Raw genomic sequence first — 249,618 nt, 5'->3', positions numbered from 1 at the left:
CGCTGGACTGTCTTTATCACTCAAGAATTTGTTAACAACCAGGTTTATACAGTGCGCCAAACACGGCACTCTGAAATAGTGACCCATCTCCATGGCCTTAACTACATTGGCGCCATTATCCGTGGAAACATAACCAATCTGGCGTTTTTTTGGGAACAGCCAGTGAAGGACCTTTGTGTTAAACTCATCCAAAATGTTTTGTGCTGTGTGATGTTTCTCCAAGCCAAACATGGCTAGTGTTGCATGTTTCCGAGCAGCTTTAAAAACTTGGTCCGGGTCAACACCTGCGTTTAGCTTTGCTTTAACCCCTGAAAAAGAAACCCAGTGTGCAGTGATGCACATGTAATCAGCGCCTGCACCACTGGTCCACATGTCTGTTGTCAGATGTATAGTGTGAACAGCACTCTTCTGCAAAGCTGCCCCAATCACCTCCAGCACATCTTCATGTAGTGCTGGAACCGCAACTCTGGCAAAATAGAACCGGCTAGGAACCTTCCATTTAGGGCAGAGCGCTGCCACTAATTCTAGAAAACCAACCCCTTCTACAAAAGAAAAAGGGAGAAGGTCCAGAGCTAGCATTTTAGCCAGCTTAGTGTTATACAGACGCGTCAGTGGGTGGTTGCGTTCATATTGCGCTTCTGTAAACAACATATTTTTATTGTTGCCCTGGACCAAGCATTTACGGGATGATGATGATGATTTCTTCGACCCAGTTACGCTCGCTGATGAACTTTTTCGCATTGGTGTCTCACTCTCTCCCACACTCTTAGTGTGGCTCACATGGGGTGTGCTGCTGACAGGGGTACTGGGTGTAAGTGAAGTGTTTGACACGTCTTCTTCCTCCTCGTCATCATCAGATGAAACATCAACGTTTTCATTACGTGCAATTCGGGCTTCCTTGATCGCCTGTAGGTGCGCAAACCATTTGACAGCGTGCTTTCTTTCAAGATGACCTCTCTGGCCTCCGGTACCATAGTTGGAACCAAACTTACCACGACTAACTGCAAACTTACAAATGCTACAAATGGTGAGGTTTTCCTTTTTTGGGCAAACACTAAAGAAGTCCCAAACTGCGGACTTGAAATGTCTTTGGGGGCCGGAGGAGGCGGCGATACTGATGGTGGTGGTCCTGCTGCTAATGCCAGATGAAGTGGAGGATGTGGATTGCCGAACTTCAGTACGTTTTGCACTTTCACCACCACTAATTGAGGTCGAGGTGGATGGAGGTCCCATCTGGCGAGTAAGAAATATGGAAGCGGTAGGTGTTGGTGTACTAGTTAACTCCAATGATTGTGGTGTTTCTTCCATTGCCTCCTCGTCGACAACATCATCACGCTCAGCAGCTTCTCGGGCTAGGGTCAAAATGTCTGTTTGCTGCATGCCCGCTGGGGCTGCAGTGACCTTTATGATGACTGGGTCGTCGTCGTGAGAGCCTTCATCAGCGGCAGTATCCGCCACTTCTTGTTGAGCCTCATCACACTCCATAACTATGAGTTTTTCGACGACCTTCCTTTTACGCTTAAGTACCTTTGTCAGATCATGGTGTGCCTCACTCTCAGACGGCAGTGGTGCTGGTTCCCAATTGGGATCCGTATCATCAGAAGGAGGTGGGCTTGAAGAAGATGTAGACACCAACCTTGATCTTTTCCTTGCTAGGGATGTGGAAGACAATGAATGATCATCAGGAGGAGTGGCTTCCTCAAATGATACCTCGGCTTGATTGTTGATTTCCTGATGTGCCCCTACTTCGGGAGGAACAACTGTTGTGGGCACTTGTGACCCTCCATGCACCTCTGCTTGCGCATCTCATTGCGCTGCCATTCCTTCCACATGTACTTGGGCTTGTACTTGCACATGTGGTTGTTGTTGCGGCTGTGGTTGTTCAACACTCGTCAGATGAGTTACAACAACCTGTGTTGATTCAGGGACATTGCTGCTACTTTCTTGCGATGAGCCAACATCACTGGTCGATGGTGATTGAACAACTAGACTAAGTGCCTCTGCAGCACTCAAGGGCTTGGACTTAAGTTGGCGTGGTGGTGGTGGTGGCACTGAGCCCAATGGAGGGGGGGTGCTGCTCCCAGCTTGGTCCCCAGCAGATCCCGCTGCTGCTGCAGACGTACTTTTTTTTTACTCCCAAAAAATGTGGCGGGCGGCACACCAGTCTCCTTGGTAACTTGCTTCTTCTGCTCCTTACTGGCAACTTTCTTGCTAGAGGAGCTACGGGGAACTTTTTTTGGGACCATCTTCTTCAGAGCAGGTCAAAACAGCAGGCCGCAGTTGCACGAGTTGCAGAGTTGTCTGTGGCCAGACGTGACGTCGCGTGACGTTATGCTGCAAACACACACCGCTGCAGGACTTCTTCCTGGCACTGGTGGTTCTCTTGAGTCTTGTGCACCTAAAAGCAATGGAAGACAGAGGAACATCAGTTCAGTTATACACCCCAAAAAAATCGAAAAACACAGAAAAATCAGCACAATCCCATGCCCTCCATGATGTTTAAATTCAAGACACCCCACAGAAAGACTAGGCACATGCACCACTCACTACCCCTGGTGAATAGGCCACAACAATAGCCCAAAAAAATGAAAATCACAGAAAAATCAGCACAATCCCAAGCCCTCCATGATGTTTAGATTCAAGACACCCCACAGAAAGACTAGGCCTATGCACCACTCAGTACCCCTGGGCATAAAGGTTGAAAGCTAGGCAAAATGGTTGCAGACCTAAGAACACTGCCTGCATTCAAAATGGCCCCTCCCTCCCAGCACATGGCCAGGGCCTGTAGCAGCACTCAAAATGGCCCCCACCCACATGGCCTGTCCCCATGAACACCCCAAAAAATCGAAAAACACAGAAAAATCAGCACAACCCCATGCCATCCAGGCCCTCCATGATGTTTAAATTCAAGACACCCCACAGAAAGACTAGGCACATGCACCACTCAGTACCACTGGTGAAAAGGCCACAACAACAGCCCAAAAAAACGAAAATCACAGAAAAATCAGCACAATCCCAAGCCCTCCATGATGTTTAAATTCAAGACACCCCACAGAAAGACTAGCCCTATGCACCACTCAGTACCCCTGGGTATAAAGGTTGAAAGCTAGACAAAATGGTTGCAGACCTAAGAACACTGCCTGCATTCAAAATGGCCCCCTCCCTCCCAGCACATGGCCAGGGCCTGTAGCAGCACTCAAAATGGCCCCCACCCACATGGCCTGTCCCCATGAACACCCCAAAAAATCGAAAAACACAGAAAAATCAGCACAATCCCATGCCATCCAGGCCCTCCATGATGTTTAAATTCAAGACACCCCACAGAAAGACTAGGCCCATGCACCACTCACTATCCCTGGTGAAAAGGCCACAACAACAGCCCAAAAAAACGAAAATCACAGAAAAATCAGCACAATCCCAATCCCTCCATGATGTTTAAATTCAAGACACCCCATTGAAAGACTAGGCCTATGCACCACTCACTACCCCCTGGGCATAAATGTTGAAAGCTAGGCAAAATGGTTGCAGACCTAAGAACACTGCCTGCATTCAAAATGGCCCCCTCCCTCCCAGCACATGGCCAGGGCCTGTAGCAGCACTCAAAATGGCCCCCACCCACATGGCCTGTCCCCATGAACACCCCAAAAAATCGAAAAACACAGAAAAATCAGCACAATCCCATGCCATCCAGGCCCTCCATGATGTTTAAATTCAAGACACCCCACAGGAAGACTAGGCACATGCACCACTCAGTACCCCTGGTGAAAAGGCCACAACAGCCCAAAAAAACGAAAATCACAGAAAAATCAGCACAATCCCAAGCCATCCAGGCCCTCCATGATGTTTTCATTAAAGAGACCCCACAGAAAGACTCAGTCCACCCACCACTGAGTACCCCTGGGCAAAAGGCCCCAACAACAGCCAAAAATCGAAAATTACAAAATTGTAGTTGCAGCAACTGTAATGCCCCAAAGAAACTTACTTGTGAAATTTCTAATCCAAAAGTGATCCAAAGAAAGTCAAAAAGGCCTCAAATCCAAATATCCAGCAGCATCTACAAAAAGTAATCCTTCCAGGTGAAGAATCCAAATGAAAGTGACCAGCACATGAAGAAAGCGCTGGGAGGAGCCTGCTGGACAGGAACAGGAAGTTGGAGACTGTGGGGCACTTCCTTCCTCCCACCCCCCACCCCCAAAATGGACTCCTTGCAAAAAAAAGTGCAGGCAAATGTCAACTTGAGGAGTTATTCTGATAAAAATCATCATTTTCAGAAGGTTTATGCTGCTTGCTGGTGGATTTCTTGTGCAGAATTGCAAATTTTGTATTTTCGCGAGTGCGAGATTGTTGCTGCCCGCCGCATGTACGGGTTCGCGATTGCGAACTCCCGCGATACGTGATCACGGCGTACTCGCGTTGACAAACTCTCGCTGTGCAAGGTGGCGAGCGCGATGACGTAATCGCGGTCGCCAAACTCCCGCGGGATCTCGCAGCAAGATCCAAAATGGCGCAGCACTCGCAAAATATCGAGAAAAACAACTCGGCAAACGCTGAATGACGGTAAGTGAACGCCGCGCACCGCAAAATTATATCACCAAGAAAAAAAAAATCCGCCGAGTGCGCATTTGCGGATTTTCGGTAAATTCGCAAGCGTTCGCGGATTGCGAATTTACCGAAAATCCACAAAATCCGCGAGCGGAACGGATTTTCCGCCCACGCTTAAAAGGAACACATTGAACCAGAAAGTGAAAAGCTAACAGAAGCTAACAACACTATATGTGACCAAAAGCTTAATGAATATGAGTACAGAAAGAGAGCCAACCAACCAATTATTGATATTATGGACCCACCATGTGGTGCATCTATCTCAGATATAGTTGATATAACCCACAACTTTAACCATACTTCGCGTTTTTACATGGCACAAGTAATCACCCTAACTTTCATGTGAAAACAGAATGCTATTTATGTTTGGATTCCGCAGAAGGTATAAAAAAAGCTCTGGGAAAAACTTGTGTCTACTGAACTCCAAAGAACAAAGCCCCAGGGGACACAAAACTGATTCCCCTGCCCAGTGTGACACTGAGCTGCAACACCGTAAGTGCATTGTGTGGCACTGATGAGCATATGCCCACAACAGCATAATGTAAAATAAAAATAGAAAAAAACAGCAATTAAAATCTTGAATATTAAACCAAATGTCATGAAACAACTCTATTACATACATTAGAATATTATTGGATGTGAATCCATAGGGTCGCTTGTCTGTGGTGGGGAGCAAGGAAACTATATGTCATGATACACATGGACCATTGTCTACACTGTCTTTTGCTCTGATTGGTTTGTTTATTTCCCTAGTCTTTGTTGTTCAAACCCTAAGACTGCTGTAAGTATAAAGAGACTGGAAGAGATAATATAGGGGCTAAGGTTCCCCCTTCTGTAAATTCTGAAGATATCACAAGTCACTGAAGTGATCCATGAACGTATAGAGGAACAAGGCCGAAGGCTGAGTTCCTCTATAAGGTTATAGAACTCAGAGCTGTCTTTTAATATCCTTATGTACAGCAGGGGCTATTTCATTACTTATAAGTCATGATCACATCACCTAGCCCACAAACCACTTAAATCCTTGGTGTGTAGGCCTTTCATGTGAAACAGAGAGCATGTTTGCAAACATACAGAATATGAAATTATTCTCTGTTGCAAAATTAAACACATTAAAAAAGCTGTTAGATATTTATTGCAAAATATATGAATGGGAACTCAAAGGGCCACTTGTCTGAGGCGGGATGCAAGGAAACTGTAAGTCATGACACATATGGACCATTGTCTACACTGTCTTTTGTTCTGATTGGTTTGTTCCTTTCACTAGTCTTTGTTGTTCAAACCCTAAGACCACTGGAAGTATAATGAGACCGGATGGCATAATATATGGGATAAAGTAACACCTTCCATACATCATGAGGATATTGCAAGTCACTGAGGGGTTCAATGACCGTAGAGGAACAAGGCTAAATGCTGAGTTCATTTATAAGGTTATAGAACTCTAAGGTGACTTTCACTAGGTTCATCATATATGGCAGGGGCTACTTCATTCCATATAATGCATGGTCACAACTAACCCTGGGCGGGTAACTCCGCTCCGCCAGCGGAGTTTGTGGAGATTTGCCTACTCCGTGCTCCAGTGCAAATGCCTAGGTAGGAAAAACTCCAACTCTGTGACGGAGCGGAGTCATAAGGTCCCCCCCCAAATTCTTTAAAAATTAAAATAGTAGCTTCTTTTGTAATTTTTAAAGAATTTAGGAGGGGGAGGGAGAGTAGCGTATTTCCACTGAGTTTCTTTTTCAAACTCTGTGGAAATACATGTAGAGGCACTATGCCTGCAATGCCCAGGGTTAGTCACAACATCACCTATACCACAAAGCACTTAAATCCTTTGTGTATAACTCTTTCATATGAAAGAGAGAGCATGGTTGCAAACATGAAGTATATATTTTGAATCTTTGTTGCATATTTAAACAAATGAAAAAGCTGTTGCCTACTTTTTTTTAAAGGTATTCAAATTTGTTTAATACAAGTCTGTTTTATAAAAAAAAAGTCCACAGTAGCTTGGAATGCGTACAAACATGCAGAGTTTAACTTGTCTGTAATTACATAGGGAGTGCAAAAAAATAAACATGTTGCCATGAATATATCCTTTCAACTTGCCACTGGACAGCTAGAAAAACTGAGCAGAAGAAAGAAAAGAAAGTTTTGAAATATCTATTTAAATTAAAAACTGTGACCTGACCTGCTGGCTCTGGCAGCAGTCATTGTGATAGCAGAACTCAAATGTAATAAGTTATTTTAGTGGAGTTTTTTTTTTACAGAGTTTTATATAGCGGGAACTTGACCCGAGTCAGGTATCACAGCGCTTTACATAGCACCAGTTGCATTACATGAAGACACATTCATTTTTGTTAGGCACGGGGAGATTAAGTGATTTGCCCAGAATCACAGGATGTTCAGCGTCACTGCCGAGACTCGAACCCAGTTCTCCATTCAAGGTCGACCGCCCTAGCCCTTAGGCCAACTCCTCTCGGCTGAAACGTTCTGACATAATTTCTTTATAATCGATGACTGGAGACATCATGAGTCGCTGATTATAAAGAAATTATAGGCAGTTATTTATGCAAGGGTTGCAGAATCTCAGTATTATATAACACATACAGTGTCCCTGCAGTACATTATAAGGATATTACAATTCACTGAGGAGTTACATAACCATATAGAGGACCAAGGCATCACCTTTCCCACAAAACATTTAAAACCTTGGTGCGTAGCTCTTGCATATGATAAAGATAGCATGTTTGCAAACATGGAGAATAAAAGTAGAATCTCGTGCAAAATTCAACACATCACAAATTTACTAGATATATGCTGCAAAAAGATATTGGAAACAGTTCAATACAAGTCCATTTTTGTTTAAAAAAAGCTGCACCTGCATCTCAGAATGTAGAAATGCAGAACGTTTCTAACTTCTGTAATTATCTAAGGAGTACACAAAATAAACCTATTCTTTCTACTTGTCCCTGTAAGCTAGAAAACAGAGCAGAAGACTGAAAAGCAACATTTTGTTATGTCAGAACTTGTGTAATAAATAACTTATTACAGTTGATGCCTGACATCTGTTCTTTATAATCAGTGACTTGGTGCTCACAGGAGAAGACAGACTAGGTGTTAGAACTACAGGTGGGCATGTTTATAGGACAACCTAGAAAGGGTGATACTTATTGGAGAAGACACTACTAGTGACTCTCAGGTGAGTCTCAGTCTCTAGTGTTTAGATGCACATCGATGAAGCAGAAACTCATATGGGTAACAGGGGCGGGACCTTGATGGAGGACGTTAGGTGGTACGTAATGTAAACAGAGAAGGTAGTATAAACAGGGCCTTAAAGTAGAAGCTTGTTAAATAATTTGAACTATGTCAGACGTCTGGTATTTCTTTCACTTTCGAAGTGTAATGAGGGTGGATACGCAAGTTGGCCATAGGATGGCAGCAGCGGGCCTAAAAACCTTCAGTCAGTCACCGGGCCGAGAGAGAATCCGCGGTAATCCTAGGAGGCAGGCGGTGACGCGTTGTAATTCCTGCGGGCAGAGTTTACTGTTATGGGAGAGCTCCGGCAAAAAAAGTCGAGGAGAGTGAGAGGTGGCGTTCGGTTACTGACACAGCACAGGCAGCGACTGTAAGTACGAGATAGGGGCGCGAACGTAGGAGGAACACTGGGAAATAGAGAGCGGCAGGTCGTCAACTCTCAGCAACTCTGGTTAGAAACTAAGCAAAACACGTTTTAAGATTATAATTTCAGCTAATGCGAATGCGCTGCCTTTGGTTTACCCTCGAGGATTGAGAATTGCCCCGTGCCCCAAAAAAAAAAAACCAGAATTAACAATTGTGGTGCGACTGTGGTTGTTTTGTAGTGTACGGTGCAGTAGGGGAAAAAGCACAATGCCTTCCCGACTGACTGGTTGTTTACTAGGGTAGGATGGATTGAGTTTTTAAATGGCGTTTATAATGCGGCTACTCTGAAGACCGCTACAAAAGCTTATTATGAACGCGATATTTACTGCACAATGGCTTTCCCTTTAGATAGAAAGTGATCTGGTGTTTTAATTTAGGCTTGTATTTTCAAAGTGCTTGTTACCGCGTTTATCTTATTCCACCCTTTTCCTCATATCATAAAATGTACTTATTCGGTGGTACCGTCACGAGGTGAATTTGGGGAATTCCTCCACTCTGATGGGCATAATTCTAGGCTGCACCATCTTGGTGACAGCACATAGAAAGGTTATTTCTCACATTAGACCCTATTTGTGGTTTGTGGAAAGGTCTAAAGGTTAATAATCTTGCTAATATTTTCATCGTTGATAATGCTTTATAAAATGAGAATGTTTTCTACTATGAATGAAAAAAAGGTCTGTAAATTGTAGTTTTTCTTGCTGTTCACGTGTCAAAGTTTGGGGGTTTATCTGAGGCGAGAGTAAAGGCCTCATTACATTACATTGCTGGGCATGTATAAAGAGAGGCAGTGCCTATTTACCCAGCCTCCGGGTAAATAGGGAATTTTTTCAGTTATTTGCTTGGTCACTGGTTAAATAGTAGAAATATTTACTATTTGTCAAGCAGCCTTGAAAATAGCAATGCAACTTCACCATTTACCCGGCCGCTGGCTAAATAATAGAGATTCTATAGTGTTTGGCTGACGGCCGTGCAAATAGCAGAACAACTTTACTATTTAATCAGTTACTGGCTAAACAGTTGAAATTCTGAATTGTTCAGCTGGCGGACGTATAAGTAGAAGAAAAATATCAATAGTTACCCGGCCACTGGTTAAATGATTCTGAATTGTCTGGCTGATGGCCCTACAAAGAGCAGGAAAACTTAAATATTTACCTGACTCCTGACTAAATAGTAGAGATTTTCTGCTGACTGGCTGGCAGCCATGCAAATAGCAGAAAAACGTCACTATTTACTGGCCCCTGACTAAACAGAGTTTCTGCATTGTGCGACTGGCAGGCGCACAAATAGCAGAAAAACTTCACTATTTACCCAGCTACTGGTTAATAATAGAGATTTGGTACTGTTCATCAGGCTGCTGTACAAATAAGAGGAATACTTAAATATTTAACTGGCTGTTGGCTGAATAGTACAGATTTTGCGCTTTTCAGAAGGCAGGCATGCACATAGCTTGTTGTCTAAATACTAAACATTCTGCACTGTTTGACCGGAAGTTTTTGGAATCCTTCCCCCATACCCACCTGTCCCCCGAGCCCCCCCCCCCCCCCCCCCCCGGCCTGGAGGCTGCCAAAATCCTATCCTAAGCGCTCCCTTCCCCTTTGCAAATTAATTACCACCAAAACTCAGGTGTTAGCTGATCAGTAGTTTGTGACAGCAATTGTAGTTAGTCACACACTATAAATAAATTCCTTTCTGAATTGGAAAGGGTTGGAGAAAATCCCTGCATTAACCCTTCTATTTAAATTTCAGAAACAATTGCAAAAGTACTTTTGTTAGTCTAAAGAAATTGCAAAATCATAAAAAGGGTATTCTAAGTACTTTTGTGGTCACAAACCTTGTGATTTTGTAAAATGAGGCTCTTAGTACTTAAAAACGGGTTCAGATGCGGGCACTAACTTCCACATCTAAAAGTCCCAAATATTTGAATGATTTTAAATTATTTTGACAGACATGGCACAGAATGCCACTCCATTACACAATGGGCCACATCATAACTGCGTAGTAGGCCCTTCATGGATTTGTCTTGTGCGCCACAAAAGCTCCAACTTCTTAAAATGTACCTGCAGATGTAACTAATGATAACGCTAATTGAACATTGGCAAGACTAGTTAAAGCTGTTTACTCTTCTAAAGCTATATATTCGCTCTTACTTACACAGCCATGGCAATCCAATGGCCTGATATAGAATTTCGAAGATGCTCCATGTTATTAACACATCTTTCTTTCTGCAGGAAATCAGTACATTCTGGAATTTTAATCCTGGTTCAATTAAACAAATCAGACTAAAATACCTAACAACAATGATTTGTATGGAAATGTTGTACCCCATTAACATAGAAGCATCTGATATTTAGGATGATTTTATACAAATAGAAACACTTGCATTGGGCTCCTTATGAAGTGACCAACACGGTGTAATTGAGCGGCTTCATTCCAGTTTCATGACAGAAGTAATAAAAACTATGAATCAGATTTAAAGTTTTAGGGACAGAGTTAACTCCTTCAGGAGGGGGAGGACAATACCCACGACATCCTGAGGGACATCCACTCACCAAATTTGCAGGCACATGCATCAAGCGATTTGGGAATCGCAAACGGTGCGAATCGCAAAATTCGGCCGTTTGCAATTCCCAAATCACTATTTGGGATGCATCAACTTAAAATTGAATAAATCGCTATTTTAGCGATTTTTTTCAAGTGCGATTACTTTTAAGGAATCGCAAATTTGCGATTCCTCAAAAGCAATGCATGAAACTAAAAAAAATTGCGAATTCCCAATTAGAGAGAAAAAATTACCATGAGGTTGGACCTCATGGTAATTTTGCGAAATGTTAGAAAAATACAATTTTTTGCATTTTTTTAACTTTCATGTTGTGCACACACATGCCCTTAGGGCATGTGTGTACACAACATATGTGCATTGTTTGATTTCAGGGGTGCAACAGGGTGTCCTTTGGACACCCCTGCACCCTTGAAATCGCAATCTCAATTTGCGATTAGCTAATTGCGAATCACAAATTGAGATTGTCTTCCCATTTATTCCTATGGGCCTCTAGGCCCATAGGAATGAATGGGAAGGGAATCCTTAATTGCGATTCGCAAAATGCTAATCGCAATTAAGGAATTCTAAGAAATCGCAATTTATTTAGCGATTTCTTGATGCATAGGCGTTTGCAATTCCTTAATTGCGATTCCTTAAAAATCGCAATTAAGGAATCGCAAATGCCGAGTTTGATGCATGTACCTGTTGGAGTTTTCTGCTGGCCCAGTGAACATCTCTTGACATTGGCAGGAACTGCTATCATGTTTGTTCCTGTCTATGGACAAAACAGTTGAAGGTCAGTAAAGTCAAACATGATGGCTGGCTAGCAAACTTTTAAAGAAATTTGTGTGGTTTTTTATGTTCAAAAACAAACTTATGCTTTGGGAGTTTGTTTTAGACACATAAAAAATCCTACATGCTTGGAGATTTCTCCCAGGGCGATGGTGTCATTATTTATTTCCCTGTCCCTTACAGCCAGGTTTTACTCTAAATAGGGTAGGTGGTACAAAGTCCCTTCTTTGACAGCCGACCCGTACATTGTTGTGCCATCAGAGGAAGTATTCTGTTGAGAAGCCACACACAAAAGAATGGGACTATAATTAATTGAAGTGAATGTAATTGAAAGAGGAATGCATTTTCCAGTAAATCAGAGAAAGACATATAAACATTGAAGACAGAGAAGAAAATAGCTCACAGGGAGTTTTATTCATTGACTTTATTATAAATCTTGTAAGAAATAAGACACTTAATAAACAGAGATATTTTGTTACCTCCGTTCTTGTGACCTACTGATTGATCATGTCACAGTTCCACTTTATTATTCATTTCCAGAGAGAGCATGACAATGCACTGATTTGGGGTGCTTCTCTTTCAAATATATTATTCTGACTGTTGCTCAGTCAGATAGAGCTTGTGTGCTAGGTGAAGGCTCTCACAACAGCAGCAGTAGTGCTGGCTCCAAGCAGAAGTATACAAAGCAAAGACACAATGAAGCATGAGATCTCAGCACCTGGCTGTCAGCAGCCTTTCTGACTAGTCATAATTAGGCACATATAAAAGGGCAGCCGTGCTTAGAAACTTTTGCAGCTTTAACAAGGGGACACCTATGACCTATTTCTTACTTCTACCATATACCCTATGTAGCCATTAAGGAAGAACTAAGCATCCGTCCTTTGCTAAAAAGGACCTCACAGAATTTTTTTGACTAGCCTTTTCTCCATTCTCTCTCATTTCAGTTCTGGGTCTTCACTTTCTACCCACAAGGATACAGTCAATATGCGCCCATTTTGTAGGGAAGCTGTATTTACTCTCATGTCATACAAAATGCAAACCATTGGTCAATGCACTAAGACTTTCACAATACAAGGAGTCTTACTACTACACATGTAGGGGCAGATACAGTGACGATTCGCAGAGGGAGTGCTGTATGGCGGTGGGGTGGAGAGGGGCAGGGTGGGGGGATAGTGGACTCAGAAATACGACAAAAAGGAGTAAAGTAAGTAAATAAATAAATACAATTATTTACCTTGCGCGCGCTGCATCGCCAACTCAGCGCATTGGATGTTGAGCTAAGTCTTAAACCTGATTCTCCTGTTCCAAAGTCGCACCCGAGTTGATAAGGGCCAGACCACCCTCCTCATCCTGTTAGACCTTACGGCTGCGTTTGATACCCTTTCTCCCTCGGTTTTAACATCTCGCCTGAGGGAGATTGGGGTGGAGGGGTCCGCTCTTAGTTTGCTGACCTCCTATCTTGACCAGAGGGAACAGAGAGTGAAGCTGGGGGAGTTTCTATCTCCATCCCTGTCTGTGCATTGTGGGGTCCCTCAGGGGTCGGACGGGTCGGCATTAAGTCCGACCCTTTATAACATCTATGTGACCCCACTTGCCAGACTGATAAGATCTTTTGGGATGGAGGTAGTCTCCTACGCCGACGATACCCAGATCATGGTCTCCCTCTCCCAGCCTGTCAGTTCGGCTTCCTCCAATTTTAGATTCTGTATGGAGGCAGTCACTCAATGGATGATTTACAATTCATTGAAACTAAATGGTGAGAAGACGGAGAGCTTGGTGTTTGGAGGAAAGGAGGACATCTGGTCGGCAAATTGGTGGCCTGCTTCATTGGGAGTCTGCCCGGTACCTGCTGCTCTAGCTAAAAATCTAGGAGTCCTGATCGACCCTACCCTCAGTATGTGTCAGCAGGTGAATAGAACAGTCTCCACCTGCTGGGGCATAATCCACGTCTTGAGGAAGATTAAACACTATCTTTCCCAGCAGGCGAGAAAGCAAGTCGTGGTGGCACTCATAGGCTCCTGACTTGATTACTGTAATGCGCTGTATGCAGGAAACAACAAGGGTTTGCTGCAGCGACTACAAATGGTCCAGAACGCGGCGGCCAAGTTTGTGTTAGGTTTACCCAAACATGCGTCAGCCACTTCCGCAAGGAAATCTCTACACTGGCTCCCAATTGAGGACAGGATTTCCTTTAAAATTATGTGCCTGACCTATGGCGCCTTAGCTAGAAATAGGTCAGCCGGGATTGGAGCTCTCCTGGCTCCTTACAGCCCTTCTAGAAATTTGCGTTCCACAAACAAGTCTCTGCTATCAGTACCCCGCATTCGCAGAGCTAAATGGGGTGGCAGAGCTTTTTCTACCGTAGCACCAAAAATGTGGAATGCTCTACCTGTGGAAACTAAGTCCCTTCCCACTATGCAGTCCTTTAGAAAGGCCCTGAAGACTCGGCTATTCGCGAAAGCCTACCTGTAGTTCTGTTTTGCCTTCTTTGTGAATTATTTTGATAGGCGCCTTGATGCCTTTGGGTTTTAGTTGCGCATTACAAGTTTTCTTTCATTTCATTTCATTTCAGCAACTCTGGCTGTTACAGCACACCCTCTTGTAAAGTTTGTTACTGTTGACCTCTGTCTTTGAACTCAGGACAACTGAGACCATTGAAAAACAAAATGTAAATGTCTCTTTATTGCATATTCCCCTTTTGAACTCCTGCAAGGTTATTTTGGGGTACTCCAGTACCTCCTGCACCCCTACATCTAGTGCCCCTGCTTCAGAGTACTTACAACTGAGGTGGCTCCTGAAAACTAGAGATTCCATCTCTACTAGACAAAACTAAACGCTTAATTACAGGTTCTAGGTTACACAAACAAATTCAAATTTGAAGAAAATAGTAGCAGTTTTTCATGAATATTAAAGAATCTCTCATTCTTAAATAGCTTTGATAAAATGGCTTGCTACAAGTGTAGCGTCCACTAGGCCGAACTTATTCAATAGACATTGTTTCAGCTATACATTTCTTTAACCTCTCGCTACCTGATACACTTACTTGGTCCTCTGAAGGATCTTGTTTGGTGCTGGAAGGGACTGGAATATTCGGAGGATGGGCAATAATCCAGTGAGGATCAGGAACAGGATAACTGTTATAATTAGTTAAGAGTTCTTTTCAAGTCAGGAATTTTCTTTATCAATTTATGAGTAATTCATAAACCATAGATTTTCCTACAAGGAAATGATGAGACAGAATCAGCAGATTTCAGTTCCATTTCAAAGTTTAGTTATTCATTTATAGCTAAGCAAGATTAGCATTAAAATTAGATAGCATGCAGCCCTAATATCAAATTAATAAAGCATATAATGAAATAATACCAAGCCTCTGAGATTCAGGGAAATTAGAAAGAATATTCAGGGAAATATCTTCCTCAGCACAGGCAGATTTGGACTCAATACAACTTATTAGTCGATAGGAAATAGGAAATCAGATGAGCCTTATGCAGACCCTTTGGAAACTTCAGCAAAGTTCCACGTAACCAGTTCCAGTTAATCAAGACTGCAACAGCAAAGTCACAGCAGTGTGACGTAAACCCTTCAACTGAAAAGCTTCAATTCTGCACTAGGACAGCAGTCGGCAGCCAATCACAGTTATGTCATAAGTAGCTTCTGTCCTCGGATGTCCAAAATCAAGCTGTCTGCCATCCAAAAATGCGCAGAGTTCTTCCAAAATGTAAGAAATTATACTGAATAAGTTTCCCCCTGGCATCACCAAAAATTTCAGAGTGCTTAGTTCTATTGGATAGTCCATATGAGATGAGCGTGATGTGGCAGGAAAGAAGATGCAATCCGGAAAAATTAAGTAAATCGATTACAAAACTTCCTTAAGTCATGTAGGCATAGTATAGTCAAACAATGGGATATATCAGAAAGAGAATGTGTAAATTATTTAGTATGTTTTCCCAAGCAGCTATACTAGAATGTTGCAATATTTGTTATAATCAAACGTTCTGTCCAAAGTATTTAAAAAAGCAGCTATTGGTTAAAATACAAATTGTAAGTTAGCTGAATATTCCCATACTCATCGAAATATTCAGTCCATGACTTCATTAGGAAAGGAAGAGTAGAAATTTGGCCTACGGAAAATATGGCAAATACATGACAAAATTGTGTTGAATTGTGATTCACACATCAATAGGGAGACTCACATAGTAATTTAAAAGAAAACACATTAATACATGTTTTCAATCTAATCATAATTCATGTAAGTATAAGGTACTCATAACATTTTGTAAGTGTCAACGTTACACATATTTGAAAATACATTTTAATCTCCTCATGCGAGTGTTATTCAAAAATGACATATAAAAAATGTACGTTAGAATAACTTTTCATGAAAACAGCTTTAAGCAAACTGTGTAGCACCCACTTTCCATTTGTCATATTTGGGGCACACGTTATAACATGAAATATTGATTTCATACTTTCCAGATGAAAATCTATCTGCTACACACTTAATATTACATTCATAAATATGAGGATCAAAAGCATTAATAATACTTGTTTAATAACCACATCTATTGAAATTAAGCACATAATAGATCTAAAACTATCCACCCATCTGCATGCTATTAGGATGCAGTGCCTGAATCAAACTTGTATATCATTTAAAAAAATGTGGAACTTAACACACATTGTCACCTTTAGTATAAATGTTGTCACAATCATTTCTTTTGTCTTAAAATTTGCTAGATCAAATCTCTGCTCTAGCACAAGGATTATTTTTCTGGGAAAATTAAACTTTTGCTTACTGTGACAGGAACTTGCTCTGTTAAATCCTGCCATGATAGCATGTTTCCTTTTTAGGTAAATGCCCACTGGGCCAATTCTCTTAATGTAATGCTATCCTCCAAATGTCATTAAACGCACATATTTAAGCAGTGTGTGGCTAAAACTAAGAGGCATCTTAATTCGGTTCTTAGTAATGGTGGCCAATCTGCTTGAGTCACATTAAAACCATTCAAACAAATGGGCTCAAGTTTTCTTTAAATCATTTCAACCATTAGGATTTCATGTTTGAAATGTTTTGAAGTATACAATTTGTTTTTGTTACCTCGTCAAACATTTACCTTTTTATAAGTTTTTGGATACGTTAATCGCAGTGTCAACAAGTGTTTACTTGCCACTGCAATAATGCAACTCAAAATAAATGAAAGATGGAAGTAAAGCAAAGGAGAATTAAAAACCCAGTCAAGTCATCAGTCAAGGTTCATTCCACAAATAGAAAGGTAAGGTGTTCCTCACCTTCACCAAATTCATAGAAACACATTTGTTTCCCCTATGAACAGTTTTCCTGGAGGAGACCTGAAACGGGAAAAGTAAGCAGACCTCCGGGGTCTGCATGGCAAATTCCAGGAGAACTTAGATGCCAGGATGACTATGAACAATATTTCCGGCTTTAAACTAAGATCTTTTTTCATCAGAAGCCAGTGTAGGAAGTTCAGTGCCTGGCTAATATGTCTGTATTTCCTCAGACCAAATAGCAGTTTTACAGCTGCATTTCAAATCACATGAAAGCTGCAAATTACTTTTCCTTCCCCCATCAGATAAATATTGTTTCTGTAGTTTTATGCATAGGCGTCCCCCAGTTGAGACAACTGCATTTGCTACATGTATGTCGACGACAGGGAGCTGGCAGGCATGATGCGTGATGCAGATGAGGGGACACAGGCTACCCATGTCTTCACCTACCTGGCAGTCTGGAATTAGTGGAGGGGCTAGTGGGCTCAATCATGTGGTTTGAGGCCGTGCTTAATTTAAGCCAGTGTTTTCTGTGAATCAGCACCGGCACTTAATTTTCAACACAAGAACGTATGACAGTGTGCCATATGATGGTGTTGTTTGTCTAGTTTATAGATGAGCACAGCAACAGTTGTATAGTAATTCAATGAACATTAAAGATGCCACTAAAGCCATTTTTGTAGCATTGGGGGCCTGAAATAGTCTGAATTGTCACACTTGTAAGCTTGTGATTGTTAGTCGTTCAGTTGATACTATCATTTGCAGTGATGGCATGGCCAGTGGTTCGACAAACTGCAAAATGTTTGCCCCCTCTGAGCTCAGGGGCCGTAAAGGAAGTTCTTGGCGTTGCAGGGAGCAAGCTAGACCCCTGACTACCTCCAAATGACATTCATGAGCATTTCCCTGTTCAACTCTCTAGTTTCACATCCCCTGTAAGGATCATGGTTATTCAAGTGAGATAATTCTCAGGCTAGACCCCACTAGTGAGTTCCAGTCTTAGAACTTCTACAATGTCTTTTTGGAAAGTCAAAGTGTCCCAGCGCAGCCAGAGGCCTGGCCCTCCAATACTCAGTCTTACATGCTCCAACTGGAGTGGTAGTTCAGAGAGCCCGGGTCCTCGTCAGCAGCCCATCGATGAGCAGGAGGCTGGACGCTGCAGTCGAGTCTGTACATGTCCACTGCTCTTCCAGTAAGTCTGCCTGAATCTGATGACATGTTTTTGGTACTCTGGGTTTCGGGTGGTGGAATGAATACTCTTCCTCCATGGTCACAACCTGCATACTGCTCAGAGGGAGATGGTCCTTTCTTCTTGCCATGGCCTCTACCTGAAATATGGTGGTCGTGCACAGTGACACACCAGGTAACAGCTCCTTCAGGTTGCTCAGGGTGACGTCTGTCTTCTCTGTATAATGATGCACCAGGGCAATGGCCCTTAATCTTCTCTGCGGTTTCCACCTGTCATGCAAGGGTTGCATACAGCACACTCAAGGCTGCATCGCTCTTCAAGTTACAATAGTGCTCCGGGTGGTGGCCCTATATTTCTTACAGTGCTGCACCAGGGCAGTGGTCATTAAGATTCACCACTACCCCCACCTTACATATGGGAGTCGTGAACCATGCAATAAAGGCAATATCCCACTTCCAGTCATAACACAGCACAGGGCGATGACCCTATCTGTCTTGCTGTGCTGCACCAGGGTGACAGCTCATAAGATTCATTGCGGCCCACATCTAGCATAAGAGTGGTCACAAAAATGCACACATGCGGATAGGCCAATCAGTGCAGTTGTCCTGGCGTACCAGAATCTCACCCTAAGATCCCAGGATCCACTAGGTAGGATCCTCTCTGGACTTGGCTCCCCCCAGGTCATCCCTGTCTCCTCACAGGGACCTGGTGTCTCAGGTCAGGTATAAGCTGGTGCTCCAGGTCCAAGGCGAGTGGTCTTGGGCCTTCTGTGTGATGTGCCCTAACCCAACAGGGATACTTGCAGACCCACAGCCCCCCCATCTCCTGGCTACAACAGGCAGAATTCATGTAGAACGTCTCTGTGCTAATGTACAGTATTAGTTTGGAACTCTTGGGCAGCTTAAGCACTCCCTTTTGTAATCTATTTTCAGGCATAAATGCAATTTAGTGTCTGAGTCATTGAAGTTCAGGTCAATGGGTGTTGCCTACTTTGAAGGGCCCACTTCTCTATCAGATGTCTTTCTCCAGAGAGTAGTCTGTCACAGCAGGAAAGTCTCCAAACTCGATAACCTAAAAAACAGGCCATGGGATGTCAGCCTCGCTGATGTATATTTATCAAAAGGTTGCACAGGCCCCCAGCCCTACTCCTTATGATTCCAGTATCAACATCATTTCCTTGCTGAGATATGTCCAGGCCCTTTTTACCAGTGACCTCTTTCAGAATCAAAGAGCCCTTTTGGCTCCTCCTTCACATGCTTCTCCAACAGGCCCTGGGTCTCCCAAAATGGAGCCCAGAGGCTTCTATACCTTTGTGGCCTTCACAAGCACATATAATTTCCTACACATACACGTAACACATGTGTGCAGGCTTACATGTATTGCACCTTTTCACAGGCACACATACATTCCAGCGTGCTCAAGCAGACACGTGCTAACTTTCATGTATTGCACCACTCACGAAGACCCATGCATACCTGTGCATGACCACAACCACAGGCGTACTGTCTGACGTTACTTCCATTCTAATGTAGGCCAAGAGTGAGTTAAGCACACATCAGCAGAATTTTACATAAGTAAGCCAGTAGGCCCCACTCCAGTGACGCAGGTAAAAAGGCCTATTCATTATACTCATCGTTATTAGTTAAGACACAGTATACTGCCACCATTGCACTTGTTCTGCTGTTTCCCAGTGAAGACAGTGCCCTTCCCCCACACAGGCTAACTCTTTGGGTAGCCCTCGGGGTCTAAGCAAGACCACAATCAGTGAAACCGGCTTAGGTCATTGCACACATGCATGATCCATGTTAGCCCATGATCAAAAATCTGCACCAGGGATCCGGGTATCCCCACAGCAGGGCCACTCTGGGCAGGGGTACATGCCCATTACCATACAGAGGCCTTTTCAGTCCCAACAATGTATCTAAATACATACCACCTACAGGCAGTCCCAGTAGGTAGTTTTAGTTAGGACCTAGTTTCCAAAGGAAACGCGTTTTCTGTTTTGATAATAACTTTGGTGCATTTTGACAAATCTAAACATTTTAAAACTAGGTTGCCACTCATTTCAGCTGTTGTTTGGAAAGTTTTGGGGTGACTCATCAAGTTGGGCCGAGAAAAAGGGGGGTCCCAAAATTTGTTTTCCCTAAGCAATTTCCCATAGGGAAGTTAGACACAACTACAGTCCAAAACAGCTGAATGGAATTACACCAAATTTAGCAGAAATGTAGATATTGGTCCAGAAAGAGTGCTCTTTGTAATTTGGTGTAAATCTGTTCAGTAGTTTTGGAGTTATTAAAGAAAAAACTATTTACGTATAACTAGAAAAACAGATCCACCATGGTGGATCAGCAGATCCATAAACTATCTGTAATGCCATGATTGGCTGCTGCCACCACTTCAACCAGGAAGTGGTGGCAGCCATCGTGGGACTTGACTCTGAGTCCCCAAACAAAAGGCAAACAAACTCACAAGGAGGCACGGTAAGAATACCCCGAACCCCTAGGCCTGGTGGTGGGTTCCCTGTGGGACAAACATGTTTTTATTTAAATTTGCCATAAATTTGCGAAGGATCTGTGGCAAAAAAAGCACTGTCACCTGAACTTGTTCTAGTTACAAACCCAGGGTAGGCCAGTCCCGGAGGGGGAAATAGATACATTTAGGGGCATGGGGTGGGGGGCTTGGCCCCCTCCCCGGGCCAGATTTGGCCAGAGGACCCTATCTCCTGGGGCCCAACCAGATAAGCCACACCCCCCTCCTTGAGCCATTAATGATCCTGGGAACCCCATCTCCCAGGTCTTGTTCAGGCTATGTCCCGGGAAGCCCACCTCTGGGGCATAGCTGCTTCCCTGCCTGCACTGGTGAGAGCAGGTAAACCTGTGTTTGCTCTCACTTGGCGGAAGCAATTTCAAAACACCAACAGCCTGATTCATCAATCTCCCGTTTTGCGAGGCCCTAATAGCGAATTATAGCGATTCTCTATTAAGAACTCGCAAAACGGGATTCATGTAGGATTAGCAACATTTATTGCGATTCCTACTGATTCCTTATTTGCGATTAGCAAATTGCTAATCGCAAATAAGGAAAAACTCCCCATTCATTCCTATGGGCCGAAAGGCCCATAGGAATGAATGGGGAGTATTCCTTATTTGCGATTAGCCATTTGCTAATCGCAAATAAGATTGCGATTGGGTGCCAGGGGTGTCCAAAGGACACCCTGTAGCACCCCTCAAATGCACATTTGAACAGGTGTTGCGCACACACATGTCCAGAGGACATGTGTGTGTGTAACATGCAAAAGAAAAAAAAGCACTAAAGGGCTTTTTACTCTTTTTTCGCAATTTACCACAAAGTCAGATTTCGTGGTAAATTGCGACCAAATATTGCGAATTCACAATTTCAAATTGGGTGATGAATTGGATTTAAGGAATCTCTATTAGAGATTCCTTAAATCCAATTCCTCGCAAATATGCGATTTCGGTAATAGCAATTTTTGCATTTGGGATGATGATGCAAAAATCGCACTCGCAAACGGACAGATTCTCAGAATCTGGCCATTTGCGAGCGCAATTCATGTTGATGAATATGGCTGCAAGTCCTCTCCCACCGGGTAGAAGCATGAAAAATGATCTCTTCCGCTGAGAGCAATCTTTTCATCTGTTTCCCTGCCCGCAGTAAAGCGGGCAGGGGAACAGATGAAAAGATTGCTCCCACCCATGCAGAGCAGCATTTTTAGCTCCTGTGGGAGATGGGGAACCTACAGGGGTTGTGTGGCCTTGGTGCTTCTCTCCATTAAATATGGTGCTGGGCCCAGGATGATGGGGTCCCTGGGGTCGAAAACAGCCCAGAGAGGAGGCCCGTGGATTGGCTTCCTTTAGGAGATTGGCTACAGGGCCTTGTTGCATTCCAGGTATTGTGGCCTACCCTCTCTCTGCAAACAACCTTTGCATGTGCGCTGCTGGGATTGGCTGCATGCAGGGACTTGGCTGCAACCCGGAAGGTTGGATGCAGGACCTGGCTGCAGGCTCGGCCCTGTGGCCAAACCCCTGCCGCACACATTCGAATGCCATGCCTTACGTGGGGTTGGCTACATGTGGGGGGTTTCGCCGCAGGGTGTGGGTGCTGGTGGTTGCATTAGTGTATGGCAATTAAATATTACTTTTCACAAAAAAAAACCTAGAAATTCACTGAAAAAAACAAATGTTACAGGGACAATATCGTTAGGGAACAGCATTCAAAAACTGTATAGTAATAATCTTTATTCGGTATAGGTCGCAGCCATAAAAGAGACAACATTAAAATGAAATAAAACTTCTGGATCACTTTTTGACAACATGGAAACATGTGCAAAATTTGAAAATTATTGATGTAAACGTCAATCACTTCCCCCATCAGTTAAATAACCCAATACATTATAAAAACCCCAACCACTTTAGTTGTTGACACACAATTAAAACAAAGATAGACCCAGTTAAAATCCTGAACAAATTCTTCAGTGTCAGCTAGTAGCTTAAAATGTACAGAAACAATCTCTCTACATATTTAGTCACTTCTAGAATATCTAGACTTTAGAGCAGCTCTTAAAAAGTTGACAACACAAAAAAGCGTGTGGGTGCTAGGCAGGAGCTGAATATACAATAAGGTGACACAAGCATACCTAAAATTAATTTCTTTTACAAGAGATTTAGGAAACAGCCTCTTTGGGTACGTAAAATATTTACATTAAAATATGAAGGGTAAGGTATCTTGTAGAGACCTATTGTCGCAGCTTCAAGGACCTCTCTCTTCTACATGCCCAACAAAACCAGTTGGTGAAGCCAATAAACGATGCACCAGGTTCAAATGGGTAATTAAAAATCGCTCATATGCATTTGTTAAAATCAATAGATAATTCTCCATTCCCAACACTGATTTTACTAGTACATGCCCTCTTACCAAGGGGTTTCTAAGCTCCATTTCCTCCATTGAGGCAATGGCATGCTTCAAGAATAGTTCTTTCACTGTCTGCTTATCAAGTGATTTCACTGTATCATGGTGCATGAAGACAGTTGCTCTACCTAGGACTGTTAGGAGGTTATCCTTGACATATCTTAGCCATGGAATTTTTAAACCATGCTCAAGATAGAGACAATCCTCAATCACTTTCTGTTAAAGCCCTCCTCCTGGCTTGTCCATATCTTCAACCAACACGTCAAAGGTTTAACCGGGGAACATCACTTACAACGCATTTATTACAACGCACTACCATTACAACACAACCATTACAACGCAAACCATTACAACGCATTGCGCTGGGGGGCGCTCTAGGATAGGGAATATATTTAATTTACTATCCAACACCTTCCCTACTATCCACGGGGACTGGAGTTGGAATAGTAAATTAAATAAATCACTATCCAGCGCTTAAAAGCACTATGCGTTGTAGTGGTATGCGATGTAACAACCGCGTTGTAACAGCAGGCGTTGTAATAGCCTGCGTTGTAACGACACCAATCCGTTTAACCGCCGCTTAACCTGTTATATACTTAATTCCTAATTCTTCGTGTGCTTTATACGTAGCAGTACTATGGGGCACTTTCAGAATTCTTCAGAGGTATTTATTTTATGTAATTTGGAGAGTGTTCACCGCAACATATCTCCATACCTCACTACCATATAACGCCTTTGATATGCAAAAAGAGTTGTACAATTTTACTATTACCCCCGGTGACCAGGTACCCAGTCTATGTGCATAATTTGCGATTGCACCCATTGATTTTCTCATCTCAAGTGTCATCCCCTCCTATAAAGGTTTAAAAGGGAGCTTATCTTCAAAAAAGATACCTAAATAGAAGACTACCAGGACCTTGACTAGCCAATGAGTACCTATTTTGTAGGTAATATTCCTTGTGATCTGCTTATCGAATTCCATTATGTATGATTTTGACAAGTCCGGTGAGAGGTCCATCCCACTCATGAAGGCCACAAATCTATCCAATAAGGCCTGCAAGCCTCTAGAGATTTGTGCAAGCAATACCACATCATCTGTGTACAACAAGACTGGGACGGATCTTTTTTCCTATTCTTGGGGTATCAGCCTGAAGTGCAATCAGGGACACTTCCAATCCATTAATATATAACGTAAATAAAAAACGGGGCCAAAATACATCCCTGTCTTACCCCTCTAGAACATTTAAAATGATCAGTCATGTTTCCATCACAAGTGTATCTGACTGCAGCAGTGGTATTAAAATGTTAGGTCATTAAAACATTTATAATCGCGGGGTCAACCCCAAGGTCACCCAAAAGCTCCCAGAGCTTGCAGAGGTTTACCCGATCGAATGCTGCAGTTAGGTCCATAAAACCTAAGAAAAGAGCTCCAGGCATAGCTATCTTGCATTTTGCTATGAAAAGGTAAAGGTTTAAACACTGATCCGTGGTTGACCTACCAATACGTAAGCCATATTTGACCTCTGAGATGACTTAGTTAGTGTCTGCCCAGATAGTGAGCCTATTTAAAAATACTTGTCCAAGGACTTTCACTGTAGCATCAATGAGCGATATAGGGCGGTAGCAGTCTATCCGCTTTCTTAAAGATCGGGACACTAATTGCTAGGGACCAAAAAGGGGGCATTGTTTTCCTCATGGCAGCGTTTAAAACCCTGGCTAAGAGCAGGGCCCAGACCTCAATGTTATCGCAAAGAGGTTTCAAGGGGATCCCATCAGGACCTGGAGCCTTATTTCATGATAATCCCTTAATTCCCAGTTTCACCTCATCTAGACTAAAGAAAATGGCTCTTGTGCTGGATGGAGAACTGTCGTCCATAATGGATTCCTCACTTCAACCGTGGTTATATACACCCTCAAAGTGGTCCTTCCACTGATCTGAAGTAATATTATCTTCCCGAGCCACCCCTTCCGCACCCTGGTACTCGGATGAACTCCGCAAATGTAAATCGGCCTGTAAACAGCTAGAGAGATGCTGGAGATGATCTTACTCTCCAAACAGCAAACTTAAATATAAATCTGCCCTTAAGGAATACAGGAAGAAGATCATAGCCCACAAAAGAACCCATTTAGAGGAGAAAATCACCCGGGCACAAGGCTCGTCAAGAGAGATTTTCAATACCGTTAGAACCTTCACTGACCCACTGGCCCTCAAGCGTCGAACCCCGGTGTCCCAGACCCTCTGCGATTGTCTCTCTAACTATTTTAAAGACAAGATTGCCACTATTGAAAATTCCTTTCCCAGCAAGACTAACTCTAACAATCACGAACCATGCATAGCCAGTTCTAACCCCATCCATGTCTTCTCTAACTTTGAGGTGATTACCCCGGAACAATCGCTGGCAGAATTACTAAAATGCAAATCTGGCTCCCACATGGACTCCTGGCCGGAAAAACAGTACAAATCCTTAGCCCCCCTGCTCAACCCCATCTTAAATGATATATGGAATGATTCCCTCCAGACTGGCATCTACCCCGACTCCTGGAAGCACGCCAGACTGGTTCCCATACTCAAAAAGGCGAATGCAGACCCTACCGAACCAGCTAACTACGACCTATCACCCTGCTCCCCGCACCAGCTAAAGTACTTGAGAAACTCGTACAACGGCAACTGGTCAGCTTCTTGGAAACCCACGGCGCTTTCCATAACTCACAGCACGGATTCAGACCCGGATATAGCACCGAATCCGCCCTCATTGAGATGGCTGATGCCATCCGATGGAAGTTGGACGAGGGATCAAGAGCGGTGTTGGTGCTGCTCGATCTGTCGGCAGCATTCAACACTGTCCCCCACCCCCTCCTCCTTGACCATCTGCAGGCAAAAGGCATACAAGGCAAGGCCTTGGAATGGTTTGCTTCCTTTCTGTCCAATCGGACACAGGCAGTATTCACACCCCCATTTACCTCGGACAGCCTCCTGCTCAGGTGGGGAGTCCCCCAGGGCTCCTCACTTAGCCCCCTCCTGTTCAATGTTTATTTTTCCCCCCTGGCCGAGATCATCGCTCAATCTGGAATCAAGGCCACTTCTTACGCTGACGATATACAGCTACTGTTTTCATACGACTCCCCATCCCAATCTACCTTTGACCCGTTGAAAAACTGCCTCCGCAACATCGCAAGTTGGATGGATAACAACTCCCTCCGGCTTAACGCCGGCAAAACCGAGGCCATATTTTTCCAACAGCCCGCGCCTCTGGACTTCAATTTGTGGTGGCCCCTCGAACTGAGCGCACCCCCTTCACCTAAAGACTCGGGGTAATCTGGGATACCGACCTCTCTTTCCAAAAACAAATCCAGACGGTATCCGCGGCCTGCTTTTCCAAGATGAGGATGATGAAAAAGTTCATCAATTTCCTTCCCAGTCATACTAGGAAAACAATCGTGCAGGCTCTGATCACCTCCCACCTGGATTATGCCAACGGATTGTACCTTGGACTTTCCTTGGGCCTCCAACGGCGTCTCCAGACAGTCCAGAATGCTGCTGTTCATCTGGTCTGCGGCCTCCCCCTTCGTGAACATATCACTCCCCACCGGCATAAGCTGCACTGGCTTCCCGTTCACAAAAGGGCGGAATTTAAGGCACCTACCCTACGGGCAGTCAATGGAAAGGGCTCTGCATACCTATCCTCCTGCCTTCGTCCTTACAGCAACACCAGACTTCTCTGTTCCAGCTCTAAACATCTCCTTTCCACCCCCAGATTCAAAAAAGTTCATTCTGGGGGAAAAACATTCCAAGTCTGTGCCGCCACCCACTGGAACAAACTACCCATGTCCATCCGGACCATCCAGGAGGAACTCCCCTTCCGGAGAGCTCTAAAAACCTTTCTCTTCTGTTAGCCCCATCTGAGTCAGATACAGCCTCATTATTCACAGGAGCGCCGGGACACCCCGTTGGGGTATCTGTGCGCTATACAAAATGCTCTAAATTAATAAAAATAAATAAATAAAATAATTATCCACCCCTTGTTCTTCCCATACTTGATCCCACTGTTGGGCAAAAGAAGGTTTTTTAACCCTCAAGATAAAGGTTAATTTCAATCTCCCAAGTCTCCTGTAGACAAATGATATTATAAGATCTAATAAATTGCAGCCATCTTTCATCCATAAATTTAGAGGCTAACCCTGCTACATTCCAGGAGATGATATTCAAGATCAGATTTTCGCCACCTCCAGGGTGCAACTTAAATGCTTGCTTTTTAGGTCCCAAGATTTGACTATTAGCCCCCCTATCTTTCATTTCCCAACTATCTGCAGCAGTGCCGGCCTGATCTACAGGTGGACCCATTGGTGACAGTCTGATCACCGAACTCTGTAATGGTAAAATCCTCGGAATAACATTGGCATTGCTTATCCCATCTCCCTCAGGCAGTCCGTCAATATCCTTCAGGTCTCTGAGGGGCGCATATGGGTTGAGCATTGACTGTATTCCTCCCACTGATGCAGGAGCCCCCCCACAGTTGAAGGACAGTTACTGAATTTAGTAATGTGTGTGGGCCTATAAAAGAAACCGAAGGGTAAAGCTTTGATGCCAGAATCATAATGATGGGACTGTGGTGACTGATGTAAAATATTGCACGCTGGGTCTGGATGTCTCTGTGTGATTATCGCGCAAGCGCCCTCAAATGTCTTCTTTAACCACGTCCTAGCCACGCTACTCTCCTAGCCGTCATGATATGTCTGTAATCAGCTATTCCAAATTCTGCATGTTTACACAGTCAGTGTGATACTTTGTTGATCAGCTGAACCAATGATTCAACCCTTTGAACACCCAATCCTGGGACCCCTACCAAAACCACTGTATAGGGACAGCAAGCACGTGGAAGATCGATTACTGGCAACCCCGACTGTTGGCCATAAATGTGCTGTCTATGGCTCCTTCCCTATGTTGTGGCAAGGACTGCGGTTGAGACGGGGTCAATGCAGAGCTGAATGGCCTCTTACTAAGGGACCGAATTCTGGCTCCGATATTCTCAGTTTCAATGTTTGTATGTCCTACTGTTCCAGAGCTGGAGAATCGAGGCTCAGCTGCACTCCGGTTGACTACGAGACGAGGTCCCATTTGCGCTGTATCATGCTGTGTGGTAGCAATGGGCGGTGTTGAGCTAATGTAAACCAGGGTGTTTTCAACTCTAGCTAATGAGTCTCTAGACTTCCTCATGATTTTGATACGGTCATCACAAAATTTAGTCAACAACACAGTCATTACTTCAGTGATGTTTTGCTTTAGTGGAGCCCAGATCTCCTCTATAACCCTTGAATCAATATTTGCCATTTCTTTCCCCTTCTTGACAGGATCTGTTTTTTCTATCATTTTCCATGGCTTTTTGGGTGCTGGGGGTTCCCCTGAATCCGCTCCTTGTGCATTATCAGAGGAGGCCTTGCTCGCCATGCTTGCGCTTTTAGTCCCAAGAGTGGTATTATTAGTGCTACTGGCTCTAGCTCTAGCTCTAGGGGACTCTGTGAACCCAATACTGCTGCATGGGGTCCAGCCAGTGAGTTTTGAGTGGCCACATCTGTGGATTAACCACACAATAGGGAAATGTGACTAGCCGACTCCAAAGAGAGCCTCCTCTCAGCCCTGTCAATTTCTTCAGTAAAGGCCACCACAGCTTTCACCACAAATGAGTCCATGGTGGTACACTTCCTTCCCTCGGAGGGGCTCAGATGGACTACTTTCCTTTTACCCCATTGTACCCTGCTTCACCCACGCCTTCAAATATCTAGATCACATGTAGGAGTGGGTAGAATTTGCATAGTCGCCCTACTCAAAGCTCAGCGAAATGGTAAAAAATCTCCACGAGCACGCAGGGTTCCGCGAACAAGCGAAATTGCTTGTTCTGCCCGTTTGCAATGCTTTTTTCCTGTTCGCAAATGCTGTTTGCATGCTCGGGGGGAAATATCTTGCGAACACGCATTTTGAAAGCATGAAAAAGCAAAAAATTCTGCAAAGCCGCAGATCTCGGAATTTTTGGCAATTCTGAGTTCTCCGCAGGACGCGAAATTACCCACATTCCGGAAGCGGAACCGAATTTACCACCCAGGCCTTATGACATGGTCACGAAAAGGAGGTAAACCTTTCCACAATAGTCAAATGCCCAGTGACCATAAACAGATAACCGAGACTCTTCCCTGTAAACTCCTGGGTCCCAGGGGTGTCTCAGTCCACAAAGCAGGCCTAAAAAGTGAAAGGAATAATAACCCCCTGAGTTGAAAACCAAAGGTACGGGCCTGCCAGGGACTACAAACAGGCACTACTGTTGCTAGGTTTCTAAAATACTCTACTTTGGGGTTAGAGGATAATCATTAAACAGTACCTTCAATAGATTGTGAGGCACAAATGTCAGAGGAGGAGGAAGTGAGACAGAAACAGGCTGACCTGCAATCTGGAGGGTAGGGAGAGGAGTAGCCCCTAGAGGTGAAGAGGCCTGGGTTGCTGCTGTAAAACAATTGTCCCATCTCCTGCTGAGTGATTGAGAATCCAAACCCCCACTAATCAAATGAAGAAGGTGTCACTGGCAGGGAGGCACCCAGAACTGGTTTGAACAGGGGTCAGTGCCCCCCTGAACACAAAGACTTCAAAGACATTTTGGGGTATAACTATGAGAGCTGAAGCCCCTGAACATTGGATTGATCAAGACTGAAAAGGTTTGAAACTACTTTGTGGTCAAGAGGAACCTCTGCCAAGGAAGAAACAGCTGAAGAGACTGAAGGAAAGGACTGGCCCTTGCCATGTGTTCTGGGGCTGGCCTGCAGTTTGTTGTTTTAACCCTGGAAGAGCTAAAGGGCCTTTGCTGTGTGCTGTGTCCCCCTGTTTGAAAGGACTTTGCTGTGCTGTGTCCTGAAGTAACTTAACCCCAAGGGCCCGAGGTGAGCTGGCTCACTGCTGTGGAACACAAACGTTTCCAGAAGAGTCTCAGCGACTCTGTGTGTGTGTGCTTTTTGCAGACTGAGACCCTCGTAGGAATTGCCCTGTGATCGTGGGCAGCAGAAGTTCAAGTGTGTCTCTGCGACGCTATGTGCATAAGCTTTTTGCAGCCTGAGACCCTCGGAAGAATTGCCCTGTGATCGGGGGCACCAGGAATCCAAGTGAGTCTCAGCAACGCTGTGTACATGTGCTTCTTGCAGCCTTAGACCTTTGTGAGGGTTGCCCTGTGACTGTGTGCACCCTAGGCTCAAGGGAGTCTCAACGACGCTGTGTGCATGTGCTTCGTGCAGCCTGAGACCTTTGTGAGGATTGCCCTGTGACGCGAGGCTCAAGGGAGTCTCAGCGACACTGTGTGCGTGTACCCTGTTGCAGCCTGAGATCTTCGTTAGTGTCATCGGACCGGAATCAACCAAGTCGCATCAGAGGCCCAAGTTGGGAGAGGCGGAGAGGAGAGCGAGGTCGCACCCCCGCCAGGTAACGTGTGTCGGGGCCTGGGGCGGGGTGTGGGCTCTGAGAGAGAAACTCTCAGCCTCTCCCCTTCTGGCAGCATGAGCCTCTGTCCCAGGTCATGTCACAGCCCGTACTTGCCAAGGAGTGGCAGTACCGGGGTCAGAGCGGGGAGCTGCACTGTGGTTTACACCAGATCTGTGTTGGGGGCACATGGTGACAGAAACTGACCACAAGTCAGTAAGAGGGACAGAGAAACAGTCAGAAGCACCGTGATCAGTGCTGGAGTGTATTCCGCATTGCATTAACTCTGCATTACAAACTAACTGATTGTTGTATTACGCATTGCATTAGTTTGCCGAAGGAACTACCTGATTGTTGCATTACGTATTGCATTATTTCTGCATATCGAGCTGACGGATTGTTGTATTATGCATTCCATTAGTTTGTAGAACGAACAACCTGATTGTTGCATTACACATTGCATTATTTCTGCATAACGAACTGCCAGATGGTTGTATTACACATTGCATTAGTTTGCATCACAAACTGCATTATTCTTACATTGTAAAGTGCCTGATCCTAGCATTACAAACTGCATGGCCTTGCATTAGGACTGCTTAGGGTCACCTAGAAGTGCTCATTAATGCCGCCAGAACTTACAAGAGCTGGCTGACCTAATAACTGGTAGTACATGTGCCATGGGCCTGCTTTAGTCTTGGGGATTAGGGGAGGTCTTTAGAGGTAGGCGGTTCTCTACCACATTTGCTGCAGCTTCTCCTTTTTCTGCACTTGGTCACTCTTCAAGGCACTGGCAGGTTACAGAGTCCGGAGTGTAAGCAGAGGCACTGCACTCATTTGTTCCGTGCGGGCCACTGCAACTTAATTCTCCCATATACTTCGGAACGGCATTGTTAGTCTTACCTGGGCCACAAACTAGTGCCAGGAAGCCCTTCAAGAGAAACCGTACAGCTGCCCCACCCAGGGCTGGGATCAGACTTCTCTCAGAATGGGTGCGGGGATGTGTCCCCTTTTTCTTGGGATAATTAGGGTTATTCCCTTATGAGTAGAGCACGCTGGTGCTGGGGCCATTTAGCACTCTTTCTTTGTCTTACTTCCTTTGCTCCTATCCCCTCTCACCTGAATCTTTCCCCTTGCCCACTACACCTCCTAGCCCCCTGCCCTTTTGTGCCCTTTGACTGAGCACTCCTTCTCCCCTTGTTGGGGAAAAATCCAATATTTATATTGTGGAGTCTCAGCTAACCCGCTGAGAGAGTCCACAGTGCCTAGGGAGCCACTCACAGTTGAGGTATGGTATGGCACCCCTTGCCAAAGCACTCCCTCTCCCCTTTTTGGGGAAGGATCCAGTATGTAGGCCTTGGAGTCTCAGAGACCGCTCTGAGAGAGTCCACTGCATATAGGGAGCCTCTTGCAACAGAAATGGGGAAATTATACCACTTCCCCTGGGATCGCATTTTACTGGACTTTGGACGCAGCTCTGACTCGTCTACCGGTTTGTGTCCCCGTCATCCCCCCTCCTTTTCCCATGCTGTGTCTCTCACTCTCCCCTCCTCTTCCCTCCTCTTTTCTCTGTCTTCTTCCCCTGCTCTTACCCCCTCCCCCCCTGAATCTCTCCCCTGCTTTTTCCCTCACGTATATGTCCTTATTGTTTGTCTCGACCTTACTTGTCACTATGTTGCCAGGCTCTTATAACTACGTAACCTTTGTAACAATGTTACCTGCAATTATGGTCTGAATAACTATGTAACTTTTGTAACAATGTAACCTTTGTAACAATGTAACCTGCAATTCTGATCTGAATACTCATGTAAAGCGCTCTGATAACTCCGGGTGTAGCCAGCACTATATAAAACCTTTAAAATAAAAAAAATACAAATATGCATATGTTGGATTTTTATTGTGTGGTCTCATCGTATATCTTTTTATATAAACTTATACTTGTTTTTATATGAAACTCGTGTGGAGTACTTTTGTGGTGTCACCATTGGGTCACTGGGAGCGTGGTTGCAAATACTTTACACATTTGCCTTGAAGATAAGCTGGGCTGCTCGTGTCAACACTACCAAAGGGATGAGCAGGGGTTATCTGAGAAGGTGCCCTTCCTTTCCCTGATGTGGAAGCGAGGGTCCCTACTTGGCCTAAGGTACCTACCTCAGTCAACTAGAGGATCCTGGTTCTAACAACGATGTTCACTGCCAATTAACCCATGAATTACATACATCACACATGACATCTTTAATGACATCATTGATAATATCACTGCAACATTTGCAATGAAATTGAAGATGATAGTTACCTTAGGGCGCTAGTTATAGTTTTTTGAGGTAACTATAAGTATAACTGGTGAATATAAATATATGTACAATCACAGACATGGTTGTCTTCTGACCCTAGCAGGCCACCAACCGGTGATTGTATTACTATTAATACATAGGTTGATTCACAAAACCTGATTTAATTCACACAACGTTGGTGTGCATTTTGCAACTGCTGTTTGAAAATGAAATGTTACTACATCTTCCCTTAAAGACAAGCTCTCATGTATTATTTTTAGATCATCTTATCTTCCTATGATCCAGTGAATTAGATTCTCAATGTTAAAATTTGATTGAGATGTGTGTGATAGATAAATACAAATATTTTTATGGTGAGAAATATATAAATCTTGTCCTCAGATTTCCAGATAAGGTCATGTTAGGTGAGATGGTTACTTGAAAAAGCCTGTTTTACAAGTGTAACAATTTCTAATAATTGCTTTCACCTCTTTTTTATTTATTTATAAAGTTTTATATAGTGTGAACTTGACCCTAGAGGGTATCAGAGATTAGTTAAATAAGTAGAAAATAGATAATCAAGAAACAAATTCTGGCGATGTCGGTTGCAAATCAGGAGTGGGACAGTGAGTTATAAACCAGTACTTAGACGGTGTGTAAGCCCTGGTTGAACAAACTCTGGAGTTCATGCAAGAGGACTGCCAAAAATTTCAAGACTTGTTTGTCAATAAAATCTCCAACCTAGTAGCTGAAATTGGCACAACCCCCGAGTTTGACTGTCCCTTGTTGGATACACCCGACAGAACATCGGTGACTAGTCTGTTAACGGCCTTTTCCTTGATTACGAAGGAAAGGCTGCCAGCTCTGTTGAGCCGGGTTAAATGGGGTTCCTCGGCAGACCCGTGCCCACCAGAGGTGTTTAAATTAGCACTGCCAGGTATAGAGGACGAAATGTTGAACTTACTAAATACTTCTTTACTAACAGGCCAAGTCCCGTCCTTCTTTAAGGAAGCCCGGCTGATTCCTCTGCTGAAAAAAGCCGGGGCGGATGTGAAATGCCTAAAAAATTTCAGGCCCATATCTCAGCTGCCGTTTCTGACGAAGGTGGTTGAGCAACACGTACTCACTATCCTGTCGGAACATCTGGAAAATAACAATCTATTTGAGCCAAACCAAGCTGGGTTCCGTGCGAATCACAGCACGGGACTCGTTATGCTGTCTATTCTGGATGATTTGAGGAACAGGGCAGATAAGAAAACTCCAAGTGCCCTGGTGCTGTTAGACCTCTCCGCGGCATTTGATAGTGTCTGTCATAAACAACTATTGTCGTGGATGATGGATTTCGGCATCGTGGGTACAGCACACGCCTGGCTCTCCTCCTTTCTTGAAGGGAGGTCTCAGAGAGTACAGCTTGGTGACCTTCTTTCCACCACTACACCGATCACCTGCGGAGTGCCACAAGGGTCTGCCTTGTCGCCCCTATTTTTTAACATCTATTTACAACCCCTGATCAGATTGCTCAACCAGATGGACTGCCATGTATATAACTATGCGGATGACACCCACATAGTGATCCAGCTTGACCAGGGTCCGGGTGGTCTCGTAAGACTACAGAACATCTTGAAGTACACAGCCAACTGGATGTCCAGAAATTCATTAAAAATCAATCCGGATAAGACCGAGGTACTGCCAATCACCATCACAGGGAACCCATGGATTGAGGATTTCTGGCCAAGAGAATTAGGGCCACCTCCGGAACCAGCTGCTGTGGTCAAGAGTTTAGGCATCCAGGTGGACAGCAGGCTATCTATGCAAAAGCAAGTGAGGACGGTGGTAGGGACCTGCACTTGCCTCCTTCGACAACTTAGGAAAGTTGCACCTTTGTTGTCCTTTTCCACCATGAGGCGGGCAGTCTCTGCCACAATCTTGGCTAGGCTAGATTATGGCAATTCGCTATAGATAGGACTGCCACAGAAACTCTTGTATAAGCTGCAGGTTGTCATGAACAACGCTGCTAGGCTTATTTTTAAAAAACTAAGGAATACCCATGCATCTCCCCTTATGCAAGAACTGCACTGGCTGCCGGTTAAGCAGAGGGTGATGTTCAAAGGACTGTGTATTGTTCACAAAGCCCTGTATGGTAAGGCTCCAATGTACATAAAATCTCGGCTTGTTCCCTACAGCCCAGCACGGACACTTCGATCCGCTGACGCCTTTCTACTTATTCAACCACGTTGTAGATTGGCCACAGTAGGTGGACGTGCCTTTTCATTTTTGCTTCCAACAGCCTGGAATAAGCTGCCAATTGAACTACGGAAGGAGACTAATTTGTTGGCCTTCCGAAAGAAACTAAAAACAGTGCTTTTCCAGCAAGCATGGGGTTTTCTGTAACTTTGTATTAACAGTTGTCCTTCACAGTACCTGATGTTTGGACCCTGACCCTGATAAAGCGCTTAGAGACCCCTGGGTTATAACGCGCTATATAAGTCGAAAAAATAAATAAAATAAATAAATAAACAGCATTGGATCAGTATCCAGAGAATACATTTGTGGGTTCAGGGTAGAGATGTATTCATTAAAAGCAATTTGACTTTTTTTTAATGAAGTGATTGAAGGGATCAGTCTTATTTCAGGGGGCAGAGAGTTCCAGATTCTAGGGGCCAATCTGGAGAAGGCTCAGTTGTAGGTTTTCTTTTTTTGACATTTTTGAGGTTTCAACAGTAAGGTGCTGGTGCTCTACATGATCTGCCACCGTCGGACAGTTTCAGTTTGTCAGCTAGGTACTGAGGTGTATTGAAGTGTAGGGCTTTGTGGGTTATGCAAGCAATTTTCATCTGAAACCTTGCCTCAGAAGGGAGCCAGTTTAGTGCTTTCAGATCTGGAGTGATGTGGCTGTACCTTTTCAATCCAGTGATAAGTCTTGCAGCAGAGTTAAGGGATGCCCCTATTGGAGCCAACTTGGATCTTGGCAGACCACATAGGGTATCACTTCCATATTCTAATCTAGGGATAACTAGTGCTTGCACCACTGATTTAAGGTTGTCAAGGGGAGAAAGGGTTTTATTTTTCTTAGAATACTCATTTGAGAGTTTGCTCCTCTGGTGGCTGAGCTGATGTGAATGTTGAGATTCTTGTCAAGTGTAATTCCTAGTGAACTTGTGGAATCTATAATGTGTGGAAGGTAGTTGAAAACTGTTAATTGTTTCATCCAATCTTCGATGTCGAAGGACATTTTTGGTGGGGCAATTAAGATGAATTCAGTTTTGAGCGAGTTGAGTTTAAGGTGATTTCTGGTTAGCCATTTTTGGTTTTTTTTGAGAGTTGTGTTGAGTAGACGGATATCCTCAGGGGAGATTTTAAGGTATAGTTGGATGTCTTCTGCATACATGTGGTATTGTACATTGTAAAATTTCAGAATTTTGGTTAGAGGCTCCATGGACAGGTTAAAGAGAGTAGGTGGCAAGGTGGACCGCATGTGGGATCCCAAAAGTGACAGGAGTGGTAGTGGACAAGGATTGGTTAACCTTAATTCTTTGAGTTCTGTTGTGTAGAAAGGAGGCAAACCAATTTAGGACAACCCCTGATAATTCCATTCTGTGTTCAAGTAATTCACGGAGGCTGTCATGTTTGACCATGTCGAAGGCTGAGGATAGGTCTAGGAGCATTAGGAGGCATGATTTGTTCTGATTTAGCATTTTAAGTGCATCATCAACTATGTGGGTAAGGACTGTTTCCATGATGTGACCCAGACAGAAAACAGACGGGAATTGGTCAATAAGGTGGAACTGATCAATGTGATTGCATAGCTGGGTATGTACGCATTTCTCAAGGAGCTTTCCCAGAGAGGAAATGGTGGAGATGGGACGGAAGTTATCTGGGTTCGTATGATCCGCTGTGGTTTTGTTTTGAATGGAGGTTACCTGCCCTGATTTTAGGCAGTCTGATAAAGCCCCTTGGAATAGTGAAGCATTCACTTTCATAGACCAGAGAGGGAGTAAAGATGTTTTAATCTCATTCAAGTTGTTAGCTGTTGTGTCTCACGATGCGTTGATTTTGAGGGAGAGTCCATTTAGGTCTGGGTGCTGAACAATCATATGCTGGCCTGGGCTATTCAGGGGGTATCATTGGCGGGGGGGGGGGGCTCAATTGCTGTTTGGAGATCACTTTCAATCTTTTTAGACTTTTCCAGGAAGAAGGAGGCAAATATGTTGCAGTTTGGCAGTGGAAGGGATCCCATTGTGCAGGGGTTGAGTTTTGGAGCAGCAGATTGATGTTTGATAAATTCGACCAGCTTTCTTGGATGATTTTTTGGCTTTGTCTAGTTGAACCCTGAAGAAATTTGCTTTGGAGTTTCTGATGTGATTATTGTAGTTGTTCCTCAGTGATTTCAGGTGCTTGAGGTGTTCTAGGGACGGCGAGGATCTCCACACTCGGCTTGTCTCACATTGCGTCTTTCTTCATTTAGGCTCCCATTGTACCATGGTTTGGACTTTCTAGTGGACAGTCTTTTTAGCTGTAAGGGCACAACTGTATCAAGAATGGTCATCATAGTGTTGTTGTAGTGGCTTGTAAGGTCATTGACATCAGAAATGTCTGCTGGAGGAGGCAAAATGTTATTGCTAAGGGATGTCAAGTCATTAAGGTCTATGTCCTGAGTGATCCCTTTCCATTCTTAGGATAGGGTTTATGTGTCCTCACTGATTCGTTGATGAGAAAGGTGATGCAGTGGGGATCTGTCCAGTCACTTGGGACAGTAGTCTCAAGTTGAATGGAGTTTGCATTAGTAATGATTAGGGCCAGGGTCGCACCCAGGTTATGCCTAGGTCTGTCACAGAAATGGTTCAGGTTAAGGTCCACTAGAAAGGATTTTAGGCTGTTAACTGAGGGGTTATTTGGAACATTCCAATGAAGGCTGAAGTCTCCGAGGAAGATTTGGGAGCAGTGTTGTTCTACGTTGGTAGTGATGATTTCCATGATTTGTTTGATGAACGAGAGGTTGTACCATGGAGGGTGGTAGATCACACGTAGTGTACATAGTGGTTTGTTGTTACTTGCAATGTGTATGCAAAGGTATTCACAAGCTGCTAACTCAACGGTTTGCAGCTGATTCACTGCAAGGTCACTGTGGTGTATGAAGGCAACGCCTTCACCCAGTCCATTCAGTCTGTCTGATCTTATAATGTCATAGCTAGGTGGTATTAATTTAATATGTCTAGGATTGGTGTGGAGGAGTCATTTAGCAATGTTTCTGTTGGGAGTAAGAGGTCAAACTTGTGGGCAAGGATGAGGTCAGAAATATCCACTGCATATTCATGGCCGATCAGCAATTTAGAAACATGCATTTCAGGTGTGGTTTGGTGTCTACTGAGGTTGTCGGTACAATGGGGACCTGCTTAAGGTAGGACTTATTTACTTCTTGGGAGTTTGGCCCAGGCTCTCTGTGTAGTTTGAGGCAATTGTTGGTATGGGAGTCAGGATGTCTTGGTTTTCGTGAAGTCCAGGGTTATATGTGAGGAGAAGGGAGTGTATGTCATTGTCCAATAGCAAATCCTTAACCCGGACAGACCTAGTGGGAGCGTTGTGGTAGGGTAAAGATTGCCATCTTGTGAGAGGGTGTGGTGAGATGGTTGCCAATCTGTTGTAAGGAGTGCCTTTTTGTGATAGCAGAGAGTGGGATGTGCTATGTTGTGGATGGATGTGCATATTACTTTCTGGATTCCTTTTTGGCCATCCGTTATAGGCCAGCTCTGATGTGATATTTATTAGTCTCTGTAGGTCAGACTTGAGTTGGTATAGGTCTTATGTAATTTTGTAAGGTCTAGATTCTATTGAGGCATGGAAGCATGTGGCTGTGATTTAGGTCCGGGGGCCGGGAGATAGGGGGGTGCTCTTGATTGTGTAGCTCGGTTGGTGCTGGTCTGAGATTGATGGTAAGGGGGAGTTCTGGCTGTAGATGGTTTTAGGCTTGTATTCTGAAATCAAGGGTGGGGTCGGAGTGGAGGAGATATTTTCGTTGCTATGTGACTCAGTGGCCCTTGTTGTCGCAGTGATTTGTGGGTGCCTGTTGGTTTGGTGATTCGATGGGAAAGACTCTGGTCCATCAGGGAGTATGGAGGAGTTGGTATTTTGTGGGCTGATTGCTATAGTGGGGTGTGTCGGGTATAAGAGTGGACTGTTTAATGTGGCTAGCCTGGGCAAGGACAATATTTGGGGTGCCTGCCAGTCGTGTATAGACCCAGGATGATCTAGAGAGGGGGCTGAGTCTTTATTAGATACTGCTTGTTTGTTGATTGGGAAGAATTAGTTGAATAGATCTAGGTTGCGATCTGATGACTGGATGAGAATTATCCCATTATTATAAATGGATATGGTTATTTTTGCATTGGGGGGGGGGGGGGAGCAACGTATAGACAGGCTGTGCGAGGGTTCTCTGGATGTAGAGATCAAGAGCGTCGAATAGACGGCTTTCCTCTATTGGGCTCTTTTTTGTGTGTAGAAGATGAGATCATTTATTATGGTTCCTTCAGATGTGCAGTAGTAGTATGCCTTTCCACTTTGACCCCTTCTAGTTGAAGCATTGTATACTAGTAGAGATTAATTTCTTTCAGTGTAGAATCCTTTCAGTGCTTATCAAGCTCACAGATTTGGGCAGATTTTTTAGAGTGCCTTCAACATTGCACATTTAAGAACTTCCTTTTGTTGGATACACTAAGGTGTATTTTGGAAATACTTTCACTGGAAAGGTCATTATAAATCCCAATTTTTTGAAACAGGTCTTTATTGCTTTTTCAATTTGTACATGAAATATTAGCAAGCAATGTATAAACACTGAAAGATCAAATGATACTGCAGTTGACAATACACGTAGTATGAGAGGAGAGCAGTCATATATAGCCAATTAAAGATGTGGGTGTAAAAGGGGAGAAGGAGCATGTGAAGACAATACAGAAATCATCTAGTGTGTTAAGTTCTGAGCTTGGTACATGCTCGCCGTACGTGCAGCAAGTTTAAAAGAGGAAACATTATTTTACAAAATTCATGAAACAATCTGACCTCTTATGTGGGGCCCAGTGTCATGGGGTATAAGGATGGTGCTACAGTGGGTCGAAACCTTACTTCCTGGAAAGAGGGCAGAGGTATGGAGAAAGTGATGACAGACCAATATCAAGGTTGGCCTTGGAAAAAAGGGAACTATATGTCTTCAAAATGTCCAATTGGTCCTCTAGGAAGTAGATGATATGTTAATGGGAGAAAACAACTGCCATTTTGCACATCCAGACCATGTAAATTGGTGGTAACCGTTGTTTCCATCGTCTCAGAATGGCCATTGTGGCACCTGAAAATGGTGTGTCTATCCAGTGTTTGGTGTGTCGGGTGGTCTCCAGTACATCCAAAGCTTTGTGGAGGAAGACCAGTTCTGGGAACGGTGCAGACTCAAAGCACTGGATGCTTTCAGTGTCCAAGACTTGGCTCCAGTATTCCTTAACCCCTTCGAAGCTAATGACGAGCTGGGCTCGTCATGGCGCTTACCTGCCGTGCGCTGATGACAAGACCAGCTCGTCATGAATAATGGTGATTTTGGTTCTGCAGCGCAGGACGGGAAAACGCCTAGCAGCCATGTGGTTAAGAGAGTTACAGGAGTAAACAATGTGCACAATGTCCTCCTGGAGTGCATACATCACCACCAAGCAGAGTTGGGGGCAAGGTTAGCTAGTTGCAGTCTGTGTAGGGACCAATGCCAGTCCTGGAGGAGTTTGTAAAAGCTCATTTTTAGCCTTGCCACCCAGAGCCCTCTGTCATGGGTGTCTAGGAGTTTGACCCAAGCATCTTCTGGGTACTCTTTGGCTATCCCGTTGCACCATTTCTTTCTCACAAGCAACCTCAGTGGTTGTGAGTGGTGTTCTTTGAGTAATGTTTTGTATAGTCCAAAGATGACTCCCGTGTAGGAGCTCTGATGATGCAAGTAGTCATAGATAACAGATCCAGGGAGGAAGTCTGTCAATGGCCACAGGGCTTTAGACACACAGTGGGACAGTTGTTGGTATCACCATTGTTTTCAGGGATTGAGGTTGAAGTCCTTTTGTAGGGAAAGAAACAATTTGAAAGCCCCATTCTGAAGCAGTTGGTCTAATCTGAGAATGCCTTTATTAGATTAGGAATTCCAGTGGACTGGTACGCCACCTATTTGTAGTGCATCGTTGTCCCCGATGGGGGCCATTTCATGCAAGTAAGCATGCACTAACTCAAGCGATAACTCACATATTTTCCTAGAGTCCGCAGTAGTGGGTTTGCAGCTTACTCAGCAGGGGTAAGGGCTTCCTGTAGGAGGTCGGGAGCAATAGGACCACCCCAGAAGGCCCTGTTCTATCAGGACCCATTCCAGTTTCTCCAAATCCCTTAAGAAGAAAGAGACAAGGAGGGCCAGTCAGTGAGATTTTTAGCAGAGGTTCATAGCCAGAAGTCGAGGCCACCTGACAGCGTGTTGGCTTCTAGTTTAAAGAGCCTAAGGCGAGGTTTCTGACCATCTAAACAAGGTCTTTGATCATCTTGGTCAGTTTCAGTAGCAAATATCTCTAGAAGCCCACAGAAATCATGCCAAACAAGTAATTGAAGCAGAGTGCCATAACCATTTTGATCATCCAAAGAGACCGGCGAAGGTGTGACCATTTCCTAAAATCCATTTCTGTGGTAGTCGGCAAGAGCTTCATTTTTTCATGGACTGCGGTGAAAAGATTGTTTCCAATCCGAACCCCTAGCTAGGTGCCATCCACCCTTTGATATTGGGAGTCAGCCACCAAAGCCAAAGCTGTTTATTGGTTCAGTGGAGTGCCTCACATTTCTCCCAGTTAATCTTGACAAGAGTATAAGGAGTTCATTGCCATCTTGTGAGAGGGTGTGGTGAGATGGTTGCCAATCTGTTGTAAGGAGTGCCTTTTTGTGATAGCAGAGAGTGGGATGTGCTATGTTGTGGATGGATGTGCATATTACTTTCTGGATTCCTTTTTGGCCATCCGTTATAGGCCAGCTCTGATGTGATATTTATTAGTCTCTGTAGGTCAGACTTGAGTTGGTATAGGTCTTATGTAATTTTGTAAGGTCTAGATTCTATTGAGGCATGGAAGCATGTGGCTGTGATTTAGGTCCGGGGGCCGGGAGATAGGGGGGTGCTCTTGATTGTGTAGCTCGGTTGGTGCTGGTCTGAGATTGATGGTAAGGGGGAGTTCTGGCTGTAGATGGTTTTAGGCTTGTATTCTGAAATCAAGGGTGGGGTCGGAGTGGAGGAGATATTTTCGTTGCTATGTGACTCAGTGGCCCTTGTTGTCGCAGTGATTTGTGGGTGCCTGTTGGTTTGGTGATTCGATGGGAAAGACTCTGGTCCATCAGGGAGTATGGAGGAGTTGGTATTTTGTGGGCTGATTGCTATAGTGGGGTGTGTCGGGTATAAGAGTGGACTGTTTAATGTGGCTAGCCTGGGCAAGGACAATATTTGGGGTGCCTGCCAGTCGTGTATAGACCCAGGATGATCTAGAGAGGGGGCTGAGTCTTTATTAGATACTGCTTGTTTGTTGATTGGGAAGAATTAGTTGAATAGATCTAGGTTGCGATCTGATGACTGGATGAGAATTATCCCATTATTATAAATGGATATGGTTATTTTTGCATTGAGGGGGGGGGGAGCAACGTATAGACAGGCTGTGCGAGGGTTCTCTGGATGTAGAGATCAAGAGCGTTGAATAGACGGCTTTCCTCTATTGGGCTCTTTTTTTTGTGTAGAAGATGAGATCATTTATTATGGTTCCTTCAGATGTGCAGTAGTAGTATGCCTTTCCACTTTGACCCCTTCTAGTTGAAGCATTGTATACTAGTAGAGATTAATTTCTTTCAGTGTAGAATCCTTTCAGTGCTTATCAAGCTCACAGATTTGGGCAGATTTTTTAGAGTGCCTTCAACATTGCACATTTAAGAACTTCCTTTTGTTGGATACACTAAGGTGTATTTTGGAAATACTTTCACTGGAAAGGTCATTATAAATCCCAATTTTTTGAAACAGGTCTTTATTGCTTTTTCAATTTGTACATGAAATATTAGCAAGCAATGTATAAACACTGAAAGATCAAATGATACTGCAGTTGACAATACACGTAGTATGAGAGGAGAGCAGTCATATATAGCCAATTAAAGATGTGGGTGTAAAAGGGGAGAAGGAGCATGTGAAGACAATACAGAAATCATCTAGTGTGTTAAGTTCTGAGCTTGGTACATGCTCGCCGTACGTGCAGCAAGTTTAAAAGAGGAAACATTATTTTACAAAATTCATGAAACAATCTGACCTCTTATGTGGGGCCCAGTGTCATGGGGTATAAGGATGGTGCTACAGTGGGTCGAAACCTTACTTCCTGGAAAGAGGGCAGAGGTATGGAGAAAGTGATGACAGACCAATATCAAGGTTGGCCTTGGAAAAAAGGGAACTATATGTCTTCAAAATGTCCAATTGGTCCTCTAGGAAGTAGATGATATGTTAATGGGAGAAAACAACTGCCATTTTGCACATCCAGACCATGTAAATTGGTGGTAACTGTTGTTTCCATCGTCTCAGAATCGCCATTGTGGCACCTGAAAATGGTGTGTCTATCCAGTGTTTGGTGTGTCGGGTGGTCTCCAGTACATCCAAAGCTTTGTGGAGGAAGACCAGTTCTGGGAACGGTGCAGACTCAAAGCACTGGATGCTTTCAGTGTCCAAGACTTGGCTCCAGTATTCCTTAAGAGAGTTACAGGAGTAAACAATGTGCACAATGTCCTCCTGGAGTGCATACATCACCACCAAGCAGAGTTGGGGGCAAGGTTAGCTAGTTGCAGTCTGTGTAGGGACCAATGCCAGTCCTGGAGGAGTTTGTAAAAGCTCATTTTTAGCCTTGCCACCCAGAGCCCTCTGTCATGGGTGTCTAGGAGTTTGACCCAAGCATCTTCTGGGTACTCTTTGGCTATCCCGATGCACCATTTCTTTCTCACAAGCAACCTCAGTGGTTGTGAGTGGTGTTCTTTGAGTAATGTTTTGTATAGTCCAAAGATGACTCACGTGTAGGAGCTCTGATGATGCAAGTAGTCATAGATAACAGATCCAGGGAGGAAGTCTGTCAATGGCCACAGGGCTTTAGACACACAGTGGGACAGTTGTTGGTATCACCATTATTTTCAGGGATTGAGGTTGAAGTCCTTTTGTAGGGAAAGAAACAATTTGAAAGCCCCATTCTGAAGCAGTTGGTCTAATCTGAGAATGCCTTTATTAGATTAGGAATTCCAGTGGACTGGTACGCCACCTATTTGTAGTGCATCGTTGTCCCCGATGGGGGCCATTTCATGCAAGTAAGCATGCACTAACTCAAGCGATAACTCACATATTTTCCTAGAGTCCGCAGTAGTGGGTTTGCAGCTTACTCAGCAGGGGTAAGGGCTTCCTGTAGGAGGTCGGGAGCAATAGGACCACCCCAGAAGGCCCTGTTCTATCAGGACCCATTCCAGTTTCTCCAAATCCCTTAAGAAGAAAGAGACAAGGAGGGCCAGTCAGTGAGATTTTTAGCAGAGGTTCATAGCCAGAAGTCGAGGCCACCTGACAGCGTGTTGGCTTCTAGTTTAAAGAGCCTAAGGCGAGGTTTCTGACCATCTAAACATAGTCTTTGATCATCTTGGTCAGTTTCAGTAGCAAATATCTCTAGAAGCCCACAGAAATCATGCCAAGAAAGTAATTGAAGCAGGGTGCCATAACCATTTTGATCATCCAAAGAGACCGGCGGAGGTGTGACCATTTCCTAAAATCCATTTCTGTGGTAGTCGGCAAGAGCTTCATTTTTTCATGGACTGCGGTGAAAAGATTGTTTCCAATCCGAACCCCTAGCTAGGTGCCATCCACCCTTTGATATTGGGAGTCAGCCACCAAAGCCAAAGCTGTTTATTGGTTCAGTGGAGTGCCTCACATTTCTCCCAGTTAATCTTGACAAGAGTATAAGGAGTTCATTCGCCTAGAGCATGAGGTTTCTTTCACCTGCCAATGTAGGAATGCCTAAGACCTGTGTATTTATTTATATCTAGTTTGCCAAGAGCTCGTAAGTCAGAAGGAATAGGAGCAGCAAAAGGGGGCAGCCCTGCCTCATGCCAATGGAAATGGCAAACCGTCTGACAGAAAGCCATTGATGTTGATCCAGGTGGATGGAAAGATGAAGAGGAGTTTGATAAGCTGAATGTAGAGGTTGAAAAATCCGGCTTTCATGGCAGACATAGGGCCATTTGATATGGTAGAAAGCCTTTGTGGCATCAGAGGAGTTTGCCATTTGCTGATCTCTGCTTCTTTTAGCCTGCCAGATAATGTGTGCAAGATAATCACATATTGTTAGTGGAGGATCTGCAAGGCACACTATTTTTGATTAATGAATCAGCAGCAGGATGAGCAGAAAATCCAGAAGCACAGCATTCATCTTGTAAAACTCAATAGGAAAGGCATTGTCTCCTGGAGCATTGCAGGTGAACATTTGTTATATGGCCTCCAAGATTTCCACAGACGAGATATCTATCAGTTCTTGGTCCATCTTGATCCCATTGGGAGTCCACATGCTTAAGTTGTTGCGCCAACAGCCATTTGACCTTTTCTCCAAATTCGTAATGGCAGTGTTTAATTCAAGCTAAAGTTTTCTCTGCAATGGAAGTATTCATGGAATTTAAGTCCACCTTAGCCTGAGTTAATCGTTGAATTTTTTGTGTCAGGTTTGTGCAGTAGGATGTCAGTAAAGAGAGGATGAATTGTTACGACTGTTTCGTGTTGACCTGCCTGTTTTTGCAGGACAAATTCCCAAATGATTTCACCATTCATATATGTCATACAAGCGGCCCGGACCATATGAGGGGAGTCCACAGAGCCTTCCTTAGAGTCCAAGTATTCCTGTAGATGAGCATGCTGGGTATTTTTCACTTTTGGGCCCTTGCTGGCATTTTCCAGAGGCCACAAAGTGGGTGCATGATGTCCAGATTCATGACCACTGAGATGAGAGCTTGGTCAGAGACACTACCCTTGATAATTTGACAGGTTTGAAGTTCAAGGACTATCGAGCCTTTGAAAGGGAAGAAATCAATCCTCAATTCTGTGGAGTGCAGATGAAAATACAAAGTGTAGTCCCAGTCCCTCGGGTGCAGAATTCTCCATAAATCCAGGAGGGATTGATTTCTGAGCAGACGTCAGTCAATCTCTGCTGCCTAAGTTCTAAAGAACCTGTGCTATCAAGAATGTGATCCTTGGTGAAGAACCACTCTCCTCCCAGCAGGACCGCTGTCTGCCCACAGTCCTTGAGCAGGTGATGAGGTCAGGAGAAAAAAGGGAGCTTGGGGGTTAAGGTGTGCAAATGGTCCCCACAATAAGATGAGATAATTGTATTTTCAGCTTATCCACCACATACTGGCCTTCTTTGTCTAACTAAGTTGAAATATTTTGAGCAGCCTGTCGTTTGTGGAGCAGGAGAGCAATGCCTCCTTTCTTAGAGGGTGCATCCCCATCCAGTCCCTTTTGAGCATTAGAGATTTGACCTCTGACAGATGGGTTTAATGGAGTAACACTATATACTGGTTATGCGCGGCCAACTAAGATAACACCATTTCACGTTTAATGTAGTTTACTTCCTGTGTATTAAGGAAGAGCACTGTCAAGCCAGAGGCCAAAAGGCTGCAGGGTGCGAAGGTGGCCCGAATAGGGGAGTCCATAGCAAATATCCATGCCCTACAGTAGGTCAGAGTTAGAAGATAGGAGTAAATGCAGAAGAGGTAGTATTGCAGAACCGTGGCTGACAGTGCAGTCGGTTTAACTTTATTCGTGGACTAGTAGCTATGCCCGATGTGAAGGATTAACACGTAAAGCACTGTGGACGCACCAGATCAGTCAAGAGATATTGTTAGGGGTTTTTCTGTTCGGTTTTAGCAGCAATCAGGACTTGCTCCTGTTGCTGCAGAAATGGACTCTCCGTCTGCAGGGTGTAGAGGAGTTGGAGTGTTGGTGATGGCGGACCCCAAGTGTTCTGTGATGGTACTGTGAATCACCAAAGGGATACAAATGTTCATGCTGGGTGCTCCAGAATGTGCAAAGGGGCGAATCACAGCCATGTCTGGTGCAAGGTTGCCAACCAAGTCCAGGAACCATTCTGAAACGATGGAATCAGACTATTCAGGGGTGATGTTGTTAAACATAATAAGCATGATTGCTGAGTCTAGCAGGCCATAGCCTATAACTTTGGCCTTTAATTACTGTCAAATGCAAGGAGCTGCCTGAAGATGAAGATAAGGGACTGTAAGCAGGTGGAGGTTATCTGGAGTGGGCTTTCCTCACACTTGTAGCCCATGTACTCTCTAAAACTCCAGGGATGGATCAAAAATGGTATTTAGGGTAGTTGATAACCAGGTAGTAAGGAATTGCTTAGCACTGAGCCCTTCTTCCTTCACGAGCACCCAGAAAAGGCAGAGGTTGTCTCACCATCAGTGGTCCTCCAGGCTGTTCCCTATATGTTGTAGAGTCCAGAGTTCTGAGCCCAGGTCCATTCTTGGCTCTAAGTCCAATTCCCTGGTGTTGGTGCAGGCCAATTGTGACTTGAAATAAATAAATTCACAACAAAGACTTTTAGGTTCTGCAGTCATCACAGACACCACAGTTGATTTTAGAGCTGCAAGGATTGTGTCCAAGGCAGTTTGTTTCATAGCAGGGGAGGGGCGTGTGAAGGTAATGGGCATTGCCCAGCTACTGCCTCTGAAAAGAGAAGTTGTCATTGGGCTTTCTTAGCAGGCTTTGACATAGCCCTCCAAAACACAGGAGGCCTGATTCCAAGAACTAACTTAAGACAAAATCCTAAACTTACTACCATTTTGGTTTTCACAGAAGGCACTTACTCATTTCGGTATGCACAGAAGTTAGGAGTCCTAACTTTAGGACTCCTAAATGCCTTCTGTGAATACCGAAAGTTTTAAAGTTAGGATTTTTCTCAGTTTAGGAGTCTTAAAGTTAGGAGTCAGGTGAGGGCCGTCTTAAGCCATTGTCGGGAGCAGTGGGAGTGGACGCATTGCACAGCAGTGCTGCAGACCCCACATCAGCCTGCTCCATGCTGCAAAGATGCACGATCGGTAGGGGCAACAGCGGGTTGCAATACTACCCCAAGGAAGTAGGGGACAGTTTGAGCGAGGAGGGCTTCCCGAAAGGCCGCAAGGGTGTCCCAACTCTACAGGAGTCTGGCTGGATGTAGCGGAGCAAGCCTAAAGAGCTGAAATCTCCTACAAGGCTTGGCTCCACACCCCCATAATTCCCAATTGTAACTAATTGTGTGCATGAAACTGTCATGGGCCATAAGGTATATGGAGTAGATGATTTCCCCTGTGAGAGAAGATGAGACAACAGTCAAAATGCCTGTGGAAACAAACTGAATATCATGAGGTACAATGTTTACCTTACAGATGGACTAGACTCAGCTGTTACAACTGTGCCAACAAAATGCATACCATATTCTTCAAAATATTTGGAAATCTCCTGCACTACCATATTTTTTGCTTGACCTTGAGCACTGGATATCCATCATATATGTCAATCCTAACCCAGGGACGAGTTGCTTGAGGACAACTTATCAGAGACTGCATCACAAATTACATGGCCATTCTATCTTAATCATAGTTCCCTCAAAGACTGGAAAAATCATGGCCAGATGTATAGATTCAATTTTCTCACCTGTGCACCATTTCAACTCTGTAGTCAACAGGACAGAAAGCAATTGAGCCTTTACAATAATCGCCATAGTAATGTGATGTTTAGAGACTATCAATGGACTGTAGGCCATCGGGTAAACTTATCACTGAGACTTTGATGTATTCTTGGGATAAAAGTGTCCATCACTGTTTTCACTGACTACACTGTTCAATGATTACTTTTTTTTAACTCCAGCTCAGTTTCAGGTTACTTTGCATCACAAACAGTTAGTTCAAGCGGTAAACGGCAGCCCCCACTATAAACAACACTTACCAGTTCCCCTCTGCTTTTATTGTCCCACATTTCAACAACAGATACCTTGAGGAATTATGGGCCTGATGCACTAATCCCGGATGGTAAACTAGGATGCCAAGCAAGTCTGTAAACAGAGATGTAATTTGCAATGCAACCAATGTATAAAGAGTTTTCATCACAAATTGTTTCTTCCAAAGTGGCATGCTTAATAAATATGAGTTTGGTAGCTCTCAAAATTCTCTGTGAATGGGGGTGGGGGAAAACTTTTTTTAAGCAGCTTATAGGTACTGCTTTAAAAAATGTATCCTGTTTGGGAAGACATTGAGGGGAGAATACAATGGTTCCTTGGGTCACTGTCTACTGGATCCAAGCTGTCCAACCCAATTCACATGTGAATCAAATACCAGTCTTGGTATGCTGTTGATCTTCTTCTGTGAATAGAGTGGTGTCCTTTTCATTCCTCCTAATTGTGATTTATAATAAATTGCAGAACCAATTTTGCCAGTCAGTAAGCGTTTTCTGATTTGCAAAAAATGTTTTTTTGTGTCGACAAACACTATGGGACCAATTCACAAAGGTAAACTGAGACAAAAGTCTTACTTTACGACTTTCGGGATTTACAAAGGGCCTTTACTACTTGTAAATGCCTTTTGTGAACACGAAAAGTCATACATTTCAACTTTCAGTATTAACAAAGGGCATTTAGGAGTAGTAAATGCCTTTTGCGAATACTAAAAGTCGTAAATTTAGACTTTTGTCTCAGTTTATTTTTGCAAATCGGGCCCTATGATTTTGAGAGGGTCTGTGACGGAAAAAACGTTTTGTATATCAGGCACTTTGTTCTCAATGCAAGCCACCAAATTCTGGAGCACACTGCCCAGGCACATCTGTACCACTTCTGGACCTTTATCCTACCGATAAGCACTATAAGCTTGGCTCCGATCTGTTTTAATAATCATACAAGCAGAAGGCACATGATGTGCAGCCTGCTCTTTTGAAAAGGACAACTGGAGCATAAAGGAATAAAGACTAGCTGACAAGCCCACATGTTAGACCTGGCATTTCTTGGTGTGATTAACCCTTACTTTTTGCCTCTACCTCCTCTATTTTTGGTGCTGTAATAGATTTTGTTTTGCCAACTTAGAGGCTTTTACCACTTTGCCACTGCTAAACAGTGTCAAAGTGCAAGTGCTCCCTGTATAAAGTATAATGGTAATTGGTTGTCCATGATTGGTATGTTTGCCTTACTAGTAAAATCCCTAGAAAAGTGCACTATCTGTGCCAGGGCTGGTAATGCAAATGCTACTAGCCGGCCTGCAGCACTAATTGTGCCACCCACACAAGTAGCCTTACAAAGTGAACATAGGCCTGCCATTGCAGGACCTGTGTGCAGTTTGCTAAATATCCATGTTGTTCTGGCAAGTGCACCCACTTGCCATACCTTACTCTTCACTTTCTATGCACATCAGACACCCCTATGGTGGTTTCAGGGTACCCCCTGGGCAGGGTGCAGTGCATGTGAAAGGTAGGACATGTACTAAGGTGTGTACCGTGTCCTGACAGTGAAATCATCTCCATTTAGTTTTTCACTTTTGAAGGCCATATTGCCCATAGGATAGAATGAACTCACAATGTAATAACACATCTTTCTATGAAGGTGGTTTTTGCATTGTGTGTTTATAAGCCACTCTTTTAAACGTGGCTGGGTTTTTGTGATCTGAACATTTCTGTGCGTCTCTGCCTGGTTGTGGTTTAACTGTCTGGATTTGAAAGCGATAGGATCTGGGGAATATCTTGACCCATGGGAGGAGGTGAGACAGCAACACGCTGACCTGCAATCTAGAGTGTAGGGAGAGGAAGGCTGGGTTGCTGCTATAAAACAATTGTCCCATCTCTTGCTGAGTGATTGAGAATCCAGAGCCCCACTAATCAAAGGAAGAAGGTATAACTGGCAGTGAGGCACCCAGAACTGGTTTGAACAGAGGTCAGTGCCCCCTGAAACACAAATACTTCAAAGCTATAGAGGGGTATAACTATGAGAGCTGAAGCCCTTGAACTTTTGAGAATGGCTTGATCAAGATTGAACAAGACTGGCGCTACTTCGTGGTCAAAAGGAACCTTTGCCAAGGAAGAAACAACTGAACAGACTGAAGGACAGGACTGACCATTGCTGTGTGTTCTGGGACTGGCCTTCAGTTTGCTGTTTTAACAAAAGAAAGGCTAAAGGGACTTTGCTGTGTGCTGTGTCCCCCTGCTTGAAAGGACTTTGCTGTTCTGTGTCCTGAAGTAACTTATCCCCAAGGGCCTGAGGTGAGCTGGCACCCTGTTGTGGAAACACAGAAACACAAAAGTTTCCAGGAGAGTCTCAGCGGCGTTGTGTGTGCGTCCTTGCTGCAGCCTGAGACCCTCGTAAGGTGTGCCCTGTGATTGTTGCCACCTGGAGTCCAAGCAAGGTTCAGCGACGCAGTGTGCTTGTGCTTTTAACAGCCTGAACCCCTTTGTGAGGATTGTCCAGTTATCTTGTGCACCGGAATCCAAGTAAGTCATTGACCCTGTGTCTGTGTGCTTTGTGCACCTTGAGACCTTCATGATGATTTGCCTTGTTATCGTGTGCACCGGAATCCAAGTGAGTCTCATCGACGCTGTGTGCATGTGCTTTGTGCACCATGAGACCTTCGTGAGGATTTGCCTTGTTAACATGCACCCGGAGTTTAAGTGAGTCTCAGCGAGGCTGTGTGCGAGATCTTCATGCAGCCTGAGACCTTCGTGTGGAGTGCCCGGTGATCATGCACCCGAAGCTCAAGGAAATCTCAGCAAGGCTGTGTGCCTGGGCCCTGTGGCAGCCTGAGACCTTCGTAACTGTAGCGGCCCGTACCGGCAGCCACGGAGGAGCTGAGCCCCCAGCCGAGCCCACCGTTGCCAATTCGCAAGGATTGCATTGGAGTCCCAGATGCTGGACGAGGAGAGGAGAGTGAGTTTGCGTCCCTCAGGTAACATGTGTCGACTCCTGGAGCAGGGTGCGGGCTCGGAGGGAGATGCTCTCGGCCCCTCTCTCATTCCGGCAGCTTGAGCCTCTGTTTTGGCTCGTATCAAGCCCTGTAGTGCCAAGGGAGTTGCAGTAGAGGGGCTGGAGTGTGGAGCTGTACTTTTTGATTACACTGTACCCGTGTTGGGGGCAACTGTTGAGAGGCTGACTGCAAGTCAGAAGGAGTGGCGGAGAGACCGCCTACGGCACAGTATTCGGTGCCTGAGTGTATTACGCATTATTCCATTTCTGCATAACGGAGTACCTGATTGTTGTATTATGCATTCCATTATTCCTGTATAATGAACTACCTGATTAGTGTATGACGCATGGCATTATTTCTGCATAACAAAGTACCTGATTAGCGTATTACGTATTGCATTATTCCTGCATAACGAATTACCTGATTAGTGTATTATGCATTGCCTTATTTCTGCATAACGACGTACCTGGTGGTTGTATTACGATTGCATTATTTTTACCTTGCAAAGAGCCGATTGTTGCGTTATGCATTGCATTGTTTTTACATTGCAGAGTGTCTGATTGCTGCGTTACACCTTACATTCTTTTTTCATTGCAAAAGAGCCTGATTCTAGTAGTACGAACTGTATAACATGATATTAGGATTACAGGAGAATGTTTAGAAGTGCTCATTAATACTGCCAGAACTTACAAGGGCTGGCTGGCCTAACAATCTGCCAGGAGAAATAGTACACAAACTCATATGTTGGATTTATATTGTGGTGGTCTTATCGTTTAGTTTATACTCGTTTTTATAAAACTCGTTTGGAGTCTATTTGAGGTGTCGTCATTGGGTTGCTGTGAGCGTGGTTGCAGACACTTTACACATTTGCCTTGAAGATAAGTATGGCAGCTCTTGCCAAGCTACCAAGGGGGTGAGCGGGGCAATCTCAGAAGGTGAGCTTCCTTTTCCTATTGTGTAACAGCAGGTCCCTATTTGGCCTATGGTATCTACCTCAGCCAACAAGGGATCCCGGGTCTAACACCACATAATAAAACAAAACCATTTGACACATCATAAATTGCACAGGCACTTGACATTGCTGTTTAGAAATGTGTCTATTATAAAATATGTCATAACAACAGTATGGGACTATTACATAATTTGTTTGAGAGAAAAAGCTCATGGAGTATACATATCACTGTGGGGTTACGGACAATTTATTTTTGCACCTTCCTCTAATTCAGACCTTGTGTCACGTGATTTTCTTTTAAGGGGGGTATGGAGGGCGCTTGTGAGTTCTGGTGAGAGTTTGCAGTGTTTTTCAATGCAATATTTTGGCAGATGGTACGTTCATTAACAGAGAGCAAAGCAGTGTAAACGCTCTAGTACAACTGCTTTTGGGTATATGTTCTCATTCGGCGTGTTGTTGAAACATCCCAACTACTTAGTCAATAAGAGAGTGCACTGGGTAGAAATGACTACTAATTTACGGTCAGGCAGAACTCTTGCAATACAACCTTCTGTTCCTGTTTCTTCTCTTGCTGGCCCTATACAATGTGCTCCCTTTTCTTCTAGGGGGTAGATTTTCAAACATTTTCCGCTTGGTTAGCAACCAGCACAAAATGTTTTTGGGGGAATTGACTTGCGCTGGAAAGTACCATAAAAGTACCGCACTTAGTGACCAGAGGGCCTTTCATGGGTGTACATGGGCTTTCACATGCAACCACCCATGTCTTTTGGTACAAACCCCTATCTACAAAGAATTGTAGACAGGATTTAGCTTGAGAAGTTAACACCACTTCACAGGAGGCACTAACAAGAGTAATGTAATTTCTCCTTTCTTTTTTCACTTTGCAGGCGTGCTGCACTGTGCAGCACACACATAAAGTGGGAAAAGCTTTTAAACTTGTCTAGGCATGGTATTTCATACAGGAAGGGTATCCTTCCTGTACAAAACCTATGCTACACTCACGCACACACTATAGCGCCATCGTTCTAAGGTGTGTGCGTGGTGCTTGGCAGCTGAAATAAGCGCCAGTGCTAAGGAAAGGTGAGCAGAGTACCATATCTCTGCAGATATGGCGCTCTCCTGCTCCCTCTCTGTCATACAACACATTGCAGCCTCTTTGGGGCCATACTGCATTGCATGCCTCTTTTTAAAATCTGGCCATTCGAGTCATACCCTTCTCTCCATTCCCTACATACTGTCCCTGCCTTCCTCATCATATTTCCCTCCTTCATTATCTCCTATCCCCTTTTTGCCTCTCTTGTCCCTTCCCATCCAGTCCTTCCTTCATGCCTCTTCCTTCTATCTACTTCTTGTGGTACTTCAAGTAGACCATGGGAGGGTGAAAGAACAATATATGTAACTAATATCATCCTTTCTGCCCCTTACCTACCCCCTATCTCTTCTGTTGCTCCTCTCTTTCATGTTTCTCTTCAGCCCTTCGTAGTAGTAGACTAGGGGCCAAATTTAGCACAATTCAAGCAATCCGAGATAATAAAGAAATGTGTCTCCCCAGATTCTCACTACCACAGCCCTATGCCGTAGTCCGCTCTCTTCTGCCATGCTGTCTTCAGATCTCGGTTGGATGGGCAAAGAGTAGTTCTAATTTGAGCCAATGGTTTCTGGTGTTCGGCACCTTAATTGTCTATACCGGCACTTGGTGTCTGTGTCATTTAGAGATGAGCACAACTGAAGTTGTTTATAAATTCAATATACATAAACAAATGGCTAATAGCTGCAACCCAAGCCAGTCCTATAGCTTGGAGGCCTGTAATAGTCTGAATTGTCACACTTTTAGCAGAGGGACACTCATTAGTTGTGTTGGTACTGTAGTTGGCAGTGATGCCAGGAGCAATGGGTTGTACAAGCTGCAGTGACCTCATAATGAGGGCCCTGGGATTTGTTTTCTTAATTACCTGCTGAGAGGTTGTTTCTTTTTCCGCATCGAGAGTCACCAAATATATCTTTTCTGCAAGCCCCAACGTAGCTTATATTCTCTCAAAACAATGCTAATGACCTCCTACTGGGTAGGTGTTGTGCTCAACGGAACTCCCAACCTTTGTCTCACTTCTGCAAGGTCCAAACCATAGCATTCATATCTTGAATGTCCCCTTTCCAAAATCCTTCATGCCTCTATGAATCCCAACCACCGCAGCATTAAGGCTACACTGGCAAGATAATGGACTCTCACTTGTTGATGAGTGAGGAGATGATCAATAGGTCCATAGAGCCTGGCACATGGCATGGGTCAGATTGATTCCCCCATGGATGCTCGTTAAATGACCCTCTTGAGGGTGCCCATGAATCGTTTAACGACACCACTGACTTAGGGCCAGTGGGCTGTACTCTTTGGTGTTTGACATTGAGTCGCATAAGAAATTCTTTGAACTCTTTGCTGTTAAAGGATGGGTCATTATCAGATTTCAGGATTTTGGGGATACCCCATGTTGCAAAGATGTCATCAAGCCATTCTACTCATGGGTTGTCAAAGAGCGGTTGTGGGTTGTCGAATATTCATCTGTGAATACCATGAGATGGTGTCCATTTCCTAGTGGCCCAAAAAGTAAACTGCAACCCTCTCCCAAGTTGGGCAGCAAGGTCAGACTTGTCTCTGGGTGCTACATCACCTTGGGGGACAAACAATTGCAAATGTGGCATGTCTTCAGCTTCTTCTTGACTTGCTTATCTCGCCGGAGGAACCACACTTGATCTCATAAGGCTCTTTTGGTGGCTACTTTGTCGGCAGATTTGGCTTTCTTTTTTTACTTGCTCCTCTGCAAGGAATTTGTTTCTGAAGGGCTTCGACTCTACATGTGCTGATCTCAGACTGCTCTGCCTTGATTCTGGGCACATGTGGCATCCACAAGCAATTTTCTGCATCATTGCAAGCTCCCAGGTAGAGCAGTCTTGTTTTTTGGGCATGTATCTCCTACTTGTCCCCAATTGTAATATCTTACCCAGCGCAGGAGCATGCAGATGAATTACGCTACACAGGCTACTACGAAGCATTACTTCATCTTCAGCATACACTCACACACTGTGCATTGATTGCATCATACAGCCCATTAACCACACCCTAACACCTCCCCGCATATTACATATTTCCTCTTCATAGTCTGCCTAGAACGACAAGGGTCCTAGTGCACATGATATCAATATGCTACAAAAAAGTAGCATATTGAGGTATAAATGTTCATATGGCATATGGCATGTTACACCTAAGAGTACGGGTAGAAGGATTATGAGAGAGCTCATTTTAAATGTCCTTTATTTGGTTGGTACAAAACAAGCATACGTTCATTTAAAATACATTATTTACCCGCCTTTTGGGAGTAATGCATAGGGTATGGATCCAGCGTGAGATGACTGGCTTAGCATTTCACTTTTTCTTTTTTTTGTTGCTTTTAGGTGTGTAGAAAGTAAATAAATGTGTTTGATTGGGTGCTGCATTCTAAGAAGAATAATTTCTTGTCTAATGGTGAAGTGTTACAAAAAGTCACATCCAGATGCAGTGAAAGCAGCTTCAATGTGATGTGCACTTCATTAAGGATGAACTCCTACCCTGCTGCAGGTTTTCTGACTACTTTATCCATAGCTGATATAAGAACTATTCAATTTAAAAAGTGCATTTTGGATTGTTTCACTTTAACACATTAGATTATATCACAGCACTGAGTGGCTCCTATTAGAATTAATGAACCACATTCATTCTGCCATTTAGAATTTTATCAAAGACTCAAGAGGCAAATCAGTTGTTTTGTGCCTGGGGCAACTTGTGTTCATGGACAAAAGGGGCGTTGCCCTGACACCCTCAGGGAAAAGGCAAGAATAGGGAAAATAAACAGAGAGCAGCTGAAATTAAATTACTGCTCAGATGCCATGAACCTGGATGCTTTTTGGGCGCATGAACAATCGCTCTGGGAGGAGTTACAAAACTCCATGCACTTCAATGGCTGAGGGTGAGGATGGCCGAAGAGGACAAGGAGGGAGAGGGTGGCATCATTTTGTTGATTATCACAGAGACGCAGACTGTAGGAGGGGTGCAGGGGGCATTGTCACCCACATACCTCCACCCCCTCACTGCTTTAACAGCTACAGAGTGAGTAGGGTTCTTGATGGCCTATTCTGTCTGCAGCTTGGCAGAAAAAGGCTCATAATGAGCTTGGAAGGGCGAGTGACTGAAAGGAAGGATTGGTGAATGGATGAAATTGTGGATGGATAGATGAATTGATGAATGAGTGAAAGGATGGATGTAAGAATGAAAGATTGAAAGGGAGAGAGGGTGTATGAGTGAAAGGGAGGGTGGAGTGATTGATAGGTAAAAGGGTAAATGGATGGAGGAGTGAAAGGATGGATCGATGGATGATAGTAATGATGGATGGAAGAATGAGTGGATGGATGGATGAGTGGAAGTGTAAAAGGGTGGATGAATGGATGGAGTGAAAATATGGATGGATACGTGATTGGATCTATGCAACAGCGTATGACTAAAACAATGAATGGATGAGTGAAAGGCCAGGTAGGTGGATGTCTGGGTGAATAGATAGATAGATGGATGAGTGAGTGAAAGGATGGATGGATGAATGAACAGATGGATAATGAGGGATGGAATGATGGAGAGGATAAAGGGTGGGTGGATAGGTTTAAGGATGGATGACTGAGCGAAAGGGTGGATAGATGGATGAGCCAAAGGGAGAATGATGGATGGAATCAAAGCATGGATAGATGGAGGGAACGGGTGGATGGATGATTGAGTGGATGGATTGATTTGATGGATGAGTGTCCCTGGGCCAGTGGCGGCTCTCCTTTATGGGCTTTACAACTACACTACACCCCACTTGTTTTCATGGTTCATATTTGTTGTATCAAGAGTGAATAAGTATTAACAAAAAAAAATGCAGACTCACTTCGGGTCCAGCAACAAACTGAGGCAGCAGGTGACATTGTTAGATTGCTTACATAGTTGCTTGAAGGTGCCTGTGCCATTCCAGCACTGTGAACGTGCCTGTGTGACTCTTTATGTGAGTAAAATTGAGAGAAAGTCAGTGAAGAAGTAAGTCAAAGTGAGTGAGAATGAGTGACAGTAAGGACAAGTATGTGTGAGAATGAATGTGAATTAGGAAGATTGACAGTGAGTGTAACTGGGTGTTTGAGGCACAGCAAGACTGATTACTTCAGAAAGAGTGAGAATGAGTGGGACTGAGTGAGACAGAGTGGGTCAGAGTAGAATGAGTGTGACTGCATGAATTAGGGGGACTGAGTGAATCAAAGTATGACAGTAAACCTATGGAGCTATTTAGAAGAGGCATACGCTGCCGCAGTATCACTTTCTTAGACACTCCGGTGGCGCAGGCCTCTCAAGCATATCTTTGAGGCGATGCAAATCCACCCTGTGTGGCCTCAAAGATATGGAGTAAGACAAGGCAGCAGAAAGCACTGCATGTCTTACTCTGTGTCAAGGAGGCGTTCCATGGGCATTGCAGTTGGTGTTCCCACGCAACACCGATGGATTTTGACGTTGCCCCAGATTTACAAAGTCGTGTAAACCTGGGGCAATGCCAAAAATGTGTGCATCCGCCAAGCAGGCATAACGAAGAGAAATCTTTTATTTCTCTGATTTTATTTCCTCTTTCCATGTGTGCTGCAATCTGCAGCACACATAGAATGAGGACAGCATCTCCATGGAATGTTTTTGTGCAGGAAGGTGTCCCTTCCTGCACAAAAACAATTCTGCCAACAACGAAGAATGAGGATGCCTGTGTTGGCACTAGGCACCAATTTGAAAGCCGGCTGAAAGGACGGGAATGCGCTGTATCTAATAGACACTTTGCATTTGTGTCCTTACAATTTGGCATATGGTAGCACAGCAAAAAGACTGGCGACGCTGCCCTACATTAAAGGCACTATTTGTGAGGCTGTGCGTCACTTTTATGCCACCGGTGCGTCACTTTTTGTAACGCACCAGCGGCGTAAAAAATGTGCCTTGTGCACCACATTTACAAAGTGACGCATCTAGGTAGATGCGTCACTTTGTAAACACCTGTGCCACATTATAACTGCACCAGGTATAATGTATGCAGGGGGGGCATTCTGACGCAAGAAAGGGTCATGGAAGTGACGCAGTGAAATTGTTAGAAATGGGATTTCTGGTTGGCTAAGGCTTGTGCCAAAACCAGGCAGAAACCACCACTCTAGTCAGGGTAAGGGAGTTACACGCCAAAGATAACCCCTGCTCATCCCCTTGGTAGCTTGGCACGAGCAGTCAGGCTTATCCCGGAGGCAATGTGTAAAGCATTTGCGCAGGCACACAGCAACAACATCCCAGGCACACTACAAAAGGAACTCCACCCAAGGTTATATAAAATAGCCTTTGTATTCTCATAACACATTTGAATAGTAAACACATAACATACACTGTGCCAACTGGCACGGGCAATATTCACAAGGGATTATTTACACAGGACAGGGCCATGTGGGCCACTGTCAGGATCAGCACTTAGCAGAAATTGGTACAAGTAAAAATAGATCATACACATACAACCAGTAGCCACAAGTAATCACTGCACTCCACCTCAACCTGTAACCTAAACAACATTATGCACAGTCACATCAGGCCGAATTACATCCTGCGCCAACCTCACCAGCATAACACATTATGCAATCTCCTTACTAGTCCAAACACATTAGACCCTACCCCCTAATTATAACTCACATTAGGGGTGTAAATCACAGAGTGAAACATAATCTCACTAGCATAAACCATAATATGGTAAACAACCTCATAATCATAAACCACAGTTTAGAGGTATCAAATACAGGGTGAACAAAACATACTATACACAATTCATTTCCTAGCACCCAAAAAGCATTAGCACATAAATCACATTAGGGCCTTGCGCCCTATACCTCTACCAGTCCCCCTGGGCAACTGGCGATCTCCAAAGGGGCTCAAATGCCCTGTGTCCAGAATGTCAGTGCGCGCTGCCAAGGCGGCGCCAGTCAGGGGCGCACCATCTGCACAAACCCAAACGTTGCAGCTGCCCACTACTTGCTGGGCAGCTGAGAACCATAACATGGGGCCTAAACGCTGCAGCTGGCACTAAGTGCTGCGCAGCTGGGGAAAGGCCTGGCACCTCTGTGCGAATTGCGCCTCACGGGGGAGACATCTTGCTCTGCAATACAAACATGGGGAGCATTGGAGCCCTCTTGCTCTGAGATCAACTATGCCCAGGAATGTGGCAGCTGCCCTCTAGCAAGCAGGGCAGCTGTACATGACACCAGGGGACAGGCACACGGTGCCCTTTGGCCCTCATAGGGCTTTTAACTGAAGTTGCCCCATCGTTGGCGCCACCAAGGCTCTACCAATAAACATGCCCCCTCGGACTGAGGCATCCCACGGAAAGAACAAGGGGCTCTCTGGCCCCTTTTAAATATTCCTGGCCATGTTGGAGCGGCCCGCTGCTGGATGGGGCCGCTCAGGAACAGACACGGTGCCCTCACTGGCACCTCATGGGGCTTCTTAAAATCAATAATGCCCCATCGATGGAGCCCGCCGGCTCTTGAAGACAGATCATGCCCCCGTTGGAGTGGCCCGCTCCCTGGCGGGACCACTCATAGGGCCGCGGTTGGTATTGGCAAAGCGCCTACAGAGCCCCACAGCCCTTCTAAAGTTACCAGGCTGCTCTTTCCTGGCGGGGGCTCCTCCTCTGGTTTTGGTGCAGCCAGCGGGGCTTCCTTCACCCGGGCACCCTCCTGGGACCCGGGGCTTCTCGGTAAAGCCTGCGAGGCTCTGGGAGGCTTCTTGTGAGAAGTTAGCCTGGCATATGATGTTCACTATTCTAGTGGGCACCTTGCACCAGTCTAAACAACCCTTATTGATGGTGGTTGTAAAGTCAACCTTACAGACAAGCTATCCTAGTGGTATCATGGACCAGCAGTCTTAGGCTAAAACTTCAGAGAGCATGTGAAGCCAGCTGTTTTACCAAATATAATCCCTTGAGTACCAAATGAAAGGACACCACACAAGGTATATATCAAATAAATATGTATTTATTTCTAACACAACCCCTCTGAACTTTTTATGAGGTCAGAGATCGAAATACATCACAGGTTACTCATTAAGCATACTATAAGTTGCTCAAATACAGTTCTGCCCTAGGGGCCTCACAAACCATATACTAAGTAAGTGGTATAAGAACCACTTCAGGAATAGTGGATAGGCCTAGGGCCTAGGGAATCGCTGGGGCTCCACTAGTCAACAAAAGGTTAGGAAGGAGGAGACCCACGGGAGACGCGTGCAGTGTGTAAATACAGTCGCAAGTTACCATTGACATATAATAGAGAATGTAGAAGTTACAAAGTTACAGTTTTTAAGACACTTCCGGATGGACTACGGTAAAACCCCTTTAAACTAGGACACTCCGAGAGTCAACACCCATGGGAGCACTGGAGTACTCGAGTTGCCTCTCCCAGGGAAGCCGTGTGCATAAGTGTCTTTTCGTGTCGGGGTTCGTCGATGTTTTCTATGGAGATCGGCAAAGAAGTGCTGCAGGCGACCAGAGGAAAAGTGTCCGGGTGGATCCAAGGGTGGATCAGAGATGAGAAGAACCGGAATGTAGAGGGGACAGAGTCTGGGTCACTAGCCAGTGACCAGGAAGGAACCAGGAAGGAACCAGGCGATGTCGAGTTGATTCATCTGAAGAGGTGAAGCTTGTCTCTGCAGCCACGAGGACCAGGAGGCATCGACGATGACCAGGAGCTGGATTCGAGCTGTCCCACAAAGGATCTAGTTGACTGCGATGTCAGTATCCAGACTGGACCCTTCAAGCCGTGGTAACCACAATCTATGCAGGAAGTGAAGATTGGCTTCGAGTCAGACCAGCAAGGTCTGGGGAGCTTCTCCTTTGGAGGAAAGCTGGAGCAAGCCTGGGGCAACCAGGCCAGTGGTTGATTCAAAGAAAAGTCTTCAGGGGGCTAACTAGCCAATGGGCTAGAAACCGGGAAGACGTGTTGAGCTGAAATGCAGGAGCAGACCCCACGAGGCACTAGTGGAGTCTGGAGAGCTGAGCTTTTGTGCAAATGGCGCTCGGGTCTGGAGCTTCTCAAACCCTATTGCACAACTGCGAGGGCACCTCGGTAGTTGCACTGTTAGCAAAATGCAGGATGTCCAGGGTTTCCGGTCCCACATCTCTCATGTCCGCCACCGGTCTCAGCTTTGCTGTGGATGTGGGTCGGAGTCAGAGAAGTCTGAGAGTCCAGTTCCTGAGTCGCAGAGTCTTCCGGATCTGTCGGGAGCATCAACAAAGCAGACCAGCAAGTTACTGGTGGTGCCTGTTTGCACAGGGTGGTCACTCCTTGACCACAAGGGAGATGTCTTCAGTCTTCTAGTCGATATAGAACGTCGAAGGTCCAAGAGTTTGTATCAAAGTTTTTTCCAGGATAATTCTAAAGTCTTGAGACACAGCTCCTATCTTTATACTGATTTTAGGGGCTGGATTACCTGCTAGGTCCCTCCTCTGGGTGGACCCTGAGAAGGGGGTGGTTACACCCCTTTCCCTTTGTCCAGTTTGGTGCCAGAGCAGGGCTGGAGTGCCCCAGCAACTGGTTTGATCCAGGCTATGCATGGAGCACCTTGTGTGCCCCAGGCAGTGTCTGGAAAAGCATCTTTCCATTCAACACACCCTGCCTCAATACACTACAGGCTGTCTGGGGAGGTGCTAGCACCTCCCTCAACACGAAACCTATTGTCCAAGCCTCCCTTGCTGGAGTTTGCTCTCCAATGGTTGAACCTGACCTCCACCTACAAGGTGGCCCAGGTACACAACCTTACTCTGCCCTATCTGGAACTTGGTAGCCTTGATAGTTAGGCCTGCCTTTTGCAGGGCCTCCAAAATATTATTTAGGTGGATCAGGTGATCTTCCCAAGTGGAGCTAAAGACAGCAATATCATCAAGATAAGCTGCACAGTAGTCATCCAGACCTGAGAGGACTTCGTTCACCAACCTTTGGAATGTGGCAGGTGCATTCTTCAAGCCAAAGGGCATTACCACAAATTGATAATGACCTCCAGGGGTTGCGAATGCTGTTTTGGCTTTTGGATCATCAGCTAGTATGATCTGCTAGTAGCCAGCTGTCAAGTTAAATGTACTCAAAAACTTGGCAGAAGCCAATCTGTCAATGAGCTTTTGGTATTGGGTGGGCATCTGTCCTAGTGACAGCATTGTGGCCTCTGTAATCCAAGCAAAACCTCATCTCTCTCTTACCATCTTGGGTGTGAGGTTTAGGCACTAGGACTACAGGACTGGCCCAAGGGCTCTCTGAGGGCTCAATGACTCCCAACTCCAACAGCTTTTCGACCTCTGTCCTGATACAGTCCCTGACATGATCAGGTTGCCTGTAAATTTTACTCTTCACAGGCAGACTGTCACCAGTGTCCACCTCATGGGTGCACCAGTTTGTCTGACTTGGAGTCAGTGAAAACATATGTCTATAGGACTGTAGAACTTGTCTGCAGTCCTGTTACTGTTGGTCAGTGAGGCTGCCTGCCAAGGCTACACCATCAACTGAACCATCATCAGGGTTCTGAGAAAGCAGGTCTAGGAGAGGGTCACTCTCCTCCTCCTGTCCCTCATCTGTAGCCATGACCAAGCCCATGTCTGCCCTGTCAACATATGGTTTCAGCCTGTTGACATGAAGCACCTGTGGGGGCTCCTGGGCGTTCCCAGGCCAACCAGATAGGTTACCTCTCATTTCTGTTCAACAACAGTGTGGGGTCCAGACTATTTGTCTTGGAGTGCTGCTGGGGTCACTGGCTCCAACACCCACACTTTCTGCCCTGGCTGGTAAACAGTCAGCACAGCCTTTTGGTCATGCCAGGTTTTTTGGAGTTCCTGGCTAGCCTCAAGGTTTTTGGATGCCTTTTTCATATACTCAGCCATCCTGGAGCGGAGACCAAGTAAATAGTCCTCAATGTCTTGCTTTGGAGCTTTGAGAGGTAACTCCCATCCCTCCTTCACCATACAAAGGGGTCCTCTTACAGGGTGCCCAAATAGAAGTTCAAAAGGGCTGTAGCCAACCCCCTTCTGTGGGACCTCTCTGTAAGCAAACAAAAGGCAGGGCAGAAGGATGTCCCAATTTCGCCTAAGTTTTTCAGGTAAACCTTTGATCATGCCCTTTAAGGTCTTGTTGAGTCTCTCCACCAGACCATTGCATTGTGGATGGTAGGGTGTGGTGAACTTGTAGTTCACTCCACACTCTTTCCACATAGCAGTCAAATATCCAGACATTAAGTTTGCACCTCTGTCTAAGACAACCTCCTTCGGAAAACACACTCTTTTGATAACTCCCAGGAGGGCTCTTGCCACAACATGTGCTGTTGTGGTCCTTAGGGGAATAGCTTCTGGGTATCTGGTGGCATGATCCACTACCACCAGAATAAACCTGTGCCCAGAGGCTGTTTGGGGATCCATTAGACCAACAATGTCTATCCCAGCCCTTTCAAAGGGAACCCCCACCACAGGTAGTGGTATTAGGGGGGCCTTTGTGGTTCCACCTGATTTGCCACTGGCTTGGCAGGTGACACAGGAGCGACAAAACTCCTTGGTATCTTCTGACTTGTGGGGCCAGTAAAAGTGAGGGACAAGCCTGTCCCAAGTCTTGTTCTGGCCAAGATGTCCTGCTAGGGGAATATCATGGGCTAAGGTAAGAAGGATGCCCCTGAATTCCAAAGGTATGACCAACCTCCTGGAAGCACCAGGCTTGGGGTCTCTAGCCTCTGAATACAGGAACCCTTCATCCCAATAGACTCTATGGGTACCTGTAGCATTCCCAGCAGCCTCAGCAGCAGCTTGCTGTCTGAGGGGTTCAAGAGAGGGGCAGTCCAACTGTGCCTGTCTCAGATCTGCCCTTGAAGGTCCCCCTGTCCCCAGAAACTTAACCTGATCAGGCCTAAGCTCTTCTAGGACAGTTCCTTCTTGGGTCTCACAGTCAGCTTCCTTGGAAGGCTGATCCTCATTCTGAGGCAAGGTGAAAGGCACTGCATTAACCCTATTGCTCTTTCTCCTGGTAGGCAACTGGTCCATAATTTCAGGATCCAGGGCCTGTTCAGTTTTGCACTTTTTGACCTGGTCACAGCAACGACATGTGCTGATATGCCTAACATCTCTGCATGAGTCCTATACTCCACGTCAGACCAGACTGAAGATTCCAGATCATTGCTAAGCAAACATTCTACAGGGAGGTCTGAACTAACAACAACTCTTTTGAGGCCAGTTACCCCTCTCCAGAAGAAATTAACAATTGCCATACTATGGGTGGTAGTGACATTGCTTGCATTGGTCACTAGGTAATTCTCACCTAGTATGAACTGTCCAGGGTCCACAAAGTTGGGCGTCACCATGGTGACACTGGCACATGTGTCCCTGTAGGCCTGCGCCACTTTATTATTAATCAAATGAGTCTGTCTGTACTTACCCAGGTTACTGGGGCTCACAGTAGAGGAATAGCCATGTCCACATCACAGACAAGAACAGCCTGAGTGGGTATTCTGACTAGGCCAGAATCCACTTCAGTTCCCAGGGTTAACCTTACTACACCCTTCTGTTGAGAACCACGACTATTAGCTGTACTAGGGGGAACAGTTGCCTTAGGGACAATGGTGGCTGGAACTGCCTCCTTCTTGGTGCAATCACTGGTCCAGTAAGTATTACTTTTACAAAAATTACACCATGGTTTCTTTGGACCTTCTTTCTTTTTGGATTTCCTAGAACTCCCCTCTTTAGAAGCTTTTTGAGGACCTGCTGAAGACTTCTGGTCTTTTGCTTTCTACCCACCCTTTTGGTCTTGCTTCTTCTGATCACCACCTTGGTTCTGGACCTTCTGCTTCACCCTAGTTCTGACCCATTTGTCTGCCTTCTTTCCCAATTCTTGGGGAGAGGTCAGATCCATGTAGTCCTAGGTTAACCAGTTTCAGTTCACTGACTTGCACCTGGTTCTCATCCACATAATCATCAGTGTCCCCTTGATGGTCATCAGTGGGATCCTCTGTTGAGGGTGGCCCCCTCTGCACTACCTGTTTGATCTGGGGTTGATGCTTTTTCCACATCATACCCAACTAAAATATCTACCAGGTGATTAATGGTTGGACTCTGTTCTTGTCTGAGCTTTCTAGCTATACACAGACTTCTCAGCTCATGAAAAGTAAATGTGTCATATTTAGATGGGATCCTGGGAGGATCCTCTTCTTGACGAGGTACACTAGACCCGGCATTCAAGGAAATTTTCTAGTGAGGTGTGGTGTGCGCACCTACCTACACTAAATATTTTCCTACTAGAACCTCTCTAGGAGTTATAGTCAGGGTATGCTAAGCCCTTTGCTCTACAACAACTAAGTTCAGTAGAACTTAAGTATTATAAGAACTTGATTTATATGTACCGTCAGGTACCTTAATGTGATCTTTCAAATGATATCTAAAGATTATATGTTAAAACAACAGCAAGCTCTTATCCCATCTGCTGCAAACCAATGTGAGAATTTAGCCTGGCATATGATGTCCACTATTCTAGTGGGCACCTTGCACCAGTCTAAACGACCCTTATTGATGATGGTTGTAAAGTCAACCTTATAGACAAGCTATCCTATTGGTAGCATGGACCAGCAGTCTTAGGCTAAAACTTCAGAGAGCATGTGAATCCAGCTGTTTTACCAATTATAATCCCTTGAGTACCAAATGAAAGGACACCACACAAGGTATAAATCAAATATATATGTATTTATTTCTAACACAACCCCTCTGAACTCTTTATGAGGTCAGAGATCGAAATACATCACAAGTTACTCATTAAGCATACTATAAGTTGCACAAATACAGTTCTGCCCTAGGGGCCTCACAAACCATATACTAAGTAAGTGGTATAAGAACCACTTCAGGAATAGTGGATAGGCCTAAGCCTAGGAAATCGTTGGGGCTACACTAGTCAACCAAAGGTTAGGAAGTTGGAGACCCACGGGAGACGCGTGCAGTGTCTAAACACAGTCGCGAGTTACCTTTGACTTATATTGGAGAACGTAGAAGTTACAAAGTTACATTTTTAAGACACTTCCGGATGGACTACGGTAAAACCCCTTTAAACTAGGACACTTCGAGAGTCAACACCCACGGACGCACCGGAGTACTCAAGTTACCTCTCCCAGGGAAGCCGGGTACATAGGTGTCTTTTCGTGTCGGGTTTCGTTGATGTTTTCTATGGAGATCTGCAAAGAAGTGCTGCAGGCGACCAGATGAAAAGTGTCCGGGTGGATCCAAGGGTGGATCGGGGATGAGAAGAACCTGAAAGCAGAGGCGACAGAGTCTGGGTCACTAGCCAGTGACCAGGAAGGAACCAGGTGATGTCGAGTTGATTCAGGGGAAGAGGTGAAGCTTGTCTCTGCAGCCACGAGTACCAGGAGGCATCGACGATGACCAGGAGCTGGATTCGAGCTGCCCCACAAAGGATCTAGTTGACTGCGGGATCAGTATCCGGACTGGACCAAACAAGCCTTGGTAACCGCAATCCACGCAGGAAGTGAAGAACACCATCAACATCACGACCAACGCCAAAGACACACTCTCCACCGCCGAACACCTACACCTCCAAATACACACCAACCCCAAGAACACCCTGAGAGGAATGCTCTTCTACAGACCCCCGGGCCCGCGCACACAATTCAGCAAAACCATCGCCAACCTCATCAGCCCGCAAGCCCTAGCCTCACCAGAATACATCCTCCTAGGGGACCTGAACTTCCACCTAGAGAAAAACAACGACAACAACACCACCACCCTGCTCGACAACCTGGCCAACCTCGGACTCAAGCAAATGGTGGACACACCCACCCACCGAACCGGCCACATGCTGGACCCCATCTTCTCCACCAGCAACCACATCTCCTTCAGCCACTCCACAGAACTACACTGGACCGACCACAGATGCATCCACTTCACCGTCAAAAAGAATACATCCCACCACCGCACACAACAAATCCCCCGCAGATTCTGGAGCAAAATGACCACAGACCAGCTCATATCATCACTAAGCCAGAACCCGCCAGCCGACACCGCTGACACCAACAACGCAGCCCACAACCTCGCACAATGGATCACCAACTGTGCCGACGACCTCGCTCCACTGAAGAACACCCCAGGCAAGACCGGCAACAGGAAAACATCATGGTTCACCGACCCCCTCAAAGAATCAAAGAAATCCTGCCGGACCCTCGAAAAAACCTGATGCCACGTTTGGACTCCAGAAAACATGACAGCCCTCAAAAATGCCACACGCGAACACCAGCAGCTGATCCGCACCACCAAAAGGACATTGTTCAAAGAGCGACTAGACAAGAACACCCACAACAGCAAAGAACTCTTCAGCATCATCAAAGAGCTCTCCAACCCCAGCGCCAGCAACAACAACATCACACCGTCACAAGACCTCTGCAACTCCCTTGCCACATTCTTCAACCGTAAGATCGCAGATATACACAACAGCTTCGGACCCCAGACTCCGCCTCCAGTCACAGAACCAACGACCCCTACCACCACCCTCAGCACATGGACACCCATCAGTACTGAAGACACCACCCACGTCATGAACACCATCCACTTCGGCTCCCCCTCTGACCCTTGCCCCCATCACATCTTCAACAAAGCCGACAGCATCATCGCTCCCCACCTCCGGAACGTCATAAACAGCTCCTTCACATCAGCCACCTTCCCGGAGAGCTGGCAGCACGCAGAGATCAACGCCCTACTGAAGAAACCCACTGCGGATCCCAAAGACCTCAGGACTGGCGGGGGTGGGGGTAGTATTCCAAAGTGTTTGACACCTTCCACAACATGTTTTGATAAAGCCAAACCAAAGTTAGCATTAACCGCGTGGATTATAATGCGCTTAAGAGTATATGGTATGGCTATATCATAGAACAGCAATAAGGAGATGGTTCCGAAAGCTGCAGAAGGGCTCAGCTCATGCTAGAGCACCCTCTCACATAAAACCAAGCACTCTGCTTTCAGGATTGTCAATGACTGCCATCGGAGTGACTTATAGATATATGGGCCAGATGTAGGTGGCCGTTTGAGGCCTTTTACCGAGCGGTAACGGCCGATTTTGGCCGTTACCGATCGGTAAATGGGTGACAGGTATGTAGGGGGCATTATTTTACCGAATCAGTAAAATTACCGATTCGGTAATTTTACCGATTCGGTAAAATAAAAATTCGGTAATTTTACAGATTCTGAGGGACCCAGATGTAGGTGGGACTCTTCAGAGTCCCAGAGGCCTTACCGAATCGGCATTTTACCATCAAATCCAATTTGATGGTAAAATACCGATTCCGGTGTGCATGCACACCTATGCCATGTGACAGGCAGACCTGCCCTTAGGGCATGTATGCCTGCCACATGGCACCCGAGCCTGTTTTGGGGGTGCCAGAGGGTGTCAAAGTGACACCCCCTGCACATTTGTGAAAATCGGTATTTACCGATTCGGTAATGCCCATTCATTTCTATGGGCTTCAAAGCCCATAGGAATAAATGGGCATTACCGATTCGGTATTTACCGAATTGGTAAATACCGAATTCTTCCGAATCGGTATTCCAGCACATCTGGAATACCTACATATCCACCCCTTAGATTTACCAATTTTTAATTACCGAATCGGTAAAATTCAGTAATTAAATATCGGTAAATCTATTTTACCTACATCTGGCCCTATATGTGTCTATATATAAGGGTAGATATAGGTATACTATATCTAAGCAAGGGGTGATTACACCACCTTGCCCAAGCTGAGTGATCAGCCTGTGGTGTGAGTTTGGATGGCATAATACATGCTGCAGCCCCTGGTAGGCCTTGGATGCACCTGTGCTCGGGTACCTATGGTACACTATACAGGGGCTCACAAAGTTAACCCAATTCCCAATTAGGTATGTACCTAAAGTACATTGTATCAATTTAGAGAAAGAGCAGCTGAGATGTGGGTCTGATTAGCAGGCCCACAGCCACACTAAAGTCGAAAAACCAGAGAATCACAGCAAAAAGTGGGGTGACCATAGGAAGCAGACCCTACTCTCCTACACTTCTCTCTCGCGGGGGTACCCTCTCCTCGGGGTAGCTCCGTTCTACGCTCTTGTCACCGGCGGGCGGGACTTCCTGTCCTGGCCCCGCCCACATCCCAGGCAAGGCTTGCCTGACTTCCGGGACCACGGCGATAATTTCTTTACTCCGGCAGTAAGAGGGGTAGGCTCCCTCGTAATGGAAAAGATACAGCGGGGTGGGCATCCGCTCAATTACTAGCACCAAAATGGGGTGGGTACCCGTAATTAAATAAAGATAAGCGGGGTGGCACCCGTAATTACGGCATGACGGGGGAATCTCCCCCGAAGGGTGAACAGCATCGCGCTGCGCATCCCAAGTTGCTCCTTAGCTGGGCAATTGAGGGAAAATACAGTGCTCCTCCTCAGAACCACTAAGCTCGCTGTAGACCTAAAAATAAAGCACTCACAGGACGCTAGGAGCACAGCACCAAGTTCTAATAGTCCCTGAAGCCTTTGGGGGAGAAGAAATGGAGCACCAAGCTCCTCAGCAAAGTAAAAAGTCCTCCTGGCATCCAGGGGCAGGGCAGGGCCCAGGGAGGCAAGTCTTCCCCTGGGCCCCAGCAGCAGCGCGCCCCTGGTTGTTTCAAGTCAAAAGCAAGAACATCTTACATGGGGTCACAGCCCCTCATTTATACCACAAAATCCTTTGTCTAGAAGGGTGCGGGCAATGGGGGAACCAGCTACAACTGGTTCAGGGGATCTCCTGAGCACTTTGTTTTGCTCAGCCCCTCTCTCCCTCTCACTGGACAGGCTAGGGACATCAGACGCACCACAGGGGGTGGAGCCAGCATTGTGGAGGGAAGGCACAGCCCTATTCAGGTCCCAGGTGCAACTCCTCCCTTCCATCAACATGCAGATCTCCCCATTCACCCATCCTGGCTCCTGGAGCCAAGCACACCATCCAGCCCCTGTCACTCACAAGCCAGACAGTCAATTCACATTCACTGCACACTGAAATGCCAACAGCTAGTACGTGCCGACATGATAACACCTAGACCCAAGCAAGATCTACTATGTAAATGGGGTCTCAAACCTGTCGAGGGACACCACAAGTGTGGTAACTGTGTATCCTGTGGGTCCTGCCTTGAGGGTTGTGAATTCCAACACAAGGAAGTGAAATGGACCAATAAGGGCTTCTCAAATTGTAAGACCAAAAATGTTGTGTACGCTATCGTTTGTGGGTGTCCAAAACTTTACATTGGTAAAACTAACCAGCAAGTAAACACAAGGATTACACAACACCGCTCCCGCATCAAAAATAAAGTTCTTAGTACCCCCATGGTCCAACATTTTGTAGATAAAGCACACGCAGAAACTGATTTTTCATGGACAGTACTGTTTACAATGCCCAACAAAAAAAGGTCTTGTCGACATTGAAGAAACCTTATTGCGCAAAGAGGCCTACTTGATTATGAGGTTTAACAGTGCCCAGACTGGACTGAACAGCATGTCTGAGGTTTCAAGGCTATAAGCTTGTGACTGTATGGCGATTTGTAGTTCTCCACTCGACATCGCTAAACCCAGTTGGGACTACAGGTACCACAATTCCATGCACTTGGTGCTTGTCTATATCCCCGCCCCTAAGATGGCGCTGGTTGCTTTGAATTGAATCTGGCAGTCTATTGCGATGGAGCTGTGACCAAGTCGGTGAGTGTATGCAGCAACAAGCGTGTTTACATAACCCGCTATTTTAATCGGAGCCGAGAAGAAAACGTCTCCCATTGTTGATTGCCAGGTCACCGGTCGAGTAAAAAGGTGCAGCGCGGCTTAGCTTGAAAAACGCTGGCTGCTTGAGAAGGAAACACAGCGGCCTGATCGAGAATCTGCAGCGTTGATTTGCAGGTAAACGGGCACTAGACACTTTTCGTTTTTGCCACACGTCTAAACAGATAAACGAGCAGTAAATTCAACGACTATTCGGTTTCAGAACTGGTATCTTGCCGCATTTTATGTGCACAATGTAACTTTCTGCAGCATCGTATACACTCGACCGCAGGCGACACAATCATTTAGCCCCGTTCTTTTTTCATTGTAGAACGGCCGTTTGTATATATCAAGAGACCTTAAGTGGGAAGAAAAGATCGTTCAGAGGCTTTTGATTTCATGCTGTGCCTCCAGGTACGCTTTTGCCAATTAGTATGATCTTGAATATCTTTGATCTGAACTGCCTCAGTGGGTCTAACATGGTGACTTGGGTATGCTATTTGCAGGTCAACAGAGGACCTCATAGAAACTGAACTACTGGGACAGGGAGAATTACTCACGACTGTCCAAGGTATGAACTCCCTTCTTATTGGGCTTGCTCACGTGTGCATAACTCGAATTACACTATGTTTGCACATTCTTAGCTTACTGTTATCTTGCAGATAACACTGTCCCGCTACAATGTTGGTGTAATACGATCATCACGATAATTGCTCCGGATTGACTACCAGGTACAGAAAGGGATCAAAGGGGGATGGGGTACAGTCACCTTTTAATTAATGATGGTTGGTGACACGCTGCTCTCTCTCTCTCTTTTTTTAATACACCTTACAGAACTCCATTGATTGAGCCCTGATGAGAGTCCGTGTACTTGTCCCACGGATTCGAAACGCGTCGGCAGTATTGAAAGAATATATGAAATATACAGGATTATTTTCTGAGTCTGATTGATAAATTAATCTGTGTTCTTCGATTTTCTTCTTTGAACGTGTCTCTATCATTGAGTTGAAATATTGACTACGTCTCTCTATCATTGAGTTGAAATATTGACTGTTTTTGAATATGTACAAAGATTTATTGTTTGCTAGTGTTCAATAGGAAAAGGTGTATAGTATGATTTTTTGTTTGTTAAAATAATTTTTTTGTTTGTTAAAATAATTCATTTAGGGATTTGTGATTTTTTGTATTGTTACATGTTAAGTGTTACATGTCGAGTGTCTTTCTCAAACATATGATTTCTGATTTTAAATGTTGAAAACTTCAAAGTAAAGGGTATAAATAAAATATACCGAACAAATCTGGAATGTAATTCGATTTGTTTGCTCGTATTTATGAGCACCTGAAAAGTGGTGGGGTTGGCATCTGTTCTTTCAAAAGTATCATATGGTCCAGCTGACCCTACGTCCCGGGACCTATCTCCTTAACTATTCAAACTTCTCAAAGTGGCACTTCTACACTAGACACATTAAATCTGCGCACAAGTTCGCGCAGCATTTATTCTCATGAGTTCACACATACCAAACTCACACCCTCACTCCCCACATTTCAGGAACCAACACGTACACATATATCCCCATGCATTCCCATGGGAGGGCAGGCCAGTCTCACCACACATACTCAGAGAGCACACGCACCCCACACCAGACCACAGTGAAAAAGCGCTCCGCCCAAAATCACCAACACCAGGTTACAGAAACAGGTTAAGAAAATGCAAAAAGTTTCAGGGTGAACCTGCCAAAAGGGCCAAGTCAAAGAGAAATCAATTAGATTTCACTGCGCCACTTCTAGGAAGCAAATGCATCAATAACTTACCCCTGGCCTCACAGCAGGCGTAAGACTGACGCAGGCCCTTTCACATGGGGCTTACCCCATGTGAAAGGACACATTGCTGGCGTTGCATCACTTTCGTGACTAACTACAGCAATGCGTCACTTTTGCGCCATACAGATACGTGAGAAATACTGACGTATCTGTAACTCCTTGCGACATGATGCGTCATACGGTAAATATGACACATCAATCATGTCGCAAGGAGAACGCACTGAGAAGTGACGCATTGCTGCTTTCACTCAGCGATGCGTCACTTCTCATAAATGAGGCCCTAAATATTTGTAAATTAGGCCCTTAGTGCAAGAATGTGTGAGAGAACCCTTCATTGGAATTCGAACTAAGGATTACATCTCCCCAATATTTCATAGTCTACTAAACTATATACAAGAGAAACATTTATAAAATACACATCTTGCACTGACTTATTTCAGGGTGATCACAAATATAGTGTTCATGTAAAAGGAGGCACAGTGACAAAAATGTATTGCATTGGAACTGTCGAAGGAACCAGTACCAATGTGCTGGCTGATAGCTGAGGGTGCATCACCGGTGGGCCTTACATCGCCACAGCTCCTGCTGCATTCGTCTTTCAACTCTTCTATTCCCAGTTGCAGTTTTATCAACACCATGATCAAAAAAGACCTAATTGATGCCAGAGACTTCTTGGTGCAAATACCTGAACATCTTTTGCTGGAATTTTCCCTGTTTGGCTGATGCTCCATCTTGAAGCTGGAATCCATCAACGTCGAGCCCATTCTCTCAATGCTAGCCCACTGTCTGTTTTCAATGAAGGCTGTTGATGTCAGCAGATAAACTTTCTACCAGGCCAAACTTGGTTGTTGTATCTCACTCACGTTCAGTCTGAAAACTTGCCTTTGACCCGATCAAGGGGGACCAGTTGGCTGCTCTTGGGGCTTTGCTTTTTATGGCACTATTTTTATGTAAAACTTTATAAATTCATATCTTCGATTCTCCTTTTTGTATGTTAGGTATTTTGGTGTAATTGTGTTCATTACACTATTCCCTATTTTTATAAACTGCAGAGAAATCTTTAATATGTTGTTGTTAGACCTGGCACCATTGGTGTGGATCTTCCTTCCATTTTTTTTGCTGTTTCCTCCTGTGTTTTTGCTATGGTTTTTCTGGTCTAGATGCTTTTGGCACTTTGCAATTGCTGTTTCATGAAAGTGCAAGTGCTCCCTATTGTAAATGGTTGTAATGGATTAGTGACTCCATGATTGGCTTATTTGATTTAGTTGTCAGACCCTAGTACCGTGCACCATGTGTGCCCAGGGCCTGTGAATCAAATGCTGCTGGTGGGCTTGCAGCACTGGTTGTGCCACCCACAGAAGCAGCTTGTAAAATATGGCTCAGGCCTGCCATTTCAGAGCCTGTGTGCAGTTCGGGACTGCCATGTTTACCTGGCAAGTGCACTCACTTGCCAGTCCCTAAACCTTCCCTTTTCTACATGTTAGTCACCCCTATGGTAGGCCCAAGGTACTCCTGTGGGCAGGGTGCATTGTATGTGAAAGGCAGGACATGCCCTGATGCATGTGGCATGTCCTGATAGTGAATTACAGCCAATTTCGTTTTTCACTATTGCAAGGCCTTCTGTTTCATTAGAGCCAGAATATGCTGTTTGATTACAACATCTTATAATCCTAACTGACCAAGGAACAAGGTAGAAAAATGAGTTTAGTATGCCTGAACTCAGAATGTTAAAATACATCTTTTAGTGTGGGTGATTTTTACATACTTGCCTGAGCCTACTATGAATAGAGAGTAGGGGAAGGAGATTTCCTTTCAGGTACCTGGGCCAGGTCTACTTTCAACAATGCTGTCTCCACCTCCTGCCAGGAAGCTGCAATAGGAGGACAGAACTGGTTTGGATCACTGAAATAATATGGACTGACAAAATATCGACTTGCCAAAATATCGTGGACAAAATATCGACAGTCAAAATATCGAGTTTGTATCTACAAACAGGTAAGTACAAAAATATCGAGTACAAAATATCGTTAACAAAAATATAAATGTAAAAAATATCGACTTTATTAAAAACAGTGTTAAATTAAATTAATATTAAATTTTAATTACTAAAATATACTTAAAACGACTTAAATTAAATTATAATAATTAAATAATAAATGAAAATAATAAAAATAATTTTTTTAAATCTTATTTGTTGACCCTGAACCCTAAAAATACCCCTTTACCCAAAAACCCAAAACTGACCCTGAACCCTAAAAATACCCCTTTACCCAAAAACCCAAAACTGACCCTGAACCCTAAAAATACCCCTTTACCCAAAAACTGAAAACTGACCCTGAACCCTAAAAATGCCCCTTTACCCAAAAACTGAAAACTGACCCTGAACCCTAAAAATACCCCTTTACCCAAAAACTGAAAACTGACCCTGAACCCTAAAAATATCCCTTTACCCATGAACTGAAAACTGACCCTGAACCCTAAAAATACCCCTTTACCCATGAACTGAAAACTGACCCTGAACCCTAAAAATACCCCTTTACCCATGAACTGAAAACTGACCCTGAACCCTAAAAATACCCCTTTACCCATGAACTGAAAACTGACCCTGAACCCTAAAAATGCTCCTTTACCCAAAATGTATCAATATTATTTAATTACCAATTAATTATTAATTAACAATAACAATAACATAAATATATTAGAACATTAGGTGTAATTATTTTAATAATTAATATAATTGTTTCAAAATTAATTACTTAAAAATAACACAAAATTATATATATTAAAAATGTACTCTAATTAATGTAATTAACTAATTACAATTAATTAATTAACAATTATTTACTAATACAAAATATATTCAAAATTATATTAATTAATTAACTAATTAATATTAATTAATTATCAATTAATTATTAATTCAAAATATTAACACACATATATTAATTAATTAATTATTATTAAATTACTTCCCACCCTATTCCCCTATAAACCCACAACCCGCTACAGAATTACATTACGCAATTATTAACAAAACAAAATTCATGTAATAAAATATTTTATAACATTAATACACACTATTCACACATATTATTACATAAAAATACACTATAAAATATTATATATTATTAAAAAATCGATATTTTTGCTATCTATATTTTACACAGTCGATATTACTTCACTTACCTGAAAAACGATATTTTTGTAGTCGATATTATGTCCAGTCGATATTTTGTCCAGTCTATATTTAAAACTCGATATTATGTCCAGTCGATATTTTGGAGTCAATATTTTGTCTCTATACCAACTGGTTTTTATGAGGTACAGACACTCTCTGCCTTCAGAGAACAAAGACATTGTGTGTATAAAAAGACGGGCCCAGACCCCAGAACTTTAGATCACTTCTGGAAATCAAGACAAACCTTTGCCAAGGAGAGAACCCAAGAAAGCTGAAGGAGGAGACTTCCCCTGTGCTGTTTGCCTTTTGGGGGTTGGCATGCAGATGTTACTTATTGCCAAGGAAAGGAGAAAAGGAACTTTGTGTGTACTTTATCATCTTGAGGAAGATCTCCAAGGGCTTAAAGCTGAGCTTGCCTCCTGTTCTGAAGTCTCGGGGATACAAAGACTTCACCATCAGCTCAACCTGAATTTCATTGTTGGGAATTCTACCTGCAGAGAGGTGCCTGCTGTTGTTTTAGGGCATCTAGAGACTGCGTGTCGCTGGGAGTTCGAAGCGCGACTCAACGAGGAACAAGTGTGTTGCCACTGCAGCTATTGCCGTTACATCGCTGATAAGCGTGTCGCCGCCGCATCATTTGCCGTCGCATCGCCAGAGAAGCATGCCACCGCCGCAGAGGTTGCTGTTGCATCACAGAAGAAGCGTGTCTCAGGGCCTGTCGCGGCTCAAGACACCACCGATTTCTCCGCACAGCCGCTGGGCGTGCACGCATCACATCCAAGTCGTCGCACCGCATTAAAGACGTCAACGTGTCGCATCGCACCAGATTGCCGCATTGTAACCAGGACGCAGTAAGATATCGAACATCAACTCCCCTCGCAGTAAGGAAGTAACACATCACCTCCCCTGCTTATCAGAAAGAAACATATGCATTCACTCCCCTGAGTGTAAGGAATGGCACATCACCTTCCCTGCGACCCTTTTTGTTTGCTTTGCGTAAAGCATCTAAGGTACTTTGAGAGTAAAGTGTTGCATTTACCATCTACATTGAAGTAAGCTATTTCTACCATTTCAAAGTCATATTCTTGATATTGTATTGTGGATGTTTGTCATTTGGTCTTGTGTTAAGTCTAGGTAAAGATTACTTATTTTTCTAAACTGTGTGGTGTCCATATGTAGTTTTTTCACTTTATTACTGTATGTGTTCTCAAATGCTTTACACACTTCCTCTGAGATAAGCCTGTCTGCTCATGCTTGGCTACCAAGGGGGTGAACAGTGGTTATTTTAGGAGTGTATCTCCCTTTCCCTGACTAGAAGCAAGGGTCCGTATTTGGGCAAAGGTGCAAACCATTGCCAACTAGAGAGCCCCAGTTCTAACTGTTGTGTTGTGTTGTTAAATTTCTTGGTACTTCTAAATGCTTTACACATTTTCTTAATTTCAACCTATTTGCTCTATGCCATAGCTACCAAGGGTTAAGCTCAGGTTTACATTACAGAAATGTTTACTGGACCTAACAAGAATAGTGCCCTTATTACTGGTGGTGGACTACCATCCACCTCAACTAATAATTAATTTTCTCACCTATTGCATGCTTGCCTGCCGCAAGCCAAAGTGGTTGTGGTGATGTCCGACCAGGGACTGTCAGCTGTCATCTATGATTAGCAGTCACCTGTTGGTGACCATGTTATGGAAATTGATGCAAACCTAAAGCAAATCCTTTACAGTCACTTGGTGGCTGTGGGTCTAGAAGAGGCAAATGCACCTTTGTTTGAACATTATGGTTTCTTATTCAGTCATGCATTGCTTCCAGACGTATGTCCTGGTGTTTTTATTCTGTTCCCTAGTTGTTGAACTGTGGCTTATTGTCATATACCATGTCTTCAAGGTGAAGCCGCTATAATTTGTGTAGAGGTGGATTAACGAGCTATGAGCATTTGAAGTAGAAGGGGCGATGTTGTGTCACTCAGGGTCATGTCCCCAACTCACCTAGGGGATGCATATTCTGTATATGAGTGTATGAATTCATGTTAAGACTTAATTGGCATTAAGTATATATATATATATACACCAGAATTATGATGCTATTGTTAGTACACGTAAAGCATAGTTATGCATCACATGCCAAGTGTTTATTGAGGCTGGTGTGTCATTTCTGTTTGTAGTATATAAAAGGACGTCTGTACTTTTTTAATAGCAAAGTGGGTGCAGTAAATTTCCCATAGTTTGAGAGGGAATCCTGATGGTGTAAAAGTTCCTGTACCTTTATAATACATGCAGTGGTGTCTGAGAGAAGGTGACATATTATGCCACATTGAGTTTGAGTGCATCTGGGACTTGCCCGCTTTGCAGACAGAGGGGTTTGATCCGCCAGTAGAGCTTCAAACCACTCTTTCATTAAACCCATTATATTGGGGGGTCGTGGCTCGGTCACGGAGCGTTTACATTTAAAAAGTGCCTCCTTTCCTCAACTTAGTTGAACTTTGCCTGCAGTCCCGCTGGGATGAAGTGGCGGTGAGTAAATAACACTGTAATTCAAGCATCCAGCGTTTTAATTGTACCCAGGAGCCGCGGCAGTTCTTATCACTACAAAAAATCACGAACGGCTGCCATTTTGTATGGCGGCGTTCGCGCTCTGTTTTATTACATCGGCTGAGCTCCGGTGAAGTTTCTTATTATATCCATAATGACATCCTCATAATTTCTGCTCAACGTACTCATTTGTGATCTACTATCGGCTTCATGTGATCTGAAGGAAAAAAAATGTATTTTTCCTTTCTCTGAATTCTCTACAATGCTAGAATTTATGATACAGGATACTTCCATTTCATTATGTTTTGCTATAGACGTTCTGTCATATATAAATATTTCGAATGGGATAATCTGCTAATTATAGATACTAGTCATTTATTATAATTTTTGATTACCAGCACTACGCTGGAATGTATATGTCTCAATGACTATGTAAAGCAACAAGGACCCCCTGATAAGGATCAATTTCCTGGGTCAGGGCAAGTAATATATGTGAATAGAATACCCAGGCAAATTTCTAATACCTACTAGCACATGAGAATTGGCATTTGCCACACAAAAATAATGATGATCAATTACTGTTTTTACACATGGGATACAATTTAATTCTTCATACAAAACATACTGTTTGATAAAATCGATACATGATTATACACAGATGATAAAAAATCTCAGCATTATAGCATATGCATAATTTCATACATACAACAATTGTTAAATATAAAAACTATTGGATGGTTTCCTGTCTACGCGTTTCGACACTCAGGTGTGTCTTCCTCAGGACTGTACCATCATAGTGCTGTAAAAATGTTTTTAAAAGATATTTTTACAATTTTGTATTTCAGTGCAAAAACAGTTGGTATTTTAACTATAGTAACATGTGCTAGATATTGGTTATTAACATATAGTGATAATACCGCTTACAAGCATATACCAGTTTCTGACTGCTTCATAACTACCACAGAACCATTTCTTTTTATACACGCATGTTGGACATATCTATCACGTCTACATAAGTGTATATATATACTAGTAACATTCTTTAAAGCCTACTTTATTCAGTTTGATAGTTTCTTTCGATGTACTATCCACCTCATTGTAAAAAGTTTTGCATACATTTAGATAACCTAACCATAAAGGAAAGAAAAGAAATCTATAGAAAGGATAAAGAAAAGAAAAGAAGAGATTTTCAGTATGGTCGTTTGGAGATATTACACTTGCAGAAACGTTTTTTAGCTATTTATGGTGACTTTCATTTGCCAGTTTACTGTGGTCTCAATTGGTTACGCCTGTCTTATTACCCTGGCATCGTTTTCGCCAAATGGAATATGATGTTCTAGTGATATAGTGATATGCGTTGTCCTATTTTGGTACATTTTTAACATCATATCAAGATATAGGGAGTACTGGCTTGCCTATCATGGGCCTGATGAGAACCAGATGTCACAATCACTATGAATGATGTACACCAATTTAGCTTACCTATTCAGGTATCTAAATGTATGCAAAACTTTTTACAATGAGGTGGATAGTACATCAAAAGAAACTATCAAACTGAATAAAGTAGGCTTTAAAGAATGTTACTAGTATATATATACACTTATGTAGACGTGATAGATATGTCCAACATGCGTGTATAAAAAGAAATGGTTCTGTGGTAGTTATGAAGCAGTCAGAAACTGGTATATGCTTGTAAGCGGTATTATCACTATATGTTAATAACCAATATCTAGCACATGTTACTATAGTTAAAATACAAACTGTTTTTGCACTGAAATACAAAATTGTAAAAATATCTTTTAAAAACATTTTTTACAGCACTACGATGGTACAGTCCTGAGGAAGACACACCCGAGTGTCGAAACGCGTAGACAGGAAACCATCCAATAGTTTTTATATTTAACAATTGTTGTATGTATGAAATTATGCATATGCTATAATGCTGAGATTTTTTATCATCTGTGTATAATCATGTATCGATTTTATCAAACAGTATGTTTTGTATGAAGAATTAAATTGTATCCCATGTGTAAAAACAGTAGTTGATCATCATTATTTTTGTGTGGCAAATGCCAATGCTCATGTGCTAGTAGGTATTAGAAATTTGCCTGGGTATTCTATTCACATATATGTCTCAATGACTGCCCCTACTTCATTGTGAACTGAATAGCCCTTGGCTTTGTGACTCTCTTCGTGTATATTGGCTGGGACAGTATACTCTTTGAGTTAGGTTCTACTCATCAGTGAGACATATATATATATATATATATATATATATATATATATATATATATATATATATATATATATATATATATATATATATATATATATATATATATATATATATATATATATATATATATGTATATATTCACTGAAAAAACCATAGGTTTTAGCCCATATATAGTTAGGGATTAGCATTTACAAAACCTTAATTTACTCGCACAAAACCATAGAAATTCGCATATATAGTTAGATGCAATAACTATATATCGCGCACCTGCAACCCACTGCTGATGATGTCACATATTACATCATTCATGACATGGTCAGTGACATCACTGATGACATCACTGATGACATCTCAAATGACATCACTGATGACATCTCAAATGACATCACTGATGACATCTCAAATGACAACATCCAGTGACTGTATGTTTCTGTAAAGTTAAAATGTGTCTTACATATTGAAGAATGAGTGGATGTATAAGTGTTTGGATGAAGGATTTAGTAGGTGCATGACTGACTGTATGAGAGAATGATTAAATGTGTCTCACTGAGTGCATGGGTTAGTGACTAAACTGTCTTAATTTGTGCATCATTATTACTGTAGTTCTGTAAACTGCTGCATGTGTTGATCAGTAGCTATACGAGTAACTATATGGGTTATTGATTGGTTGCCCAAATATTTGTATGGGAGAGTGAGTGTGTGTGTGGGGGTGGCTGGGAGGTGTGTGACTCTGTGCATAGATGTGTGAGCAGTTGATTCAGTAGATGTATGGGTTCAAAAGTGCATGTGGAAACAGCTGTATGGGCGGTTGACTATCTGCATGAGTGCATTGGTGAGTAATTGGATATCTCAGTGCTACATGTCAAAGTAAGTACATATGTAAAACACAGTACATGTAAGAGTTGACATATGTAAATAACTGTGCATAAGAGCCAGTGAATGTGTGAGTGGCTGTATGGATCATTGTGAACTTGTATCAGGGATTGTATAAGAGAGTAAATATGTGTTAGTATATGTTTGATTAAGTAAGGTGTGTATAACTGTATAGTTGAGGAAATGGAGGTGTGATTGATTCTTTGCATGACTGACTAGGTGTGTGAGTAACTCCATGGATGAGTGACAGTCTGTGAGAGTCTGTTTACACTGATTGCATCTAAGGTTATATTAGAGTCTGAAGAGGTTGATCGTATTATCACATGAATGATATCATCAGTGATGTGATCAGTAATGACAAATGAGATGTTATCAGTGATTTTATCAGTGATGTCATTTGAGATGTCATCAGTGATGTCATTTGAGATGTCATCAGTGATGTCACTGACCATGTCATGAATGATGTAATATGTGACATCATCAGCAGTGGGTTGCGGGTGCGCGATATATAGTTATTGCATCTGACTATATATGCGAATTTCTATGGTTTTGTGCGAGTAAATTAAGGTTTTGTAAATGCTAATCCCTAACTATATATGGGCTAAAACCTATGGTTTTTTCAGTGAATTTCAATGGTTTTTTAATAGCAAATATGAAAGGTTTCAAATGTCAAGTACGTGATAGGTAAAAACATTTTCGTGTTTATGCACGCTGATGTGCTTTGAACGCTGCCCCCCCTCCTCTCTTCTCTTAGTAGTACTCTCTCTTTGCAGATAGTGAAGGGTAGTTAACGCAGGCCTTTGCCCCCGTTGTAATCCGTCATGCCTGCTTGTCTCTCCATTTGATTGATTGTTATCCAAGCATTTACTGTTTTAGAATTGATTCTCTTTGGTTCATTCTCTATTTACAAACAAGCACAAAGTCGCAATACTCTGTTTAGTCTTTGCAGATAGTGAAAAATTGTGTAAAAAAACAAAAGTAATCGAGCAAAATCAGTAGGCCACTAATGGGATCTCTTTTTGACCTCGCTAAAATAGAAACATTAGGAACAACCCTTCATGAGAAATACGAAACTAGTGAGATGAACTGAGCTCCACACCATGATGGCTGCAAGACAGCTCGTCTCCGCCACCCACCCCGCCCAAAATAACGATAAACTCTATGCAAATATTATAAATATATACAACACACCAGCAAAGTAACAGGGTAAAACATTTTATTAAATAACTATTTACATAACTATTTTATACTTTTTGTTGCCTGATCCAGCTAGCTCGATCGATCGAGCATGAAACTCATGCACTCTGATAGCAAGCGTTGCTGCTGATGCTATGCAGACAAAAACTGGTTTTCAGTTTGTACATTCTTCAAGATTTTTCCATCCAAGGCTGGTTGAGAGTTTGTAGAACGATGGCTTCAGATTTTCAACATACGGTGTGGTGGCGCGGACTGGGAGGGGGCGCTTGGCTCCTGCCCCTCCCCAAGTCGTGTTGCCCTGGTGTGGCCTAAGATCGCCCCCGACATAGGCGGCCGGCTCCTGGGGTCCGGCAGAACTTTTTGCCTTTTGATGACTCTTCCATTCTGGACCTTGTCCCACAATCCGTTTGACCTGAAGACACGCTGTAGTGGGGCGCCCCTTTACCGTTTCAGTTGCCATTCCGCCCGCTTTTGCTACACTGTGCCTCTTCCGCCATTCAGCTGTTTACCGCCCGCTCTTGCGACTACAGCGTCTCGCTTACCATGTAGTTGAGTTGCTCCCGCTCTTGCGATGCAGCGATAGGCGGCTGCCACAGGACTCTCAAAATGGCGGCCGGCTCTTCAGATTTGGGCGTGGTCCACTAAAATGGCCCTGGGACACCTTGGAACTCGGATGCTTGTCTGCTAGGGCTTGGGCCCCATTCTCGAAAGCGTTCACTGAGCCTTGAAGATTCTACAAAAGTCTTGGGGGCCCCCGACTCCCGCAGGCTTCTGGTGGGGAGCGGCTGCCATGATTGCTCGTGGAATGGCCACGACTGAGCTACGAGATGGTGGTGCTCTCATGCTGACGCCAGCTTCAGTCTGAAACATCCAGAAACACTGTAGACTACCAATTCGATCAGTTCCGGTAGCGCCCCAACGTGACCCGGTAGAGAAGAACTTGCCCTCCCCTCTTTGACTGATGGTTCTTGTTGCCTGTCCCTTCTGTTGTCATTTAACAGAACTTTTTAGACTGCTGAAAGGGGTTGTGTTCCGACCGCTGGTTGGTGGAGACATTTTGACTATATTCTGGACCTACGTTGTCGCGTAATGCGTTATATGACACGCCGCGTTAGCGCACCCGGAAGTCAAGTCAAGTCAAGTCAGAGAATTTGTATAGCGCACTACATACCCAGAGGGTCTCAAGGCGCTTAGGGAGGGGAGGACGCTTACTTGTCAAATATCCACGTTTTAAGTTGCTTTCTAAAAGCTAGGTGGTTCTGGGTAAGGCGAAGGTAGGTGGGGAGTGAGTTCCATGTTTTAGCTGCTAGGTATGAGAAGGATCTGCCTCCCATGGTGGTCTTGTTGATGCGGGGAACAGTGGCGAGGGCTTGGCTGGAAGAACGTAGTTGGCGGGAGGGGGTGTAGAAGGACAGTCGTGAGTTGAGGCATTCTGGTCCGATGTCGTAGAGTGATTTGTGTGCGTGGGTTAGCAGTCGGAAAGTGATCCTCTTATTGACGGGTAGCCAGTGGAGGTCTTTCAGGTGGCCAGAGATGTGTTCGTTACGTGGGATGTCTAATATGATCCTGGCTGAGGCGTTTTGGATTCGTTGGAGTTTCTTCTGGAGTTGAGCGGTAGTACCTGCGTAGAGGGTGTTTCCGTAGTCCAGTCGGCTCGTGACCAGAGCATGGGTGACTGTTTTTCTGGTTTCGGTGGGGATCCAGCGGAATGTTTTTTTGAGCATGCGAAGAATGTTGAAGCAGGATGAGGATACGGCGTTGACTTGTCTGTTCATTGAGAGTGAAGAGTCCAGGATAACGCCTAGGTTCCGTGCGTGGTCTGTCGGGATGGGTGCTTTTCCAAGGGCTTCCAGCCACCAAGAGCCGTCCCATGCAGAGGGGGATGTACCTAAGATGAGGACTTCTGTTTTATCTGAGTTCAGTTTAAGACGGCTTTGTTTCATCCATTCGGCAACTTCTTTCATTCCTTCGTGTAGGTTTGATTTGGCGGTGCTGGGGTCATTGGTGAGAGAAAGGATCAGTTGAGTGTCATCCGCGTAGGAGATGATGTTGAGGTTGTGTTGGCGAGCGATGGCCGCAAGGGGGCTCATGTATACATTGAAGAGGGTGGGACTGAGTGAGGATCCTTGTGGTATGCCACAGATGACTTCAGTGGCTTCGGATTTGAATGGTGGAAGGCGGACTCTCTGGGTTCTTCCGGTGAGGAACGAGGTGGTCCATTCAAGTGCTTTTCCTTGTATTCCGATGTTTCTGAGGCGTTGTAAAAGGGTACTGTGGCAGACTGTGTCGAAGGCTGCAGAGAGGTCGAGGAGGATGAGGGCGACTGTGTCTCCATTGTCCAGTAGAGTTCGAATGTCGTCTGTTGCTGCGATGAGGGCGGTCTCAGTGCTGTGTTTTGCTCGGAAGCCAGATTGTGAGGAGTCGAGGGATTTGTTGGCTTCGAGGAAGGCGGCGAGTTGGTTGTTGACAGCTTTCTCGATGACTTTGGCTGGGAAAGGAAGGAGCGATATGGGGCGGTAATTTTTGAGTTCGGTGGGGTCCGCTGTGGGTTTTTTCAGAAGGGCGGTGAGTTCAGCGTGTTTCCAGCTTTCCGGGAAGGTGGCGGAGTTGAAGGAGCAGTTGATGACGTCTCGGAGGTGCGGTGCTATGACGGAGTCTGCTTTGTTGAAGATGTGGTGAGGACATGGGTCTGTGGGGGACCCTGAGTGGATGGAGTTCATCAGGCGGATGGTGTCCTCAGTGGAGATTGGGTTCCAGTCGTTAAGAGCGTTCAAGGGGGGAGAATGTTCAGCATATGGTTGGGTGGGTTGGTCTTCGGGTTGGTTGTCGAAGCTGTTGTGGATGTCTGCAATTTTGTTGTGGAAGAATAAAGCCAGGGAGTCGCAGAGGGCTTGAGAAGGGGTGATGTCGTTGGAGTTGGCCGAGGGGTTGGTAAATTCCTTGACGATGTTGAAAAGTTCCTTGCTGTTGTGGGCGTTGTTATCTAGTCGATCCTTGAATGCTGTTTTCTTGGCCTTTCGGATTAGTTGGTGGTGTGTGCGGGTGGCGTTTTTGAAGGCTTCCTTGGTGCTAGTGGATGGGTCTTTTTTCCAGGCTTTTTCAAGGGAGCGGCAGAGTTTCTTGGACTTCTTAAGATCATCGTTGAACCATGAGGCCTTCTTGCTGCTAGGTTTGCGTTGACGTTTTTTCAGTGGTGCTAGGGTGTCGGCGGTGTTGGATAACCATAGGGTGAAGTTGGCGGCGGCTTGGTCTGGGTTAGAAGAGTGGGCTGGGGTGCTTAGAAGGAGCGATGAGGAGATCTGGTCGATGGTGATTTTGTTCCAGTTTCTTTGCAGAGTTGGTTGGAGGTAGTTGGTGGGTTTCGGCTTGTTGTATGTGAAGTGAACGCAGCTGTGGTCAGTCCAGAGGAGATCCGTAGTGTGGCTGAAGGAGACATCATTGCTGGAGGTGAAGATGGAGTCGAGTGTGTGACCTGCGATGTGGGTGGGGGAAGTGACCAGTTGTTTAAGTCCGAGGTTTGCGAGGTTGTCCAGGAGGGTGGCGGTGTTGCGGTCGTTGTTCTTTTCAAGGTAAAAGTTGAGGTCTCCCAGAAGGATGTAATCTTTGAAGGGGAGCGCGTGTGGAGTGATGAAGTCCGTGATGTCTTCACTGAATTTTGCGCGGGGTCCTGGTGGTCTGTAAAGGAGGGTGCCTCTGAGTGTGGTCTTGGGATCGGTGTGGATCTGGAAGTGAAGGTGTTCAGAGTTGGCGAGGTTGACGTCAGAGCTGGTTGAGATGTGGATTGATTTTTTATGGACGATAGCGATTCCTCCTCCTGTGTGGCCGGTGCGGTCCTTGCGTGTGATCTTATAGTCTTCAGGGATGGCAATGGTGATGTCTGGGGCGGAGGAAGCGTTCATCCATGTTTCTGTTAGGAAGGCGATGTCTGGAGAGATGGTGTCTAGTAGATTCCATAATTCAATGGCGTGTCTGTGGACCGATCGAGTGTTGAGAAGGATGCATTGTAGGTGGTTGGGGTCGGGAATCTGTGGTGTGGTTGTAGCGGAGATGTTGTCGGTGCCGATGAATTTGCAGGAGTAGCAAGAGAAAGGTCCCGGAAGCGATGCGGGGCGCGGCGCGCAGCGCGTAACATAAGCATAACAGGTCATGTGACTTGTTAATAAAACTTTTCATTGGTTCATTTTACTTTTGTTATTCTAATGATGAAAGGCTTGGTCATATGACCTAAAAATTACGCTTTTTATTGCTTTCGAACATTATTTTTTCTTAAACATATATGTTATAATGTTCCAGGCTAATGTACTTTCCCGAAAAATTTACAACTGTCCTGCAAGTAAAATATATTCCTTTTTCTAGAAAAAGGGCGTTTCTTCGTCCCATGACGGAGCCGTTGAGCAAAAGATGCTCGGCCTGCTGTCTTAGTCGCCGATACGCCTGAATATCAGATTCTTAACGATCACTTTATGTTGCAGGAGTAGAAAACACAACAGCCCTTGACCATTTATCTTTACTGCGTTCCTGCGTATTATACCTTTTATCCGTCATGTAATTGGACTGCTTTATTTCACTTGCCTTTTACTGATTCGAAAACAGTGACTAAAATTAAAAACTTTACCAATGTAAATACTACTACCAAGTTTTGTTTTAAAAACCTTTATTGTGAAAATGTCAGTATACAAATACGGGCCTATAACCACGTGGGCCGGCCACGGAGCAAACTGAAATCGTATATGATGAGGAGACATTTACACTGTAGAGGAACGTAACGAGCGGGCCAGGGCTTAATTAAAAGTCGTGACTCGTGCGTGTCACTGCGCACTGACTGGTGACTCTGGCACACACAGAGAGCGTGGCGCTAGTGTACTACTGCTGTCAGTGTTGTGCCAAACTTGTTGATCCACTTCGATGATGCATGCACTGGCAGTACTTACTGCTGTGTCGGTGACGTCACGTGCCTGCTGCTCCCAGTTTACTCTCAGTCTCTCTCTTCAAGAGTTCCCGGCCGCGGCGCGGATCAGGGCCCCAGTGGGCGGGACACTGTTGAGTGTTGTTGCAGGGGCCAGGGCAGGGCACTGGGCAGGGCTTTGCTGCGGGGGTTGGGGCTGTGCGCGCCAGAGGAAGCGACGCGTGCACAGATTGCATGCAATTGAATGCCATGCACGCGCATTTTCTCTGCCCGCCCCAGCATACCCGCACCTCTCCCTGGCCCTCTCCCAGTATCTGGTATTCGCCGCCCAAAGTTGCTGGACTCGGAGTTGGGAGCGCTCAGCAGATGAGGGCGAGGCGCGACTCGCGAGGCAGGGCCTGGCACCCTTACGGTGATTAATTAATTTACAGGTGGTGGCCAGTCAGGTTTTTAAAATCATCCTGATTGGTCTACCTACCACTGCTACGAGCAGCGCCTGGACAAGATGGCCTGCCCTGGGTGTAGGCCGGCGCCGGCGGCGGCCGAAATAAATAATCCTCATGATGAGCAGAGCTGCGCTTCCGCAGGCAGGTGACTGTGAAATGAACAGGGGTTCTGCCCATATTACCCTCCCATACCTGGGCAAGGAACATCAATTAGATGAATAAGTAGAACAAAAAGGTATAAAGGGATAAATTGAACAACACTACTTCATAACAGGAAACACTTTATTAACCTGTTTTTTTAAATGCTCTTTTCTGCCAATAAATGATTATAATTTTAACATAGGACAAAATATTGGGTCAAAAAACCGGGGGGGAAAAACCAGACTATATACAGTAATCAAAGGAGAAGTAATTACAATATATACAAATATACAATTCTGTACCCTAAACACAGAAAGTAGGAGAGGGTGAAACAAAACACTATTAATTGTCTGTCTGTTAATTATCTGTCGACGCAGTCGCGGTCGCGTTTCCGCCAGTTGTATCTTCTGGCTTCGTCAGGACAAGGGTACTGAAAAATATATACATAAGCAATAAAATTCCTAAAAACACACTATGCCGCAAGGAAAAACTCACCCATATACACCGTAGCAATGACCAACCCCAAAAATGAAAAAAGTGCAGAAAGAGGGTCAAAACCACATCTTATTTGCAAGTAAAGGTTACCAAGCTCCAAATGTACCAAGTGCTAAAGAGTACACACGTTGTGAAGACCCAATCACCAAATCACAATCTTTTATACCACCCTGTGTCTACAAATAAGTGAATGTCAACTGACATGCATTATCAAAATGAATGAAACTCCTAACAGTGACCAAACTAAAAATAATAATAAGCATAATAAGGAGAGGCACCATTCAAACAGGACTATGGCAACTGCCACGAGGTTCCAAATACCTGTGAAGGAGTTGGTAACTGGGACCCCCCCAGGCAGGGAGTGCCAAGGCACCACCCTGAGGGATATACACAACTTCTTGCCTCACGGGGATAGACTCACGCTTTCCTACAGGGATATATGAAGGAACACAGGGGGGGAAAAAACCAGGGAGCCGGTTCTATTATTCTATCGGTCACTCACAGACTCTCGTAGAAATATTAAATCATATCTCGTAACATGCAGATGGCCTACCTTCCAAAGTATACGATATAAGGAGAAGGAGTCCCGTATTTCTTTTATGTATCGATCACCACCTTTAAATACACGCTCTCACGAGGTCACCAGGGATGCCTATATTCAAATAAACAAAAACCACAGAACACAGCACAATCGCAGTTACTCCTGGCGTGTGCTCAAACAGAGCTCGAATCTCTGCAGCGTCACTTCATATGGGGAGACAATTATAAATGCCTACCTCTGGTTCTAAGATTCCCCCAAGTCACCCGCGGTCAAAGGAACCCTTCAGTGTAAATTACTGAAGCTCCGCCGTCCGTTAGTTCGGAGACAAACTCACAGTCGGCAATGCGCGGCGTTATTTCAAAAGGGAGGCGCCTCAAGGGGCGTTCTGAACAGCGCGCTAACTTCATGGGCAAAGAAACAGGACAGAGAGTCGTGGACATACAGGAAGAGACAACAGACTGCGCGCAGAGCGTCATGTCTCTCCGGGTGTGTTTTCCTCTACCTTAGGATTATCTACACATCCATTCCAAAAACACAATAGAGGAAAAGGAAAACCAGAATTACCATCAATAAAATAAAGAAAAAAACTTAACATCGAATCACCACCTAAATTAGTGAGATATTTACAAAAAGGGGTGAACATTGCAACGACGCATATGGGCTAACAATCTACTCACAATGTATCAAGCACAAAAATGAAATTTTACGATAAACACCATAAATGAACAAACAACTTAACCACAAATGAAGATAACACACACAAACAATTATAAGTCTCAATTAGATATATACAAAAAATTACTCATTGTTCATATGCTCTCATTCCTGTACTCCTCTAAACAAACTGGGTCCTGGGAGAGCTCCCCCGACAAGGTGTCATCAGGGGTACTCATCTTCGGATCCAGAGAGCAAACAAGGGGCATCATTAGATTAATGCCCACAGTTCGTCACGATCATTAAGCCCCCTGGTAGCAGTGTGGTATCTTTCAATAAGTCTAGCTTCTGTACAATTTAACTTACGTTCTAGTTCTGCTTTGTTTTTAGCTGTCACCACTACAAGTACTGCCCATGTTAAGTCCTCTTCGTTGTGTCCACAGTCTATGTAGTGTTGTACTAGTGGGGCCCCACTAGTTTTACATCTAATTCTTGATTTGTGTTGGCCTATTCGCATTTTGATTGCCTGCGTTGTTTGTCCTATATAGGCTAAATTACAAGGACAAAGAACCACATACACGACGTTCTTGGTGTTACAGTTGGAGAACGAACGCATGATGTGGTTCTGGCCATTCACATCGATGTCTTTGAAGTCTTTAGAATTAGGGCACGCCGTACAGTTCATGCAACGAAAATGTCCTGTTACGGCAGGTAGACCTAACAAGTTTCTAGTGTCTTTTTTAATCTTGGGCTCTCTACTGGCTCTAACAAGATGTTGTTTAATATTCTTACCTTTACGGAAAGAAAACAGTGGTGATGGGATGTCAAGATGGTCAATGATTCGCCAGTTTCTAGAGATGATTTGCTTGATTTTATTAGCTTTCACATTGAACGTTAAAACACAGGTCAAAGCAGTTTTCTCACTCTTACTTTCTTTGGGGGTTAATAAAGTTTCCCGAGGTGTGAACCAAGCCCTTTTGAGGGCGGCTTTCACTAATTTCCTTGGGTACCCTCTAGAACATAGTTTATTCAAAAGGATTTCTGCGTTGTCAAAATAATCCTTTTTGCTGGTGCAATTGCGCCTGATGCGCAAAAATTGCCCATATGGCAGATTCTCTTTAACACTCCTCGGGTGTCCACTGGAGAATTCCAGCAAAGTGTTTCTGTCTGTAGGTTTGGTATAGAGGCTCACTTCTAACCTACCACCAGTCTCCAAAATCCATACATCCAGAAAGTTGATTTTTTCATTACTGAAATTCATTGTGAATTTGAGGTCAGGGGTGCAGGCATTTAACCATTCATGGAATCGGTCTAGATCTTTTTTATTTCCATTCCATATCAAGAAGATATCGTCGATGAAGCGGACCCACCTCGACAGGGATTGTAGAAATGGGTTCGCTTCACCAAGGACATATCTGGTCTCAAATTGGTCCATCACAAGGTTGGCAATTTCTGGGGCAAAGCAACACCCCATCGCCACTCCTTTCAATTGCAAGTAGAGGACCCCCTTGAAGGTGAAGAAACTGTTTTTTAAGCAAATTTTCGCTAACTCAATGATGAATTTAGTTGGCACCTGATGGGGTCTATTCCTTTTATCAAGTACCAGTTCCATCACGAGGAGTGCTTCGTCCTGGGGTATATTCGTATACAGGCTTTCGATGTCGAGAGAGACCAACAACTGTTGGTCTCTATCGAACACCGAGCCCTCAACCTTGTGGATGAAATCCATGGTATCTCTAATGTAGGCCTGAGTTTTGCACACAAAGGGTTTAAGAAACGTATCAATGTACTTCGCTAGGGGCTCAAGCATTGATCCACATGCCGCAATAATCGGCCGGCCAGGGGGGTTGACGACATCCTTATGTATTTTGGGTAATACATACAAATTGGGGGTTTTCAGCATGGACGTATTCAGATATTCATATTCCTTTTTACTCAAATATCCGGCATCTAGGGCTTGTGTGGTAAGATGTAAAATCCTAGCCCTTAAGTTACTGGCAGGTGAGGCGGGCGGGGCTGGCACTAGGCAGGGCCTGGCTGGGGGCGGCGGGGCCGCAGGCACAGGATTACGTTTTTTTAAAATTCATTCATTGTTGATTGGTTGGTTATCATGAAGATTGGCCTGGGAATGATAGGTGGGAGCCCAGGTGGGAGATGAAGCTGGAGGCCAGCCGCAGGCGCGTCGCTAGCGCTGTGTACCCTGCCCTGCCCTGAAGCTGCAGCTGTGTGCACTACAGGCAGGCATAGGCATCAATCGTCAGCAGTACTGTTTGTAGCACACCATGGGGGCCTGGGATAATCCGGATCGTTAGTGCTGCTGTCACGTCCGGAGAAGAGAAGGTGAGGCAGAAGCGGCGTGGGACTCAGTCTGTGTCGACTAGTCCTCGAGTGCACTGCTGACTGTCTGTGGTGAGCAGGGCCTCATTCACGTTGCCAGACCTGTGGGGAGCCGAGGCCCAGGCCAGAGTGTGAATAATTATTTTTCACTGACTGACTTGCTTCAGGCACGATTGGAGCGAGTCTGCAGCTATAAGATGTTAAAGTGTTACAGAAATTCACGCTCTGCAACATAAATAAGTAACATCATCATGCCGTGACTAGTGAGCAGCCAGCTACTATTCAAAAATAGTGATCCTTATTACTGCTCCTCTGGTGAGATTAATTGTGCCTGCTATAGTGCGCAGCGTATGGTAAGTATTGCTTTCATTATCGAAATGTTGTCAGGGGCAAGCAAGGGTAGAGGATTCATACTTTCAGTTAGTACTTTCTCCTTGCAGGAGGATGGTGTCCAGACAATACTATTGAGAACGCTGCAAGCTCGTCTATAATTGCTCTTTGCACTGCAGAGACATTAATCTGCTACTGATGACATATGGTACAACCTTTATTTTCCCAGTGCAGAGAGACTTGCTATGTCAGAGATGAGGCAGACTGGTGATTTATGTTGTTCCTGCTGGAGAGAGGTCAGAGTTTTATCTAGTGGCAGTTTCAGTTTTTACTTTAACCATTAGGTAGCCCAGAGGGTTAATATGCTTACTGCAAAGAAAGTCTACTAGCATATTGTATTGAACTGTATATATACTGTGGATAGCTCAGTGGGTTGCAGCTTTTGTCACAGAGATCCCTTTGTTACATGTGGTTCAGCCACAACTGAAGCAGAGTTTGTGGTGGAGGGTGCTGATTTTTACAAATTAAATAATCGCTTTAAAAGCACCTGCTGCAGAGTTCGAATTTCTTGTTGCTCAAATGAGTGGGATTTCTGATATTTGTTTATTTCTATTGACTTCATTGCATGATTTTGGTCGCAAGAAAGTGCCACACATTTAGTCATTGAATGACTCATAAATCCACTGAATGTATGAAAATGTCACACATACGCAATCTGAAACATTACCAGCTATACTCAAATGGGCGTAATTTCTGCTATCTATATGATTCCCTCGTCTTCATTGCTTGATTTTGCTCATGAGAAAGTGTCACTCATAGTCCTTGAAATGTCACTCATAATTGCACAGAAATTACGAAAATGTCACACATATCAATCTGAAACATTGGCAGCAATGAGTGTGGTAGCAAACAGCAGCATTGCACCAGGCTGCCTAATCTTATAAAACCAGTTCACTGAACAAAGACAGTACAGCCAGCCAGTACAGCCGGTGTGTGTTCCTGCCGGCCGGCCGGACCGCCCAAGCCACAGTGTGTGGGTGAGGGCAGCTAAAGTGCCACAGAGGGGTCTTAGGTCACAGTCACAGACAGTAAGAGACTTCGGGGTCAGAGAGCGGTGGCGTAGTTGGAGAGAACGCGCTCCCTGCAGCGGTGTCTGTTCCCACTTCCCAGGCTCCTGTTGAAAGATTCATGGCGGCTGAGGCCGGCCCTTACCAGGCTGAGCCCCGTGGCCCAGCTGGTGGTAACTCAGGCAGCAGGCCAAGGGAAGAAGTGCTGGCACAGGCCCTGGCCATAGAGGTTTGCCTCAAACTTCTGGCAGCGAGCAGGAGGGTCCTCGGAGGGGTGCAGAAGGCTCCAGAGGGTCTAAAGTAGAAGAGAGGCTCTTAGCAGACAATGCTTCAACAAAAGAGGCAGCATGGGACTGTGGAGAGAGGTTCCTAGAACAGGGACAGCAGGCGACAGGCTGGGGCTATGGAAAGATGCTCCTATGCCAGGAATATTCAGGGACAGCCTGGGCTTGTGGAGAGAGCAGTACTGGGAGAAAGGTTCTTATCTTAAGAATCTTCAGGCACAAGCTGTGGCTGTGGATGACTTGTGCAAATTCTTCATTAGGTATGTTTAACTGCAGTTTCTCATGATGTAGAATTAATTACTTGAGCCAAATGCACTCAGTGCATTTTACACCGCCTGGGTGCTGCTTCAGGACTAAGGAGGAATACTTCTGTGATATCTCTTTTAGTGAGTTTCTTGTGGCTGTAAAATCCCATTTAGAGCGCTGTATTATCAGAACATTGTGCTTGTCTAACCTGCCTGCAGCTAGACAGTAATGTTTTTTTGAGACAGACTGCATGTGTGATTTGAGGCTGATAAAATATTGAGCGCCGGACACTAACCTGGATGTACCTAGAAGTAGAAGTAGTAGGGGAACCTCCTATCAAACCTTACTATGAATAAGGCTCCCTTGCAGAAATTCATCTGTCTTTTTGCAGTGCCAGTTGAGGAAGTGGGTGAAGCTAATAGAGAAAGTGGGTGGAGCCAATGAAGGAAGTGGGTGGGGCAAGAACAAAGTGGGTGTGGCCTCCGACAAAGATTTGAGCACCGGCACTTCATATTTTACAAATTAAGCACTGGAGCGGGCCATTAGGTTGCAAGAACTAAGGTGTCTAACAGTTGCGGAATCGGTGGACGTACATTTTGTAATTAAAATACGACAGGGCCACTTACAATAAAATTATCTAGATATACATTTGCGGGCAAGTACCATGGGTGACGTTAATTCGAACTTTCAATAGTACAGTAATCAATAACACATCAGAACTTAATATCAATAGGGATGTCGAAATATTCAATCAATTCTCGTCCCCGCCCGCCATGTGCTTCAAAACTGCATACGTATCTCGTGATATCAAGGTTGTGCAACCAGTACACAACAAGGAGTTACGAGTCCCATTTATACCGGCGCCATTTTGGGCGAGGCCGGGCAGGTCCAGGATATAGTCAAAATGTCTCCACCAACCAGCGGTCGGACCAGAACCCCTTTCGGCAGTCAAAAAAGGTTCCGTTAAATGACAACAAAAGAGATAGGCAACAAGAACCATCAGTCAAAAGAGGGGAGGGCAAGATCTGAAGCCATTGTTCTACAAACTCTCAACCAGCCTTGGATGGAAAAATCCTGAAGAATGTACGAACTGAAAACCAGTTTTTGTCTGTATAGCATCAGCAGCAACGCTTGAGTCAGCTTTGTGTGAAGCCGCCATTTTGATTCAATCAATAGCGTCCCCCTGCACACATTCAGGGACCTGGTCGTGTCTTCAGGTCAAACGGATTGTGGGACAAGATGCAGAAAGGAAAAGGAAAAAAGTTCCGCCGGACCCCGGGAGCCGGCCGCCTATGTCATGGGCGATCTTTGGCCACACCAGGGCAAGCTGCAGCAGGTGCAAATAAGCTTCAGACAGTGTTACAAGCGCTGCTCAGAACTCTCAACTATGACACCACCTCCGTGCCATCCGGATCTTGGCACCTTGTGCTGGTTCCGGCCTATTCACACATCGGTCCGCTACTGACACCACCTCATAGGCCAACGGGTCACCCCACGCCGACTTTCGGCGCAGCATTGTAGGATGGCCACACCAGTGCGGCAACTTGCTAGACACCACCTCGGTGCCATCCAGATCTCGGCGCGTTGTGCTGCCTTCGGCCTACTGTAGCAGCAAGTGCGGACGCAACTCAGCTGGATAGCGAGTGAAACACCAAGGGGCGCCCCACTGCAGCCGAGGAGCCTCCATCTTGGGGGCGACGCACAGCATCACATTGCTTTCCAATGCAGTCAGATCCTCAAACAGCCCCCACTGACTGACGCGACCTCACAGGCCAACGGGGCGCCCCACGCCGACTTTCGGCGCAGCATTGTAGGATGGCCACACCAGTGCGGCAACTTGCTGGACACCACCTCGGTGCCATCCGGATCTTGGCGCGTTGTGCTGCCTTCGGCCTATTCGCACATCGGTCCGCTACTGACGCCGCCTCACGTGCCAACGGATTTTCTACGCTTTTTATAGCAGCGCGTAACGTAAGCATAACAGGTCATGTGACTTGTTTATAAAACTTTTCATTGGTTCATTTTACTTTTGGTTTCCTAATGATGGAAGGCTTGATCATATGACCTAAAAATAACACTTTTCATTGGATTAAAACATTTTTTTTTCCCAAACGATGAAAGCCCCACCTTGTTTCTGGATGTTTCAGACTGAAGCTGGCGTCAGCATGAGAGCACCACCATCTCGTGGCTCCGTCGTGGTCATTCCGCGAGCAATCATGGCAGCCGCTCCCCACCGGAAGCCTGCAGGAGTCGGGGGCCCCCAAGACTTTTGTAAAATCTTCAAGGCTCAGGGGACGTCCGAGTTCCAAGGTGTCCCAGTGCCATTTTAGTGGACCAGGCCCAAATCCGAAGAGCCGTCCGCCATTTTAAGAGTCATGTGGCAGCCGCCTATCGCTGCACCGCAAGAGTGGGCGCAACTCAACTACATGGTGAGCGAGACGCTGTAGCCGCAAGAGCGGGCGATAAACAGCTGAATGGAGGATGAGGCACAGTGTGGCAAAAGCGGGCGGAATGGCAACTGAAACGGTAAAGGGGCGCCCCAGTACAGCAGACGGTCTCCACCTGGGGAGGCCCGTTAACGAAGCCTCCCCCCCCCCCCCCCCCCCCCCGGGGCGCCCCACGCCGTTTTTCGGAGCAGCATTGTAGGATGCCAAAACCAGTGCGGCAACTTACTGGACATCACCTGGGTGCCATCCACATCTCAGCGCGTTCTGCTGCCTTGGGACTATTCGCACAACAGACCGCTACTGACGAGGCCTCCCCCCGCACCCCCCGGGACGCCCCACGCCGTTTTTCGGAGCTGCATTGTAGGATACCAAAAACCAGTGCGGCACCCAGGTAACATCACCTGGGTGCCGTCCAGAACTCAGCACGTTGTGCTGCCTTGGGACTATTCGCACAAAACACAGCTACTGACCATTGTTGCTTCTTTTTTCAAAAAAATGTTTAAATGTATTTACTGTTTTTGTTGCGTTGTATATATTTATAAGTTATTAAAGTGTTATAATCCTACTACTTTGTTGGAGTGCTATATATTTTTAATGTGACACATAATTGTAAAAACTTTGATGTACAAAGAGGCATCCCTGGAATCTTCCGCTTCAGGCTCGGACCCACACACCCTCACAGTGAGAATCCCCTCCTCAAGCACAATACAGGATGGTTATCAGATAGTAGGAACGCGTGTGGTGTGACGGATCTCATCGGGTGGGGGCCTTGATCTACTGTAACTCCTTTGAAGAGGGGTGATTCTCTACAGCTGGGGCCATAAACTACATCTGCAGGGCTAGGTGAAAGCCTGGGACCGGCCTGGACAATCGGACACAGAGGAAGAGGAGTGTCAGAGGGTGACAGTGACAAAATGGCGGTCAACAGTTCCTGATTTCCATCGAATCGAACGTTAACAGACGTCACGCAGCAAAAAAAAAAAATGCTCACGCACAGCCGCTGGAAGACATGTATCAACATATTTCAGCCTCCTCAGCCACCCTCAGAAAACATAAGGGGTCAGGATACGTCTCCCGTACCCCCTTATACCTAGTAATTTAATTAAATCAAAACACAAAATGGCGAATTCACGTTTCGCTACCAGTTTGCGACCCGGTTCGCAAACCGAGAAGCGCTTCTACCGCGAAAAATCAAATTTTTATTATTTGCCCCACGGGACCCTTTAATAACCCCAACATCATTCCTAGGGGGTCAAGAGGGATCTACCTTTCCCCCTTTCATTAAATTCCTCCTTCGTTTTTCTCCTCCTCTTGTCTCTCGATCCTACCGAGAGACAAGATGGCGGCCGCACCGGACTGTTTAGAATGTTGACAGACACCGGAGAGCCAATCAGCTTCGCTACGCAAAGCTCCGTTACGCGAAAAGTACGCGATCTGGAGCGCTATCTGGGACGCTGTCACAGATATATCTGTTTTTTTAAACGTTAATTTCTCCAAATCCACTGGAGCACATATATTGAGACCCAGCAAAGGCACATCGGGCTAACAGTCCCTATAATTTTGCCAAGTTTCGTGTAAATCCATTCAGCCGTTCGAGCTAAAAGTGAGGCCAAAGGCCCTATGGAAAAATGAATGGGAAAAACGCGTTTTGGGACCCCTTTTTCTCGGCCCCCCCTTGACGGAACCCCCCCAAATTTTCAGGGGCTGCTCAGAAACAAAATGTGCCATTTTCCTGAAAATTTCAGCCGATTCCGTCCACAAACGCAAATAATCAAATTTTTATTATTTGCCCCACGGGACCCTTTAATAACCCCAACATCATTCCTAGGGGGTCAAGAGGGATCTACCTTGCCCCCTTTCATTAAATTCCCCCTTCGTTTTTCTCCTCCTCTTGTCTCTCGATCCTACCAAGAGTCAAGATGGCGGCCGCACCGGACTGTTTAGAATGTTGACAGACACCGGAGAGCCAATCAGCTTCGCTACGCAAAGCTCCATTACGCGAAAAGTACGCGATCTGGAGCGCTATCTGGGACGCTGTCACAGATATATCTGTTTTTTTAAACATTAATTTCTCAAATTCCACTGGAGCACATATATTGAGACCCAGCAAAGGCACATCGGGCTAACAGTCCCTATAATTTTGCCAAGTTTCGTGTAAATCCATTCAGCCGTTCGAGCTAAAAGTGAGGCCAAAGGCCCTATGGAAAAATGAATGGGAAAAACGCGTTTTGGGACCCCCCTTTTTTCTCGGCCCCCCCTTGACTGAACCCCCCCCCCCAAATCTTCGGGGGCTGCTCAGAAACAAAATGTGCCATTTTCCTGAAAATTTCAGCCGATTCCGTCCACAAACGCCAAAGTTATTAGACATAGAATTTTCAAAAGTTCCATAGAGAAAAAATCCTAACTATATATACCTACTGGCGACCGCCAGTAGGTAATATATATATATATATATATATATATATATATATATATATATATATATATATATATATATATATATATATATATATATATATATATATATATATATCCTACTGGCGGTCGCTATATATATATATATATATATATATATATATATATATATTTATTTATTTATATCCAAGCAAAGCGGCGTTCCTCACGAGCACTCAGGTAAAGGACAACGGACACAATCCACTCGCTAATCCAAACGTTAGATTTATTACTTCATAAATCAAGGTGACGCGTTTCGCACTCCACAGAGTGCTTGATCACACAACTTGCGCCAAGATCCACACATTATTTATGTTAACAAACAAAGTAGTAGACATGAATGACGGGCTTGGGGCGTGGCTTGGGCGCCGATGGCGATGGTCGCCTGAGAGCTCGGCTCCGGGACTAAGCCCGAAATTATCCTGAACATCGGAGGCTGAGGGGCGCCCCAGACCCCGCGTTCGGTTGAGCGAGGCGACGACACCCTGCCGGGGGCCTTGGTGGAGTTTGGACGGGGGTGGCTTCGAAGAAATGCCGAAGTTTGCGGAGTTGCGGAGTGCGACCCAACATGGCGCCCGGACCCCTTTGTCCCCTTGATCGAAAATACGGAGTTGAGGAGGTCGCGCGGGTGTCGCTTGGCACCCGGCTTCACCATCCTCAGTTGTTTTAGACATTGGACATTGGCAGGTTCGGACCTTCTACAACGGGTTCATACTTGATTAGACGACCGGGCGGGTGCCCACGCACTAGAGGGCACCGGGCGCGGGTGCCCTCTGTTCCAGGTGGTGGTCTGCACCGCGACTCCGCAACTAGCTACGATTTCCTGGCCAGTCCAACTACATGGATGGCGCGACACTCTGGCGCCACAGGTCAACCGAGGGAGTTGGTGGCCCTCGCCCCGGAGCTATAGTGGGTGAACGGGCCTGCCCGACTCGGCGACGGTTGTCTCCGCCCCCTTATCGGTGCCCTCGGACGCCGTGGCGGTGGCGTGAGCCGAAGCGGCGGAGTCTCCACAGGCTCTGGAGAAGGAGATCGCCCGTACCAGACTTGAGAACGAAATCCCGGGAAGGTCGTGCTGGACACTTGTACACGGAGACGCCCACTCCGGGACCCTCGCGGAGAGCCCCTGGCAGCATGGGGAAACCTAAAGGAGCCAAGGGATCCAGCCAGACCACCTCAGACTCTGAAGCCCAGGACAAGGAAGAACATGGAGACCCTAAACGACCTGGTGGCGCACCACTCCAGCAACAATTCGACCGTGTACTGGAGGCGATAGAGGCAACTCGGTCGGCCCTCCAACAGGACATTGCCCAGGTGGCGACCGGCCTGGGCCTCCTTAGGGCAGACCATGGTAAACTCTCAGACCGGGTCAAGGAGGTGGAGGGCACGGTGAAGACTTTAGAACCGGCGCAGAGAACCCTGGCTGCGACGATAAAGGATGCCATGTCCCGAATCGAGACCCTCGAACGGAGGGCGGAGGATGCGGAAGGCCGCAACAGGAGGAATAACATTCGGGTGGTGGGCCTGCCGGAAAAAATCGAGGATGGCGATATGGTGCGATACTTGGAGACCTGGCTCCGAGACACGGTGGTCCCGGAGGGCCTGTCCTCCTTTTACACTCTAGAACGGGCCCACAGAGTCCCAGCACGGCCCCCACAGCAGGGACGAGCCCCAAGGCCAGTGGTGGCGCGGTTGCTACATTTCCGGGACAGAGACCTGATCCTAAATGCCGCCAGGCACAATGGCCCGTTCCAGGTTGCAAACAGTCAGGTGAATATCTTCCCTGACTACACCTACGAGACGCAGCGCAAGCGGTTCTCCTTCCTGGCGGTTAAGCGTGAATTCAGGAGTGAGGGCATCCAATATTCACTCCTATTTCCCGCAAGGCTCCGAGTCATTGTCGACGACAAAACCCAGTTCTTCGACACCCCAGAGGAGGTCTGTGACTGGCTCGAACTGTACCGGACAGGGAAAGATGGTTATAGCACCTCGACCCATCAGGCGGAGGAGCCGGAACAAAGGAGGCGATCTAAGAGGGTCAGGAACCGCCGCGGCCGCACGGGAGGGCCCTCGACTGCGGAGACATCATCGGAGCGGAGGGGAGTGTTGGAAGTTCTGTCGGAACTGTCGGGAGCAAGAGGCGAAGTCATCGAGGAGGAGGAAGAAAACCCGGGCGCTCAGGGGGCACCATCGGACTCGGAAGACTCAGTGGCAGACAGTACCCATACACCGGTGATCACACCGAAATCGGTGGAGGACCTTTTGGACGGACAAGGGTAACGGGATATGCTGCCTTGTTTTGGGTGGGGGCCCGGCAGGGGGGAGGCGGTTGCCGTTCTTTATTGCTGACAACGAAGGAGGGAGGGTTGGGGGGCTGCTGCTCTTGCCCCGGAAGGTTTTGACGCAGGGGGGGGCTTACTATAGTCCTGGTAGCCTGGGCGACGAGGGCCCACTGCCTCCGCTCAGCCCGCACCTGGCCCATAAGGCCTTCCTACGGTGGCGACCGTAGGACTAGTGGGGATTTTGGGGTTGATCTCCGTAGAGGTTTGGATGGGATCTAGATGGTGTAGTTTGGGTCCTGTTCTGGGGTGGTTGGGGGGGGGCTTTGTTGGTTTTTGGGTGGTTTGGTTCTGGTTGGGGAAAATGGCCGCCGTCAGCGCTGGGAGGATTGATGCTTTTTCTTTGTGGGGACCCGAACGGGGAGACTGTGCAAGAACACTCTGGGACAATGGCTGATGTTGCTAACTTGAAATGTATTACTTGGAACGTGAGGGGGCTTCACACTATGTCCAGGCGTCACAAGGTCCATGCTTATTTAGTGCGTAGGGGAGTGCAAATGGCGCTGCTGCAGGAAACGCATCTGAACAAGGCGGAAGGGGCGGCGCTTCAGCGTAGGTGGCGAGGGCAGGTCTTTTCCACGGCGTACTCTGCTTATGCCAGGGGGGCGCTAATATGGATTAGGGCAGGAGTCCCCTTCCAGGTCACGAGGACAGTGTTGGACCCAGAGGGGCGTTTCGTGGCCATATCAGGCACGCTAGGAGGGAGGGACCTGAACGTTTGCTGTGTGTATGCTCCTAACGTGGACCAGACTGCCTTCCTTTCCAGGTTATCGGGCTCGCTGGCCCACTTTTTCGCCGGGCCCCTCCTGCTGGGGGGAGACTTTAACTCCGTAGTGGATGTAGACATAGACCGCTCGCATCCCCCGCTCCCCGATTCCCCGGTCCGGCGGGCGGCTAAGGGCCGTCAAGATTGGCAGACCCGCTGGGGTTTGACGGACATTTGGAGGGCGCATCACCCCGCGTCTAGAGATTATTCATACTTTTCGAGCCTTCATGAGCTGCATGTCAGACTAGATAGCTTTCTTGGTTCGTCCGAATTAGTTTCGGCAGCGGTCCGATCGGAGTACTTATCGCGGACCATCTCGGACCATAACCCCCTCCTACTGGACATTCGCTGGTTCCCTGGGACACCGGCAGTACCCACCTGGAAGATGCGTCCCGAGATCCTCGAGGACAGTGTCTTCAAGGCGGACCTAGGGGAGAAAATCACGGATTATTTTGCGTCCAACGGCGGCTCCGCGAGTACTAGGGCGTTCGAATGGGACGCTTTCAAGGTGGTGGTGAGGGGCTACTGTATCTCTAAGAAGGTGGGCATGCGGCGTGTTATCCTGGCTGATTTAGACACAGCGGACCGAGCGCTCCGCGAGCTCGAAATTAGCCGCCCCGGACACCCGGAATTGCAAACACAAACGGTAGAGGCGAGGGAGAAGGTAGCGGTGGAGGTCGAACGGCTCCGATGTTTCGATTATAAGGCCTATACGATCCGATCTATTGCGGAGGGCGACAGGTCGAGCGCGTTACTGGCATGGTTGGCCAACCCTACGCGCCAGTCCCAAACGACGACAAATATGCGTAGGGCGGATGGGACCGAGGTGTGCACCCAACCGGAGATTCTTAGTTGCTTCCGGCATTACTACGAAAGTTTATACCGCAGTCGCTCCGCACGTGACCCAGACCGGCTTGACGACTATCTTAGCCCACTGGAACTCCGCACAGTAGGACAGGAAGTGGCGGAAACCCTGGGTTCTGACATCGACTTAGGGGAGATCCGCGGGGCCATCAAACGGATGGCGAGGAACAAGACCCCGGGCCTAGATGGCCTTCCGGTGGAGTTCTATGCAGCTTACGCTGACCTCTTGGCCCCTCGATTACTGGTGGTCTACAGGGAGGCGAAGAGATTGGGTCGTCTCCCTGGCTCGATGTGTGAGGCGTTGGTGGTTCCTCTCCTCAAACCAGGCCGAGACTCGTCTGACCCGGGGTCCTACCGTCCCCTTTCAATGCTGACGGTGGACTACAAAATATTGAGCAGCATCTTGGCCTCGAGGCTGCTGGGACATATGAGTTCCCTAGTGCATGAAGACCAAGCCGGTTTCATCCCACGGCGAAATACGACTGTGAACATCCGAAGGTTGTTCCGCTTGCTTGGGGAACCATTCGTGGATGCCCCGTCCCCGGTAGTCTTATCGGTGGACCTGGAGAAGGCTTTTGATAGCCTGGAGTGGGACTACTTATGCACGGTATTACGGAAATTCGGCCTCGGGGAGGGATTTGTCAAATGGACAGCAGTCCTCTACGCTTCCGCTTCGGCCAGGGTTAGATCGGGCCCTTTGATTTCATCGCGATATCCGGTGGAGCGTGGCACGCGGCAAGGGTGCTCCTTATCCCCGCTTCTTTTTGCACTAGCGGTGGAGCCACTAGCGATACATCTTCGCTCGGGAGCCCACTATACGGGCTTATGGACAGCAGCGGGCCCACATTACGTCTCGCTCTATGCGGACGACCTGTTGCTCTTCCTGGAGGACCCGGTCGACGCATTACGGGGAGCGGAATTAGCGCTAACGGAGTTCGGAGCGGTCTCAGGCCTCCAAGTGAATTGGTCTAAGACCTGCCTCTTCCCGATGCGTAGGGGTACCCCCACCCCTGCGCTAAGTAAGGAGATCAGATGGGAGCCCGACTGCTTTAAATACCTTGGGGTATTTGTGTACCACGACCAACCCGACCTCCTAGATGGAAACATTGCCCGTTGCATACGAGCACTCCGAGGTAGCATGGACTTTTGGGCCACGCTGCCGCTCTCCGTGGCGGGACGCATCGCCCTGCTCAAAATGGTGGCGCTCCCCCGACTATTGTATTACTTTCGGACTTTGCCGATCTGGGTCCCACCGGCTACGTTTCGTCGCTTGCGTTCTATGGTGGTCGGGTTCCTTTGGGGAACGGGCCGGCGGCGGGCAGCCCTCAATACCCTGATGAGGCCGAAAGACGAGGGGGGGCTCGCTGTGCCGGACTTCGAGAAGTATTACCTAGCGGCGCAGCTCCAGACCTACACCCAGGAGATAGCCAGGGAATTCAGAGGCCCGGAGGACGGTAGAGGGACGGGCATGGCCAGGCACGTCCTCTCCTTTATCGCGCTGCGACAGCGCTTAGTCCTACGGGACCTGTCGATGGAGGAGCGGACTGTCCGTCTCTGTTGGAATCGGGCTCATAACAGAGGTCGCCTACGGACGCCATATGCGCCTGAAATACCATTGGGGATGCTGACGGCCCTCCCACACGGAGGAGATTGGTCACGACTGGCGGACTGGGAGGATTCCGGTTTACAGCTCGTCGGGGACCTGTACGAGGACGGAGCGCTCCTGTCCTTTCAGGATCTCATTGACCGCTTTGGGATCCCCCGGGGCGACTTTTTGCTGCACTCGGCCATTGTGCGAGCGATCCAGGCGCACTGGCAAAACGGGCTAGAGGAACCTCAATTGTCTCAGGTGTGCCAGTACGTCATGATGTCGGCGGGCACGGTGAAGGCGGTCACTTGCCTCTACGGCAGGTTGATTGCCGAGGGGTTGGTTCCTCTCGCCACACTGAAGTCCCGCTGGGAAGAGGACATTGGTAGGGAGATCCCGGAGACGACCTGGTCCCAGCTGGTGAGACGTGCCTGGAAGGGCACACGTGGCGCCCGTTTCCAACTGGTCCACTATTATGTTCTCCATAGGGCGTACCTGACCCCGGTAAAGATCAGGCGTTATTTTGCCACGGCTTCGGCGGAGTGCCCTAGGTGCCCGGCTCAGGAGGCGGACCTCCTACACATGCTATGGGCCTGTCCAGGACTGACGTCCTACTGGCAGGAGGTGGCGGCGACTCTGGAAGAGGTGACGGGGAGGCACTTATCATTCGATGTGGCGGTAGGGCTATTGCACTGGTTCCCCCATACCCCCCGGAATAAAATCACCAGTAAATTTATCGACCTGGGGCTCCTACTTGCTAAGCGAGAGGTGACCAGGAATTGGAAGGCACAAGCTGGTCCTACAGGCAGCAGATGGCACAGTGAGCTTTTGAAATGGGCGGCGGGTGAGAGCGCGCTGCGGTATCAGTTGGCTTGGAGGCAGGGCAATGAGAAGGTGCAGGAGGCCGCGTTAGAATGGGAAACGCTGGTGCAGGCCCTCAGAGATTATTGTACCCCCAGCGACTCCGAAAGTGAAGAAGCAACTCGACCCGAGTCCCGTTAAACATTAGCATTGACAGCACTATTACCTTCCCCGTGGGTCAAGCAGTGGATCATATGTTGATGAGCTCCCTGGCGCTGATGGTGGGGGAGGGGGGGAGGGGGGGGGTTTCACAGTAACTGGGAATTTTGAGGGGGGGTTTCTTTTTGGGGTTTGGGGTTTGTTTAGAAAAGCAGATGACGGACAGTGTGTTATCCGGACCAGCTCCAGCATCCTACTGACCCCAGCTGCATTTGCCGCCCAACCCCAGGGATATGGGCTGATTGGCTATATAGCAACGTTATGGAAGGGGGTCGGTGGGCTATATCTTGTATAAGTTGTTTATAATACGATACTGGTCGTTACTGTATTGTTTTACTGATTCCTGCAATAAAAATATATTTAAAAAAAAAAAAATGAATGACGGGCTTGCAGTATCAACAGGTTGTGTAGAGTTGTTTACCAAGTTGCCATGTTGGAATGGTGAAAGTCTTATTATTTAGACATATAACTTTGTAAATTAATACTATTTTCAACACAAATGTGAATACATCTTGGAAAACCCCAAACGACAATAACATTCAATTCATGTGTACATGTCTTCGTATTCAAATGTATACAGAGAAATGTGTATTTGAGTAGCGTTTAAAATAAATATACTCATGGTGAGTTATAACATAAAGGAGAGGTTATTGTTCACCGTTCTCTTTATAGTCAGATCTAACGGTCAAAAGACGATCGGGGTCCGTCGTCTATCATGACTCCTCCCTGACCTGGCATCATGCTACAGCGTGTAGTCATGGTGACGCGGAACTGTTGTTACTCTTCCCCGGAATACAAGGGGAAGGGGAGTCTCCTGTAATTGAATAGCCATGTAATGAATGTAATATTCAGTTTCCATCTCTAGTTAGTGAGACACGAGGGGGCTAGGTGTTCGGTTAACCATATCCTTCACCCATAGTTGCATAAGGGCTACGTGTATGCCATGTGGTAATTCCTGGTTAGTGGAAAGGGACTTAAACCTCTGAATAAAGCTACCAAGTATCGATTCATCAACAACCTGTTCTGACTAATTGCAAAACGTGTGGTATTCTGGTGCAATTTCATACAATGAAACATAAAGTGAAAATTAAAATATATAATATGGTACTTTCGTATAGGATGAGGATGAGAGGTGGAGACCACAGTAAAGGTTTAGGGTAATCATGTCATTCAGTCTTGACATCTCCCTCCGTTTAGGATCTGTAAATAAAAGAAAAAGAGAGAGAGAAGGGGAGGGGAGAGGGAAAAGATATTATAGTTACAATATGATTGGTATCGATCTATATTGCAAAAGTATAAATTTACACGTGAATTATAATGAAAAATAGATTGTACCAACATACAGAAATTCATTCTTGTAAATGTACATTGTATTCCTCGTCCATATTATGCCCTTTGGGGTAACGGGTACATAAGCTAATAATATATTTAGATTCTTTTTGTCTTAATTTCAACAACCGGTTACCTCCTCTTGGGCCAATGTTAACCTGCTCAAGTATATAATAGGTGAGTTTTTTTGGATCAGAGAAGTGGTGACTCTCGAAATGGCGTGCTATCGGGTATTGTTGATCCAAGTTGCTGATAGCTCGAGTATGTTCCAGTACTCGTTTTTTCGCCATGTGTGTCGTGATCCATATATATATCAATTCACATGGGCAGGTTAATGCATAGATGACAAATGGAGTGGTGCAAGTGAGGAGTTGTTTAATTTGTTGCATCTTGTTGATGCTGGGGTTCCAAAATTCTTTTTTCATGTGGCTGTTCGCACAGGCTTTACAGTGGCCACATGGGTAGAAACCCTGTAGATCAATACCTCTGGGGACAGTTGTATTGCTTATGTCATTGTGAACCAATAAGTCTCTTAAAGTACGTCCTCTTTTGTATGTTATACTGGGGCGTTTGGATAAACTGTCTCCAATTATGGGATCAGATGTCAATAAGTTCCAGTTTTTAGCTATGCTTTTATGTATTTGTTTGGAATTCCCATTGTAAGTAAGAATTACTCGGGTGATGTTAGGATCCTCCTCTTCTTTATTACTTTTAGTAGTTAGTAAGTCTTTTCTCTAAATTTCAGATACCTTTTTGATGGCTTTCTTGATCACCCACATAGGATATCCTCGATGAAGGAATCTCTGTGTCATCGTTTTGTCTTCTGTCAGATAGTCTAGATTATTGCTGCAATTTCTTTTGGCTCTTAGGAGTTCCCCATAGGGGATGCTCCATATCAGGTTATCTGGGTGGTTGCTATCTGCATGTAGCAGAGAGTTACCTGCCGTGTTTTTTCTGAAAAGTACAGTTTTGATGGTATTGCCAGTAATCTGAACCTTGGTGTCTAGGTATTCAACCTCTCTATCACTGATGTTACACGTGAGTTTGATGTTGCGGTTATTGTTGTTCAGTTTTTTGATGAATTCAATAGCTTCCGAGTTGCTACCTGACCAGATGACAAAAATGTCATCTATAAAACGGAGCCATAAACGGACTTTCTGGAAGTCCCTTTTGAGTTGGGCATCGTTATTGATGTCTGCCTCTCATGCTCCCATGAAGAGGTTCGCCAGGCTCGGCGCAAAAGAAGTACCCATCGCAGTACCGTGGGCTTGCAAGAAAATCTCACCATTAAAACAGAAGAAGTTGTTTTCCAGGCAGTGTTTTATCATGTCCAGCACCATGGTAGTATGTCCCAGAAATCTTATGTCCCTTCTATTTAGAAATCTGGCACATGCTTCCATCCCCTGACTGTGTTCAATTATGGTGTTAAGGGCATTTACATCCATGGTTATTAGTAAACAGTCTTTGTCAATCTTCACTTGGTTGATTTTGTCAAGGAAATCCTTGGTATCTCTCACATATGTGGGAAGATCCATGACAAAATCCCTAAGAAAATGATCAATGTAACGTGAGATATTTTCAAGTACACATCCTCTAGAAGAAATGATAGGTCTCCCAGGGGATTGTCAACACATTTGTGTACCTTAGGAAGAAGGTATAGGATGGGTAGAGTAGGATAATCTTTTTTGAGGTAGCAGAATTCCTCCCATTCCAGCCAACCCTTATCTTTCCATTCACTTAGTTTTTCCCAAATGTCCTTAATGCTGTTATTGTACTCAGTGCGATTCGATGTCTTATAAGTTTGTCCATCATACAATTGTCTTTCAGCTTCTGCTATGTACATTTCCCTGGGCATTATGACGATGTTCCCCCCTTTATCCGCAGGTTGGATAAGAATGCTGGGGTCACTGGCAAGGTCTTGTATAGCTTTTTTATGAGTTACAGTTATATTATATTTTACTTTTTTCTTGCTATTGGTCCAGTTTCGCCTGCTTAGCTCCAATAGTTCATTACCTATCTGGTCTTGAAAGGAATCTATATTATTGTGATTCATTTTAGGAGTGAAAGTAGACTTGGGTTTGAAGTTAGTGTCTGCTGCCTGATTATGTTGGATTTCTAAGGCATTCAGGATTCTCCTAGCTTCACTGCTTAGGTTGAATTCATCTTCTTCGTTAGTTAGTTCATCAATGGCCACTAAATTGTCTATGTCACCTATGATCATGTTATCATTGTCTATGTTCTGATCATTCCTGTGTTGTCTTTTATTTCTTTTGGGTTTCAATTTGTGCCACTTCTTAAGTTTCAATTTTCTGCAAAATTTGAAAATGTCGATTTTGTCTTCAACATAATCCATCGTTACAGTGGGGCAAAATGACAAACCTAAGCACAGTGTTCTTTTGTCTTTTAGGCTTATGTGTTTATCCGATAAGTTGATTATGGTTTTGTTTACCTGTGTATCATCCATCATTATTTTCTCTTCCGTTGTGCCCTTCTTGTTCCCACTGGCGTATGGTTTTCTGTTCTGTTTGTTCCTTTATTTCCATTTCTTCCTCCTTTCTGTCTGGTATTTCTTGGTCTTCCTCTTGTGTTCGGGGCTTGTGCTTGATTTTTCTCTTGAAGTCTTGTTGAAGATCTTGTGGCTTCCCGGCTCTGTTTCATGAGCCGGTATTGCAATAAAAAATTGCTCTTTTTTCGTCCTGTTTCCTCCGTTGATTTGATGCTCTCTGAGCTCACAGTTAAATCTGACATGTCAGTCAGTGATTCTGCATTGTCTTCCTCTTCTGTCGCAGTTTCCTCATTAATATTCGTGGTCTGGTTTGTTTGTATTTGATTCTCGTAGAGATGATCATATTTCTTGCTATGCGTGAGTATTCTACCAGATTCATAGTCACCGCAGTCTCTATGTAATTTGTATTGTTTCCTCTTTTTTATATCATCTTCCAGAGTTTTTAAACGTTTTTTCATTTCTTCAAGAAATTTGATGATGATTTCTTGTTCATCGTGTTTATTCAATTCTTCAGATATTTCTTCAATTTCTTTTTTAATTTTTGTTCTGTCAGCCCATGCATATTTTATTAAGATTTGCATCCTTACCCTAGAGCTGTTTGTAGCGTTTTCAGACCAATCTTCAAGCATTTGTGGGTCTAAAGAGTCATATGATGGAATCAAATATATTCTCAGTCCTCTAGGTATCATATTCTTATCCAAGTAATCTTGTAATGATGTGGCTTCCCACCATTTTGAAACTTCAAGTTTGTGGAGTTTTTCGTATCTTCGTAATCTGTCCATGATAGTTTTGTCTGCCCTGGCGGGTGTGGGGAGTGTAATTGCTTTCCCGGGTGCTCTTGCAAAAAGGGACAATGCTGCTTCCCTCCTCTCTTTCTCCTCATCCATCTTCAATTACTGGGTAAAAGATGATCGTTTTACCCTTGGATTAAATGAGTGGTCTGTGTTATTATGTCCTGTTACCTCCCTGTAAGATACAGGGTTCCCCCTTGTTTCAGAGAGCAATTATCCGTTATGTTAAGTCCCCTAGGTATTGGCAAAAATAAGCAGGGGAAGTTATAGGATAATGTCCTAACGAGTCCTAGCGAGTCAACAGTTCACATGTGAGCCGGCGGGAATGCTTACCTCCGTAGACGTATTCTCCACGAAGAGTGTACGTCTCTTTCAGCTCTATCCGGTTGAATCCAATGTAATCTTGGTGCTAGGACTCCTTCTGAAACCGCGTAGGTTGCTTCCTCAATATCCGTAAATCAAAAGCTCCTGCTGCAACCCTTCGTCTTTGTGGGAGTGGCTCGAACCGGCGGAGCAGCCGGAATTAATATCCAAGCAAAGCGGCGTTCCTCACGAGCACTCAGGTAAAGGACAACGGACACAATCCACTCGGTAATCCAAACGTTGGATTTATTACTTCATAAATCAAGGTGACGCGTTTCGCACTCCACAGAGTGCTTGATCACACAACTTGCGCCAAGATCCACACATTATTTATGTTAACAAACAAAGTAGTAGACATGAATGACGGGCTTGCAGTATCAACAGGTTGTGTAGACTTGTTTACCAAGTTGCCATGTTGGAATGGTGAAACTCTTATTATTTAGACATATAACTTTGTAAATTAATACTATTTTCAACACAAATGTGAATACATCTTGGAAAACCCCAAACGACAATAATATTCACTTCATGTGTACATGTCTTCGTATTCAAATGTATTCAGAGAAATGTGTATTTGAGTAGCGTTTAAAATAAATATACTCATGGTGAGTTATAACATAAAGGAGAGGTTATTGTTCACCGTTCTCTTTATAGTCAGATCTAACGGTCAAAAGACGATCGGGGTCCGTCGTCTATCATGACTCCTCCCTGACTAGGCGTCATGCTACAGCGTGTAGTCATGGTGACGCGGAACTGCTGTTACTCTTCCCCGGAATACAAGGGGAAGGGGAGTCTCCTGTAATTGAATATCCATGTAATGAATGTAATATTCAGTTTCCATCTCTAGTTAGGTGTCTCACTAACTAGAGATGGAAACTGAATATTACATTCATTACATGGATATTCAATTACAGGAGACTTCCCTTCCCCTTGTATTCCGGGGAAGAGTAACAACAGTTCCGCGTCACCATGACTACACGCTGTAGCATGACGCCAAGTCAGAGAGGAGTCATGATAGACGACAGACCCCGATCGTCTTTTGACCGTTAGATCTGACTATAAAGAGAACGGTGAACAATAACCTCTCCTTTATGTTATAACTCACCATGAGTATATTTATTTTAAACGCTACTCAAATACACATTTCTCTGTATACATTTGAATACGAAGACATGTACACATGAATTGAATATTATTGTCATTTGGGGTTTTCCAATATGTATTCACATTTGTGTTGAAAATAGTATTAATTTACAAAGTTATATGTCTAAATAATAAGACTTTCACCATTCCAACATGGCAACTTGGTAAACAACTCTACACAACCTGTTGATACTGCAAGCCCGCCATTCATGTCTACTACTTTGTTTGTTAACATAAATAATGTGTGGATCTTGGCGCAAGTTGTGTGATCAAGCACTCTGTGGAGTGCGAAACGCGTCACCTTGATTTATGAAGTAATAAATCTAACGTTTGGATTACCGAGTGGATTGTGTCCGTTGTCCTTTACCTGAGTGCTCGTGAGGAACGCCGCTTTGCTTGGATATTAATTCCGGCTGCTCCGCCGGTTCGAGCCACTCCCACAAAGGCGAAGGGTTGCAGCAGGAGCTTTTGATTTACGGATATTGAGGAAGCAACCTACGCGGTTTCAGAAGGAGTCCTAGCACCAAGATTACATTGGATTCAACCGGATAGAGCTGAAAGAGACGCACACTCTTCGTGGAGAATACGTCTACGAGGTAAGCGTTCCCGCCGGCTCACATGTGAACTGTTGACTCGCTAGGACTCGTTAGGACATTATCCTATAACTTCCCCTGCTTATTTTTGCCAATACCTAGGGGACTTAACATAACGGATTATTGCTCTCTGAAACAAGGGGGAACCCTGTATCTTACAGGGAGGTAACAGGACACAATAACACAGACCACTCATTTAATCCAAGGGTAAAACGATCATCTTTTACCCAGTAATTGAAGATGGATGAGGAGAAAGAGAGGAGGGAAGCAGCATTGTCCCTTTTTGCGAGAGCACCGGGGAAAGCAATTACACTCCCCACACCCGCCAGGGCAGACAAAACTATCATGGACAGATTACGAAGATACAAAAAACTCCACAAACTTGAAGTTTCAAAATGGTGGGAAGCCACATCATTACAAGATTACTTGGATAAGAATATGATACCTAGAGCACTGAGAATATATTTGATTCCATCATATGACTCTTTAGACCCACAAATGCTTGAAGATTGGTCTGAAAACGCTACAAACAGCTCTAGGGTAAGGATGCAAATCTTAATAAAATACGCATGGGCTGACAGAGCAAAAATTAAAAAAGAAATTGAAGAAATATCTGAAGAATTGAATAAACACGATGAACAAGAAATCATCATCAAATTTCTTGAAGAAATGAAAAAACGTTTAAAAACTCTGGAAGATGATATAAAAAAGAGGAAACAATACAAATTACATAGAGACTGCGGTGACTATGAATCTGGTAGAATACTCACGCATAGCAAGAAATATGTTCATCTCTACGAGAATCAGATACAAACAAACCAGACCACGAATATAAATGAGGAAACTGAGACAGAAGAGGAAGACAATGCAGAATCACTGACTGACATGTCAGATTTAACTGTGAGCTCAGAGAGCATCAAATCATCGGAGGAAACAGGACCAAAAGAGAGCAATTTTTTATTGCAATACCGGCTCATGAAACAGAGCCGGGAAGCCACAAGATCTTCAACAAGACTTCAAGAGAAAAATCAAGCACAAGCCCCGAACACAAGAGGAAGACCAAGAAATACCAGACAGAGGAGGAAGAAATGGAAACAAAGGAACAAACAGAACAGAAAACCATACGCCAATGGGAACAAGAAGGGCACAACGGAAGAGAAAATAATGATGGATGATACACAGGTAAACAAAACCATAATCAACTTATCGGATAAACACATAAGCCTAAAAGACAAAAGAACACTGTGCTTAGGTTTGTCATTTTGCCCCACTGTAACGATGGATTATGTTGAAGACAAGATCGGCATTTTCAAATTTTGCAGAAAATTGAAACTTAAGAAGTGGCACAAATTGAAACCCAAATGAAATAAAAGACAACACAGGAATGATCAGAACATAGACAATGATAACATGATCATAGGTGACATAGACAATTTAGTGGCCATTGATGAACTAACTAATGAAGAAGATGAATTCAACCTAAGCAGTGAAGCTAGGAGAATCCTGGATGCCTTAGAAATCCAACATAATCAGGCAGCAGACACTAACTTCAAACCCAAGTCTACTTTCACTCCTAAAATGAATCACGATAATATAGATTCCTTTCAAAACCAGATAGGTAATGGACTATTGGAGCTAAGCAGGCGAAACTGGACCAATAGCAGGAAAAAGTAAAATATAATATAACTGTAACTCAGAAAAAAGCTATACAAGACCTTGCCAGTGACCCCAGCATTCTTATCCGACCTGCTGATAAAGGGGGGGACATCGTCATAATGCCCAGGGAAATGTACATAGCAGAAGCTGAAAGACAATTGTATGATGGACAAACTTATAAGACATCGAATCGCACTGAGTACAATAACAGCATTAAGGACATTTGGGAAAAACTAAGTGAATGGAAAGATAAGGGTTGGCTGGAATGGGAGGAATTCTGCTACCTCAAAAAAGATTATCCTATTTTACCCATCCTATACCTTCTTCCTAAGGTACACAAATGTGTTGACAATCCCCTGGGAGACCTATCATTTCTTCTAGAGGATGTGTACTTGAAAATATCTTACGTTACATTGATCATTTTCTTAGGGATTTTGTCATGGATCTTCCCACATATGTGAGAGATACCAAGGATTTCCTTGACAAAGTCAACCAAGTGAAGATTGACAAAGACTGTTTACTAATAACCATGGATGTAAATGCCCTTTACACCATAATTGAACACAGTCAGGGGATGGAAGCATGTGCCAGATTTCTAAAAAGAAGGGACATAAGATTTCTGGGACATACTACCATGGTGCTGGACATGATAAAACACTGCCTGGAAAACAACTTCTTCTGTTTTAATGGTGATATTTTCTTGCAAGCCCACGGTACTGCGATGGGTACTTCTTTTGCGCCGAGCCTGGCGAACAATCTTCATGGGAGCATGGGAGGCAGACATTAATAACGATGCAGAACTCAAAAGGGACTTCCAGAAAGTCCGTTTATGGCTCCGTTTTATAGATGACATTTTTGTCATCTGGTGAGGTAGCAACTCGGAAGCTATTGAATTCATCAAAAAACTGAACAACAATAATCGCAACATCAAACTCACGTGTAACATCAGTGATAGAGAGGTTGAATACCTAGACACCAAGGTTCAGATTACTGGCAATACCATCAAAACTGTACTTTTCAGAAAAAACACGGCAGGTAACTCTCTGCTACATGCAGATAGCAACCACCCAGATAACCTGAAATGGAGCATCCCCTATGGGGAACTCCTAAGAGCCAAAAGAAATTGCAGCAATAATCTAGACTAAGCATGGGCGAATTTTGCGAATCTCGCGTTCGCGAATTTTGCGGATTTGCGAACTCGCAATCCGCAAAATCCGCGAATTCTCGCAAATTTGCGGATTGGTTTTTTTTTTGTGTTCGCGCGGGTTTCTGCCAGTTCGCGAGGGTTTTGTACAATTTCGCAAACGCGAACTTACCTGTCGGGTCGCAAGTTTTGCGAACTTGTTGTTTCTACGTGTCCAGCCTGTTTGGGACACTCTTCTTCATCACTGCCACTCTCTGTCACCACTGCCACTCTCTGACTACTCATGCCACCCTCTGGCCCACCCATGCCACCCTCTGTTTCATCACCGCACCCTCTGGTTGTCCAGTGTACATTATTTTCGGCAAAGCAAAGCACACCTTCCCTGCCTCAAGTGACCTGAATTAATTTGGGGCTGTTTAATGTGTCACAGAATATTTTTTTAGCTGGCACCGGCTTCCTTAGTGCTTCCTGATTAGTGATCTTTTGCACTTGCTAAGTGCTTTCATTGTTGCAAAATTAGTTACAACACCTGCCCTGCCCCAACTGACAATAATGAATTAGGGGCTGATTAATGTGTCACTGGATTTGAACTTCCAGCCTGGCTCCTGCTTGTCTGCCTTAGCTGTAATTCGGGACCTTTGTGTAACTATTCTGAGGGTCAGAGCAGGGTCACATAATAGTTGCAAGTAGGCAACTGAACTCTGGAGGGGCCCCTCAGGAAGCACTACAGGAAATGGCTACTTATGATGAGCTTGAACTTTTGAACCTGGTAAGTAGTTTCAGTTTTGCTAAGATCGTATTTCTGCAATTTAGCGCTCATTCGCGGGGCGCGAAGTTGAACTGGGAAGCCACGAACTCACGCGAACAGTGCGAGCAAGCCATAAAATCCGCTGCTCGCGGAATTGCGGATTTTGCGGGAAATTCGCGAATCTCGCGGATTGCGAATTTACGAAAATCCGCAAAATCCGCGAGCGTAACGGATTTTCCGCCCATGCTTAATCTAGACTATCTGACAGAAGAAAAAACGATGACACAGAGATTCCTCCATCGAGGATATCCTATGTGGGTGATCAAGAAAGCCATCAAAAAGGTATCTGAAATTGAGAGAAAAGACTTACTAACTACTAAAAGTAATAAAGAAGAGGAGGATCCTAACATCACCAGAGTAATTCTTACTTACAATGGGAATTCCAAACAAATACATAAAAGCATAGCTAAAAACTGGAACTTATTGACATCTGATCCCATAATTGGAGACAGTTTATCCAAACGCCCCAGTATAACATACAAAAGAGGACGTACTTTAAGAGACTTATTGGTTCACAATGACATAAGCAATACAACTGTCCCCAGAGGTATTGATCTACAGGGTTTCTACCCATGTGGCCACTGTAAAGCCTGTGCGAACAGCCACATGAAAAAAGAATTTTGGAACCCCAGCATCAGCAAGATGCAACAAATTAAACAATTCCTCACTTGCACCACTCCATTTGTCATCTATGCATTAACCTGCCCATGTGAATTGATATATATAGGAAGCACGACACACATGGCGAAAAAACGAGTACTGGAACATACTCGAGCTATCAGCAACTTGGATCAACAATACCCGATAGCACGCCATTTCGAGAGTCACCAATTCTCTGATCCAAAAAAACTCACCTATTATATACTTGAGCAGGTTAACATTGGCCCAAGAGGAGGTAACCGGTTGTTGAAATTAAGACAAAAAGAATCTAAATACATTATTAGCTTATGTACCCGTTAACCCAAAGGGCATAATATGGACGAGGAATATAATGTACATTTACAAGAATGAATTTCTGTATGTTGGTTCAACCTATGTTTCATTATAATTCACGGGTAAATTTAAACTTTTGCAATATAGATCGATACCAATCATATTGTAACTATGATATCTTTTCCCTCTCCCCTCCCCTTCTCTCTCTCTTTTTCTTTTATTTACAGATCCTAAAGGGAGGGAGATGTCAAGACTGAATGACATGATTACCCTAAACCTTTACTGTGGTCTCCACCTCTCATCCTCATCCTATACGAAAGTACCATATTATATATTTTAATTTTCACTTTATGTTTCATTGTATGAAATTGCACCAGAATACCACACGTTTTGCAATTAGTCAGAACAGGTTGTTGATGGATCGATACTTGGTAGCTTTATTCAGAGGTTTAAGTCCCTTTCCACTAACCAGGAATTACCACATGGCATACACGTAGTCCTTATGCAACTATGGGTGAAGGATATGGTTAACCGAACACCTAGCCCCCTCGTGTCTCACTAACTAGAGATGGAAACTGAATATTACATTCATTACATGGATATTCAATTACAGGAGACTCCCCTTCCCCTTGTATTCCGGGGAAGAGTAACAACAGTTCCGCGTCACCATGACTACACGCTGTAGCATGACGCCAAGTCAGGGAGGAGTCATGATAGACTACGGACCCCGATCGTCATTTGACCGTTAGATCTGACTATAAAGAGAACGGTGAACAATAACCTCTCCTTTATGTTATAACTCACCATGAGTATATTTATTTTAAATGCTACTCAAATACACATTTCTCCGTATACATTTGAATACGAAGACATGTACACATGAATTGAATATTATTGTCGTTTGGGGTTTTCCAAGATGTATTCACATTTGTGTTGAAAATAGTATTAATTTACAAAGTTATATGTCTAAATAATAAGACTTTCACCATTCCAACATGGCAACTTGGTAAACAACTCTACACAACCTTTTGATACTGCAAGCCCGTCATTCATGTCTACTACTTTGTTTGTTAACATAAATAATGTGTGGATCTTGGCGCAAGTTGTGTGATCAAGCACTCTGTGGAGTGCGAAACGCGTCACCTTGATTTATGAGGTAATAAATCTAGCGTTTGGATTACCGAGTGGATTGTGTCCGTTGTCCTTTACCTGAGTGCTCGTGAGGAACGCTGCTTTGCTTGGATATTAATTCTGGCTGCTCCGCCGGTTCGAGCCACTCCCACAAAGGCGAAGGGTTGGAGCAGGAGCTTTTGATTTACGGATATATATATATATATATATATATATATATATATATATATATATATATATATATATATATATATATATATACCGCTTTCCAGTGACTTATACGTTTCCTCATTTGGTAATCTTGTTACTGATTATTTATTGCTCCTGCTGTTCTTCTTACTAGTGTATGGGCCGAATCCGCCCTGCTCTATTCACTTCTCATCGACTTATCCACCAGCCTAAAATGGCCACTGATCATCCTAAAGCAGCCTCAACAGGTGCAAAGCCACAAAGGCACACAAATGATCCACCTTCTCCTATTCTATCCTCACAAAATCTAGTTCTTGACTCTATTTTAGATGAGGTACGTGGTCTTCAACCTTTTATGTCCACTACCAATGACAAATTAAAACAAATAGAGGACAGATGGATTATTATGGAGGCAAAGGTGTTGGAACTCGAGCAACGTGTGGCTGACCTTCAGGATATCTCTGTTAAAATTACTTTTATAGAGCAAGAGATCCACAAGTTGAAACTCCACACAGAAGACCTTGAAAATCATAATCAAATGATAAACCTACATCTTTATGGACTTCCGGAAAATATTGAGGGTCCAGACATGGTATCTTTTCTGCAGAAATTCCTTCCAGAACTTTTATGTCTTCAATCCTCTTCACCTCTCAATATACAACATGCACATCATCTGGGTCACATCCATCCTACTTCAAAGAAGCCACAGGGTATTATAATGTTCTTCCTGGAATTCACTGAACTTGTGCATGTTCTGAAGGCTGTAAAACCTAAATGTCACCTTACTTGATCAGGAAACAATATCTTTTTCTCCCAAGATGTCTCCAATGCAACAAACGCTCGCCGTAAAGAATTTCTAGCTCTACGTCCTCAGATGAGACACTTGAACATCCAGTATGGCATTCTCCACCCTGGCCTGTGCAAAATTACACATGAAGGAAGCTTACACTAATTCGAGGATCCTGAGAAACTCAGACTCTTTCTAAACAACATCTCTTCTAGTAACATGAATACTAATGTTTAATCTTCTCTTCTGTAACAAATTGATATATATTGTTCTAAAGGTTTATCTATTTCGATATTCTACTGATCTGTTTATCTCCTCTACCTCTCTAGTGCACCTTCACCCCTTTACTATTTTTATTACTCTGATTTCTTACATTACTCTGTTCTTCTTACTATTTTACCTCCACTTTTATTCTCTATTCTTTGTTATTTCTTTATTCTTCAGGAGGCCTCTTCTTACCTACTCTCTCCTTCCACCGTTTCTAGTCTTTGACGTCACCATGCTCCTTTCATTCCAATTGCTTTTTTTCTCTTCAGATCTTCATTCTTCTTCTTGATCTGGTTACTCTTTCCGTCTATATATCTCTTGCTTCCTCTTACTTACTTTTTCTTTTTATTGTCTGTTTGCTTTTTCCCACAGTTTCTTCTCACTCCATCTTTTTTACTTTCTTGAGTGTGTTGTTGTTATCATTTGGTAAATGTTGTTTCTTTTTCTTTTATATTGGTCTTGCAGCTTATTATTCCCATTTACATATGTTCCTCCCTTCCCATCACCATGTTTAATGTTGTCTCGTGGAATGTGGGTGGGTTAGGTCATCCTGTCAAGCGTCAAAATGTATTGTCTCACCTATCCAAACTTAATGCCAATGTTGCCTTTTTACAAGAAACTCACTGTAATGATGTGGAATCTCTTAAACTTAAACATCAATGGGTTAATCAAATTGTTTTCTCTCCTACTCTTGACCGTCATAGTGGTGTTGGTATACTATTTCATAAATCGATTAATGCACAAATTGTATCAACAGAATGTGACGCTGATGGACAATGGGTTATGGTTGATGCTATACACAAATCACTTTCTTTAATATTTATGGTCCCATCAACCCGACCCCCAATTTTGGAATTGTATTAAATTGAAACTCTCTTCCATCTCTAACCCTAATGTAATTGTTGGTGGCGATTTCAATAATTGGCTGGATCCTTTCTCAGATAGAAAGTCTAAATGTAAATTCAAGCCTGACAAAACTTATAAAGCATTTCAATCTGCCATCACCTCTTGTCATTTTTATGATGTATGGAAAACATGTAATCCTGATACCTCTGAATTTACCTTCTTCTGTCCTGTTCACCATACTATGTCCCATATTGATTATATTTTGGTCTCTAAACCACTACTCCCTTGTCTCCATGCCTCCGAAATTGGTTCTATTTTTATCTTTGATCACGCCCCTATTTTTGCCTCTTTTGATCTGTCACTTACCACTTGCAATAAAGGCTGTTGCTGTTTTAATAACCACCTACTCTCAGATCCAATTTTTGTATCGGAATCAACCTCTTTTATTAATGAATTTTTTCAATTCAATAAACCTTCAGATACCTCAGTTCATAATAATTGGGATGCCTCAAAACCTAATTTAGAGCATTTACCATTGCTTATTCTGCAAAGGAACAAAAAAAATCACTTGAAACTAAATATCAGGAAACACTTTTAAAAATGAAAACCCTGGAACACAGTTACTTTTCCTCTAAATCCTCCTCTGTTCTACAAGAACTAATTAAAGCCAAATCTAAATTAAATAAAATTGCCACTGTTGATGCTTGTAATAGCCTTAAGAATAAATCTAAATTTCATGGTGGCCAAAATAAAGCAGGGAAAATGTTAGCAAACTATTTAAAAATTAAGTCAGAACGTAAGAATATTGGTCCTATACATTCGGAAACAACTAACAAACGTATTTACTTTGTTTCTGACATTATTGGTATTTTCCAATCCTACTATGAACTTCTATGTACAGAGGATACTAATCCTTCTGAAAAAAAACTCAATTTTTTTTTCAAGATATCCCCAAACCTTATTCTCCACCCGATAAGCCTAAGCACCGGGCCAGATGGTTTTTCAATTGAGCTATTCCTAGCTTTCGCCTCAATGTTTACACCAATATTATTAAACCCTTTTAACTCATTCCTCTCAAACTCTAAAGCAGGTGATTCCTTTTTAGAAGCTCTTATTATTGTCATTACCAAACCAGCCAAGAATTCTTCCATCTGTAAAAAATTGTGACCCATTTCTCTCATTAATTATGATTGTAAAATGTTTGCAAAAAGTTTAGCTTCACGCTTAGAAAACATTATCCCACTTCTTATCAAACCAGACCAGTATGGCTTTGTTAAAGGCAGGCTTGCCTCTGACAATGCTAGAATGTCTCAAATATTCTGGCCCTTGGTAAGAAGTACTCCTCTCCTTTAGTTGCCCTGTCACTTAATGCTGAAAAAGCCTTTGACCGAATAAATTGGCAATTTATGCTTTTACCTTTCAATGGTTTGGCTTTGGTCAAAGGTTTATTTCTTATATTAAATTATTATATACTGCTCCGTGTGCTTGTGTATTTGTTCATGGCATTTTCTCCCCTTATTTTCATCTACAAAGAGGTACCCTTCAGGATTGTCCACTCTCTCCATTGCATTTTCTCATTTGTTTGGAACCCTGTCTTGAACGTATTAGAAATAATCTGAATATTACTGGTTTTAATTAATCCTAATTCCCATCAAATTAAATTATCTGCTTATGCAGATGACATTCTTATTTATATGTCCAATCCTGCAAATCTCTTCCTCCTTTTTTACAAGAGATTGCTTTACTTTCCAATGTCTCTGGGTATTAACTTAATTTTTCTAAAACTGAGATTTTATCTTTAAATTCAACATGTTATCAATATATGTTTGATACCACCAATTTTACTTTGTGTCCCCAAAAGATTAAATACTTAGGAACATGGTTCTCCCCAAATATTTCAGATACTTTAACTCATAATTTGTCAGCATTAAAATTCAAGATTACAAATTTGCTTTCTTCCTGGTCCCCATTATTTTTATCTTGGTGGAGCCGACTAGATACGATTAAAATGAGGATTGTTCCCCAAATACTTTTCATACTCTCAATGCTACCTTTTAAAATTCCTAATTATTATTTTTCTCAGATTAATTCTATTTGCACCAACTTTTTATGGAACAGTAAACAAGCTCGTATTGCTCTTTCTAAATTAATTTGTCCTAAGTCAGAGGGTGGTGTTCGATTTCCCGATTTTAAAACGTATCACAATGCTTTTTTAAGTCATCAATTTTATGCTATGTCCAAAGATTATCTAGATCTGCCTATACCAACTTGGGTTGTTATTGAACACTCCTTGTTACAGAACTTTTCTTTTCAGGATACTATGTTTATGTCCAATTGTGCGTTCATTTCTAAGTATCTTATTTTAAAATACTCTCACCACCTAATACACACATTATTTTTCGAAGATTTTGACCTTTATCAATCTTTTCTTTTCTCGTCCATATGGTTTAATAAGCTCATTAAAATTCGTCACAAAGCCAACATTTTATGTCTATATTTGAACTTTACAACACCCCGAGTAAACTTGTTAGATGGAAATCAACCAGGGGAGATAAATGCAATCGGTGTGGACTTTTGGCGGCAGATGCACCCCATATGTTCTTTCTGTGCCCCAAGCTTTCTCAATGTATCCATAAGGTTGAGTCCTTTATAACAAACAGTCTGGGCATCCGAGTGCAACTGTTGGCCGAATTGGTAATTTTCGGCTCTCAAGAAACAGTGGCTGATGGATGGTCTCCTCCCGAAGAAGGGCTTATTTTTATTAGCATGTCTATTTTTCGTTTATGTATTACATCTCTGTGGTTAGTTGCCGATCCACCAACTTTTTTGAACTGGCAATCCAGACTATTGTCCATATACTATTTAGAGATGTCTTTGTATAGAAGGAAGGGTATCCGAAAGAAAATGTTTGGGGCAAACATGTGGTCTCCTATAACGAATTGGCTATGAACTTAAAGAGGCTGAGATTCGATGTTTGATGTTAAGATCGTTTTGTTAAATCATGTCTGATAAATTGTTAAAGTGGAAAATTTACGAATTAGTGGAATTGTCTGGAATTAATGTTCTGATGATCTGTTTGCTGACATTTAAAACAATAAAAAATCCTTTGACTTCAAACATTGGAAGGAAAAGGGCATTTTTTATGTACACCAATTCTAATTAATAATTCGATCACGCCTTTCCTCCAACTTCAAGAGAAATTCAATATTTCTGACTCTTGTATTCAACAATACAATACATTATCTCCTATTATTCAAACCTGTCCCTATTTCGTTTACCTCTAATACACCATTATTTCATGTTCCTTATAATTAAATTCTCAGTGCTTCCTTTATTCATAAAACCCTATCCTCACACACTACTACCAGTAGTAAATTCCCTATTGCATTATCTTGGGAACTAGACTTATCTCAATCACTGTCTGTTCATCAATGAGATTGTTTATGGCAAAAGATTTTCAAAACATCCAAAGCTTCTAACATTACACAATCACTATATTTTTTTTAATAGAGTGGTAATTGCTTCCCTTTTTCTTCATAAAATTGACCATTCTATTTCACTGTTATGTTGGTCATATCTTTCCTCTGAAGGTTCACTGATGCACTTGCTTTATTATTGTCCTAAGGTTTTTAACTTTTGGAAAGTTATTTGGTCGAAATGTTGTTTGATTGTCTCCTGTGAAGCTCCTTTTGCTATTCATAATATCTTTTTAGGCACCCGGGGGCATATGTAGGTAAATTTGGAATTGTGATTCTGAAAATGGATTTTCTGCGAATCACATTATCAGAATCGCAAATCGCAAAGTAGGTAAAAAAAAAAAAATAGCGATTACCAAAAATTTGCACAATATAATAGCGATTACTCTAATAGCAATTCCTTAATAGCGTAATTGCTATTAAGGAATCGTAATTTGAGAAAACAGCAATTCAGGTGCAGAATGATGACATCACAACCAGGAAGTGTGACTGCCCATGCTGCACCTGATTGCCAGCACCTGTGTCAGAGTCAGAAGCTGCCTGAGAGCGTGTGAGGAGGGAGAGTGGTTTTTGCTCAGCAGTTGCAGGAAGGAGAAATTGAGTCTCAGGGTAGAGAGAAGCAGCCAGAAGAAAACCCAAGAAAAAGAAAACAAAAATTTTGTGAGAGGGAGCTAGAGGTGCTCACAGAGGAAATAGTAAGGCAACATGACCTCCTATTTGGGAACCATTCACTTCGTGCGCCAGAGGAAAGGAAAGGGAGAATCTGGAGTGAGATTCATGAGAAAGTGAACGCAATTGGGGTAACGCACCGCACAGTTGAAGACCTACGCAAGCAGTGGTATGATATGCGCCAGAGGTCAAGGTAGAGGTAGAGGGTGGCCACCAGGTGGGACGTCAACAGCACCAGCGCCTACGCCCCTGGAGGAGTTGATGGGGGGTATCCTTATGCCTGAAACTGTGACTGTCGTGGCTGACCTGGACAGGTGCGAAAATACAGACACCAGACAAGGTAAGATGCATGCCAATATCTCCAAAACATAACCAGCCCACTCATAGCCCCAAACACCCAGCCTGGGTACAACTCCAGTACATGTCCACCAGCACATCCAGAATTGCATTATGGGATAATTAGTTCCATGCACTGATACATGGCCCTGTGAAACATAGCAAGGGGTCATAGAGATGAATCATTCTTGGAATGTGCAAAACAGACAAGTAGTAGTAATGCATACCAAAATTTAAACATGACACTCAATTAATGTGTGCATTTCAATTTACAGCACCACCGACAACACAGGAAACAGTGGCAGAAGGGGTGGTGACACCAGCAAATGTGGACGTGGCAGGGCAGGAGGAGAAGGGCACAGCAACACAGACAGACTCTGCGCCAGTCAGACGGCGCAACATAGTCTCACCACTGCTACTAATGGAGGCAGAGTCCAAAAATACAGCTGAGGAGGCACAGCCAGTCCCAAGACAACAAGCGAGCCAGCACACACCTCAGTCCACAGTCCAAAGTTCAAATGGTAGTGGGTCAAGACCCAGGGCACGGCCCTCCACCAGCAATTCACCTTCCAAAGAAGACACGGTGTTCTCTGGCCTTGAGGGCGGCATGTTAAAAGCACAGCACCTGAAAGTTGAAGGCATAAGATCAATCCAGCGCCAACATGCAGCACATAAAAATAACATGTCTGAGTTGCGGCTCAGTGTCAATTCCATGACAGGTGCATTGGAAGGACTGTACAGGGAGATCAGGAGAGACAGGGTACCCTGGTGCAGGGAGAAACACCGCCTACACACCCAGATGGACCGGTACACTAGAGCTGTGAACCACCAGTGCACCACCATATCCCTGCGAGCCAGGAGATGTGTGAGTATGCAGCATGAAATGGCACACAGTTGCCAGGATATGGGTAGGGGCCTGGTGCAGGTCACACATGCTGTGGACCAAATGCTTGCTGTAGCCACAGGTGACATAGGGACACTGGGCATCTTGGATACAGACGAACAGTCCAGCAGGAGCAGCATCACTCCACCACTTCCTGCATATAGACGCCGGAGTGGGCACCAGGGGAGAGCAGGGGAAAACTCTAGTGAGGCCAATGTGCAGCCTGAACGAAGGGCAACAGGGCATGCACGTAAGAGGTGAAGGGGCAGCATGTACTCATGGCAATGTGTGATGCAACACATACCATATGGACTGAGTGACTCATGGTAATAATTGCACTGTGACATAAACATGTGCAACTATCAAGATTTCAGTCACACTGTGTGACAGATTTACTCCTCCATTTAAGGAAATAAACATCATACTTGAGCATCATTATTTGGCATTGTGTCCTCATTTCTCACCTAGAAGCAGTTCTGTGTGATGTCATCACATCTCAGGCGCACGGCACCTGCCCCGGCACCACCTGCACTTCTGCTTTGTGGAGCTGGTTCCTCCTCATCTGATGTGTCTGCATCTGTCAGATCCACTGGGGTGCCCTTCTTGGTAGCAATGTTGTGTAGCATTGTGCAGGCAACCACGATTTTGCAACACTTTCTGGTCTGTACTGCAGTGCACCTTCACTCTTATGGAGACACCCAAAATGGCTTTCAGGATTCCAAAGGTCCTCTCAATGGTGCAGCTTGTGGTTCTGTGGGAACTGATGTACCTCCGCTCTGCTGCTGTGGCTGGATAGAGGTACGGTGTGAGGATGTAGTCACGTACAGCATACACACAGCCACCTTAGGGGCAAAAGTAGGTTGATGTTAAGCACTGTCCTGCCAGTTTATACCTTCACTAGTTGTGTGTGTGTGCCATGCAATTACCTAGCAGGTAGCCCTCTCCAAACTCGGCATTTGTGAGTCTGCGATGTAATCCACAGAGGCGAAAAATGAATGAATCGTGTTTGCTTCCTGGGAATTTTGCCACAATATCTGTGATGACATGTTTAGTATTGCACACTACCTGGATGTTCAGGGAGTGATATGATGTTCTGTTTTTAAAAACATACTCATTCTGTGATGGGGTCACAGTGCGACATGGGTCCCATCTACGCAGCCGATGACACTGGGAAATTGGGATATTTGGTAGAATTCTTGCTTGGTCAGATCCAGTGCCTGCGGTGTGCTTGGGAATTGGATATGGTGATATATCCTCTGAACCATAGCATCAAGGAAAGCGTGGAAAAAGCGCGATAGCCACAGCAGGAGGGGTCTCTCTGACTGTACTATCACCCCCTGAAAACTCACTGATGCTAGGAGGTGCAGTGAGCACAAAACCTGTATGTGGGTAGGGATGGTGTGTGCCCTGTATGTGGGGTGTTCAAGTATGGGTGTCAGCTCCTCTATCAACTCCAGGATGCTGTCTGGGTGCAGCCTGTAGTGCACATGGATGTCCTCCTGGGTTCGCTGGAAGAGAGTGATGCGTTTTTCTGTAGATCCTTTCCTGCCGTCTCCTTCTCTTTGCAGCATCTCGGATACGCAGCCTCCTGGCTATCACATACAGGCCAGCCATGGTGGGAAGCCGCAGTGGCATTGTGGGCCTGTTTAAAAAGGTTGCACTTGGTTACCACCTGTTCAGAGTTGATGGTAATTGAGAAGTGCAAAATTGCGATTTTCGTAAAATCGCAATTTGCACATTTTTGCTACATCTCAAATTGTGAATTCGCATTTTGCGTGAACAGTATTTGCGAATTTAGTAAATACTGAGTCGCACACTGCGAATTTGCAATATTTCTTTCAAATTCCTTGTTACGCAAATTTGGTAATCGCTAAATTTGCGATTCTCATTTTTGAGTAGCACTAGTCTTTCCTACATCGGAACAGTCTATTTTGCAATTGCATACACCCTAGATTCTGCGATTCGCTGTGTTTGCGATTGCAAAAGACGTTCCTACATATGGCCCTTAGTCTCCCGATTTGGACCAAATCCCAACAACAACTATTTTATTTTGCCCGTTTTATTGCTGTTACATTTAAAATTATATTAAACTGTTGGAAAGACAACTCTAAAATATCTTCTATGCTTTGGTGGAATTTAATCTGTGATGAACACAGAATTGCATCAGTCTCCCACTGTTCCCTTTATCAAAAGATTATGCTAGATTTATTATGGTTACCTTTTACAACATTCCTGTCCTCTCACTCAGCTATCTCATAATATTCGCAATTCCTCCTTTTCATGTTTTCTCTTTCTCTAAATCTCTCCTCTCCCCTCTTTTCTTCTTCTCTCATTTTCTATTTCTTTTCTTTCTTCCTTTGTGTCACAAAATTAATCAGACTTTATAACTTTTTATCTTTTGGAACACACTAAGGTTATAATACTGTTATTCCTCCTTTCATATATCTATACCCTTTTCTTACAAAAGTTGCAAGTGTGACTATGCTGTTTATTCATTCTAAATGGACTTTAGCAATATATGTTTATTCCTATTTCACATTTTTGTCCTAGTTATTTAATGCTCACTTACTGTGTTCATTCTTTCATTAAAAATTATTTTTAAAAAACTTTCAAAAAAAACCATTATCTTAGAGTCATAGGCCCACATGCATCAACCTATTTAGGAAGTGCAAATGGTGCGAATCGCAAAATTCGTCCGTTTGCGATTCCTAAATAGGTTTCTGGAATGCATCAAGCTTTTTTGTTGAAATCGCTATTTTTAGCGAATTCCAAAAATGCAATTGCTTTTAAGGAATCGCAAATTTGCGATTCCTTAAAAGCAATGCATGATTAATTTTAAAATTGCGAATTCGCAATTAGGGGGTGCAAATTACCACGAGGTTGAACCTCGTGGTAATTTGCGAAAATGTGTTAAAATGCTCTAATTTGCATTTCAAAGCACTGTCATGTTACAGACACACATGTCCTTAGGACATGTGTGTTTGAAACATGCACTTCAAAATACATTTCAGGGGTGCAGGGGGGGGTCCTTTGGACCCCCCCTGCACCCATGGAATGCATCAACATTTTGCGAATTCTAATTTGCGAATTCGCAATTCCCATTGATTCCTATGGGCCTTTTGGCCCATAGGAATCAATGGGAATTGCGAAATCGCAAATTGGAATTCGCATAATATTTGCGATTCGGTAAAAATTGCGATTTTTACCGAATCTCGAATTTTATGCACTTTCAATCATGCATCCCGTTTTGCGATTCCTTATTTGCGATTCGGTAAAAATCACAAATTAGGAATCGCAAAAACGGACTTTGATGCATGTGGGCCATAGTGTGTATTGTAGCATTTCCACTGTTGGCATGCTGTAGTGTGATTTATCTGGGACATGCTGCTGTTTGGGTGTTTTTCTCTGATGGTGATAGCTGTACTTCAGTGTGGCGTGCAAGCCTCTGCATGTACAGCTTAATTAAGGAAGGATCTAATTTTAGAGGTGTATACATTTGGGGTGTACCTCACCGTTGAATTTTCCTTTCAATTGTTTGTGTGTTGTAAAGCAGTGCAGGTGTGCTCTGGTTATAATAAATACATTTCATTGTACACTTCCCTGCGTGTGCCAGACCTTTTTATTGTGAAGTGCTTTGTAACTGTTTGGTTTATGGTGGGTGGATTTTTAAATCATGATTTTCGAGCAATTCCAGTTTCCAGATGTTATGATCAAATTGTGGTTATGCTAAACCGGTGTATTTTGCTTTTCTGACATGTACTTGCTCCATGGAAGTCTGTGCTTACCAGCGTGGGCATGGTGAAGAAAATGTGTTTGCATCTGCTGGACTTAGACTTACATTTGTGCTCGAAAAGACTGTATAATCAGTTAGATTTACCTAGACTTATTGTTTGGAAAGCATGTGCCATTACTAACCTTTTTTGTGACTGAACTGATTATACTGCTATGGCAATTTTGGGCAATTGGGCTTTCGCTTATCCTGACCCGATTTGTGCACCTTGCACATTTTTTGGGGTTATCAGAGTGCTACAGGAAAGAGGAGAAATGCAGGACCGGTAGTATCCCTGTGTTAGTTCCACAAGAGGATTCAAAAGCATTGTGGTTGGGTGAGATTCCAGATGCTACAGTTTATTAAAACGAGAGAGGCATACATCAGATGTGAAACTGACTAAGTTGTGGCAATGGTTTAGAAAATATGGCAGCCATTCGAGGACCTTCTTTGTTACCCTTTTCTGATACCCTAAAATGTGTAGAGAATGTAATTGTGCAGCCTAACGGAAAGCTCTGTACAATACGCAAGACTTCCCATACAACCAGAAGAAAGAGGGACATGCCAGTAGTGATAATAGAATTCGAGTTGACAATCTTCTAGTGCTTAGATGCTCATGGGCCATTAGTGCTACATAAATGTCAAACATGAATATAAATGACTGAAGATCCTCTTCCTAATCAACTCGGGGAATAGTCAGACTTCTCCCGGATAGAAGACAGTGCTAGACTGTATACCACATGAACCTTCCACCTTAAGAAAGCAGTTTAATAGCGATAAGTTAAATTAAACATCGAGTCAACAATTGCAAGGATACGCAATATATTGATGCTGCTTCTGATGAGTATCACTAATCATTCTCAAGCAATGCACTTAATTTCTCCAAGGATACATTTTGTTGGTCATCCCGAGTTCTGAATTGGTAAAGGTGAAGTGTAGCGATGTATATAATTAGATACTAAATAAATAGAAATTACACTTCTCAACAATGCTTATGTTTTGATTGCAACAATGGTAAGCATAATTTAACCTTGGGAAGTTTTGTTTAGAATGATAGCAATTGGAGGTACATTAGGATTTTTTTAGTTGGGGAAGGAGTTGAAGACCATATTAATAATGGAATTAGAACAAGCCATTCTGGTGTTAACTGCTAAGTTGACTAACAAATAGCGCACAACTGCACAGCCTGGCATGACCTACCTGGTGGGCCCTACACATCCAATTTAGCTGATTGGTTTGGGGATTTAGGAACATAAAGACTTATATATGTCTTCAACCACTGTTGCTGTTGCTTTCCATTTTACGATTTTGTGTGATGATGTTCGATTGAATTTTGAGGGAAAGTAAAATGTGATCATAGGGATACTTATAATTTATGTTGAAATAATATTTTCTACTTACTTTGACAGGGAAACGAATGAAGAAAGAAATCAAGGGATTGTTCATCGCCCTGTAAAGATTGGTGTGGACTGCTGGGGACCAGTTAGTTTCCTGGAGATGAGCATATGACTAGCACACTTTGCTGCCATTTAAAGACCATGGCAAACACAAATGTCTTCAGCAATAGCCTTTAAAGACAAAGATCACCGAGTTCTTCGGAAGTTCAAACAGTTACTATCTGTGATTATGTAGAAGGCAAAATAAAGACCTCAACACAACCAAAGAAAAATAAAATATTGTTCTCATTCCCTGTTTGACATGGATCTATTCAGTGGTAGAATTTTGATAAACAAATATGGTGACCAAGTTGACCCTGAAGAGGCATTACAGAACAAAATTGTTGGCCTGTATTTTTCTGCCAGTTGCGGATCTCCTTGCCGAGATTTCACACCAATACTATGCGACTTCTACACAGAGCTGGTGGAAGAGTCCTATCCCTCTGCTCAGTTTGAAATCGTCTTCATCTCATTAGATAAAAGTCCAGAGGATATGGTGGAATATATGCACGAAATGCACGGGGAGTGGCTAGCTTTACCCTGGCATGACCCATATAAACAGTAAGTGTGGTAGAAAGTAACAGTAAGTATGAATGTGGTAGTGACGTTAAACTGCTAGATAGAGAAGTGTATGTGTGTGTTTGTGTGTGCGTGTAAGTAAAACGCCTGACCAAGTGATGCAGCATTAATAATAATATGCTGATGTTACAAGCACCTTTCATACAAACCACGTGCATGTTACTCTGAAAGGATACCTCATGTCTTGGTATCTTATGTGCTATATTGTTTTTGCATCCTTTCAAGATGCAATCCGTTATTTTATGTTATGCTTTGTTTGTAAGGTGCTACAATGATACCTTGGATTCATATGTTGTATTTTGTTTCGCTTGTTTACAGTGGGCTATAATTAGGTGGATAACACAGTACTTGTAATGTTGAAAAGAAAGATTTTATGGGTTCTAATTCATGACAGTTGTGTTACAGTGTTCATTGTTTAATACGCTCTTTCTTGTGCTTGGATTACTCATCCTAGAGGTCGTAATGTTTGAGGAGCTGTGCGCCTGTAGGAAATTAGGTTACTGGCTGAGGGGGATGAAACCCTACTAAAACCTCAACCACAAATCTTGTCAGGGTGAAACACAAACAAATCCCAAGTTAACCTGTGATATACCGTCTGGTAGCTTGGCAAAAAAGCAGTCAGACTTAACCTAGAAGCAATGCATAAAGTATTTATGTAGCACTTCAAACAGTAATTAAGTGAAAACACAACACAAATAAAATCACACACCAACTCAGAATAATAGAGTAAAATCTAATACATTATTTGAGACCGAAACGGCAACAATCGGAATAATAGAACCAGAGAGCTGCAATTTTAAATATTTCGGTAACAATTGTGCATAAAAACAAAAAGTGCCAACAGTTGATATCTGGTCATGTCGGAACCAGACAAAGTCACAAGTTCAGGCTGACCGCAATGGAGGACTGGATACAGGGACTAAGGTAAGCCCCCTGAACAAAGTACCTTAAATCCTGGTCCACCGTCTATGCCGCATTGCATTGCAAGGCTTTGCATCGTCCAGCATCGCATCCAAGGGGCTGCGAGGACTGCAGTGCTTGGCCCTGAGTCAGGTTGCGTTGCTCTGTGTAAGTTCCGTTGAAGCTGTGTGGCGAGGCTTTGCAAGAATTTGCTTCAAGTAATTCCCAATGAAGCGGGCAGCTGAGCAGGGAGTCTTAGCAAGGCTTTGCGCCACTTGGCTTCAATTCAGTTGAGGCTGGCAAGGCTCTGCAGAGCTCTGCGTCAATTATGATGAAGCTTATAGCTATTCTGCAAGGCTTTGCATCATTTTGCGCTGGATTTGGTGAAGACCATAGCTGGACTGGCAAGGCACCTGTCCCCCCACTTCCAGAGGTCCAGGACTGAAGGAGTACCAATTGGGGGGGTTAGGATTCACAGCAGGCAGAGTCCAGGTGCCAGGTTCAAGAAAGTTCGAGCTCTGATCAGGAGGCCAGCCATCTAGGCTTTTAGTTACTCTGGTGGTCCTGGGTTCAAAATGCAGGTCAAGTCCTTCTCACTCAGACAACAGGGCATCAGAGTAGCAGGGCAGCAGATTAGCAGTCCTTACAGCTGAGTAGCACAGCAGTATTTATGCATCTTCCACAGGTGCAGAGGTGTACTGAAGAGTTTTGGCTGGGGGTCCACTATTTATCCTTGGTGTCAGTTTTGAAATAGGAGACGTTTCTAGAAAGCTATATCCCAGAGGTGTCTTGAATTTCCTGCCTACCTGCCCTATCCCTAGCGTGTCCTGGGGCACAAACGGCTCCTGTAAAATCCTTTGTGTGTGTGTGCTGAGACCAAGTCTTTGTGATGTGTAAGTATGGTAGGAAACAGCTTTGCCCCTCATCAAGTCAAAGATGGTACAACCTGCTAATATCTATTCCTCCCTTGTCTCACTGTCTGGGAGTAAGGCACAAAGATCAAATGCCAGCGACACCTAGTCATGTGACCCAGGGTACAGGATGCAGGTACCAAATGGCTGGGACAAGAAAATGTCATCTTTTTAAAATTGGAATTTTCAGAGATGTGACTTAAAATACGACTTTATGCTTAAAGAGAGTTTTCAATTATAATTCATTAGACACCAAACTTGACCTTCCTACCTGTTCCCAATTAAATGGCATTATGCATTACATGTAGTAAGGTAACACACATTTTTCCTATGGAGAGGTAAGCAAGCCTTGCAGTAGTGAAAAACGAATTTAAAAGTGGTTCACTACCAGGACATGTAAAACTTAAAAGTACAACTTTTTAATTACACTGCACCCTGCCCTTTGGGGTGTTTACTGTCTACCCTAGTGGTGACTTATATGCATTAACCCTTTCCATGCTCATGACGGAACGGTTCCGTCATGAGCGTCGGTTGGCCTGTGCTCATGATGGAACCGTTCCGTCATGGTTCCATAGGCCCATAGGAACGTTCAGCACAGCGCAGGAATTTGCACCGCGCTGAACGGGTTAAAAAGGAAGGTATAGGCCTTTCAAAAGGTTTATTTTCCCAGCTCGAAATTACAGTTTAAAACTGCACTACCAGGCTGCAATGGCAAACCTGAGATGTTTTAAGGGCTACTTGAGTGGGTGGCACAATGAGTGCTGCAGATCCACTAGTAGCATTTAGTTTACATACCCTGCATACCTGTATAATCATTTTACTAGGGACGTTCAAGTAAATTTGATATGCCAATTGGGTGTAAGCCAATTTCACCATGTTTAAGGAAGAGAGCACATGCACTATAACACTGGTTAGCAGTGGTAACATGCGCAAAGGGCTAAGGATAGCAGAAATGAAGCCTGCAAAATCAGGAGGATTGAAGGCAAAAAGTTTGGAGAAAAGCCAGCCAAGGATGTCTGGTCCAACACATACTATAACTATCGTGACATCACCTATTTGGATGTTTGCATATTTACGACTAAGCGCGAGAAGTGAGCTATTTAATATGGAGTCCAGTTCAGTGTTTATGGAGAAGGCTGTTGGCATGACATTTTTAACATAACCTAACCGAGGCCATTATTATATGTATTAATGCAAATATAAAATCGTAGTAACAGATTATGAAGTGTGGTCTGTAAACTAAATCAGATTAATAGATTGCTCTATGCCAGGCCTAATGTTTGTTCTGGATATTTGATTGACATTTGTAATAAAGAGCAACGAGGCAAAATGTAAGAAAAACATAATTTGATACAAGTGAATATAAATAGCAAGACATGTTTGCAAGTAACGTACATATGAACATGGCCATCAAACAAAACACAGCTTATAATTCTTGAGAAATTCACAGAGCATATATAAGTCACTTTGAGATCATGGGCGATTGAATGTGTGACAAGAAGAAAATAAAATGTAGAAGGATTATGAAAGGCCGATTCGTTTATGGGATTAGATTTGTAGATGGCTCCTGTGAAGTGACCCTAGGTAAGGTTTATGTAACATATATGTCATAGTAAGTGTAGACAAGGTAACAGGTTAAAGGAAATGGGAAAGGGAGAGGAGGCAAGAGTGTGAGGGCGAGTCATGTGAGACAGTAAAGAATGTATTTCGTCATAGATGCAAACAAGGGTTATGGTCAAATGATAGGGATTGGTAGGTTTCACATTATGAGGATAAGTTGCAAGTAAAGACATCGAGCATTTCCCATATGCGTTTTGAGATTATAGGATAGATTTTAATGAGGGATTGAGGTATATGTGTGCTCCTCAAGTAGGTAACCAAAGCCCACCAAGTAAGATAAAGTACATTGTTTAAAAAAATATATCTTTTTATTAACTTTGCTCAAATGTCCTCACTTTACAGGAATCCCATGCATTTGTACATGGTTGAGCTTTAGCATTACAACAATTTTCTGTGAGAGGTATGAGGTTGTTTACCTTCAGTGGATCCAAAGGCATAAATTTGCAACAGGACATATGCACGACCAGCAGAGAAAAGCCCAATTTATCGGTTGCTCCATCCCTCGAAAAGGTATGACTGATGCATATCACTCCTCCTCCAACATTGCTCTATGCTGGCGCCATGGTGTCCATATTTCCTTCCACTTTTTGAGACATCCCCTTCTTTTATACAGTGTTTCTTCAGCTCGTTGGCACCAGTCAAGGTCCCTTTCCCACTCTCACAGTGACAGCGGCAAAGGCACTCCCCATCTCCTTGCAATGTTTCTTTCGGCAATCGCCGCTGCAAGGGCCAGCCATATTCCCATATGCTTGGGCCAGTCAGTCTCCCCGAATCATCAAGAGAAGCCATCTGGCGTCCATTGCGACCATCACTCCAGACACCCTTAACATTACATCCGTGACCTTCTGCCAAAACCTGGCTATCTCCTGACTATCCCATAGAATGTGAAAGAAAATCGCCTCCTTTTGACAACCCCTGACGCAAAGCGCTATGTGCGCCCTACCCCATTTATATAAGTGCATACATGGATAGTAGGTACGGTGCAATATCTTGAGTTGTACCAGCCTAAATCTTGTACGGACTGCAATCTCTCTTGGGCTCTGTATTGCCTCTTGCCATTCCTCATCATCGATATTCCCAATATCATCAGTCCACGTTGCCCGCAGGGTCGCCAGAGGGTGCACACGTTCTTCATTAATTTACAATATATTGTGAATGTCGCTTTTTCAGGGATGGGGTCTAATAGTAATCTATCCTCCAGGGGGAAGTGATCTGGAATAGGGGTACCACATTGTATGTATCCTCTCAGAGCATGCATCAGTCTTAGATAATGGTATCTGCACCCGGTTTAAATGATATTCTTGCTGTAGGTATTCAAAGGCGAGTGGAGCCTCTCCCCTCCACACATCTCCCAGGTGTTCTATTCTTATCAGTTTCCACCCTCCGAACCCCGTTAAGGCAGCTACTTCTTTCAATGGATCCCCTGCCTACATTGGGGTCCGACGAGTAGGTTTCCCCAGCCAGACCAGAAATCTATTGTCCTCTCTCCAACACCCCACTACTACCCCTGTGTGCGCCGGCCACTCCGGACATTCTCTCTGGGAGTACAAAAGTGGTTCGCATTTTCCTCCCAGCATACTGGCTCTGTCCACTTTATAGGCTGGCTCATTAACGTCTGCATAGATACAGTCCTTAATAACCAACAATTGCGAAGCCCAGTAGTAACTTCTGGGACCGCCAAACCACCATCGCACACTCCCTTTTGTAGTTTGCGAAGTACTATTCTGGGAGAGCCAACCTGCCACAACAGCATTCTGACTTCCTGGGGTACTCTTTTAAATACTGTTGGTGGAACTGGTCATGTAGTGTTCTGGAGAACATACAGGAGGCGCTGCAGAGCCATAATATTAAAAGCCACCCTGCCCATAAGACAATGGGAGGGTATGCAAGTGACGTACATCGACACTGAGCCGATCTATCTGGGGCTCGAGTTTCTTCTTCAGGAACGTCCCGTCGTCTCTCTTGATGTATATGCCCAGGTACTTAAGTCCCTCTTTTACTACTGGGGCAGCGCTCCTCACCGGCATCCTAGGTGGAGGCCCCGATAGTGGGAATATCACTGATTTAGACCAATTAATGGTGTACCCTGTGTAACTCCCAAATAGCTAAAAAAATATGGGGTACTCTTGCCATCAAGTAGTACGGTCTTGCTAGATATAAAAGTATGTCGTCCGCAAAGAGCAAAATTAATTCCTCTCACCCCCCTGGTGCCTCTATACCCCAAATAATCGGGTCTCTCCTGACCCGATGCACCAGCAGCTCCAGTGCAAGGGTGAACAGAAATGGGGGCAGGGGGCAACCCTGTCTAGTGCCTCTCCGCATTTCGAAGGGTCAGGACAACACTCTATTGACTCGCATTCTGGCCTGAGGTTTCCTGTATAGCAACCTTACCCAACTACAGAAGTTAGGGCCTAATCCCATCTTGTGAAGTACCAAAAACAAATAGGGCCATTCTATACTGTCGAACGTCATTGAGGGTCTAACTCCATCAATGCCATCTGTTGGGCAGCGGGGCCGTACACCATGTGGAGCACTCCTTATAGACTCTTTAAGTTGTGGCAAGTCCTTCTATTAGGCATGAAGCCCGATTGGTCTATATGTATCACCTCTGAGATGAACGGCACCAGTCTATTTGCTAAAACCTTGGCTAGCACTTTCGCCTCCACATTAATCAAGATGATTGGGCGATAGGAGGCACATTGGTCCGGTGGTTTCCCAGCCTTGTGTATCACCACAATTGTGGCCGCCTGTTAGTCCAACGGAAGTAGCTCCCGATCCTGCACCTCTAACAGCATATTAAGTAACAGTGGTATTATTATGGGAGCCTGACTTTTGTATATTTCGACTGGGTGGCAGTTTGGACCTGCTGCCTTCCCTGAATTGCTGTGTCCGAGGGCCCCTCCCAGCTCTTCCTCCATGAGGTCAGCATCCAATGTCTCACACGCTTCTTCAGTTAGTGTGGGTAGAGAGAAGTCTCTTAGTAGTTCCTTACAGTCCCTTTCAGATCTAGTGCAGACGGGTGTAAACCCCATCTAAAAGTGTGGCGAAGGCTTCTGCTATGTCTTTACCCGTTGTTCTCAGTACCCCTTCTTTGTCTAGCACCCCAGTCACCCATGATTGTTCCCTATCACACTTCTTCAACCCCACTAGGAGTCTTGATGTTTTGTCCGTCACATCATATAGGCGATTTTGAGTTGCCAGGGCATATGTTCTTGCTTTACTGTCTGCCATTGCGCGTAAGTCGTGCTGCTGCAGTGCCAGTCTGTGACGCAAATTGTTAGTGGTGTCAACTATTGCCTCTCCCTCCATCTGAGTTATCTCTAGCTCCAATGACCTAATTTGTAGCATCTCTTACTTCTTTTTGTCCCCAATTAGCGCCTGTGTCTTCCCCCTCAGCACGGTTTTGTAGGCCTCACATAAAGTTGTGTGAATCTACTGTCCTCCCATTCTCCTTAAATTATAGTTCCAAGCTCTCTCGGGTTTTGTCCGAGTGCCGGATCTCGCAAGTGCTAGGGGTCAATCCTCAGGAATGCTGCCCTGTTAAGGAACAGGCCCTTAATGACCACACCCACCGGGGAGTGATCTGAGATGCCCCTTGCCATATGCCTTGGGTCTGCAAATTCTCTCACTTTAGCATTCTGTGTGAAGAGGTGGTCAAGTCTAGAAAAGGAGCCAAGGCTTGTGGAGTAGTGTGTGCACTGTTGTGCAAGCGGGCTATACGCTTGCCACAGGTCCACCAGGCCTATGGCCATCATGAAGCCCGACAGGTCTCGCTCTCCCTTCCCGGCCACTCAAGAGCCAAACCGATCTAGTTCTGGGTCCATGACTGCATTTGTGTCTCTACCCACCAGATGGGTGCCCAGGGGCAATTCAATCAGTAACTAACTGCTCTTTGGGTAGGCGATATTGTGGAGCCCCGGGGGTATGTATATATAATATAATCGAGCGCCCCTCCCATTTACCCGCACTGCAGCACAGCAGCCTGCATTGACTGCCCAGGTATCTGTTATAGTCCGGTGTAAAGTTCTGTGAACCAGGATTCCCACCCCCTGAACCACTGAGCCCCTGAGTATCCAGAGTGGGCCACCAGTCTATACCCGAAACGATCTGGAGCTTTACATTTGCTCCCCTTTAGGTGTTACTCTTGTATCAATACTACGTCTGGGGAGTGCCTCTTAATGTGTTGGAGGACCAAGGTGCGGTTGATTTTGTTCCCCATACCTGTATACTAGCCAGGTCACCCATGGTTTTGGGCTGAGAAATTCACTTTTGTTAATCCTCCCCTCTCTTGTGATGGCCAATCTGTTGTACTCTCCGGCTGCAATGCAATCTTACATACTGAAACTAAACATTTTACCCAACTCCCCCCTTTCTGCACCCCTGCTAGGTGAGTAGCAATCCTCCCACCTCCCAAACACACAGAGTGCCTGTCGCCCAAACTGTGAATAACAAACATTAATGAGGGGTGGTGGGCCAGCTGCCGGTTTGAAGTACAATAATTCTGCTGTTGGATACATCCAAACCCTTTTATAATGTCTCGAGAGTAACCTTTTCCATCTGCGCAAACTCCAGACCCCTGGAGTGGACAACGAGTGTCCTTTTGCCACCCTGCGTCAAAGGGGTCCTTCCCCTAATTAGTGCCACCCCTGAGCCTCCGCACTTTCCCCCAATGGTGACCCTGGGAAAGGACAATTAGGTGTCAATACCTGCGGGCACATCCCTTTTGTCACTAATCTGTTCATTGGCGCTGGTATGAGCTGTTTAGCATTTGCTCCGTCTCTCGTCCTTCAGTGGTGTGCCCATTCTTAGGCAGTGTTTGACTTTTTCCTCCATTTTGTCAGACAGTTCACCAGACCTCCAGCCAGTCGCTTGCCTCTGCTGGCAAGTCGAAGAAGTATGCCTTCCCCTCGTCGATTATTTTGAGCTTCGCCTGGAATAGCATCATGTATTTCTCATTTTGCTCGTGAATGGCCCTCTTGACTGCATCAAATGCACGCCTACGGTGCTGAACATGAAGCATGAAATCCGGGAAAAAGTGGATCGAGGCATTCTCATGATGCAAATCATCATGCTGGCGCACCGCCTGCAGGATGGCATCCCTATCTCTGAAATTCAATATCCGAGCTATGATCGTGGTGAGCATTCTACGGTAAAGAATGAGAGCTTCAATTTATTCAGGATCAAGACCTCCAAGAAGAAGTCCATAGATGGCCCTTCCATTCCCTCTGGCACCCCCACCACCCGAATATTTTTCCGTCAAGCTCTCCCCTCCTCGTCTTAAGTCAGGTGAATATTTCGAATTGATTCTTAGTGAGCATTGAGACCTGCTCTTCTAGACGTTTGGTTTTCGACTGTAGACCCCCAATACCTGCCTCCGCCGTGGACACCTTCTCAGACATTTTCCTTGAGTCTGTTTGAAGCAGATTTACCTCCTCTTTGACAGAGTCTAATTTTGGTTCAAGGGTCCCACGCAGTTCCTTGATCGCCTTCAAGATGTCTTTCAGAGAGGGATCCGGGGATTGGTCATCATTTTCGGGCCGTGGTTCTCCTTCTGTTCCTCCTCCTTCATGGCCCACTGCCACTGTATCTTTATCAATGTGCTTGGCCTGCCCTGACCCCACAAACTTGTGATCCCATGGCTGCAGTCTGCAGGTCTTCACCAGTGGGCTCAGGTTCTGCAATCTGCTGTGTCTCAAGCTGGTGTTTCCGGTACTGGCACTGGTGTTTGATGCCTCTACTCTCTGCCTCTCTCCCTTGTGGGCACAACTTGAGGTGGACTGCAGCCTCCAGCAGCGCAACAAGCTATCGCCCCGCAGGCCCAGCTGCTCAAGGAAAGATTTCTCCTGCCTCCACCCAGCCGGGGTCTCGGCCTGCTGGAGTCCTTGCTTCTCTTGGCTGCTATGTCTCAGCACAGACAACTCTGAGGCGGTTCTCTACTTGCACCTGCAGGGGGGGAGTGCGTCTCCTGCTCTCAGTCTACCACTTTATCACCCTACCAGCGGGTCTCCTTCTCAACATCCTCCCTCGACCCCACACCTGTTCACAATCAAGTCACCTCACCAGCAAAGCCACTTTATGATGGGTAGGATATGGAGCACAGTCACTCGCGCGTGGCCCAGCTGGTTCCCTGTTGTTTGGAGCTCTCCGGCTTACGCAATCTCAGCTCCCTACCGGCACCAGCGGTCGCATTTGCACAGGAGGCGGACACTCCACAACAGTCCCCACCAGGGTCCTCAGCAACTACACACCATGCGGCTGCGTGCTGCCCTGTCTTCTCGTTCACAGCGCCGGGTCTCCCTTCACTCCAGGAGCTACGAGGGCGGTGCCATCTTGCTTTTACTGGCCGGTCTGACTTTGCACCGCTTGTCTGGTCCTGCGTCGTCACTCAGGGGCGGTTTCACCTTGTGGGGCAGCCACCACGTATCCGGTCAGCTGCGTACTTCTGGTTGACCTCCAAACTGCAGAATATGAAGGATTTAATGGGCTTGTTTGCTGGCGGCTAGCACAGTTCACTTAAATGGCTGCCATCTTCATCAGCTGCTGGCCACCCCCGATAAGGTACATTGTTGATGGATTTCCAATTGATTAAGATTTCTTTTAGGGCAATAGTGTATAGCAGATCAAGTAAGGTGAGGTCTGAGTCTGGGGGATCAATTGGAGGATCTTCAAGGTGTGGCCCCAGTATGATGAGTGTAATGGAAAGTGGATGTTTGTTGTGAAAATTTTGTGTAGCTGGGAAGAAATGTCGCACCGAAAGGAAGACAGGTATGGACAAAAGAAGAATATGTGTGCTTCATCATCAGGTGATGAGTTGCTGACACAGCATGTGTCTGAGTCTTTGAGTTTCAGTCTGAATAATTTAATAGGAGTCCATTAGAGAAAGTGTGCAGCGGAGAAATTGGTTAGGTTGATCAAGGGATTAGGTTGTTTTGAAGTAAGCTTTACCCAGTCCTCCACCATGCCTCCTTGCTAAGAGGTGTAGACTCTTTGGAAGAGAAATATGAAGACCATTTGTATGGTAGCGGGAGATGACGTGGAATCTTTGCATTGGTGAGTAGCTTGTAAAGAAAAACCGGTTCGGGCTGGATTGTTCCCATGAGGCACAGGGTCAGACTGATTTGCATATGGCTATGTCTGAACTGGGGTGGCTGAGTGAGCTAAAGAATGGTGATGGATTAACCCAGATCAGTTGACTGGGGGTGAGTGTTTGATTTGCTCAAACTCTTAGTCCATCATCCCCTTTTGTTTCGCTTTTGAATAGCTTGTAAAACCTAGATGCAGCTTTACTTCCCAATAATATGAGTTGCAATTTTGACAAGAGAGACAAGTTCTCGAGGGGGCTTAGCTTGTACACTTTAGCTTTGATCTGTAGGAAGTCACAGAAAATCCTTTTTTAAAAGGCTGTATTTGTTTGTAAGAATGTGAATTAGAGTGCTTCGGTGTTCGTATGAAGGTCTGATATTAGTGAGATGCCTTTGGCTGACCATATTGATCCAATGGACACTGAGTTGGAGGTTTGTAATTTTTTATTATTCCACAGTGATATGAAGAAGGATTTATGTATGATAGTCGCAAGCAGAAGAAATAGTGTCTTTGAAGATTTTCTTTCTCAGGCTGTTTGAATGGTGTGACATCGTCAGGTTGGCTAATAGAGTGAAAGGATGGCAGATTGAAGCGTCCACATCAAGCCATATGGTTTTTTTAATGGGTCAGTTTTGAAGCGACGTGAGCCTTTGGCAGCTAAGAATGCAGTTTGATAAGTATTCCAATTCGGTAAATTGCAACCTCCTATTTTGTGGAGTGTTCTCAGTTTCTTAAGACTGATTCTGATTCTGAGATTTTTATTATTCCAAAGAAATCCAGAGACAACTTTACCAGTCTTAAGAATCTTGGGATAGGCGAACAGGGACCATACTAGACAAAAAATGAATCAGATGCGATACCATCATTTTGATTGTTTCGAGTCTGCCCCATCATGGAATATGTTTGGGTGATCATGCAGAAAGCAGGCCCTTTACTTTATTCAGTGTTTTGTTTTCATTAATGAAGACGGAGTCAGAGAGATCATTGCAGAACCAGATGGGGAGATACTTAATAGTAGGTTTCCTTTGAAACTTGGAAGAGCCAACAAACGAACAATTGTGATGAACATTCGAGGAAAGGATCTCAGTTTTGTCTCTGTTTAGGGAGTAGCCAGACAACTAGGAAAAACAGTCAATAATATTTAGTATCACAGGAATGGCTAGATTTGGAAATTCTGTGAATATCAAAATGTTGTCGCATATGCAGCCGTTTTGTATGCAACATTCTTGAATGGGATGCCAGGGATAGAAGAGGATTGTTTAGCATTGTTAGGAGAGGGTCAATGGCCAGTAGGAATAGTATAGGCGATAAAGAGAAGACTTGATGGGTACCCTGTTGTAATGTAAAGAAGTGGGATAAAGTAAAATAATTCTAATTCTAGCTAAAGGATTGGGGTATATGGCCTTGGTCATTGTGATGAACGTATCCCGCAGATTGTACCTCTAGAGGATGGCATCATGGAATGGCCATGAGACTTTATCAAAAGCCTTCTTTGCATCTAAGGCTATGGCTGCTGCTAGAGGTGAGAGGAGGCTGGAGGATTTCTTGAAGACATGGGAGAAGAGGAGAATGTTGTCACTTGCTAGGTACCTTTTGATAAAGGCTGTTTGGGATGGATGGGCTTGTTTTGGAATCAGGGAAGCAAGGCGATTGCCAAGAGATGTTTGCATATATCTTTGCCTCCATGTTTATAAGGGATATGTCCCTGAAATCTTTTAGAGTCGGAGTGATCCTTTCCATCCTTGGGAATGACCGCAAGGGTGGTTTTGTAGGCAGACCCTGACACCTAGACGGAACTTGTGAAATGGGATAGGGCCTGTTTTAGTCGATCAATGATTGTAGGGGCACTAGTTTTATAGAAGTCAATTGATAATCCATCTAGTCTCAGAGCTTTACCAGATGGAATCTTTTTGATTGCGAGTTTAATCTCCTACCTGGTAACTGGATGGTTAAGGACAGTTGTTTGCTGTTAGAAATTTGTTTCATCAGTAAGGTGTGAAGGAAGTTTAAACAACATTTTAGGAGTGTTGATGGAAGGGGTGTACAGTTTATTGTAGAAGATTTGGAGCACGTTTAGCATTGCTTTTGTTGATGTCTGAAACTTTCCTTGTTCATCTTTGATCATCTGGATGAGGTTGGAGTTGCATTTGAACTTTAGATAGGCCGCCAGTGGATTTCCGGCTTTATTTAAATAAAACAGTGTTTTGCTGTCTTGGGCATGCACCCATAAGTGTGCACGTTCACTAAATAAGGAGTTGAATTTATATTTAAGACATTTTAATGTAGTTATGATAGTAGGATCATTAGATTGTCTGTAAGTCAGCTCTTTAGATTTGATTTCAGAGCTTTAAAAAGGGCACTAATAATTAAGTGTAATTTGCATCACAGATCATAGGTTTACTTTCTACGCATTGTCACAACCCTTTTTTAAACTACTTAGTCAGTTTATTTTTCTTAAATAACTAAATTAATAGATAATTATAAGAAAATGTGTTTCACTGCTGAGTTGCTTTTTGCTTTGCAAAGTAATGTGATAATACATATTCACAACTAACTTTCTAAGCATGCTTAATTGTGTTTTGAAGTCAAAGACAGACTGAGGGTTATTTTGCTTTTTGTTGTATCCATAACATTGCAAAACTCTACCTCAGCATTAATGAGATGCACTACTTTAAATGACTCATATATTTCCCAAAATAACGTGCATTTTCACATTCAGTTTGCTATTCTTAAGTGAACAACAACAATACCTATATAATGAAAGTCCATATGGTAAAATAAATCGGTTTGTTAACTCGCTCAGGGAAAAAGGACATCACAGGGTTTTTTACTAGCTAGAGGAATCCATTGCATAAAAAATGTGTGACCATCAAATGGAGGGATGTAAACATTGCAATACATTTCATATGGTATTTAGAATCTGTATAAGATTGTGTTTTTCTCATATTTTCTAAGCAGATTGTAAAAACTGCTCTAACATGCACAACAGGTCATTGACTATTTCCTTGAAAAGAAAACCTTTTCCAGAAAGAATCACAAACTTCAAACTAAAGATAGTAAATTGTCCCTCGTGTTCTTTAGTACTGTTGCCTCTTGTTACCAAATTACCTTTAATAGTCCAAACACCAAATTATTCTAGGAGGGTTAACTGTCAGGGGATGCGAGTGTAAAAATTGGTGCTGCGTTCTTGTTAGAAAGTGTTTATTATCGCACATTTCCAACAGGCAATGAAATGCTGAAATTCCACATAAAAAATAAATACCATTTGTCGAATAAAATATTTCCTCTACAAGAGTAATTTGCAAGACTGCTCCTTTGATCTCCTGCCAAGTTAATCAAATCTGCATTCTGATCTTCTTGACAGAATCAGCCTGCTGGATCACCTCTCATGTTCATCAATATTGGAATTAGGGTGTGGCTCCATTTACTACCAGGGAGCCACCTAAGATGGCAGTTTCACCCAGGAAGTGCTGAGATTTTGGGGACATGTAGTTCCAAAGTTCTAATAAATTTTAGTAGCACATTTCCAGGAACCAAGTATACTCTCCATTACTCTATAAGGGAAAAGACCCTTTAATGTATGTGCATATCTTCACGGAAAATAGAGAATCTCTTAATCTACCGATCTCCATGAAATGGCACAGAAGGAGATGGCTGGGGGACCTGGTTCTAGCAGTGCTCCCCTTTTAGCCATCTCAGGGAGCCAGGTTTCATTGGTATCTGGAGATGAAATTGCTTAATCAATTTTGGTGCCTGGATAGTTAAAGGTGGTTCCTAGCAATCCTCTTCAGGACCGTAATCCTTCTAGAAAATTGAAGACCATAGCTGCCCACACTGATACTTAGAATCCAGAATCTTTTGCACCTCATGCTCAGATTGTCCTTGAATTAACACTGGGGAAGGACATGTTAAGAAAGGTCTAACAGGTTTCAAAAAGGATGGGGCATATTAGCAAGGGCTTTATCACCGCTTCAGCAGCACTTTTTGCCGCTAAAGCGGCAATTTTTTTATTGCCCTATCAGCAAGCTGTCACTAAAAGGCATTAGCGACAGCTTTCTGGCAATAGCGGATGGTTTTCCTATCGACTTGCATGCCAGCGATGATTATCGCTAATGACATGCAAGGTGGGCGTTCCCAACTAGAAGCGACTGAAAACAGTCGATAACACTACTTCCCCCTATTACCAACGCAGGCGAAGAGATAAAAAAAGTCACGCTAAGCGCAATTATCACTAGTATTTAACACCTGCTGAAACCCTGACTTACCAGTATTCCTTAATGGGAGATGGATTTTCAGGCTAAGTCCAACGTGGAGTTAATGCGTGAATATCGCTGGATTTCAAGCGATATTCAGGAATTTTGCAGCTATCGCTGGATATTTTATCACAGTGGAGATAAACGTTGCTAATAGCATGCTTTCTCCGCTAAAATATCAAGCGATAGAAATAAACGCGCTACACGGTTTTTGAGATAAATATCGCAAGCTCTTGCTAATATACCCCTATGTGTGAAACTCAGGATGATTGTACAACATGGCACACAATTTTAATTTGTATGTGACAGGATTAACCTGTTATTCAATGACATGGACCTGTGCATCATGGACGAAACCTATTCTGGGTCTTAAATTTAAGACAATATGTGGGTAGCCATACACTATCTCCAACTTTGTAAATAGGTCAGACTGGACATTTCTTACAGCCTCTTACCTATATAAAATCTTAGTATGTTGTAAATGCAGTTGCACTTTAGAGCATATTTTTTCAAAATACTTGCACACTCTCTCTTGCACTGCAGGTATTTGAGTGGAGATATCTGGTTGTGAAAATGGTAGAAAACTAGGATGATGGCCATACAGACTATATAATGTTGAATATCTAGTGGAGGAATGTTTTATAATATTGTACGTCACTTTAGCTAACCATAGCAGATCTACTCAAGAACCTGGGATATCAGCCAAATAACAAATCAGGTATTGTTTCAGGGTTTGCTTGACACACTGTCTTTACCCATTCATTTGAAGGTAATGACTGGTAGAGAGAGTAGGGGATGTGTGAAGAGTAGAACACCACGCTTGCAAACATTTTGACATAACTTAGGTGCCCCTGTCTGAGATGATAAATTTAGGTACTCTGTGCACATGAACAACATCAATCAGGAGGCACCTTTGCCAGTTCTTCATCTGTTTTGAAATAGTTCTTGGCATGCAAAAAAATGGGGCATTTTAGTTACGTAGATCACTACAAGCAAGATTTTATTACAGCTCTGATGATTTAGTAAGGCTGCAATAACATCTAGGAAGATTGTGCTTTGGTGCAGCAGTTCATAAACTGTGGTTCAGGGACACCTGCCGGTCCGCAACTGCTTAGAAAATTAAATAATATTGATTGATTAATAAAGTGTATATAAATAAAGAAGCAAAATGTAGAATTTAACATTTTAAAACATTTGTAAATGTGAAGTAATTTGAAATTAGAAGTTACAAATCAAGTTAGTATCCTCAGAATGGTTCATGGTATCAGTGCAAGTGCATCAAACAGAATACAGTGTGGATAAAGAGTGGCCTCAAGTGAATTTAGAATAGCTCCAGCCTTCCTAATGAAATTAAATTTTGATTCTTTTTTATATTTGTTTGTGAATTAAATATTTGATAATTTCTGTATTTGTGTTTTGAATACATATTCCTATGTTATTTTGTGTGTATTGGTTTGCGGTTTAAATCATTGAAAATGTTTAGGCCAGGGTCCCGGACTTCAAGTATTTATTCAGTGGGTATTCCCGGGTTCCTGTAATGATTAAGTGGTGGTTCACAGAAGTCAAAAAGTTCGAATTCACTACTTTCGGGTATCCTGAGTGTGGGCAATGGTGTAACAAATCCAGGGGTTTTGAATAATATGCTTTGGCTCGAGCTCCTACTATTCAATTTTAGACTGTTAAGACAAGATTGTTCTTTAAGCTTGACTACCAAAACTTTTTTGACCTAAATCCATTGTTTGTATATATATCCTACTGGCAATCGCCAGTAGGTAGTTATGGTTAGAATGTCATTTTCATAGGAAGACCATTTTTTATGTGGCAATAACTTTGTGGTTGTTTGGCGAATCCTCACAAAATTCGCAAAACTAGTTAACGAGTCACTTCAGCTGCTGTCTTGAAAAGTTCGGAGTGATGTGTCAAGGGGAGACTGCTGAAAAGCAGCCTGAACTGCTGAGCTGAATTACACAAAATTTGGCAGAAACGTAGCTGTGGGTCCAGAAAGCGCCCTTTTTAAGTCAAGCCTGGGCAGCGCATGCGCTGCTCTGTGAGGCATGCTGTATTAGAGTATGGACTTGAAGCTCCGCCCACTCTCTGCCTATATTTTTCATTAGCTTGTTTCTTTGTCCTTTGTAAAGGCTGGCTTCTGATTCGGTAGTCAGCTTGTTAGTCCCTCTTTAGTACCGCCTAGTCTTCATTCGTAACCTTCCATGAGGATTGGTCCTTTTACTTCTGTTGTCACATGGTCTGTGCTATTTAGTTTGTAAGTACTATCTTTTTAGTGAGTTTTGTTCTACTGCAGGCACAACGTGCTTTGCAGCAACATTCAGCGCGCCATGCACACTTTCACTTTCCAAGGAGCTGGGACAATGGCGGACGCTTTTTTGCACTGCAATAAGTCTCACATTTAGGAGAGTTTGAGCTATTGGCATTCTAAATGACATTGGCTTAAACTCTTGCAAATGCGAGACCTATTGCTTTGCTAATATTTATTTTTTGGGTTGCTTCCAAGCACCCCATGCCGTGCTTGCACTAAATAGAGGCCACACCCCTTTGTTTAGATGAGCTGCTTCTAAAGAAAGGGGTGCAGCCACCATCAAAATGAAAGCGTTGATTGGTGTGCTTTTACCAAAAAGCATTTGTTTGAAAAACAAATGCTTTTTTGGCAAAAACTCCCCATAACACGTTTTCACTTTAATGGCAGCCCCACCCCTTTCTTTAGACACTGCCTCTATTCACATGAAAGCACGACATGAGGCGCTTGGGAACAAAAAATATTTGCAATTCATTTGCAAGAATTTAACTGTTGACATTTATAATGCCAATAGGTCAAAGTCTTGTAAATGCAAGACCTATTGCATTGCAAACGCTTGTTGATAAATGGTGTAAATCCGTTCTGTAGTTTTTGAGAAATGTAAAGATTTTTAGGACGCAACCCCACCTGAGATCTCGTGCTGGGATCTTTTTGGCAGCCATCACTTCAAACCAGAAAGTGTTTGCAGCCATCTTATGACTCGGTTGAACAGAGTCACTGAAAAAACGTAAAAGAAAAGAAAAGGGGGCAGGGTAGAAACACCCTGACTCTCTAGGCCTCTTGGGGGTCCCACAGGTACCCCGCAGGGTGATTTTCTTTTTTTAAATAGCTTTGGCGGGAGTCACTCTGGGTGTGTGAATCTCACCAGGGAAAAAACAAGCCCAGGCTCCAGTGCTTAGTTAATTATTGGCCCCCAGGTGGGCCAGGTCCCGGGGGCATCTGTATTTATTGGATGGGGGGTGCACAGGCCTTCCTCCTGGGGCATACTAATGCCCAAGGTCCACCACCTCCCCAGGGCTTCTTTTAATTAAAAATGTGGGGGAGGCAAGAGCAGCCTCCCCCTCTGCCACTGGAACAACCCCCTTCCTGGGGCTTTTTATTTTATAAATGGGTGGGCTCCCCTGCCCCGGGAACCTCCAACTCCCTGGAGCTGTTTGGTAAATGCAGAGGGCAGCGCAGACCACCCCCCTCAGCCCTGGAGGCCACCTCCTCCTCAGGGCCATAACTTTAAATAATGTTTGGGGGTCATGCGGACCACCATGCAGCCCCAGGGACCACCACCTCCTCTGGGCTAAACTAACATTGGAGATGGCCCTGGGGACCGACACCCACCAGGGATGGCTTCTGCAATGTCCCAGGGTGCCCTCCCCTGGGACATTGCAGTTTGCTATGGCTTTCTTTCGCCAATCCATAGCAATGAGTGATCCGCTTTGAGCAAGCAAGAGCATTTTACAAATGTTATGAAAAGGCCGTGGCTATGGGGGATGGGGTCATTGTGCCCGAAATTCGACTGCAGAAGGAGGGCCACACAGCCCCCACTTATATATTTTTTTAAAAAAATAACCACCACCACTCTGCAAATACTGGTACAGTAGTGGTTGGGGATGACATTCCCTTTGATGCTGAGGGTTCTTGGTGTCCAGGAACCCCTTCTGTTACCTCTAGTAAGTCCTTGACAGAGGGATTGCTGGGATGACTTGGAGACCACACCCTTTTTATCCACAACTCTGCAAATACACCTCCTGGCCACCTAACTGGTGCAGACTACTTGCTAGTGAGAGTTAATGCTCTCTGACTAGGGGAAGAGGTACTGCAGAGTCCCTACAGATTCAGTCAGTTGTTCTCCTAGTCCTTACGGCAGCTGGCCCCCAGAGATGTGTGGTGTGTAGGGGTGGGTGGAATTTGAGTTATCGCGTTACGCAAATCTCTGCAAAAAGGAAAACCATCTCTGCGAATACGCAGAAATTCTGCAAACATGGGCAATTGCTTGTTCACGATGCCTTTTTACTGTTCTCAATCGCTGTTTGCGTGCTCGGGGGGAAATACCTTGTGAACACGCATTTGAGAACGCGAACAAGAAAAACATTTCATAAAGTCGAGGAATGCAGAATTTTGGGCAATTTCGCGTTCTCCGCAGAACGCAAAATTACCCAAATTCTGCAAATTTCACGAACAGAACGGAATTTACCACCCAGGCCTAGTGCTGTGGTGTCTTTTCGCGTTACCCACTTCCTTGAGTCTTAACACTCTAGCAGGATCCATGCATCTAACTAATGATAATCTATCCTGACATTCTATTAGGGAATGAATTGACAATCATAAGACTGGCTAAGAATAAAAGTGAAGCAATGACCAGATGAGTAAAAGAAAAGTACCTGGTTTGCAGACAGCAGAGCACTGAGGGGCAATAGAAGTCTTCACCTTATTCATCTCCTTCCAATAGCTTAGGATCAGTGAGGTATAGGTGTTTTGAGCCCTGGACAAATGAACAGTAAGAATAATTCATCCAGGGAGCTTGTGCCACATTTGTCACTTTGCTCAGATCAATCAGTCTGGAATAAAGTCACTATTAGAACCCCTGTCGCGTTTTTGTGACTTCTTCCTCAACCCTTTGGTTCAAAAAACTCCCTCCTACATCAAGGATACCAAACACCTCTTAAGTGTAATTCAAGACATCCACTTCGACCCTACCACTGACTTACTAGTAGGACTAGACATAGAGAGTCTATATACCAGCTTACCGCAGGACGCAACGCTGAAGGTACTACACGATGTCCTGATGGCAAGCCCCTGGGAATACAACACCCCCCGCAGTTTCATCCTGGTCTGCGCCACCCTGGCCCTCAAAGAGAACTACTTCGAATACGAGGGAACCTACTACCTGCAGACCAATGGAACGTCCATGGGCAGCGTTTTCGCCCCTAGTGTGGCAGGCCTGTACGTGGCACATTTTGAGCACACCTACATACAACAACCAACCAATCCTTTTTCCGCCAACATAAAAATGTCGCGTCGATATATTGATGACATCTTCCTGATATGGAAAGGCAACCAAGAACAACTGGACAACCTTATGATCTGGATCAACCACCAAGATTCCTACTTGCGCTTCACAAGCACCAGCAGTTCCACCGAACTAGCCTTCCTTGACTTGAACATCAAACCGGAGAATGGAGGTCTCACCACTACCACCTTCTACAAGCCCACAGCAAGGAACTCCTTACTAAGGTTTGACAGTTTCCACCCCCGACACCTAAGGGAAAATTTACCCTATGGGCAATTCTTACGCATTAGACGTAACTGTAGCAGCATCCAGGACTACAAATTGCAATCTAACGATCTAGTACACAAGCTCAAGGATCGTGGCTATCCCTCGAGGATAATAAACAAAACATGCAAAAGAGCGAGGAACCAGAACAGAGAAGCACTCTTGGAAACTTTTGAGAAACCGCAGGAAGAGCCTACCCTGACCTGTGTGACTACCTACAACACAGCGTCCAACCAGGTAGCCAACATTATCCAACGGAATTGGAAGATCATCAACTCCGGTACAAGGAATTGGGAAAAATCACGTTTTGCCTATAGAAGAGCAACCAACCTTAAAGACCAACTGGTTAACACCAGACCACGGCTAAACACACGCAGCAATGATAACACCATCCTTAACGCATGGGGCCTACCTAGAATCACTGGCCATCAACCCTTCAACAATTGCAGTGTGTGCCACCTGGCATCTCCTTCCAAAACACTGAACCTGGAACCAGGCAAAACCTGGACACAACAACAGTTCACAAACTGCAACTCCACAAACCTGGTGTACTTGATAACCTGCCGGTGTGGCCTAAGATACATCGGCATGACCACCCGGAAAGTCCGAACAAGAATGACGGAGCACAGGAGCACAATAAGATGTGGCAAAAATATCAGCAAACTTACAGACCATTTCCTTACCCACAACCACACCCCCAATGACTTCTCCTGGACCGTCATTGAGAAATTTGACAACACTATCAATGAAAAACGTCTACTACAGAAATAACAAAGATGGATATATCGCCTATCCACACATACTCATGGCCTCAACGACGCCATACCTTGGAACTCTCTAGCTGTATAAACTCTATTTGAAGTAAGAAACAGTCCACATTGCCTTGATACCCGTGCCAGGGTATCTATGCATGAGCGTCCCCGTCCCGGCTCCTATCTTCCCCAAAAAGCACCACATGTGAGTGCCCCTATGTGAGTCCCTGATGCATTCGTGTACACTTATGAACAGCCACCCCCGTGTTGTAGTCTCAACAAGGTGGGTTTTTTGTTTTTTATTTACCACTCACACTGCCACAATGTCAGCCCATTTTCTTGAATCACCCCTGCCATAATCCATGAGCATATCTGTAAATTATGGTCCGCCTACCTGCGCTAGTACGCATGCGCCATAGACCCGCGCATGCACACACCAGTGCCCCGAAGCCAGAATCCAAACCGGCATCAACACGCATGCGCTATACACTCGCGCATGCGCAAATCGCGCACTACTCCTCAGCGCATGGGCAAACAGGGAATCAATGACATGGCGGCTAGCGCGCACCCCTCCCTCTCTTTCTACCTCACACAGGTGAAACCAATCACATAGGATGTATAAATAAGAGACCGGCGGCCCCTTTCCCTCATAACGGGCGCCGCGGAAGGACGAATAGGTCCAAGGAGGAACCAGACCGAAATACTCGTGAGTAAAACTGATCCACTACAGCTACAACTGGGGTAAGCTATCATTCTTTCTCCCTACAGGTTGGATACATTTTGATCAATCTCTCATCCCAACAGGGTCTCTTTCTCTGCCAGGCGACCCTTGAAGCTTTTTACAAGAGAAAACAGAGTGAGGACCTAGCATCATACTTACCTGTACCTCACCTTGTAAATACGCTCTCTAGCCCACCACCAAACACTAACGGTTTTAGCCAAAATTCTCACCAACTTCATGCACTTGGCATGAACTCACCATAGCCGATTATAGGTCGCACACCACCTTATAAGTCAGCAATTTGTGGTATAACAATATACCATACTAATATGACTCTACCATGTACGTCTTGTCTTTGTCCTATGTGTTATCTGTAGTCAAGCTTGAGGGAATCCCCCTCTAACAGTTATAGCGCCTTAGCGTGCGCTACACATAGTCAAAAGACCACACAATCACTTAAATTTAAGTTTATTATTTAATTTGCACCTTCTCACATAAATAAATGGTCCTGAGGAAAGCCAGCTTAAAATCTACAAGGCACTGGCTAAAACATGTGGACCACACTAGACGTTGGAGGTCATAATTCACACTCCAAATTCCGTCTTCTTGCCTTTTATTCGCTAACAGAGGCCCAGTTTATTAAAGATAAGTAAGCCTCGGGTGCTGGGACCTACTGTATAGCTTTTAATTCTTCACTTTCTCACCCTTTTCACTGCACACTCAGCAACATACCAGCTCCGCAGTCTCCTGGCGTTGAAGCACACCCGGGGCACATTCGGTGCCACTGTGATGGGCCCGATGATGAAGCATGCCACCGATTAGGTCGGTGGGTGAGGGCTTTATGAGGAAAACAATGCTTTTCCCTATATATTGACGTACTTACCTGAGTCTCCTAAATCCTCTTTCTAGCTAGTCCTTATTGATATTCACATTTGTCACTTTGCCATTTGATGCTAATGGTGTGCCTCATTACAGAGCAATCAACTAACTAGTGAGGAATTAATTATCTTCTAGTAGAGTACACATCTCTGGAGCATATCTCTAAAGTAAGGCATGAAGTACAAAACATGGAGAAATTTTGTGTGAAACAAGCAAACAAGATATATTGTTTTTTACCTGTGAAGAGCCAAAGGCTGTACAGTTTTGCTCCTGCAAGCCCACCACCGGGCCCCAAGCTCTCTGCACCCTCCCTGGTACTGCACTTTCTTCCAGATGTTCACTCAAGTTCACGTTCTCTTTTCAGTCCCTTACTGAAAATATAGTGTCCCATGATTTTGTTCTATTATATGTTGTACAGTTTGGACTGCTGACTGAGTCCCAGGACATATTATTTGGGGTCAAGGGCAACAAGTTTTAATGTGCATTTTGTCCTTGGGACAAGGAGGCCCAACCCCCAGCTGCGCAAACCCTTTGGCTGCCAGTTTGCAGTACCACATTAAGGCTCAGGGAAAGGCACTGCCTTCAGTTAAGTTAATATTTGTGTACATATGTTAATGCTGTTCAAACTTGTATTTATGGTTCATTAATTGAGAGCCTTTATTATTAGGCTGAGCGCTCTCAGTAAATGTAAGTTCTGACTGCACTACTGACAATGGTTCCAGTATAAAATTGTGGACACACGGTTTCGAAGTTTAGCAATATGAGGCTATGCATAATGCTCCCATAATGCTCTCTGATTAGATGCAAATATTTGCAGAAGCTTGAAAGCAAGATTAATGATTATTTGCTTTCAATATAAAATGTTCCTAAAAAATGAAAGTAGGAAAAAAATGTTTTTGCTAAACTAGTGTAAAATTTCAGTTACCATTTCTTTTCAGCATCATGTTGTAAAATGTGTTGATGCACGCTAGTATTTCCCCAAAATATTCATATTAGAAAATCAGTGTAACCAGTTTCAATAAGATCTTGGGGGAAAAAATAAACAAGCATTGGCAAAGCCAGTAGGCCTGAAATGGTAGTCAGCTTTTTAGTTTTGGCAATATGTGACTTGTTTTGGCATGGTTTTTGTAAAACCTTATTGATGTGAGAGCTGCCGGACCCTCACCAATATAACAAACATTGGCAATAGCAAAAATTGTTTTTGGTCTCAAAAAAAGCACACACTTCCACATTAGTTACTGGCACTGAACAAAAACTATGTTGTGTGCCGATATGCTCCTTGTGAAAGAGCAGAATACTGTCACTCACAGTGAAGCAAGCCGATACAGAGAGAGAATTTTAATATACACAAAATGTCATGGGTAACGCCAGACCAAATTAGGGGCCCAATTATCAAAGAAAGTCTCAAAAGTGCATCCTTGGTATATGTCCTTGCATTAAGGGCATCTATATGGCTTTTGTGAATTCACAAGAATTTACAGCAGTAGGGCAAGAAATAGTACTCCTAGAAAATATTTGTGAACTGCATTTTAGCCTGAGCAAATATGCATGTATAGATTTACTCATGTGAACACCTGACTGTTTGCAAGTTTATTTTCACTCGAAGCAATTTTTTCCCAACTCTGGAAGAAGTTTTACATCTGCCATTGTCAGGAGTAAATTTTCAACATTTCTCAGTATAGGAAAAGATTAGAGAAGAGTTGTTAAAAACCCTTAAAACATGCAAGTTATTAGGTTTGCACAGACTCGAAAGGACATTCCAACCCTGGAACTATTGATTACCACTACCTTCAATCCCAGTATGTAGATCTGCGGAAACGTAGAAACATAAAGGGATTGCTAGTATTGAAACACTAGTATGGTATGAGCCCTGGCATAATCAGAGAGGCTGTTTAAGAGTTCTTATATAATGAGATTACTGCCATAATTTGTCGCCGCACAACATGGCACCAAAGGGACAAGTGGATTTTGTTACAGGACAAGTAGATTTATGAAGCAACCTGCCCCATGGACAAGTAGATATTTTAGAAAATTCCACACCCCTGGAAGGTTGTGAGGGGTGCGAGGAGACGTATGGTCCCCATCAGAGAAAACAAGGCACAGTGAAGATAAAGCAGAGTCGTCCAGTTAGTCCTAGAATGCTAGAAATTAGGTTTAAACAACAGAGTTCTTCCAGCGAGACTGAGCAATTAAGTTCAAGATCTTGTAGTTGTTAACACCCAGGAATGTCTGTGAAATACTAGTAATCTAGGTTTGGTACTTTAATAGCAATTTGGATGTAAAACAATCATGTATTTTGGGAACACATTTCATTAGATGCTTTATCTCAAGCTGTTAGGGGGACAGAAAGAACAATCTTACATGTTAGGCTGCAGATGTGGGTGTCTGCTTAGATGGAGCAAGCTAGAAGGAAGTGGCAACCAGTGATGTAGAAAAGCAGTCATCTCAGGGTCTCAGCTCTACATGGAGAAAAATTGCCATTCCAAGAAGTCTGTCCTCAGTGAGTCACCCTTTCGTGATCTTTCTTGGAGCATGTGGTGTGGCCAATCCAGGATTTACGGGCACAGCGCAGAAGAGATATCTTGATCTTCAAATGTTGTGCACCAGCAGAAGAGGTGAGAGAACCATTTGAGGCAGTGTCCTTATGCACCTTTTTCTGCACAGGAATAGCAGGCAATTGGAAGAGTATTTTGCATGAAAATCCAAAAGGGGTTTAAGTACACCAGAAGCTCTTCTTTTCAGACTATTTAAGTACCCAGACTGGCTTCAGGGTGGGGTTAACCTCCTTGAGGTCACCAGACAGCCTAACTCCATAGGTCAATACAGAGGAGTAAGTCAATTCTTCTTTGCTGACCATGCACAGATTTGGTAAGATCTACAATTCATTTGTCCTACACAAACCCAGGAACTTTTCAAGAACTATTCAGTCTGCTACTGTTTTCTCAATGGACTGCTACCAGAGCGGAGTCTGAGTGAATATCCCTTCAGTGTCAGACACCTTTGATCCTCTCAGGACTGTCTTTTAATAAGGCAAAGGAATTCAGAGTTGGCTGTGATTGCAGTAGTCACATCCTTAGTGGCCTGAGTGTAGTCAGCGGTATGGTGACAGTCCTATCCTGTGATTTGGATGCAATCAGTATATCCTAGAGATAAGGCAGTCTGTTTATTAGTGCTTAGAATTCGGCCCCAGGGGCCTGCCTCATTACAGTGACATTTAAGGTTGTTAGATTTCAAGTAAGAGAGAATGTCTTATGAGCTATATGATACATCAATTGGTTTATCAATACGTAAAAGTAAAAATGCATAAATATAAAACATAAATGGCTGTTTCAGATCTGTAGGTAGTGGTGGATTAGGGCATAGAGTGGTGGAAGATGAGAGTTCCATATGCAAACCAACCACGGTGTCTGAGAAGGACTGGGCAGAGGGTTTGGAATGACCAGGATCCGTTAGGGCATGCTCCTGGTCTCTTAGGATGCACTGGAGGCATTCAGAATGTTAGGCAAACAGTTATCTGAAAAGTGCCTGTAAATTATACTGTAGATTTTAAAGATGGTCCTGTTGTGTGGTGGTAACCAATGAAGTCAAAAACAGTAGAGGTGATGTGTTAAAATCTTTGGGAGCCAGAAATCACATGGGCTGCAATGTGAAGTACAGTTTTGCAGCAAGAGGCAAATGATGAAAGTCCAGTGTCACTGGCATCTAGTTCTGAGAAAAGGAATGTATGGACTATGGATTCTTTCCTTTGAAGGGGTAAAAGGTGAAAAAGAGCATACAACAACAGTGTTGCTGATGTGTGGTCTAGAATTCAATGATATGTATGAACATTTCGAACATGCTCAGACACAAAACGTTTCTACATGAGGCAATTTAAAGGTACCCATGCACATGTGGCACTATTTGATCAAGAGGATCCAACTGAAATTTCTTTTGTCGGTTGAAAAAACCATCATGGTGACACGGTCATAATCAATAATAATGCAATCTTTGCTTTCTTACGGATCAGGTACTTCCAAAATTATTTATTTAGTTTAAAAATTGGTGTGCTCATTCTTGCTAATATTGTGTGGTGTACCTAATCAGCTGACTTTCAATTGAGGTTTTTTTCTCTTCTTTCCTGTCAGTGACTTGAAGAAGAAGTACAACATCACAGCCATCCCAAAGCTGGTAATAGTGAAGCAAAGCGGGGAGGTCATTACCGACAAGGGCAGGAAGCAGATCCGGGAGCGTGGGTTGGCCTGCTTCCATACCTGGCTAGAAGTGGCAGATGTGTTCCAGAACTTCACCAGCAAATAAACAAATCTTAAAGAGGCAAAAAAGAGAATACAAACTTTCAAAGCAAGCAATATAGTTAAATGTGAACACCTAACCAAGTGTGCACTATACATCATCTGTTGTCATGGTGAACCCATTGGGCCAACCAGAAAAAGCTTTCAGGTCCATAAAATACTACATCCTGTTTAAGAAAAGCAATACCTACGAACGTACACAAACAACATACCTCTGTACAAAGAACGACTTTAATGCAATGTCCTTATAATTCACAATGCAGTTTCACTATTAGACCTAAAAAATCTTTAACAATAAATTACACAATGGCGAATTACTAATATCAATGTACATGAATATCAACTGTACATTTTTTGTTAAGGTAAGTATGTGTAGGCTAGTGTACATTTCCTAATCTTAACTCTGCGTCACTATACTTTGAAAAGACATACAGATCAAGGTACATAGACGTGTAGTCAAGAATAGTAAATTTACAATGTATCTTCTTATTTTATTAATATACTGGCGGTTTATACTGTGCAGTTGATGATCTTGTAGGTGAATCAGAGTAACTCTTAATGACTATGGTCTGGTGTAAATGTTTCTTTGTAGTGAATATATCCTCACTGGTTGGTATGAGAAGTTCAATGATCATTTCACCAAGTTGGCTAGATGGGAAGGGAAAAAACAGAAGAAACTAAGATGGATTGAACAAAAAAATTCCATGGGTAGGACAAACGCCTTCAACGGTTCTTTTTCAAGCTCCAGTTGTTGCACTTACGTTATGGTAGTTACGAGAATCTTGTCGCACTTTCATTATGGTAGTTAGGAAAATCCTACATCAGGGATGCACCTGACCAGGAAAGCTCAATAGCAGGGCGTTCTGTAATTTCTGAGTGTGCTATTTCAGCACTCTTGTAACTATTTCCCTTAGGAATAGAGAAGAGGTTCAGCAAGCAGTGCTTCAGCACCAGGGCCAGCTTTAACGCTGGTGGCGCCTGGTGAGACAATCTTTTTTTGCACCCTCCCATAACCACTTCCTTGGATTCCTTCACCTCCATCTGGCAAAAGTGCCCCTCAGCTCTCCATTGCCCCTCAGCTCTCCATTGCCCCTCAGCTCTCCATAGCCCCTCTCTCACATACGTTTCATTTGTTTTAAAGTGCTGGTAAATCCCAGTGAAATGTGCATTAAACAAAGGCAGAAAATTCTAGAAAAACATGCAGGAATTAGTGCTGAACAGGGCCGGCTTTAGGGCGGTGCAACAGCCCTGAGTGCTGACCCGAAGGGGGGCACTGACCTCAGGAGGGACTCTGTATTTCGCAATAATTTACAATTTAAAAGCACCTGCAGCAGGGTTGCTTGTGTGTCCAGCTTTCAGGCAGCAATAAAAATGTCAAGATAACTCATGTAACTAATGTTCCTGTTGAGAGAGAGATGAGTTTTGTCTAGTGGCACAAAGTTGACATAAAGTCTGTTGACATAAAGTAGCACAGTGGGTTAATAAGCTTGCTGCAAAGAACAGATCTGTATTTTATGTGGATAGCTGAGCGGATTAGTAAAACCAGAATTTTTTCTACATATGGTGTTTCCGCATTACTTTAAATCTCGATTCGGCAGAAACACTTGTTGTTGGCCAAATCATGATTAACACCAGACTCAAAATGATAGTAAGTATATCTTAGTTAATGGGCCAATTAATATAGAGTTAGGAGAATGGTGGATGAAACAAAACAGGCACATTTCCAGAAATGCTAACAATTTCATCTATTGCAAAAAAAGGTAACACATAATATGAAAAAAGATTATTGCACATGTCATGTTTTTTGCAATAGAAATTCCAATTTAAAAGCATGTAGAACGAAACCAAATAGGTGCATTGATGCTGTGCTGATTTGATAGTACAACTCCATATTATTCCATAAAAGACCATATTTAGAAAATATGTTTCCAACAAGGGCTTACACCCTTCCCCCAAGAATACTAATTACAAATGAGCAATTCCAGCTTTTTATGTTAACAACTTTTTTGGGTCTTGGCACATATTATGCATTAATTTCTTTTCCACAATCTTACTGGTAAATTCTATGCAAGGCACTTCTAAAAGGATCTTTATGCCCTTGTACGGCTTTCCATTTTATGTTTCCATTTTTTCTATACAAAAAAAATGGCAGATATTGAAAGTCAGTAAAATTCAGCTGAAAGCTGATTTAGAAAACAGCTCAATAGGGTTGAAGTCTGTCAGATTCAGTGAGTGTTTTACTCCCTGGATCATCTGCAGACCATATTCTGGTCTAAAGCAATGAGCAAGTAATATAGACCATTAATTGAGTTTCTATCATGGTATTCACATTACCCAGAAAGATTATTCCATTCCCGAAGAACATCCAATGACTCCGATGTGCTCAGGTTAATTCTGTTTGGAGTCTGCCATTCACCTAAATATAAAGCTAATTGTAAATTCTGTTTTTTATACGATTTGCTTACTGGTTGCTTATGGGTCATTCACTGGTTCAAATAGCAGGAGGAGGCCAGTTGAACAGCATCTCTTTGAGGAAGCCCAACCAAGCAGGAATGTAACTTCATATATTGTTGAGGAACAATTACCGTTTTCATAAAGTAAGATGAAAATAGATCAGGTTTGAATACCTCTCAGCTCTGTGCCTTTTCATCTTTGTACTGACTACCAATAGTAAACAGGGTCTGATTTAAAATGGCTCTTATAGCATGTAATTCCTTATCCCCACAGACCTCTATACAACATTTCCTTCTTAATGTAGGAAATCATTTACTAATCAGGTAGCTCATGCTGATAGGGGTGTGAATTTTCTCGTTCTTCATTTCCTTGCAACATTGATTGACATTTTTAATGTTGTATGTGCAATTCCTGTTCCAAAAACACCAGTATACCAATATAGTTAGCCAATCTCTCATTCACTACTGATATTCTTGCAAAAAACAGTTTAGTCCTATTTTTCCACTCTGGACATGTTTCTTGGAATAATGACCACCATTCCATCCAACCAGCTTCGTTCCCCTTCTTTTTGTCCTTCCTTGATCTTGGAGGGCCATTTAGTTCTTCTACATGAAAATATATAAACGTGGTTATTCGAAATTGTTTAAATTTATGTGACACTTTTTTGTAGAAACACTCTCTGCCTTTCAGTATAAAAGAAATAGGAACTCACCAAAAGCACCTTTTGCCCTTAACCTTTTCACACACAAAGGTACTCTGGACAATGTCTGTCTGACCGATTTGCCTACAAAGCATATGTCTGAACAATCGTGAGAACATTCACTTTATCTCAAGAAGAAAGATAAATAAACAGGTATGAAAATGTTCATGGCAAATATTAGAAAATAACATTTGTGAATTTAATGTCAGAACTGTTCAATTAAAACAGAAAAGTGTGTATCTGTAAAATATATAGTTAGATTGGTCTGTATACTTAACGTCTTCCTATAAAATGGTTACATATTAAGAGGAAAGCCACTCAACTTACACCAAATGGTTTATATCTTGAAAAGAGTACTTTCTTGTGTTGTGACAACTATAAATATTTTATTTGATGCAGCCTTTTATCTTTAAAGGACACCCAACACATCAGCACTGAAATTAACTCATTTTGTGCAATGAGACTGTCTATTTCAGTATTCTAACTAATATGTCCTCAAAGTATGTACAGCTTGGTCTATCAGTGCTGTAACAACAGCTCCTCATAGTTTATGCAATATTTATCATAACTCTGTTATGTAACTTTTTCAAAACCTGCATTTTATGAATGATATAAAGATGAAGGAAAACAATACTGATTGCTTCTCAATGTTGCAAATAGTAACATTTTGCATTAAAAAACAAAACGTCAATTCTCAAACATAAAAAACAACTGCTCACAGACATAATATGTCTGTTCAAACATTCTGCTCATCTACCATGCTCTTTTTGGATTCTAAGGTCCACTACTTACCTTGCCCACCGTAGAACGACTATGAGCAACCATTTTGCTTATGTTATAGTGGGATACAAGACAGAATGTAGAACAATTGAAAATGCTCAAAACCACGCAAATCCAAGTCGTTTTTTCATCTGCAATGAGTGTGGGAAGTGATGATCAACAAGCAATATATCCAAATAAGACACTAGACCTTGAGAAGCAAAAACAGAACCAAGTATAATTAGGCTCCTTTACTGAGCCGGATGTTGTAAATTCTCAATTCTGATCGCTCCATATTATCATCAGGGCATGCCTGTTTAAATGCAAAGCAATAAAATATAGATACGAAATATTTGATATGTGATAAAACTTGTTGAAGTTGTATGGATAAATTATATTACAAATTGTTTTTGATTAATTAGATATTTTCATATCTCCATTGTAGCTCTGTTTTTCCAAGTGCTTTATCCAAAATGATGTATTTTACTGAATTAGGGCAAAAATATTTTTATGTCACAACTGTAATCCATCTAAGAATAGAAACTGGAAACTGATTATCTTGTAGTCAAAATCATAGATTCAAATTGCAAAGGTCACTCATTTCTTTAGTGTTATAATCAGGACCACTGGAATTAAGCGGCAGGGGAGTGCCAGATTATGTGGCTGGGTTGAGTTAATTATGTGCCAACGAAAGGTAAATTATGCAGCAAAATGCAACACTTTTTTGACAGTATTACTTCATTGTTTTGGGATTTTTATACTTTATCCTTAAAACTTCATTCTTTTTTTTTGTAAAAAAATATTGTAAGTATACTATACTTTAGTGAATTCAAATACATTAAAATATACAAGTAGAAAAGAGTCACACATACTAAAAACTAAACACATTTTAAATCAGTGACTGAAGTATACCTAGGATAAAATACTAAGAACTGGCTTTAAATACTCCAAACAAAAAACAAGATACATAAAAACACAGTTTAGGTGTGGATAAAAGCTTTGAATGTAAAAACGCAGGTCTAATCTGTCTAAAATCCATAACCAACAGGAGGGGCCTAATATACTTAAGTTGGAGAGAAGCAAATCTGGGGCAGATAAGCACTGCATGCATGGTATCACAAATAGACACAGTATCACATGTACATAGAGGCAAATTAGATGGTTTATGCCAAACCCCACTCGGGAATATAATCTAATGGAAAGTGCTAAATCAAAAATAAGTTAGAAGACGCTTGTTTAAGATAGGACGTTCCCAAAAGTAGGTCAATCTCAAATCCTTGTACAGACTTGACCATAACACATGACCTCAAAGACTGCTTGGTTAAAGCTAAAGCCTCCTGGTCTGCATCTAAAGGACAAAACCTGTTTTACCCATGCAATATCTTTTTTACTAATTCCTTCAGGCTCTGAAAAAATTTACAGTCCTGAAGGCCTGATCTATTTCGTTCCAACTCCTTGCACCAAGCCGAGGACCAGAGTAATAGCGAGCGGACATCTTTCCACTTGGTAACGTTTTGTGGGCATTAGTTGCATCCCATCAGTACCAGTTTAACACCCAGATATAGCAATAAACAACAGAAAGGTAACATGTCAAGTTTTGCAAAGGACCTCTTCCACTCCTCAAGAACACATTTGTTTTTAGTATCTTTTGAACCATTTGAGCTAGAAACTTTTTTTTATTTTGGCAGATCATGCAGCAAATGATACATTAGGTGGAAAATGCAGCAAGTCTATAATTATGCAAAAAAATGCTGCAGCTGCACAACAACATAATTCCAGTGGCCCTGGTTATAATTAATAAACTGAAGACAGAATGTGTTCCCTAAACCATATGTGTAATTATTTAGAAGAAACTTTGGGGCATATTATCAAGGGGGTTTATCTCCGCTTTTTTGGCTTTAAAAGCCAAGAAAGCGGAGATAAAATTATCTCCCTATTACCAAGCTGTCGCTAACACCAGTTAGCGACAGCTAGTAGGAGATAGCGACCATCTTGGGCCCCACTTTGCATGTCAGTGATATTTATCACTAATGAGATGCAAAGTGGGCGTGCCAAGATGTTAGAGACTGAAAACAGTCGCTAACATCGCTATCTCCTATTACCAACTTTTGGAGATATTCGCGCTAAGCGGGAATATCTCCAAAAGCTAACACTTGCCCTGAGCAGTTCTTAGCCATGTTATCCAATGGGAGGTGGATAACATGGCTAAGAGCATTTGCTCGATAATGCATGAATATCTCTGACTTTTCAGCGATATTCATGCATTTCGGCCGTTTTTTATCGCATTTGCGATAAACCTTGTTAATAGCAAGGTTTATCTGCGATAAAAATCGCCGATGTGCGGCGATAATTTTTGTCTCTAAACAAGTTAGAGACAAAAATTATCGCTAGTTGTTGGTAATATGCCCCAATTTGTCTTGGCTCTTCACTGTCTGGAAACGGACACATGCTAGTATTTAGGAGATATCTTTCATTCTTTTGATGGAAGATCACATAATAACATACTATTTTGAAGGACAGCAGGGCGTTTATAAATGTCTGATACTGAAGGTAGTAAGTGCTGTATCTTTATTGTAAACCTACTGGATGATTTTGATTTATGGATTCACACGTTTTCGAAGTAGAGACACTCCTAGTGTGTCAAAGAAAACCCTTCTCAACTAGTTTGCTTGAGTTAGAAATCAGGAGCTTTCATGAGAGCAGCTTAATTGGTGATCGATTTCTGTATACGAAACCTAGCAGTCAAGTGATTGCAGGTTATATAATGCACTGCCCCAGTTGCATTTATATATCCTGAAAAATTACAGGTGATGCAGAAGGACTCCTAAGTTTTCAAAGCTAAGAGCTCCCATGACCCCTCCCCCTCAACACACACACACTATTAGCGGAAGAGGGATTACTTTTTAACCTCTCCGAAAAGGTACATCAGACCTGATTTAGAGTTGTGGGTTATACATTTCCTCTGATTGTGGACGTAGTGATATATATAAGGGAGAATCCACTAGAGATTTTCTACTCCCTTTAGGAAATTGAGGATTTTTCATTATCACTCAAGTCTTAAGGATTGAGTATTCAATGGCCCAGCATATTGCACTTATTGCATTGCTGCATTTTATGAAGATGACTGGGATACGGTTCTGAATATCATGATGAGCCAGTGAAGCAGGTAGTTGAAGCTCTATTTATTCAGAGAGTTGTCCAGGTTTAGCATCTCTGTGCTCTTCCTGTTTAGATGAATACTGTAGGGACAATTTTTACAATCCCTTATGGACTCTTCTATTATCAGACGGCTGACCCAGGGACTATCTTCGTGTTTGGCAGATGCAACACATTTGCTGAAAAGTGGTGAATGCCCCCTATTTAAAATGCACAGAGACCCTATACACTCTAAATAAGGCAGGCAGGACACCTGCCACTTTTTGATGCATGATCCACACCCAATCAACTCTAAATAAGGATCCAGGTCTAATTATAAATTACTGTAATTGTGATAATTCAAGGGGTTCCTTGATTTTACCTGCTCTGAAATCTCACGGATACAGTGAAATTCACACAATTGGTTCAACAGATTTAATATCATTTGGGACTGGCTTTCTCCTCGCTCATAACTGAAAAATTAACAAAAGTGGTACTGACAGCTGCATCTTTTTCTTTGCCATATACCGGATTGTAAACAATCCAGTCTTATAAAACAATCCCACTTGTGGTTCCAAATGTTAATGTGCTAGCGCTGCACATCCTGGCAGCCATCTGTTTCAAATATGTAAACTTGGTTGCCACTAAATATTAATTTTGGGTGGGATCCATTTCATGACAGCCTCCATCAGAGTTTCTGCAATACTTCTGAAGTAGAGGAGAGAAGGTCAGGGGAAAATCAGGCTTCCCACAATACTTGACTAGGTTGTTGTGTGCACCAAGGCCAAGGCTTGAAAGAGGAAAAAAGCATGCAGGTTCGTCCAAAGCAGGAGAGACCTAATGCTCTGTGAGAAAATTTGAAACTTGTTTTGTTGTTTTCTTACATTTTCATACTGAAACAAGTAATTAGTAGTTCATTGAATATAATAAATATTTCTTTTTCAGTGTCAGTTTGACATATTTTTTAGGCAATTTTGTATAGATCTAATATACCATCATAGATTAAATAGCAGAGGGAGACTTCAACAGCATACAGTTATCTTAATACTATTCTGTAGAAATTGTTGAAGTCTGTTTTGCATCTATTAGATATGCCATTATCCTCTAATCAGTTGCAGAAAGGTGAGTTTGATTAAGAAGTCCCTCTGTTTAGAAGTGTTGAAAAAATCATGACAATGCTGCTCACTGTGAAGTTGAGTACCGAGCAGACTCCTTGGCAGTAGAGAAAATCTTCTCACGCATATGTCTTAGGATTTCATTGGCAACTACTGTCTGTATTATGGCTGGATCGGCCAATCATGATTCATTTATTGAATGGAAGTTCTTAAGGAGCGTAGAGCAGACAAGTGTCATAATGGCTCCTGGGAGATTGTCTTCTAGATGTGATGAACAAGAACTAAACTTGTAAAGTTGTGCACGGTTCAATAAAATAGGTTAATAATTGGCTGAAGAATCAACAGATCCATAATCACGTAAAAAGCCCTTGAGAACACAAATGTTTTCTACAGCAAGAACTGTGTAATATGTAAAAAGATAAAGGAATGGCTCAGCCTTTTTGGCTTCTGCCACCACCTTTATTGGAAACAATCATTGAAGACAGTCTCTGTTTATCAATCTCACAGAAATGATTTGTCAATTGATTGTCGTTACCCACATTAGGATGTTTGGGCAATTTCTGAAAATCAGACACATTTTTCTGGGAATAATCCTGATTAGCTCAGGAAGGCAGTATATGTGTGCAAGCAATCCCACAATATATCACCTCACTATGGTTTTTGTCCTGAATGTCTTCATTGAGCCATCCAGGTTTAGTTTTGGTTCCTTCTGATGAATGCTTTTGCAGTCCTCAAAGGATGATCACCTTGATAGTCGTGTAACATACTATAACTTGGCAGATGCTGGTGCGTTCATCTGAATCTCGTAGACCTGACATGGCTGTATCAGAATGGATTGATGATTGAGCCAAATACATTAGGAATATTCCTGGGCGTAGTTTGCGAAGTCGTGCTACGCGAAGCTACACTTTGCACTATGTGAGCTACTCGTAGCACTACGCGAACTGCGTAGTACCCTGTTTTCCATGATTGCACAGTGCTGGATGCTTGTTCGCACTGTACAATCATTGAAAACAGCATCTTGCACAGTGCGAGATGTCTTTTACTGCTGCTCGAGTAGATTTTTACTCGAGCGGCAACTTTCTCAACCAGACTAGTAGTTTCTCATCGTGAGCGGTCGTGAGCATACGTGACCACTCGCAATGAGAAACCTGACCTCCCGCGTTGAGAAGCTCGCCGGGAGGTTTATTTTCCACGCTCGCGATCGGCAACTTGATGTTGCTGATCGCGAACGAGAAAAAAGTCTTGCTGGGATGTCATTTTGCTTGCTCGCATTCACCAACTTGACGTCGGGGGCCGCAAGCAAGCAAAAAATGACCACTGCACGACGCTACGCTACACATGTTAGCACTGTGCTTCATGCAATTCGCGTAGTGCGAAGTAGCGCAAACTTCGCAAACTAAGCGAACGTAGCGTAGTGCTTTGCCCAGGGTTAATTAGGATGAATAGAGGCACTTAACACCAGGGGAGTAAATCTGGAGGTGCATTGCTGTGTTCTTTTGTAGAAAGGACCCTTTCAGTGCTGATTTAATTTCCTAAATCTCAATGAAGTCTGCAAGAGGAGGTATGTGCCTCAGCCAAATCCACTAACAGAAACAGCTCTATCTAGAATGTCATGAACCTTTTAGGGATATCTGCTAATTCTATAAGAGATAAAGTCAATGACAGAGGGAATTATAATGTTAAGCTTTTCAAAAATGCATCACGCTTTGTCAACAATAAAAAGCCGTGAATACTTCCTTAGGGGCTGACAGACATACAAAAGGGGCGGTTGACTACGAGGAATCATTCTATGAAGAGTCGAAGTAGAGACTGAAAGAAATGTCAGTCAAAGGGTTAGGGGATTCTCTCCGGACACAGTTGAGCATTTATTTTAATTAGATTAATTTCTTTTTTTGCCTTTGAGCCGTGTTGCTTCTATGCTGAGAAGTATAACCGTTCATGATGTTAAATAACCACAATTAAGTACAACATGGTTCGTTAGGTTCGTGTATGCAATTGAAAGTCTTAAACATTTTGTATACAAAAAGATATTTCGTAATGAATGTAGGTGCTTTTCTGTTTATGCTAATGAGCTGCTCGTAAATTTAAAATAATTAATTTAATAAACAGAACACTAATTACAGCTGTTATGGTCCAGTTTATCCTAATCTTGAATATAGAGTAGACGGGGGGATATGCAAAAATCGCGGTATCAGAATATACGTAATGGATCCAAGGACATATTTTAGACATTTTGGATTATTTCTCTGTTATTTTTATGCTTTTCTTCTTTCCACTCTGTTTCGGGTGGTTTCTCTTTTTCTTTGATAGAAATTTGGAAACTTGTATGATGGTTATTCTTAAAGTAAAATGGTAGCCCGGCAAGTGGGAGGTGGCACAGGTGAGTGTTTACACTGTGCACACGTTAATGCAATGTCTTGGCCCAGTGGATGTTCTGTTTGAGATCAGTACTTGAATATATTATATATAGCACTGCCTAGCTGTCTTTATATGTGTGCATGCGTGTGTGTAGTGGTGTTGGTAGTTTCGAGCAAGTGTATCAAAAAACTAAAAGTGGAATTGTTGCCTCTGACCACTTTATAACCTACTCTACTGTCAAAGGGCACATGAAGTTAGAATAATAAATGTACACTTCATTACGGTCAATGGCCGGTCTTCATAATGACAGGCATGAAATATTGTGTGTGCGTGTTTGCATACAACTCGCCCTGAGTTTCTCAGGCACTTCACTTCAACTCATAAAGATATCTGCCCTCACACTAGTTTGCAAATCATGCTACATGCATCTCAAGCCTAACGTTTGTTGCTATTCATTAGTGTGCCATTTCTTTTTCTCAACTTTGTAACACCCATAGACCACTAGGGCAAGACTAATCCACGGACAGTTCACTCCGTGGTTGTCCAGCAGACCTACTGACCTTCTGCCACAAACCTTGGGGCATTGGAAAGACCGGGGCTTTCACCTGCCTCGCTGACGCTTCCCCCCGCCGCCTGCTCCGTAGGACACCGGGAGCGGCCGCCGAGAGGGGGAGGCTTCGAACCACAAGCCCCAGCAGCACTCGGGAAGGTCACGCCCACAAACGCGCCTGGAGGCGCTTTAAATCTGCGTGCTGCCTTCGGTCGAGTGGGTTGTCCAGCAGACCTACTGACCTTCTGCCACGAATCTTGGGGCATTGGAAAGACCGGGGCTTTCACCTGCCTCGCTGACGCTTCCCCCCGCCGCCTGCTCCGTAGGACACCGGGAGCGGCCGCCGAGAGGGGGAGGCTTCGAACCACAAGCCCCAGCAGCACTCGGGAAGGTCACGCCCACAAACGCGCCCGGAGGTGCTTTAAATCTGCGTGCTGCCTTCGGTCGAGTGGGTTGTCCAGCAGACCTACTGACCTTCTGCCACGAACCTTGGGGCATTGGAAAGTCCGGGGCTTTCACTTGCCTCGCTGACGCTTCCCCCCGCCGCCTGCTCCGTAGGACACCGGGAGCGGCCGCCGAGAGGGGGAGGCTTCGAACCACAAGCCCCAGCAGCACTCGGGAAGGTCACGCCCACAAACGCGCCCGGAGGCGCTTTAAATCTGCGTGCTGCCTTCGGTCGAGTGGGTTGTCCAGCATACCTACTGACCTTCTGCCATGACTCTTGGGGCATTGGAAAGACCGGGGCTTTTACCTGCCTCGCTGACGCTTCCCCCTGCCGCCTGCTCCGTAGGACACCGGGAGCGGCCGCCGAGAGGGGGAGGCTTCGAACAACAAGCCCCAGCAGCACTCGGGAAGGTCACACCCACAAACGCGCCCGGAGGCGCTTTAAATCTGTGTGCTGACTCCCGCCTCGCGGGACGGGCCGGGGAGAGCCCGGGCAGAGGACGGGCCGTCTGTGGCCGTCCGGGGATGACGAGGGACGGGACGGGCCACCCCCCTTAACCCCATCGGACTCCCAACAACTGATCAAGGTATTACACATTGAGTTTCTGGACTAAGTACCTCCTGTTGAAGCCCTTTATAAAATAACTAGTCTAATGTAACGGCCGAAAGAATAGGGGTGCTAGAGAACTAAGTTGGTTTTGTCAGCAGCCAATTGTGGGACTACCAATTAATGCAGGATAACTAAACCTGTTTCTGTGGACACAAGAGTGACTAAGTTGGAGACCCAAAAGGAAAAATGTCCAATCATCCCAACACACGCTCGGCGGTGAGTAAAACTCACAAGAGAGAGACCCCTAAGCAAACACGAGCGGCAACGAGGGAATGTGCCCTTCCAAAAGGGAACAAACCCACAGCAATTGACTTAATGTTAATAAAGGTCTCGGGGGAAATAGAACGTATGGAACGGAGTTTATCCTCCTCACCTAACCTTAATGCAATTACCCTAACACCCCCTACAGACCCCCCAATTGCAGATAGCCCAAATATGCAGGGAAACGTGACCCACTCAATATTGATATTGAGGATGTCCCTTGTGCACAATCACCGGGGCCAGAAATCTCTGGGCGCAACAAAACGATCCTTCAGAGAAAAATGAAGCGACAGGGGAGGACCAAGGGGCCACAGAGACAAAGGAAAGCACCCGTAAGAGGTAGTCGCTCAACAAGCAGGCAAGAGTATATACTAGTAGAAAATAATTCCCAAACAGAAACAATTCCACCAGGATGGGTTGAGACAGTCTTAGTAGACCTTAAAAAACAACTAGAATCCTTTATCGCGGCACAGCTAAAACCAATTATAAGCAAGGTGGATAAAATAATGTGTGAGCTCTCCAAACAAAGTAAGGCACTAGAACACACACTCACGAAACCCCCTACTGATTCAATTCAACCAAATGAGGTGATCACTAATGTCAATGTAAATAAAAACAGATTGCAAAACAACAACTGTGTTAGTCACACTCAACACACAATTGCCCAGATACACGAGGTTCCAAACACTTCCCAAAACCAAAGAGGGGGCTCCAATGACAAATCAAGAGGGGGATACACTCAAAGTACGAACCCCAAAAATATGGATAAACCCCCTTTACAACCACTAATGCAATGGAGACAGGAAGACCGCCCCCAGAGGGACGGGATTCACGACCCATGTTATACAGACTCTGACCCCTTCTATACCACTAACAGCCCCGCCCCACACATAGATCTCCCTCCAGAGGCCAGCCCATTTGTAATAGTTTTTGCAGGGGTGCCAGAAATTAGGCCCACAGAGAGAGAATCACACCACCAATTACACGCTAAAATCTCCAAGTGGCTGAATATACACAGACCCTTAAATAATGGGGACAGAGTAGAGATAGTGCACGTAAGACGAGTAAACTGGCTTGGTGGGAGGAAAAAAGACATTAGAGGAGACTGTATAGTCGCAAATTTTAGAGACACCAGATTGGTTGATTACATCTTGAAGAACCCCAATAGGAATCATACCAGCACAATTTGTGCACTCCCACTCGGGTATTTTTACCCAAGGAGTTGGAACATTAATCGTGCTGATGATGATGGTGGGTGGATCCTTGGAAGACCACAACGCACACAAAGACCAAGACCTGTAAGCCATCCCGACCAGTTCTTTCCCCCACGAAACTGCCCCCAGTGGAGAAACAGATTTGCCCCTTTACAGTCACTTGAGGACAATGATTGACTCATTCCGTTAGAAAATAATTTTGTATCAAGCTAAGCTACCAGTGAACACTCAAGCCCAGAAACAGAGGGTAAATGTGGGAGTGCTGGGAATGCACAAATCAGGAGATCAGAAGTACTCTCGACCCAGGGGTATAAAAATGTCAACATCACAGATTTACCAATAGCGGGTGAGGTTAGAACAAATGAATCTATCACAGCTAGAGGCAAAGAGAATAGGGCCGGATTGACCGTGTTATCCTGGAATATAGCAGGCCTGGAAGCTAAACTCAAAAGTAAGGAATGGAAAGAATTCATAAGGCGCTTTCATGTTATAGCTCTCCAAGAAACATGGGCGCGTGATTCGGACCTCTGTCAATTGAAGGGCTATAAGTGTTTTTTCAGACCAGCCCAAGGGACGAATTCTGGGAGAGCAAAAGGAGGCCTAGCAATATATGTAGATTTAGACCTGAAGGGTACCTGGTCACACCCAGACTAGATGTCAGACACTTTACAAGTAGTTTCACTACAGCATCAGGGGGAGAGACTACTGTTTCTAAATGTTTATAACTCTGGGCCGGTTGATGGGAATTTTCCCATACTAGTAGAGCTGGAGAGTAGATTAAATGAGGAATTGGATTTAAGGCTGAAGGGGCCAGAACCAACTGTCCTGCTGATGGGGGACTTTAATTGCCACCTATGCCCTAAGCTATTTCTTATATCTGCCGACTGGTCAGCCTGCCCACTAGAAAAGGGTCCCCACTTTGTACACAATAAAGAGGGCACAGCCCTGATGAAGCTCTTAGATAACTTTGCGCTCACCCATGTTATGGATTTAGCTGCACTTAAAGCAGGGGAATCTCCTATACCCACATTTAAAGGGAGAGGTGGTGGGTCTATAATAGATTATATAATGATCTCTGCTTGCTCTAGAGAGCAGATTCTAAAAACAAGAACAGAGTGGAGCCCCTTTAGTGATCACAATCCCCTCTCACTAGAAATTAATTACAAAGACTTATCTGGAAAAAATCCAGGGGTGGCCACTGAAACCCAAATCCAAGCAACAGACCAAGGGAGACGCATAAGGTGGTCAATGATCAACCCGCAAGATTTTTATTCCAAGTTAGTGGGTGAAGGGAAAGACCATTTAGAGACCTGCTTAGATCTCTCAATAGAGGGCAGAGGAGTGGTTGTGGCCTTCGAATCTTTAACTAAAATTGTAGAAGGGTTATTGAAAACTAAGAAGCCTCTTAAACAATCATCTTCCCCAAGATGGTTCGATACCAACTGCTCAAGGGCTTTAAGAGAACTAAAGCAGAGCCTAAAAAAGGCCCGAGGGATAAGACTGAAATTGTCCGCTGTAGACTAAACTATAAAACCCAGGTAAAAAGAAGAAAGAGTGCTCTTCAAAAAGAAGAGTGGGCAGACCTGAGGGAGGTAGGAGAAAATAGGGACTATGCCCAGTTCTGGAGAATCATAAACAGACCATGTTTCCATGACTCAAGCTCCCCAGTCATTAGTTCCAACATATTACCAGAACAATGGATCAACCATTTTAAATCTTTGTATAACCAGCAGGAGGTAGACATTGGAGATGGAATATGGATGGGGCCCAGGGCAGAACAACTAGAATTATCTTTGGAGGAAATCCTAAAAGCAATCCTAGGGCTGACACGAAACAAAGCCCCAGGCCCGGATGGTACCCCACCAGATCTATTTCTTAGTAACACTGATTTATGGGCACCAGTAGTAACGAGAGTACTTAATGCAGCAATTAAATCGGGCCTCCCGAGATCGTGGTCCACGGCGGTGATTGTCCCTATATATAAGAAAGGCTGTAGGGACAACCCGCAGTGTTATAGACCAATCTCGTTGATTGATGTCTCAGCTAAAGTACTCGGGAGGGCACTGCTCAACCGCTTAATAGAATGGACTGACACTCATAATATCCTGGTGGATACCCAGTACGGGTTCCGTACAGGCAGGTCAACTAGCGACCAATGCCTCAACCTATACCTCCTTACGGCTAAATACACCAAGACGACTGACGGGACCATGTACATGGGATTCATGGACTTAGCAGCGGCTTTTGATAATGTTAATAGAGCCAAACTCTGGACACTTATGTACAACTTGGGAATTGACCCAGACCTCATTAACATTCTTAGGGCGCTGCACTGGAACACCACTGCCAAGGTCCGCTATAGCGCGGGGGGGTGAGCACCGATCCCTTCCCGTGCTCCGGCGGGGTGAGGCAGGGGTGTATCCTGGCGCTGTTCTTGTTCTCCCTCTACATAAACGGCCTGGAGAGTGCCCTGATAGCACTGGGGACTGACTGCCCAAAGGTAGGTTCGCGTCATCTGCCGGTACTTTTGTACGCAGATGACGCGGTCCTCCTTGCGCGAACAGCAGTCAGTCTCCAGCTCCTAATTAAAGGTTTCTCTGATTTTATGAGGAATTTGGACCTCTCCGTTAACCTGACAAAATCTTTCATTATGATAGTTGGGAAGAAACCACATAAGAAATTTGTGCTCAATCTAGGGGATCATGTCTTGGACACTGTCACTACTTTCCCGTACTTGGGTCTCCTATTTGACGAAAAGATCAAGTTTGCCCCTTTGGTGGAGGAGAGTTCTAGGAGACTAGCCTCAGCAAATGGGGCCATATTAAACTTTGCCCGACGAATGGGACGCTGGTCCCCTGAGCAGGTGATGACATTGTACAGGTCGGTTAGCATCTCGAAGGCCATCTATGGAGCGGAGGTGTGGGGTTTTAGGGATGCACAACAGATACAGGGAGAGGAAGATAAATTCTTTAAAAAACTGTTAAAGCTTCCGCTGAGCATCCCAGCAGCAATAACACACGAAGAACTGGGTACCCCATACATATCCGACCTGATCAGACTGAGACCAATACTGTCCTGGCTTAAAATTTGGTCAAACCCAAATGCGGAATTATCCAGACAGATTATCCAGGATTGCCTACGGAAAGATAGATGGTCTCAAATCCCCTGGTTGAAATACATTAAAGAAACATTAGGGGATATTGGCCAGCAAAGGTTATTTCTGGACCCCTCAATTGTGGACATCTATAGCAGACAATTTGTACAAAAGCAACTACTGGAAAAATATGATTGTAGGAGGAGGGAGCTTGATTCTATTAAACCCTCGGTAGCTGCTCATTCGCTTGTTTGTAATGAAGTGGGCATGGAACCGTATCTCTTTTTAATGTATAGCCAACATGAGAGGTTTTTAATGACTCGTTTTAGGCTCAATCTGTTGCACAATATTTAGCTTATCCGTCTGGTTTTACGCAAACAATTGAGCAGAAGGGTGCCTGCGGCTGCGACAATAGGTCTCCGCAGGACACCCTTCATTTTGTATTACTGTGTCTTTTTATAAAATACCGCGTCAAAGATTCTTGGTGGACATTTTAAAGGACTCCAATATTATCCATGCCAAATCTGCCTTATTATTCTTGCAAAGAGCAACTGAAATGCGTACTTTGTTTGCTATTATGAGTTTTCTAAAAATTGTGACTAAACTAAGAAACACAAGGGGTTGATAAAGTTGGATGAAAGGGGATGAAACTAAAGGACATTTGCTGCCCCCTGTCACACCTACACTCTGTATATATTATCTACAAAAACTCTTTTTAACTCGTCTCTTTTTATAAGATTATGATGTTCAGTATGTTTTTATGTGATCATGTATAAATATGTATTTTTATGATGGTTTTTAACCTTCGAAATAAATAAAGAACTGAACTGAACTGAACACTCATTGTAGTGACTTAAAAGGGGTTTTATATCATCATTATCTAGGTCGAGTCCCATTGGAAGCAGTTCTGTCTGGTTTATTCACACTATCCCCTCATGGGCCAGTAATCCATGAAAGAATGGAAAGAATTGTTGAAGTTCACTATTACCCAGAGACTTGGAATGGTGTAGTCTGTACCACTAACCCATTGTTAGCTACAGAAACAATGGCTCTTCTGGGTTTCAACCCAGGAGATCCATTGCTTCTGTATTTCATAAATAGTACCACCCAGACTCTCAGGGAAACTGCTGCTTCCCGTGTCAATATACACAATTCCAAGTATGTTTTCATAGAAACTCATCGCTGAGAGGGCAGCGACCCACATCTTCAGAGAAAATACCTGCTAACCACAAAGATACAGGTACATGTTTGGTTGTGAAACTGATAAAAATGTCACTAAGACGGACAGGGAATCGGAGGCTATTGTACTGAGTGGGTGCCAACTCCGAAAGGGCACGGTCCACAGCCATGGAATGTTCCACAGGTCCCGAGAAGATGACAAAAATGCTCCTGCTGATATATAAGTAACCTGTCATTTCTGTTCACAATTCTCCCACTGATAATGGTAGTAGGATGAAACATGAATTCAGAAGGTGCTATTAAAAGAATCTGCGAGGAAACACCCACGTGATGAAAGCATGCCATTGACACTATATTGACTAGGCTAAAAAGCATCACAGCTGCTTTCATTTTGAGGCCCATGATCATATTATCAAACATTCTCGGTATTATAGAGCGCCACAAACGTGTATTGCCCTCTCTATAATGTCCATTACATGCGCATGTGCAAAGAAACATAGGGGATCCCTGTTAGGATGGAGCCATGAAATGCCTACTCCATGCACTTGAACCGTAGTTCCGGTTGTGGAACGTTGACAAAAAAGTCCTCAGTGGAAAGGCTGAGTTTCACCAAGAAGGTGCCATACAACTAAGGAACCCTATCTAGTTGCCCTTTAAAAGAGAGCTCATAAATTGTTAGTAGCATAAATCGTGGCATAGGCTCCCTTTTGTTATTTGACCTGGGTTCTTTAACCCCTACGGTGCGGGGGTAATTCCCCCATGGTGCAGAGGTTGAGTGCAGCACCGCAGTGCTTGTGACAAGACCAGATCGTCATGAGTCACGGTGGAGCTGATCTCATGACGAGCTGGTTTCGTCACGACCCCGCCCACTGATTAATTTGCCCGCACAGGAGAGGAATTAATAATGCGTGGGTGAAGCGGCGCCGTTATGACGAGACCAGCTCATCATGAGCACAGCTCCACCGTGACTCATGGCGAGCTAGTCTCGTCACGAGCACCGAAGGGGTTAATTCAAGAAAATCCTCCATGAGTGGTCCTTCTAGACATCACAGGAAATACATATAACCATGCTCTTTTTTGCAATCTCGAATTCTCCCTGTTCTAAAGTTAGGATACCCTTGGAATCCACAAACATAATATTTATCTTGTTGGATTTAAAACAATTATGCTCATTCATGTGGAAATCTTGCCTGAGAAGGCTGGCAGGGTTGAGATTTCAGTCTCTCTGCTACCTTATTAACAGACGTAATTTCTTGGCCTCACCTAGTGCCCACAAAGTAGCATTAATACAACTCCTCTCCGAGATATACAGGGCTATTCAGAAAGTAATTTATAATCGTAAGTTACACATGCAAGTTTACTCTAACTTTTTTGAGTAACTTCAGTACTTTTGGGTGTTCACCATTTACAACTGTAAGGTTACTTTAAAGTGAATCAGGGGTTAGAGCCAAATTTACATGTGTAAGTTACGACTGCGAAAAAGCACCACACATGGCCAACCACTAGTACTGGAGCACCCTCCCATAGAAAATAATGGAAGCAGGGACTTAAAAAAGAACCCCAAGGGAAATAATGTCACATTAAATTAATGTATTTCGACTTCCAAATATATATATTGGGGAATGTGAGCAAGACCAATGTAGCCGAAAGGTGTCATAGCCGATATTCGTGTGATGAAATAAAATATTTGTGAAAAGGATATGGGGGCCGGGGGCAAGAGTATTCTATGTAAAAGACGGGAAGTATATATGTGTGCGTGCGTGCATGTGTGCATGGATGCGTGTGTGTGTCTGTGTGTGTCTGTGTGTGTGTGCGTGCATTGCCTCACATCCAATCCACGCAGGAGTGGCGATGCTTTTGTGAGATCCACACAACAAAGGCGATGCGCCTCTTTCGTTCCATGTAGAAAAGGCAACGTGTCAGTTCAGAACTGCTGATGCAGGGGTGATGAGTCAGTTCTGATCCACACAGCAGTGGCAAGGCATCTGCTCTGATCCATGCAGTGATGTGTCAGTTTCATCAGAGTAACGAAAGTTGAGGGGGCCCGGGCAAAGTATTTGGAGGGGCTCCCACTCCAGATTTAATCCAGAGCTCTCAGGCCTGAATACTGTGCTGAGAGGGCCCCCTGCAGCTCGAACCCATCAAACCGCGGGGACTCAAGGGGCCTGTGTTACGCCCCTGCCCACAACCAAGGTTCTGGGTGCAAATGCAAGGTTGTTGGAAGCTTGTATGTCCCTGATGCATCAGATTAGAAGGCCAGTCAACTAGGATTTGGGTCACTCTGGGGTCTGGGTTCTAGAGATGCAAGTCCAGTCCTCACCCAGGCAAGAGGGCAGCAGGCAGCAGGTCACCACAGCGAAGCAGGAGTATAGCAAATTAGCAGTCCAGCAGAGTGGCACTCCTTTTAGCAGCACACCAGTCCTTCCTGGCAGATTATCCACAGTTCTAAAAAAAGTGTACTGAAGTAGTAGTGTCTGATGTCCAGTACTTTTACTCAGAGGTGCCTTTGAAGTGGTGAAGACTTCAAAGACACTCCTTCGAAGTGCACAGATGCCCTGCTCTTCTCACCCTAGCTCCAGGTGCACTACAGGGGGCATGCAGCCCGTTTTATGGGGTCAGGACGCAGCCTATTCATGTTTAAGTGAGGCTGGGTCCAGCTTCTCTCTACCATCTTGCCAGGGTGGCCCATAAAGTCACACCTAAGCTCTCATTGTGTGTGGCTGTCTAGGAGGAATACACAAAGCCCAGCTGTCACCCACCCCAGACATGTAATTAGTGACAGACAGCATGCCCCAAATGGCGACAGTGAGAAAATGCCAATTTATAAAAGTTTCATTTTCAGAATTGCAATTTAAAATCATCCGACTTCACCATAAGGTAGAATTTTAAATTGTGATTTCAGAGACACCAAACTTGAAGGGGGCCATCCCTCCTCGTTTGGAAATTACTCTTATAAAATGTAATAATGCAACTCCAGTGTTATCCTATTTGAGAGACAGGCCTTGCAGTAGTGTAAATTAATTTAAGAGTTTTTCACTACCAGAACATGTAAAACTTAAAAGTACTTGTCCCGCTTTTTAAATACATTGCACTTTTCCCTCTGGGCTGTTCAGGGACTACCCTAGTGGTGATGTTATGTATTAAAAAGAAAGGTTTGGCCCTGACAAGTGGTTTAATTTCCCAGGTCGACCTGGCAGTTTAAAACTGTACACACAACTCTGCAATGGCGGCCTTGAGACATGCTTAAAGGGCTGCTTAAGTGGGTGGCACAATCAGTGCTGCAGGCTCACTAGTAGCATTTCATTGGCAGGCCCTGGGCACAGGTAGGGCAGTGCCCATTACTAGGGACATATACGTAAATTAAGTATGCCAGTTGTTGCTAAACCAATGTTACCATGTTTTAGAGAGAGGGAACATGCACTTTAGCACTGGCTAGAGGCTGTAAAGTGTCTAGAGTGCTACAGCCAACATAAATTAATTGAAAACAGGGGGAACAGAAAGGCAAAAAGTTGGGGGGGGGGGTGACCGTGCAGATAGGGACATTTCCAACAAGCTCTGACATTTTTTGCTCCTATAGAGCTAGTCAAAGAGGTATAGCAGTATCCTCGTGTGCCAAGGCCCCCATACTATCAGTCATGGTACCTCAAGCTCATTGCTATGTCATTGTACCCCAATCATCTTACATTCTGTGACACAAGCTCTTCACGCTCTATCCTTGTGTGCCAATTCCCCCACACTATCTGCCATGGTACATCAATCTCTTTACTCTGTTTAAGTGCCCCATGTTCTTCACAATATGCCTATTCATCACAAGCTTCTATCCTTGTGAACAAAGGGCCTTACATGTTCTGCGAGTACCAAGTTCCTCACAGTCCATGTGCCTCAAACTCAACATTTTCCTTGTGTGTAAAGGCCCTCAACTTTTGTGGTGCCCTCAGCTCCTTACATAGTCAGTGTGCCCTAAGTGCCTAACAATCGGTCTATGTGCCCAAACTACTCTAGTGCTTTCCTTGTATGCTGTGGTTCTCCGCAGATTGGTAACGGGGAGCTGTGAATTCAACATCTCCTACATTCCCTGATTCACAGTTTGCTAAACTGCAGTTTCTGCCTTATTTATCTATGTTCATATATTTTTAAGGTTCATTTAAAAAAGATGTCCCTATAGAACCCATGTTTATTATAGAGAAGAACATGCTTTAAAGTGTTTTGCCACATTATTTATTTGCAGATAGGATACCCGTTTGTAGTGCAAGTATGTATGTGCAATTTCACACACTGTCTGTTGTCTAATTAATTAAAATCATCACAAAGTGATACTTTACAGACATTTCCAGTAATTTAACATATAATATTCTTGTATAGATCGTACAACATTATGGGATCATTCAGCAATTTGATTAGAAATAATACACATAAAATTCATCAAGGTTCAAAATAAAGCTACACAGAAAAACATACAGGTTGTGTCAAAGTGCTAAGTGCTTGTAAACATTATGGGGTCGATTAGGATCGCGGACGGACTTGAGTCCGTCCGCGACCCCAGAGTATGAGGGAACGTCCGCATGGGCTGCGGCGTTCCCTCATGTGCGATTAGGATGTGACCGCCACCCTGGCGGTCACATCCTGGATATTTAACATTGCGGCGGGTGCTGCTTCAAGCAGCACCCGCCGCAATGTTAAAAGTGCATGTGTAACATTTACATGCACAAAGCGGCAGGCACCGCGCGGTGCCTGCCGCATTGTGCATGTAAATGCTGGGGGGTACCATAGGTACCCCCCATGTGCACCCCCCACCCACCAACACCCTGGGGGCCCGCAACGGGCCCCCAAAATCAAAAGTACACATGCTTTTCCACGGCGGAAAAACCGCCGCGGAAAAGCATGTTTTCAAATGCTTCCTAATTTGGCCGGCGGTGTCTGATAGACACTGCCAGCCAACTGAGAGCTTTTCCGCCGCGGTTGTAATCCGACCGCGGCGGAAAAGCAGCGGACAGAAACCAAGACCCACCAGCCATCGTAATGTGGCGGTGGGTCTTTGGTGAGCCCGCAATGGATTTTCCGCCTCCTCCGGGCCGGAGGTGGCTTCCGCCGGCCCAGAGGAGGCGGAAAATCCTCCATCCTAATCGGCCCCTATATGTGTAAATGTTCATGTGGGTCAAAGTGTCATGTGAACAAATTGATACAAATAAAATTAATCAGGGTAAAAATAAAGCTGCATTTATCCTAGCCCACAGAAAAATATAGAGGTTGCTTCAAAATGCCAAGTGCATGTAAACATTATTTTCATGAACATGCATCAGAGTTAGAAAATACGTAAAAGTGACGTGATTCAATACAATGTATGTCCTTAATTGACAAAACATATGACCTATCCCGACAGAGAGAAATATATTTGGGGGGAAAAGTGACAGATGCATTATTCTGAGAAAGTACCTCAACCCAACCAAACATAGAAGAAACAATATAGAAAGAGGTATAAAACGTATTACAGAAAAATAAACATTTTTGCACTGAAGTTAAAACTTTACATTACAACTGTTCAATGGGGTTATGGCTCCTATTATTCTGACATGAAGGCCTACCCACATTGATGAAGAAAAGAAAATATCAGCCTCACTCAACAAAAACTGAGAAAGAAATCAAACTGTCTAGTACTTAAGGTAAAAATACAAACATTCAGTCTGCCATGATCAAAAGCTTTATCAACTGACAAGTCACTGTAATTGAGCACCTCATCCGCATGAAATGAGTGCCTGGTGGACAGATCTCACTCCAGCATTTAGAAACTATGGCTTTAACAATATTCGACGAGCAGAAAGAAAGTTTGGACAGATACATACAATATGCAATAGAGTTTCTTGCAAAAGCCTGCACAGTCTACAGTCTGTAGATGCCCATTGCTGGATCCATTTTGGATTGCCATCCTTATAGAGATATCTGCCAAATCGCAAATTTGTCCCTCATACGTGATAGAAAATAGAAGGTCAAATAAGGGTGAATATCCAGTCTGATCTTAATGTATCATTGTCCAGGCATGTTTCTTTGCAGCTAAAGCCTCTTTGTCAGCAATGAACGAGTTAACTTTTATCTTTCTGTTTGAAAACTGGCATATTCATATTAGGAAACCCCAACTGTAAATCGAATATTTGGAAGCACTCTGATAGGTAAGATCTCCAAGCTTCAGCCTATTTGGAATAATTTATTTCATCCCAGCAATTATTTATTAAGGAGCCAACTTCTGATACAAACAGGGAATGTATACGTTTCAAGAACAACCCCTGATTCACTATGATTTAGACTAAATTCCAACAAGACAGAAGTAAGACCCAAACCCCAACACCTGGAACAACACCTGGTGGCCCCCCACCCTCGGACACCCGCCCACCACAACGGACCACGCACGCAACCTGGGAATCATCCTGGACTTCGATCTCAAAATGGACCACCAGATCAACTCAGTCTTGTCCTCCTGCTTCCTACGTAAGACCTTCAAATGGATCCCCTTGAACACAGAAAGACCGCCACTCATGCCCTGGTCACCAGCGGACTAGACAACAGCAATGCACTCTATGGCGGAATAAACAAAAACCTCCCTCGCATGCTATAAAACATCCAGTACGCCACCGCAAGACTGGTCCTCAACCTGCCAAAGCACTGCCACATCTCCCAGCACCTGTGCACAGTGCACTGGCTCTCCATCGAGGCTAGAGTCACCTTCAAGATGTTAACCTATGCATACAAGGCCCTCCACGAAACGGGACTAGCATACCTGAACAGCCGACTCAAATTCCACGCACCCCAAAGGACCCTACGATCATCCCAGCTCTCCTACGCTGTGGTCCCACGCACCAGAAAAACCAGATCAGGAGACCGCTCCTTTTCCTTCCTCGCAGCCAAGGCCTGGAACACCCTCCCTCCCCACCTCAGGCAGACAGCATTGCTTCCCATCTTTGAAAGAGACCTCAAGACCTGGCTCTTCAACCGAACCCCCCTTGATGGACTGGAGCCAACAACCCCCACTCCCAGCGCCTTGAGACCCTTACGGGTGATTAGTTGCGCTTAATTAACGCCTGATTGATTGATTGATTTGTCTTTGGAGTCCAAATTCTAAACGTATTTCTGCTTGTCCAATAGCTTTTGGAATTTTAAAAACACACTTGCAGGTCTTTATTATCAATAAGTCCAATAGCTTGGCATCCTTTCCCTTAATGATAAGGAAGCCAACAGTCTGCAGCAACTTGGCTCTGATAACTTTGAGAAGATTTTCATACGAGTGGAATTTTGGTGCATGTCTTAACGTAAAAACAAATATTAAAGATTATTTTTTGCTCGTAATATTTTCAAATGGCTTTGAAAGTAGACTTTTTTTAATCAAATAGTATGCCCAAATAGTTTTAGGACTTACAATCTAAATTGGCCTCCTTCTTGCTTTCCAAGTTTGAAGTTTGGTAGTTGATGGATTTATTGCCTTTACCTTAGTTTTATTGATGTTTAGTTCCAAACAATTTATTGTAATATATTCGTCAAATGCAGTGATCAGCTGTTGTAATCCTATAGGGGTTTGGCTAAGTAATATCGTATTTCCAACATACTGAAGATATTTTGGATGGCAGTTGTCAACTTTAGGAGTGTGATATTGATGGTTTCCTGGTGCTGAAACAAATCTGAAATAAAAGGATCAAAACAACACAGGGCCAGTACACAGCCTTGTTTAAGGCCATTACAAGTTTTGATTTTCTGAGACAGACAGGAGCCATCTCCAAAACTATAATAGCATCCAACAATTTTGGGGGAATTCCCCAACCCGCACTTTTTCTCCATAGTAGAGCTTGTATAACAGAACCAGATGCAGATGTTGGATCTATAAAACATATATATCAATTTTGTCTTTTTTTAAAACAGCTCACTCTGCCAGCAGGGTAAGGGTCAGTAAGTTAGTTACAAAATCCCGATTGATTAATTGGAATTAGTTCCTGGGCTGTTCCCATTGTTCCAAGTCAACCAGTAAACAGGAGGCAAAAAACCTTCCCCTCAACCTCAATTAACCTAGAGTTTAAAGGTTTATCTAATGAGCCACATCTTTGGATTGGGTGCAGGACTATGGAATTGTATTCATTGATAGAACCTCATTGTACATTGGAGTCAGGACTTTCGCCCACACATTGGAATTGGCTTGATATATATCACCGGGAAGAACATTTGGGCCATGAGCCCCATTTCTTCTGATTTGGTAGATAAAGGTGACTATTTCTTGTTTGCTCAGGCGTTCAGAATCATAAAGACAAAGATGGACTATGGCTACCTCCAGTCATTTCAGATGTCATATTATTCTTCACAGGATGATAGTTCTTTGTTGGGCCGGTTAAGTTGGCAGTAGTAGGGCTATTCAGATTAATGATGAACTCCACCCATGCATTCTCCGTAATGTTAACACAATGGGCCCTATTACCTCATTTCTTCCAATTCATTGATTATACTCTAAAAAGCTGTAGAATTGTTAGACTTGGTGGCTGTTGCAAGCTGGACGTATTATGTGATATGGCTGGAATGCCTTATCGTGTAATACTAAGACAATACACAGAGATGGAACTCGTATTAACCCTTAGCAGCCTTGGTTCGATCCTTTTAGTGTGGCACAGATTAGTCAGGTGTACTCAGAGGAACATGAGTTAAGCATTTCACAGTATCAGCATTGACAATAAGTGACACAACTCGAAAAAAGCCTTTACAACTATTCATAAAAATAGAGTGTATTTTTATATAAATACAGACACCAAAACAAACTTTGTATCATACATACAACCGGAGGTGTGCATTATTAAAGCATTCCAAAATTAATTTCGTAAATCTGTCATACTGGTCCCATTGAAGTCAATGGGGGAATACACAGTTGCCACTCGGTCACTTGCATGGTGAGTTAAAATGAACTTTCTTTTGTGGATAAGGTGAAGCGGGTTCCTAGATCAAGTTTCAACAGTCAGTACTTTGTTACCTTGCCCAGGAAGTCTGGGTGCAGAGGTGACTAAGCTGAACGGGATCCGCGTGAGCTGTCAAACTTGCAGCACTTGACAAAACCACACTGGAGATGGAGCAACACTCCACTCACATATAGCAGAGGCTTTTGGGGTACTAGGACCCAGGTTCAACCGCTGGATTTCTTCTACCTTGCACAGCGGCTCTAGGTGCAGAGGTATTTGGCAGCTGTCAATCACAACAGCAGCTCATGTAAAAATACATTAGCACACACTCAACACCACCACTTTCAGGATGCAGGAACACAGCAGTGGGGTCATAGCTGACATTTGTCACTGTCGCTGTGAGGTGCTCTTGGGCTGTAGATGTCATTCAAGGTGTTGATCATTCAACTGGTGATCACCAAGCCTTGGCTGCGCAAATGTTGAATAAGGTTATTTTGGTGGCTGGAGGTCGACAGGAGTGGAGTAGCAGCTTGAACCTTTGTGAAAGCTTGGCTACCTCTCCAAACTTGCAGGACACCACTTCTCTTTGAGCTCACTCTCGACAGACAGAGCGGTTTGCAATTCTTGTCACCCGGCACGCCGATTTTCCTACCTCTTGCATGGCGCTGGAACCACCAATCCATGGGAGTCTTCTTCGGTTTCTGGCATCCACTGGAGTCCCTCTTGCTGGGAGCAGCGAGATTTTTGCCATGGGCACACGTCGAACACGCTGTTCCAGTATATTATCTCTTCAGGGCACTTAAGTGTCCTATCTTAGCACTGTGGCAGAGTCCAACATTCTGTTATCGCTGACGGCATCTTCTTTGTGCCTCTTCTCAGATTCAAAGTCAGAGCCAGGGGAGCCATTTAAATCCTAGTTTAGGGGGTGTTAAGTGTGTGGGGGACAGTGGTAAATCGGGGACAGGTCTCTGCGGCTAACCTGCCCCTGGGGTGACAACTTTCTGAACATCACCTTTCTACCCAGAGTCCTCTAATTTAGGGTCTTCCAAAATGGCAGAACCTTTCCTTGTGTATACAGATGTCCTAGCCCACTTTGAAAGTGTGGCAAGCCTCTTGGAGGTGTATGTCTCCTGAAAAACTAATTTTCCCACCTGTCGGGCTGGACAGGATAGGAAGGGCATGGTCCTTGAGTGGGGGAGAAGAAATTACACATCAAGGGCGCTGAAAGATTTGAGATTCACCACCTTGATGACTTGTAAAAGCTAGCCGTCCCGGGAGGGAGGAGGTTGACCTCCTTCCTGACCAGGCCTTTGTCTCCATCCTGAGGAAGTGCTAGCACTTGCCACAAGAAGAGCAGACTCTTGTCTTGGCAGCAACATTTTTTGGTTACAAAGTCGACTTCCTTGTAACTGATCAATGGGGTATCTTGCTCTTTCCAGGTCTCCTAAAACAGTACGATTTCAAAGGTTGTAGAAAGGATATTGTATCTGGATCAGCCAACAGTCAAGCAACACCATGAACATTCCAAGAACAGAGTCTAATTTGCTTATTTTTCTTACTAATATTATTCAGACTTTAGTCCCCACCGCCTAAAGCTGTATTAGGGAGAGTTGCTGAGCCAAGCTCAATCTTCTATTGTCACTTTATTTTTAGTGAGTAGTTCACAGGTTAGGACTCCTGATGACAAATTTGTGATTGAGAGGTCTATGACATTTACTGGATTATTAGGAGTACCAATCGCTCCTCGAAGGAGGAGAGCTAATTTCTTAGTGGTTGCTTAATGTGTTTTAGGTGAAAAATCCTTTGTTTGTGGAGTTGCCAATTCCAACATGGAAGGATATTTTGAGGAGGAAGATTTCTTAACCTCAATACACCGTTCTGTAAAATATTAACTGCAATTAAATATTTTGTTTACAATTTTGTTGATGGGCCAAGTAGTAATAGTTGTTTCATGTTTAGAATTTGGTGAAATGTGCTTAAATTGTTCATATAGAAGATCCACTGACTTGATGAAGGATAATTCAGGAATAGAAGATGTAAGCTTTAAAAGTGTTCCCTGGTTCAAAATGTCATGCATGCCTCTGGATTCATACAAGGGGTGAAATATCATTTTCTGATCATAAAAATGTTTGATTTTTCGACATAGGCTCAGCGGAGGTCGCTAAACAGGGTTCCATACCCAGGTGTAGCCAACCCACTAGTAAACTATTCTGGGTCCTTCAGAGTAAACATTTATCAGGTTAACTGCAAAAATAATTCCATTATCCAGCTTGCACCCAGAAATAAAAATGAATAGCATTGGAATAAATTCACTGTCTCAATATTCTCAGCTAATGCATCAGGATTTCGTAGTTAGCAGACCTCCCTATTACTTGATGTTCCCTTTACGTCACTGTTTTAGAGGTAGGTCGTTGTCTGAGGACCGTGTTGAGATTTGGGTTGGTTTAATTAGCTGTACTCAAGGGTGAGCACCATGTACCCATTGTTATTGACTCCTGCTGTTGCTTGGACTGAGCGCTAAATTCAAAGATGGGAAAGCAATCCCTGGGATTTCTTACAGGTTCGTTCATATTTTCTGGTGCCACCAAGAGAACAAAGAGAAAATGAGGTATAAGTATTGGACCTTAAGCCCCAGAGATTTAGATCCCTTCTGGATTCAAGGGGAACTTCTGCCAAGGGGAAGAGCTGGAGAGCAGCTGTAAGAAGGAGTACTGCCCCTTTGTTGTGTGTGCTTTGCTGGGTTGTCCGGCTCTTGCTGCTTCTGCCAAGGAGAGGAAAAAGACTGGAACTTTGCTGTGAACCTGCTTGAAGAAGAATCTCGAAGGGATTGTGTGTGCTGGCCTCCTGTTCTGGAGGTACACAAAGACCTCACCTGCAACCCACTGACCAGCACCTGGACTTGTGTGTGGAATCCTATATTCCAAAGGGCACTAATTCCAGTTCCTGGGCCCTGAGAATTGTGTGGAATTGTGTGGTTGGTGCTGCAAAGCAAAAGAAGCAACTCCGATACCATCAGTGCCACCGCCAGTGATGCCATGTCCTGCACCATGGCCAGGGGTACTGCTCGTGAAGTTCATGATGCACAGCCCCACCTACACCGCAGCTCTGATGCCCTTCGATGCCTACCGAGGCCTGCATTTATCAGAATTCCCAATGCCTGTGTTCGCACTGACGCTATCCCCGCCATATGGCCGGGATGCCCGCCACCCCCTCCCAACACCAATTACCCATGGGAGGAGTCAAACACAAGTTTGAGTTTTTGGAAGGCGGGGGGGAGTTACCCCCCCCCCCCGGCCGTATTTATTAAAATATGAAACAAAATTTAAAACTTTTAAATTAAAACGTTTCATAAATTATGTACAATTTTACTTTCATTACATTTTGATGAAGACATGTTCTTTGGCTTACCTTAACAGATCTCTAATACAAAGGTTTCCTAGCCGAGTCTAGCATCCTGAAAATGCATAACATTCTAAAATAAAATTGTACGTCCTAGCATTAAGGGCCAACGGCAAGGTCTTAACCGGTGTCAGATCCCTACTACCAACTTCCCGCCCTCACGGTGTGAGTGGCGCATGCGCAGAGGACTTTACCCTCATTGCCAACCGTAACTTCCCTTGTCGTGGGGGCCCCCTTTCACTCGACGCCATCTTAAAGGTCGTCCGAGTTCCCGTGTGAGGTATCTGTAAGAAGGACAGCGTGGACTCCCCCCTTCCCCACACTCTCTTCCACCGGAGTGGATATCCAGCCCCTGGGAAATTCGTAGGAGGGGCATATAGCCGTCTCCCCCCCTGGGAGGGGCCTATGGCCGTCTCCCCCTAGGCGACCCATCCGTAGTGGGTGCCGCCTCCCTGTGGGAGGGGCCAATGGCCGCCTCCCCCCGGGCGCTCCCATCCATACTGGGTGGCGCCCCCCCTAGGGACCTTGAAATCACTGCTCACCGATCATGACCTTACCGCCCGACCAAAATAAATACGACAGTTGTTTTACCTACTAAGGAAAGAAAATACGCCTAATCTGCCACAGCTTGACGATTCATCAACTTTCTCATTTCTACAAAGGGAAAAAAAAAGTCCTAAAGCACAAGACAATTTTTATTATTTGATACATTCCTTCACTTTTCTACAAGGGAAAAAAGGCCTACACACATTTATTCAATCAAAGGCATACATTAATGCTGTAAAAATGTGACTGCATCTCTTTAATACATTCGAATATCACCAACAATTACTTTATTCAAACAAACATTGCAAGAAGGGGCTGGTGGGTGGGTCAAAATTACTGCTTGTTCCGTCGAGGGTTCACGAGCAACGAGTGGTGCAGCCTTCCGAGCACTGGAACAAGAGGACGCTTCATTGGATTCCCGCTCTACTTATCCGTCTGCGGGAGGGCGGGGGCCCTCCCCGGGTATGCCCATCCGGGCGCGGACTTTCGGGCGGGTGTCTAGAACAACCCCTTCTGGGCGGGACGGGCGTGCTCCGGCTACGCCGCTTTGGGCATGCCAGCCGAACCACGCCCCGCCCAAAATGGTTTCCCGGGGGGATCGGGGCACCCATCCATACGTTCGGGGGGACCGAGTGGTCTTCCCTTTCCATATGGCCAGGATGCCCGCCACCCCCTCCCAGTACCAATTCCCCATGGGAGGAGTCAAACACAAGTTTGAGTTTTTGGAAGGCGGGGGGGAGTTTTTCATACGAGTGGAATTTTGGTGCATGTCTTAACGTAAAAACAAATATTAAAGATTATTTTTTGCTCATAATATTTTCAAATGGCTTTGAAAGTAGACTTTTTTTAATCAAATAGTATGCCCAAATAGTTTTAGGACTTACAATCTAAATTGGCCTCCTTCTTGCTTGCCAAGTTTGAAGTTTGGTAGTTGATGGATTTATTGCCTTTACCTTAGTTTTATTGATGTTTAGTTCCAAACAATTTATTGTAATATATTCGTCAAATGCAGTGATTAACTGTTGTAATCCTATAGGGGTTTGGCTAAGTAATATCGTATTTCCAACATACTGAAGATATTTTGGATGGCAGTTGTCAACTTTAGGAGTGTGATATTGATGGTTTCCTGGTGCTGAAACAAATCTGAAATAAAAGGATCAAAACAACACAGGGCCAGTACACAGCCTTGTTTAAGGCCATTACAAGTTTTGATTTTCTGAGACAGACAGGAGCCATCTCCAAAACTATAATAGCATCCAACAATTTTGGGGGAATTCCCCAACCCGCACTTTTTCTCCATAGTAGAGCTTGTATAACAGAACCAGATGCAGATTTTGGATCTATAAAACATATATATCAATTTTGTCTTTTTTTAAAACAGCTCACTCTGCCAGCAGGGTAAGGGTTAGTAAGTTAGTTACAAAATCCCGATTGATTAATTGGAATTAGTTCCTGTGCTGTTCCCATTGTTCCAAGTCAACCAGTAAACAGGAGGCAAAAAACCTTCCCCTCAACCTCAATTAACCTAGAGTTTAAAGGTTTATCTAATGAGCCACATCTTTGGATTGGGTGCAGGATACGTCCTTGCCAGGACTATGGAATTGTATTCATTGATAGAACCTCATTGTACATTGGAGTCAGGACTTTCGCCCACACATTGGAATTGGCTTGATATATATCACCGGGAAGAACATTTGGGCCATGAGCCCCATTTCTTCTGATTTGGTAGATAAAGGTGACTATTTCTTGTTTGCTCAGGCGTTCAGAATCATAAAGACAAAGATGGACTATGGCTACCTCCAGTCATTTCAGATGTCATATTATTCTTCACAGGATGATAGTTCTTTGTTGGGCCGGTTAAGTTGGCAGTAGTAGGGCTATTCAGATTAATGATGAACTCCACCCATGCATTCTCCGTAATGTTAACACAATAGGCCCTATTACCTCATTTCTTCCAATTAATTGATTATACTCTAAAAAGCTGTAGAATTGTTAGACTTGGTGGCTGTTGCAAGCTGGACGTAATATGTGATATGGCTGGAATGCCTTATCGTGTAATACTAAGACAATACACAGAGATGGAACTCGTATTAACCCTTAGCAGCCTTGGTTCGATCCTTTTAGTGTGGCACAGATTAGTCAGGTGTACTCAGAGTTAAGCATTTCACAGTATCAGCATTGACAATAAGTGACACAACTCGAAAAAAGCCTTTACAACTATTCATAAAAATAGAGTGTATTTTTATATAAATACAGACACCAAAACAAACTTTGTATAATACATACAACCGGAGTTGTGCATTATGAAAGCATTCCAAAATTAATTTCGTAAATCTGTCGCACTGGTCCCATTGAAGTCAATGGGGGAATACACAGTTGCCACTCGGTCACTTGCATGGTGAGTTAAAATGAACTTTCTTTTGTGGATAAGGTGAAGCGGGTTCCTAGATCAAGTTTCAAAAGTCAGTACTTTGTTACCTTGCCCAGGAAGTCTGGGTGCAGAGGTGACTAAGCTGTACTAGGGGCTGAACGGGATCCGCGTGAGCTGTCAAACTTGCAGCACTTGACAATACCACACTGGAGATGGAGCAACACTCCACTCACATGTAGCAGAGGCTTTTGGGGTACTAGGACCCAGGTTCAACCGCTGGATTTCTTCTACCTTGCACAGCGGCTCTAGGTGCAGAGGTATTTGGCAGCTGTCAATCACAACAGCAGCTCATGTAAAAATACATTGGCACACACTCAACACCACCACTTTCAGGATGCAGGAACACAGCAGTGGGGTCATAGCTGACATTTGTCACTGTCGCTGTGAGGTGCTCTTGGGCTGTAGATGTCATTCAAGGTGTTGATCACTCAACTGGTGATCACCAAGCCTTGGCTGCGCAAATGTTGAATACGTTTATTTTGGTGGCTGGAGGTCGACAGGAGTGGAGTAGCAGCTTGAACCTTTGTGAAAGCTTGGCTACCTCTTCGAACTTGCAGGACACCACTTCTCTTTGAGCTCACTCTCGACAGACAGAGCGGTTTGCAATTCTTGTCACCCGGCACGCCGATTTTCCTACCTCTTGCGTGGCGCTGGAACCACCAATCCATGGGAGTCTTCTTCGGTTTCTGGCATCCACTGGAGTCCCTCTTGCTGGGAGCAGCGAGATTTTTGCCATGGGCACACGTCGAACACACGGTTCCAGTATATTATCTCTTCAGGGCACTTAAGTGTCCTATCTTAGCACTGTGGCAGAGTCCAACATTCTGTTATCGCTGACGGCATCTTCTTTGTGCCTCTTCTCAGATTCAAAGTCAGAGCCAGGGGAGCCATTTAAATCCTAGTTTAGGGGGTGTTAAGTGTGTGGGGGACAGTGGTAAATCGGGGACAGGTCTCTGCGGCTAACCTGCCCCTGGGGTGACAACATTCTGTACATCATCTTTCTACCCAGAGTCCTCTAATTTAGGGTCTTCCAAAATGGCAGAACCTTTCCTTGTGTATACAGATGTCCTAGCCCACTTTAAAAGTGTGGCTAGCCTCTTGGAGGTGTATGTCTCCTGAAAAACTAATTTTCCCACCTGTCGGGCTGGACAGGATAGGAAGGGCATGGTCCTTGAGTGGGGGAGAAGGAATTACACATCAAGGGCGCTGAAAGATTTGAGATTCACCACCTTGATGACTTGTAAAAGCTAGCCGTCCCGGGAGGGAGGAGGTTGACCTCCTTCCTGACCAGGCCTTTGTCTCCATCCTGAGGAAGTGCTAGCACTTGCCACAAGAAGAGCAGACTCTTGTCTTGGCAGCAACATTTTTTGGTTACAAAGTCAACTTCCTTGTAACTGATCAATGGGGTATCTTGCTCTTTCCAGGTCTCCTAAAACAGTAAGATTTCAAAGGTTGTAGAAAGGATATTGTATCTGGATCAGCCAACAGTCAAGCAACACCATGAACATTCCAAGAACAGAGTCTAATTTGCTTATTTTTCTTACTAATATTATTCAGACTTTAGTCCCCACCGCCTAAAGCTGTATTAGGGAGAGTTGCTGAGCCAAGCTCAATCTTCTATTGTCACTTTATTTTTAGTGAGTAGTTCACAGGTTAGGACTCCTGATGACAAATTTGTGATTGAGAGGTCTATGACATTTACGGATTATTAGGAGTACCAATCGCTCCTCGAAGGAGGAGAGCTAATTTCTTAGTGGTTGCTTAATGTGTTTTAGGTGAAACACCCTTTGTTTGTGGAGTTGCCAATTCCAACATGGAAGGATATTTTGAGGAGGAAGATTTCTTAACCTCAATACACCGTTCTGTAAAATATTAACTGCAATTAAATATTTTATTTACAATTTTGTTGATGGACCAAGTAGTAATAGTTGTTTCATGTTTAGAATTTGGTGAAATGTGCTTAAATTGTTCATATAGAAGATCCACTGACTTGATGAAGGATAATTCAGGAATAGAAGATGTAAGCTTTAAAAGTGTTCTCTGGTTCAAAATGTCATGCATGCCTCTGGATTCATACAAGGGGTGAAATATCATTTTCTGATCATAAAAATGTTTGATTTTTCGACATAGGCTCAGCGGAGGTCGCTAAACAGGGTTCCATACCCAGGTGTAGCCAACCCACTAGTAAACTATTCTGGGTCCTTCAAAGTAAACATTTATCAGGTTAACTGCAAAAATAATTCCATTATCCAGCCTGCACCCAGAAATAAAAATGAATAGCATTGGAATAAATTCACTGTCTCAATATTCTCAGCTAATGCATCAGGATTTCGTAGTTAGCAGACCTCCCTATTACTTGATGTTCCCTTTACGTCACTGTTTTAGAGGTCGTTGTCTGAGGACCGTGTTGAGATTTGGGTTGGTTTAATTAGCTGTACTCAAGGGTGAGCACCATGTACCCATTGTTGTTGACTCCTGCTGTTGCTTGGACTGAGCGCTAAATTCAAAGATGGGAAAGCAATCCCTGGGATTCTTTACAGGTTCGTTCATATTTTCTGGTGCCACCAAGAGAACAAAGAGAAAATGAGGTATAAGTATTGGACCTTAAGCCCCAGAGATTTAGATCCCTTCTGGATTCAAGGGGAACTTCTGCCAAGGAGAAGAGCTGGAGAGCAGCTGTAAGAAGGAGTACTGCCCCTTTGCTGTGTGTGCTTTGCTGGGTTGTCCGGCTCTTGCTGCTTCTGCCAAGGAGAGGAAAAAGACTGGAACTTTGCTGTGAACCTGCTTGAAGAAGAATCTCAAAGGGATTGTGTGTGCTGGCCTCCTGTTCTGGAGGTACACAAAAACCTCACCTGCAACCCACTGACCAGCACCTGGACTTGTGTGTGGAATCCTATATTCCAAAGGGCACTAATTCCAGTTCCTGGGCCCTGAGAATTGTGTGGAATTGTGTGGTTGGTGCTGCAAAGCAAAAGAAGCAACTCCGATACCATCAGTGCCACCGCCAGTGATGCCATGTCCTACACCATGGCCAGGGGTACTGCTTGTGAAGTTCATGATGCACAGCCCCACCTACACCGCAGCTCTGATGCCCTTCGATGCCTACCGAGGCCTGCATTTATCAGAATTCCCAATGCCTGTGTTCGCACTGACGCCATCCCCGCCATATGGCCGGGATGCCCGCCACCCCCTCCCAACACCAATTACCCATGGGAGGAGTCAAACACAAGTTTGAGTTTTTGGAAGGCGGGGGGGAGTTACCCCCCCGGCCGTATTTATTAAAATATGAAACAAAATTTAAAACTTTTAAATTAAAACGTTTCATAAATTATGTACAATTTTACTTTCATTACATTTTGATGAAGACATGTTCTTTGGCTTACCTTAACAGATCTCTAATACAAAGGTTTCCTAGCCGAGTCTAGCATCCTGAAAATGCATAACATTCTAAAATAAAATTGTACGTCCTAGCATTAAGGGCCAACGGCAAGGTCTTAACCGGTGTCAGATCCCTACTACCAACTTCCCGCCCTCACGGTGTGACTGGCGCATGCGCAGAGGACTTTACCCTCATTGCCAACTGTAACTTCCCTTGTCGTGGGGGCCCCCTTTCACTCGACGCCATCTTAAAGGTCGTCCGAGTTCCCGTGTGAGGGATCTGTAAGAAGGACAGCGTGGACTCCTCCCCTTCCCCACACTCTCTTCCACCGGAGTGGATATCCGGCCCCCGGGAAATTCGTAGGAGGGGCATATAGCCGTCTCCCCCCTGGGAGGGGCCTATGGCCGTCTCCCCCTAGGCGACCCATCCGTAGTGGGTGTCGCCTCCCTGTGGGAGGGGCCAATGGCCGCCTCCCCCCGGCGCTCCCATCCATACTGGGTGGCGCCCCCCCTAGGGACCTTGAAATCACTGCTCACCGATCATGACCTTACCGCCACAGGCCGGATAGTTGACCGACTTTCCGGCCCCCCCACACCTCCTAAAGGTCATGCCTCCTCAATCCCACTAGCCATGCTATGAAGTCTCCTATGAGTAAATCATTCCCCGCCCTGGACAGGTGAACCCCATCATTCAAGTAATAGTGATCACCCCGACTACACCCATGGGGAATGCTTTGCAAATGCGCGGAGCGAAACAATTTCCCAATTTTATTGTTGACCATCTTTACCGAGTGGTTCAACGCTATTACAGAGAAACCCCCCGCCAAACTCTCCTGGGGATCATGTGGGACCAGGCAATTGTGCACCCCGGGAGCCTCCTAGCCAACCAGCTGACTGCCGACAATATGTGTTCCACTAACACCCGTCTTCCCAGTCTTACCAAGTCATTGCCCCCCAAGTGCACTATGATTACAGATGGCGGTGACCTTTGCCGCCCTAAGAGTCCCTCCACAAACGATTGAAATTGGTCAAAACAGAGGCCTCCCTTTCCATGGAAGGTCACTCTGAACCCGTATTCCCCAGATGCGTGAGTCGCGTCACCTGCCATGAATACTTCCCCGGCGCGCCTCACGTATGAGTGGCCCATGACCCATACCACTTGCTCTCCAGTCAGTGATCCTTGACCGCTGGTCCTCTGGTGATGGGTTGATCCCAAATTCCGCCCCGCATCACAGGCTTGCGAAACTGTAATTCAAACAAAAGACAACAAGCGTGAGTGCATTTCATCAGTCTTGTACAACATGTGCAGTCGCACATACCTCTTGAAACAGTTCGAGGACCAACGGCCTAACTGTTTCACTTCTTCTGCACCCAGACCCCGAGCCGTAGCCTCAGTAGCGGCCCCTATTCTGAATGAGTGGGTCCCAAAATCGCACGGGTTCATGCCCGCCGCAGCAATTGTAAGTGCCAGCACCCTCTGAAACGGAAATTTCGTCAACGGGGTGCCATCCTTGTGTCTAAGCAGGCTCCCTCCCCATGTCGCCGGCCTCTGTGCCAGGTAGTCCTCTAAATACCTTATCGGACAACTGGGGCTCCCTCGAGCGCGCTGCACAATAACACTACTCCCCCAAGCTTCCTGGTCTGTCTTGGACCTGGCTATCGAGATTAGCATAGAATCACCCCGTATTTGAACGTGATCCCTGCATAGGCCTCCCTCCATATCCTTCTTGTTCCTCGCCACGAGTTCACTTACCCGCATGGCCCCATGGAATGCCAATGCGAAAGCCGCTCAGAAAAGAACTACCTCGGAAGGGGAGAAGCATGTCTCATCAAGTTTTGCTAGTAGCAAAGACAATCTCTCTAAACCAATCGGGTGCCTTGTATCTTGTCTGCGACCCTCCAGGCGTTGCCAACCGCGGAGCGCCTTCCTGACTAGGAAGGAACCCGTCGGGTCCCGTATGCCGTGGAGCTGTGCCATGAATTATATGGCCGCCCTATGTCTGTTGGCAGTTGCGGCTGATCGGCCTTCTTTATGAAGCGCCACTAAGAACCCCAGGAAGGATTCCTCCTGCCCCCAGCTATGTCTCCCTACCGGCCCTAAAAAGGCGCAGTATGAACGAAACGCTCCCTCATAGGCTTTCCTCGTCCTGGGCGCTAAGCTGGCTGCCACGAGGTCCTGTAATCCGGGGCACCGATCAGCCATAGTGCTTCGGGGAACGGTGCCGCCACTAGATCCGCTGTAGGTAGATAACCCCTGAAAGCCTGCATGTGTGAACGAGAGAGTGCATCAGCTGCATTATTCAGTACACCCGGCACATGTTTTGCCCTGAACTGTACATTCAATCTCATGCATCGTAATGCAATTTCTTTCAACAGTCTCAAGATCCACTTGCAGCGTGCTGCCTGCTGATTAATGCACTCGACCACCGTCATATTGTCAGACCAAAACACTACTGAGCGGTCCCTAAAATCTTCTGGCCATGCCACCAGAGCCACCCAAAAGGGAAATAGCTCCAAGAACCCAATGTTACCTGTTAGGCCACTGGAGTGCCACCACGTCGGCCATAATTGCGCCGACCATCGGTTACCAAAGATTGCCAAATCCCACGCTCCCAGCTGAGTCGGTCCATAAACCCAGTTCATCAGACAATGCTGGGGGTTTGTTCCACGCCACCCGACCGTTGAAGTCCGCCAGGAATGCCAACCGAATGCGCATATCCTGGCGAACCTCTGCCGACAGTCTCGTGCGGTGGTGTCCCTCCTTGAGGCCGGCCATAGCCTGTGCAATGGAACGTGAGAAGGGGCGAGCCATCGGTATGACTCTTAAGACAAAGTTAAGCTGGCCCACTGTTTGTTGTAACTGGTGCAAGGTCACCTTCTCTTTACCCAGGCATTGTATTAAGGAAGCCCTGAACTTGGCCACCTTCTCCATTGGCAGACGGAAGCATCCCTCCACAGAATCAAGCTCAATTCCCAGAAACTCCAGTGAAGTAGATGGCCCCACTGTCTTACCTGGTGCCAATGGGACCCCAAACTCTTGCATGAGAGTGCAGAAGTCCTGCAGTGCCTGTGCACATTTCGTAGTGCCTGCCGGCCCTAAGAACAGGAAGTCGTCTAAATAGTGCATCACCTGTCTATGCCTAGTGGCCTCGGTGAACGCCCATTCCAAAAAACAGCTGAACATTTCAAAATAAGCACAAGAAATTGAGCAGCCCATGGGCATGCATTTATCCATGTAATACTTTCCTTGGAACGTAAATCCTAGCAAGCGCTGGTCCCGCGGGTGTACCGGGAGCAACCTGAATGCTGATTCGATGTCTGATTTTGCCATCAGAGCACCGGGGCACAGGCGATTCAGTAGGTCGGCGGCATCGTCGAACGATGCGTATCGAACTAAACAGACTTCTGGGTCAATGGCTTCATTCACCGAGGCCCCCCTCAGGGCCGACAGATTGTGAATGAGTCTATACTCCCCTGGGTCTTTCTTCGGAACCACTCCTAGAGGTGAACACACGAAATCCGCCACTGGCGGGCATGGAAAAGGTCCTGCTACCCGTCCCAAGCTGACCTCTTTGGTAATTTTCTTGGCGGCCACTGCCGGGTTGTGTTGAACAGATAGCTGATTCTTACAAAAGGGGCTCCCCCGAAAATTCCCCGCCGGGATGTTGAAGCCATATAGGAAGCCATTCCTCAAAATCCCGGCGGATACATGATCAGGGTATTTGTTCAGCCGGGGAGTCAAGGCCAGGATGTCGATGGGTGAAGATGATTGCTTCCCAAGCATCCCTTCAATCCTGCTTGGATCCCCCCTTTCCTCCCGAACTCCCGCTCTTGGACCTACAGCTACTTTCTGGGTGTGAGGAGTTCCCACAGCCCGCACAAGCATGCGGGAACCTACATGTTCCCTGGGGCCTGTTACAGTTACCTCTGTTGAAACCCCAACAAACCCCACGCTTGCCCCCATTCCCGCCGGTCTTGGGCTGTGATTCCCCACCGGCGCCTGCTCGAAAGGGCTGCACCGGTCTTTGTTGAACTGTCCCAGACCCGCTCCCGCCTGGCGAGGATGTGCCCGCCGATCCAGGCAAGAGCTGTTTGTGCCATGACACCGTGTCTAGACAATCCCACGTTAAAGTCACATCAAACTCTTTAGATTTTCGAAAGTTAACATCATAAACCTTCCATTCATTCCCCCCGTACATTGTATAAAAATCCATGATCCTGTTCTGGTAACATGATAGATCGGGCAACACTTCAGGTTTACGTTCCCCCATTACTGCTGTAAATATAGAAAAGGCCTTCACCCAGTTCGCTATGGTCTCGTCGACCCTAAATTCCGCCATCTTGGCCCGCCATACGCTGGGGTGCCATAAATCTTTCTGGGTCTTTGCGTACTCTATCTCACGATGGTCGGTCAACAGTGAAAACATATTAATATATTTGTCCCCTCATATCATTTCCTTCGTGGCCGCCGGGATGTGCTGGGACAACCTTTCCCGCCTCGAAGGCACTGAACTCTCCCCCACCATTGGCAATGGGTTCTTACCGGGTTCAACCGCCGTGTCCGCTGTCTTTTCTCGGCCATCCGTCGTCACTCCCGGTGCCACCTGTGGGGGAATATAAGGAACATTTGCCGTCCCGGCTTCCCTTGACCGCCGTAACTGCTCAATTATTATTCTGGCTTCTTCGGCCGGATCCCCTGCAGCCACTGCCCCCCCCTGTTTTCTTCTTTAGCCAGGGTAACACTGCCGCTAACTGAAGGGCCAGTTCTGGGGGCATCTGATCATCCTCAACCGGCGTTATCACAACGGGGATTGGTAAACCCACGTCAGGACCTGGTACCGGGCTGTCCACCGGTGCGACTGGGCCTGCTGGGGGCACCTCCGGGACTGGGCCCTCCCCGGAACCCGCCCTCCTCTTACTACGCTTCCCCCTACCCTCTGGGGTGACGTCCGGCAAGGCCGGTCCTATCACTTTCTTAGGCCGCCCCACGAGGTTGTTCTGGGCTGCTATATGCTTCTTAACCTCTGCCAAGCCCCGACCGATCGAATCCACTTTACCCAGTTTTCGGTCCATTACCGCCATTCGGTTCACCAAGGTGCGTAGCATTTTCTCCATCTCGGAGCTCTTTCTCGCTTTTTTGCCAGACATGCCTTCGGTTACTCCGCCCGACTTGATCTACAAGGTCCTAGATCCTCCACACGCCTGACACTGAAAGAGAAACAACAAAGATTACAAGTTCTCAAAATTGCTGCTTGTTCCGTCGAGGGCTCACGAGCAACGAGTGGTGCAGCCTTCCGAGCACTGGAACAAGAGGACGCTTCATTGGATTCCCGCTCTATTTATCCGTCTGCGGGAGGGCGGGGGCCCTCTCCGGGTACGCCAATCCGGGCGCGGACTTCCGGGCGCGGACTTCCGGGCGGGTGTCTAGGACAACCCCTTCTGGGCGGGAAGGGCGTGCTCCGGCTACGCCGCTGTGGGCATACCAGCTGAACCACGCCCCCCGCCCAAAATGGTTTCCCGGGGGGATTGGGGCACCCATCCATACGTTCGGGGGGACCGAGTGGTCTTCCCTTTCCAGTGCCTGCTTCCATTATTGCAGAGATGATAACCGATGAGGATGACTTCAGAAACTCTTTGCATCGCCTCACCGGAACCGACGCCTCACCACCAATGCTGGCCAACTTTCCCTGTCCTGGATTCAACACATTGCCTCTTCGCGGACATGATGCCTCGCCTCCCCTTGGCAACCAGGGAACGGACATCGACCTTGGCACCAATGCCTCACCTCGACAACGCTACACATCATCCATAGACTTCGTTTTCCAAGGTATTGTTGTTTAGATGTCCATGTAACTCTTTGCCCAAAGCTATGCACCGCGCAGTTGGTGCCTTACTTTGGATTAGGCCCAGTTGGAGCTATTTTGCTTCTACAAGTTCTATTTATGAAATAACTGTTCCAAAGTCATAATTTGATACATATATGCTGGATTTTTGTCGTTTCGGTCTTGTTTGGTTTAGATAAAGATGCTTTGTGGTATCCGTGTGTGGTGTTTTCACTATATTACTGTGTTTTGAGTGCAAATACATTATACATTGCCTTTGGGATAAGCCTGTCTGCTCGTGCCAAGCTGTCAAGGGGGTGAGAAGGGATTATCTAAAGTGTGTAAATCCCTTACCCTGACTAGAAGGAAGGGTCCCTACTTGGACAAAGGTACATACCTCTGCGAATTAGAGATCCTCATTTCTAACAACATCCAAACAAATGACAAGGATAATATTTTCACTAAGACTGAGATGATGTTTTAATATCATCAGATTCTTATGTGATGTTTGGTTTGGTTGAATATTGTCCAGACATATGACCAAATTGTCACTATCACAGAGAACAAGATGGCGTTTGGATCTGTCCTGTACTGCATAAACTACGATAGTTGGACACATTTGTAGGGTCAGTGGCACTGATGGTAATGAAGCCATAAAAGCGGATGGCAAGATACAACACTCAGGATCCGCATTAATTTGAGCCTTTGCTACCATTGTATGCTCCCACAACCTTGTTCGGAACAACCATTGGGGGGAAATTTGAGTGTATGCTATCAATAGAGTGTGTCAGACAATCGCCCAACAAGGCACCCTGCGGGGACGTGCCGTCATGATCAATTCCTGATGGGCACAGAACTACTAAGGCTGTCATAGAGGTAAACAAATCTTCCTCACAATGAGCTTTTCCCCGACCATTTAAAATAGTCTGTCATTTAGGACTGTGAGGACTGAGTGACAGCACTGTTATTGCTTTTGGCTGGCTGATAAAAGGCACTAGAACCAGCATCCAAAGTTGGCATTGTAGCTAAGTTGTCCTGCAGCTCTTGACGATCCCGATCTTAACAGCTGGTGCAATACCTGGATCTTTTTTTTCATAATCGTCATTTTTTTCTGTGTCTGTAGGGGTCCACATGGAATCCATGACCTCATATTTCTCAACAACTTTGGTGACAATAATGTATTGTCGAAGTAGGTTTACAAGCACATGGATCTCATCTGGGACAATGATGAACCGTGTGGAATAAAGGTGGGCTTGCAAACAGCACCTTAAGTTGACCACACCATCTCCCCCACCCATCAGCTCAATCCTAATGCAACAGTCACTGACATTGTAGCAACACTGACCTGCTTCAAATCTTGTGTCTGAGGCCTTTAGCACTGAAATGATATCAATAATATCGTTATGGATAGCGCAACAGGGCGCGTTAAAAAATTTGTGCACAACCACGGTGGCAAACTACATAATTGGCAGTAAGCACAGTCAATAGCATGTGCAGAGCAAAATGAACAAATATATGCAGGGGACATCACTCTCTTTACAACTGCCTAAACTTGACGCAGCGGTTTAAGTCTACCTAGCTTGTCAGGCATCTTGAACCCACCTAGGGCCCTCCGAACAGTGGTTTAGTTGCAAAGAGTATTGTAAACCAATGGCAGTAAGTGCCTCCTACTCTTGCGTCAATGTGTCAGAGGAGGTGTGAGCACACACGTGGGCAGCACAGTTCCTTGAGCCCAACCTTGGCACCACTTAACCCCTTAGCCCCTTGACCCTTTAAGTTGTTTGGGTCGCAACTATGATGGTGGGTTGCAACTGTGGTAATGGGGGGTGGTGGGGGACCTTGAGGGCTGAGATGCAAGCTATCAGCTGAGGCAGTTGGTATCAACTGTAATGGTACAGCAAAATAGGGCTTTTATCCTTGCTGCACAAGTGCAGCCTACCTCAATGCACCCTTTACCATGGGTCGCATCCCCAGAAGCACAAGCACATCAGGCAGTCATATGCAGGTCTCACTGGTAAAGATTAGAAATGATCTTGTTGGTTTAGGTAGCATGGAGGCAGTAATGGCCGGTTACTTACCGGTAATATTCATTACTCTTAGTCGTAGACCTCCCTGTGACAGTCATTAACAAATGAGCGATAGCTCCTACCCACAGAATCTTCCAGCACAAACTCCCTTGGCCCCATCTTTACCCTCCAGGCCACTCCCACATCCTGTGGCACATAACCCATGACCTACTGCAGCACATCATGTACCAAAAAGCACAAGAAGCCCAGCAGGGAGAGAGGGATGGGAACCACGACTGTGACAGGGAGTCGATCTCCTCAGAACCGAACTTGACCCCACTAGCCTCATAAGCTACCCCCACAGCCCACCTCAGCCACTAACTGAGAGTAGCACCAGAAGGCATCAGACCCTGGCCCGCCAGGCCAAATATCACAAAAAGAGAATCTACCTTACAAAATGGCCTCGTAAGACCAAGTATACCCCAAGAGCCCGTCTAACATCCAAACAGCACAGCCGCACCTCATCCTCCGAAAAAGAAGCAGGAAACAACACGAGCAGAACCAGATCCTCTGAGCATTGAAACAAAGAAGGAACCTTGATCGTCAGAAAATGCAGAGACACCTCCTCCAGTGGCTCAAATGGAGCAGACTGCAAAGCCCTTAGCACCAATGGAAGATCCCGACCTAGTGTAAAGGACTTACCCACTGCCTTCTTGAGGAAACAGCTTCTCAACAACCGGGACACAAAAAGCTCACAGGCAGAACAACTAAAGGCCTACAACGAGGAAATAGTCAGACCCAAGATGAAGCTATCCTTCAGGAAATCCGAGACACGCACAGAATCCACCACCATAGCAGACCAGCCCCGATCTGCTTACCAACCCCGAAAAGCATAGGATTTAAGAGTCGAAGGGCTCTGAACTGCTGGACAAGCTGAGCCACCTCAGGGGAACACCCCATAGCCACAAGATTCATCCTATCAACAGCCAGCCTGTCAGATGCAACCAGACAAGACAATCCCGGGAAAGAGGAGGAAACAATAGGGGAAAAGGAACCACCGGCAACGGCCAGCAAGGCCTAACCGGCAACCTCAACAACAGAGAAAACCTAGGTCTTCGGCTCCAGGCAGGCGCCACAAGGATTACTGATGCCCGGTCCAACTTGACCTTTAGCAGGACCCTCAGAATCAAGGCAAATAAAAGAAAGGCATACATCAAGCCCCCTCCCACCGAAAGGACAGAGCATCCACACTCCAAACCGAGTCCGATTACACCAGAGAGCAATACATCTCGCTCAAGGCAATCCCCCGGGCTGCAAACAGGTCACCCACAGGGACCCCAAACCTTCCCATGAGCACTCCAAACACCTCCAGTGTCAAGCACATCTCCGACAAGGAGGTAAACAACCAGCTCAAATGATCCGCCCCTGAGTGCAACACCCCCGGCAGATGCAACACTCTCAAAAACAACAAGTTCAACTCTGCCCACCGGCAAATCTGTGGTGCTAACAAGTTGAGGGAAGTGACTTTTGCACTCCCCTGGTGGTTGACATAACACACCACCACATGTTGTCCGTTCTTACCAGCACATCCCGCCATAGGACCCAAGGAAGAAAATGCACTAAGGACAACTGAACAGCTTTTAATTCCCTCCAATTGGAAGACATCCCAGCTTCCTGGACTGCCGAGATGCCCTGAACGGACTCCTGAGCCATCACAGCCCCCCCAACCCAGCTTGCTGGCATCCATAGTCAGCACCAACCATTCCTGTGACAAAAATGGAGAGCCCTGCAAGAGGTTCTGTTCCTCCAGCCACCAGGACAATTCCCAGGCAATATCCACCCCCCCGGATTCAAATGTTGATCTCCTGAGACCCTGGACACCAATGCCCCAGAACATGACTCAGCAGATGGTACAGGTGCAACAGGCCCATGGAACGATCATCACCGTTGCAGACATCAACCCCTGAACCCTCAACCACTGCCGAGCCGTGGAAGAAGGGGACATCAACTAAGTATGGGCAAAATTTGCGAATTCGCGTTCCGCGAATTCACGCCAAATCGAATTCACAATCTGCAAAATCCACAAATTCGTGCGAATTTGCGGATTTTTTTTTTTTTGCGGGGTTTTTTGCATGTTCGCAGGGCTTTTTGCGTGTTCGCGGGCCTCATGCATGGCGAAGTTACCCATGCGGTCGTGTATGGGCACAGCACCCTCTGGTTCACCACTGACACCCTCTGGTTCATCACTGCCACCCTCTGGTTCACCACTGCCACCCTCTGGTTCACCCCTGCCTTCTCGGGTTCGCCCCTGCCACCCTCTGGTTCACCACTGCTACCCTCTGGTTCAGCACTGCCACTCTCTGGTTCACCCCTGCCACCTTCTGGTTCAGCACTGTCACCCTCTGGTTCACCACTGCCACCCTCTGGTTCACGACTGCTACCCTCTGGTTCATCACAGCACCTCTGGTTCACCACTGCCACCCTCTGGTTAACCCCTGTCAACCTCTGGTTCAGCACTGCCACCCTCAGGTTCACCACTGCCACTGTCTGGTTCACCCCTGCCACCCTCTGGTTCACCACTGCCACCCTCTGGCTCATCACAGCACCCTTTGGTTCACCCCTGCCACCCTCTGGTACAGCACTGTCACCCTCTGGTTCACCACTGCCACCCTCTGGTTCACGACTGCCACCCTCTGGTTCTTCACAGCACCTCTGGTTCACCACTGCCACCCTCTGGTACAGCACTGTCACCGTCTGGTTCACCACTTTCACCCTCTGATTCACAACTGCCATGCTCTGGTTCATCACAGCACCTCTGGTTCACCACTGCCACCCTCTGGTTAACGACAGTCACCCTCTGGTTCAGCACTGCTACCCTCTGGTTCACCACTGCCACCCTCCGGTTCACCCCTGCCACCCTCTGGTTCACCACTGCCACCATCTGGTTCATCACAGCACCCTCTGGTTCACCCCTGCCACCCTCTGGTACAGCACTGTAACCCTCTGGTTCACCACTGCCACCCTCTGGTTCACGACTGCCACCCTCTGGTTCATCACAGCACCTCTGGTTCACCACTGCCACCCTCTGGTTAACCACTGTCACCCTCTGATCAGCACTGCCACCCTCTGGTTCACCACGGCGACTCTCTGGTTCGCCACTGCCACCCTCTGGTTCACCCATGCTACCCTCTGGTTCACCACTGCTACCCTCTGATTCACCCCTGCCACCATCTGGTTCATCACTGCCACCCTCTGGTTCACCCCTGCCACCCTCTGGTTCAGCACTGTCACCCTCTGGTTCAGCACTGTCACCCTCTGGTTCACTCCTGCTATCCTCTGGTTCATCACTGTCACCCTCTGGTTCATCACTGCCACCCTCTGGTTCACCACTCCCACCCTCTACCGAGACCTTTTGTGACGCAGCGGCAGCACAAAAGATGCGCCATGGTGCTGGGTATTAACAACGTGACGCATCTGAGAGATGCATCACGTTGTAAAGCCCTGCACCATCAGGAGGCGTTCCGGCACAGGAGAGGATGTTCCTGCACAGGAACGCCTCCTAAAAGTGGCTCAGTGAAATCTACAAGTATTCACTCAGTCACTTTTAGGCCAATGCTGCGTCAAAACCCTGCGCCTGCTTGAAGCAGGCACAAGGCTTGATGCAGCATTGGGGAGATAGGGCCCCCCAGAGCATTGCTGGAGCTGCGTCCAGCAATGCTGAGAGATGCATCACGTTGTAAAGCCCTGCGCCATCAGGAGGCGTTCCGGCGCAGGGGGGGGGGGTGGGGGGGGGGGGCGTTCCTGCTCAGGAACACCGACTAAAAGTGGCTGAGTGAAATCTACAAGATTTCACTCAGTCACTTTTAGGCCAATGCTGCGTCAAAACCCTGCGCCTGTTTGAAGCTGGCGCAAGGCTTGACGCAGCATTGGGGAGATAGGGCCCCCAGAGCATTGCTGGAGCTGCATCGCGCTTGCGACGCAGCTCCAGCAATGCGCTGCTTTTACGGCACAGATGTGTGACGCATCTGCGCCATTTTTGCCACATGGTGCGCCGCATTGTAAATGCGGCACACCATGGGTGGCGGAGCTGCGGCGCACAATAACTGGTGCATCCCTCGGGATGCGCCAGTTATTGTAAATCTGCCCCTATACATTTAGCCAATGAGGGAGCACTTACTGATTAGACAGTAGAAAGTATTCCAGTTGAGTAGAGGTATTGCACAAAAAGGTGGCATCTTCGTGGACAAACAAGCAGGGCGGGATTCATTCTGCCCCCTGTTAGACTCGTTTTTTGTGCCCTTCTGCCCTCTGTTAGACTCGTTTTTCCCTTGTTTTTCGGCCCTTCTGCCCCCTCTTAGACTCTTTTTTTGTGCCCTTCTGCCCTCTGTTAGACTCATTTTTCCCTTGTTTTTCTGCCCTTCTGGCCTCTGTTAGACTAGTCTATTGTGCCCTTCTGCCCTCTGTTATTCCCTTGTTTTTGTGCCCTTCTGCCCTCTGTTAGACTCATTGTTTGTGCCCTTCTGCCCTCTGTTAGACTCGTTTTTGTGCCTTTCTGCCCCGTTAGACTAGTTTTTTGTTATCTTCTGCCCTCTGTTAGACTCGTTTTCCCTTGTTTTTCTGCCCTTCTGCCCTCTGTTAGACTCGTTTTTTGTGCCCTTCTGCCCTCTGTTATTCCCTTGTTTTTGTGCCCTTCTGCCCTCTGTTAGACTCATTGTTTGTGCCCTTCTACCCTCTGTTAGACTCGTTTTTGTGCCTTTCTGCCCCGTTAGACTAGTTTTTTGTGCCCTTCTGCCCTCTGTTAGACTCGTTTTTCCCTTGTTTTTCTGCCCTTCTGTCCTCTGTTGGACTGTTTTTTTGTGCCCTTCTGCCCTCTGTCAGACTCAATTTTCCCTTGTTTTTCTGCCCTTCTGCCCTTTGTTAGACTGCTTTTTGTGCCTTTCTGCCCTCTGCATCACCACATCATCACTCAGCGCTACCCCAGCATCACTCAGCACCACCACATTATCACTCAGCACCACCAGAGCACTACTCAGCGCCACCACAGCATCAGTCAGCGCCACCACAGCATCACTCAGTGCCACCACATTATCACTCAGCACCACCACAGCACCACTCAGCATCTTCACAGCATCACTCAGCACCACCACAGCATCACTCAGCACCACCACAGCACCAATCAGCACCACCACAGCACCACTCAGCCCCACCACAGCATCACTCAGCACCACCACAGCATCATTCAGCACCACCACATTATCACTCAGCACCACCACAGCACCACTCAGCACCACCACAGCACCACTCAGCACCACCCCAGCATCACTCAGCACCATCCCAGTATCACTCAGCACCACCACACCAGCACTCAGCATCACCACAGCACCACTCAGCAACACCACAGCACCACTCAGCGCCACCCCAGCATCAATCTGCGCAACCATTCAACAACAGCTGGTTCAAATATGTTCTCTCAATGTTTCAAACTTTATTACAAATGTCACAAAAAGATGTTAATATTTCACTTCTGTTCTCGGATTTTTATCACAATAAAATACACTGAACATAATCTTCACAAAAGTTAATTACAAAAGTTTAAGCTATTGCCATTATAAATTAAAATCACTTTTATTTAAGTATTAATTATTTAAAAAAATTAAAAGCCATTGTAATTTGTAATATCAATACAGCTAAGTCACGTAAATACAAAACATGTTGCATTACAAATGCTATAGGTGTCACATTTGCGAAAGTTATAACTATTGGCATTGTAAATGACAAAGGTATTAATTTAGCTATTTTCAAAACCAACACATAAATAAAAAAAATTGTCACCTACAAGACCAATAGCTCAAACTTTCCTAATGCGAGACATATTGCATTGGAAATTCTTGTTTTTATATCTGTCAGTGCTTCCTGTTGAGGTTTAATTTTCGTGACAGGCGCCTCATTGCCTACTTGTAACTATTCTCTGACCCTTCTTCAAGGGTCAGAGCAGGGTCAGAGAATAGTTGCAAGTAGGCAACGAGGCGCCAGGAAGCACTTACAGGCTTACAGCAGCAGGTGCCCAAGTTGAAGTTAATTTCTTTGTAACCCTTTTATAAAAGGTTACAAAAAATTAGCTTCAACTTTTGCACCTGCTGCTGTAACCCTGTAAGTGCTTGGCTGAAAATTCGTCCCCGCTGATTCGCGGATTTTACCGCGATTTCGCTAGCTTCGCGGATCACGAAATCGCGGAAAATCCGCAAATTCCACGAGCGGAACAAATTTTCAGCCCATGCTTAACATCAACACCTTCCTCAGTTCTTGCACCAGGGTCAGTCTGTGAGGCTCCGCCAGTATTACCTCCCCACTCTTGTGTTAAAGACCCCCCAATGAACAGCAGTTCCGAAGTGGGGTACAGATGGGACTTCTCCAAGTTCAGAATCCACCCTAACTTCTGCAGGAGACAGCTGACAACCTGGGTATGTGACTGAGACTTAAGGAAAGAAGAGGAAGATATCAACCAGTCATTCAAGTAAGGAAACACCTGGATCCCCTGAGCATGCAACAACCCAACCAGGGGTGCCAACACTTTAGTAAACACCCTAACAGAGGCAGAGAGACCAAAAGGCAATTTCTGGAATTGGTAATGATCGAGGCCTACACAAAAGCTCAGAAACCTTTGTGAAACCTCATGCACCGGCACATAAAAATAGGCATCCCTGGGACCCAGAGAAGCTAGAAAATCCCCAACCAACAGGAAGGGCAGAATCATCTGCAGAGACACCATTTTGAAGGACCAATGAGGGATGCACAACTTCACGGTCTTCAGATCCAGAAAATGACGGAAGTCCCCATTGGATTTCTGGATTAGAAACAGGATCGAGTAAACCCTCCATCCCTGTTGATTCATATGTACCCTCACCACGGACCCTTTGGAAACCAGGTCCTGTACCCCCTCCAAAAGAGCCCAACCCTTTACTGGAGACCTGGGAACAGGGGTAGCCCGGAACACCACCCCTGGTAATTCCACAAATTCGATCTGATACCCCATTCTGACAATCCCCAGTACCCACTGATCCCTGATAATCTCCTCCCAGACCGGAAAAAAAGACCTGAGGTGACTCCCAACCGGAGTCCCCTCCAAACACCTCACAGAGCCATGACTTGGAAGGACCGGAAGCACCCAAGAGACCATGCTGACCCCGGAACTTGTGGAAGGAAGGGACACCACCACCACGTACCCTACCACGAAAGGGCTGGGAGGCCATTTTAAACTGAAAGGCCTTTCCAAAAGCCCGTTCATAACCGGCAAACTTTCTCCTCTGTGACGAGCGGACCGGAGCCAACAATTTTTTGTCCTCAGCTGTCTTCTTTATCAAAGCATCCAATGGTTCCCCAAACAGTTTGAAGCCCAAAAAAGGAAACTTCATTAGCGCAGACTTCTGTGCCATCTTCTTTCCAAGGCTTAAGCCACAACTGTCTCCTTGCTGCCACCGAGGCACCAGCCTCTGCTGCCGAAGCACTAAGGGAAACAAAGGATAAGTCAGCCAAGAAACGCAATTGCTGTTCCAACATTGTCAAAGACTCAGAGGGATTCTCTTTCTGCAACAGCTGACAGTTCTTTAAAAAAGACAGAACCAGATAACTAGTGTAGGCAGCAGAACAAACCGCAAGGTTGGAAGCCGCAAAGGACCTTTTTCAAAGCCCTACCACCCTCTTGTCCCCTGGATCAGAAGGAACCGCATCATCAGAAACCACCAGGCTCTGAGACACCAGTACAGTCTGCAGGGAATCCACCTTCACCACAGAAGGAAATTCCCCTGAGAACCCCTGCAAAGGATATATCTTAGTAGGAAACCGCTGAAAGATATGTTTATCAATATCCTACCATTCCCTTTACAGCTCATTCCACACTGATTAATGAACAGGAAGGCACCCAGGCTCCCTCCTCTGGTAATTTACGAAGAAGTCCTCCAACTCTTCACCCTCCAAGGGATCAGGGAACCCCAAATTGTCCACCATATGTTGCATAATATTGCGAAGGTCTGTTCCCTAGACAAACCGACCCTTCACCTCCTCATGCGATTCCTCATCAGGGACCGCTGGGGCATTCAACTTCTGCCTTTTAGGCCCTTTGGATTCCCTAGCCAGAAGGGCCACAGCCACCGCGGCTTCAATTATTTTCTGCACCTCATCCAAGGAAGGAGCAGAGGAAGACCCAGCAACCAGCTCATCCTCCTCCAGGTGATTACTCTTCTCTGACCGTTTAACCCCCTCCATGATGAGCTATGGTCACTGGAGCACTCACAACATATATAGGCAGACCATTCACTATCAGACCCTCCCATGGCCCATCGGAGGATGCCACATAGACAACCCAACCAAGCCCAATAGGTCAGCAGCAAACACCTGACATCAGCCAATCAGAGAGTCCAAAGCATAACTAAAACCAGGGACACAACCAAGCCCAGCCCTTATGCGCCTGAGGCAGAGCACCGGATGAACTACAATACGCAGTCCAAACTACAAGTAAGTAGAATGCCCCAACTGTATCCTATGTCAAGATAACCAGCAATGCTCCTGGGCCCCAAGTAGTAAACCAAGGCTACCAATTAGACCCCAACAAAGCCACTGGGAGTATCAAAATCTGCCGTTCAAACCTTACCCAAAGCTGGCATTGTACTAGGGACCAAAGCACCACAGACCAAAGCTCAAACATCTGAGCAAATTCCTCAACTCTCTTGCATGTCAGAGAGAGCACAAACAACAACCCACGGCCTGGGCCCAAGAGCCCGACCTTGTCACTGCAGTCATGAAATTCCTCACTTGAGCTCGTCGAGGCTCCAGCCCCACACGGAGGACACTGTGATCCTGCACTGACCAGACCCATGCCTCACATCCCCATCAATGCGGCCAATGCTGAATGCCTCACCGCCACGCCCCCGGTGTCCCGGCTTCGGGCCTCAGCCAATAACGGCACAAAATCCTCCTTGAGGTCCCGCTGAAGCAGTGACTTACCCACAAGGGTGAAATACTGGAAACACATCTGGAAAACCCTGAGAAGCCAAACACCTCCCCCCATCAGGCACACCCCAAGCTACCTGAAGGGAAGAACAGGTCAAACAACGAGGATCGCATAGTCAAACCCTAATTCAATGGTCGCTACAGCAGACCGCCCCACACCTACCGTAAATCACTAACTGGAGGAAGCAGTGACCTCCAGCAGAGAGCTTCATCGACCACCTGCAGAAAAAAACAACAGGATGTGCTGCAGTAGGTCATGGGTTATGTGCCACTAGATGTAGGAGTGGCATGGAGGGTAGGGATGGGGTCCAGGGAGTTTTTGCTTGGAATTTCTGTGGGAAGGAGCTATCGCTCATGTGTTAATGACTGTGAAGGGTAGGCCTGATGAGGAGGTAATGCAGTGGTGATCGTAGGGGCACGTCATCCCCTCAGTGCGGTTCAAGTCACACTAGCATTTTGCCGACTACTTCCGCACCATTGTCGAGAGGACCACGGCCATACGTGGTCACTGTATGGCCCCAATTCAATAAGGCTCACAGGGGGCCGAAAAGCCATCTGCCACTCTGCCCCTTGTTTGAGGGCGCTCCACTATAAGCTCAAAAGGAGGAGGAGTGTGGAGGAGGGCAATAGCTACTGGGGGCCCAGCAGGGCCCGGCACCCCAATCTTGATGCCTGGCACCCCAAATTTTCTTTGCAGTGGGAGATGACAAGGGGATTTTTAAAAAATGCTCAGTACCATGCAGGCATTTTTTTCGTTATGGGAGCAGCACAGAATGTAAGTTCTTAAGACAAAAGCTTAGTATTATTTTTATTACAATTTATTTATTTATTTAATCATTTATTTATGCATTTTTATATAGCGCAAACTTTACCCAAAGGTGTCAGAGCAGTTAACAATAGAACCAGTTATGTAACAAAAGGACTTCAGAGTACATGAATTACATCAAAGATACAAGCAGATACACTCTGAATTCACATATAAATAGTAGTAAGTACATAAGTTTACTACATATACTAGTGGTTAGAGTTACAAATATACAAGTTACAAATTCACTCAAAAAATATATATATGTTACATATTTACAGAGCATGATCTTCTTGCCGTTGCTGGGGTTTTTGCAGAGCTTGTTTAGCCAGACCTTCAGTGTTCTGGTGCACTCACAGGAGGTGTTCTTGGGCCTGGAGGGATCCTAGTGCTGGCTGTAGGGAAAAGAGGCTGGGTGGTGGTGGGCGAAGGCGGCATGCGGGAGTCTGCAGGTTGATCTCATGCTGCATGGGGGAATCAAGCCAGGTTGTAGACATCTTGCCCCGAGATGGGCTCAGCAGAATGGTCAGGCCTTTCAAAGTGCCCCAGTCCTCCGCGGGTCTTGACTGTACCAAGGGCTCAGGGTCAACGCCCCTTTCAAATAAGATACGGGCATATGTGCACCCACTGCACTCTGGCAAGCCCTCTGGGGAAGCTCCAGTGCCCGTCTCGCCCACGACTGACGTCATTGCCATTCTCTACCGCCGGGTACCTCTGTGCCGCAGTTTAAAGACTCACTCTAGGTCTCGGACCAGGATGCAGGAGCCCCTGGGCTTCCGACTGTGGGTGCAGATTTCCTCTGGAGCTCCGAGCAACTCATGGGCCCACCGCACGTAGAGCAGTGCGGGCCTGCGCCTCCACCTTGCCACCAGACAATAAATGAACTCCAGACAATGAATTAATCAATTTTCCTCCTCCGTTTAAACACTCCGATTCCAGACTGATGATTTGTGTTCAAATTAATGGCTGGGAACCGTACAAACCACAAGTATAATATGTTTAATCTGGACTAGATTAAGGAGTCAATATTGGTATTGTAGCTGCAAAGTAAAATGCAGGTGTGCCCCAGAATCACTTTGAGGAATGCATGAACTGTAGATTAGAATTAAAAACACAATGCAGTGCTACATTAAATGTTAATGGATCAAAAACAAGATAAATGAAAGCATATAAACAATCAGAATTTGGGACACAATGCTAGAGTTCATAAAATGTAGATAGGACTTCGGAAAACAATTGCATTGAATTGTACTGTTTGTACGTACTGGTTGGTCTGGTTTCATTCTTTATATACAGCTTCATACCAGAAACAGGGATATTGAAGCACGCAATTTGTATCAACTGTTTGGTGCATATTTGAAGGGTGATTGTGTGGTTTGGCCTTTATAGGACATGTTAGGTGAAGATTGTGAAAGGAACAAAAGATGGATGGAATGCAGAACAATACAAACATTCATCCCCAGTCACAAAGATCTTGGTTTAATCCATCGTTCTTTTGCTCACCAAGCCATCCCAGTTTGGAGCCAGTGTTAAAACTGGGGGTCTCTAGTTGGCAATGGTATACACCTTTGACCAAATAGGGACCCTTGCTTCTAGTCAGGGAAAGGGGATTACACTACTGTATAACTCCTGCTCACCCCCTTGATAGCTTGGCATGAGAAGACAGGCTTATCTCAGAGGCAGTGTGTTAAGCATTTGTGAACACATACAGTAATACAGTGAAAAACTACAGATGGACACAACACAGGTTTTATAAAAAATAAGTATTCTTTATATAGACTTAACACAAGATCACAAGCGACAAAATTCCAACTTACAGTAATCGATAATAATTCTTCAAGATGGTAGAAATTGGTTATTCACTTGAAAGCAGCCTTTAGCAACAGATAACCCCAACAGGAGTTATCACAACGTCAAGGGCAAAGAAATCCCAAAGTACTGCGCCGACCGCGAGGTGCGCGGTATCGTGCCTGGAGTCAAAACAGACCCACAGAGAACAGTACCTGGGAAACGTGAAAACAAAAACAGCTCACGGCGTCGGGGATTTTCGGCGGCGTTGGCGCATTGTGGCGTTGGTTCCTTACTTTGGGGTAGATGAAGCATCGGTGTCCTGGATGCTTGCGCAGGCAGGGGAGGTGTCAGTTCCTAACCGGAGTGGAGGTGACAAAGCCATGGTTCCGTACGGTCACGATGTCAATGGATTCTTGACCACCCACGTCGACGATCGGCTCTGTGATGATGTCGGCTTTGAAGCGGCACTGCAGCAGGCATCGGGCTGGCATCACAAGTCGGAGCAGCGCTCACGACTATCGCAGCCTTACAATGTGGTTCGCTGGCGTCAATGTGGCACGGCGGCCAGCAGCGGATCTACGTTGCAAGTCGGAGCAGCGCTCGCGGCTATGATGCAGATGACGGCGTGGCTCGCCGGCATCAGTGTTGCAGAATTTCTTCTGTAGCAGTTAGAACAGCAAGTTCCTGATGCAGGCAAACAGAAGGGGTGACTTCTGATATCCCTGAGACTTCAAACAAGCGGCAAGCTCAAATCAAGCCCTTGGAGTAATATTCTGCAAGATGATGAAAGTCCTTTAGACGTTCCTTCTCCTCTCCTTGGCACTGAAGACACTACTGTAGGCCGACCCAGCAACACAGCACACTGGCATCGGGGGCAGTACAACTCCTACAGCTTCCTTGGTTCTTCTCCTAGGCAGAGGTTTGTCTTGTTGTTCCAGAAGTGGTCTAAAGTCTTGGGGTTTTGGCCCCAATATTTATACTAGCAAATCCTTTGTTCTCTGAAGGCAGAGGGTCCTGTACCTAGTCCAACCCAGTTATGTGCAGTCCTGGAGCACTTTGTTAACATCACTTCCTTTGGCAGGGTGGGCCAGGGTCATCAGACACACCACAGGAGGTGGAACCAGCATTGTGGAAGGCAGGCACAGCCCTATTAAGACCCAGGTACTACTTCTCCCACCCATCTGCATGCAGATAGGTCTATTTAGCCTTGTGCTGACTCACCCTGTCTCCTGGAATCCTTCTGCCCCTGTCACTCACAAACCCAGACACACAATACACAAGCTAGAAGAGGCAGGCTGGATGGTTAGGCAAGAAAATGCCTACTTTCTAAAAGTGGTATTTTCAATGTCAAATCCAACTTTACTAAAAGGTGTATTTTGTCATTCTGAGTTCAGGTATACTAAATTCGGATTTCTACCATGTTCCCTGGATCAGTTAGGATTATAAGATGTTATAATCAAACTGCCCATTCTGGCCTATAGGGAACAGGTAGCCTTGCAATAGTGAAAAACAAAAACGCCTGTAATTCACTATTAGGACATGCCACACACACCAGGGCATGTCCTACCTTATACTTACAACTCACCCTGCCCTTGGGCTTACTTTAGGGGTGCCTGATATGATAAAAGGGAAGGTTTAGTGACTGGCAAGTGGATGCACTTAAAAAGTCGACATGGCAGCACTAGGCTGCACACAAGCTCTGCAGTGGCAGGCCTGAGACACACTTTTATAAGCTGCTTCTGTGGGTGGCACAACCAGTGCTGCAAGCCCACCAGCAGAATTTGATTTACAAGCCCTGGGCGCACATGGTGCACTGCACTAGGGTCTGACAAGTAAATCAAATAACCCAATCAGGGAGTCACTTATCAATACATCAATTTAACATAGGGAGCACTTGCACTGTGGCACTGAATAGCAGTGGCACAGTGCCCAAAGCATCTAAACAAGCAAAACATATCAAAAACAGAGGAGGCAATCAGTAAAAAACGGAAGGGAGACTCACACCAATGATACCAGGTCTAAAACCCAGCCATATGCAAATCAGTCTTGACCATGTTCCTTATTAGAGCAGTCCAGCCCGAACTGCCAAGCCAGGTCCTTCCTGGACTGGAAATAAGCATCCTGGGACCGGGTGCGGGGCATCACCCCTCATCAGCCAGGCCAGCTTTAATCCAGTGGTGCAGTGAGCATGGGACCCACGTCTGGGCATACCCTTCCCACTTATGGTGTTAAATGCAAAAGGAACAAATAATGGACGGATTGCTGAGCAATCCAAAAATTTGTCCCAAGTAACAAAGATCTGGGTTTAATCCATTGTTCTTTTGCTCACCACGCCACCCCAGTTTGGAACCAGCCAAATGCAAATCAGTCTTGACCCTGTTCCTTATGGGAACAGTCCACCTCGAACTGCCATGCCAGATCCTCCCTGAACCAGAAACAAGTATCGTGGGACTGGTTTGGGGGCATCACTCCTTATCAGCCAGGCTAGCTTGAATCCAGTGGTGCAGTGAGCACGGGTCCAATGTCTGGGCATACTTTTCCCATTTAGGGCCACAAATGCAAAAGGAACATTTGATGGATGGAATGCTGAACAATGCAAACATTCACCCCCATTCACAAAGATCTGGGTTTAATCCGTCACTCTTTTTCTCATCACGCCACCCCAGTTTGGAACCAGCCATATGCAAATCAGTCTTGACCCTGTTCCTTATGGGAACAGTCCAGCCTGAACTGTCAAGCCAGGTCCTCCTTGGACTGGAAATAAGCATCCTTGGACCGGTTTCGGGGCATTACCCTCATCAGCCATGCTAGCTTGAATCCAGTGGTGCAGTAAGCACAGAACCAATGTCTGGGCATACCCTTACCACCTAGGACGACAAATGCAAAAGGAGCAAATGATGGACGGAATGCTGAACAGTGCAAACATTCACCCCATTCACAAATATCTGGGTTTAATCCATCGTTGTTTTGCTCACCACTTCACCCCAATTTGGACCCAGCTAAATGCAAATCAGTCTTGACTGTGTTCCTTATAGGTATATCCAGAACAGTGGTCCCTAGACAAAGTACAGATTAACAGTCGAATAAATATAGGCTAGATAGACACTATATTCTTTGTCCAGCCGGACAGATTTATTTTTAGTAGTCAAGATTATTAGAAAAGATTTTTTAAAAATTGTTAACAGCAGGACACCAGCCGATGTCAACTGACACACTAGGAAAAGGAAAACAAAGGCAACTGAACAGTCTGTGTAGTTGAATCACAATCAGACGATAATACAAACACACTATTGCTGACATAAATTAATACATTTCATTTGCATATAGTGCGATACAGTCGACGACGTTTCGAACCTGCAATTGAGTCGCAGATTAAATAGCCTGAGTCTTGGGAATGCCTGTTGGGCAACGAATATCACCTCTGCAATGGAGGAGAGGCTACAACCAACAATGACGGGCCGACAATGCGATCCGCGTCCGTCGAATTGTCGGCGATTTGTTCGACGGACGCGGATCGCATTGTCGGCCCGTCATTGTTGGTTGTAGCCTCTCCTCCATTGCAGAGGTGATATTCGTTGCCCAACAGGCATTCCCAAGACTCAGGCTATTTAATCTGCGACTCAATTGCAGGTTCGAAACGTCGTCGACTGTATCGCACTATATGCAAATGAAATGTATTAATTTATGTCAGCAATAGTGTGTTTGTATTATCGTCTGATTGTGATTCAACTACACAGACTGTTCAGTTGCCTTTGTTTTCCTTTTCCTAGTGTGTCAGTTGACATCGGCTGGTGTCCTGCTGTTAACAATTTTTAAAAAATCTTTTTTAATAATCTTGACTACTAAAAATAAATCTGTCCGGCTGGACAAAGAATATAGTGTCTATCTAGCCTATATTTATTCGACTGTTAATCTGTACTTTGTCTAGGGACCACTGTTCTGGATATAGATATAGTTACCCTGAGGTCCCTAGCATATAGCTGCCTTGGGTTCCCTTGTTCCCTAAAATGATGTGTTCCTTATAGGAGCAGTCCAGCCCAGGTCCTCCCTGGACTGGAAAGAAGCATCATGGGACCAGTTTCAAGGCATCACCCCTCATCAGCCAGGCTAGCTTGAATACAGTGGCGCAGTGAGCAGAGGACCCACATCTGGGCATACCCTTCTCACTTAGGGTGACAATTGCAAAAGGAACAAATGATGGCTGAATGCTGAATAATGCAAACATTCACTGCCAATCACAAAGATCTGAGTTTAATCCATCATTCTTTTGCTCACCAGGCCATGCCAGTTTGGACATAGCCATATGCAAATCAGTCTTGACCCTGTTCCTTATGGGAGCAGTCCAGCCCAAACTGTCATGACAGCTCCTCTTTAGACCAGAAACAAGCATCCTGGGACCGGTTTCGGGGCATCACTCTTCATCAGCCAGGCTAACTTAAATCCAGTAGTGCAGTGAACATGGAACCCACGTCTAGGCACACCCTTCCTAGGGTGACAAATGCAAAAGGAACAAACGATGGATGGAATGCTGAACAATGCAAATATTCACCCCCAGTCACAAAGATCTGGGTTTAATCCATTGTTCTTTGGCTCACCACGCCACCCCAGTTTGGAACCAGCGTAAGTAAATCAGTCTTGACACTGTGCCTAATGGGAACAGTCCAGCCCGAACTGCCAAGCCAGTTCCACCCTGGACCGGAAACAAGCATCCTGAGACCGGTTTTGGGGCTTCACGGTTCATCAGCCATGCTAGCTCTAACAGTGAATGTGAGGCAAGAAAAAAGAGGACTTGCTGCTGAGGCAAGTCTCTGCATCAGCTCAACATCATGAGATATAACACTGCAAAAATTAAAGAATATAAAAAATACATTAAAATATGATGACATAGTGGGGACATGTCACATGGAGTCTAGCAGGGCCGGACTGGGAACCAGAACCGGCCCTGGCAAAGTGCTCGGCCGGCCTCCCTACCCCCCCTCCGTGAGGAGAGGGGAGGGGTGAGAGGTGCGATCGCGCTCTGTGACAGGGCCGGTTTTCGGCCGTTTTTGTTACAGGGCCGTTTTTGCAGCATAACGGCCCTGTAACAAAAACGGCCCCAGGGGCCTAAAACCGGTCCCCAACCATGCGGCCCACCGGGGGATTGCCCGGTGCCCTCAACGGCCAGTCCGGGCCTGAAGTCTAGTTTCACATAAGTGTTGCAGAGGATGTGAGAAAGACTCAGCCGCACTTGCATGCACTATACATGGAATCCACTCTTCATGTGCATCAGAAGGGTCCATTATGGTATACGGCGCTCAACAACTACCAACCCGAGATCATACATATTTTAAAGACATTGTTAGTATTATTAATGGGATAAAGTTTCCTATGCTGTAGATTATAAGCATATTGCAAGTCACCAACGAGTTCCCAGACCATATAGAGAAGCAAAGATGAAGGACATGTATAACACCCCCCTTCCTAGAAACATCTTAAAACCTTGGACCTAGATAATCAAAAATGTTACTAAATGCAGCATGCAGTAAATGTGTGTCTCGTGACAAGACAGAAAAGAAGAAAATAGCCATATCTACAGAGATATGGGACTCTCTTCATCTCTCCCTAGTGCCAAGGCACAATCAGGCTGCTTAGTGCCATGCACACACATTTGCACCATTGTGCAAGGGCGTCTGCATGAGTCTTGCATATGATTTTTAATGGAAGGGCAACTTTCCAGTACAAAATACTATGCTTGGACTAACTTTCAAACTTTTCCCACCTCAGATGTATGCTATGCAGTGCAGCGCACGTACAAAGTAGAAAACGTTAGAAGAAATTAAATAATTTCTCCTTCTTAAGGCCTGTTTTAAAGTGGCATTATCTGTGGCACAAAACTCTGTCTACCATTGTTAGTAGATATGGTTTTACATGAAAAAACAAGGGTGGTTGCATGAGAACGCACATATACAACTCAAGCATTGCCCCCTTTGCAGTGCAGAAAAGATACGAAGTGGGAACAGTTAGGAGAAATAAAAGTATTGCTCCTTTTTAACACCTACAACCGATGCAACACCCCACTATGCGGAATAATGTAAAGCTAAGGGCTTCTCTGCATTTATTTGAAAGAAGATATGCACTGGAAAGTAAATTGTAAAAACAATTTGCACAGGGCCTTGGTGTCTTTCTCTTTTATGTTCATTACAGATAAGAAGAATAAAAGCTGAATCTGTAGTGCAAAATAAGGCACACCAAATTCACATACTAATTCTCTGAAAAATGTAGTGGAATCAGTTAAATCCAAGTCAGGTTAAGAAGGCTGTGGATCAGATTGTTTACAAACTTGTAGGGTTTCTTGGCCAGATGTATGACCATTTGAAATTGAGACTCGCAAATTGTGATAAATTGCAAGTAGCAATTTGTGACTCGCAATTTCCAATGTACAACAGTGTCTGAGACACTGTTTGCGATTCTCAATGGGTTGCAAATTGCATTTCTCATGCATATTAATGATGCTGTCGCAATATGAGGCCCATTTGGGAATGGCTGGCACTTCCAGGGATGGTGACCTGCTGGGGTCAGCAGACCTCCATGTCTGGGACATCTTTTAAATGAAGCAGTTTTTTTAAGGTAGCCAGTTTTCCGTAAAGGGAAATGGGATGCATAAAAAAGAAAAAAATGAAACATTTTTGTTTCATTTTTTAAGGGCAGGTAGTGGTACTGGGGACCACTGCCTGCTCTGAAAAAATGTTTGCACACCCATTCACAAAGGGGATGGGGTCCCCTGGGGACCCCTTCCTGTTTTTGAATGGTTTACCACCCTCTTGAAGAGGGTGGTAAATGGCGAGTGTTTTGCGACCGCAATTGCAGTCGCAAAACATTCTTACATATTTGCATACACAAAAAAAATGCCGTACAGCTGGCCCTCTAACTTTCTTGCGATGACCTACATAGTGGGGAAAAAAATCCTTGCGATGAATATCTCTTCATTGCTGTTCACCCTTTCTTTTTAGAAAAAGAAATCAAAAGGAATAGCCAGCTCCCATTTTCATTGGTAAACTGCCTTTCATCATGGCTGCTGACAGCAGGCATTCTGATGTCTGAACTCAACTGAAGTATCTTATTATAGGAGAGCAGGCTATGTTGTTTCTTTATTGTAGATGACTAGATGCGACCCATCTCAACGGCTATAAAGAAATTAGGAATGGGCCTTTATACAAGGATTGGAGGTTTCAACGTATTATGTGAAGTCTGTCTAGCAGCATCAGGGAGAAACAGAAGAGCAACTAATTGGTGGTGCTGTTGAAACATCAAAAAAGTGATATATAAAGCTCACTCAGGAAAAACAAAGGAGTAATCCATTAGAGGGATTGTTAAACTACAAAGAAGTCTATCCAAACCAAAACAGTAGTGTATAGCGTTCATCCATGGTTGAGTGGGTAGGGGCTCGGAGATTAGGAGAACAGATATGGAAGGTAACCAAAGTCTGGCTCACATCTATCAGGCACAAGCAGGGAACACACCACAGACAGACACATTTATCCTTCTTCCATTTAGTTGGATGCCCAAGATGGACATGTAATGGGAGAGATACAACATTTACCAGGGGGAGGAAGGAGGGGCTGGTCTGCAGAAGGCTCAAATACTGCCCCTGCAGGTCAATAGAGACATTAAGAGACCAGCCCTTGAGGTGGAGATAGTTAGCGTAAGGCAGGGAGAAAGCAAAGGGCTGCAGGGTATGAGCATAGCCCAATAATTTCAACACAATGCTAGACACATGGGAGGAGAAACAACACAAAGCAGAGGAGCAAACATTTTAAACTTAAAATACTGTATATGCACAATCACAACAAATGGATGTCTTTAAACTTTCTGACTTTTTCGTACATAGGTTGGGTACCTAAGACCACTCACACATAACATCAAGAGTGCACAAGTCAAAAGTAGAACCTGAGGCCTTTATCAGATTAGTTCATCACATGAACAGAAGTTGTCTAATTGGAAAAAGATAACCTATCTATTTCATGCGTACTCTCAAATACCTGTTAACTGTCACCGTGGACATCTTCAGCCAGACCTAGATATAGCCAACAACACTTTACAATATGCAACTCATACATTATTTGTAAAAGTGAGTCTGCATATCCCAGAACACCAAAAAGGTGTTGGCTAAAAAGACACAACTGAATGAAGTCAGCCCCACATTTTGAGGCTAGTTTGCAGTGCTGACCACCGCCTCACTGAGCTGCAGACATTAGGCCATTACATCAGGCCTATTTGTTTTCTGCTGCTGCAAATATACAAATGTTATCCCCAAGGAGAGAGACCTCCAAGGAACCACAGTGAGTATTGTAAAATACCCTGTCCATGTTCTTTCTTATGTTGCAGTAAGATCTAAGGTGGGGAAGGAGCAGTTTCCCTATCTCTTTGAACCAATAACAAAAATAAGAGTGATAATAATAGAAATCTGTTATTTGTATAACCCTCTGCAAAGGACATTTACTATGGAATTATTATTCGAAATTCATAACAGAAACTTAGATCCAGACATACATAATTTGCAACATAACTTTTTGTGGCAGCTAAATTATTTGGTGAACGGACCTATGTATTAATAGGTCGGATTGCAGAAAAAGGATTTGGAGTGAGGCACAATCCAACCTACCCCATTACTCTTCATGAATTAGGTGGCAAATTGTGACTTTGTCCAATGGATGGACATTAGAGGAATGGTGGCATACTGTCAGCAGTTCACAATGTCTGTGATCTTGTTTTAATTTTTTGTTTGTTTTAAGGCAGCCCTTTTGTCTTGAAAGAAAGTGCTGCATTTAAAAAATTGTATTTTAAAGATCCATTGAACTACTTAACGCTCTAAACTTTTATTTTACATTCACAACACAGAACATATCTTAAGATCACCACTTTGCCTTTGTAAATGGGTTACAACCACCTTTGAATAGTTGGCAGATTTGCCACTGACCTTAGGGAAAGCCAATGGGGCAAGCCCAAAAGAAGATGGTAAGCATATCGCATGTTTGCTCTATGCGGATGACCTGGTGATCATGGATCAGACCGAAATCAACCTACAAAGTAAACTAAATAAATTTCACGATTATTGCTAAAAAAAACTGGTGGTCAATATGGATAAGACTTCTGTAACTGAATTTCTTCTTACCTGAGCCTGTGAGGGGACAGTGTGTTTTCCCTGTGAGACGCTAAAGATATTTCCTGGACAGTGCCCTCCCGCCGCCGCAAGACACACCTGGCCGCCGAGTGGAGGAAGCAGGAAAAACCACAAATTCCAGGGGGGATAGCGGAGCCCCACGTCACCTCCCGACACCGGAGGCGCTTCAAATTGCGCGCTCTCCCCGCGTCGTGGGACGCGAGTGGGACGCCCGGACGAAGCCCGGACAAAGGGCGGACAGTCTTAGACAGTCCGAGACTGGCCGCGACTGGACTGGTCCGAACACTCTGCCCCTGCCAAGATCAAGGCAGTTTCTTGTAGTAAGACTATATTGCCTTACCTTATCAAATTTTATAGAGGATTATTGTTGTGCCCTCCCTTTTCCTAGTTTGAGTACCGCTTATTCTGTGTTATAAACTCCCAATATTATTTTGAGCGTTAACCTGTGTAGCATGCCGAAAAAAATAGCTCCAACCACGTCCAATACGATGGATAACTATTTGGTCCAGTTGGTAACGAAAATCAATAGCGAAAGGCGACAGTCATTAGGATTAAGTCAATCTCCAGTTCTCCCTCCCCTGAGCCCATCTCCATTATCTCTATTGGTAGACACATCATTGCAGGCTGCTAGTAGTGACGCTCCTGAGACCGATCTTCATGCCAGTAGCAAGTATGATCAAAGCGCACTCCTAGAGGTTGATCCAGAAATTGACCCCGTAACTGACCCGGAAAGTGATGCTGATTCTGACCCTGAGACACATGTCCATGTCATAGAAGAAGATCTTTCCTCCCCAGAGCAGGAAACTAGGGCAGTCAGAACATGTAGAAAGATCCAGCCCAAGCATGGCGGGTTACGGTCAGGGTTGAGGAGGAAAAGGGCCTCACCGCCACGGAAAACTAAGGATAAGAGTATGGATGTTGGGGAGGATAGTGCAAAGCATATTATGTATGATGAGCTATTTCTTAGGATAGCTGATATGATTGAGTGTAAAATCAAAGCTATTATCAAACCAATGGTGGCCAAAATTGATAAGCTCACTGCTGAGGTGAAAAAATTGGGCGGGATTCAGAATAAGGTTGTGGGGGAGGTTGGTAACATAGCAACTCTAGTTTCAAACCTAGCAGGTTTAACTGGGGAGAATGTTGTGAGTGTGGCAGAGGCAGGGAGGAGTATGACAGCAATTATCCCCCCTGGTCAGGTACCAGCAAATGCAGAGAATCACCCAGTAGTAAGAGAGGATGCTTTGTTAACATCAACCGTACCACCTGTACCATGTCAGGAGACAGACTCTCCCCAATTCATAGTAGAAGCTTCACCTCTGGTGTTGGTACTGGCAAATGTACCACCCCTGGTACCTGGGCAGTTAGAATCCCCACCATCTCTCTCTAGTAAGGCGCTGCATTTGCTGTCAGGTAACATGTAGATGGCTCCAGGAGGGAAACAGCAGTTAGCAGGGGAGATTAAGACGGCTAGAAGGGTAGCCTGGATAGGGAACAGACCGAAAAAGTTCAAAGGAGACTGTGTAGTGGTGAACTTTTCCAATTCGGCTGTGCTCCCTAATGTTTTGTCAAATATCCTCCCCCCTCAACGCAGGAGTGGCACTGTTGTTCCCCTCACCTTAAACATTTTCCATGGTGAGCAGCAAAACGTGACTTATCCTAAGACTCCAGGGCCAAGGTGGGACACCATGATGAATAGATGGGGTGTGGGTGCTCCAGCTAATGAATGGGGGATTAGCCTAGGAAATAGGTTTGGGATCCTGTCAGGCCTAAATGACTGCGACTGACTCACGAGGGATCGCAATACGGCATGTATTAGATTATCTGAGGTTTGTGGAATGGGTGACATTATAGCTCAGAGCACCGCCCTTACAAGTGACATCCCCACGCCCCAGACCAACACAATGGGCAAATGTAATATCTTAGTGGATTTGGATTTTAAGACCCTGTGCATGGCACATAAAATACTGCACAACGAAGGCCCCCCTATTCTTAGACCTCTTGTGTCCTTTCAACAATCAATTAGACAACTCAGATCTAACTCCCTTTCCCTTGCAAAAGTCCCCAGAATTAGAAAGGCCAGAACAGGTGGTCGCTTGTTCTCGTACAATGCTCCGAGACTGTGGAATGCCCTCCCAATCTCCCTGAGGCAAGAACAAAACCACCTTAGATTTAGGAAAAAACTGAAGACCCTCCTCTTCCCCTGAGCACTACCCCCCTTGATCGCACACTCTCCAGGATGATAGTTACCAGTGCCGGGATGCCCTAGGGTAGCTGTGCGCTCTATAAAACCCACAATCAAATCAATCAAATCAAACAAATGGCCCAAATCAACTACTTGACTGTATTGCTGACAACATAGCAAAAAACAAAATTGATTTAAATCTGGAGGCATTAGATACTAGTCTATGCAAGGGTATACTACCCAAAAAAAGGGCAGGGTAAGCGCTGAACCCCGCACCAAATTTGACAGTATTAATTCTCTTGCCCAATCCACTTTGGTGTCATGGAACGTGGCATGGGTGAGAAGTAAGGTAACATCCCTGGACTGGCTCGCCTTTCTGGATAATAAGGATATAATCCTCCTTCAGGAAACATGGCAGGTAACCCCGGAATTTAAGCAAGGATATTTAAACTTTTACACTTCAGCCATTCCTAGCTTACGGGGGAGACCGAAGGGAGGCTTGTTGACATGGGTTAAGCAGGACAGTAGATATTCCGTTACTCAGCTGGTCACAAATAGCCCAGATATTCTGCTAATCAAACTTAAATGCTCAGATTATAAGGACCTCTTTGTCTTTAATATTTATTCCAGGGGCTCCCAGGTGGTAAACCCACTGAAGCAGTTGATCAGTTAGATATTCTCCTTGAGCGATATCGCTCAAAAGGTAACATTATTGTTGCAGGAGATTTTAATTGTTGCTGTGAACTCCTAGATAGCTACGATATGGACCTTACAGTGGAAGAGGACTATATCTGGATGATCCCTCAGCTGACAATACCACCTATTAAAAAATGGTCAGAGGCAGCACTACAACTTAAAGTCCTATGTGTGGAGCACCGGTTACGTGCCACTAATGGAAGAATGAGTTCTGACAAACAGGGCACCTCTACCTTTAACAACGGTATATCTCATAGCCGCATAGACTACATCCTTACAAATAAAGAGAACTGGTCCAGTATTGACGATATGCGGATAGAGGAACGGGTAGAGAGTGATCATGACCCATTAATCCTGTCATTTAGGTTATTTGACTTACTTAAACGCGAGGGCCTGTGTGATTGTGTGGAGATAGCCCTCTCAAATAACCACAGACGAATTAGATGGGCTAACTGTGTAATGAATGAGGAAGGTGTTGCTGCCATGAGGGATTTGACTGTCCAGGCTATAGTAGAATTAAGGAACAATTCCACTGTGGAGGCAGTCGTATCAAATGTTAGTTGGATCCACAACAGTTTTTTTAATCAGTTAAGATCTTTCTTCGTCAAAAAGGTGACTAAAAAACAAAGTAGGCCAGCAAAGAAGGAGGATCAATGGTATGGCAAATCCTGTAGGGTTGCATACAGGGCCCCATCAGATGCAGTAAAAACCAAAGATATAGCTAAGATCAAGATTGCCCGAGTCATGTATAAAAAAACGCAACTTAAGGCAAAAGGTGACTGGGACAATGAATACTGGAGGGAGCTCCTGAGTGCTAGCAAAGAAAGATCTATGTGCTCCTTTTGGGATATGGTCAAACGGGGTAGGGGGATTAAAAGGGGTGAACCTACTAATTATGTTTCACCAAATGCTTGGGTCTCTCACTATGCGTCCCAGTTTGCCGCCGTGGACGAGGAGGAGGGAGAAGAGCGTGAGGCTCTTCTAAAAGCAATTGAGGGCACAAATCACCTTTCCTTTACCAAAGCTGATATCATTAGAACTCTGAACAATATCCCAAAAGCTAGGGCACCAGGCCTTTTTATGCATGACAAGGATCTTTGGGCCTCTTACATCCACCTGCTAGCTAATGGCATTGCGATGGGCTCACCAATACCAGAGTCCTGGAAGGGTGCCGAGATTATCCCAATCTTTAAAAAGGGGGAGTGCTCGGACCCAGGAAACTACAGGCCAATTAGCCTTATTTCTTGCATACAAAAGGTAGTGGCAAGGCTCTTACTGCAGCGTATTCAGGGCTGGATAGAGGAAAACGATATTTTGTCGCCTCTACAGGCAGGGTTCCGTAGCCATACCAGTACAATTGACCAAGTTTTTAGATTTGTTTTATTATATTGGCGTGTAGTGTTACTGGGGGGGGGTATGCTCTTTGCAGCTTTCGTTGATCTTAAATCAGCGTTTGATTTGGTTCCTCGTACTAAGCTGTGGGCAGCCTTACAAGAACAGGGCATCCCATTGGATATCCTGTCACTCCTCATCAGACTGCATGAAGATAATTTTGCCCGAGTCCGCTGGAACCAGCAGGGAAGTGTAACTGATAAATTCCCTATCGCAAGATGGATACGCCAAGGGTGTGTACCCCTACACTCTTCTCACTATACATCAACAGGGTGATCAGCTATTTTGAACAGCAACCAACCGATGCCCCCAAGTTGGATGGCAAGCTGATCCCCCTGTTGATGTTTGCTGACGACACACTATTAATTTCGAAGACACAGCAGGGCCTCCAAAAGGCCGTTGGAGTCTTTGAAGCTTTCTGCAATGACCATGGTCTTGTCATTAATACATCTAAGACAAAGTTCATGGTCCTACACAAAAATAAATATGCCAGAGGGAAGGTGGTTATGGATGGGGTTCAACTGGAGCAGACCCAAGTATTTAATTATCTGGGCATAACCTTATTATCCAAATTAGACTGGAAACAGCACACCAACCAGCTGGTCACGAAGCACGCACAATTGACAGGAGCACTCACTAAGGAATTTTATTTATTTCATAGCAGGCCAATCACCCCGGTTTTAAAGATTTATGACGCCAAAGTTGGAGCAGCAGTTCATTATGGGGCGGAACTGTGGGGGCTCAGTAACTTAAAAAGGTTGACGGGTGTGCAAAATTAATTTTTGCGCAACATCACAGGCTTACCGACTTCCACTCCATTGATCCCTCTCCACTATGACCTAGGGTCTCCTGGCCTCGAGGATATGGCCAGATATAGATTGGTTGCCTACTGGAGGAGATTATGGGTCACCCCAGAACTCTCCCAGTATGCACGGGCCTTCCTCGAGGTGAGAGACTCCGATAAGGCCCATAAAATATTATGGATGAGGGAGGTAAAAGCAATATACAAGGCTATGGGATTATCTCCATTGTGGGATGACCCAGTAGGGAATCCTTTTCCACCTAGAAAAACATTTCGAGACCTGTACTGGAACATGCTTGAGGCAAAGAGATTTGGCCGCTGTATTGAACCATCTTTTACGGCAGATTTCCTAGAACTTAAGCATTCTCCGGCCTTTGAGGCTTATTGGGACTGGATTACCATCCCAGGGGACAGGAAGAAATATCATCAGATTAGGGTGGGGACATTACCACTAAATTCTCTCACTGCAAAATGGCGTGGGGGACAAGGTTCGGCCTGTCCCTTTTGTCCCGATCAGCGGGAAGCCATTGGGCACGTTCTCTTTGCCTGTCCAGAATATAAGGTACCTAGGAGATCTTGGTTAAAACCTATTTGTGTCCAGTTAGGTCTCAAAACGGGTTGTAAGGCTGTCAGGATCTTATGAACTGACAACTCCCAAGCAGTAGTTATAGCCATAGCTAAATTTCTCCACTGGATGTGGATAATTCGGGCCCGTAAAATGACCCTACAGTAATTTCGGCCTATGACACCTGAGACTGTAAAATGTACTTAGTGACTAATGTACCTAGTGATGAATTTTAAAATATTTTTTAATGAATGAAATGAATTATATATCCATGTTTTTTTCTTCTTTTTAACATAACTTATTTAATGACTGTAATCTATGGGTTTGATGTTTGGCGTTAGGCCAATAATTGTTAATCGAGAGTTGAAGTGACGAACTGTGGATTTTACTAGCTGTCAATGAAGGGTAATTTTAAAATGTTAAATTGTAAAAAAAATTGAAAATGGCCAAGGCTGCAACTGTCTTTTATGATTGAAAAAAATCGAAATAAAGACTTTTTGAATTGATAAGACTAAAGCCCTGGGCTTTGGCCAGAGGAAAGTTGGGTTTGCATGGTTTTTGTGGTCTGAGAAAGTAGAAACCGTCACAGAATACAGGTATTTGGAAATGTAGATTGAAAGAAGTTTGAAATGGCATACCCATCTAGATGCGTTAAAATTAAGAACAGCAGCATTGATTAGCGGACTGAAATTGTTTAACAAAACCTATGGTGCGATGTCAGATAGACAAGTGTTAAAAGCTTACTCTGCCATGGTGCCTCCGCAGTTTCTGTATGGTGCAGAACTTTTATGCTTGAGTAACAAAAAGGGTTGGGATATTGAGGAAGGTAAAAATCTAAAAAAATCTATTCTCACTTCCCTTGTTGGCAATGTTACAGGCCATGAGACTTGAACCAGGACTGACCACATGGGGCATCTTATCCAGTATGGCCCTTCTTCGTTTTTGGCAACGCCTAGGAGCAGGTGAGAACACCAAAATATCACAATGGTGTAAAAATGGAATTCAGAACAGCGAATTAAAATGGGCAAAAGAGTCTAGAGCTATCGTGACGAAGCTGTGTAGCACGATGAAGGTTAAATTGTGTCCCATTACTTACATGATTAATTGTGATAAGAAGGTAATAAGGACATTGAGAAATGAAATATCACAGGCACAGGATCAAAAGTACCTTGCGAATAAAATCTCAGTACACTTTATGACTGTGGCATGGAAAAATGAACAATGCTTTCCCTATGTTGACAGGTTACCCGATTGTTGGTTGCGAAGAGAGGTTCTAAGGGCAAGAATTGGGTTAAACCTGTGTTATGTAAATAATGTGGTAAAAAGCTCAATGGTTGATAAGATGGGAAGATGTATTTGCACTTTGGGCACTTCATGTGATTTGTTACATATCTTAATAGATTGCCAGAAGTTTCTTGATATTCAAATCATGTTTTTTAAGACCGATTTTAAGCAAATATGAGATTAAGTCTAGCACCCAGGCTGTAATTTTGGTGACTGACATGTGCCACTTAGGTATTGCTGTTGCTATTGGGAAGTTTATGCTAAGAGTGAAGGCACTTCTTCTTAATGGTTTTAAATGAGTTTTTAACCCACCCAGATTTAATTAATTAATGGAGGGTGTATTAATTGTATCGTATTTTAAGACGTGTTTAGTGCATTTAAGATTATGCAATTTTAGATGTATTTTAATATATGTAATGTTTGAGGACCAATGGTCCAAATAAACGTAAATTAAACTTGAACTTGAATAGTTGATAACCTAAGAATGGTTTACTCGCAAACAATTGTTACATAGCATTTTGAAATGCAATTTAATAGGGATAATGTACCCGACCCTTAGGAATTTTGATTTGGTATGCATTTCTAACCCATTGTGTGATTTGCCAAGGGAGTGCTTGACAATCTATTGTTTCTGCAGTCGTATAAGGTACTAGTGTTCCCTTTCCAAACCAAAAACCTTCTGTGAGCCATTTCCACACTATCCCAAAATGTATACCCCCACTCTCACTGCATGTCCTGCTTTCAGCATTCTTTACATACTTATCAATGCAAACATTTTTAAACAATTCAACTGGAAAGATTATTTTCCCATCCACTGAACCACTCTTATGTTGCTGTAGTTGCTCAGGGCCATGCTCCCCCCCCCCCCCAACAAATATTCCTGGCTATGGGTCTGGAGGAGGCAGTTGAGGGCGGTGGTGGGTGCAGTCTCACAAGCACAGCTCTGACAATGCACGGCGCGGGTGCGGGCGCCCATGCGGACGATGGCCCTTGAGGGGCGAGGAGTACCCTCGGAGCTGCCTCTCGGCTGTCTCTCAGGTCAGCTGTTCCCTGCGCTGTCCTGTGCAGCCTCCTGTCCCATGACCGCACCCTGTGCCTCTCGCTCCGCTCACGTGCTCTCCAAGCCACGCCGCACTATTTCCGTTCCTGTTTCCGTCATAGATGAAAACAAAATCCACTCAAGCATAAACCCCCAACTCCCTGTCCGGCAAAACCTGCGTTCATCGCTGAGTTCAGATCCCGAGTTGGACACACTATCTTGTACGTGGTTCTCACATAGTTTGGCAACAAAATCATCGTCCTTGGCTGAACATTTCATTCAAATCTTGCCACGAGTCACTCAGTTTTTTATTGACATTCCTTCCATGATGAGTTTAGACCGTTACTGATCGTGGCGGAATAAGGGACACAGAAAAAGATAAACATGTCAAATAAAAAGTTTCGGATTTCTTTTCGTGGCTATTTAATAATTAGAAACTGCTTAGAGCTGCCAAAGTGGTTATTATTAAATGGTAAAGCCTGGTGTGATGCAAATCAGTTTGAGCAAATGCTTCAGTGCACCCAATATGTCAGGTATTTAGAGCAAAAAAACTGCCCCGCCTTTTAAACACAATGATTTCAGAGCTAGTATGATAAAGGCGAACACACGATTCTGTTGTCAAACAAATGGCGTGACTGAAGTCTCCTGGGAATCCCCAGTATTTCCATTGGCGCCTTTGGCAGCTCAGTGGAACGGCGGCCGCACAGACACTAATGAAGTAAACAAACGCTGCATCACATTTTACTCTCGCCTGTGTGTTGGGGAGGGGCATCACCATCAAGCCATCACAAGGGTGCCAGACCACCTCTAAAGAGCCCCCACTCCCAAACCATGCCCATCCTCGCTCTCTCGCACCCATTGCTGCTTATTTGTTATTGTTATTGTATTTGTGTAGTGTAATCTAAGCCCTCTCTGGCGTCGCATAGCCCTTTACAGAGAGGAGAGGTGTGGGTAAAATCCTCCCTCACCCTGAACCTGTCCTTTCAGGTTCCACTGCTGGCTCTTGGAGCCCTCTAACTCTTCACCCGAGAACAGCACAGAACCTCTATATTTTCAGACAAAGACTAAAGACCACCTATTCAGATTCTACCTTAAAGCTTCAGGTCCCATGATGCCCCCAAATACCTCTGGCACGGATCACCCACCTCCCCCCTCTATTATTGGAACTATTCATAATCCTGAATTTGACGCAGGAAATATGATTCATTCATTGTTCTAAAACTTTATAAAAGGCTCTCTTACGCTTGAGGTATTTAACCATATGTTTCACCTTCTTCCTATACCCTCTTCCTCCGGTCTCTAACTCCAATTTCTTCTCTTACCTTTCCTTTCCCTCCCCACACCCCAATTGCATCTCTTAGCTGTGATGTGCGTTTTTCCCCTCATAACTCATAATAAAGAGATTTATGTGTCTCTCAGTATTCGCTGTAAAGCATCTAAGTGCTGGTCTGGTGAAAAGAGTGGCCTGCAAAACCATAATTCAATAAATGGGTTACTTTGAGGCAGTGTTCTAAATGGCAATATCGAAGTGGCTGTGCAGTACTCACTACTTACAGTAAGTACTTGTTTGCTTCTGAGAGGTGCCGGTACTCTCCTATCAAAGGTGTAGCAGCAGTGTCAAGAAGAGCAGCAGGTAACAGTTTTATAGACCACTCTTTTCACCAGATCCGCACAGTGAGTCTGTCTCTGGGTCACTGAAATGGTAACAGGCCTTTGTACTCAAATTATTAGCTATAATAACCTTCATTGGAAAATGCATTTTCTAGTAATGTTTTATATTTTTCTGGTTGACAACTAATACATGTTTACGCTTTCTATGAAACCTTACTTGTGAACTTAAATGTTTTATTTATTGTTTACTTTGAAGAAGGTAGTACTTACCAAACTCCTGAGAACAAAAGAACACTTTAAAGTGAAAGTTATAAGTGATTTAACAGTAAAAGCAATGTATAAATTACATTCAAAGACAAATATGCAGCCTTCTCAACCCAGATCTCCCCATCTCCAATGTTCCACCTCAGGAAAATGCTCAACCCTGAGAGCATGGTTCACCTGTCTCAAGAAAGTGCAAATGTCCCAAAGTAAATAAAACAATGGAAATATGCATTGGCAAAGCCAAAAGATCTGGCTTGCATTTTCAATATTAAGCCCAACCTATTGGCTTTTCCAGCATTGAGGCCTGTATAAACAGGAGAAGGGACATGTAAGGAAAGCAGAGTTATGGACAAAGAGAGGCGTGACCAGGCAGAAATAAAAGAAAGCATATACTGGCAGTGAAAACCTCCAAAGTGGACTTTTCACTGTGGCAAGGCTGTCTCTCCCATTGGTTCACACTGGATTACACTATTACCTGTAATACATACTAAATTCAGGTTGCTAATAGCTAGAAAAATGGTTCAAATACTCAGTTTAAAAGTAGTTTTAAATCCAGTTTAATGGTCAAGTTAGAGTTTATATTACTATTTCGAAAATGAGCTTTTTAGACAGTTGCCTTTTGCCTGCCTAAAACCAAAAGTCTTTCCTGTCAGGGTCAGCTGTCACCTGACTCCAAATGTCTCTACTGTGTCATGATGTGTTTTGCTCCCAGACAGTGTACAAAGGGCTGTTTCCGTGGCAAGTGGGACTCCTCTTGTGACAGGATGGCCTAGGGGTTGTGCCCTGCTCCCTACTGATCTTCAAAGATTATCTACCTTGTCAATGACAGTTGAAGCTCACCCCTAAGCCTACCTCCCATTTGTCTATTGAGTCAGGCTGCCACCAAACCCAGTGGAAGAAGAGAAACTGATAAAAGAACTGGTTTAGGCGGTGGCAAAGGCTTGCTCTCCACCCACAGGCTGGCACTGGTCATAAAAGTTGTCAATGCGGACTTCTCCTCAGAAAACTCTGGTGCCTGTAAAGAATTAGAAGAAAGACTGCCCTGCTGTTTAGAGAACCTGAAGGAAGACTGGGCCTGCCTACCTTGAACCCAGGACCCCAGATGTTACTCCAAGGGCCAGCTGGCTGATTTCCTGTGTGAGCCTCAGGAATATAAAAAGCTTCCATTAGTCCCTACCCTACAACTGCCTAGCTGACCATTACCAAATGGTTCTGCCCTGGACATTGCTGCTGGCCTCTGTTGGAGTGAGCCCTAACCTGCCAGTGATACCCCATGGTCCTGTACACCTGGCTGCTGTAAGTGACTACTCTTCCTGTCCCCAGATTGCAAGAAATGGAAAGTGTCACTTAGAAACTTTTGGCAACATTCTGCATGGTGAACTGACTGAGACCAGGTTCACCATTGAATCCACAGCTGCCGACATTTAATTGCCAGTTGGCCTCAGCTTGCTGGTTTGCCCCGCTGAAGGAGATCTGACGTCCCGAAAAAAGTTTCTAAGTCTGAACGTAGTGCGCTATATCATTACCTATGCCGAACAGCATTCGAGACCTTCCTGAGCAGAGACATCAGACTTTACTGACTCAGAGCTTTCCTGCCTTCGAGGATGACCAAGCTGGAATTGCTCTCTTCAGTGGCCAAGGGGACTTTGTTCCCCAACCATTAATGCGTCAGGAGGTCCCTATGCAGAGCGGGTCAGAAAGTGGGCAGAGACTCATACTGACATCTCAGTAATCCGGTTGTGGGAAACTTAGTTATTGTGACAATAGAGAGCTCTTGGCTCCCACCGACCCTCAGCAATCAAGGGGAGTTCATCCCCCAACCAGTAGCACCCCAGGAGGCGCCTGTGCTGAGTGGTTGAGAAAGGGGGTGGGGTCTCCAAGAGCTCTCAACCTCTCTGACCTTTATTTAGCCCCCTATTTGCTCTTTCTGACCTTTATTCTGCATCTTCCTGCTCATTTCCATCCTTCATTTTGCCTCTTGCTGCTTGTTTCTGACCTCTATTTTGCCTCTTTTTGCTTGTTGCTGACCTATTGTCAGCCTTTATTCTGCCTATTTCTGCTCATTTCCAACCTTCATTTTGTCTCTTGCTGCTATTTTCTGACCTCTATTTTGCCTCTTTCTGCTCATTGCTGACCTTTATTCTGCCTCTTCCTGCTTGTTGTTGGCCTTCATTTTGCCCCTTTTGCTTATTTTCTGCCTATATTTTGCTTCTTTCTGCTCGTTTTTCACCTTTATTTTGCCTCTTTCTGCTCATTATTGATCTCTATTTTGCCTCTCTTTGCTCGTTTCTGATCTTTATTTTACCTCTTTCTGCTTGTTGCTGATCTCTATTTTGCCTCTTTCTGCTTCTTGGTGGCCTATAGTTTGCACCTTTCTGCTCGTTGCTGACCTTTATTTTCCCTCTTTCTGCTTATTGGTGCATGGCCCCTGCATTATTTTCATATCATTTGTCCGCACACATACATATTGTTAAGTGCCCTAGGGAAGTGCCGGTCCCCGAAGGGGTGAGGGGGCTGCATGGGCTTACCGCATTCGTCTATAAACAATTGCCCTGGAGAGGTGGTGGTTCCCAGGGTACAGGGGGCGCAGTTCGGGCAACCACTGCGTACAAAAAAAAAAAAATGCCAGGGGGGTGGTGGTCCCCCGGGCTTTTATAAACTCTAGGAGTGGGGCCAGTGTGGCCCCCTCCCATTTCACTCCATGCCCCTGTACGTGGCCCGTTTGGGGGTTAATTAAAAAGAAGTGCAGGAGCCCGCACTTGTTTTTGTTTATATTTTTACTGCAAATTCACAATTTTCCTGTATTTGTTTTTTAAAATACTGTTTTGGCCTGTTGGGGACCCCAGGACTAACCTTATGGGGTCAGGATATTCCTACTCTTTCCTCTTTTTCTTTTTTGACATTTGTTTTGGACTCAGATGAAGCAGAGCCCCAAGGTGGCTGCCAACACTTCCGGGGTGAAGTAGTGGCATTTCCCTGGACAAGCTTGTTACGTTCCATAAAGTTGTTGTAGCCACAGATATCACTAACTATATTTTCTTAAATTTCTCAACATCACCCAAACGGATTTACACCAAATAATAAAAATCACAATCTGCGTAACCAAATCTACCTTTCTGCCAAATTTGATGGAATTCCATTCAACGGTTCAGGCAGTAGTCGTGTTCAAAGGTCCTATAGGTATTAACATAGGAAAACACATTTTGTTTGACACACCTTTTTCTCACCCCAAAACCTTTCATGCACAACAAGATTAGGTGAGGATTCGTCAAATGACACCAAGGATATAGGCAAGTAAAAAACACTTTTCCTACGGAAACAGGGCCCTAATTATAACTAGCTGCTGGCAACTGGCAGTAGTATATAAGTATATGAGTATATATATATATATATATATATATATATATATATATATATATATATATATATGCGCTAATACTCTCATAGCGCACCGCACACGACAGCACTCTCCAACTCTCCAAGAGAAGAACGGACACTTGCAATCCGGTAATATATGCAGCAGTGTTTTATTATTTTGCTTAGTGAATCAGGAGTGCCACGATCCAACGCGTTTCGGCGATTCCAGTCACTATATATATATATATATATATATATATATATATATATATATATATATATATATATATATATATATATATACATAAACAAATCCACTTCCTCCGTTTCACCGGGACCTATGACTGCGGTGCAAACCAGGGGCAGAGGTCGCCCTGTAAACTATGTCTCCCACCAAGCACAGTAGCCGCTGTGCGAATGCACTTCCACTCCAGTCCTTCACTAAATTTTCAACGAGAAGGCGCTTGTGCTCAAGTTGTTATTTATTTCCTCATTTTGGTTCCAGCATGTAAATACACGGAAAACATGGAACAAGAACGGACACTTGCAATCCGGTAATATATGCAGCAGTGCTTTATTATTTTGCTTAGTGAATCAGGAGTGCCACGATCCAACGCGTTTTGGCGATTCCAGTCACTATATATATATATATATATATATATATATATATATATATATATATATATATATATATATATATATATATATATATTCAATGAAAAAACCATAGGTTATAGAGAATATATAGTTAGGAATTAGCATTTACAAAACCTTGAAAATTCACTGAAAAAACCATAGGTTATAGACCATATATAGTTAGGGATTAGCATTTACAAAACCTTATTTTATTTGCACAAAACCATTGAAATTCCATATATAGTTAGTTGCACTAACTATATATCGCGCACCCGCAATCCACTGCTGATGATGTCACATATTACATCATTCATGACATGGTCAGTGACATCACTGATGACATCACTGATGACATCTCAAATGACATCACTGATGACATCACTGATGACATCTCATTTGACATTACTGATCACATCACTGATGATATCATTCATGTAATAATACGATGAACCTCTTCAGACTCTAATATAACCTTAGATACAATCAGTGTAAACAGACACTCACAGACTGTCACTCATCCATGGAGTTACTCACACACCTAGTCAGTCATGCAAAGAATCAATCACACCTCCATTTCCTCAACTATACAGTTATACAAACTTTACTTATTCAAACATATACTAACACATATTTACTCTCTTATACAATCCCTGATACAAGTTCACAATGATCCATACAGCCACTCACACATTCACTGGCTCTTATGCACAGTTATTTATATATGTCAACTCTCACATGTACTGTGTTTTACATATGTACTTACTTTGACATGTAGCACTGAGATATCCATTCACTCACCAATACACTCATGCACACAGTCAACCGCCCATACAGCTGTTTCCACATGCACTTTTGAAACCATACATCTAGTGAATCAACTGCTCACACATCTATGCACAGAGTCATACACCTCCCAGCCACCCACACACACACTCAGTCTCCCATACAAATACTTGGGCAACCAATCAATTACCCATATAGTTACTCATATAGCTACTTATCAACACATGCAACAGTTTACAGAACAACAGACATAATGATGCACAAATTAAGACAGTTTAGTCACTAACCCATGCACTCAGTGAGACACAGTTAATCACTCACTCATACAGTCAGTCATGCACCTACTAAATCCTTCATCCAGACACTTATACATCCACTCATTCTTCAGTATGTAAGACATATTTTAACTTTACAGAAACATACAGTCACTGGATGTTGTCATCAGTGATGTCATCAGTGATGTCATTTGAGATGTCATCAGTGATGTCATCAGTGATGTCACTGACCATGTCATGAATGTTGTAATATGTGACATCATCAGCAGTGGATTGCGGGTGCGCGATATATAGTTAGTGCAACTAACTATATATGGAATTTCAATGGTTTTGTGCAAATAAAATAAGGTTTTGTAAATGCTAATCCCTAACTATACATGGTCTATAACCTATGTTTTTTTCAGTGAATTTTCAAGGTTTTGTAAATGCTAATTCCTAACTGTATATTCTCTATAACCTATGGTTTTTTCATTGAATTTCAATGGTTTTTTGAAAGCTAATATCTGTAGCTGTAAAATGTATTCTTCTTTAAATCTTAAAATATATTTTACATGTTTTTTATACATTTTTTTAAGAATTTTTTTTTGTTTCGCTCCCAGTCCGCGAACCGGTCAGCTTCCCGTTAGCTCAATTTAAAGCCGCTGCTTGGTCCGCGAACCGGTAAACGTTCCTTTAGCGTAACTGTTACGTTAGCATGACGTTTTGCGTTGTCGCGTAATACGTCATTGGACGCGCCAAGTTAGCGGACCCGGAAGCGGACCGGAAAGCGGAGCAAAGCACGAAACGTAAACACAGCAGGTCATGTGACTTGGTAATAACACTTTTCATTGGTTCATTTCACTTTTGGTTTCCTAATGATGTAATACTAGGTCATGTGATCTAAAATTAACACTTTTCATTGGTTTAGAACTTTTGCTTTTCCCAAATGATGAAAACCCCTCTTTCTTTCCTCACTCTGACTTTCATCTTGGTGAGAGAAAGACCCTTTTACATTCTAGAGAAATGGCTTCAATTGTTGCTTCAGCTAGTGTTCCCCCACCACCACCTCCACCTCCTCAAGGGAAGAAAGGACCACCTGCTCAACCAATCTTTGAAGAAGAGGAAGATCAAGAAGAGGAGGAAGAGGAGGAAGAGCCTCAGTTTTTGCCAGAGGAGCCCAGGAGGTACAACAGAAAGGAAAACTTCATCTGGCAATTTTTTAAATTTCCACCAGGGCAAAAGAAAGTCAATGCCAGATATGTCTTTTGCCGTATTTGCGACGATCGACTTTCAAGGGGGACGGACAAAAAATATTGTTTTGGAAATTATACGATGCACAGGCACATGAGTAGGTGGCACCCAAATAATTATAGTGCTGCCCAGCTTCGCGATGAACAGCAAAATCCCCCGGCAATGGCGAGAAGATCTGTCGTCCCAGAAGTATCGGGACCAGAGGCGAGGGAGGTGATCCCGAACATTCAAATGGACATGGGGGAAGTAAAACAAGTGTGCGTGTGGTGCAACCAATTAATATGCTACCGAGAAAGTAGCATTACTCTTATAATAAAAGCTATCAAAAATCATGTTTGCCCGAAACGCCCCAAAAAATAAATTCTTCCTTTTTTCGTTGCTCCTGTTGAGCCCTCTTCAATGAATCATTTTTGTTTCCCCCCTCCCCCCCAAAAAACAAAAAAATTACAAAATGTTCAGAAAAAACAAAAAAATATATAAAAAATGTTCAGAAAAATAATAAAAAAAATTTAAAACAAGAAAAACCAAAATAAAAGTTCTTTTCAGAACTACCTCCCCATTATAAAAAAATTGGTAGAATTTTTGAAACTCTGCCAACCTCTATTTCTTTTAGTTCGCTCCCAGTTCGCACTCCGGTACGGGAACCAGGAGCGAACCAAAACATTTTTTTAAAAAAAAAGAACAGTAAGTATAAGGAAAGGAAACAGACAGTTATGTTACAAGAAAGACAGCTATAGGGAGTAAAGAAAAGATACTGTTACCCGCAATTCACTTCTGATCATGCCACATATTACATCATTCTTGACATGGTCAGTGACATCATCAGCAGTGGATTGCGAGTAACAGTATCTTTTGTTTACTTCCTATAGCTGTCTTTCTTGTAACATAAATGTCTGTTTCCTATCCTTATACTTACTGTTCTTGTTTTAAATTTTTTTTTAGATCATTCAGAAACAGTAACATTAATAGAGACAGAATGAGTGAATAATAATGAAGAAGTATGAGAAGAGAGGGACTGAGAAAAATACTGGAAGGAGTAGAATAATTAAGTAATAGAGAAAGGAATGAGAGAAGTAGCAAACGCAGGAAAGTAAGGATTAAAGAAATGAAGCAGTAGAACTAATAGATGTTAAATGTGATAGATTAAATGATTGATTCAGGATGACGATAAGGTGTGTCCTCTCCAAAAGTTTGTTTAAGGTGAGGCCTACTCAGGGTTGCATATCAAATTTATGCTTGTTGAAGAATACAGAGGAGATAATACATGTGAAGGCCTACCATTGAAGTAAAACATGTCCACTTCACTCTTGAACAACAGCCAGACCTCTTCTGTGTCCATAGACAGACCTAAAGTTCATCTGCACAATGTCATTCGTAAACTTAGAAAACACAAGTAATGTAATTTGAAAAACGTGGAGTTTCTTTTGCTCATTTCACAATCACATCACCTGTGTTGCCTTTGCTTAGGTATCTCATAGTGCAGATGTAGTTCAGCATATGAAACAGTACGCAGAAGTGCAGCAGTGTATGCATTAATACATGTGAAGGCCTACCAATGAAGTAAGTCATGCCCACTTATTACATCATTCATGACATAGTCAGTGACATCATCAGCAATGGATTGCGGGTTAAAAGAGTAGAAAACATTTACCTTATAATTCTTGTTAACTTTTTCAAATATTTGTTCATACTTTCAATCTGTCAAAGAGAGAAGAAACATTTCAAAAATATTAAAACATGTATTTAAAAATTTGAAAAGACAAGGGAAAAGGTTCAAGAAGAAACAGTTTTTCAATAACTTTGACATTTACAGAAGCCTCTGCTGCTATACGTCCCCTACACAATCCTAAAGATATATATTTTAAACAAACAGTATCTTGATGCTGATGAAGTGAGGCCTATTTTCGAACATGGTGCATCTTTTGCACTGCTGATGTCTCACAATAGTGATGCAATAGCAGCGCAAAAAAGATGTAAAGCCATCATAAAATTGTGTCTAACATTTTAAATGATTCTTTCAGGATACAAATAAGATATGTCCTTTCAAGAGGTTTCTTTAAGGTGAGGTCTATTCAGTTTTTAAAAAAAAAACAGTACCCAGAAATGCAGCACTGTAAGCATTAACTTTGACACTTACAGAAGCCTCAGTTTCTCCATATCTACCTCACATTTCTAAATGTATATCATAAGTACAAAAAGTAGAACATTAATTATACATGTTAAATGGTTTATTTTTGCTGTTCTCAGAATGTATCAAATTTCACTTAAATCAGTGACTTGAAGGTATTCATCATGTAACAGCGGGGAAAAAAAACACTATCAAAATGATTGTGTTTAAAAAACCCATACAACCTAAGAAATCTGAATTCAAAACTCCTTAAAATTAACTTACTTTCCATAACGTCGAAGGATGTCCTATGAACAGCATCCACTCTGTTGTGCTATAAATATTTTCTGCCCGCCACTTTCTGAAACAAAACCTCCATCGTTTTGAAAAATATGTTACATACAATAAAATACTTCTCACATTCTACCACATGTTTCCACTTGGCCAAATCATGTTGCAGCGTTTTTCAACTCTTGTAATTCTTCTAATGAAATCCCGTCATTTTCTATTTTCGCAACTTTCAAAAAGAAAACATTTAAGATTACTTTCACAATCCTGGACTACTAATATCTTACCCTTCTTGCTCACTCACGTTCTACTTTTCCTATGACACTGATACTTCTTACTATGAAGCAGACTTACTTGCATCAGGTTTATATAGTTGGATTTTGTAAAATGACATTATAATTAAAAGTTTTGGACCAATAATCTAGACAGCATTGCAGACTTACATTCCCTCTACTTCATGAACCTTTTGCAATTCCTCAAAGGAAATTCCGAAATTCTTCCCTTAAAATTTTGGTTTTAAAAACACCAGGTAAGAATTTTTAAGGTCAAACAGCAATTTTTTTTTGAAACTTACAACAGAATCGTTGCAGAATGACCAGCCGTTTCTAGACTTTAAATAAGCTGTGTAATGTCCTGATGTTGTTGAAGGACCGTCGTGATAGATAATTGCTACAGTTACAAAAGTCCTTCCTGATATTGACAGCTGAGAAGCAACAACATTTTTTATTAAAGTTGACAATTTTGATCCATCAGGCCTACATCGTTGGATCATTAAAATGACATACTGGCCATATCTTCGAATAAATAATGTGGACATCATTTCAGATTTACATTGGCTACACTCCATGTTGTGATCCGCTGCATTTACTAGCTTATTAAAGGAGACTGATTTACTATCTGGCAAAGTTAAATATATAAATCTTTCTGAGTCTACACTAGTAGTACTTGATACCATACAGTTCTCGCAGTCATGCTGCCATTGATAAGAAAGCCCAAACAGGTGATCTACATCTACACCCTCATCTTGCAATACATCAAGCATATACATTAAAAACTCCTGACAATCCTGCTGATTATTTTCAGAGAAGTCTGTTTGACCTGAACATTCATCTAACAGATAACGAACTTCAGACACACTTTCTACTTTTGTTCGATCAGTGCTACATTTCTCTAATACAGAATTCAACAAGCAGCATAAACTTTGTTCCGAATTGAACACAATCTGTTCTTTTAAAGTCTCTAGTGAAAAGAGAACATTAACCACTACATTTGCATAGCAGTTGACACCAGAACTGTTTTCAAATTGAAAACCGACAACATCTTGAACAGAATCCACTTTCTTTCTGCATACAATTTTCGTTTCATCGACTTTTGGGCTTTTTGTTACAACCTCCCTACTGTTACTGATATTTCTTTGTTTCCGGCCTACCACACGTTTCTCAAACAAAGGATATTGAGGCAAATGTGGCGCATACTCTTTTCTTAACCTATTGTATTCCTTAACACAATCTAGATCCGCACAAATGTTTGTGACATCACAGTCAATCAGGTACAATCCTGATAAAGTTCTAACTCGTGACAATGCCACATATGCCATACCCTCCTTGAACACAGAACTGCCAATATTCACCAATGCACTATCTACACTTAAACCTTGCGATTTATGGATTGTCACCGCATATGCCAAGCAAACAGGAAACTGTTTACGGCGAACATATAAACCTTTAACAAGCAAAAACCTAGCAGAACAACGACCAATTAGCTGTACTTCCTCAATGCCATCAAATTTAATTTTTAAAAATTCAATACCATCTCTACTTCTGTATTTCTCAAAATCAACAACATTACCCATTGATCCATTTACCAGACCTCTTTCAACATGTAAATTCCTTCTCAAAATGATTCGGCAATTTAAGCATACATTCAAAGTCTTTTCAAAACCCGCTGTTTTAGATATAGTCTTCTCTAATGAATCCAATTTTTATTTCAAATTCTCTGACAAAATAATTGTTGATCCCATATGCTCTATTTTGTCAATAGCTTCAAGTTTCACAATCTCTTGCTTTTCTAAATTCAACATTTTGTTGTTGAAGATGGCACATTCTGCAAGAGTTGGCATCAAACATATTCCGGATTTCTTCTCAGTAATTTTCTGAAAAATATTCTCAGGCACAATGTCTTGTTCGGGATATAAATTTGACAGTAATCGTGCATTTAAAGCTTCTTTCCCATGCTCGGTCACTTTTCCAATTCTAATATCTTGTAGAATATTCTTGTAATCTTCATCCTTCGCCTGACGCATATTTTCATGCAGTTCAGCATAATTGAAATTTAACCATATATTAACGTTGCCAATGCTCCCTAGGCACTTCCTGCTATCTTCATGCGTGAGTATTTTGAACACAGGTTGTCCTTTCACTGGTGTCAGCTGCAGAAGATCTCCAAAAACAATGATGTGTTTGCCACCAAATAACACATCATATTCAGTTTTAAGAACTTCTTGCATTCTCAAATGCACAAAGGCAAGCATGACATTGGAAACTATGCTTACTTCATCAATGATAAGAAGTTTCATTTTCCTCAAGATTCTTGAAACTTCACAACAAGCATCTCCAGATAACTTGTGGTATTGTAATTTGTTGTCATGCTCCACCGGCAGCATCAGTAGACGATGCAAAGTAATCCCTTTAATGTTATGTGCTGCCAATCCAGTAGGAGCAGTAACAACACAAGACAACGATGTCTCAGTCCTTTCCTGCAAATAACAAGAAATTGCTTTAATGAGGAAACTTTTTCCAGTTCCCGCTTCTCCACTCACGTACAGTCGGACTGGCTTCAACGATGTACATGAGCACTCTTTCTTCTCATGACTTAATCCATGCTCAATTTCCTTGGTAACTTCATCATATATTTTCCTCTGCTCAACGTTGAGTTGTTTTTCCAAGTCTTGTAAGTTAACTGCATCCCCCTGAGCATGTGCCATGGCTCTTTCCACTTCATTCATAGCAGTGGCAGCTTCATTTTCGATAATAGGTCCTCCTAGTGGATCCTGACTCAATGAAACAGAACTCTGACTGTCCTGAGAACTGTCTCTGGCAATCTCAGCTGCAATCGTTGCTTCCTGCTCAATTTCCAAAGTCAACATTTCATGATATTTGGGAAAAGCAGGACATTCTATGGTCTCCTTAGCAGCAGTGAAAGAGTCTTCGTAACAGAGGAAATCTCCAAGCAGTTCCTCTTCTGCACGCCAAGGCTTGAAAAGTTGCAAAAGTGCTAAATAGAAAAACTCCTTTTTTTCTGGAGATTCGCCACTCAATTTTCGATGGTTTACTAATTGGCATTTTCTTTGCTTGACCAGACATCCCTCACTTCCAATTACGGCATACACTCCTTTCTCAATATCTTCTTTGATGTTCCTCTTGAATATATAATTTTGTAAAACCTCATATAGACAAACATTCTCAAGGTGACTGCTTCGATTTGAATAATATGTATCCAACATGTTGGTCTTCAAAATGTCGGTACTGTTTGGCTCCTTTTCTGCCAAATACTCAATTTCCCGGACAGGTTTTAGAACTCGATTTCGCGTTGCAGCAAGACCAAGACTCGCCCAAACGATACTCCTGGATTTGGCATAGAGACTTGCTGAAGACAACCGGTCACAACATTCGTAAGCTCCGATTTCTCGATGCGACAACATCTTCAGACTGAAACTGTACAACTTCTTGCTGAGGCTCTTTTCATGGGAAATGTCCTCCCACATATCCTTCAATTCTGTCTTTTCTTTTTTGGTGATGTAAGATGTCACATACCGAGCCACAGCCATACAGTTGTCAGCCACAAACTGTATATGCATGTTAGCATTCCACATGGACAAAATCACTGGGTTGTAGTCGTTGATGTACTTGGACTCTTCGTTCCTTTTCAAATTGCATGTATTTTTGGGTGATGTCCTCGTCACATTATGTCACAGTGAAGACATCAAACTGTTCACTCTTCCTTTAGAAATCACCGGTCGTGGAAAGTTGAAACGACATTTGGTGTAGAACTTGTCCTTGTTTCTGAATTTACGACGACAGTACTTTCCACAACGATGGCTTTGGAAACATAGAACTTGTTCTCTTAGGCTTTTCTTCTCCGTTGCGTTTGGAACAGCACACGTAGAATACTGTTCTATGAAATTCATCACTAAGTCATCCGGATCTGTTCCAAATTTAGGTGCATCCTTGATCCACAACAACATATGTATATGAGGAGCACCTCTTGCTTGGTACTCCTTTCTCCAGAAGAAATCCAACACCTCTCCAAGAGGTGGATTCTTCTTATTTGTGATGAAAGACATCATAGCTTCAAATCTATGATTGAAGTACCTGCATACATTCACTGGATCCAAAGAACACAGTTCTCCAGGTGTCTTGAATTCAATGTTTTCAATATTTCCATTTACCTCTTGTAGAAATTCAAGTAAGTCTTCCCAGCCATCATCGGCACAGCTCAGAGTAAGGAACCATGTTGGAGTTCCTAAGTTCCTCAGCATACATTTTAAATCACCATGACAACGGTACCAGTACTCATTAGTACCACGCTGACACGCCATGAGATTAATTAGGTGAGAATCCAAAATACTGTCTTGGACATTAACTTTATGCATAAAATCACTTGCCGAGATGTTTCGCATCTGTATACCACTTTTTAAGATGTGGTTCACTGCATATGACAGTCCAGACAGATCGCTTTCAAACAGGAGATGAAACAAATAGGGAATGCATTGACGAAACCTAGGATCTTCTTCATACAATCGTAAAGTCCGGTATTCAGACGCAGGAATTTGATGAGGTCGCTCATCATATCTTCCTCCTCGACCTGTGGGAAATAGCTGTGGGAAACACCGAGCTTCCAAACTTTCCTCCCAAACACTAATGGGACTCCCTTTGGCTTGTTTCATTTGAAACAACTCAATTGCATTCCCCATGACTTCCTTGGAATGCAAAGGATGAACACAATAATGTTCATATATTTCTTCACTTTTAGAGGCCTCTACTTTCTCAATTTGGCCAGCACACAAATCGCTATCCTCTTCATCACTTACTTCCTCTTCTGCAACATATACATTTATATAGTACTTATTATTTTTCTTCAAATACAATGTTGCCTTTTTGACTTTCCTAACATCCACTAAATCTTGCCATATTTTCTTATTCTTTGTCGGAACACCATTAACCAAGATAACCAAAGGTTCCTCTTCAACTTTTTCTACTCCAATTGTGTTAATGTTTTTGTTCAAATCTAGAGGCAAATAAACAACTCTTCCCTTTAATCCTCTCTGTAAATCTGCTGGAGGCAACTTCCCTGTCTTTGGCTCCATTCTTACAATAGCCTGAAAGGGATGGATACTTTGAATCAAAATAGATTCATAAGTATTTAAATCCTTCAATTCAGAAGGAATCTCAACCAATTCAAGATTATTATGAACCGCCCTAGCAGGCATCTGGTTTTTGTTTAATTTGTTACAACAATAAGTACACACACGTTGATCCGATCCCAAATCAAAAGAATTTTCTACCATCAAGTATGTGGCGAAATCCTTCCATTCACTATTATTTTCCCTTTCACTTTTTGCATATAAATCCACTAACTTAGTCTGATTCTTATAAAAAGTGCGTCGACAACACACACAAGTGAAATTAGGCCTCTCACTTGATTTCATCTGGAACATGGCAATTTCCTTCTGAAAATTATCTGTACTAGAAACCTGTACATTATCTTCAACATTACCTTCTACTTCTGGGTCAATTTGAACATTCTCATCTTTACTACCAAAGTAACAAAACTCAATTTCTTCACAAATATTCTTCACATCTATTTCAGAACCATGCAAAAGAGCAGCACATAATTGTTTAAGCATAATTGCTGGACTCTTAGCATAATACAACATTCTCACTAATTTTCTCACTTTATTATGATGCACTGCTAGCATCCTGAAATGATGAAAAACACTATGGCATACTCTCCTGGAAAGACAAGCCAGTGAATGACCCCGCAAACCTGTCATTTGTCTCACTCTGCAAGGATCTAAATCTTGCAACAACTTCATTTTCTGCTTCAAACTTTTCTTATTAAATGTCCGTATAAAATCACAAAGCAAATTGATGGAAACCTGTCGCACACTGCAAATAGAACTACACTTCCAAATGTACACAGGACCCTTAGGACGTCTTCCTAAAACCTCATCACTTAGCGCCTCTTCTGTCTCTGTTGTCACAAGTTTTTCTTTTTCAACTGGACAACCATCCTTCACTTCATAAGCTCGACCACTGGTGTCAACTGCAAACACCAAATCATTATCCTGAAAATAACTCTCCTCATTAAAAAATGCCTCACAACTTGAACTATGCATCCATTCTCCGGAAAAAACTTCACAAAAGTTACTACGATTTACTACTCTCTTCCATCTACTTTTTGTTTTGAAATCAGAAATTACCTTGCTTAGTTTCCTAATTCTATTGATTACCAAAATAAACAACTTTCGCTTAATTTCAAAAGCATGAACAATAATTTTCTCTACATTTTTCTTCTTCTTATAAAATGCCACTTTCTGTTGGCCTTTCTTAATATTTTTTAATAAATTAACTATTATCCTGTTGCGGAACATTCGTTTTCGAATGTCCCTAAACTGTTGTTTCCTTCTACTATCATGCACAGAGTTATCTCTTGCTCTACCAGTAACATTTTTGATTGGTCTTTCCTTACCATTTAAATTGCTTTTCTTTTTCTGAACTGAAACATTTTTTGGATAAATACTTTTTTTACTACAAATATTTCTTAAGAATGATTTTGTGCTCTTACCCGGAGCTTTCTTGTTGTTTTGAAAAGTATTTTGGGAAGAGGACTGCTGCAATAAAAGATCATCCTGCTGTCTTTGACGTTTTCTAGCCTTTCTAATTCGATTTTTCGTTGGCATTTTTCAAATTTGGAAAAGATCTGCAGTTGAATCTGTGGAAA

General features: G+C 44.2%; 1 protein-coding gene across 1 annotated transcript; it reads left to right on the top strand.

Annotated features, from left to right (window-relative positions):
- Positions 1-8,141: 8,141 nt before the first annotated feature.
- NXNL2 (nucleoredoxin like 2) lies at positions 8,142-159,579 on the top strand. Its single transcript, XM_086963054.1, has 3 exons — positions 8,142-8,224; positions 131,369-131,956; positions 158,800-159,579. The coding sequence occupies exons 2-3, from the start codon at positions 131,658-131,660 to the stop codon at positions 158,969-158,971; spliced, it is 471 nt and encodes a 156-aa protein (XP_086819180.1). The 5' UTR covers positions 8,142-8,224; positions 131,369-131,657; the 3' UTR covers positions 158,972-159,579.
- The last annotated feature ends 90,039 nt before the right edge of the window (positions 159,580-249,618 follow it).

The sequence above is a fragment of the Lissotriton vulgaris genome, chromosome 3_1, assembly GCF_964263255.1.
Source record: "Lissotriton vulgaris chromosome 3_1, aLisVul1.2, whole genome shotgun sequence".
Lineage (NCBI taxonomy): Eukaryota > Metazoa > Chordata > Amphibia > Caudata > Salamandridae > Lissotriton > Lissotriton vulgaris.
The sequence above is the reverse complement of the archived record's forward strand: the minus strand, read 5'-3'. Positions and strand labels throughout refer to the sequence as shown.

What these genes read in the sequence shown, in the direction of transcription:
- NXNL2 (XM_086963054.1), top strand. Translation starts at nt 131,658, where the DNA reads ATGGATCTATTCAGTGGTAGAATTTTGATAAACAAATATGGTGACCAA. An exon ending in TGGCATGACCCATATAAACA is followed by an intron (nt 131,957 to 158,799) that starts GTAAGTGTGGTA and finishes CTTTCCTGTCAG; the next exon opens with TGACTTGAAGAAGAAGTACA.